The following is a 237,714-nucleotide window of genomic DNA, read 5'->3' as shown; positions in this document are numbered from 1 at the left end:
GCGAGATTTTACGCCCCCTGCAAGTTGTTCTTTTTCAATAACATCTTTACAAAAAGTACTTAAAACATACTTAGGATCACCTCAATTTTATCTGATATACCAATGGTGCTGCAAACTTTCAGTGCACCCCCCTTTTCTGTTTGTAATTCACACTGGTATTCATTAGTCACTTACAGTGATACAGTTTTAGTTTTAATCATTAAAAGCATTTCTTAAACTCATTAACAGAATTTCTTGAATTCTTTAACAGTGTTTTTTACACAGACGAACCTGGACACATGGGGCGGGGGTGGGACATAGGGTGTAGGAATCTCAAGTTTCCAAGTTTGAGAAGCAGCAGTTTTGGGCTATGCTGCCTCATAAATGTACAGAGTAGACTGTGGGCAGCTACTTTTCCTGCCGCCCTCTCCATCAAGACCATTTAAATGGGGTTAACAGATGCCCACTCAGAAAGCTGGTCTCTCGGATGTGAGGCCTTACTTTCTTTGCCTCCTATGAATCGAATTTGCTAAACATCCTGTTGTAGGCTTGGCCCTTCCAAAAATGAGTAAAGACCCTGATTTCCAGAACCGTAGCAGTTGCTTGTTCAAGATGCTCTCCAGTGCTTTAGCATCTTAATTTGTTGGGAGAGGCCTAGTTCTTTTCCCTCTAGTGCAGAAGGCTCTCATTTATAGTTTGAGGTAACTTTTTGTGAGGATGAGTATAACCTCAGGGAAGGTTCAGAGCTTGAATCACTAGATTCCTGTCTTTCCACTCATCCTCTCAAATAAGAGGTTAAGAGCCACAGCTTTATAGGGACTTCAAAAAAGATCATTTTATTGACCATTGAAAAACCCCATTTCCTTGCCTGCCATTTAGGTAGTCAGGTTGACATGGGTAAACATTCTACATTCAGGCATAGAAGTACTGAATGCATACATTCTACTTCTTGATCATTCCAGAATTCCGAAGTGCTTTAAAAAAAAAAAGAAAGAAAGAAAGAAAGAAAGAAAGAAAGAAAGAAAGAAAAGAAAGAAAGAATGAATGAAAAAGAAAAAGTTTTATTGAGATGTAATTTACAAAATCTAAAATTTAAATACTATACATTTTGAATGTACACGTCAATGATTTTCAGTTTATTGACAGAGTTGTACCACCATCACTATCATCCATTTTTAGAACTTTTTCATCACTCCAAAAGAAATCTCTTAACCCATTAGCAGTCACTCCCCTTAACCCTCTATAGACTTACCTATTTTGGAGATTTCATATAAATGGAATTGCACAAGGTCTTCTGTGACTAACTTCTTTCACTCTTTTCATAATGTTTTTTGAGGCTCATATATGTAGTAACATGTATCAGTATTTCATTCCTTTTTATGGCCAAATAATATTCTGCTGTATGAATATATCACATTTCGTTTATTCATCCATCAGTTGATGAATATTTGGGTTGTTTTTACTATTATGAATAATACTACTATGAACAGTCACATACAAGGTTTTGTGTGGTCATACTTTTCATTTCTTTCAGGTATATACATTAGAACAGATTTCTGAGCCATATGATAACTCTATGCTTAATTTTTAAAAAACTGGCAGCATGTTTTTCAAAGCTCCTGCACAATTTTACATTTCCATCAGCAATTTATGAAGATTCTAATTTCTCCACCTCCTTGTCAACACTTAATGTTGCCCGACTTTTTATTTTATCTAACCTAATTGGTGTGAAGTGGTGTATCATTGTGGTTTTGATTTGCATTTTTCTAATGACTAATTATACAAGCATCTTTTCATGTAATTATCGGCCATTTGTGTATCCTCTGAAGAAACATCTATTCAAATTTTTTGCCCATTTTTAATTTGGGTTATCTTTTTATTGGTAATCTGTAAGAGTTATTTACGTATTTTACAAACAAGTCCCATATCAGGTGTATAACTTGCAAATATTTTCTCCCACCTTGCAATTTGTGTTTTGACTTTCTTCATAGAGTCATTCAAAGTAAAAGAGTTTTTAATTTTTGTGAAATCCAATTTATCTAATTTTTCTCTTGGCGTCATATTAATACCTAATCTAAAGCCATGGAAATTTACTAAATTTCCTTCTAAGAGTTTTATAGGTTTAGCTCTTAAATATTTAGGTCTGTGATCCATGTTGAGTTAAATTTTGTGTATGGTATGAGGTAGGGCCAATCTACTTTGGTGGGAAAATTCCAATTCAATGGCATTGGCTAAAGGGAATCCCACTGTAGTGAACTCATAACTGGTACCATATTTTAAAATTGATTTAAACATTTTCTAAATTCCCTTGCAGATATAAAAATTTGGTGTTTTTTAAAACAGTGATCTATAGTTAATGAAGTCTATAAATGAAAGAAGTTAAGCAATGTAAATAAAAATAGTATAAATCTGTGTTTTTTAAACTACTGCTTTTGATCCATTGGTGGCTTATTAAATCAATTTAGTGGGTCATAACCAGTATTTTTTTTATGTCAAATAAGATTACAGAACAGAACAGAAACTATCAGAACATGCACATCTTGAATTAAAGAATGTGTGTGTTTGTGTGCACCAGGAATTGGTGTAAAATGTGTTTCTTACTGTGAGCTACATTTTAAAAAGTTGAAGAAACACTGTATAAACTACACTTGCAGAATTCTTTCATTCTACAAACATTGAGTGCTTTATTTTTGGTGCCGGGCATTCTGCTAACTGCTGAGGATAAAATGATAAACAGCATATGGTCTTTGCCCTGCAACAGTACACATATGCAGTCTGATCCATATTAGTTTCTAGAGACAAAAGATTGTGCCTTGGTTCAGTTTTCCCCAACCACAAGGACTCCTTCTATATATTGATGTTTGGTCCCATGGCACTTATTTTTTGGAATTAATGCTCAGTTGGTTATCTCATTTGAGATTTGCCAACATATTTGCTTTTCTTGGCAACTGGGAGAACTTTGTTCCCAGGTTCATAATTGTATACTATGTTTATTATATTGGGAAGGAAGAACAGGCCTAGTATTGGAGTAGGTCATAACTGAATTGATACCCATTATACTCTAACTATGTTTAAACTAGTTCCACGGACAGACCTCAGGTATTTTTAAATTCTGCTACATTACTTTTTAAGGGAAAAATTGTAAATCATGACAAAACTTTATTTTCCAAGGGTTAAGCAAAACAATGTCAGCATTAATAGTGACATTTAACCATTTTGGAGATGAATTCAGCAAAGTCACTGTGCTATATTTCCAGTCATCCAATCGGGTCACATATTTACAGCAGCTGTGTACAATCATGGCTCTGACATTTGCTCCTCCTCTTTATCTGAGATACCATTTATCAGTCTGTAGACACCATAAATTCTCAGGAGGTTTATAAGCCTGAATTTAAAAATTTTAAAAGTATAACCAGTTCAACATGCTGGGCAGGTTAAACACATACACTAACATCCACAAATATGTCTACTTTTTGAATGACTCTATTGTGTTCCCACACATGATTTTTAAATCTGGTTATGAAATTTTACCTGCAACTTTAAATATTATTAAAGTTCTTTTTCTCTCCTCTGTCTATTTTGTTCCCTCTTAATTTGCCCCTCACCAAATGACTTACATAAGGTCATAAGTACTAAAGACAGGCTTGTAACCATTTCTTATGACTTCAAATTTCTTGATCTTTTCACTCTACCTTTCTGCTTAGTTCAGCATTCTATTTTAGTTTTGGGTGGTTGCCTATAAATAAAAAATTTTTTTCTGGAATATTTTAACAAAAGTTAATAATCGATTACACACAAATCATTAGGTTACCAAATAATACAGCCATATATTGGTTCAAAACAAAAAACATGGAGAATATATCCAAATTAGTTTTTTCTTAATACCTTAACTTAGGGCTTTCTTTTCGATGATTTGGAAAAACTGAAAGAGACATAATTTTAAGGTCATTTCTTCAATAACACACTTTTCTGAATGAAATATTCCCTATTTTTGAAAACTTTTTGTTTTTATAATTTGTGAACACCTATTGTATTAATAATGATATTTAACTCTGAGGAAATTTCATTTGGTAGTTTTAAGTTTTGAGTTAGACTAGTTAAGTTTTAAAGTTTCAATGGTTTAAAAACATCGAAGTTCAAAAATACTTCTGATTTTCAGGGAATAAAAAAGTAATTTTAGCTTTGCTTTATCAAATTTTCTCCACTTTTCCCCTAAAAATTGACCAATTTTGCATATCTGATTGATCTCTAAGTCTCAAGAGGTAGAAAGTAGATAACTCCTGGTCACCTTTGGGTGACAGAGTTTTCAGAATAGGAAAGTTGTCCTACTTTTGATTTGTTTTTTCTTTTCAAGAGTTTTGTTTTTAATTAAGTACTGGTAGAGTGGAAAGAGCCCTGACCTTTACATCTGCTCATTACAACCCTGAGCAGGAGACTCACCCTCTCTGAGGCTTAGTTTTCCTCATCTATAAAATGCACATATAATATATTTTCAGAGTTTCATCAACAAGATAACATGAAAAAATGCCAACTCGGGCTCCTAGTATGAAATCTATAAATGCTGTTTATCAAATGGGTGAAAGCATTGAGAATATTTTTTCTGACAGTCATTCATTAATACATTAAAGCCCAGTTTGGGTGCTAAATTGAAGGGGTTTTTTTTCTTTCCATAAATGCATCATAGTTAGTCATCAACTAGATGGACACTCTACTATCTTTCTTGCATGTAAAAAAAATCACTGCTCTAATAAATAGATTTTGAAATAGTCATGAACCCTACATTTCTGTATGAGAATGGTTTTCTCAGGATGCCCATGTGAATTTATAGGTCTTAGGCTTTGCCATATAAAACTAAAAAACAAAAACTTTTTATGATGGAAAAAGTTAGATAAATATAGAAGTAGACAGAATAGTATAATAAACCCATACCCACAGACCCACCCACCCCATACCTATAACCTAGTTTCAGTTTATGGCCAATCTTGTTTTATTTATACCCTCACCCACCTCCCTCTCTTCTATATAATTCTAAAGCAAATTCCCAAAACACATTTCATTATAAAACTTTCAAACTGTTTAAAAATGTTGTTCTTAAGTGTTCTATTTAAAAGTTGGTTTGAATGATTTGCCCTGAAAGATTTGGGATTTATCCGAAAAGTGTTTGTACTGTTATTTCGTCAAGCCAGTGTTTCTCACGGGCAAGTTATAAAATGTGCTCAATCCTGAGAGGATCATTGTCTGCAGCTACGGAGTTCCAGAGGACCTAAGGATGGAAATATGTTCAGGCTGAAAAATGGGCGAGGAACTTGGACCTGGGAAAGGTAGTTGTGGTAGTTTCAGTTGCAAACAACAACAACTCTCTGCAAAACAAAATGGCCATTGTGTACACATGCCAAGAACAGATTTCAGCAGATAAGCTTTGAGATAGCTGATGAGGCCTGGGTTGTCAGAGCCCTGGGGAGTGGTCACCTTCAGCCACTGACAGCACTCTTCTTTTACTGTCATTTATCCCCTATTTGTGTTGTACAAATGAGTCTTTGAGTTGTACAGATGGGAGCACTGCAAGACCTTAATCTTCCCTTCTGGAAGACCTCACAGGGAATAACCACTGTGCTTAGTGCGGTCTTCTAGCTTAATAATTGTCATCATTTGGTATAGGTTGTTGATTAATTATCTCTTTTCCCTTACTAAGACTAAGTGCCTTGACAGCAGAAGCCATGGTTTACTGATATTTTTTACCCCAGGACCTACTGCACTACAATACCTGAAACTAAATAAGTGAGCAATCAATGTTTGGTAAATGATTGATTTTTGAGTACTTAACATGCAAACCTAAGCCTTCTATTAAGTAAATAATTCAAGTGTCACCTCATCAAGAGGTCTTCCACACAATCATTCTTCATTCTCTTAACACTTTTATTTTTCTTCATACAACAAATAACTACCTGAAATTACATTTTTAAACTTTTACTTGTTTATTGTTTGTATCCCTACACTAGAATGTAAACTCCGTGATGGCAGCGATTTTTAAAAAGATTTTATTATCATTTTAGAGCAGCTTTAAATTCGCAGCAAAATTACAAGGAAGAAACAAATATTTCCCATATTTTTGTAATTCACTTTGTTGCTCTAGCTTATGTTATGCTTAAGATACGGCAAGTGGCAGGCTCTCAACAAATTTTTATTATTGAAACAATAGGAATGTCATAAATTCAATCAATTTTAGAAGTTGCATTTTTAACATTTATGTCTACGAAATTGATTAATGTAAACTCCAAGCACAGCTACTGAATTGAGCCTTACTTAGGTAACCACAAACCTTTCTGTTTTTATGAACATAATTTTATTTTGAACATTTGGGACCCATGTGCCAACTTTGCTCTTGATACATGGAACAACTACTATTGATACACAATTTCTGTTTTGAGCAGAGTTTGAGGACTGGGAAGTTTGAGCCTACGGCTCAAGAGCTGGGCTTCCTAATAGAGAGATTTCAGATGTTTTGTTCCCACTATGATTTTTCAATAATATAATTTCAATAATATAATTATATTATTGTTTTCAGACATCTAAGTGCCTATTTCTCAAATGCCTAAAAAATATAAACTAAGCTACCAACAGACTTCTTGCTGCTGTGGACATCGCCACAGCTTTCTTCAGCTTGCTAGCCTTGGCATTGACACCTAAAGGAGCATTCTTCATACATCTAGAACATGGAATTTGGAGCCTCTTGCTGGAGGTAACACTTTGGAACAGGGGGACTTTTTCCTTCTGTTTTGTATCTCTACTGCATTTTAAATGTTTGAGTAACTGGTAGGTTGGTTATGAATTGCATTTATATATTTAAACTTTTGTACTACAGTGGCGGGAAGTGTGGTGGGGGCGTTGGGGAGATGTATGTACCTTACTGAAGAGTAGTATTACTTTGTTTATTGACATTATATCTTGGCAGCATCTCTTCTTACCACCATAGCATGAATATTTTTTCTTCCCAAAGTATTTTTATGATTTTAATCTTTTATAATTATCTGTTTTTTCTCAGTAAAATTTCAGTTGGTCAATTTCTACATACTTTCACCTAGTATGCAGACTTTTAAAAATTATTTTATTCCTAAAATTACTCAGTATGACACACTGCATCAACAAAACGAAGGGTAAAAATCATATGATCATTTCAATAGATGCAGAAAAAAACATTTGACAAAATTTAACATCCTTTTATGATAAAAACTCTCAACAAAGTGGATATAGAGGGAACATATCTCAACATAATGAAGACTATATATGACAGACCCACCGCTAATATCATATTTAGTGGTGAAAACCCAAAAATTTTCCTGTAAGATCAGGAACAAGACAAGGATCCCCATTCTCACCACTTTTATTTAATATAGTATTGGAAGTCCTAGTCACAGCAATCCGATAAGAACAAGAAACAAAAGGCATCCAAATTGGCAAGGAAAAAATAAAACTATCTCTACTTGCAGATAACATGATGCTACATATAGAAAAGCCTAAAGACTCCATCAAAAACCTATTAGAACTAATAAATGATTTCAGTAAAGTTTCAGGACACCAAATGAATATACAGAAATCTATTGTATTTCTATACACTAATAAAAAATGATCAGAAGGAGAAATTAAGAAAATATTCCCATTTACAACTGCATTAAAAAAAAGAATAAAATATCTAGGACTAAATTTAATCAAAGACCTGTACTCTGAAAACTATAAGATATTGAAGAAAGAAATTGAAGAAGACAGAAATAAGGAGAGGGGAGTGACGTAGCATGCTCATGGATTGAAAGGATTAATATTGTTAAAATGTCCATACTACCCAATGCATTATACAGACTTAATGCAATTCTATCAAAATACCAATGGCATTCTTTTCAGAACTAGATAATTCTAAAATTTATATGGAACCACAAAAGACTTCGAATAGTCAAAGCAATCTTGAGTGAAAAAAAACAAAATGGGAGTTATTACACTCCTTGATTTCAAACTATACTGCAAGCTATAATAATAAAAACAGTATATACTGGAACAAAAATAGACACAAAGATCAATGGAACAGAAGCTAGAGCCAAGAAATAAATCTTCATTTATACTGTCAACTAATAAACAACAAAGGAGGCAAGATTATAAAATGGGGGAAGTGACAGTCCTTTCAATAATTGGTGCTGGGAAAACTATATACACACACACAAAAAAATAAAACTGAACCATTTTCTTATATCTTATACAAAAATAAACTTGAAATAGATTAAAAACTTAAATATAAGACTTGACATTATAAAATTCCTGGAAGAAAACATAGGCAGTAAACTTTTTGACATTGGTTTTAGCAATATCTTCTTTGAAAGGTCTCTTCGGGCAAAGGCAACAAAAGTAAGCAAGCAAACAAGCATGTAAATGAAACTATATCAAATTAAAAAGTTTCTTCACAACTCCACAGAAATACAAGTAGTCATAAGAAAATACTACTAGCAATTGTATACTAACAAATTGGGCAATCTGGAAGAAATAGTTACATTTCTAGAAACACACAACCTCCTAAGACTAAGTCAAGAAGAAACAGAAAATCTGAACCAAGCAATAACCACCAATGAAATAGAATCAGCAATTGAAAACCTCACAAAAAACAAAAGTCCTGGACCAGATGGCTTCATAGGCAAATTTTACTAAACATTCAAAGAAGAATTAACACCTATTCTTCTCAAACTATTCTTAAAAATTCAAGAAGAGGGAAGTCTCCCTAATTCTTTTTATGAGGCCACCATTACCTTGATTCCAAAACCAGACAAAGACATTACAAAAAAAGAAATCTATAGGCCAATATCTCTTATGAATATTGATGCAAAAATCCTCAACAAAATATTAGCAAATGAAATTCAGTAATATATTAAAAATATCATGCACTATAATCAAGTTGAATTTATTCCTGGGATATAAAGTTGGTACAATATCCGCAAATCAATTAATGTGACACTCCACTTTAACAAATCAAAAAATAAAAAACATATGATTATATCAATAGATGCAGAAAATTGTTTGACAAAATCCAGCATCCATTTTTAATAATAATGCTCAGCAAAGTGGGAATAGAAGGAACATACCTCAACATAATAAAGGCCTCATGTAACAAACCTATAGCTAACATCAAACTCAATGGGGAAAGGCCAAAAGTGTTTTCCTTAAGATCAGGAACAAGAAAAGGATGCCCATTTTCACCTCTTCTCTTCTATATTTTATTAGAAGTCTTAGCTACAGCAATAATACAAGAAAGAGAAATAAAAGTATCTGAATTAGAAAGGAAGAAGTTAAATAAAACTCTCATTATTTGCCAATGACATACTAGAGAAACTCTAAAGATTCCACCAAAAAACTGTTAGAACTAATCAATGAATTCAATAAAGTAGCAGAAAACAAAATTAATATTCAGAAGTCAGTGGTATTTTTATACACCAATGATGAACTTTTGGAAAGAGAAATTAAGAAAACAATCCTATTTACAATTTCATCGAAATAATTAAATACGTGGGAATCAAATTAACCAAGGAGGTAAAAGACCTGTTCTCAGAAAATTATAAGTCATTGAAAAAAGAAATTCAATACAGATAAATGGAAGCATATACTGAGCTCATGGGTAGGAAGAATCAACATCATTAAAATGGTTATACTACCCAAAGCAATCTACAGATTCAGCGTAATCAATTCAAAATACCAATGGCATTTTTCAGAGAGCTTGAACAAATAATCCTAAAATTTACAGGGAATCAAAAATGACCCCGAATAGCTATGGCAATCCTGAGAAAGAAGAACAAAGTTGGAGGTATCCCACTACCTGATATCAAACTATACTACCAGGCTACAGTAATCAAAACAGCATGTTACTGGTATAAAAACAGATACATTGATCAACGGAAAAGAATAGAGAGCCCAGAAATAAATCCATGCCTATACATTCACATAATATATGACAAAGGAGGTAAGAATATACAATGGGGTAAAGACAGATTCTTCAATAAATGGTGTTGGGAAAATTGGACAGATACGGGCAAAAAAAAGAAAAAGAAAAAGAAAAGAAACTAGACCACCTTCTTACATTGTATACAAGAATAGACTGAAAATAGATTAAAGACTTAAATATAAGCCCCAAAACCATAAAACTTCTAGAAGAAAACATAGGCAATAAACTCTCTGACATTGCTAACAGTAATTTATTTTCAGATATATCAACTTGAGCAAGAGAAACCAAAGAAAAAATAAACAAGTGGGACTACAAGAAACTAAAAAGTTTTTGTACAGCAAAGGAAACCATCAACAAAATGAAAAGACAACTGACTGAATGGGAGAAAATATTCACTTAGGATACATTTGATAAGAAGTTAATATCCAAAACTATATAAAGAACTCATACAAATCAACAACGAAAAACAAACAATCCAATTAAAAAATGGGTAGAAGACCTGAACAGATATTTCTCCAAAGAGGAAATACAGATGGCCAATAGACATATGAAAAGATGCTCAAGGTCACTAATCATCAAAGAAATGCAAATTGAAACTACAATGACATATCACCTCACACCTGTCAAAATGGCTTATATCAATAAATCAAAGAACAATGAGTGTTGGTGAGGATGTGGAGAAAAGGGAACTCTCATACACTGTTGGTGGGACTGCAAATTGGAACAGCTGCTATGGAAAACAGTCTGAAGGTTTCTCAGAAAATTAACAATGGATATACCTTTGATCCAGTAATTGCACTTCTGGGGATTCATCCAAAAAAACCCAAAATAATAATTTGTAAAGATCTTTGCACCTCTACGTTCCTGGCAGCACCATTTATAATAGCCAATATATGAAAGCAACCTAAATGCCCATCAACAGATGATTGGATAAAGAATTTATGGTTCATATATACGATGGAATATTACTCAGCCATTTAAAAAAAATCCTAACATTTGCAACGAAATGGATGGACCTAGAGGTTATTATGCTGAGTGAAATATGTCAGACAAAGATAAATACCATATGATTTCACTTATATGAGGAATCTAAGGAACAAAAAGAACAAACTAATCAAAAACAGACTTGCAAATACAGAGCACAATCTGGTGATGGCCAGAGGGGACGGGGTTGAGGGGCTGGGAGAAAGGGGTGAAGGCTTAAAGAAGTACAGATTAGTAGTTGATAGATGGTCATGGGGATGGGGAATATGGCATAGGGAATGCAGTTAGCATTAATGTAATGGCTAGGTGGAGAGCCAGATGAGAGGAAGAGCAATGAGAGATTGTTTTATAAACTATATAAATGTCTAACCAATGTACCATATACTTGAAAATAATAATAAAATAAAATTTAAAAAAATGAAAAAGAAAAGTTTCTTCACAGTGAAGGAAACCATAGACAAAACAAAGAGACAACCTACTAAATGAGAGAAAATATTTGTAGATGATACATCCAATAAGGGGTTAATATTCAAAATATATAAAGAACTCATACAACTCAATAACAAAAACCCAAATAACATGTTTAAAAATGGACTAAAGATCTGAATAGACATTTTTCTAAAGATGACATCTAAATGGCCAACAGATAGATGAAAAATTGCTTGACATCACCAATCATCAGGGAAATGCAAATCAAAACCACCTGAGATAGCACCTCACACCTGTCAGAATGGCTATCATAAAAAAGTCAATACAAAGTGTTGGAGAATGAGGAGAAAAGGAAACCTTTGTGCACTGTTGGTGGGAATGCAGACTGGTGCAGCCACTATGGAAAACAATATGGTGTTACCTCAAAAAATTAAAAATTGAACTGCCATTTGACCCAGTGATCCCACTTCTGGGTATTTAGCTGAAGAAAACAAAAAGATTCATTCAAAAAAATATATGTACCCCTATGTTCATTGTAGCATTATTTACAACAGTCAAGATATGGAAGAAACTTAGGTGTCCATCAATAGATGACTGGATAAAGACATAATGTATATGTATATATATCAAAGAAAGATGTGCATGTATGAAAATACATATATATACAATGGAATATTACTCAGCAATAGAAAAGAATGAAATCTTGCCATTTGCGACAACATGGATGGACCCTTAGGGTATAATGCTAAGTGAAATAAGTCAGAGGGAAAAAAAATACCATGTGATATCACTTATTTGTGGAATCTAAAAAACAAACAAACAAACAAAACAAAACAGAAACAGACTCATAGACATAGAGAACAAACTGAAGGTTGCCAGAAGGGAGGGGGTGTTAGTGGGGTGAAAAATAAATAAATTAATGTTTAAAATTTGTTTTAAAAAGGAAGAGAGAAGCTGCTAAAAGATAGGTAAAGCAAAACCAATTAAGAGCTTGGCAATCCAGAACCATTTATCGTAATCCTTATAAGCCCCTGAATCTACTGGGTAACGGATCCTTGACATTTATTTTCTAAAGTTTAGAGTCACCAACAAGACATTACTCGTTCATTCATTCAGTAAACACATAATGAACACCCATCCTGTGAAAAAGAAATTGTTTTATTCAGTAGTAGGAAGTTGATTCTTCCAAGTATAGGACTTTAAAAAGATAAATTCATTTGACCTCTTTAACTGTTTTACCAAATGGAATTGCAGTGGCCTAGACAATTTGTATAATTTATTAATAATAGAAAGCAAATTAGGGCATTAGCATTAGGGCATTGTTTAGTCTGGTTCTATGTAACATAATTGTCACTGTGATATTTGAAGTAATATCACCAGACATCCCCCCCCCAATTTATTTTAAATCTACCTATTATAGAGCATGCTTAAAGAAGGTAATATTGTATAAAACAAATAAGATAAACACTTAAAAACCAAATTTTAAGAACAATTATAATATATAGGCAACTTAAGTCAATACAATCAAACAATAATAGGATACTTAAATCTAAAAGTAAAAACAAAAACAAAATAGAAGAGAAAAAGGAATTGCAGCCTTGACCTTTAATATAAACAATGACTTTTTTCCTTTTCTTTTTAAAGATTTAAAAAAATCACAGAATATAAGCTTCTTGTAAAAAGTCCAGCCACTTGTATACCAGTGTTCATAGCAACATTATTAATAGCAGCCAAAAAGTGAAAACTATTAAAATGTCCATCAATGGATGAATTGATAAACAAAATGCAGTGTAACTATACAATGGAGTATTATTTGGCAATAAAAAGGAATGAAGTGCTGATACATGAGACAACATGTAGAAGCCTCAAAAATATTGTGCCAAGTGAAAGAAGTTAGTCACAAAAGACTTCATATAGCATGGTTCTATTTAGATGAACTGTAATAGAATAGGCGAATCCATAGTGACAGAAATAGATTAGATTAGTGGTTACAAGGGCATGGGGGGAGGAGAAAATAGAGAAGTTCCTTTCTGAGGTGATGAAATTTCTGAAACTAGAGAGTTGTGATGGTTACACAACTTTGTTAAATATACTAAAACCCACTGAACTGTACATTTGAACAGGTGAATTTTATGGAATATGAATTATATCTCTATTTTTAAAATGACGTTGAGAAAAAAAGGATCATTTATATCCTCTCCTTACTGAATAAGAACTATCATGGTTTTACATTTCCTTTCTCTACCCCTTACCTTGCTTCACCATTCTGTTATTCCAGGGCTCCAGCAGACTGTTGTGCAGGTTATAACTCTGCCCCTAGGGGCCAGTCAAAGAGAATCTGAAATCCTAGCCACACATTTCTCTACTTGAACTAAGGGGTGCTTTCTTCTAGTTCACATGAAAACACCTTATAGATTATCAGTGGTCTTAATCATTTCAATGGGGTAGGGAGGATTGATAAATAAATGTACTCAGTCCACTGTCTTGGATTAAATGTCGAGCACTTCATTCTACTATAGTAATGTAATGGATTTACTATAAAGTTAATTTTCTAGATCCTTTGGTCTTCTCTTTACAAACGGAATTGGAAATCATTTAATTAATCTTAAAAAGGACATTTCTCATTTAAATGAGTATTTTACAACTCCTTTAAACTTGCCTCTTTTGTTTAAAAAGGATTCAGTGTATTGTCCAACTTTACATTATCATCCTCCAATGCAGTTTTTATATTTGATATCAGTAAAGTGCCACACTACCAAGGGGATTTCCAGATACTTACTTGTTCTTCCAATGCAAGTTTTCAGACCACATTCTTGTATAGATTTCAAAAGAGCTCAAATAATAGTATTTTCTCCACTAAATGTAATCAGTGAGTCAACGCATATTTATTGAATTACTATTATGTTTAAAATAACACTCTATTCCAAACAGGAAGAACCCCTAAATCCTGATATTTTACATTCAAAGTTCATGTGTGCCTGGTACATAGTAAGTGAACTGATGAATTAAGAGTAATTTAGGTTTATTTGTGGTACCTGAAGATTAGACACTGGGGAATAACCATAGAATTTAGTAGGTCCTAAATTCACCTGCAGGTAAAGAAGGGAAACTACCTGGTATAAAAAATATGATATGATTAGTGACTATTTTTAAGATAAATACCAAAATTCTGACAAACTAACAGTTGTATGTTTTAGTGTGAAGTATTTGTGGTGTTTTAATAATAATGACGAATTTTCATTATTATTCCCAGTTTTGGTTTCTTCTTTCCTTCCCTGACTCAAGTACACTCCTTATGCACATTAAAATTTGAGAATAATTCCTATAACAAAAAAACCAGAAGTAGTAAACTGAAAATTTTGTTAGAACTTAAAATATAAGGCCAGATTTTTAATGTCTCTATCATGTGATTACAGAGTCCAAATCCCAATCAAGACAGAGAACTGCCTTTTTAAGTATTTCAGGGCCATCATTTAAAATGCTATCTTACTAAAAGAATCTCTTCCTTTTCACGAAAAAAAAAAATTAATTCTATTTATCTCAGTAAAAAATGTGAGCAATGGAAATAGTAAACATATTCAATATTGGGGGAAAACAGTTGGTATTCAGTAAACACTAAGTAATTTATTGACTTGGCAAAGCTCCCTTGAACTCTAGTATATAGTTAACTCTTACTTATCGAGAAGCAGATTTGCTATTTTGCAAACTGCCTGTAATGTCATTGGGCTTCTTTTTCATCATCGTGCTAAATTCTAGGATACTAGAATTTAGAAGTGGAATCAATCAAGCTGAACAGTGGACTAGTATAAATTCACTTTCAAATCCTTATCAAGCACATTCTCTTTGCCATACAACGTGTTAGGCTGAAAAGCAAAAACCCTGCTTTTAGGGAGCTCACAGTCCTATAGAGGAGACAGACAAGTTTGTTTGTTTGTTTGTTTGTTTGTTTGTTTGTAGAATACATTGCGATAAAGCAATAAATGCTATGATAGTGGCATCACATGGTGCTGTGGGGTACATAGAACAAGAAGAAATCTAACACAAGTTGAGAAAGAAGGTGATTAATGAGAAGGATTTCTAAACCTTAAAGGATGAGTAGAATACAGCCATGCAAAAATGCTTAGGAAGTAGGATCCAAGGCCTTTAAAACCAACCAACCAACCAACCAACCAACCAACCAACCAACTAACAAACAAACCCATCACACTATAGAGCACAAGTCTAAGCTGATGCTCAGGTTTCTGACTCAAGTAGTTGATAGGCTCAGTTTGAGACATGTTGCATTTTAGGCATTGGTGGGGGGTAACCAAGTGAAGATGTCCATAGACAGCTGGCTATCTAATCCTGTAGACAGAGGTCTTGAAAAGGGATCTGTGATGGAAATACATGGAGTTGTCATTGTTTATCTAGCAACTGTCCTCATAAATGAGATTGCCAGGGAAGGCAACAAGGTGAGGAGGCTAAGGAGAAATCTCTGGGGAAGGTGAAATTTTAAGGGGTAAGTGGAATCTGACAAAGAGCAGCTAGAGAAGTAGGAAAAATAAAAATGAGAACAGCCTGGTATAATGAAAGTCAAAGGACGAGAGCAGACGATCCTCTCAGATGACACAAAGTGGTCGACTAAGACTGGCCTGATAACCCTGGTGAAAGACCAGATGGAGGCAGAAGCCATGTCAGTCAGAAATATTTATTGAACACCTACTATGAGCCCAACATTGTGTTATTTAATTTTCACTACAGCCCTCTGAGGTAGGACAGTATTATTATTAATATTGTCGTCCTCATATTACAGATGAGTAAATTGAGACACAGAAAGGGCTTGACCATAGTTATACAACTAGTTTGCAACAGATCTAAGATAACTCAGCTCTACCTAACTCCTGAGTCCAGTCTCTTAGCCATTTATGGATACCTATTGTGGTGAAAAAGTGGAAATAATGAATGCAGATGGCTCTTAAGGCATTTGTCAGTAAGGAAAGATGGTAGATTTTTATATTGTCTGTAAATAAGCAAGGTTTTTTTGGTTTGTTTTATTTTTGTTTTTAAAATGAGAGAAGTTTGAATATGGTTTTAAAGACATCTCAGGAATGAGGGGGTTGATGCATTTCTAGCCATACTTCTATTACTGTGGCTGGATCAGAATAGATCTGGAAAGAAGCTGTCAGTTTGAACAACTGAAGCTATTTGGTATTGTATAAACCTGTTTTATGAATGAAATCACCTGCAACAAAAATCCATTCAGTCTTTTCTTACTTTGGAATCCATTAATATAATAAATATAATTCATAATGAAGTAGACTGAATTTCTTGTTTACTCACAATTCACAACCATACTTGCCATGTCAAAGTAGGCCATATCTTTCTAGATTGAAGGTGAATATTAACAGTCAGGGACAGGCTCCCTTGACACTTTTTCTTCCTCTATTCACTTTATAAAATCAAATACCTTCTTTCCTTCCATCAGTAGCTGTACTCCAATGGAGTGCCCAGAGTTCCCTCTTTTGCAACAGAAGACATGATGCCCCTTGCAGAGCTCTTAGGTGGTCCTGCAGTGGTACTAGAAATGACTACTTTCATTTCTCCCAGATCTTATTTTCAAAAAATATATGCCAAGTATGGTTCAAGTTTATTAAGCTGAGCTTCTAGTAATTCTACTAGAAGGGGCAATAAAAATTATACTAGAAAGGGCAATAAAATCCAATGTTTTTTGTTTTAAAGAACTTGTAATGATATCCATAACCAGGGCTCTTTGTAGATTTCTCTTCAAAAGATAATAATTTTGCTGCTCTGGTGGAATAGTGGCTTCTAAATCATATTCTACATAATTATTCTTTATTTTTAAGACAGTCATATTAAGGACCTACTGTGTCAAGGCACTAATGCCAGGGCTGTGGGGGAAATGCAAAGTATAATGCATGTTTCTTATCTATGAGCTTTCAACTTTCTTAGAAGAGATTATGTGGTTACAGAAATGACTAGATTCTGAGTAGTACAAATGGGGATATGATGTTAGGTCACCTTAATTTCTTCCATTTAAAAACAATTATACCAGTGATGTATGGATTTACTTTTGTTGAAAGGAATACAGACATAGCTATAATAAATTACAAAAGTTCTCTTTTATGTCTCCCCACTTCTACTTCCCATCCTAGAGTAAAGTGTTTCTTGTTAGTCTCTCTTCTATGTATTTTCATACATGTAGAAGTACATATGCACTTTAGCATACACGCTTTTATAGTTGTTCAGTATAAATTATTTAAAATACATTGTTCTATGAATTTTTCACTTAATAATTTCTTTTCATGTCTGAACATATAGATCTATCCTTTTAAAGTCAATATTTTATAAATTTTTAAATAAAAATTTAAATGGATTCTACAAAAGAAAGTGAAACAAAATGACTGAGTTCTAAAACTTTTGAATGGCAAAATGCTCATGACTATATTAAATTACTTCCATTCTTAATTATTTGAGAAGACTAAGCCTCATAGAAATTTTTTCTTACCTTTTAATCTTTATCTACAAACATAGATTTAATGCATTACTTTGATTTAAGAAAGGCCTTAATAAATCTTTTTTTTGCTTAAAACCAAGTATTCTTAAAAGGAATACTTAGGTAGAAAATACTGGAATACCACCTAACACGCACATATAATTGAATGCTGTGGATCTCACAAGAAAGAAGTAGAACTAAATAAAAGAAAAAAAATCTTAAAGATCTAAGGAATAGGAATTGTTAATGAGAGTTCTTTTTAAAATTTTCAGTTCTTTTCTCAACATAGTTTAACTGATAACTAAAATTTTTTAAAAACACAAAATGCTATCTACATCTTGTTTAAAAATATATTTGTATGTGTACAGAAAAAAATAAGTTTATGTTTTAACAGTGGTTATCTCTGGGTGGTGAAATGTATTCAAGGTGATTCTTATTCTTTACCTTTTTCTGAACTTTCCAATTTTAAAAATAATGAATACATATTAGTTTTCTTTATTAGAAAAAAATTAAAGCAATAAAATGAATTAATAAATGAACTGACTGACTGTGTTGCTAGATTTAAGAACAGGAACTTTACCCTCTCAATCTTTATATTTCTTCACATTACTTTTACTCAAGTAGCTGTCAATACAAATTTTTAAAATTCACAAGAACAAAAAGTAACATTGGACCATTATGCATAATATATAAAATGATAGCCTTGGATCAAAAAAAAAATGTAAAAATAGACTTGAAATGTATAAATAAATACAAATCCAGAGTAGCTTATTCTAGTACTATTTGACTAGAATACAAAATACATTTTTATTAACTAATAAGTTAAATCTCTTTTGTTAAATAATTATGTTTTTTATTTATAATTTAGCAAAATGTAGTTTTTAAAAAAGCTTATTCTTGTTATTTCCATAAAAAGAGAGGGGAAAAGAGAGAGGAAGCTGTGCTTACTGGGAAAGTTGCAACATTCAGCTCGTAAGTATTTTTTGCTTTAGACATTTTTTTCAACTACTTCTCTTACATAAGAGTCCTGTAATATCTCCATAGGGAGAAATAACACTGGGCTACATTATGTCTTTTAATTTTTCCTCCAGATAGTGTTTACAAATCAACATGTAAGAGTGACTCTACATTCGAAGTTATTAGCCAATTTTGGTGTCCATTTACCACTAAGGACAATTGGTAATTTTAACAATCAATGAGAGTTTATTTTAGGAGAAAACTTACTGAAATTTGCAGGAAATAACCTTTTTGTTCCAAAACAGCTGTCATTGAACACTATTATATCTACAACAATTAAAATTATCTTTGGTGACTTTTAGCATTTGGCATTGCTCCATTATTGTTCAGTTAAATATTTTTCAAGTTTGCTAGGACTTTTGCCCACTGTGTGCTTACGGCCCTTTATTGTCAATATGTCTCTTAGAATTCACCTTTGTGACATTACTTTTTTTGTATTGTGGGAGAGAGTATAATTTCTGAAGCAAATTGTCTGAGAAATCAATTAATACTTATTAGGAAATTGCAGTATATATCTATAAATTACTTACAAAAGCAGGATTAAAATTTACTCCATTATATTTGGCAATAGAAAGAAAGCCTTTACAAACTTTTTCTAGATCCTTGCAAAAAAATTCCAAGTTTAAAGAGTTAGCTAAGGGTCGATGGGCAAAAGGAACGAAGGCTAACATGTGCTGTCATTTTGATAAAAATAATTGAAAACTGAGTAGAAGTAGCCGAAGCTATTAGTGAAAGGGATTGATTGTCATAAACAAACCCAAACAACAATAAAAACTACTGTTTTGCATGCCAGTGGAAGTCATAAATGTTTGTTCACCACCTATCCAAAATGACTGGTCTTAGAAAAACATTAAAAACCTGAGATCCTGCAATAAATCACCCAATTTAAATCTTAAGTAAGACTTCATATATGTTTGTTTAATTTTAAAGGGAAGTTAACGTTTGTCTTCAGAAATAATTAATTAATATTGAAATATAGCAGTTTAGGGACCCTAAATATACATATGGTAACATTTAAAAAATATCTCAGGCCTTGATCACTATTATTTCATTATTATATTTTGAGGGAAATAATTTATTTATGTTTTCTTTGAACCAAAAAGGCATTTGGAAAATATTTAAGAATTATTACCGTTATTGAATCCTAGAATACTGATACCAATGAACATTTCTTATACCCTAATACTTTTCTGAATACTTGCAAGCCCACAGATAACTTTTCAGTCAAAAAAAAATACTGGAAAGGATTTAAAAGAGCTAGTAGGGTGAAATTTATTTAAGTAACTTCAAAAAATCTGAAGAAATTTAAAGCAATTTAAGCATAGTGCTATGTGTTTAGAGCATTGTCAATTTGCACAAATTGTCTTTAGGCTGACTCCCTTTGAGGCATTTCTCTCTGTTATCATAACAGATATTTTTATTTCTGAATCTCACACCCCTTCAATCCAACATAATCAAATGCTGGACTGTTTCCGAGGAGAAATAGTAGCTAACAATATTGTTTTCCCATCTCAAGAAGTTGAAAACGAAGGGTGTGCAATATATTATTTTAAAAGCATATTCAAAACTTTCATAAAATTTAAAATTGACTACAACTTGAAGACAATACTCTAAATTGTTAAAATGTCTTCTCTGTGGGGTATGGAATACTGGTGATGTTTCTTTCTTGATATTTTCCAAATTTTACTTTTATAGTTACCAAAATAGTAAAACATAGGGAGGAGTATCCAGGGATCATGAAAATGTGAATAAAATATGTGAAACATTGAATTTTTTCAAAGAATTGAAAAAAATTACTTTTGTAAAATAACCCGGGCCTCTAAGCTCTTTCTCTCATTTGTGGAACATAAAGTATATTTTGGATCAAAACATGGAACATTCCAGACAATGTGAAATCTAGAAAGGAACTGCACCTGTATCCCGATGCAACGCCAAAAAAATAGAGTTACTGAATAAATAGTCTTCCTAAATTGGGAAAAAGAATTAAGGTCCACTTTTCCACTTACTACTACTACGCATAAAAATGAAAGTTTTACTCTTGGCATGAATATGATGGAATTCATGGGATAGTAATTATTAACAATAAAGTATTTTTCAGAGTTTTATTACACTGAGCAGTTTTAAGTAAAAAAGTAGGTATTGTAGAATATAACTCATTGCTTTAACTGAAAACGTGATTTTGAATTTAACTATAGCTACTTACTTTCTAAGTTTTGAGCTACTTGATTATTTCCCTCAAAACTATTACTTGTACCAAACACAGAACATTGTATATTTGAGGATTTGTTTACCTAAACAAACTCTGTATAGAGATGAATTTAGCTTTAGCAGTACTTTCTGTAAGAAGAATAACATTTACATAATGGCAATTCTAAAAAAGTAATCTTTTTCATAGGAAAATGTGAAGCAATGTATGTGGAAAGCTGCAAAATCTAGAGTTACAGGCAGATTAGGCAAGGGACATTTGGTATTAAAAAAAAGAATTAAATCATGGCTAAGGATTTTTCTGGCAAAAGCAGTAATTAATACATGGAACAAAATATTAATATGACTTTTTGGAACAAACTTTTAGTACAATTTCTTAAAAGCAATCAGAAGTTGTAAAAGAATTCCTACAGAGGAGAAGCATGAAATAAAGAGGGAAGTTCAGAAAGAAGAATAGACTTTGTGACTGGACATGTGACTTTGCCATTGTTTTTATTATCTTTGCAGAAAACCCAGACTAATGAGGAGAGAGGATTGAGGAGAAGACAAGCTAAAATTTAGCTCTCTAGACTATATCTTTTGCTCGCATCTTATTCTTTTTTATAAAATTTTTTATATTTGTTTTTTAGGTGTACTTCATGGCAGGAAAAAATCTCTCAAATATTCTGTTGTTGACAACAAAGATTAAAAAGCAAAGAAAACATGTGAGACTATTCTCAGCCATAGAAAAGAGACCAAAAATAAATCTTCACCTTTGCATTTTAAATTTCAACAGAAGAGTTGTAGGTTTATTTAAAATCTGATGCTTCAGCTACACTCATTTTTCCAGTCCTTTTTGTAATAATCTTAGCAAATGCTCAAGGAATCTAAATTGCTAAAATCAGTTCCAACCTAGTAAAATGACCTATATTTCTTTCTTTATTGAACTTTTTTATTAATCTTCCAGTTTCTCAATTTATCACAACTTAGAGCTGCTCTTGAATTTTCTGTCTTCCATTTATTTGATAACACAGTCTATTATTTTGTTATAGTCAGTAGAAATACAACACTGAACAATTTGGAAAAGTTTCTCGAACTCACTGTACACAAAGTTTATTCCCCAAAATGTTTGTAAAGGTTCTAACAATCTCTACAGTGGTATCAAAAATAATTTCTCCTTTCTAATTAGGAAAACAAGAACATTAGTCATTATTTGTTTCTTAGTAATTTTCCACATGCCAGTCATCCTATCTTGGAACTCCTCTGTCTTAGACCAATCCCCTCTACTGGTATATGATTTTTCCCATGTGATCCTTTAAATAAATTCTAAGATTTTTCCCATAATTAATTAATCTCAGAAATCAAAATGAAACATGTCACCAGGGTCTTATTTAAAGCCAAGAAAGTTACTGGCTACTATCCAGCCTTCTTTCTAAATTAAACAACCTCAAATACTACTCTCACCATCCTTGCTTCTTGATATTAGGCATTTTCTCTCCAGAGAGATAACTGGGGCACATATAAGAAAGAGTTTTGATATGTCCAGATTGTAACCAGGACCACATGTATATTTTATTTCAATGATATATAAGAATATTCTTCTCTAAAATTTCCATATCCATGTGCTTTTAAAAAGATACATGCAATAGAAATCAATTTCCCATTTTTAGCAGTAAAATGTTATTATATTATTTCTTATTTTTTGAATGATTCAAAATATAGCAACTCAAATTTTTTTTTCTCAAAGTCCAACTCTTTAGGCCTGGTAACAATTTAATGTACAACTAAATCTTTATGTTTTACAGATGATTTACTTGAATTATACTTTATCTTTGGTGACTCAGCTCTTCTTTACCTTTGCAACTTTGCCAGGTTCAAGGATGCTAAAAAGGAAGTTGAACTGAGTCAAGGTCAAACATGTAGAGTGTAATCATGGTGTGTGTGTGTGTGTGAGAGAGAGAGAGAGAGAGAGAGAGACAGACAGACAGACAGACAGACAGACAGACAGACTAATTTAATTCCCAAGCCAAACTCTAGATTGTCCATTTTGGGGGTGGGGGGGTGGGAGGGGAAAGTCTCTTTTGTTGAGGTAGATAAAAAAAATTACATATAACTAAAAAGAAAGCTGATAACCTTCCTCCCTCTTTCCCGTCCAGGAAGATGTTTTCCTTTTTGCTGCCCTTTCTTCCTCCCTCCTTTAATCTCTTACTCTTTCTCTTCCTTCCTTTCTTTCTTCATTTTCAATCATTTCATCTTAAACAGAAAGCAAAGGATTCTTTTGCAGCAGAGTAAGTAGAATACCTTCACATTCAACTCTCAGTTTAATTGCACCTGGTCTTTTGGGAGACATTGATAAGGCTGTTCTGACTCCGGCTGAGCTGCTGGGCTAGCCCAGGAAGATGGTAGCCTCTGGGTAGTACTGTGCCGTGTCTGAGACACGCCTCAGAGCCTACAATGCTGAGTGCTTATATTTCCTTTTCCCTTCCTTTTACTCCCTCTTACAGAATTATTGCTTAGAAAACGTATGAGATATCACAAAGGGTTTAATTTTTTCCTTTTTCTTATGAGAAAAAAAAGATTATCTTATAATAATCTTAGAAAGAAAATATAAACCTTAAAAAGCATAATTATCCTTGGCTATCCTACAGTCGTCGTATTTAGCAAATAAAAATACAGGATACTCAGTTATATTTAAATTTCAGATAAATAATGAATAGTTATTTAGTATAAGGAAGCCCCATGCAAAATTTGAAACAAATAAATAGTAAAAATGTATGTTGTTTATCTGAAATTCAAATTTATCTGGGCATTCAGTATTTTGAGCAAAAGTATGATTGACATTTTATATGTATATAATATTTGTAAGTTGAGATTTTTTTCATTTGTAGAGTAATTGTATTTAGAGTTTCCTGTGCAATTTCCCACTGCACCTGAGGATGGCTGTCAGATAAGGGTGAGTGACAGTGAAAAAACTATAATTAAAATTAGTTATGTTTGCTATTTATTTGTTCTTGCATGAAGGTCTACAGAGGGAACAGCACATTTCTTATTTATTTGTCCCTCACTAATTCTGAATTTGAAATAATATATGGATTTTATATTTTCCCCCTTAGGTAAATATATTATTTCACTTCCAATTCCATTGAAAATGTAGATAATTTATGGAGAAAAAATGTACCTGCATATTTAATTCTTATAACCTCCTTCTGAAACAGGCACTTATTTACTTAATAGATTTTGTAAATGGCAGCATTTCTGAACCTCTTATAAAGCATCAACCTTATAGTTGCACTAGGTAGATTGTTTTCTTAATCTCTCTCTCTCTCATTTTAAAATAAACTATCTAAAAGAAAGTATAACTATTGTAGTAATAATAGCTAACATTTATTAAGCACATATCATTTGTCAGATACTATTCAAGTATTATATATAAAATAGCTTAAATTATTTAAATCCCAAAACCAATGAGGTAGATACTATTATTATCCCCACTTTAGAGATCAGAAAACTGAGGTTTAGAGAAATTTGGTAACACTCATTTTCCTCTGTTATTCACAGTTTACATAAAAGTAACTTTGTCATAATTACTGGACCAATATTATTATTATTATTATTGTTATTATTATTATTATTAAAGTCTATATTTTATTTATGTTTCCTTAGATTTTACCTAATGTCCTTCTTCTGTTCCAGGATCCCATCCAATATACATTACATTTTATTGTCATGTCTCCCTGGGCTCCTCTTGGCTGTAAGTTTCTCATACTCCCTTTGTTTTTGATGACCTTGATTATTTTTGAAGAGTACTAGTCAGGTTTTTGTAGCATGTCTCTCAGCTGGAATTTTTCTGATATGTTTCTTATATTTAGACTAGGGTTATCAGTTGGGGGAGGAAGACCATAGAAGTAAAGTACCATTCTCATCATATCATGTCATCCTTAATCACCTGGCTGAGGTAGTGTTTGTAAGTTTTCACCACTGTGAAGTGACTCTTTTCCCCACTCTGTTTATACTGTACTCTTTGGAAGAAAGTCACTATTCCCAGACCACAATTATGGGGTGGAGAATTATAATTGAGCTATTATTTTAATAACAGCTTTATTGAGATATAATTCATTACCATACAATTCATCAGTATATTCAGAATTTTACAAACATCACCACAATCAATTTAAAAACATTTTCATCTCCCTAAAAAGAAACCCCATACCCATTAAGAGTCATTTTGTTTTCCTAATTCACCTCCCCACCAACCCAGCCATGGCAATCTAATACACTTTTTGTCCTTACAGATTTGCCTATTCTGAATATAAATGAAATCATAGTATTTTGTAATTGGCTTCTTTCAGTTAGCAATAAAGTTTTTGAGGCACATTCATGTTGTAGTACGTACAAGTACTTCATTGCTCTTATTGCTGAATAATATTCTATTGTATGGATATATCACATTTTGTTTACTCATCCATCAGTTGATGAACATTTGGATTGCTTTTCTATTTTGGCTACTATGAAGAATCTGGAATGACCCTTTCTACACAAGTTTTTAGGTGGACATATGTTTTCATTTCTTCTGGCTAAACACCTAGGAGTAGAGTTGCTGAGTATAATTGAACTATTTTTAAAATAAGAAAACTAGGCCAACTAGGCTGCGTGCTGTCCTGCTTTTAGTTATCTATATGGGCTAGGAAAACCTAGCCAAATGCCCTATAAAGCCACAACAAAACATAAGGCCCCACTTCAAATATGCTGGCAGGTACCCAAATTGCAAGCTTGTTGACTAAGATGAAAGACAACAGCTTCATAAAACCATGCCTACATATTCCATTCTATAAATCTATAGCAAATAACACAGATTACATGCACTGAAAAAAATAGAGATCCCACATATCACTAGCTTCTGTTAAAAAGTTAGCATAAGAAAGCTCTGACTGTTCTATGTCTAGATGTTCTTCAAGGTGCATAGAGTAAATTGTTTGCCTAAATCTTTTTGAAACTCTTCAAAGTCTACAACTATCACTAATAAGACTAAGCATTATTTATCAAAAAACAGGAACTAAGGAGAGAGCAGTAACTACTACTTTCTGGAGCAAGTGATGTATGTATCATTTTAAAGAAGCATTTGATAGAAGAAAAAAAGTATGAGTATACAGCTTTAAGCACAGACACTTCTACACGGAAGAAGGGAGGAAGGGGGGAGGGACAGCAACAACAATGAATCTAAAGTCTAGGCTACCACACCTTCCCAGTCACCACTCATAGTAGGAACTAGTTGAGGTAATCAGCAAATTTAAAAAGTCAAAAGATAGTTGATCATTTTCCTATTCTTGGTGGAAAGGAATTAACCCTGTGGTTTGTAATAGATATCATTTAAGTTATTCCTCTTAAAATAAGCATTCAGTCAGTGCTTCCATATAAAAGCCTTTGACCATACCCATCATTCCTTTCAAAGATGAACACCAAAATTAAGCAGGGCACTTTTACACGTAGTCCTTTAGCTGAGAATAAGAAACGTGGAAATAAGTCCGGTTTCAATGAGTAATAAAACACCAGAAGTTAGTGGTCCACATGAACTCATCATGCTTTCTCTTTCTTTTGTTCCTGTTTCCTCTCCACAGACCTAATACAGTGTCACACACACAACTGGAGTAAAATAACTTTTGAATGGTTTTAACTTAACTCAATCATATTCACAACAGAGAATATATACCCTAAGAACATGGAAAGACCTTTAGTTGCAGTTAAAATGTAAGATCGCAAAAGAATTCCCCTGCCCTCCAATTAAGCCATATATACAAAATAAAGTAAAAAGTGCAAAGAATATACGACTTATACTAAAACCATGCTAGGGTCTCCATCTCATTCTACGTACTTCAAGAAATATCATCAAATATAACAAAAATTTTAGCAAGTTAAAAAGGGATGCAGGGAACAGGCTCTTGACTTTCTCAAGAGAGAAATGAAGTGGGAGCAATCAGTAGTCAGAAAAACTTCTGGAAAACCTCACTGAGCTTTGGGGGTAAGAAGATTGGGGATGTAGATGACAAAAGGTAGAGCCCTTAAAACTTGAAATCCCTTTCTCCAATCTCAGGTAAATAGTTTGTGAGCCTAGTTTAGGAAAACTTGCAGAATTTGTCTCTATTTCACTTTGGCCAGATGAGGGGTTGTGTTTTGGTTTGGTTTTCTTTAAGCAGCTAATAAAGTGTTTGGATTCTGGGTTAAAGGGAGGAACAATAGGACACAGTAAACTAAAAGTTAAAACGCACAGTGTTTTCACGCTGAATACACCAACCTGATGACCCTAAAACAAGGAAACATTGAAACTCAAGAGAATCTCATTGCTCCAACTACAGTTGACCCTGAACTGATACCCACATAGTAGAAAACCTGTGCATAATTTTTGACTTCCTCCAAACTTAACTACTAATAATCTACTGTCGACCAGAAGCCTTATTGATAACATAAACAGTCAATTAACATATATTTATATGTTATATGTATTATATACTGTATTATTTAATAAAATAAGTTAGAGAAAAGAAAATATTATTGAGAAAATTATAAGGAAGAGAAAATTCTTATATGTATTTGATGTATTCATGACATAACTTTTTCTTTTTCTTTATTTTTCAGTATTTCTAGGCTACATGGTTTGTCTGAGAGTTTTTTCAAATCATTGCAAATCTCCAAAAAATTTGCAATATAGTTATTGAAAAAAGTCCATGTATAAGTGGACCGGCACAGTTTTAACCTGTGCTGTTCAAGGGTCAGCTGTATTTGTCTACTAGGACAGACTCTCTTCCCCCAACTCAACAGAATGACCTCTTTAAACAGGGCTTCTTAGAGAGAGTGGCAATAAAGCTCCATGATCTAATCTGCTCCAAGTCCCAACCCTCTCAAGCTCTTTCCTGTCCCCACAGGCATGTGACAGGTAGAACAAAATCACAACCCATTAATATGAACCCTTAGACTCATGTTCTGAGGGGAGAATACAAATATTACCCAGATAAACAAGGCTGGAATCAAGGAGTATTTGCCCACATTCTTTTCAGGCAAAAAGGACTGCTGTAACAAAGATGAGTAGGCAAAACAATCTGAAATGAAACTGTGCAAAAACTTGTTAGTCTCTTTTCCAAAGGCCTTCCAAAATAAATGCAGTGAAGAATCCAAACCAGAATATAACTTATCCTAGAAAGAGAAGAAATATTTAGGTACTATATTCTTTACACTCTTGAGATTAAGGAGAGTATGAAATAACAAAATCACTGAATAATGTTGAAAGGGAGCTGGAAATGTCAAGGAAAGGAACAGAGGGAAAAACAATATAGTCCCAGAATAAAGAAATGTGTTAGAAATAAAAAGGCATAGAATGAACATGTGGAAAGCCAAATCAAAGACACAGAAAAATGTCTCTGAAATGATTAGTTCATTTCAGCGGCAAAAACAATAGAAGAGAATTAATACCAAGAATACTGGTGAAAAAAATAATAAGAAAAATTCATACAGGCCTCTTGGAGAAGTGGTCAAACCACCTACACAGAGAAAAAGAATTAGGTTGACTTCAGACTTCCTAGCTGGAACTTTTATCCGAAAACAGTGAAGCAACCTCTAAATGTTTTAAATGATAAGAGATTTGACTGAAAAACTCTACACTAAGCGTCATTCGGGCAACAGATATTTACAGGCAACACACAAGCAATATATAGCCTCAGGAAGGCATGAATTCTTGAGATAGACCATTTCTGAAAAGTCTACTTGATAATATAATTCAATCAACCAAGAGTTGAAATGAAATAAAAACATGCAATGTCTGAGTCACAAAGTATACCTATTTTCAACTTCACAAAAGATTTCCAAAATGTTTTGCAAAGTGGCCCTCTGGATTTACACTGTACCAAGCATATACAACATATGCAGTATCAACTTTCCCATCTGCTTGCCAACACTTACTATTATAAGATTTAAAAATTATTTCCAATCTGATGTGCACAAAATGTACCTCATTACTGTATTATTTTGCATTTTTCTGAGGTGACACTCCAGGTTGATCTCCAGAGAAAGTTGTACCAACTTTCACTCACATTAGCAGTATGATAGCATTTATTTGCCTCACATCATTGCCCACACTTGACATGTGGGAAACAAAGATGTTTGGTCATCAGTTGGTCTAACATAGCCTGAAAATTTGATATATACTCTTTTAACAATTTGTGTAAATACTTTAAATGCTCTTTATAAATATATGAACATTTCCTCCATTTTAAACAAAGATTGGATATTATGATACATATCATGATCTCCTTTTTTCATTCACCAATATATTGTGGAAGGATTCACAATCCCCTTTCCCTCAACCCCTCACCAACAACAAATTCTGTGAAAGAATTGTGGTAAAAGAAGATAAATATTCCTTTTTTCTTTTATCACACAATTTAACTAAAACTTAGTAAAATTTTAATGAAGTATCAAGTTGAAAATCCTGGATAATAAATGGATTTTTCCTCTTTATCTAGAGAACCATTTAACAGATCTTCCTTTTGCTACACTATGTCACTGAGAAGATAAACTTTACCTGAAGACTGTCTGTGGTTTCACACACAAAAAGTGAATATTTAAAAATAAATAATTGATTCAGCCAAATTGCTTAATTTCCAGTTAGTTAGGAATCGTTAAACATTGTTTTTTTGATACCTGAGTGATATTTTATTAGACAAATCACTCTGAGATAAACCACACCCTAGGAAGATTATATTTTACTCTTCAGTGACTATATAGACTATATGACTATAATCTATTTCAACTCTTATAGTCATTTCAACTTTTATGACTCTATAGAGTCAACCAGTTTCCTTATTTCATCATTGTAACTTGGGTCAGTATGCATGTGTCAAAAACACATTTCTCCTGATGAAGTTATTAATGATAACCTAGCAAAAAAATCTAGGAAATAAGCACCTAGCATGGTAGCTGACACATGAAGGTATTGAACATTATCTGTTGAACATGTGAAAATTAAATTCTATTTTCTAGTTGAATTTCCTATGAAATCCATTCCTGTATCCTATGTTGTATTTGAAATGCCATTTTAAATGGTGAAATGTAGATCATTTGTATCATATCCATATGATGATCTCCATGACTGGGTCTTCTTAATGTTGTTCCATTTTTCCAGATCCATCTTGCAAAGGTATGTGGATGAGATACAATTTTACATATTATATAAAAATATGATGTACATAGTTTCTCTTGATACCCTTCCAAGCAGCTTGCTTATATTACATTTCCTCCTTACACTGATACTTTAGGATCCTTTTTTTCCCCTGGATCACAAAACACCTATGTGCACAAAACTCACACCCAGGAGCCATTCCACTTGAATTGAAAAGGATTAAATGCAAGTGGCCAGAATGCTAATTCTAATCTTGGGTTTTGCTTCTCTCATCCTGATTCAAATTTTTGTTTACATTCTAGTTAACAAGGTGGACTAAATCCATAACTTCACCTCTGTTCCCCTTTGAAACATCATCAATATGACAGCATAGGAATTTAAAATGGCATAAATTCTCTAGTACAAAGGGAATGGGAGAGGAGATAACAATGGATGGAAGACTTTACAAATTTTTAAAAATGGAAAGTAGAAGGACCAGTGGTAATTGATTTACTAGAGAGAAGAAAGCTAAAATCTAAATCTACAGATGACAGAAGGCAACGAAAAAAGATTTATTCTACAGAACGCTAGAAAGTGCAGGTATTGAGGCATCAGGTGAAACTCGGGATGGGGAGGATGGGTGACTGGTTGGAAGTCTGTGTCAAGAACATTTAGCTGCCCACATCTACCCAATTACTACACCCGGCTAAGTGACTCCTCCTCACTTAAGCATATACAAAAATGGAGATTTATTCTTCGAGAAAACTGAAGGAGAGAAACTCTAGGCACAGGGACTATAGGCATTATGGAGGGTGTGCGTGAGCACTGTACGAAAGCACCTCCTTTGCCCTCCAGCATCCAAGCTTATATCTTCCTCTTCTTCCCCAACCAGACTTGCCCCTCCCTCCTTCCCCTACACTCCTGAAAATTTCCCCAAGCAGAAGATTGGATGATCTCTCCTGGAGAAACTACCTCAAGAGAAAAAATATCTACAGACACTGACATTTAGGGGCATCTCAATGAAACCAATTAGCCCTACTGAATCATCTCACAATGAAGGCCTCCAGTCAACAAACCCTACCCATGCCTCGCTTTTAAATATAATGTGTCAAATATCACTAAACATTTGAGGAGCACATCTAACATAAAAGGCACACAAATAATAAAGAACAGACAAAGAAACGAAAATAGTCTGGAAAAAAATAATTCAGAGAAAAAAAACCTGAAACAACATAGAGAGTAGGAAAGAGGTTTAAATGATAGTCTGAGAGACAAGAGTATACGCCAGATCTGTGAAGTAAGAACTATCGGAAAGAAGAAAGAGCTCTTGAAAATTAAAAATATAATAGCTAAAATTAAAAACATCCAACACAAAGATTAGAAGATAGTTGAGAAATGGTTCCAGAAAGTAGAATTAAAAGACCAAGAGGTGAAAAAAAAAAAAAAAAGGGTGAGAAAAGAAAATTAGAGGATCATGCTAGGATTTGAAAAACAAGGATTCTGGAGAGAATAGGGACAGTAATAAATTATAAACCATTGGGGAAAAAAACCCATGAGTAGTATATACCAAGGATAGAGAGATGACAAATGGTAGATTATTGACAGATAGATAGATAGATAGATAGATAGATAGATAGATAGATAGATAGATAGACAGACAGACAGACAGACAGATAGATAGATAGATAGATAGATAGATAGATAGATAGAAAAATGGATGGACAGATGGACGGATGGACAGATGGACAGATGGATGGATAGATGGATGGATGGATGGATAGATAAAAAGAGAAGGGAGGGCTTCTGCTTCCAGTAGAATGCTGAATTCTTACTGGTAAATGTAAAGACAGTACATCATTTACAACCATCAAAGTCATCATTTACAACCATCAAAGTGAAGATTGGTTCAGGCATGAATCATCAATGGATGCAAAATCTAGGGGGGAATTTTAATGATGAAGAGGATATTAGTATGGTCTTAAAGTATCTTCCCACAGATTGCTTATTGCAAGAAAAAAAAAACTATCCAATGGAGAAAAAGTTGAATAGCACTTTGATGGGGTGACCAAAATTAACATCACATGAGGGGTAGATGGACTGGGTGTCTCCAGATGTGATGTCCTAAAAAGCACACAAAAACACATGTTATATTCTGACTAGGAATGCATAACGTGAATCTAACCATGAAGCAACATCAGGAAACCAAAATGAAGAGCATTCTATTTAACATAAAAGGAAGAGGGGCTTCATTCTTTTTTAAAAGGTATCATATAAGACAAACTGTGGAAATGTTCCAGAATAAAGGAGGCTAAAGAGACATGACAACAAATGCAATGCCTGATCCTAGCCTAGATTCTGTACTGAAGGGAAGAAATAATATAAAAAACATTCTTGAATCAACTGACAAAACTGACTCCTTGGAAAATGGATGGTAGATTAAAGTATTATATCAATGTTAAATTTATCAAAGTTGATAATGGAACTGTAAATATATAAGATACTATCTTTATTCTTATGAAATATATATTGAAGTATTTAGGGATAAAGGGCCATTATGTCTAGATCTTAGTTTCAAATGGTTCAGGAAAAATGTTTTCAGTGTACATATGCATACACATTCTAGTGTGTGTGTGTGTGTGTGTGTGTGTGTGAGTGTGTGTGTGTGTGTTTGTGTGAGTACAAATAGGGAAAAATGTTAATAGGAGAATCTGGGGGAAATTCTATGATTACATTCATGTAATCTTGAAGTTATTTACAAATAAAAAGTTGTTAAAAATCGCTTCCTACTTACTTTTACATAAGTAAACTAGAAAAAATACTCTAACAAAGCAGTGGAGTAAACCCATTACAAAGAAGACAAAAATACAGGAAACTGGGGAAATAACATTGGAGAAAGGGAGGGTGATTCTCAAGATAATGGTAAAGGCAAGGTTGGCAACTTGCAGGAGGCCAAAAACAATAACTAGTTCTACTTGGAGCAGAAGGATGGAAGGATTCTAGAAAGATATCTGTCTCCCTGATCTCCCAAAATGATAACAATAGATGACCTGATGTGTTTGACTGTATTGAAGGGAGTTTCACAGTTCTTTTAGAGGGTTTGGGAAGAATTAGTGGTAGGGAAAAAAAGAAAAGCAATTATTAACTCTAGGGAAAAATAAGCTTGTACAAGAAGAGAAATGTAATATACTCCTTGGCTCACTTATGAATAATATTTACATGGTAATAACAATGTAAACACAGACTATTCGTTTATCCAAAAATTGTGACAAAACAATATGGAGAGAATGAAAGAAAGGAGGGAAGCGGAGACATGCAAGGGGATGGGAGTGGGCTAAGAAGGCTAAGGTCATAGCTTTCAGAATCGCAAGTTAGATAATGCCTAAGTTAACTCATAAGGGAAAAGCCACATCAGCAAATCAGTCAGAAACATGGAGGAAAATATCAGACGAAACAGAAAGAGCAGAAGGGGCGAAAGATTGAGAAGTGACTGAGAATTCCTAGATGGAGTTGTGGGTAAGTGAACCGTAGTTTGTGGGGGGATTCGTTTGTTTGTAATAGTGTTTGACTTACATACATGTATGGTTTGCATTAGGAAAAAAATTTAAAACTCCAAATTTCTGCTTATTATAATGATTAACAATGTATTTATTTGTATTTCCTTTTTTGATCATACTAGATCTATGTAAAGCAAAGGGGAACTGTTAATTAGATATGTTTGATCATTATATTAATGATAAAATTTAGTTTCTTATGTTAATTTTTTAAAGTTGTGAGTGGTGTGTGTGTGTGTGTGTGTGTGTGTGTGTGTGTTGGTTTTGAAAGGAAAAGGAAGAGTGTGTTTTGAATAATTCAGGTATTTGCAAAACTAAAGAAGAAAACTGTGTTCATTATATCCTTTATAATATGCTCATGATCAAGAAAGTAATTATGACCCAAGTGGAGTTTGAAGTTTAAAAATAAGAAAAGGAAGCTCGAAAAAAGGCATCCTCGATAGAACGCTGTTGTCTATCATTTTGGATAAAGAACAGGATGGATAGGGGAAACATAGAAAAGATGTTTATTTGATTTTTACTAATTTAAGTGCAAAGCCTTATAATATGGTACAGCTAGGGAATGATTTCACCTGCAGGACAGGTGTAAAAGAACAAGGCATAAGAGGAGTTTAGACATGTTATGTGGGTTTCACACTGATTTCCCTGGGGAGGTGGGGAGAAGAGTGTGGGTGGTACACACTCACTCAGTCTGGTTGGTGGAGATTTCAAGGCTAAGCAGAAATATGCTGACTTTTCTTTGGCAAAAAAACATGTGTAAGAATACCAGTGATTTCTTAATCCAATTTTGCAAGTACAAACAATGGCTGTGTATTATAAAAGGGGTTATTCAGTTTTAGATTTCTTCATAGTTCCAATAAGGCAAAGATCAAATCTGTAATGTAAGAAAGAAAAGACAGACCTGTAGACAATAGAGAATGTTCTAAGAACTTTAGAGACATTTTAATTGCTTTATAGTTTATGGCATTCCAAACTACAATTATTGTAAATGAAAATCGATATGCAAAATGGAGTTAAAATGTTATGGTTATGGAGTTTTTCACTCTCTCATGTCAATCTAAGATAACACAAAGTAAATGCTTGTTCGAAGGCTGATGGTATCAATGTTGTTGAGTGAAAATGCATCTTGTTTATAATGCCAAATATCCCATCAAAATAAAAAATTTTAAGTCTGTCATCTGGATATTTCCAAACATCTAGATGTTTAGTGCCATGTAGACAAAACATACAAATCACATAACCCAAAACACACAGAAATTTCACAGAATTCTGCAGGTCGTGTCCAAATTTTTGGGATGGTATTGCTAGATGCACACTGCTCTTATCTCAGGCCTCAGGAAACGGGCTGTGCAAAGTGACTTTGTTTAAATCTTCCTTAAGAGAGCTTGACTTTTTTGCTGAAATGAGTTGTGACTGCAACTTTACTTTAAGAATCATAGCCATAAATTTGGCAATTTTGTTGAGCACATCAAGAAAAAAACAGTTTGCACCCCGTTCCAAACCTGGATCAGGAGTATGTTAATTTATTTTAGTGATCAGATTGGTCTCGAGAGGACAACCTGGTAGCAGTATTTTCACACATAACAGAAAGCAGTGAAGTAAGTTTGTCTTTTTTCTTGAACTGAGAACAACACAAGAGTATGAGTATCTTCTCTAACCACAGCATTCTCTCGGAGAGTCAAGAGTGAGGAGCAGCCATTCTGCCACAGGAACATTATCCTAAACTTACCTAATACCCCAAATTTGGAGCTAGGAGAAGGGGGAGAGTTTACTCAAATGATTTAAAGAAAAGAAATGCCTCCCTTATCAATAACTTAGTTATTAGAGCCAACAAAAATTCGGGCTCCTGTTGGTGTAACACATAAGTGAATAAAGACCAAATCTTCATGTATGATAAAGAAACTCAGAAAGTCAGGGAGTATTTTTGTTTGTTTCCATCTCAGTTGAGTTTCTGAGGTCTTTAGAAAGAGATCATTCTTGGCTCAGGACTACTATCTATTCATATGTGACCATGTGGGAAGCTTACACATTCTTTTACAACAATATAGGATTCTCTTTCCAGAACTACCTATGTTTTGGTACCCAGCACGTAATAAAATTGCAACATGTGAGAGCAGGAAAGGACATCTCAGAGGGAATTCAATTTAGTTCTTTTGTTTTATCCATAAAGGAAGATGCAGAGAGATCTTAAGTAACTGATGCACGGTCCCGGAGCTAATGAGAGGCAGAGCCCAGGAATCCTGCCACTCAGTACTGTCTTCTCTGCTATATTCCACATATCACGCCGCTTCTCATTTGTGAACAGGACTAAGTGTTAACCTGCAGTTCCTCCCTTATTTCCACTTGCCTCTTAAACTTTTCCTTCTTCCAGACATGCTCTTGTCTTGCCTCTAATTGTTTCCTTATTCTTTTCTTAAAACTAATCCTGTAACTTCTAACCTTAAAATTTTTGAGTCTTTGCTAAGATAGCATCTATGATAACTTTGAAAATGTTGTGGCTTTCAGTGCAATGAAAAAAAATTAAGTTTGGGTGTCAGATACCTATATTGCAATCTCGAGTACGTCTTTAATTTCTGTAACTTCGGGCAAGTCACTGCCTCTCTCATACGCAGTTTTCTTATCTATAAGATAAAAAGGTGGTCTGGATGATCCTTAAGGTTTCTTCTATTTTTATAGTTGTATGATTATTATGCTTTTTAACAAATTTAACTTTGAAAACAAAACAAAACCCCTATTTTTCTTACTCTTCATAAATCCTCACCCACTGGAAATCTATATTCTTCACGTTGTGCCTCTGCCTTAGCTTCCCTTTTCTACCCAGAAAAATGGAAATTGTCTCCACTTAGTTCCCCTTATATACTGCTTACCACATCACCACAAAGTCAGTCGCTTAATAAGTATTTTTCAATGTGATGATGACAACAATTACGAAATACAGTGCGAATGTAGACATTCTAATGCCTGACATTTAAAGTCTTCATAGAAATCTCTGTAATTTGTTTTACTCATCCTTTCAAAGATCAAAAATAAACTATTGATTTTGGTAGAAGAAAATTAATTAAATCCCTTCAGGGGTCATCCCTAGCCAAATGTTGTGGCAAAATAGTGTAATAAAAGAATATTAAATTTGAATTTAGCATATTTAGGTTGTAATCCCGAGTATGTCCTTAATTTTCTATAACTTAGGGCAAGTTAATTAAGTTTAGAGGGATCCTAAGAAAGGCATCTTTCATTCCTGGTTCCTAATAGCTAAGCTTTACATAGTCTAGTCCAAAAATATTGGAATTCAAGTACATTAAAAAATAATTGAAATACAGGCTAAATAAAATTTACCCCTCCTTAGAAAGACTATGGCATTTCTTTTAAATGTGTATTTAAATGCAACACACACACACACACACACACACACAACAAACAAACAAAAAACTTTTTAAGAAATGAAAGGAAGTAATATTCATAAATAAGACTTACTTATGTTTATGGTCTCTATGATTTACCATAACATGTTTCCTAGAAAGGGAATTCCATACTCTTGAAAAGGGTGCACTGTACCTTGAGTCTAAAATGAAAGTTGAATAGCCACAGGTAACTGCCCATAGCAAATATGAGTCATCATTCCAAATGACAAGCAAAAGACAAAAATAAAATGACCAAGAGTAGAAAAAAGCAGAATTACTGAGAGCTTTATTGGATTACTCAGTGTATTAGCTCGATTTTTCTTGTAGAATTGAATTTGCCTTTTGAAGACTTTCTAGCTATCAAGCACTGTGAGAGCTAGCATGGCTGTGTAGCTTCACTAAGTTATTGGTGATTACATCTTTTTTGCTTGTTTGATTGCCATCTGTGTTAGAAAGATAATTTATTTGTACTATTCTGCCTGAGAAAACAAATGCTCATTTTGAACTTTCTCCCACTTTATACTAGGAATGTGGGGGAGGCTTTAAATATGTTATAGAAGAGATTTGTGCTTTATTTGGCATGGCACTTCAAGGAAAGAGCGGTAAAGGGAAAAATGAAGAGAAAGATCTCTTAAGCCAAGCGCAGTTAAAAACAGTGAACATTATCTGATCTTTTATTCTCACAACTCAAGGTGAGTAAGAACAGAAAGTCTATTCATTAGGATGAAGACTGACACTCAGATATTTAGGTGACTTACTAGAGAATAATAAATAAGCTGTCATTTAAAAGGCATATAGGGAGTTGCGCATCTTTATATTACTGCATTCAGAATGACCAGCAAATCTCCTTATCAATCACAAGGTCAGCTACACTTGACCCCAGTGCTTGAACTTCTGGTAAATTAAAAGGATATATGTAGTATTTGTTGAAATGTTTTTCATTGAAGAATTCATTTTAGGGGTTCACCTATACAATCCATGTATACCTCGTATTAGAAGCAAACCATTTAAAAAATCACATGAGTCAAGATGATGCCCAGGAAAATAAGGAGCGAATCATTCCTAATTACTCAATACCCTCAATTCCTTTTCCACCTTCTCTAGCAATTTTTGACCATATATCAGTGCTCATTAGCTTCTCCAACAAAACATAGAGGAAGTTTTTGGTTATGGAGCTCAAACAAGAATTTGCATCCTATACAAAAGCAGGAGGTTGGGAAAATTTTCTGTGAGGAAGAAGCTGAAACCTTATTTACTAGGAATTTAAGAATTATGTTTCATCTGGCCCTTCTTTTGAGGTCTCCTAATGATGATTTTTCAGAATTGACTCCCTGAATAAATAGCAATTTTGACCCGGGCAAGTCTACTCTAAAGTAGGGACTTTGTCATTTTTAACTCTCTGACTATGGAGCTAAGCACCAAAACATTACAAGTGTTTCCCTCTAAGGTGATACTATCAAGGGACAGGGGCGGCTTTCTCAGGAGTGGGAAAGTAGGAAAGAAGGAAGAAGAGGCAGAGCTCAGTGTCCTTTGGATGTATACCTCAAAGGCCTCACTGTATGCAACGGACTGTCTTTGATAAATGAAAGCGGTGGCCATTTGAATTGTCACCTACTACAATGTAAACATTTCCTGAGAGATTAACACATATTAGTAAACTGTTATCTTTCCATACTGCCACAGTGTGATTTCTGTAGTCTGATTCCATTTTTAGCATGATAGTTGCCTGAGAGCAAATCTGGACAGTGTGTAGGAGTGATGGTGACACTAGTGGGGAGTGGGAAGGAGACGGTGCATTAACCAAGTAGAGAAAGTTGTTTAAAGCAAGGGCACTGACCCAGGAATCTCTGGGTTGAGCACAGTGAGCGCCTTGTCTGCTTGGGAGCTGCAGGAGAGTTCTGGGCAGCCAAAGCGAGGGGAAGAAGGAGAGTTAAGAGACTCCTAAATAAATTTTATCTTCACTATTTAGCTTAGTTCTGGCACTTGGCCACCTATAGAATAGAAGGGATGACAAGAGTTTTGGCTTTGGTGACTGGTCAGCCCTGGGGAGGAGAGGATTGCAGAATGGAAAGAGAGTTTTGGCCTACCATGGCGTGTGTGTGTGTGTGTGTGTGTGTGTGTGTGTGTGTTTGTGTGTGTTTAGAAACTGGGATCAGGAATTTGATACTAGAGCGTGGACTTCTGGTATAAACAGCAAAATGATTTTGGTAAGTACAGTAAGTGGAACTAAGAATCAGAACAGAAGGCTGGATTTGGGGGTGGGGTGTGTATTGGTGAAGAGCTCTGTGACTGGGAAAAAACTACTCATGGCATGTGCCCTCTTTGTCTTTTTTCTCTTTTCATTTTCTGTTTGTCTATTTTGTTTGTTCTTTTCTTTTAATTGTGGTAAAAAGAAATACATAACATAAAATTTACTCTCTTAAGCATTTCTAAGTGTAGCATTAAGTATATTCACATTGATGTGCAACCAATCTCCAGAAAGTTTTTATCTTACAAAACTGAAACTGTACCCATTAAATAACAACTCCCTATTTCCTCTTCTTCTCAGTCCCCAGAAGCCACCATTCTACTCTCTGTCTCCATGAATTTGACTACTATAAGGGCCTCATATAGGTCAAATCTTATCGTACTTGTCCTTTTGTGACTAGATTATTTCACTTATTGCCCATGTTGTAGCTTGTGTCAGATCTCAATTCTCTTTAAGACAGAGTAATATTCCATTGTACATAAAGACTACACTTGGTTTGCCCATCTTTTCATTGATGGGTACTAGGGGTGCTTCCACGTCTTGGCTATTGTGCATGCTTCCCATTTCTAGTAGTTCCTTTCCATTTTCCTTAATTGTACACATCAAGAAACTGAAGTATATTTTAAATTATTTATTTATTAATTAAATCATCAGGAGAAAGGGAAGAAGCATAGCATATGGAAATCAATTTAACGGCTTGGTATCTAGTTAGTTGTATGATCTTGGACAAGTTAGTTAATATCACTGAGATGCTGTATATCTATAAAATGAGGGATTTGGTCTAGATGAAAATCTTTCTAAGGCCTATGATTTCCAGTTTTCTTTTCTTATATTTAAAGCAGTAAAGTTAAAGTATTATTTCAAATCAAGTAGATTGTTCCTCACTTGTATGAGAGTATTTTGCATTTTTTTCTCCTTTGAATAAATGATACATTAACAATAAAAGCTCTCTACTTTTAAAATCCTTTTATGAGTCTGTCCAAATTTTCAGTGAGTTTTATTGACATGTAATGAGTTTCTTAAGTTTCCTATAGATAAATTCTAAGATTATCTCTTTTAACTTTAGCCTCAATCAAATGTTTTCAATGCACAAATATTCACTGGGCACTTATATATGTCCAGAATTATGTTTTGAGAAGAGCAGTTTTATAAGACAATGGTACTACTCTTAAAAAGGTCCATACCTAATCAACTGTCTCCCAGATTTGGGAAGATTATTGATTTTTTAAATTTCCATTCAAGTTATCCTGTTATACTTGTATTTTATCTTCACTACTATTTCTATAATTGATTAATCCCATGATATATCTCTGGTTTTTCCTCGCCATTCAGAACATCAGATTTTTTCTTTTTGTCTGGTAGACACTAACACATATTCAGTTATTTATAAGCTAAGGCCTTTGCATGTATGGCATGGTACAGAGAATTCTCCATTTCACCCATGAAGACATGTCATGAAGAAGAATTAGAAATAAAAATTTTTAATTATTCAAAAAAATGTGTTAAGTGCATTAAGCAGTCTTAAAGGATTAAAACTCCTATTCTGGAAAGATAAAGGATTATGAGGACACCCTCAAAGTCTAATAAATATTGATAGATTTTATTAAAGGAACACTGGAACTAGGAAGAATCCAATAGATCTCAAAAATGGACACTGGACTAATTAAATACGTGAAACTTGACACTTAAGAAATATGTTCCTCTGAAGAAATAGTGTGGGCTTTTTGAACTTAAGTTCTGGGGAGAAACAGAGGCCCTAAGCAGAGCTTTAAATAAGAGATTAATAGATGAAAATAATAGGCTTAAAGGAAAAACATGCAGATAAAAGAGTCCCTTTCCATGTGGTTCGGTTGCGGTTATTGCACGTGGCTACTTCAGAGGAACTCCTGTTAAAATTGTTGTTGCTGTGGGCTGAAATGTGCACCCAGCATAATTCATATATTGAAATCCTTACTCCAAGAACTTTAGAATGTGACCATATTTGAGGACAGCATCTTTACAGAAAGTGATTAAGTTAAAATGAGGTCATTAGGATGGGCCTTAATCCAAGGTACTGGTATCCTTATAAGAAGGAAAAATTTGGATACAGACATGTATAGACAGAAAATGGTGTGAACGTATAGGGAGAAGATGGCCATTTACAAGCCAAGGAGAGAGGACTGGAATAGATCCTTTCTTCACAGCCCTCATAAGAAATCAACGCCGAGGTCACTTTGATCTCAGGTTTCCAGCCCCCAGAAATGTGAGCAATAAATTTCTGTTGTTTAAGCCACCCAGTCTGTGGTATATTTTGTTATGGCAGTCTGAGCTGACAAACACAGTTGTAACATATACCTTTATTTTATTTATTTAACAAAAACCTATGTAAAGGTCACTATGTACCACTATGTACCAGGCAGTCTTCCAAACACTTTACCAATATTAATTCAATTCTCCTAACAACCTTAGGTAGGGACTAATATTTTTCTCATTTTATAGGTGGGGTAACTGAAGCACAGATATTAAGTAACTTGTCCAAAGTTTCATACTCGCTAAGTTAAAGGAGTTAGAATCTGAACTTGGGCAGTCTGACTCAAGTCCAAGCCCACTCTACATGGTCTCTCTTCCTTTGTCTTCTGGGATTTAACCGGGGGTTCCTAGATACTTGTCTCTATAGAAGTGTGTGTGTGTGTGTGTGTGTGCACGCGCGCGTGCGCATGCATGTGCGTGAATGTGTGTTTTATATTAGTTTCTGGTATACAGTACAATGGTTAGACATTTTTATAATTTATGAAGTGATTCCCCCAATTACTCTAGTACCTATCTGTTATTATACATAGCCATTATAATAATAGCGACTATATTCCCTTTGCCGGACTCTATGTACCTGTGTGTACGTGTGTTTTAATCTAATACCACACAATCCCTCACTGCCAAGTAGATAGATAACATGTTTCATAATATTTTTCTAGATTTTTAAGCCTCACCTTAAGGTAAATAATCCAGGATTCCTACAAAAAAATTGCTGGTCTTTCATGAGAGGCAGACTACTGGCTTTAGATGAATAATTCTTATTTCTCACGTAGCAGCATTCCACAGAGATATGCGAGGAGTGATGTTGTCTTCTCTGTTAGCTTGCAGATAACTTTTCGTCATGCAGAACTAGAAGAATTGCACTAAAGGAGGGTTCTGCAGTCACATTACAAAGCATGAGGGCAAAGGGCTTTTCTCTCTGTGTCTTTGGCTGTCAATGGATTGTGAACCAACGTGTGTGCAGGTGTTTGACTTCAACATGTGAAAAAAAATCTTTCTATAAAATCAACCAGAAAAGCCAAATTTAACATACAGACATTCCAGGACATGAGCAACTAGGAAAAATATCTCTTCCTGGCCAGAAAACATAACCGTTTTGAAGTTTAGTGTTAGTGGCATTTTCCACAAAGAGCATCAGAAGCTGGACCACAGTTCAGTGGGGAAAGTTAATTCCTTTATAATTATTAAATGAAAAGAAAGTACATATGTTCAACCTGCTGAACATGCACTGTGTCGCACACCTTCCCACACCCTGCCCTTGAGAGTTTCAGATTGAAAGACTTTGTTTGCCATCATTCAGTGCTCAGAATCTTGAGTGGAGCCAGAAACACACCTTTTTACCCTTTCTCATTTCAGCTGACTCACTCATAGCTTTTATGGAAGTGACCGTGAGAGGCCAAGGTAGGGCATGAGAGGCCAAGATAGTGTCAGCTAAACTTTGGACTTTGATGAATCAACATGCTTTGTGATTGAAAAGATAGAGTGAGGGAAGGACTTCTTCTACACACATTCGGTAGTCTTTTCATTTCCCTCAAAAACTAATACTGGACCCAGGTTATACAGTGAGCATCTTGACAGGTTAGCAACAGAGCCTTTTCAATGATGACTGAGGAAACAAAGTCAAAGCATGATCAGCAAGAATGGAGCAGTGACCTGTGACCTTTTCTAAACTCTTTCCTCTCACATCCAGTCGAAAGCTTGGCTTCTTTAAAATGATCCATGTGGTTTTCTGTCTTGTTCAAATAGGAAGTGTTGACACTTTTTCACCCCAAGTTATCTCTGGTATTTCCAAATAGTCCCCATTCCCAAAATTTCCACGGCAGAGAAATTCTAAGCAAGCTTCTTGGCAAGTCTCTCCTGTTGATCTGGGAGCCAGCTCTGCCCCAGGTGTTCTAATGTTGACATGCTCCACAGGGAGCCAACTTAGAACATCTGAGAACAAAAGGAGAAAAACATTATGAAACGTGATTTCTACCTGGTATATGCCAGATAGGAAGGAAACAAGCCCTTTGTGAGGAAGCAGGTCTCGACCTGAATCTCAGTGCCACAGTAAAGAATGCCAGGAGGTTGTCGTTGTTGGGGTGGTGCAGAAAGAGGGTAAAAAATATCTGAAAGAGATGCCTGACACTAGAAAAGCAGCATAATGCTCAAATGCTCCCAGCGCTGTAGGTGAGCATTTGGTAGGTCAGCACCTACGAACCCCATGGTAGGGTCATGATTCATTCTAGTCTGGGCCATTCACTTCAGGCAAATACAAGAAGAAAAGTCAGATTCACCCATACCAGGCACGTGAAAAAAACTTCACAAGAAGCTAGGGAAAAGGGAAACATTTCTATAACTGAAGCCTTTGTAGATCTGTGATATCTTTGAAGAAGTTGCTAGAGAATGAATTTATAGGTAAGGGTTTGGCTTCTTCTCTGGGTAGTTTAACCAAAATGGAAAGTTTTGGACAATTCTAGTTCTTTGCACTATGCTAAAGGCCCAAGGAAACATTGCAAACTACCTGCCCCCCAAACTGAAGTTCTTTATCACTTAAGGAGATACCATGACAACATAGCAGGTAGCTTTATGATCCTTCAGGTCCTCCTAACTTGAATAACAACATTGCTAGTTTATCATTTCCAGCTAAGTCAGGCAATACCTGCTATACAGGATTTCTAAGCAAAATAATTTACTGTAAGAAACTGTCAATTGCCTGTCTGTCTTAGCGACTCTAAAGAGATTGACAAAGACCAGAGATATGAAAGGAAATATTTGTGAAATAGAATCAGTCTCTGCTCCGTCCACTTGGCACCACTCTTATCTTTCTAGAGTAATTCTAAGACTGTTATTCAAGTTGAAAGCTCACCCTGATGCTTTTCCATGATGAATATTTATATAATTGGATTTTTGTTTTTACTAATTTAACTAGTTTTCTTTTTTAGATGAATCCTAAGTATATAGAAGTGAACTGATTTGCATGTACTTTTTGACCAGAATAAGAGTTTCATCCTACCACATATGAGGCTAAAATTCAGACAAAGAAGCATATTATGTGAGGTACTTTATAAAGGAAACAAGCACATTATCCGATAATTATTTTAGTTTATTGGGTTCAAGTAGAGCTTATAAAAAGGTCTTGTTAGGTTATTCTTTTAAAAACAACAACAACAACAACAAAAAACCTGATATCAATGAAAGCGCTTAAATATTTTCTCACCCAAGCTAACTTGTGTCGATTAAATTACGCTGATGGATTGCATAACCTAATTAGAAAGCAGGAATGCCAGAAACCCACTTAAGTGAGGTTAAAAGAGCAATGAAGTTAAAATAACTGTGGTCTATAAAATATTGAGTCAAGAAAATGCTCTGGGTTCATGGAGTGATTCGAAGAGAAAATAAAAGGAATTCAGTGGTTATGTGGTAGGGCAGTAAGATTTCTGAATCAATAGTCAGGAGATCTAGCTTCAGATTCCAGCTTTTGTTGCCACACACTGTGGAATTCACTTCTCTCTGGGCTTCATGTGTAGAATGAGGCGCTCAGATTATATGATCACTAAGGCTTCTTCCATGTCTATTACTCTGTGAAATAGATGACTTTAATTTAGGGTATGCTGGTTTTGATTAGTGATACTTTTTTGTTTGTTTGTTTATACATGATTTAATTAAATCATAGTTTGTACTACATTAGCATGTTTGGGATTTTTTTCGATGGTTTTTCTAATCCCCTGAATTCAACTTTGTTAACTAGGCTATTTAAATAGATTAAGATTAGCAACTTCCAGTTAAAATTAACGGTTAGGATTGTCACCTATACTTAAATTTTAAAAAAAGAATTAATGGAGTAGGAAAATTATTAGAGCAGCCTGTCAAAATAGGATGAAGACCTTAAATCAAAGTAAAGGATGAGGTATATGATACTTGTCTAAATTTTAGCAGCAAGAGTATGAAAGCTAGGGAGTTTGAAGGTCCCAGTTCAAAACTATGTGTTCATAAATATTCTTTTCTTTTGGACCATAAACTTTGGTTTAAAAGAATCAATAAAACATAGAGGATATTAGAAATGAATGTTTCTAACACTGAAGAAATAAAATAACAAAAAAATCTTTGAACTTCATAGGCTATAAGCAAAGACATACAACTTAATTAATAAAGGAGGTTATCTGAATAAATTTTAGCCTATAATCTACCTTCAGAAGCCTAATTTTTAAGACTCCAAATAGCAAACCTCAAAATCTCCACTCAAGAGCAGAAGAGGGGCAAGACAGAGGTATTTTAACTCAAAGGTTTCATGTCATGGAACCATGAAGGATGGCACTAGCTAGGCTGCAGTTGGTAGAGGAACTCATTACTGCCTCTCTTAGTGTGTGTACCCTGGGAAACAGACTCAGATGGAGATTTGCCTGCAGGAGGTTTGATGAGAATTCTCTGAGGAGCAACATCTGGAAGGAGAGAGAAAAGCAGAATTGGGTAGAAGGAGAAGCAGGCTATGATACAGTTACAACAAAGGCTTCAGCCAATCTGACAGAAAGTTCTGGAGCTGGGATGGTCTTTCAAAATTGTCTCAAGAAAAGAAGCCTGGGCCTTTGCACACTCACATAAACTGGTAGTTGTATGTCCTTGGGCAAAGCAGCTCCCTTTAGCTGAAGGCAATGTCCAGAGAGAAACTCAGCTGTGGCTTTAAGCAGCCAATACTGTCAGCTGCTATTGGAAAGAGTACCCCGGTTCTGAAAAGGCAGGGTGATGCTTTGGGGGTCTTGCACCACAGCATCCACTACACTGTTCAAAAGCATGGGAATTAACTTTTCACCTTATAAAAAACTGTATAAAATAGTAGCAAAACTTCAACAAACAAGAGCTCAGCTCCCAAGCAACCTAGCCTATTAGGAACACATCTTCCAAAACAAACAAACAAAAAAAACAACTGAGTAAAAAATGCCTTTCAGCAGACAAAATAGATGTCACCAAGTCTATACACTAAAGCTAATTAACTTATTCATAGGAGAGTCTCTGCACAAGAAACCTGGTAATATATTGTCTATGCCCATATCCTACGATAAATAAGTGTTAAAAAATTCCTCTCAATACAGAAAGTTGTGACAACTAACAACATACTTTTGAGAGCATAGTCAAAGAAAATGACATGAGAAAGAGAAAAAAATTAAAGGTAACAGGAGTCTGGAAACTTTTAATGTCATAGAGAAAATGTGTGCTGACATCTCACTATGCTTAAGGGCATCATCACATTACAGCTTATCACTGTGATTGATATTTATAATAATTAGGTCTTCAAGAAAATGGTACTCTATACATTTAGTTTATAAAGGAAAAACAAATCTCAGAATGATTTCATTCCATAATAGTTTATTGTTCGAATAATCTTGACTGCTTATTTTAGCTATTCAGACTCTATCTCATTCTCTGATGCATCTTCATAGCCAAGACTTTACTCTATGCATGGACATGGAAATTAAAGGTTAATAGGCATAGCTTCAACCAAGGCTTTAGTAGGTAGATGTTCACACCACAGATCTCTGGCAGTGGCTCCATATCTTATTTCTTTCCTTCCTTAATCAGGTCCCCTAGGGAGTACACTTGATAAGCAAATGGCTAGGTACAGATTCTTTCAGGTGAATTAGACAATTTAATTGCAAGGAGTTCAGAGCATGCTCTTTGCTTCACCAGTCATCTTATACTTGCTAACTTAGCTTAGAAAAACTTTCTACCAGCAGGTAGAATTCTGCCCTGGCTTAATCATCCGTTCAGTCTCTTTCCCACTGCTCTCAAAGGGAAAAGTGGTTATAAAGAAGACATAGTAAAAGCAGATCTCTCACCAGCTTTCAGAAGCTATGACGGCTATGAGAGTGAGGATTTGTTGCCTTTTGACTGACTCAGCTAAGTATGAGGAGAAAGTGTTCCTGAAAATTTATCTACCTGAAAAGTCAATATATATATATCTATATATATTTTATAAAACTCTTAATCATTCTGATGCATGTAGCCAGACCTTTACGCAATTTCTCTTTTTATCACCAGAAGATCTTTAGTAATTATAGGCACTCCTCTTACTTCAATAGCTTCAGAGAGGGATTGTTGACACCTTAGATTAAGCCAGTGGATACATGCCACTTTTTCTATTCACAAAGTGAAAGAACTAGACATGTGCTTAAAACCTGAAAGTCATTTAAAGAACTGGACTTCATTTTTTTTTTTACCTTGAAATCTTTTTCATGTTTTTATAAGAACTTTATACCATGAAAATAATTAGGAATCCTCTACTCTTTTTTTTTAATGTAGTAAAAACACAATATGAGATTTACCCTCCTGACAAATTTTAAAGTGTATAATACAGTATTACAGACCATAGGTACCACGTTGATAGCGGATCTCTAGAATTTATTCATCTGAAATTTTATACTCATTGACTAGTAACTCCCCTCTTCCTCTTCCCCTAGATCCTGGCAACCACCATTACTTTGATTCTATGAATTTGACTATTTTAGATACGTCATATAAGTGGAATCACACAGTATTTGTCTTTCTGTGACTGGCTTATTTCGCTTAGCATAATGTCCTCAAGTTTCATTCATGTTGTCACATACTGCAGAATTTCCTTCATATTTAAGGCTAAACCCAATATTCCATTGTATGCATATGCCATATTTTCTTTATCCATTCATCTGTTGAAGGATGTTTAAGTAGTTTCAATATCTTGGCTATTGTGAAGAGTCTTCCAGTGAACATACAAGTGCTAACATCTCTTTAAGATCCTGGGAATTTTCTAATCTTACATGCATAAAAATCATATATATTCTTTGCTTCTCTCCTTCCCTCATCATACTTTGTTCTCAGTCAAGTCCCCTGGCTTACATGGCATTTCTGATATACACATAACTTACTTTGTTTTCAGAGTGTAAAAAGCATGACAAATTACTCTGTACCATGCAACCTCTCTGCTAAAACCCTACCACCACCACCCTCCACAAGTAACAGTTTTGCTCGTATTCTATCTTCAGTGTAGCACCAGTAGTGCTGTGAGCACTTGAATAAACATTAATTGGGGAAAATAATGATCTTCTTTACTTACCTTTTTACATTAAATTGCTTAACATCTCATGTAGTGCTCACCAGGTATAACATAAGCTATTCAAATCATAAGTTTCTATACCTGAGAGATTGTTTCACATTTATCCTAATTATTAATATTACACCCAGATAAAATATCTAGCTTGTTACAAGCCTTGAAGCATAGGTCATTTATCAGAAAGTATACATGAAAATATGTAAGGCTCAAGCTATTAATCATATCCCCACAGCTAACAAAGTCCAAACATTCAACACAAATTGAGTAAGGAAATTGGCTTTAATAGCAAAAGCAGAATCTTTTACATCTTACAAAGAAAGACTTTATTTTCTCAATGAATTCATAAAAAATACCTGACCTTGAAATCATGGTTGAATGACTTAATTCCAACATCACTGGAGCAAGCTGGAGCTTATTATTTGCCCCTTATAAAGCACATTTGGAATATACTTAGTGTCCCCAACTTTATGCTGAAGGGAATCACGGAAGACAGCTAATTGAAGTAGCATTCTGTTGGTGTTAATGACCAATTAAAGGCCCACTGTGAAGGGACAATTTCTAGGATATGCATGGCCTAGAAGGAAGAATGGACCTTAAATTAAATTAGCAATATGTCTTAAGGTATTCCTGTTTAAAGTGAGAAGTTAAATCTTCTCCAAGCTGTAGGAAATCTAATTACACCACTGGCAATTTACTTTACTATATTTCGTGCATTCATTCATTCAATCCTACTTTAACTTGAGTGGAGACACAGCTAGAAACTATCATTGTTCCATGAGACTAAATAAAAAGCAGATTATAGTTCTGTTTCCAGCCATGACGGAACAACCAGTGCCAGACTTTCCTTCCCACTGAAAACTACTAGAAAATTGAACAAAATTTATCAAACAACTGTTTTAAAACATTAGACAATAGAGAGCACAGGATCCCTAAGAGAAGAGAAACAAAAGAGGTAAGTCCTCAGATCACCCCAGCTTACTGCCAAGGCACTTTCTGGACTATGGTATAGGAATGGAGAACTCAAGCAGTACACATGGGTCTTGCTAAATGAGGAGACAGAGATTAGAGTTTTGGTGGTGTGAGAAGACTGGAGTTTATGGGGTAAAATAATAGTGAGGAGGGGACTGCATAGAGAAAAAGTTTCAGAAGTTTGTATGAGACTACAGAAGGCATCACTAATAACAACTATAACAATTACTGGGGAAAACGTAACTATGAGGGAACTATAAGCTACACAATTCATAGAGCTCACATAATGCTAGGAGACATTCAAGTATAAATCTCTTTAAACACCTGGGAAATTCAGTAGAGATCCCAGAAACACCATGCCTTAGAAGTAGGGCTAATCTAACCATAGATTAAGGTGATTCTACAACTACATAACAGAACTTAAAAACTAAGCCTTAAAAGGACCAAACTGATCTCTTAAGTATTTTAACGTCTAAAAGATCACAATTCTCTTTGAGAGAACAAAATTTGATCAACATAAAACATCATAATGTCTGGTGTCTAATTAAAAATTGTTAGATTTGTGAAGAGCATGAAATGTGATTGATAGTCATAATAAAAATTAGTCAATAAAGACAGTCCTAAATGACAGAGATGGTGAAATTATCAGACAAGAACTTTAAAAACTATTGTAAATGTATTTAAGTGTTTGAATAAAAATACAAACACAATGTGAAATAAAATTAAAGATATGTAAAAGAACCAAATGGACATTCTAGAGCTGAAAAATACAATATCTGGAATAAAAAATTCACTGGATGAGATTAACGGTGCTTTAGGAAATGAAAAAGAAAATCAGGGAACTTGAAGCAGTAGCTACAGAAACTATGTAGACTAAGAAAAAGATTGAGAGAAAATAGAAATTTTGTGAATCGTGTGATAATATTATGTGGTCTAATATCAATGTAATTAAAGTCCAAAAAGGAGGAGAGATAGAGAAAATGAATAAATAAAAAAATGAAAAAATAAGGCAAATTTCTCTCCCCAATTAAAAAAAAAAGAAAAAGAAACCTATAGACCCACAAATCCAAGAAGCTCAATGAATACTAAGCAGAATCAGTACAAAGAAAATTATATCAAGGCACATCATAATCAAATTGTTGAAAACAAGTTTCAAAGAGAATATCTTAAAATCAGCCAGAAAAAAAGAACATGTTATGATATAGAGGAAACAAGGTAAGAACAACTTCTGATTTCTTTTCAGAAAACATGCAAACCAGACGGTATTTAAATGATGAAAGGAAAAAAAAAAAAAAACTCAGAAAATATTTCTAAAAAATAAAGGTGAAATAAAGACATTATCAGACAAATACTGGGAGAATTTTTCAGCAGCAGATCAGTACTTCAAGAAATGCTAAAGAAAGTAATTCAGGATGAAGGACAATGATTTCAGAGGGAAATTTAGATCTGCACGAAGGAATGATGAGTCTCAGATATAATCATAAGGGTAAATATAAAATATTTTTTCTTTTTTTGTTTCTTTAAAAGGTAATCTACTATTTGGAGCAAAAACAAGAATATTGTATTGAGTATTTATAACATGTATAGAACTTTTAAAGTATACAATAATACAAAAGTGGAGGAAGAAACGAAATGCCTGTTTTGCATTTTTTTGTGGTAAAATATATATAACAAAAAGTACCTTTTTCACCATTTTTAAGTGTAAAATTCAGTAGAATTAATTACATTCACAATGTTGTGCAACCGTCACCACTATTTCCAAAATTTTTTCAGCATTTCAAATAGAAATGCCGTGACAATTAAACAATAACTCATCACCTGCCCTGGACATTTAGAATATTATAATGTGGTAACTCTGAAAATCAGTTTCTCCCCTTCTCAGGGATTTCTATTGAGGGATGCAATTGTTCATTTGTATACTGGCTATTCCAGTACACCATTTTTGCAAAGTCTTCATTCACTGTTGTGTGTGATCACTGAAGTTTCTGTTGTGTTATTTCTGAGGTCAATAGAACTCTGCCGTTTTCTATGACCAGATGTATCTTGTTTTAAGATTCTTACACTGTATATGATAAGGTAAAATATTACTGAGCTGTATATAAAGCTAAAAAAAAAGATATAAAGATACATATTGTAAACTCGGAGCAAGTGCAAAAAGTAATGCAACCACTTTGGAAAACTATTTTTCAGTCATCTATGAAGGTAATCAAATATAGAAATGATATTCTAAAAAATATTGAATTAATCCAAAGAAGGCAGGAAATAAGCAAAAAAGGAACAAAGAACAGAGGTGACAAATAAAAGGTAGTGAGACAACATATCTAAACTCAACTGTATCTATACATTAAAAGTAAATGAGCTAAACACTTCGATTAACATACAGAGATTTTCAGCCTGGATTTTTAAAAAATTCTCAGCTGTATGCTGTTCACAAAAAGTGAATTTTACATATAAAGGCATAGAACTGCTAAAAATAAAAGGATAGAATCTAAAATAAAGGACTCTTAAAATTCAACAAAAAGACAAATAACCGAATTAAAAAATAGGCAAAATATTTAAATAAATATTTCTTAAAAGAAGATATACAAATGATCAATAAGGACATGAAAATGCTTAGGATCATTAACCATAATGGAAATACAAATAAAAACCAAAATGAGATACCACTTCACACCTGCTAGGGTGGCTATAATCAAAAAGACAGTTAATAATAAGTGCTAGCAAGGGTGTGGAGAAAGTAAAACTTCACTATTAAGTGAAATCAGCAGAGTCACAGGTTAGAAGATCAATATACAAAAATCTTTGTATATTACTAGAAAGGAATGAATACTAAATATGCTAGTATATACTAGAAAGGAATAACTGGAAAGTAACACTTTAAAGTACATTTATAATAATATCCCAAAACATAAATTACTTAGGGAAAAATTCGACAAAATATGTGCAAGACCTATACACTGAAAACTACTAACATGACTTAGATAAATAAGAGAAACCATATTCATGAATTAAAAGAATCAATTCTTCTCAAATTGATCTATAAATTCAACATAATCTAAATGAAATTCCCAATAGTCTTTTTAAAGAAAAGAAATTGAGAAGTTGAATCTGAAAATTTCATGGAAACATAAAATACTCTGATTAGCCAAAACAAATTTTGAAAATTATATTACCTGACTTTAAGACTTAGTATAAAGCTATAATAATCAAGACAATGTGGTATTGGCATATGGACTGACCTATATATCAATGAAACAAAAGACTTCATACACACAGACACACGCAGACACACAATGAGAGAGAGAGAGAAAGATAGACAGCCAGACAGACTGAGAATTTATTTTCAACAAAAAATCCCAAGGTAATTCAATGCGGATATTCTTTTCAACAAATGATGCTAGAACAACTAGATATCTCCATGGAAAAAATGAGCCTCAACTTTCATCTCACAAAGCTAGTTCAAAATGAATCATAGATCTATATGTAAAATCGAAAATTGTAAAGTCTAGAAAAAAAACTTAGGAGAAAAATCTTTACAACATAAAGATAAAAAAAGATTTCTCATATAAGATACAAAAAGAACCATAAGAGAAAAATAAAGACAAATTTGATTTCATTGAAATTATAATCTGCTCTTAGAAGAATACCACTAAGAAAATGAGAAGACAAGACAAAGACTGGAAGAAAATACTCATAATACATATATCTGACAAGAAACTTATATTCAGAAAATATAACAAACTTTTACATATTAAGAAGACAAATAAACAAATTATTTTTAAATGGATAAAAAGTTTGGATACTTCACAAAAGAGGATATACAAATGACCAAGAAGCACATGAAAAGATGCTTACCATCATTAGTCTTTAGGGAAATGCAACTTAAAACCACAGTGAGATACCACTATACATCCTCTAGAATGGCTAAAATTAAAATGACACACTATCAAGTTTTGACAAGAATAAGAACACCCAGAACTGCTATCCATTGCTAGTGGGAATGTCAATATAGTTCAATGACTATGGAAAACTATTTGGCAGTCTTCTATGAAGGTAATTTATTCTTACCATCTGACACAGAAATTTCATTCCTAGACACTCCTCAAGAAAAATAAAAATATATGTCCACATAAAGACTTGTCGACAGATGTTTATGGCACTTTCACTTATAGCCAAAAACTATAAACTCAAATGTCCATCAACAAATGAATGGACAAACCAATTGTGGCATATAATGGACTACCATTCAACAATAGAAAGAATGAACTACTGGTATATACGTACATAGATGATTCTCAAAAATATTATGCTGAGCAAAAGAAGTCAGACACAAAAAGAGTACCTGCTGTGTGATTCCATTTAAATGAAATTCTAGAATAGGTGAAACTAATCTTTAGTGACAGAAATCAGATTAGTGGTTGCCCAGGGGTGGGTGGGTGGTGAAGTATAGAAATTGAGTGCAAAAGGCACAAGGGAAATTTTTGGGGTGATAGAAATGTGCTATATCCTGATGGGGAGGGTGGTTACATGGGTACATACATTTGTCAAAACTTTTTCGAATTATATACCCTCTAAAAATGAGTTGATTTTATTGTGTGTAATTTATACCTCTATAAAGTTTATTTTTAAAGGTTTTTGAAGCATGTTGTGTTATATTCAGTTAACAGTTATATTTATTTAATGCAATATGACTTTTTACTAAATGCTTTGGGAATACAAAGTTAAATTAGACATGGCCTTGCCTCCATATACCTTTAAGATAGACAGGCATATAAATAATTATTTTATAAAAAATGTGATCTTATCCTTTTACAATTTCATAGTATGATAAAGAAACAAGACTTAGTTCTAGCCTTCCAGAGGCTTACAAGAATAATGTGGATTCAGCTGGTAGGGGCATGGATGGGGGAAGGACGTTCACTCTAAAGCCTACATACAACCATGTACAACAGAGCATTATGTTAGCTCAGATTCTATTAATTGTAAAGTTGTAACAATATGCAAAGTATAATTATGAGCTTCTTGTTGAATAGAAAGTTTTATAATTTAGGCCTTCAGAGGTATAATTAATAAATAATGAAGAACCAATGAGCAATGTATACATCTTTATCAAATTCTTTTATGGAGATACATGATGGAATAAGTGTGGATTTTGGAGTCAAACCTAATAACAATAATAATACCTAACATCTATGAAGGTTTACGGGTGCCTGGCAGTGTGCAAAGTTCTTTGTATGCCTTATCTTACTGAATGTGCATAGTCAATCAATCTGTAGGTACTATTATTATTATTACCCATTTACAGATGAAGAAACTGAGGATTGGAAAGGATAGCAACTTTGCCCAAATATACACAGCTTATGATTGACAAACTCAGAAACTGAACCCAAATCTATTGATGCTGGAGCCTAAACTCTCAACCACTATACTTTTTACTGCGTCAAATTCCAGTTTTAATTCACGTATTAGCTAGATGTCCTTTGGCAAGTAAAAAGATCTTTGAACCTCAATTTATTATCTATAGGGTAGGAATAATTTCTGGAGGGCTGCTGTAAAGAGTAAATAAGATGATTTAAATTAAGTCACTTAGCACAGTATTTTGAAGGAATGCAATATATATCAGCTTTTGTTTACTTTAGGTTTAATTTATAATGTGTATAACGGAACTTTGTGAGGATCAAATGAGAAAATTAAAAGGACTGAAAACTATAGAAACTCTTAGGAAAAAAAAATATGTAGGGATATAACGCTCTGCTGCTTCTGCTTCTGTGACTGGGACTGCACACCAGCAACCCCCAGCCAACAACTCTGCCACCAAAGAGGACTTGAGGGAGTACAGAAATGGAGGAATTCGCAGAGGTATCCAGGATCAATGCGAACAAGAATCAACAGGATAATGGTAAATGTTGATTGGAGGCTTGAGCTGGGATACAAGCAGAGGAGATTTGGCTGAATATCTGTCGTGATTTGCCAAAGCTATAGACTGTACAATTAAAACAGACCCATTCATCAGAAGATCAAGAGCATATGGATTTGTGCTTTTCAAAGATGCTGCTGGTGTTGATAAGGTTTTGAAACTGAAGGAATACAAACTGGATGGCAAATTTATAGACCCCAAAATGGACAAATCTTTAAAAAGAAAGGAATCTCCCAGAAAGGTTTTAGTGGATGGATTGAGCCCAGACACTTCGAAGAACAAATTAAAGAATATTTTGGAGTCTTTGGAGAGATTGAAAATATTGAACTTCTCATGGATACAAAAACAAATGAAAGAAGAGGATTAATATAATGACCTCCTTATTTGACTTACTAGTTATGAGTTATAATTCCTAATATTGAAGCATTCTTGCATTCTGCAATGAGTCCCACTTGATCATAATATTTTCTTAATTTGCTGTTGGGTTCTATTTCCAAATATTCTATTTAAGATTTTTCCATCAATATTTAAAAGTGAAATGCTTTGGTCTGTAGTTGTTTTGTTGGCAAATTACACCTGTTTTGGTAAACTATATTTTCCTAGAACATTGTCTCAATTTTCACTCTCATTCTCTCACAAATATACAGCGGAGTTATCCAAAGGCTACAATGTATGTGAGATAGCACAACAAATTGAATGCAGAATCCACTTGTCTTCTGTACAGCCAGTTATTAAAGAGATCTGCAAAATGTAAACAAACCACTCTTTCCAGCAAATTTTTAAAGAAAATATAATTATTTTCATAAAATTGTTATTTACATGAACATGTAGTGGTTTATTATTTAAAAATTAACACATATTTTTTAATTCTCAAATTTAATAACCAATGTGGTAAATATAATAAATATAATCCACATAAATGAAAGTTCCTTTGGGTCTTTGGTAAGTTTTGGGAGCACCAAAAGTTTGAGCCCCAAAAGTTCTACCAAGTTATCTCTTTTATGTAGGTTTTAAAATGTATTTGCATAGAGTTGTGGTTTTTAAAATTACCTTTCTTTTGATGGTTACTTTACTCTTATCATTTCTTACTTTGAGTCTTTGGGCTTTCTCTCCCTTTTTAAAAATCAGATTGGCTGTTAGATTATTTATTTTTGTTAATTTTTTCAATGAATCAGCTTTTTAATATACTAGTGTCAGTTTTTAAAACTCATTAAGTTCTGCTTTTACCTTTATCAATTTCTTCTGTTTTTTTCTATTTGTTATTGTATTACTTTTAATTTGTATATTTAATTCATTTATTTTAATATTTATTAACATAGGTATTTAATATTATCAATTTTCTTTGAGCAAATTTCTTTGTGCTATATCACTAAGATTCTGATATGTCTGTTTTCAATATAAGAATTTTCTAGAAATTCTGCCATATATTTTTACATTTCACTTTTGATCCTGGTGCTCCTTGATTATATATTTTAAATATCATAAGTAACATGGGCCTTTTTCTATTTACCCCCTGCACTGCTTCTGAAATATGGTAAAACTTGAAATAATAGGATTCAAAAGCATGAAGTTTTGCTGTTTACCTGTTTGTACTATACAAGCCCCAGGCATAGCTCTATGTCAGGTTTGTGACAGGTGAATTTGGCTAGATGCCCTCTGAAATTCCTTCCAATTCTAAGATTCAATTATTTTAAATGTACATATAAATTAGATTTTTTTTTTTTGGTAAATTAGACTTTATTCTTTTTCACATGTACGTTTCTCTCCTCAGAAAGGTTTTATAGCTCTCAAAGAGAAAGCAAATGTCTTCATTTCAAGTCTCATATCCAGGCTGACTGCAGCCAAGTAGAAAACTTCTTCAAGAAGGTAAGTTTAGAATAAAGTGGGGAAGACTGAATACACTTCTGGCCATTACCAACCAGAGCCCCCTGCTTTCAGGGCCACCGCCCAGTGTCACTGCATCCCACTAAAGGAACTTCACACTGTGTTCTGTCGGGGGTAGAAATGACACACACTGTTCATCTCCAGCAAGGAGAATTGTGCAGCGAGGAGCCCGAATGACTCTTATTCAAACACTGACAACATGCAACCACCTATGCCAGCACCTTGTTGTTACCCATTAAATAATAAACACGCTGCATTTGGAAGAATGTTACCACTGTCAGTATAATTCAGAAGAAGCAAAGTGGTGGTTTGGTAGGTTTTATGTTGATGCGTTTGTTTCATGGTTCTTTATTTGATTGCCTGAATTCTATGTTCTGAGGGTTTGCCAGGTGTTTTCTCAAAAACACTGTTCATTTTTGTGCTCTCTGATGTACATGCTCCCACTTGCACTGGTACACATCTACCAAAATATAACTTTGGTTGCTTTGTTTTTTCCCAAGTTGGCTTCCAGCAGCCATACCCTTACTCACAGAGGAGTGTAGACTCCTATATTCACTCAGATATTGTAATTAAATACAGTATATTTTCAAATGAATCATTTCCTTTCCTACTGAGTTGTGTCTTCCTTCCTACCCTCCTATCTCATAACACTGGGCCCTTTGACGTTTTCTTGGAAGGCAAGAACACTTAACTCAGGGGTGGGATGGGAACTCTGGCTTAGCCCTGCCTGTGGTTACACCAACAAACTCTGGACAGCCACCAGTAGAAAGTTAGGCTTCCCATTCTTGTTTATACATGATTATCTGTCACATAGTACTTTCCCTCAGTTCCTCAGTTTGGATCTGGCATGAGGAATCCCTCCTCCCACAATGTCATCTAAAGGCTCATTCATTTGTAAGAAGCTCCCTTTTCTATGCAAGAAAAAATAAATGCATTTTGTGATCCTGGAAGATCTCATCTATTGAAGTCTTGGATTTCATTATAGAAGAGAGAGGCCTGGGATGGTCATTAGTGACAAATGGTAATCTGAAACACATTTTTAATATTCTCTACCCTTACTTAGTCTTTGTAACCTTTCATTAGACTGATCCTGTCACTTAGAGTGTTTTAATTAAAATGATATTTCAAACAGCCAGCAGCAGCCCTGAGGCTTAAAGCAATTGTAAGAAATAAAAAGGTATTGCCAAATAGTCCAATCCTAAATTCTAAGGGACACTCCGTTGAACTCCTCCTATCTGCCTTCACTGAGCTGGAGGCAGTCAGCTCTGACCCAGAGGTTGACACTGAGTCCTTCCCTTGGTCCATCTCTGAGTACTCTGGCACACATGGCCTATGTTACTATCTGTTGAAACTTACTGACTTGTGAATTCCAGGTGGATTTTGATTTGAGCATCTTCAACATCTTCATTTTGATAATGGTTATAATATCACCTTAGCTCAAATCGAGCTAAACAGGAAGTCTAAAATATTATATTTAAAGACAGTCTGTGAACAATCATCAGAGGTGTTGTAGACTGGACAGCAGAGTTGGACTAGACCAACGATAAATAGTTTTTTTAGACTTGGGCATTCCAAGGAAGGGATGCAGAGATCACCTTGGGGTAAAGTGACAATAGAGGTGTCAACTCAGTGGTGTGCCTGGCATGCTGTCCTCCTTTAATTAGAATAAATTTACTTTAATCTGTTTTATACATTAATGTTCCATGTAAAACATTTTTTGGGGAACAAAAGAGTGTTCTATTATAAAAAATATAAAGTTTAAAAGCTACTGGACTAAAAATATTTGTGGTTTATAGATTTTCTAGAGAATGTACAGAACTTCCTGACTTTTAAGACTTATGCTCTAGATATCCTAAGAACCAATAATCTTTAATAAGTCTTCAGGTTCTGAAAAGATTACTTGAGCGGGAGCCATTTCTTTAAAAAGGTGATTTTGGTGTTTGTATTTGTCTCTAAATTCTAACTAAATTGCCTACTGCAGAATCTAGCCTAAGAGATTAAGTCTAATGTGATGCTTATCTTTTTACTTTCTGCTCAAGCTATTTAGCGCCTAAGAAGTTAGAATAATAAATGATCATCCTTTGACTTCATTAAGTCAGGCAACATTGGGTTCCAAAAAACCTGTGTCATCCCATATAATTAATAGAACCCCAATCCCTTGTAACTGCATTCAGAGAGAGCTTCTTGGGTGAAATGTGAGTCGGGGCTTAAAGGGTGAGGAGTATTTGGACAAGCAGAAGAGAAAGAGAGAGCACATCTTTAATTTCATGAACAGAAGTAATAAGCACAAGTTATAATTGGGGAACAGTGAATAGATCATTAGCCCAGAGTAGAAGATTTGTGTAGTAGGAAGCTAAAACCATATATTGTGTTTTGTTTGCTGAGGGCCTTGATGATCAACTATAGTATGGCTTTTATGAGCTATTCTGGGTATATGAGTCAGGGGTGTGCTTTGATGCAAGTGACACTTTAGGCTTTATCTGGCCTACTTTTTCAGAATGGATGGGGGAAGCAAGTCTGGCTGGGAGCAGCCAGAACGTTACAAAGATACAAAATTAGAGGAGTTAAACAAAGGTAATATCTGTTTTTGAACAGGGTCCAAAGTGGTGACCTAGTTAATAAGAAGCTAGAGATCCAGAACTTTTTAGAATTCTCTCATTTCTCTTCCTGTTACATTGAAGGTGGTACACGAGGTCCTGCCGATATTGTAAAAAAGCACTGTTCTCCTTCTGTTCCATAGGAAGAGCTTCTTCAGAGGTTGTACTTCATAAAATTTTATTGTAAGAGGATCTATAATCATATTTTCAGATAAAAATAAAAAATATCTGCTTATTTCTATGTCACTAGACAGTTGCTTGAAAAGTTTATTTTTAAGTAAGGTGTCTGAAAGAATTTTATCAAATATTGGAAGCAACTTCATTTTTCAATAATATTATCAGTCATTTCATAGGCCATGGCTTTTCTGAGAGAAATCAAACTCCAACATTTCAAAAGGATCATTTAGGAAGCCCAAGAAGAATGTAACAAACTAATGTAAAGATTTTAAAGTCAAAGAAACACCGTTTCTTCTTTCCATACTACCCTCATTCACCTGAATTAATCTCCTTTAATTTCTGAACCATCTTCCTGCAACATTGCAATAGCTAGTTCAAAACTATCTTTCTGAGGAATATCACCCATTCTAGGCAAAAATCCAGAGAAAGCCTTTTCTACAGCTTCGCTGCAGAAACAACTCCAAAGCACCAATTACTGATAACATGAACATTCATTTATCACTCATATAGCTTTAACTACATCCCCATGTTCCTTAGAATCTTTCTTCCCACAGAGGTTTCCCCTTTAACGCTGCCTTGCAGCATTTGACCTCTTCTGGAAGAATCTCTTATTTTTATAACAATAATAATTTCATAATATAGTCATTTATTCATGTAGAAAAAAGAGAGTATTATTATATATGAAAGCCTTTGGAGATCAGCAACAATAAGTAAAGCCTCCTCTCAGAATCCTTTTACTAAACTACCTCTTAATTGGATCCCCAAGTACTTTACTGTTTAACTATTTGCAATGATCTGTTCAATATCTATCTTCCCCTTTAAACTGTAAGCTTTATGATGGCAGACCCTTGATCTGTTCTGTTCATTACTATATTCTCAGGAATTAGCAGAATACCAGGCATATAGTATGTGATCAGTATATGTTTGTTAATTGATTGACTGATGTTAGACTAATTGCTTGATATCTTAGGGATTTAATTTTTTGCATCTATAAAATCAGGGGATAAACTAGATCATCCTCAAAGTCCTTACCAGATGGAACTAATTTGTTTCATAATTAGTGGAGTGTACTGATGCCTGCAACTTACTGCGAAGTGCATTAAAAACATGATGGATGGTTGGACGCATAGTGGGATGGATAGATATGGGATAAAGCAAGAATAATACAATGTTATTTGTAGAATATAGGTAGTGAGTATAAGGATGTTCACCATTCAGTTACTTCGACTTTGTTTATTTTTAAATTTTCATAATAAAAGGTTGGGAAAATGTGGGGTTCAGAATAGCCTACAACATGGACTTCGGTAAAAAAAAAAAAGCTGAAGAAAATAATTCGTTATAAAAATAATTAAAAAGAGTTCAAGATGCTGAATAGAACAAAGAGACAAAAGGGATACATACATGTTAATGAGATTGTGTGAATCTGCAAAACAAACTATGTAAGTAGTAGGGGCAATAAGGGTATTGTAAGAGTTTGTAGGGGCAACAACCATGATGGACTACTAAAGTGGGCAGAAAGCACTTCATAGGTAGGCATTATATCAGCTGGGCCTTGAAAGATATGCATAATCTGGATAGATATGAGAATAAGAACAGAAATTTTTAAGGGGCTGAGGATAGCTGAAGATGGTAAAGTGGTAAAGTGAGAAGCAAGAATGCAAAAGCAAGGACAGTAAATTTTACCTCAGCTTGGCTGCAACTAATTAGGGGAAAATAAGTTTGAAAATAAGTTTGAAAACTAATGATAATATTAGAATTTTTCTTAAATGTGTGAGGTACCTGAATACAGCACTTTCTATGCATTATCTAATTTAAATCTAACAGTTGTACGAGGTATTACTATTACAGTTGTAACTAGTAAGGAAACTGAGGTTTAGAGAAGTTTAATCATTTGCCCAAGGTCACACAGCTAACAAGTGGTAGAACTTTTACTGAAACCACATTTGCTTGGCCCCAAAGCCCAAATACCTAACCACTAGACATATTCCTTCCCTGGTAAATTGAGGCTAAACTCTAAGGGGCCTTGAATACCAAGATAAGGAGTTTGGGCTCCACTCTCTATGCCTGGAGACCACTGAAAGATTTTAATAATCGGAGGTTTTAAAAGAAGTGTACCTTACAGACATAGGCAAGAGATTGAAGCCAGGAAGCCCAATTGTCACAATAAGAGGTGTGAATAAAGGCCCTGATCCAGAATAATAGCTATGGGGGCAAAATAAAGGTAAAACCTTTAAGAAGAAATAATTTACTAACCTCTTGCTACTAATATTTTATTGAAATATATTGAGAAATTTACTGTTTAGGTGTTAAATATTCAAAAGTGTCTTTAGAGCTCGAGAGTTATATTGTATTAGCCTAGTGAAACTCCAAAGGCAAATGAGCAACCCAAATGTCATTTCAGTCCACTTGCCAAGCCGCTCAGGTCTCAAGGTTAGTTTGAGGTTCTTCTGAGTGTTCAGTGGCTAAGTTACCTAAGGGGCTCCTTTGGGGCTAGTCTTAGCAATTCTCTATCATTACCTCTGAACTCCAGAGTGGTTCCAAGGAGTCCAAACTTGTTTCATGCTATTAGTATTCTGAAAGAACTATTCTCCCTTCTCCAAGAACTGGATCTCAAACAACCACAGCTTGTTAGGAAGTCACTGAACTTAACCTGATCCACTGGGATGGCTGTGGCTGTCTGCTGTGAACTGCCTGGAGGAGTAGGCTGAGGAGTAGAAATTCATATCAAAAGACATGTATGTGGATATGAAGGCACATGAAAATGACCATAGCAGCAGTTCCCTGGGGATCATTCATTTATACATGGGGCGGGATCCTGAAACAGATTTCTGGTGTTTCTTCTCTTTAATAAAGGTGGAAGGCTGGGAAATATCGACCATGAAACAGAAAAAGAGACTTTTGAAAATATAGACCAGTAGATAGGCACATGTGTGTGTGTGTGTGTGTGTGTGTGTGTGTGAGAGAGAGTGTGTGTGTGTGTGTGTGTGTGTGTGTGTGTCTATAGCAATATCCAAGAGAGATAGAAAGCAGGTTCTCAGAGTGATAGGGTGTTGAACAGGAGGAGGGAACATCAGAAGGATGAATAATTTCATTATTTTATCCATATGTTTACAATCAACAGGCTTTGAAGTCCAAGGAGATTTGTAGAAGGAAGAGTATCATTCAAGTGTGAGCCAAAAGCTCAGACATTGGGAAGTCCCCTATAATGAGGACTGCCACATGGGTTATTGTGAGAATCTTAACAAAATGATAGAATAATCAGTGCTTTTTAAATTGCAAACACTACGTAAACTGTGAAATAGTATATATATGTAAGGAATAATGGTTATAATTATTTGAGGAAAATATTATTCTGAATGTCGTTTGTGACTTGAGAATTAGACAATAATGTTATTTTTAACAAACAACAGAATTTGCCCGTTGAAGTATATCTTCTCTCTTTCAAAATCAATAATCTTGATGGCACTTGACATTTATTTCAAAGAGAAACTATTCAAAACATATGAGACTCTTTTTCTGGGATCAATTTCCTTCAGAACCAGTTTACAAGCTACGCAAAATGATCTCATTAATTTATAGTCACATTGTATTTTGAACCTGACATATTTTCTAGCTCAATCATCAAAGTTGACTCCAAAAGAATTCTAAGCATTTTTTAAAAAAATCAATATTCATTCCCTAAAGCAATGATTCTTAATGTGTGTGTGTGTGTGTGTGTGTGTGTGTGTAGAACCTGCTAAAATGTACAATACAGAGAACAGTTTGCATGGGAATCTCTAGATTACCCGGTAAAGAACTCCTGATCTTCCAAGAGTTACAGAATTCAAATTTGAGAGCTACAGATCTGAGAGCAATTATTTTCTGAACATAAGCAGCAGGCTTGTTGGAATGAATGTTTAGTCTCCCAAAGGATTATTTGAAGGAAACCATATTACTGTAGGAATGATCATATGGTATGAGTGTTTAAAACTTATCCCATTAGAGTCATATGTGGTCTGTGTTGTCATTTCTATAGCTGCAGTGGTTTTGGGGTGTATGTGTGTTCTTTGCTAGTAGGATGCTTACATAGTAGCATTTGCCTCTCCAGGTATCTACCCTCAACTCAATTTAACCAATTCAAACTAAGAAAGTCATAGTCCTAGGAAAAGGCATCAGTTGGGCTGAAATTGCCCTAAAGGGCCAACTGGTTCAAGGAGAGGAAGATAGGCATACTTGCCAGTCCTTTAGCTCATCAGTCCTCAACCTTTTGGCACCAGGGACCAGTGCTCCTATGAAAATCTAACACCTGAAGATCTGAGGTAGTGAGGCTAGTGCTGTAGAGCCGCCACAAATACAAATGAAGCTTTGCTTGCTCACCTGCTGCTTTCCTTCTGCTGTGCAGCCTGGTTCCTAACAAGCCACCAACTGCAACCAGTCGTCAAGGCTTGGGGATTAGGAACCCCTCCTTTAGCTGCTCCTGGAGGAGTTCTGGCTACAGGGAGTTTGGAGCTTAACACTAGTGTTCCTTTTTATGAGACAGAGAAGATTTCTTACCATCATCCCTCACATGCCGACTATGGTTATATACAGACATAAGATAAATTAACTCATGTAATTCTTTTTTAAAAAAATCTCAGAAAGGGAATATTGTTCTCATCTTATAGATGAAAAAATGGAGACACAGTAAAGCTAAATGACTTATAATAAAAGCCAATTAGCTAATAATTATCAAGGCCAGAGTTTAAACTCTTATTTGATTTCAGAGCCCAGGCTCTTTCCACTGCCAGCACTGTCTCTTCCCACTTCTTCCCTGGCCTCTGTGAAATGCTCCAGTTAGCTTCTCCCTCCCTGAAGGGCCCCTGGAAATGAAACCCATTCATTTACCTCGCAAAGAACAGTGTCCCCGAATGGCCCATCAGACACCTAGGACTCAGACTCATTTGCTTCTATTGCTAAATTCCTTCATGGCTGTGACAAGCTCCTTAAGTTGCCTGGGCCTCGGTTTTCTCATCTGTAAAATGAGAGGATAAAAGTAAATGAAACCTCCAGCTGAAAAATTCAGTGACTGAATTCTTTTTGCTCATCCCATTCCTCCAGGTGGCATGCCTCCCTATCTTGTGGGTTGCTCATCTCTAGGGGACCGCCTTCTCTGGCCACCCCGGCTACAAGATGCTCGACACCAACACCACAGACTGCTTGCTGTCCATTTTACACTTACATGTCTCGTCTTTTTCATTCTCTTTCTATAAGTTATCTGAATTCCTCAAATATTTTTGTTTCTTTAACTCCTATACAGCATTCTAATTTATAGATAAATCAATTTATGTTTGAATTCCCCCATGAGAGATGGTGGGTTTCCATTTTTCACAAATGGTGCTGAGACTAATATTCTTTTACATGCCTCCTTGGTTACATGTGCAAGAGATTCTCTAGAATCAATATCTAGAAATGGAATTGCTGAGTCATAGGGTTTGTGAATTTGATACTGCCAAATTTTTCCCTGAAGTGATAGTACCAACGTCCGTTCCCACTTGCAGTGTGTAAAATTTCTATTTCCCATATCCTCACCAATACCTATCAAGTTTATTTTTTTCCCCCAAACTAACATTTTGACTGCATTTGCCTTATGGCACTTACCATTTTCTTCTTTATATTTGTTTATATGCTACTGGGCTGTAAACTTTGTGAAGGCAGAATCAATTATAGTCTTCCCACAGAATTTATTGATCTTAGCGAATACATAATAAAGAGTTGTGAACAAATAAAAGATGAGCAGAATTAATTCATCTTGATCCAAGGAGATGGGGAGTTCCATAAGAACAGGAATGAGGCATTCTATCTCTATTAATATGGGATAAAATATAGGTAGGGAATCCCTATTAGTGGCAGAATGATTGCACAGTGGTCACAACTGACCTATAGACCAAAAGTTTCAAGATCTATTATGGACTATCACCAACCTTTGGAAATCCCAGCATTAGATCAATCGTTATTATGGTAGTCATCAAATATTTATTGTTGTATGTGAAAAATTTAGAGTCTCTGAGGCCATCTTTATAATGTACCAAGAGAGCTGTTTCTGAATGGAACTCCCCAGCCTCTGGCCCCACCCCATTATCACATTTTGGATAGAATCCATGTGTCCTTTGGACTAGGGTGCTGCATGACCTATGGTAAATTCCTCCCCTTTTTGTCACTCTAGCAGTTCCAGGCTGACTCATTTTCTAAATAAGCCACTTGTGGTTTTTGGTCTGACATCAAATGTGGAAGAATGAGTAATTTTTTAAGAACCAGAACTATATTTGATCAGAAAAAGATATCTGTGTATGTTACACCAGTAACAAGTACTCCAACTTTCCCCCACCCCTCCTTTCCCTGGGGCCAAGGGATACATAGAAGGTGAAGGAAGGAAGTGGGTATGGTGAGAAGAATTTTTGTGCACATCTCTTATTTCACTAACACTTATTTTGTTAATGTAACTCTTATTTTGTTATGTACAATTGAACAAAATTATATCTTGTCTCTGTTAGATTAATAAAAGTTATACAGCGAAGTAGTCAGGGCCATGAGTTCTGCTGCTTTGTTGTTTGGGTTCCAATCCCAGTTCTACCACAAACCAGTTGGGTGACCTTAAGCAAGTTATCGAATCTTGATGTGCCACCATTTCCTCATTTGTAAAATAATAGCACCTATAATTCAGGGTTGTTGTAAGAAATAAATTATTTGATGTGTTAAGTGCTTAGAATTCTTCCTGGAACTTAGTAGGCACCATGGAAATGTTAGTAAATATTTCCTTGAGTCCATCACAATGTTTATACTCATTAAATGCTTAATAAATGCTTTTAAATAAAAGAATGCATTCTATTAAATCATATTTGGAATCAGGGGAATAGATGTGACTACAAGTGGTATACTCTTGGTTGGAAATAGAAGGAACCACGAAGATCAATTCCCTTGAGCAGAGGTGTTTCTTACCCCCACCCTTTTGTTCGGTTTTTGAGTAGTTTGTTCTTTAGTTATATGTGTTGTAGTGGGAGGAGGGTTGCCATCCCTACCCCAGGTATCATTCAATTGAAGTTCTACTTCTTGCTGTTTAAGTGTAAGAAGAATGTACAGCTCTAGATCCTTGAACCCTGAAAGCATGGGCTGAGTTAGAAAGAGACCCTGGCACCAGAGAAATTCATTCTCTGACTCTCAGCATCTACTGCTTGTGAGGAGAGTTAACAAGATAGTGGCATTTGGATGAGTGTTATTTTAGAGTTAGCAGAATGGGTAACATGTAGAAAATTATTTAAATAAAATGTTAGTATGCCGATTTCTTTTTATCAGTGAAGATGTGGTGTTTATCCTACATTTGTGGTTTGGGGGAACATACTCTTGAGTACCAGAGAATCATGAAGAAGACAGAGTGAAATCCCCCGAGCCCACCCTCCACCATAGGTCTCTTCAGAATGCCTGGGGCTTGCGGTACTCCATTCACTGGAGCAGGCTGGTCCAGTCTCATTGGCACCATCATGTGGGCTTTAGTTGAGGAGCTTGATGGATTAGACAAGTAGGTCTAACATGGCTGCCATGGGAGCAAGAGTGGTATGCGTGTTAGAAAGTCTCCAAATTCAGTAAAATTTGTAGAAATGCTGAGTTACTGAAGGAAGTCCAGCTGTTCTGGAGGAAACTGATTCACTGAGGAGGTGTCAGGAAGCCCAGCATAAGTGTCATCCCCTTGGAAACAGTTGTACATCTACAATCACACTCACGCATAAACACATTCACACACATACTGATGCAAACAACTTCACCCTTCTAGACTTTTCCTTTCTCTACACTCACAATCACACACACATGACTCACATACACTCTCTCAGTCAAAAGGGTGGCTTAGGGGAGACCTTATGGCTGAATCAAATGCTGGTTAATGCTGCTGCTTTTATTACACCAACGGTCTTAACATTTATTTGGAGATGAACACAAAACTTGGTATACTGCTGTTACAGTGGCATGCATTCTCTACAGTGCAGCTTTGGAGCTCAAGATCACTGCAGCACGCACACAAGAACCGCGCTCCAGAGGAGGGAAAAGGGGAAAACTGCAGATCCTTGTTCTCTCCAGTATCAGTAGATTAAAGGTGCTTCACCACGACAGCAGTTGAGGAATCTCGTGTGCTGGGCAGGTGTGTTTTAAACAGCTAAACAGATGTGCCAAGGAATCCAGGTGTGGGTAAGTTCCTAGCATTTAGAGCCAAGAGTATTTTTGGACAAGTATATACTTCCAACATAGGCAGCACTGACTAAAGGAGTGGCATGCTTAGCACTGCATCTGAACTAGGTTAAGCTACCAGGAGCCTCAATGAAGGGAATCTTGGTTTCACAAGGAAGAATAAGACACAATGGCACTGTCACAATAAGGCCACTAAACTCACAGCAAACAATAACCTCAGAGGAAGCTCTCATGACTACAGGAAAGCAGCTCTATCCTCTCTGATGTCAGGTGCCCTTGCCAGTTAGGCACCTGCCCTGAGACCTTCATGTGGTCCTTTCTGAGCTGCACAACATCACTTAGCATGACGGAGCAGAGGAAGGGGCCACACAAGTCAAGGTCATGGGACATCACCACCAAATGTGGTTGATTGTTATTGGCAAATGTCTCAGATGCCTTTCCCGGTTGGGCCGGGTGCCCTCATGTGTCTGGAGAGCTAATCTGAAAAGAGGCTGGCAAAGGACTTCCTCAAGCTCCGGATGGTCTCTGCTTTGGCTTCATCCTCATTGGTTGAAGACCGGAAGAAGGAGGACTCAGAGAAGCTGAAGGCATTTGTCAGGGACTGCGACTTGCTTGAAGATAAAAACCAGAGAGAACGTGAGAGGGTGGTGTTCCCAGCCAGGTAGGGAAGGACGATGACATGAGGATACACAACCAGAAACCCATGCCCACCCCAGGGAGAACAGGGTAATAGTGGAGAAAGCCAACATAGGTCCTGCTACCAGGACCCTGGGAGGCCCCTGTGCTATTTTCTTCACCTTCGGTGCTGCTCAAAAAGGAAAGGGGGCAGTGAGGGAAAGAGGAAGAAGGGGGGAAAGAAAGAAGAGAAAGAAGAAGGGTAAGAGGAAGAGGGGGTGACTCAAAGGATGTTTCTTTTATTTAATACTAAAGGGCCCATAGGCTAAATTTCAAAGGCCCTCGGTAAGTACTAATCTGGGAATCTCACACCCTTCCCCTCGTATGAAATGTAGCAACTAGGAGCCCATGGACTCTCGCACAGTCTTTTCCATCAACTGTGAAGTAGTGGAGCCAGCATCAGAAGACCTAGGTCAAAGTCTTGGTTTCTTATTTGCATTATGCAGATGTTTGGTGAGATGATCTCTAGCCCTTTTCAGCAGTGTCATTATGCTTTTTTCTTTGATCCCAAAAGAACCTTTTGGCTTGGCACAAACTCTAATGGTCAATTTACCTGTCCTTAAAATGAACATAATCACCCTTTGCAGCCTTCCTCAGAGAAGCCTTAATAGGAGGTCTGTGGGGTTCAGGGTATTCAGGGGCAAGATATAGTCGGCCCTCCAAATCCATGAATTAAACCAACCGTGAATCAAACATATTTGAAAAAAATCCCAGAAAGTTCTAAAAAGCATACTTGAATCTGCCATAAGCCGAGCACTACACTGAATCCATGTGAACAAAGCTGTACAGGCATACCCTGCAGTAGCCTATATGCAAATATTGCACCATTTTAGATAAGGGACTTGAGTATAAGTGGATTTTGGTATCCCCAGGGTGCCCTAGAACAAATTTCCTGGGGATGCTGAGGGACAACTGTGCATATCAGGCCTATACAAGGTTACTGGATAGGTTTCTAATGAAAAAACCCAAATTGCAGATATTTTAGGGACTTTGGAGGCAAGAAGGTTGAGCGGAGGCCAAGCCCAGCACTCTAGACGAGGACCAGAGGTCTGATGTCTCCAGTGGCCCATCTTCTCTTCTTCTTGACTTCTACTGTGTCTCTTTCCTGCTGGTTCCTGGCTCCAGAGCTCTTCTTCAGGTGTCTTAAAATTCCCAGCCCTCCCCTAAATTCAGTGTGCAGCCCCATAAACTTCCTTCTACAGAAGTGTGTGAGAGCAGTTTCTGTCCTCCTGCAGTGACTGTGAACAGATGTCCCACTTCTCATTAGGGCTGGGGACAAGCCCCATCATGCTGGTTTCTGAGAGAGGGGACTCTGCTGCATGCACAGGCTGAGGACTTGTCATTAGATGCTTTCTCTATTCAACAACTTCAGGCCAGAGGCAGTGATAACCCAAAGATCTGCCCTTAGACTTGGGCCAGAGTTGGCTAATGAGAAGGTACGAAAGATTAAAAAGTCAGCACACACATTAAAAAAAAAAAATGGGTTGAGAGAAAGTTATGGGGCAGGTGAGAAATGAAATGTGCTATTGGCCAGAGCTGGGGAGCAGGAGTGAGTAATGTTCCTCCTGTCAGGAAGGACTGGAAGACCAAGAGAAAGTGGTCATCTGGACCACCGGAGCCTCAATCCTGGCTCTGCCACTAATTAGCAGAGTGACTTTAAAAAGAAAATTAATCAAATCTCTCTAAGCCATATTTCTCATCTATGCAATGACTAGATAATCTCTAAGTGGCTCATTTGAGCCCTAAAATTCTACAGCTCCTTTTTTCCCTCCTTAAAGATTCTCATCATTTTACTCTGGGAAACAGTGATGCATCTCTAGCATTTTCCCAAGGCTACAGCTGTGTGTGCTGACAGTGATGACAAAGAGCTGTTTGAGGAAGCTGAAGAGAGGCATCTCTGGTTCTGTGGGAGAGGGTGGAACTGACCACCATTCACACCCAGGTGCTGTCCCTCCTAAGTACAGCTATACTGTTTCCTAGGGGTCCTCGGTTCTTCCTCTAAAGCAGAATAGTTTAATGGGAGCTTTTAGGGTTACTCATGGGAATGAGGGAACCCCTCAGGATGGAGTTCCTCAGGGCCTCTGTCTGGGCCCTACTTCCCCTCTTCCTTCTGGGCAGCCTTGCTGATTTCACACCCTAATCCGTGAGTCAGAGTCAAGAAAAAGGATTTTTTTTTTTTTTTTTGAGAGAGAGACACACACATACACAGAGAAAGGAATGGAAAAAAGAGTAGGAGACGGGATTAAAACAACAACGACCCTAAGCTAGCATAAGAATAGGAGAGGGAGTAGTAACTCTGCTTTATTGCTACTCCCCAGGAAGAAAGGGGAGGATCTGAGCTTCTAGCTAGACCTTAGACTTTCACTTCCCTCTTTTCTCTCCTCCCCAATCAAACTCTATCAGGCACCCAACCCCCAAAAAACCAAACGAAACAAAACAAAATGAAAAAACAAACAAACAAAAACCAAAACCCCCAAAACCCCCCAAAAATATCTATAGGAGGAAGCCTGACTGAAAGTGCTTTCTAGCAGCTCTGGAGCCCAAAGTCTGTGAGGAGGGGCAGGAAGAGGGGTGAGGAAAGAGCTGCTGAGTTGTCTCTTACTTGAGCTGTGGGTGAGGCTGGGGCTTCTGTGGTGGAGCAGCCGGGGGTGGCTGGGCCTCTGCCAGGGAGCTGCTGCTGGAGGGTGCATCTCCGTGGGTGGTGGGGCCTCCCGGTTGGTGAGGAGCCGAGAAGGAGGAAGAAGAGGAGGAGGAGGAAGAGGAGGAAGGTGGCACTGATGGTCCAAGGGGAGGCCGGCGTGGAGGCAGCACCTTGCCTGGGGGTTGCATTCCTTGGGGTTGCCCAGGGCCCCCTAGGTTCAGTACAAGAAAAACTTCATAATTCAACCATATCAATGGGTTTCTGTGTTAGAATATATGTCTCAAAGGGTGTGGTTAGTTAATTACCAAAAGGATAAGCTCTTTTACAAGAAGCCACCAGAGGCTCTGAAGGACGCCAGAGTGAGTTGCTGGTTACCCTCATACATCACCACTACTTGCTCCTCCTCAGAGACACAGCACCGCAGTCACAGCAGAAGTTGGGAAGACAGAGAAAAAACTATAGGATGAGCGGCCCTGATCAGAGGTGAGCTCCCTTACAGAAGACCCCCCAGATCAGAGGGACCCCACTTCTCTTTCCCAGAGGTTCCTCGGGCACTGGCCAAGTTGCCCCATGGTTGACTAGGAGGTCTCAAGTTCCACACAGCAGACAGCACAGGGCGGGGGAAAGAATGGTCTGGGTATCAGAAAACCCACGACATAGTCTATTGGTGATTCCTTGAGAAAGTCAGCAAATTTCTTTGGACCTCAGTGTTTCCAATCGTAACACTGTTAAAATGCAGGTCCTAATTTTAGTTATCTTTCAAGATGGTAGTGTTTCGAAGATTATAATGGATAAGAAAGCTTTTCAAAAAGTATTCTGTGCCTAATGATCATTAATGATCTCTGACTTACATTATTTTTATGGAGCTAGCCTTTGTCCCGCTCTGAGCCTACATGTGTCTGACTGCCACACCTCACCCTACCAGAGCTTCATTTTAGCATTAACTTACACCCATACCTATAACAAATATTTTGTTTCCAGGCACTCCTTTGCCTCTTAGTACCATCTTCAGGGGCCCTAGTCCCTTTCGGGTGAGTATGGTGAAATTCTCCAGAAATCCAAGCCCCATTTCCATCTGGGGATGTTGTGGGGAAAGAAGACACCCCCTCAACAAAAAAAAAAAAAAAAAGGAAAAAGAGGAGGACCAGGATACCCTTTTTCCCAGCACAAGACAGAAAACCATCTGACAACCTGGAGAGAAAAAAGGCCATCCTTCCTCTGGGGGCTGACAGGCAGAAGTGTGGCACCAGATTGCTCAGATTTTGCTGAGGGTCTTCCTATGCTAAGAAATTGAAAGATGTTTCCATCAGCACATACAAACTAGAAATGATGCATAACTGGCCTGGAAGATCCAATCCCAGAGTCCATATCTATGGGCCTATTGGAAGGAGTAGGCTTATAGAAACTTGACAGCAGCTAAAAGTTGCAACTTTGTTTTCCAGAAACACCAGAATACTTGTGCTCTCTGGAGAGGCAGAATTCTGTCTATATCACTATGTCTATACCCATGATTGTCAGCCCATTTCCCCACTCCATGGCATGGGCTCCAGTTTATCATCAAGTACCAATTAATACCAGAGTTAGTTACACATAAATAAGTACATAAATGAATAAATGGAATTTTGCATTTGAATGTTTAAGAATTTCCAGTTCAAATTAGAATAACTAGTGAAGATGATAGATTAGCAGATTAGTTCATATTAATTAGTTTTTGCCTTTCCCAAAGTTTGGCATCACTTATATCAGCATTTTCTTATAAAGTGCTGCAGGTCGATAGCTTAGCATCTTGTACCAGAAATCTGAGTACTTCCCCACTTCTAAAGAGATGCTTGAATAGCCAGAAACTTTACAACTTAACACTGAAGACAGATATAACTTTTCCTTTATTGCACATTAAGCTGTACAAGAGAGTCACAAAAGAGAGGTACTTCAATCACACTTCCAGCATTGGCTGAGGTTCTCCCAGCTGGATCGGTACAAAAAAAGGGGACAACATCAGAAAAGAAATGGGTACAAAACACCTGAATGGCAATCCTATACTGTGACATGGATGTCCCCCAGGACATAGAATTGTCCTTTAGCATGCTGCCTGAGGGCACATGACAGTCAGGGTACACTGTCTGTTTGTTTTTGGCAGTTTCTTCCCCACCTGAGAGACCTTGGCTGATACCACCCTGGAGCCTGACTGAATTCAAATGGCAAGTTTGTATTTGTGGTTCACAAATGTCACATGAAAAGCACCTAGATGTTCACACTGATAACATGCAGAGAAGCAACACTACTATCAGCTCACCACTAGGACAAAAAATAAAAATAAAGATAAATAAAATGTATTTCTTCATTCTAGAAAATGTTGCTTTATTCCCTTCTATCATTTAATCGAATTGGGAGGTATTTAAGGACCTGATTCTTATGTAACCCACCTGGAAATATGTAAATCTATCTATCTACGCATATATCTATATATATGCGTAGATAGATAGATTTACATATTGACTACCATCATCATCTAAAGGAGGCTCACAGACAACATTCACTTTCTGTGCATTTCCCTACAGCTTCAGAATTTGCCAGCAACCAAAGGAGAAACCAGGGCAGTGCCTCTTGACACACAAATCATGTTACATACTACCAACACTAGTTATTCCTCAAACCTGATAATCCAGAACAGTGACATGTCAGTATAGAAATGAGAGGGAATGTAAAAGTAGAGCCAGAAGCATTTCTTCTAAAAGGCAAACTGCTGGCATGAACTTCCATGGACCGTGGTGCTAGAGGAGGGAGTTGGTGCCCATTCCCAGTGTGGCCAGGAGGTGGCAAGATGAGGCACTGAACCAAAGGCCTGGTTTAATTAACTACCTCATACACTACCAGAAGCTGTGTGTCAGAGGAAAGAGAACAAACTGGTTAGGGTTCTTCAAGAACCACGGCTGTGCTGCCTCTGCCCCAAATACGCACAAGCTGAAATCTGAGACAGATTTTCCCAGAAAAGATAAAGCTCCTCATTATCTGGACTCCAGAGGGCTCTTAGAACAGCTGAAAACTAAAGCCAGAGTCCACTTAAGGGTTCTGCAGGCCATGTCCACACTCAAGTGAAATGGGACATTTTTGATTTGGTCTTGTGTTACGATGCCTCAGGAGAGGCCAAGAGCAAAATGGCCGAATCCTTCCCAGACTTTCAGTAGCTCCCTGCATTCTATGTCCACAACTGCTAAAGATCATCTCTGTACACAGGTCAAGCTTTGGGGACTGTGAAGCAGCCTCGGTTCTACAGAAGCGCACACATGGCCAATTCAGAAACAGCAACAAAGAAGAAACAACTTAAGGGGACTGAGATCAACATAGAAAATACTCACAAGTTCACTTTGATTGATATTGCACATCAGCGGCCCCATTTTTTTTTTTTTTGTCTAATCTCATAGCTAATTAGTTCATAATAAAAATGAAGGGTTCACTGGGATGTAAAATACAGAACACATTCCTGCAAATAGCTTATTCTTTGTATTTCACGTCATCACTAAAAACACAAGAACTTTACAGGCACAGCCAGCCGATTCACATGAACTCAAACTGCACCAAATTTTAGCAAATGGAGAAAAAGGTGGATGACTTCAGATTCAATGGATGAAGCTATGGAAATTAGACCTTGAAAATCTCTTAAACTTCTATCTATTTACCCTAGTCATGCAGAAAGGAAGCAAAAAGCACAGTTCATTGAAGATCCCAAGCACATTCATGGAGGTAAGCAGGAGGTGGGGGGTGGTTTAATCTGAGCCTGGGATGGGGGGAGCAGGAGAGGACTTGGGTTTTGTTTTCGTGGTCTTTGTTTCTCCCCTGTCCAGCCCCTACTCCTATTTCACCCCACGTTGCGTAATCTTTAAAAAATGACTATCAAACCACCCAGAAGATATAGTCACACTGGACTTGGGAGAGGCACAATTCTTTTGTACACTGTTGACAAACAGCCCTGGAATCACAAGTTATACAGAGAAACATAAGTGAGCATTACAAGCACGAACAGGAACAGGTAAATAACCAGACAGAGGAGCTGACACTGCATAGGAAAAACACAGTCCAGTCAGCACTGAAAAAGCACAGAAACGGCACCAATGGGAGGCTCTGTTGCTCCCCTCCCCGCTTTCCTTTCTTTCCTTAAAGGTTTTTGGCTTAAAATTTCTGCTTTGAAAAATTAACTACCAATCACTTTAAGAAGCTTGGACTTGTTTTGGCCCTACTGCAATGCCATTACAGTCGAGAATATACTGTAAACAACCTTGGGGGGCTGGACGCTGAGGTGGGGTCTTGCTCGAGTCCGGATCCTTAAGCGTTCCACTCTGGAAGACAAAAATGCAAAAAAGATAAAAACAAAACTCCAAGCAGATTCCAAAGAGAAACCTGTGGCTCTGTGGCATGGTTGCAGTGGGATCTATGGGATCCAGTGAGATCTGGCTCAGGGACTTCTGCTGTTCCAGAAATGCCTCAAAGGGGGTTCTCTCTCACCTCTGGGGTGTTGCTGGGGCATGGCATAGGCAGTCTAGGGCTTGGAACTGTTCTCATACACAGTATCTGAGACCTCCTCAGCCCCGTTTTCATTTTGCCCACTTATAGACTTATTCTTTCTGGAAGCTCTGAATTTTCTAACAGCATCTGGTTTATTCTACGGGAGCTGCCTGATGTCCAGCTCCCCATCATACTCACAGGCCTAGCTTCACGAAGAAAAGGAGGGATCAACACCAAACTCCACAGAGCAAGTTGGGTTTTAGGAGACTCCAGGTCCTGGAGAGCTGGGGAAGTAGTGGGGGTGTGTGTGTTGGGGAGGCGGGGGTGGGGAGTTAGACCAGGTGACTTATCTAGACTTGGCTCACTTCTTGTGGGAGTTAACTCCCGGGTGAGATCAGCTGTGGGTCTAACTCAGGGAGGTCAGAGTCACTCTGGGCTGGCTGGAACTTTCACAGGGAGGGATTTGAGGGAGGGGGCAGTTGTTTATTTCCCAGAACCCTTATTACCCAGAGGGAAGGAGTAAGATGTTAATGTTTGTAAAAGTGCTCAAGGCCAAGCTGTTTTCCCTCTCAAACAGTATCACTGCATTTTACCTAACAACAGGACTTCACTCCCAAGCTTCCTCTCCTCCCAGCTGTGATTCTGATTATGCCCTGACAGGATCAAAGATGCACGTGACTTCGGTTTGTCTAATATTTGTATTAAAGGCGGTGAGCTTTTGGAGCTTGAATTCAGCACAGGGGAAATGCTCTCTAAAGCCTAAGGACTGCCAAGTGTGCCAATGGTGATGTCGAAGAGGGAGCAAATGAGGCAAGGCTGCAAAATGGGCTGAGTTATGTCTTTAGCACTCTCCCACTTCCTCTCTTAGTGCTCCTCTCCCCTTGTGACACTTCCTCCCACCCCTCAAGCCGTACTCCCACGTTAAAACTGTTTCTCCTGTTCCCCATTTCCCATGGAGCTCTGATTCTGGCCACCAATCTCCCCTCCTGCCTATTGAGACCCATTTTTAGCTCCACTACCAGGAAAACAGAAGTGTTACCCTTTCTAGTATCATGGTCTTAATGACAGAATTTCCTAAAACTGTTCTACTTAAATTATTTCAGATAGAAGGAAGCAGGGGGTCTTTAAAATGCATTTAGTGTCCCACATTAGAGGGGATTATATCTATGATCCCCAACCTCACAGATCACAGCAAGGACATCACACTTCTTTCCCTTTCTTCCAAGCACTCTCATTGAATCCATGAGGTTTGGTTTGAGCTGTGGCACTGAAATATCCAGACCCAATAAGCCAGCTAGAGACCACTTCATTCCATTAGCCATCAAATCTCATCATTCTTTTTTTCCCTCTTGGCATCTAAAATTCACCATTTTCTCTTCACCAACCCTGATCAGGCCTATATCATTTCTTGCTTAGACTACTAAAATAGTCTCCTAATTCTTTAGTCTCATCTCTCTTCAATTTATCTTCTCCATGACTACTTATTATCCTTCTAAACTCTTTCCTTAATTGTATCACTTTACTGCTCTAAAAGATTTATAGCTAATACTTTGTATATGCTAGGTAACATGATGGACACTTTTATACACTATGTCTCTTAAACCTTACAACAGACCTATGAGGTAGAAACTATTATAACATCCCTAATTTTAGATAAAGAAACTGAGGCACAACTAAGTCAGATTATTTGTCCAGGTTCATACAGTAGTGGCTAATGCAACTGGAATATGAGTCCGAGAAGTCTGATGCTCACTTTCTCATTACCTAGAGAATAACATCCACATTCTTCAGCCTGACATCAGGAACTGTCTTTAGTATGGTTGGAATTAATCCTTCGAGCCTCTCTCCCTCATGTCCTAATCACACCTGCTCCTATCAGGCCTGACCTCTAATCTAGGACACTCCACTGTTTATGGTGAGTACCCTCCAGGAGTACTTTTTTTCTCCTTTTCTACCAACCCAATTCAACACATCCTAGAGGTCTAAGTTAAGTTCTACCCCATCCATGAAATCCCCCCTCCTGACTACCAATTTCAATTGTCATCTCCTCTCTAAACTCCTGTAGTAGCACTTAGGAGACTCATACTACTGAAGGTGGCATCTGCAGTGTTATCTTGTTATCCTAAAACCTGGGATGATGCTTCTAAAAAGATAGCCGGATCCTCGAGGGCATGGACTGTCTTCATCATCCCATAAATTCCTAACAAATACAGTGCCCCCCTTTTTTTTTCAAAGAAAATGTGGATATGTGGCCTAATATAGGAATTAATTATTAAAAGTTAAAATAGAATCAGGGATAATTCTGGAATATTCAAAACTATTGTCATTTTATGAACATCATCAAGCACAGGGCTAAGCATTAGAGGTCCTTAAATGCTTGTTAAATAAATGAATGTGTAACAACTATAATGAAAATCCAAAATGGAGCAGACTATATATAAGTCTTCTAAAAAAAAATATTGTTAAACTCTCCCTTTTTTGTTAAAGGGTTTAAGATGTTAAATTAACTCTGGTGAGCAGCTCTGAAAACGCTCAGGTTAGGGAATGAAACTTGAGTCCTATTATAGATGCCTGTATATTAGTCACAGAGGTAAAGTCAAAGCAAGCCTCAAAGAAGCAATAATTGCTCCCAACAAGATGGTCTAACCCAGGCAAATTGGGGGTATTTTGGGCTCAAAACTTCTTTCCTGTTGTGATCTCTTCTTTCTTTTAACCTGGCTGCCAGCTGGATGAGAAGGCTGGGGCCAGGATATAGTATTTGATATTGGCAGCGCAGGATATAAGGGTTGCCTTTTTACCTGGGTTCCTGACATGCTCAGATGGAGCTAGGCATTAACTTCACCCTCCATAACACACACACACACACACACACACACACACACACCACACCAAGTCTACAATAGAAGCTTTAAGATGGGGTTGCAGAACGATTAAGAAATTGGCTTTTGGGTTAGGCAGACCTTGAGTTAAATCTAAACCTGCCACTTGACTAGCTTGTAACCTTGGGCAAGTTATTTTGCCCCTCTGCACCTGCCTGTCAAAACGTTTTTGTGATATAAAGATTAATTATCTGTCTGTCTATCATCTCTCTGTCTCTCTGTCTCTCTGTCTGTCTGTCTCTGTCTCTGTCTCTGTCTCTCTCTCTCTCCCTCTCTCTCTCAGCACCTGGCCCTGGTAAGTGCTAAATAAAATATAACAGATGCCGGTGATGGTGATACTGATGAGGCCTTTTCCTCAGAAGCTCCGTTGTTTCCTAGGTCTCACTCCCATGATGGAATATACCATGCAGTGTGCTCCCATTCCTGGGCTTCAGAGAACTTTATTCTGTTGTAATGGTACAGCCTCCTCTGGGCTCCCTCACAAGCCATCAGTATTATGGCCTCATTGCCTGATAGGGATGTTCAGATGGAAGACAGCAAAATTCATAGTTTGTGGAGCCACTAGACTGGCTCTTGCCAGTTCCTTTCCCCAGTGTGTCACCCTGTACCACTGATGGCTGCCAATGAATCACCTCAGGCATTGGTCAAGAACATCTTAGGATTTCTTCTCCCAGAGACCTGTCATTTTCAGAGAAAGTTATGGAAGACCATAGAGCACAAGGGCAGAACCAGAGCCAATGGGCAGAAGCCCCAGCAGAATAGACTTTCACTTTTTGGAAGAACTTTGTATAGTTAAAACAGTACAAGAAGCTGTCTTGGGAGGTGGGTGTGTCCATGCAAAGGCTAGAGAATTACCTGGCAAAGATACTGCCTTTATTAATTATGAGACAGAGTTGATGAACACTATAGTTCCTTCCAACCCTGAGAATCTATGATTCCAGGAAAAAAAAAACTTTAAAATCCCATATATAAAGCTTTAATAGGACAATTCATCCTATGAGTGTATACTCATAGGATGAGATGACAGGGATAATAATGTCCTGAAGACTGGCCTTAGCTCTCCAAGCCATAGAAGTATACAAATAAGACACCCAAGGATGAACTGTGCCCAAAAGTTCTCTTCCAAAAGCTTCAGGAGAATAGCTCCAGTCCTGTGGGTTGGAGCCTGGGAATGTGTCTTGGTCACCCTTATCTGGTGCCTAGAGAGCTTCTCCTGCCCTAAGCTCCACAAGATTGTTGACCGAAGACTTCCCAAGAGCTACAGGAGGCAGAAGGAGCGTCCCCTAGACTGTCCCTTGCCAGGCTGAGACTTTCTGCTCCACCCACAAGGCTTCTGTCTGCTGGGGCTGAGGCCCTGTGGGGTTTGGCTACCATGGGATCTGTCTCCAGTCACCAAGAACTGCCTGGGATGCCAAATTCCACAGAAGTCTGGCCACTCTGGCGTCACTGCCAAAGACTGGCCTCCAGCCAGCCCACAGCAGGAATGCATGGCTGGACTGAGCTGAAGTTTCTCTCAGGACATTGGATTGACTTAAAACAGGTAAGAATGTGAAGTCTAACGCTTGTGCCCAGCTGCACACACAAAAAAGAAGGGGAAATAAATGGCCTTACAATAGCATAAGGAAAAAAACTACAACTACAACTACCCTGCAAGGGCTTAGAGATTGAAAACAAGCTCAGAGGGTGTCAGTTTGTAATGCTGCTGCCAAAAATCTAATGCAGCTGGAGGTGCATCAGAGTCTCAAAAAGGTGAGATCACAGGTCCAATGATCTTTTGGCTGATAAACCTTACGAGAGAGCACTGCAACCATTTCTGGGTAATTCTTTTAAGAGGGACTTGGGTGGAATAAAGTGGGTATGCAGAGAAGATAGGATGGTGAGAAGTATGGAAATGACATCTTTCCTGATGTGACTTTGGGAAAGTTCCTTAATCTCTGAGTCTCAGTTTCCCAAATGGGCCAATTATAAAGATTAAATGAGGTAATACGGAAGCATTTAGGACAAAGTAGAAGATCAAAGTTAGTCTAATGTAAGTGTGACCAAGGTCAAGGACTGACATGGAAGTAGTGAGTCTTCTGGCATTTAGAGGTCTTTAACCATGGCCTGGACAATCTCTGGTCAGAGATACTATAGAAAGGGCTCACATAGTTGCAGGCAGATGACTTCTATAGGCTCTTCTGGCTCTGGGCTTTCATTAATTCTCTCATAAATTTTTCAGTTCTTTAGGTGTCTAAGATTTGAGACAAGCCCTTCATAGCTGTGGAGCCTTAAGTTCAACAAGACCCCAGGGCTATTGAGCCTGAGCAGAGGTATCCTGCAGGCACAAGCTTTGAGGGGTTTAGCAAGAAGAGTATGCTGCTGCACTCCATAAAATCTGACTGAGCTTGTATCCTGCTATGCTCATTCCACTAGGCTTTAGTGCTGGGAGAAGCCAAGGAGATAGGAGAGAGGTGGAGAAGCTCAGACTCCTTCAGGTTGGCAGGTTTAGCACTCAGCTGTCAGGAGGAAGAGAGCAAGAATTTCCCTTCTACAGGCTCACAAAGGCCCCGCTCTATCCATTTTTACCATCCTCTGTACTCTGGTAGGGGATCCAGAAGATCTAGCTCTCCTGCTTATAAGCTGTGTGACCTTAGACAAATCATTTGCATTTTCTTTGTAGATATGTGAAACAGAGATAGAAATACCAGTCCAAATCATCTCACATAGGTTTACGAGGCTCAGCATAATGGCTGTGCTTTGTAAACTGTAATGTGGTAAGCAAAATGTTCATATAAGTGAGTATCATTAATATTATTCTATAATATCAGTTCAAAGGATGGTAGGATTTCATGTATCAGTAGAGAAGATATTGTTGGGTGGCTTCCTGTCACCTGGTGCATAGTAGTTCAGTGTGTGTGGGACTCTGGGTTAAGCTATACCACGTCCTCTGTATATCACTGATTAGTTCCAGCAAGGTCTCTGAAGATACGGAAAAGTCACTTCAGAAACAGTATTAGCTCTTGAGCTGTTCGGAAAACAAATCACTGGTCTGATAGAGAAACCAAGCCCATGATGAAGGTTTTGGTCAAAGGCACCTTTAATTTGCCATCCTGTGGCTTTCAGCAGACAAACTGGGAGACAGGAGCTCCTGAGGTCCCAGCAGGATGGAAAGCTGAGGAAGGAAAGACATTAGTGACTCAACTCTTAAGAGTTGTTGGCCTCAATCCAACTGCCCCCACCAAGGAGGAAGGCCTGTGCTTGCTCAGCATATCTGAGACCGGAAATTGGGAAAGGGTCTCAGGGTCTGGCCCCAGGAAAGAGGCCAGGCCAAGCTCCTTGTTCCACATGCCACAGAACTATTCTGATCAGTTCCCCCAGGCCCTGCTCCCCGAGTCTGGGACCCCAGGGGGAATGAGACAGCAGGAAGGAATGTGGTCAGGAGGTTGTAGGTTCAGTCAGAGCAAGGGGAACAGCATGTTTTCAGGCACCTTGGGATCTTTCTGGGATTACCCCTGTAGTCACCAATGCCCACATTCCTGCCTCTGGAAGGTTATATAAAAGGTGCCCAAAGTTGAGCTCTTCCTCCTTCTTTTGTGAGGGAAATTGCTATTCTGAAGGCAGAGATAATTGCCTGGATTGGGGCCCTCCCACAACCAGTGATTTCCTAAGGATATACGACATGTCCCATGGGGGCAGTCCATGAGACCTGTGGGGGCACTGAGGGCCAGGTCACCCGAAGTCAGAATGTCAGCTTCCAGTGATTAAAGATGTCCCTAAAAAGTCAAGACAGCCCCAAAATAGTCATTTTCCCTTAATAGTCTGTTAAGGGATCTAGTCACTAGTAACTTTATCTGAACCTGCCTCAAAACTCAAATTTTCAGTTTATCCTCACTGGGGAACAAATTCCCTAAAGCCAGTCCTGCTGTGGGAAGCAGGAAAGTCTTTCATTTGTCCTAAATTTACTTCTTCTAAGCTAAGTGAAGTTCTCTTAGTTCCATGTTTGGGATCTGAATTGTGCCCCTTTCTAACTGTGTGGCCCTTTAGAAGCCAATGAAACCCCTTCTCAGCCTTGGTCTCCTTGCACTCAAGAGACCTTATCTTTTCAAGCCTTTGTGGCTGAAAAGACCTAGCTGGAAATGTTTTGAATATCTCTTTAGACCAGAGAGCCAGTAAAGAAGGACTGGTAGAATATCCTACCAGAGACCAAAGGTTATTTGGCCCAGGCCTTCTTCAAGTCTGCACTCTCATCACTGCCTTTTCCAGGTCTGTGGCTAACACACAGCCTGGATCATAGCATCTCAGATCTAGAAAAAGATTTTAAAAGTTGCCTGGTCTAACAGCCCTAGCCCCCAGCCTATCTTTTTACAATGTCCCTGACAAGTGGCTCATCGTGTTCCTGCTTGAACACTGGTAATGACGTCGCAGTCACGCACCACCTCCCAGAGTAGCCATTTTCTCTCTCAGTGTTAACAGAGTTTACTCCTGTCTTTTAGGAGATTTGCTTTTTGGCACCAATTCAATCCCATGACAGCTCCATGGGGCTTCTTAAGACTATTGCTCTACAACTGCAGCTCTTTTAACTCTTAAACATAAAACACATTTGCCAAATACCTCAACCTCCCGGTTTTCTCTCCTCTAACGACATTCCAGTGAGGGTTTGTCCTTATTATACTGTGACCCTCAGAGTGGAAACAACATTGCAGGTGTTGGTCTGATCAGCTCAGAGTAGAAGATGTTTGTCTTCTTCCTGGACACTATATATATATTAATGCTTTCAAAGGCTAAGTCTTAGAATTACTCCTCATGCATCTAACCCACAAGCCAAATAGAAAGCCCATTGGTGTCTGAAATTCCTGCATTAGCAATGTAGCCCTTTGGTCCCGGAAGATTTTATAGGGAAATAAAAAAAGTGGAAGCATTGCAATGAGAAATGGAAAGACTAGCCAGATAAAGGAGAGCACCAGGATGCCTCCTCTACTGACCTGAAGGCTCTGTCCAACTGAAGTTCTCTCTCTGATTCCCATGAGTATCAGGAGCAGCCTACAGCTCTCCAGGGACTCGGGATGTTAAGGCCCAGCTCTGATTCCCAACGACAAACCCCAAAAGTCGGTGAATGTGAGGGTGGATAGGAGAGCAGGGTGTATAGGGAGGAGGTTCTGGAGGTATATAGCCTGGAGGCTTTGGTCATCACTGGCCACCAGGTGTCACTGCCACCTTGAGAACCATCTCCCTAAAACACTTTACAGTCAATGGGCAGCCCCAAAACTGGCAGGCCAGCCAAAGCTAAGCTGTCATCAACCAGATAAGGCTTTGCCACTGACGTCCACGCTTTTAGAGACACAGTCAGTGCCTCTTACACTCTTGCCCTTATTTCTTTAAACTGGGCACAGCACCTAGCCTGGGTCCACTTCTATGGCTCTGTTTTCTATGATTAATCCATCTTAGGCTAGGGGGCTGGCTGACAACAAGGCTGGGTGTGCCCTCTACTCACCTCCCCCCAGCATCCTTTAGTACTCTTCTAGAATCAAAGGAAAAAACACTCAGGAGCTACAGGCAAGGATGAAAGAAAGGTAGACGAATGGCTAGTCATAAGTCTGCCCCAGTCTTGATCTAGAATACTGAGTAAGAAGCAGCTCCTAGGGCTTGTGACTCAGGCCCAAACTGACAGAGCCACAGAAGAAAGGGGCTTGACTGTGTGGAATGGCACAGGAGTTAGTGACCGCACCTAAGGGCTCAGTTCATCATGTAAAGTCCTGGCTGGGACCCAGGTAATGGCTTTTGGTTTACATCCCTTTCATTTGCATACTACCGAAATCGTTCTTAGGATCCTAAAACCAACTCCAATATGCCACTACGGCTGTTAAAGACTCATTCAACAAATATGCATTATAATGGCATATTAAGGGGAAGGGGAGATGGGAGTGGTTTACCAGGGTAGGGGGAGAATTTCATTGCAGCCATTGTGTAGAGTTGCTATCGCATTATGATAATAAAAAGCAGACTGATCTAGTTTTTTATTGTTTAACTTTATTATAAACAACTGACTGAACCTGAGCTGACCACTTCTAACCACCCATCCTTAGTATAACCATGATATATTCAATGGCTACTAGGTGCTAGCTACTCTGCCAGGCCCTAGAGATACAGCAGTGAACAAGTCCCTACTCTTAAAGAGCTTACATTCTAGTGGAAGAGACAAAGAAACAAATGAGGATGATCTTAGCTGTCAGCAAGTGTTACAAAGAAAATTACATAAGGGAGGGTGGTAGTCAGTTGCTAGGTGGCAACTCTGGATTGGATAGTTCAGAAAATTTCAGTTTTATTGTCATAAAGGACCTAACTATGCAAAAATAAGGAAAAGAACATTTCGGAGTGAGGACACAGTTAATACGAAGGCCCTTGCCAGTATGGCTAAGGTACAGTGAGCAAGAGCTGGCGAGGTACAAGGGCAGAGAAGCAGGTAGAGGCCTATGTGAATTGCTTGGAGGAAATCAGGAGTAAAAACATTTAAGAGGGGAAAAAAAAAGAGTTCTGCTTTGGCCATGTTATATTAAAGATGTGTTTTAGTCATGCAAATAAATACATCAAGCAGGAGTCAGAAGTATGAATCTGGAGTTCAAGGAGTAATAAGGGCAGTCAAATGTACATAGACCAAGTTCTCAGGCACTGACATTTAGAGGTTTAGAAGTGGAGGAGCCAGCAAAGCAGGTGAAGAGAAGCCAATGAAATAGAATGAAAACCAAGCAAGGGTGGAGTCATAGAGGCATAGAAAGGAAAATTTCAAGAAGGAGGAGGTGGTCAACTGTGTCAAGGCTACTGAGAAGTCATTCAGAATAAGAAGTGACTGCTGGTCTTGGTGACATGGAAGTAACTTCAACAAGAGCAATTTCAGTGGGGTGGTAGAGGTGGAATGCTGACAGGAGTGAGTTGAAAAGAAAATCTGATGTGATGAAGGGTTGATGGTGACTAAGATTGCTCAAGATTTACTGCAAAGGGGAGCAGAGAAATGGGGCAGTAGCTGGAAGAGAATATTGGATTGGGGAAGGTCTTTGTTTTTCATTTAATTTTTCTTAATGGGAAATATTTGTGTGTTTACATGATAATATTCTGGAAGAGGAAAAACTGAAGATGGAGAAGACAGGGGATACTTGAAAGCAAAAAATAGGTGAGATCCGGATCACCACTGGAGGGTGGGCCTTAGAAAGAGATTCATGTGGGTAAAGATGCAGGTAAGATGGTAGATATGATAACGGGACTATGAAGACAATCTGCTTTGACAGCTTCATGGTCCTGGAGCCACGATGACTGAAATGTAACCAATGGAAATATTATCAGGGAGAAATGGGAGGTGGAAATATGACCAGGACAGTCATGACTTCAAGCCCTGGCTATGGTGTTTTGTCAAGTGTGGCAGACTGTTGGTTGTCTTTTTTCTTTTGGGTGGCCTGGGGTCAAGGCACAAGTTTCAGGAGAAAGATAATATCACCATCTGATAAATGGTGATGACCTCTGTGATTTCAGTCATGATTTCATTTTAGAATATAAAGAACTTTTGGACAGAAACTGTATCTCATTCATCACTAAATCTGTTAACTAATTTTAAGCACACACTTTGGACTAGGCCTGTGCTGGTCAGCAGAAACAAATGAATAAGGCAAGGGCCCAGCCTACAAGGGGCTTGAAGTATTTGAGAAACTTTTGCTAAATTTATTTAATTATGTATGAAGTAAAGAATTTGGCCTTGCCCGAAGAGATTTGGTCTTTGTCCCCTATTTCTGGGCGATAACCCATAAATTCTTGGCATTTTCTGAGTGATAGGAGTGTCTTTGTTATTCATGATGGGAACCTCTCAGACCACACTTGATAGTGTATGATAATGAGGTGACTCACTGTGGCCCCCTCCAGCCACAATGGTTTTAGCTTCACCTCCAGGGAGGTGGGAGTTGGAGATTGAGTTAAAACAGGTGATCAATCAATCAGTGCCTATGAAATGAAACCCCAATAAAAACTCTGAACGTCGAAGCTCAGATGAGCTTCCCTGGTTGGCAATCCATCCCGTGTATTGTCATATGTAGATACCAGAAGGGCAGGCAACACATCCTAAGGACAAAAGAAGCTTTGTTTTGGAACCCTCCACACTCTGCCCTATGAATCTTCCTTTCGCTTATTTTTGACTTAGAGCCTTTTCTGTAATACACCTGTGAGTATAATAGTTTTCAGTAAGTTCTGTGAGTCCTTCCAGAGAATTATCAAATGTGGTTTTGAGAACTCTGACCTTTCCATTAGTGGCAAGAGTGAGGGCAGTGTTGTGGAGGGCTGCGTTTTCAGACTTTATGGCTAGGGTGACCTTATAGTTCAAAGGGATCATATAAATTTGGCTACATTCTATAGATGAATAAAGAGAGACCTAGAGATGGGAAGTGACTTACCCAAGGTCACAAAATATTATGGTCCCTAAGTGTCCTGACTCCCAGCACAATGTGCTTTCCACAATATTCTTTTTCAGCTTCAAATGTGAGGCTGAGCAGAAAAAAAAAAAAAATGGATCCTTGAGCCAGACTGGCTTTGCTACATGGGATTTTTGAAGGAGCCCCTATATTTAGGGAGGCTCATTCCTTACTATATTTCCTAACTTGACTTTGATAGATTTCTCTTTAAAATATTTAAGCTGCATTATTGAATGTTTATAAAATAAGGAGCTTGTACCAAAGATGAGCTAATGCTTTCTGTGGAGTGGAAACAATATTGTTGTGAATTCTCTTTTAGTTACTGCACTTTTATGTTTCAGAGATCATTTTCACATAATCTGTTTTACTCCTAGAAGAGACCTAAGCAATGTTTTTGTTCAAAACCCATTTTACATTCAAAGATGCTGAGGTACAGAAATTGTAGGACATCTACCCAAGGTTACCTGGTGATTCAGTGGCAAGAACAAGGCTAAACTCAGGTCTCTTCACTCTCAGGGTAGCCTTCATTATAGTTCAGAATGACTTCTCTGTAGGAGGCCAAGAGAGTGTTGCACGCATTTATAGAAGTACTTAAGGGACCCTCACAGGATCCCAGAGCAATTCATTTTATTTATCTTATCTGGGCAGTGTCAGGCTCTCTTACTCTGTCATAAATTCTTTAAGCAGCTACCAGGTGTTCTCTGTATTTCTCATGGTTGAAGGGAAGAAGAGGACTACTTGTCACTCTTCTTCTATTGCAGGAATGAGCAATAATCTGCCAATTCCATCACTAAGAGAGAGTGTGTACCAAAAGTAAGGCCAGGACCCAAATATTTTGATTCTATCACATTTTAAAAATCATAAAGTCAACCACAGGCCTGATTTTTTTAACCAGAAAAATCTTTTTATTGCCTCTAGTTAAGTACAAAATTTTAAATAATGGGCCTGTATCTCTAACAAGCAATTAAATTTTGTTCTCCTAAGTACCTAGTGTAATTCTCTAATGATCATCACTCCTGAAGTACAGGAAGAGATTCTTGCACTTGGTCAGAGATCCGATAAAGCATGAACCAGCTATAGAAGGTGTGAAACACCTGCCAGAGCTAATGTATGATAATCTCCTGCCACATGAAGCTATTTTCAAATTGGATAGCCAAAATGAGTCAGAGTCAACATCTATTAGCCCAGAAGCTCCCATTTATCCAACACCAGTAAAGATGAAAGTATTCAACCCAAAGACGTTTTAAGAGCTCAAAAGGTATTTAGATATCATCTCATAGGTGGGAAAACTGAGATCCAGAGAAGAAACTGACTTACCAATGTCATACTGTTTTATTTTAGTCATTTTCTACAGAAATATTTTTATACATTATGTTTCTAGGTTTCCTAAACAGAATATGGAATACTGACTAAAATGTAGATGGCTCGAGTCTATTATTATAATATCAACTATGCTTCTGTGTTATGATTCTGTGTTATTTAAATGATGAAAAGACAAATATGGGGTAAATTGTTTCTATATTAAATAATCCAGACTACTTTAAACTGTTTTTTACTCTCTCTCCTTTTTACTTACTGAAAGATTTTGAGATCTAATTACTTGGCTTCTAACTGCAGTATAATCCCAGTGAGACACTGCTCTTTAGAAAAGTGAGTTACAATTGCAAAGCCTAAGGTTTTAGGGAACCCAAGCCCAGAGGCTGCTTGCTTACATAATAACAATAGGTAACCTTTATTGAGTACTTATGATATACTATGCCATATTTTTTTTTTTTTTACTTCATTTGATTCTTATAACAACCCTGGAAGATAGCTGCTGTTGTTCAGATCTCTCCTGAGCTAAAGATAAAAACCCTGAACAAGGTCACAAAGCCAATAAATGGAGGGTCCAGGATTCAAACTCGAGTAGTTCTTGCTTCAAAGCCCACATTCTGAGTCACTATTCTATTTTACCTCTCTAAATGTTTGAAATAGGATTTTGAAAGAAAGATTTCTGAGATATTTTCATTTACAAGTGATAAAACTTTGACCCCAGAAAGGGTAGTAACATCCTCTGAAAGTCACACAGCTAAGGGAAGAGCTAGACTAGGACTCAGTTCTTGAATTGAGAGTTCTTACTGCTTCATTATATAAAAGCTCAGTGGAGTTTGGGGATATTTTTGAAAAATGAGATATCTTCTAGATTGGACTAAAGATCCTCAGGCCTAGGGTCCTTGCCTTTCTTTGGCCCATTCTAGAGCCATGGGCCTGAGGTTCCACAAAAATTTCAATGTGAATTTCCCACTAGAATTGTAGCTGGGATACTGTCACTATGAACATGACTGGCTATGAATCACATACTGTAGTCAACTGAAGAAACCTGCCTCCTCTTCCTTAAGAAGGAAAGCAGATTTCTTATTAAAGTTTTACCTCATCACTTTCTCCTAGATTGAGGGAGACTCTCTTCCTTCCTCTAGACCAGATTTCTCAGAAACATTCTTCTTTCTCTGCAAATGCGGCAGACCCCTCCCAGACAGTGAGAGGTCTGACCCAGTTCTTCCTCTGAGAGCTTCCGGATTAAAAGTGGGAACATCCCAAGGGAAAATGGGTCTGGTTCCCTGGATACTTCGTTTAGAGGGAAGATATTCTGTAGTCCATCTCTGGATAGTGCAGATTGCTAATGACAAGACTCCTATAAGGAGTGGTGATCAGGCCTCCAGAGGACAGGGAAGGAAAGGAAGAGGGAGAAGACTCCATATATCTCATCCAGGCCTGTAGGTTTCTGAGCTCTGTTCCCTCCTAGAGTCACTACAGTCTAGAGCAGTGGGCTTGGTAACAGTTCTTGGCTTTCCTGTGTCTCTTCCTAGCTGCTTACCTGTGGCTGCTGGGTGGTTAAGGGTCTCTGAGGAGACAGGACAGGGGTCCTGGACAGCAGCTGGTTCATCTTGCTGATGACTAGTTCAGTGATGAGTTGTCTGTCCTCCACCTGGTGTTCCCCTATCAGTGGCATACTGCAGTCCATGACCTGGTGGAAGATGTGGCCCAGGTTAGGGAAGGGTCTGGAGACATTAAAGGCCTGGTACAGTCTTTCAGAATGAGTACGACTTAGCCCAGCAGAGATAAGTTGGGGATGAAGTTGGTGTTCTTCTCTTCAGCTGGAAGCATTTTCCTTTGCAGAAATAGAACCTTTGTCCCCTCCTCCTCCAAACCTTTGCCTTGAGCTTCCTTCCAATCTTTACCTAGAGCAATGCTCAGTGAGACTGAAAGATCGGTTGCTGAAGGCAATGGAGCGAGGTAGACAGCAGGGGAGAGTACAGACCCAGGGCCCAGAAGTTTGCAGGCAGCAGGAGCCGGAACACATGAATGCTAGTTCCTTAATTCTCAGTTTAGGAGCTGGGAGTTCATCTCTGTGACTTTTCACCCACAAATCTTATCTCTACACACATTCTACCCATTAAATGACTAGATTTTTGCCTTTGCTCATGAACTGGGATGACTTCCCTTTTTGCCCCAATCCTGATTCTTCCTATACCTCAAAGTCCAGATCAATGTTTTCCTGTTTTGGAAAGTATCTGTCTACCCAGGATCACAGATTCCGTAGTCCAACTCTCTCATTTATAGATGAGAAAACTGAAGTCCACCCAGACAGGGGAGGAATGACCATTAGATTGCCAAGAAGACCATTGAGTAGATTATGCACCCATTTTGGGCTCCTGACACTAATCTTCTACAAATATCAACTCCTGGTCTTTCCTGATCCTAGAAAGGTTTGGCAGAAATCTGGATTAAAGATTCATACTGCCACTGACTTTCCCTTTAATATGAGAAAAGGAAGTCAGCAAAGTTGTATTAAGAGGGCCAGACTGAATAAAGTGTCTTCAAGGCTTAGAGAGATACTAAGAAGAACCTCCTGTGTTTAGGAGATCTGAGTGCTAGCCCAAGTTGAGACACTGATTCACTCTGTGGCCCTGGGTACATTTTCATGGCATTAGGCCTCAGTTTTTTCACCTGCAAAGTGAGCAGATTGAATGATTCTTTTTGAGACCAAGAACAGAAAAACACTACGGTCTTGCCATAGGAATGGCAATAGGGCTAGGACCCCAGAAACCCAGATCTGGTATCTCTTACCTATGGTGTGGGTCAGCATAGCTGATCGGAAACAAGAGCTCCAACCGGTTGATGTGTTTTGCTATGCAAAGCCACTGGTCATGTCATATGGAAACCTTCCCATGGCCCAGGAGAGTCTAATCTAAATGTAGTCCAGGCTGCACACATAGTTCTCAAGCTAAGAGCTTGGCCTCTAGCTTTGGGGTTTGTCTCTTACTGAGATACTCCTTGAGCCAGACTTACCTCAAAAATGTAGTCTTTCCCATCTTTGCCATGTACAGCCTTGACAGCACAGATGTCCAGGCCACCAAACATTTCAGAGCAGGTATCTACCCATAGCTTGTACCTGGAGGAGATGGGAAGGTATCCTGAAGCTGGGGCATAAGCTGATATCAAGCTTGCTTGCTGGTCACATTTTCCTTGCTACCTCTGTCTCAACCTTCCCTCCCTCCGCCCCCATCAAACACATTGCATTATCTTTAGTGCCCTTCTGCTTTGCTCTCCAGATCTTTCCAGCTCAAAGCAGGTCTCACCTACTCTAGGTGAACTTCCTTGGCTATTCCAGCCCACAGTAACTACTCTTTTCTTCTATGTTCAGTCTTTATCTCCATAATTTAGCATATAACCCAGTCCTGCCTGATCTTGTTAATGGCTGCTTGGGCCTTTGTGTTCTATCTGTCCTGTCTGATTAGAGGCTCCCCTTGGGCAGGGCTCATTTCTTACACCTCTTTTTCTATGGAAGCCCCTCCTCTTGGTGGGCTGGGGATTGAACTCCTTCTCTCACTCACCTGTCTGACATGGCGATTTGCTCCAGCATTGCAGAGCCAGTGTTTGTCTTCCAGTTCCCTGAGATCGACGTCCTCCTACAACAAGGTCCCACCAAGATAGGACAGGCAGTGAGCCACACCAGTAACAGGAAGGCATGAAACTTTCCAGAATTTCAGCTCACCACTGCTTTCTTCACTGCTTCTCCCACAAATAGCCTATGTGTCTGTCTGCTGAGCCAAGAGCCTGCCTGTCTCTGCCAACCCCACACCTTCAATGCTTTCCTCTTTTCTACAACAGTCCACTGCTCTGGCTCAATCTTCCAACCATCAGAATGCTTGCTCTCCTTAGAATCCCTATAGGACTTTGCCTATACATCACTTACAATCTTACATCTATTTTTAACTTTAGTTATTTGAGCTAAGTCCTCTGTCCACAAGTCTGTAAACCACCTGAAGTATATATTGTGTTTTGTATTCCCAGCAGCCTACCCACTTAGTATCTGGACTGACTTGGTATGGTAGTCCTCTATTTTCTGCAGTTCACTATCCATGGTTTGAGTTACCTGTGGTCAACTGTGTCCTGAAAATACTGAATGGAAAATTCCATAAATAAACAATTCATACATTTCTTTGTATGCTCTTCTGAGTGGCATGATAAAACCTAGCACTGTCCTGCTCATCCTGCTCAGGATGTGAATTATCTCTTTGTCCAGTATATCTATGTTGCTTATGCTCCTCTCCCATCAGTCACTTAGTATTGATTATTAGATCAATTGTCATGGTATCACAGTGCTTTTGTTCAAGTAACCCTTATTTTACTTTATAATATCTCATTTACTTCACTTCATCTTATCATATAAGCATTTTATCATCTCACAAGAAGGATGAGTACAAAAAATAAGATATTTTGAGAGAGAAGACCACATTCAAAGAACTTTTATTAGAATATATTACTATAATTGTTCTACTTTATTATAGTGATTGTCATTAATCTTTTACTGTACCTAACTTGTAAATTAAACTTGATCATAGATATCTTTGGATAGGAAAAAACAGTATATATAGGATTTGGTACTGGTCACAGTTTCAGGCATCCATAGATAAGGGGGGACTACTGAATATATGAACTGAATTCTATTGATCCTGAGAACACCTCAGGGTTCTTGCAACTATCTCCCACACTAGCTCACTTCTTCATTCATTCAACAATTGGTTTCAGAGGGCCTACAGTATTAGTAATGTGATTCTGGACAAGTCAGTTAACCTCTTCAGGCTTAAGTTGCCTTATCCATCAAACAGAGCTGATGAAATCAAGTCACCATCCTATTCTCTGCTGTTCCCTCTATACCCTCCATCCATAAGAATTCGTTAGAGTCAACCAGTATTGGACTAAATAGGAGGCAGATAAGCTGGTTTCTTGTTCTGAATTTGCTCTTGACTGGCTGGGTGATCTTGAGCAAATCACTTCACCTGTCTGAGCCTCTCCTATCCTTGTGTAAACACAAGGTTATCACGAGGACCAATAGTTTTAAATAAACTTTAAAACACCAAAAATATGTCTTTTTAATTATTAGTCCTCACTCAGACACAGTCAAGAGGATGGGGATGGCCAAGGGGACAGAAAAGCCATGCTCATGCCACTTACAAAGACCTTCATGTGCTGCCCTTGTCACTCACTATTGATTGAAGATTGGACATGCTAGTCTTCACTCAGCAGTTCCCAGGAGTACCCTCCCTAGAGAGCTGACTTCAGACAATGAGAAGCCTAGTATAGCTAGTATTCCAGAGCCCTCAGGCAGAGCAGTGAGTAGACAGATGTGGTAATAACAGCTCCTCACACTTGTATGATACTGCCCACTTTCCAACGTTTTTCTTCCCCAAGCTCCTCACCAGATCCTCATTGCAACCCCCCTATTGTGAGTAGACTGGGGTTCTTGCCCCCACTTTGCAGACACGGAGATTAAGACACAGAAAGATCAAATGTCTTGTCCAAGTTTGTATATCTAGTCAAAGTAGATATAAGATAAAAATCCAGGCCTCTTGGTTTCCTCATTGTGCTCTACTTTCCTCTACACTCCACTACCCAGCTCAGAAAACAAAACAAAACAAGTAACAGCAGAGTGGCTTGCCAAATCTCAGTGGCAGCACAGAGGCGGATTATCATGAAAATAACACTGACTTCCCAACAGTGGCGTTTTACAGATGTCTCCCTGTGACAAGGCTGGGCTCCTCAAGGACAAAGGCAGAGAGTCACTCACTTCCATGTCCCTAGCACAGTGCCATGGTACATAACAGGGTTCTCAGAAACTTTGACTGAGCAATAATAATGTCTTTTATATTTCACATCTTTCTCTAACAACAGGATACAGAACACAGATCCATACAGACTACCTGGAGCATGTGGGAGCACAGGGGACATGGAGAAGCCACTCAGTGACAGCTCAACTGCCTCTCAGGACTCGTAGGACTTCTAATCTCCACGGATGGACCCACATTATTGCCTAAAAAGAGTGCAGCAGGAACAGCACACTCTTTCCACCAAATGTGGCTGCCTCTGGGTGTCTAGAGTGAGAGCTAGGGGAGAAGGAAAGGATCTCAAACTTTATCTTGGCTATTGCCAAGCCAATTCCTTATTCTGAGAGCAAGGGGAGAGCCAAAAGTTTGGGGAAGAGAAGCTAAGTGTACCTAAACATTCTCCCTAATAACTGGCTGTCCCTTGCAAATAAAAAAATAAGTAAATGTTTTTCTAAAGCTGATCACCCACCCTTAATCAATTTTGGGGGATTGTCTTATGTTTCGTTTAAATTGCTTTCAGAAACCCTAACTCTTAAAAATGTGATGTCTCCTTTTTAAGAATTGAAACACTCTCTCCCCATCATCAAAAAATGTGATATCTCCTTTTTAAGAATTGAGACACTCTTTCCCCATCATTTTGTGTTTATTTAGGGATTTTAAAATTAAAGGAGAGGAAATCTGCTTTTCTAGGTGCCTGAACATATTGATTTTTCTGCTTCTTTTAGGTAGTTTTTATAATGGTCTTTTCAATTATCCTGTCTTACATTGTGCATAATTTTAAAGCAAGCCTATATTTTTTTCTGAAGCAGAAAGACTATAAATAAAAAATTACAAACTTTTAAAATGTAGGAGTCTAGTTGATAAAGGCAAAAAAGATCCTATGCCTCAGTTTTCCACAAGAGCTGTTCCATGAATACTTATTGGGTGCCTACTGCGTGCCTGCTGCTGCACAAGGTAGTGGACTGCAGAGCTGACCCTATCATTTGTGCCCAAAGAGCTTAGAGGAGATACGAACTCATCTGTATGAAAAGAGCTAAGCTAGAGGTGTATGAAGGGTTCTGAGAAGGGAGTGCAGGGAGGGGCTCCTAACTCACTCCAGGGGTGAGGAGTGGAAACACTAAAAAGGGGATGAAGGAAGCAAAATGAAAACAGATGGGTAGGGAAAGAGAGGCTGCTCAACCTTCAAGTCTGCTGTGTCCTGAGTGGCAAAGATCAAATTCATATATTATAATGTTCTCTCTTTGTAAAAAATAAATAAATGGAGGTTAATATTTCCAAAACTGGAATCGTAATCCATTAGCCTTCTTAAATATATTATGGAAGATCAAGTAGTCTTGAAATCTTTTCTTTTTCTAAATTATAATGGAAGAAATCTTTAGCTTTCCATTCTGGCAAATGAACACAGTTCATAACTATTGGGCTTTTAATGCTCTGTAGTGTTTTTAGGGCTATATATTTACATCGGGAGTTTCTTAACTTTTTCTGTGATCTGGTAGCCTGGTTAAGCATACAGACTCCTTTCACAATATAAAATATATAAGATGTGTACATGTATAAAGTATATAGGATAACAAAGGAACTCAATTATTTAAAGTAATTATCAAAATAGTAAGTAAATCAGTAATTAGTAAAAAAGTGTTTCTTTTTAAAAAGTCCGATTACTTTTAGTGACAAAATAACACATGTTGTGGCTACTGCTACAGTCTGTTGCCTTTGTTCATAACTGAGGAGAATGCCAAATTTCACTTAAAGGCTAGTGAAAATAAATATTAATTTTATTTCTCATTTTAGTTCATGGACCCCCCACTCTTGCTTGAAAAGAACCCAGGCTAAGATACTCTGATTTGAATGGCACCATCTCTGTTCTCTGCCTTGTGGGTCGAGATGAGGTTAAACCAAGAGTTGGCTGCTATCTGAAGGCTCAAATTCTCTACTGGGCTGAGAAGAAAGTTAAGAGTGTCTACTGGGACACCACCCCCACTCACATGTAAGCCTTGTAGTTGTTGCCTATCTTCTGGACCCGGATGTCATACTTGGCATCAATGAAAGGCTCTGCCGTGGCATAGGTCTGGGTGAGGGCCACCACGCTAGCAATGTCCTGGAAGTCATAGTGATTTTCCACCTTGACCTAATAATGTTGGAGCAGGGTAGAGAGGGAGAAAATGAGACATACATATAAATATGCTGAGAGTTACAAGAGCCCTGAGCCTCCAAACCCATCAAGATGTTTCCTATCCAGATGCCAACCTCGGTACCACATCTACCTAGGAGAAACCTTCTCTCTAGTTTCTCCTCCCAGGGCTCAGGAGCCACACTTGCTACAAAGAGCCCAAGGGACCAAGCAGGTGGCCTGTTTGGGTAACATTAATGGCTTCAGAGAAGCCAAATCATCTTCTCCTTGGAAAGAATTCATCAGTAACAGAGGTGGGAAAATAGTCCATAACTGGGCTCTGTGAAAAGTGCATTTCTTGGCTTCAATCCCTAAGCACAGCTGGCTGAGCCTTACCTTGCCCATGCCCGAGTGAGCATGGCCAATCTTCACCACCACAGGGAATGTGGGCAGTGTTAGCTGAAAGCAGAGGAGAAAGGAATGAATTGGTTAGACCATGCTTATCTCTCTGCAGAATCTTACAAATATTTTTCTTGGGAACACCCTTGGAAGGCCCCTTTAAAGAACTAGTCCAACCTACTTGCTCTACAAATTAAAAAACTGTGGCCCATAGAATGACAGTGACTTGCCTAAGATCACAGCATGTTAGTTGCAGGGCTATAATACCTGGCTCTCCTACTTGGTACTCTCTACATCTTTAAAATGTATTGTTTCAATCTTCTCTGCATTAAACGAACCCCCATGCAGGACTGGTCCCTAGCCAAAGAGAATGTGAAGAATATATCTTTGAAAATGTGAATTTTACTGTATGAAAATTGTACCATTGTAAACCACATTTACAAAAGGAATATATCTTGGAATCTTAATGTCCCTTTTGTATGTACCTCTTAGTACCTTGCCCTCCCTTTTCAAAGGTCCAGCTTTCCTATTCTGAACCTGTCTTTTCTCCATCTTTCCCAGTTTCTTCATTGCTCACCAACACTCCAAACTCACCACCAAACACAGCTCAGTATGCTGAGACCTATTTCTTCCTTGCTTAAGGTTTGGAAGAGAGCTGACATAAAAATTCAACACATTTCTCATTTGAAAGAGATCCTTAAGAGAATAAACTCTATCTTGAGGTGGTATTATATAAAAACTTAAAAGAAGACTACTACCCTCCAAAAGCAGGAATTCAAGCTGTTAAAAAATGATGGTGAACGAAGTAATATGGTGGAGTGGAAGGAGCACTAAACTGGACATCAGAAGACTTGCATTCTAGTCCTCTCTGCCACAAACTTTCTGCAAGTCACATCACTTCACCGAGCCTTGGTCTTCACACATGCCAAATGAAGAGACTGGACTAGACACTGTTGAAGATCCTGTCTAATAATACATTAGACTCTATATTGGTCTGAGTATTGTGTGCTGAACCAACCCAGACACCAAACCTCATCTTTGTCAGGCTCAGCTCTCTTTCAATTTCTTTCTTTTCAAATATCATTACCACATCGAAATGAAAAGATGCCTTTTAAAGAAAATAACGTTGACTGATGAAAAGTCAGATTCTCATGTGACTAGATACTGGGAGTACCTGACCTGAGGATTTCAGTATTCCTGGCTGAGGCCACCTGATGCTGGGGCAAAGAGCTTCGAAGGGACTTGGAAATCATGTAGTTCAACCCTTTTTTATGGAGAATAAAGTGAGGCCCAGTGAGGCAAAGGTTGCAAAGCTACCTAGTGATAGAATCAGAACCTAGCCTCCTACCTTCTAGTCCAGCACTATGTAGCATGATCCTACTACAATAATCCTGTGAATCTCTTTGTATTTGGAGCCTTGGAGCACTATAGTTTGGCAAACGGAGTGGACAAGGCTCTGGTCGCACTACTCCAAGTGCCTTGGTTCTTTGTTTTCTAAGCTGCCCCACCTTATATAACAAGACATAGTCTCTCTGGTGAATAGTGACATGAGATAGCAATCAATGTAACCTAGGGTTCGAAGAGAGCTTTGAGGTCCCAGGTCTGCCCTAGCTGATGAGATAATATGTGCTTTGAGCTCCCACCAAGAGCATTGTCCTCAGCCATCTGCAGTCTTCGGCTCTGGGTATGCGAAAGGGTTTCTAAAGCAAGGGCTGCTTTCTCTGACATCTCCCCACCCCACCCCCTAAGCCCCCACCACCCCGCCTCACTCCCCAGCCAACAGAGCCAAGACACACACGCACCCCCCTACTTTCTGTGTCCTATTCCATTACTGTTTACTGTTGCTTTGGAGCCTCCTTAAATAGGGCATTGAAAACACTTCCTGCAGCTGAAAGAAGCCCTGGGTAGCTTGTCTTATTCCCAGTGTGCAGCTCAGCAAGGGGTCCGTCCTTTTCTGTCACTGTATCTTTTGCCTGTTGTAATTCTGTCTGCCTCTGCCTGTCTCACTCTGCTTGTGCCTCTCCTCACTCCTGTTCCTGAGGCTTGAATCACAGTCCCTCTGTCTTTTTGCCTCAAGCATTTGTCTTTGTGGCTCTTCTTTTTGACATGACCACCATCCCCTCTCCCAGCGCCATCCCTCCACTTTTGGGAGGCTTAATTGCCCTAACAGGGAAATAGAGGCTAGAGGCCTCTCTCATGGCTTTCTTCTTCATCTTAATGAGCCTGCCGTTCAGGAGGGCCGTGGTCCCGCAGCCGCAGCCGCAGATGGCCTACAGCCAAAGGAGGGCGGAGCCCATCCGGGTGGGATTGGCCCTAGGTCTACCTCATAAAGCCAAGGGCGAGGGGCGGCATGTTCTGAAGGAGCGCTGGAGGGGCTGTTTGTTCCTACAGACCCCACTGTCTTAGTCGGGGCTCTGCAGTGTCATGCTCCACAGCCCCCGGACCATGCCGAGCTGGGCACTGTTGCTGCGGCTGCTGGCACTGCTGCGGCCGCCGGGACTGAGCGAGGCATGCACCTGCGCTCCCGCGCACCCCCAGCAGCACTTCTGCTACTCAGCGCTTGGTGAGTCTACAGGCCTGGGAAGTCCACAGCGGGGGGTGGTTCTGTGGAATTGGTATGGGCCCAGCTGTAGACCCGGAGGGAAAAGGAGGTGCTCATATCCCGCACCAGTTGCTTCCTGTTGGGGCTGGTGGGTCAGGCAGGACAGGCACCATAGCAACCTTGCAAGCACAGAGCCTGGCTGATTTGCAAGGGGCCTCCACAGTGACCCCCCCCCACCCCGAAACACACACACACACACACACACACACACACCTGCCTACTGTAATTAAAGAGTGTCAGTGAACAAGTCACTGGAACTATGCAGTGATTATTGTAACTACTGGATTGGGGAGGAGGAAGCCAGGGGCCAGGGAGTCGGGCTTTCATTATAAACAGCTCTCTGTGTCCAAGCCTATAATTGAGGTTTCCACCTTGTGCCCACCCCAACACACATCTTTTGCCCCTTCTCTTCTGTCTGCCTGGACTGCCCCTTCACCTACCTTTAAATCCCTGGCAAACTCCTATCCATCCTTCCGGGTCTTATTCAGGTACCTCCTCTCCGAAGGCTTCCTGACTCCTTGATGCTGCCACAGCATCTCTAACACCTTAGTGCTCCTGCTGTGCTGTTGTTCTTCGTGAGTGTGTTCTCCATTAGACCAACAGTTATGCAGGATGGGGACCTTTGCTTAATCATGTTTATGGGCTCAGTACCTAGTATTAGGCCAGGCACAGAGGAAAAACTTCACAAACAGTTTTTGATTAATGCCCAAATGGCAAGAGATGAACTATCTCTGTGCAGGGTCAGATCATTTATTAATTCAATAAACATTTACTAATATAAATGCTGGGCAGGCTCTGTTTTAGGCCTTGGGCTATATCAGTAGATGACAGCACAATGACTGCCCTCCAGGGGCTCCTCCCCCCTCCTTTATCAAGCCGCCTATCTCTACTCTCCGGCACCCTGGTCTAAGGAGAACTGGACTCTAAAAACTAGCACGTAGAATGTAGAGACTGTAGGACCTAATAGGCCTGACTGCATAGGAGGGGTTTCTAGGTCCTCACTCTCTCACATCATTCTCACAACCCAACAAGACCTAAACTCAGAATTCTCCAAGGGTCCCAGGTCATCCAGATCCCAGATGGACTGCTCCCATAGGTTACTGAAGGTTCCCTTTTTTTGCTTCCTATGCAGCCATCCGGGCCAAAGTCTCCAGTGAGAAGGTAGTTCCTGCCAGTGCAGACCCAGCTGACACTCAAAAACTGATCCGGTATGAAATCAAACAGATAAAGGTACATGGGGACAGGACAGGGCTTTTACCCTCTGCGCTGTTGGGAAGAATGCGGGTCTGTGTTCTGGGAGGAGTAGGGCTGGTATATCAGGCACTCCATTTCAGTGATCCAGGGGTATAGATGCCGAAATGGAAGTGGATGACATGTTGGGAGCCAGGCTCAAATCATCCGAGTGACAGTGCAGGACAGAACTTCAGTGTCCCTCTCGTCTTATAGCTGCCTATGCAGGGGGCTACTAGAGGTAACTCCCCTCACTGGAGTAAACCAAGGTTCAGATTTTTTAAAAGAGAGAAATGATCCAGTTGGGCTATCTGTACACCAAATCCTAGACTTTTGTTTAATTTTTTTAGATTGAGAAATGAGTTTTTCCTGTTAAGAATAACATTTACTCACTGACCCAATATTATTTTTTTGTAATTGCCTTTCAGATGTTTAAAGGATTTGAGAAGGTCAAGGATGTTCAGTATATCTATACCCCTTTTGATTCTTCCCTCTGTGGTGTGAAACTAGAAGCAAATAGCCAGAAGCAGTATCTCTTGACTGGTAAGTTAAAGAGCAGCAAGTGGCCCAAGAGTTTCTGTCCTAAGAAGGCAGCCAAGGAGGAGCCAGGGCTGTCACTGGGCAGCAAACTGACCCAGGTGATATTTTCTTGGGTATAAAATAGAGCTGTGTTACTAAGAGGCAGCCTCTAAATGGGGAGGAGCCTTGCATTGGTAATCTCTCTTTCAATGCAAGAGTCCTCATTATAGCAATGTTGGCCATTGCTTCACTACTTTAAGGACAGGTTGCTCTCCCAGTATAGGGTGGCTGGGTTCCATTTTCAAACAGCTTTAATTGGCATAAGATTATTAGTATCTTGAGCCAAAATCTGCCCCTCTGAAACTGCCCCTTGTGGATTCGGCTCTGTCCCCTGCTCTATGATGAACCCTCAGAGGCCTGAGAACAACAGTTAACTCCATTTCTGCTGGCCATGGTTCCTAGTCCACTTTCTATTCTGGCAACCTTCTCCAATGGGATAGAGCCTGTCCCCATCTCTTCCCTAGCACGAGATCCTGAACGCTACAGGAGAGGTGTTAGTTTCACAGAGTAAAGAATTGTGTGTGCGTAATCCCCACCCCCAACACGTACATTATAGTTACTGTAGTATATGATGGCATTAGCTTTAGACAACCACATCAGGTCACACTCTTGACTCATAGTGAGCCTTTGTGGCTAACTCACACCCCAGGCCTATTCTGGGGATACAATAAAGCATAAGCCCTAAAAGAGACTTGAGTGTAACATGGTTCTGTCTCCACGAACTTGGGCTTAGGCAGGTCTCCTCCATACTGAGCTGATTGAGATAGAACAGTTAAAGAACAACACAAGAATATGACTCCATAAGTGAATGAATACAATACTATATTATTTCGTAGTTCAGAGAAGAAGGTATTTGTGTAGTCATAAACAATTAGGGAAGCTTCACTTTGTAAGCAGATCTATATTAGCCCTGAAGGATGAAAAATACTTAGAAAGGTGATGGAAAAAGAAAAACATAGCAGATGGAGAGACGAGGAGGAGAAATTCCAGTATCTGCTCATCCATTCAACAATGAATGGACACCTACTTGCTGCCAGGCCTTGGCTAAGAGAGTGGAGGCTCAGTAATAAGTCATAGTGCTCAAAAAGCTCAGAGTCCAGACTTGGCTCTTGAAAAGTCATAGGCATTGGAAGCCACATTGGTAGGGGCTTCCTGGCTCTAAGGATGTGGAATTGTGCTGCTCTGGAAGCCTCCGGATGGGAGAAGCAGAGGCAGAGCATACCACTGAGCCCTCCACGTCCCAGGACTAACAGATGAGGCCACTTCCTTCCTAAGCACCTACCCTCTGTGTGCCTAGCCCTCTACTAGCACTGGGAGGCATCAGGGAAACTCTGACATATCTCTTTGAGGCCCAACATGAGCATCATCTCTCCTAAGACACCTTCCTTGCTCCTACCCCTTCCACAGACAGAGATAATTGTGCTTTCCTTTGTTCTTATACTACACATTGTATATAATCACACAACAGTGTGATTTTTGCCTACTTATCTGTCTGACCTACTAGTTTAAGCTCCATGAGGGCAAAAATCCTGCCATATTTGTTTCTGTATTCCTGGTACTAGGTCTAGTAGTTGCCCAGTAAATAAATGATTGAGCAACCAAAGTTCAAAGAAATGTGGGCTACATGGTCGGGGATGGCTTTGAAGATTAGGTGGTACTGAAAAGTGTCTTTGGAAGATAGGAAAGAGTTTGGAAAGTAAAGGAGGGCAACTTTCTTATGGGGAAGGGGAAAGACTTATTAAGATAGGTACGCGTAGATATTTGGGAAGGGTAGGAAAGGGGAAGGGACCTATTATTTATTGAGCATCCTCAATGAGCTGGGAACTTTTAAAATATTCATTTAATTCTGACAATAACCATATTATTCTTATCTTCCACTTGAGAAGTTACATGACTTTCTTAAGGTCACACAACTAGTAAATAATAGAAAAGAAGGGAGTTCCACCAATACTCTGACTTTAAAGCCCATGTTCTTCTCTCTGCACCATGCTAAAGGAAACGACTTGCATCCCACAACTCTTCTCTGTACAAATGTAATCTTTAATATGAAGATTATAGAGGGTTTTCTGGTTCCTTCATTGAGCCTTATGTTACCAGTGCCACCTAAAAGTCATTGAAAAGGCTTCAACTCTGAGCTCTTCAAGGAATTGAGCTCCTGGAGCTTCACAAGCAGATTCCTCATGCTAGGTTCTCCTCCATCTCCCCTTGAAGGTCAGGTCCTCAGTGATGGCAAAGTCTTCATCCATTTGTGTAACTACATTGAGCCCTGGGAGAACCTATCCTTTTTGCAGAGAGAAAGTCTGAATCACCACTACCACCTGAACTGTGGCTGCCAAGTAAGAGATGTCCATTTACAAGGTCTTTTGCGGGTGGGGAAGGGTCTTGAAGCTTGTAGCCTCACCCTTCATGTATTCTTTCCTTCATGCGTGCATTTATTCACTTACTAGAGTATACTTGAGATCTACTGTGGATCAGGCACTGTATGAAGTTGCGAATGGGAAAGCAAGATGGTCCATAGTCCCTGATTGCAAAGCACTTACATTTTGGCAGGGAAGGTAGCCATCATATAAGGCAAACTGAGGCAATATAGCTACCGTTTAAAGAGAGGCTACTCTTTGCCAAGCCCTGTAATGGTCAATTTATTTAAAATATTTTAATCTAGTCTTTATAACAAACGTATGAAGAATTAGGATTTCGATTTTAAGGTGAAGAAATTAATGCACTAGGAAGTAAAGTAACTTGCTCAAGGTCAGTGGCAGAATAAGGACCCTCAGGTTTGTCTGACTCCAGAGATGCCATTAGAGAGGCAATACTGTATGTGGGGAACACGGGGAAGGAGAAAGTGGGAATTTTGGAAACTAGAAAGGCTTCATATGACAGGGGCATTTGAGTGAGACTGTAAGAATATGTAAGAGTCTGAAAGGCAATAAAAGAAAAAGGACACCTTACTCACTTTGATGTTGTGTGGCTATGACTCTAGATCACCACCTGCTATACAGTGCCCTGTACCATCTCGGCCCCCAATGAGTGCCTCTGGACAGACTGGCTATTGGAACGGAAGCTTTATGGGGACCAGGCCCAGCATTCTGTCTGCATGAAGAATGTTGATGGCACCTGCAGCTGGTACCAGGGACACCTGACCATCAGGAAGGAATATGTCGACATCATTCAGCCCTAGTGCCGACCAGTGACCACCACATTCTTTTGGGAGTCCTGAAGACCAACCCAGTTCTCCTTCTTTGCAGAGTTCAGGCTGTCACCACCGGCCTCATCGTTGCCAGCCAATGGGAAATACCAAATGGAGGGCATTAGAGCAGGGATGGGGCATGTTACAGCTTGTGTCTTCGACCCCTGCCCAGAACCTGTCAAATGCTAGGGAAAGCAGCATGACATTTCTATCCTCCCCTCAGCCCTTCTCCCCTGCCTCCTAAACCCTTTTAGTCTGGCCAGTACTTGTTACTGAAAGTTTTGATTCTGGCTTAGTTTGTTTTCCAGAGCTGAACTCTTCCCTTTTCTCCCTAGGAAAATATGTTTTCTCTTACCTTAATTGATCTGATGGGAGAAGTAGTGAATGTTATAAATGTGAGAAGGGGTAGCCTTCTGATGTGCAATACAAGAAGGCAGGCTGACAGTTATCATAACAGGCTGACTTGCAAAAAGTGAAAAGAACACCATATGTGGCTGTATATCCTCTACTGAGCAGTCCCCAACCTTTTCGGTACCAGAAACCAGTGCTCCTATGAAAATCTAATACCTCATGATCTAATACCTGACCTGATCCTTTGAATACCTAATGCCTGAGGTGGAGCTAAGGCAGTGATGTTAGTGCTGGGGAACAGCTGCAAACACAGATGAAGCTTTGCTAGCTCGCCTGCTGCTTACCTCCTACTGGGCCCGATACTGGTCTGGGCCCAGGGTTTGAGGTTCCCTGCTCTACTGAAATCTCAACTCATCCTAATTTTCTCATATACTTTCATCTGTTTGGGGACGTGACTTACATGGCCATGGAGTCACTCAGTATGAGACCTACAATAACCTAAACTCCCTCCACACCTTGTAATCCCCATGATACCATTTCTGGCAGATGGTCTTGCAAAGTTAGCACACTTCTTTGGACAAGAATAGACTTAGGTATTATCTCTCCAAGTGAACTAACTTTAATGCTCTTAACTGATGTCCATAGGCTTCTCTGCTGTTTCTTTTAGAAATTCTCTACTGATTAGTAATGTCTTCATTCCAACTTTAGAACATTTTTAAAGCCAAAAAGCCTTTCTCTTATAGAGCTGAAATTTCCCTTTAATTTTTGACACCTCAGAGATATCTTAGGAGGTCTTCACTTGAGGGCAAATTTCAAGATAGAGGCCAGAAGAAAAATAACACAAGGCCCCTGTGGGAAAAGGATGGTAGATGGGGAGTATACTTTGCAATTTTTAAAAAATTTTTTGGTGGTTATCCCTGTTAGATATTACAATAGGAAAAATCCAACTTTGCTCTTCATCCTCTGTTAAACTCAGTCCCCTCGCCACTGTGTGTTGGACTCCTGGAGAATGCCAAACACAGACCCCTTAGGGTTCCTCATCCTCTGCAAGGCTTCCTGGCTTGCCCTGAAAGGGAAAGCCCTGATGTTGGTCTCAAGGATTTATTTAGGACAAGGACTTAAAGTTCCAGAGCCTCTCCCTGAGGAAGCTCTGACAAAGATGAAGGAGGTAGTTCTTTTCAAAGCCCAAGGTCATTGTTATTCATCTTCTACATGTTGTTTACTGATAAGCAGGGCCATGCACAATATACCAGAAGTTTCTTGATTCACAGAAATGGTGCAAGTGGAGATCCTTTCTGGGGAAGGGAGTGGAAGGGAAACAGACATAATTTCCACTCCGAAGTACACCTGGAATGCTAGGGCAGAAGGTCTCAATCAGTGAGTTAAACAGGAGCACCAACTGACCATGAAGCCCTGGGGCAGAGAATGCGGGGACAGAGAGGGAGAGAGCTCGAGGTCTCCTTGAAGGAAACATTAGCAACAGCCTCTGCACCAACCAACCATGCTATCTCTCTGCTCCTTCTGATATCCTCGGATTGTTTCAGAGAAGGCATAGTGTTAACCCAATCTTATTGAAATCTTGACAAAACCAAAGCAATAGAAGGACCTGGTGATAACAAAAACAACACCTTATATCTGAGGAGCACTTCACACTTTTCCAGAAGGCTATTACTTATAGAATCTCACTTAAAATTTTGTAAGTACCAAATTAGATATCTTGGTCAGTAATAATTATGCTCATTTACCTTTCCAATTGGGAAAGTACTCATAGTGAGGGAATGTAACTAGTCAAATGACATGTGGCAGGGCCAGGGCTAGAACCCTAAATAGTGGGATCTTCTGGTTGCCTATCTATAGGTTTACTCCTTTCTCAGCTTGATAAACTGGCTTGTTTCTGCTCTTCTGTATTTTGTCTCCAGATTTTGAAGACAAAGGGCTATCAGCTAAAATCCAGCCACTCTGGCCCCACGAAGCAGGTCCACAGTTCAACCCCAACAAAATCTCTGGGGCGAAATGCCGAGGCCCTCTTCAGAGCCCCCATAGTCACATGTGACTAAGCTCAGAGTAGAAATAGCAGAGAGACTAAAGTCTCTGCTCAATCACCTACCATCTCTTTGTGGTTGGGGTAGTATGTCTGCTCAATGAGTGGGAACTTTTCTCCTCCCAGTGTCTTGTAGATGGTGACCAGCTGGGCAAACTGCAAAAGAGAAGCAAATGTTTCAGCTTATCTAGATAACTTATGGAACCGACAAACAAAACAACAATCAAATATTTATTGATCATTTGCTCTGTTGAGAGCTTTGTGCAAAGCTTTGTGCAAAGCGCTTTGAGGATATAAAAGAGGTGAATGACTCCTATCCTCAAGAAACATATTCTTTAGTTGGGGAAAGGTGAGAGTGAGCTAACATTCATTCAGTACCTACTCAATTTTAATATTTCACTCAATCATATTAAACTGAGGAACTAGGTACTTTATCATCTTCATTTTATATATGAGAATCAGAGAGGGTAGGGAAGTTACCTAAAGTAACAGAACTGCAAAGAGGTGAAGCTGGGATTGCAATTTGGGTCTCTAATTCTAAACATCTACATCTCTCAAGCTGGCAAGTGATGAAACTGGATAGGTAACATGGGGCCTAGTCTTGGAATTTCAAATACCAGGCAAAGGAATGGTATTTCCTATAGGTAGTATGAAGTCATCAGAGTTTGAGCAGTGGGCGGGGGGGGCGGGGCGGGGGGGTGGGGAGTCATGAAGGAAGCAGGAAGGTTTTGATGGTCATGGTATATAGAATAGACAGACTCAATCTTTCTGGGTCTTACTACTCATCTAAGAACTGAACTCAGCTAGACTCTTCACCTATGAGAAAGCAGAACAGCTCCATGAGGGAGAGGTGAAATACACACAATTATAGTGTCAGGGTTGAAAGGCCTTTGGCAAACATCTAGCACCCCTACTTCACTCCCTTACATTTTATAAGTGAAGAAACTGAAGCCCAGAGAGGTCATTTGCCCCAAATCATACAGTAGTTGAGTCAGGTTCATAGCCTGGCCCCTTTATTCCCATTCCTTAACTCTTCCTATTTAAGCAGCTGCCTTTCAGTTTCTACAGAGACCATGCTCTTCACACAGAAAACACAGAGGACTTTCCTGCTCAATCCATTCACACACATTCCCACACACTCATCCCCAGTGCGCTGACAGAAGCAGTAATCCAGCATCTTCACCTTAGTGTTGTTTTTACAGTGTAACCCAGTATCTGGAACTGCTAGAAGGAAAAGTTGCCCGATCAAACCTGCCTTCCATTTATCAGAGAAAGGAAAGCTAGAACATTTTTCAACATCCCAGGTCCTATTCTATAATGGATGTTGGCACATGAGCCAGTGAGGAAGATAGGGGTGGAGCTATAAAAACTCAGGACTTGATTGCTAGAAAACTGGAGTCTTCTGATTCTTATTCTCCCTTTAACTTGCTAGGTATCCTTTGGCAAATGATTTCTTTTCTCTAGCCCTCATTTTCTTCATATGTAAAATGAGAGGATTGAATAAGATTGGCCCTTAAACTTTTTACCATTTTTTATTATATCTCCTCCCAAACTCCATTATCAAATGGCAGTTCAAGTCATCATCTGTTGTGGTCCTTCTGTGGGCAAAGATAGAATTTTGTTATTGTTTTTAAAATATGGGAAAATATTGGAATTTCTGGGTCACTTTGCTTAGTGACACATAGTTGATGACTTCAATTCTCTAATGCCTCCACTAGGACTGAAAATATGATTCACAGACTCTCAAGCCCCTAATATTTCATTATTGAAAGAGACTTTAGAGACCTCTGGACAAAACACCTTATTTTACAAATGAGGAGAATGAGGCTAGAGAGAAGCAAAGGAAGGTAGGCTCCCAGATCATGCCTGGAGTTGGGGACAGCTACCAGGTCTCTTTTTGCCAGTGCATTCTACATTGTCCTTGCCATTCTATGGTTCTTGAACTTGCTTTGACTATCAAGACCAGACACTCATACTTTTCCTGCCTTGCCTGATTCTCTCCGCCCCTTCATCTGACCTTTAAATCCTGCCTGGCCACTTCAGCTTGGCCAACTCCTACTCTGCCTCTGGATGCCTGCCTGAGCTCCCAAGACTCTTCAGCATGCCCAGCCAGCTCTGCCTACAACCTCTGTCCTGCTGCAGCCCACGCCCTGGCATGGCACCAAGGCATGTGGGTCCCTATCTTCCCAGCACATAGGATTGTTACACAGACACGACACTGATGCCAGGAAGGCCCACGGCAGACTCTCAGAGTCCTGGGACAGCCAAGATTAAAATGGTAGCCAGTTCCCAGGCATTAGTTGGGCCCCTAGGAGCTTACCCTACCCTCTTCCACCTTATCTCTAGCAGTCCTTGTCTGTTCTAGGTATTGGGTTTGGCATCTAACCCTTGCTTCCTTGGACACTTAGATTAAGTCACAGGCACACAGTCACCAATTAAGCAAATGTAATATCTGATAAGGGTTATTTACTTAGATAAAAGGATGGATTTGGGATCTGGGGGTGATATTGGCAACAAATAGGAAGATAATGTTCATTATAACCATTTATCCAATGAATCAGGAAAGATTTTGGAAGAAATGGGATTTCAAGATCAGTCTGAATTTAATAAATTATCCTCATCCCTCCTAGAAATAAAATGCTTAATTCAACCCTAGTGTATCTGTCTCTAACAAACCCAGAAAGAGTGACAGGGTTTATTTGCAACAATATGGGATGATAACATTCTTGCTTTTCCTGGAATGCTATTTTCATTGATAGGTCCACTTCTACTTCCAAAATCACACTTTGCCTGCCATGATCAATTTATGAGATGGCAGATGTGCTCAAAGATACTGATGCAAAGTAGAGCCTTTTCCAACTGAGGCCTTTCCTCACATCCAAAGCACCCATGACAAGGAAATTTAGAAAACGGGAACCAAAGTTATCATTTCAGAGGTACCGCCTCCCCAAATAGTCACCAAATCTGTCCATTCCCATAAATTGTAGAGAATAATATATAAAATGCCATAGATGTGGCAGCTGCTTAGTGAAAATGAAGGGAGAACTTAAAGTCTGTCCAGGGAGCCCTGCTATTTTCTTGTGTTGTCAAAGGCAATGTGCTGCGACTGCGAATGGGTGAGAATGTGAACCCTCACCAGATCCCAGATCCCAGGAGGGACAAACCCCTAGGTGTAGGCTTTCTCATTTTCCCCTCCCTGGCACAGTTTTAAAACATAAAGCAGGGAACTAGTTTCTATAAGAGATCTGAAATACTAGGGTACTGTAATAACCAGCCTGGGAAACTGGTGGCAGTTTACAAAGAAACTGCAGCACAGAGAGGTTGTAGTTAGAGGATGATGAGTGATATTACCCAGAAAAAGCTGATAATAGAAAAACTTTGTGTGGCTATGAGAGACCTGGATCCAAAACTTTTACCCGGGGGAAGGGGACCTCACTCACCACCCATGGCTTGTCACAAAAGTTGTAAATGGATTCCAGTGAGTTGATGCTGGGAAGGCCTGCATACTGCATGCCAATGATCAGGTGACGGAAGTCCTCATTCTCCGCCATGCCGAACGCATGCTGCCGGATGAGCACAAAGTCTGGCCGGAAGGATCTGGTAAGAAGGTAGAGGCAAGTGTGCCATTAACTAGCACCTCAGGTCATACATACATCAGTTTGTCTCCCATTTCCAAAGCCCAAGACAGAGAAAGGAGTTTAGGAGCCACCTGGTTCAAGTCCTTCATTTTGTTATTATTTCTCTATGAATTAGAAATGAGGTATAATGGCACATCTCAAAGAAGATTTGAGAAACAGATTTCTGAAATGCCCTTATTCCTCTAGGTTAAGCACCTGTTTCTAAGGTACAAATGCCCTCAGGAGGGAAGAAAGCATTTTAGACACTCACACCTTAAGTGAACAAGAATTTCCCCTGTCACTATGGGACAGTATGAGAGCTGAAGCCCCTTGTGGCTCCAGAGTTGGTACACCAAGGGGGTCTCAGAGGACTCTGAAGACAACATGCTTGGCTGACTTGACCATTCTACCATGGATCTCTTATTTCAGTGTCCTGTTTTGACTCCTTAATGCTGCTACTTAAAATAGGCAATGCCTTCATCGGGCCCCCAAGAGAGCAAGTGTCCAGGCTGGCTGAGACCAGATGCCAGTCTTCCCAATGTTATTCTTCCAAAGCGGACACTAGGGAGAGGTGCAAATATTTTTTGCAGAACTGAGGTTGAGCAACAGCTACAGGAAGCACTGAGAGTACAGAATGTTCCCATGCATGGGAAGGCTCCCTGCGTTTCACCTCTAGCCAGCAAAGCTCCTAGCCACAGCTGCTCTACAGGACCAGGGCTCCTGTCTTCATGCCCTTACTCCTGAGGAAACCCATCTTCCCAAAGATTCTATTCTGTGGCAGCATCTACCCTTAAGGACTTGGCAGCTTCACCCCATATGCAATGACCTACCTGGTTCTTAGCCCAGGCACCTACCCAACCCCCACCTACAGCTCCAGTCCTGCCCAGACTCAAAGATCATTCTTTTAAAGTGAGAGTGGAAGGAGCTCTCCTCAGTCACTTAGGGAACTTAGCGTTAAGTCAGTATGGCATGTATTAGAGCTGCTCTGACCTCTCAGTTCTAGAAAACTGGCTCCGTCTGTATGCCTAAGATCAAACCTTATATACCAGTTATAGGAATAGAGCTCTAGAATCATGGACAGCTCTTGACTTCCTACACTGGTACCTGGAAGGGCCAGCTTTATTCTGGCCAGATGCATCCCAGGACCCTGTCACCACCTGCTGTGTGCATACATCCCTATGATTCACACTACCTGCTATTGGAGAAACTTATCATCTCTCTTGTATGATCTCCCTGAGCTTACTCCCTACCTGAATAGGGGCTTCTTTTTCTGTCCTCCTTAGTCACCAGAATGGATAAGCTCACACTTCCTGTTGTTAGGTTCCAGACACCTGAGTCTTGCCTTTCCTGTCATTGACCAAGTTCCTGTTGGATACTGGAGGCCTCAGTGTCAGGGTACTACAGATTTAGGTAGGGAAGAGAGTGAAGTGAAATACTTCCTAGAGCAAGACTCTGACATCTGAAAACCTGAAGTCAAACTGAACCCCTGAGAAGAATAATACTGTGGAAACCACTGTACTCCATCTGGAATTCTCATAAACTCCTTCACAGAATTGTTGCATCACGTTTGATCACGTCTATAAGTCACCCAGCACACTACCTGGCATGTAAGTGCTCTGTAATTGCAAATTTTCTTCCACCCACAATATCTCTTCTGACTGTAGGCTTTCTATCAGACTTATGAGTTCCCAGGGATAAAAAATATAAAAAGAACACAGGACTGGGATTTAATAGAATTCATACAGAACACAGGGCTCTGCTACCAATTCAGTGAATGAATCTAAGCAAATCAATGTAAAATAAAGGTTTAAATAGATCAGAAGTTTTCCATTAATTTCAAAGCAATGGAATCCTGTTTTCCAGGGGAGATATATGCAGAGATAAAAACATAGAGCTGCAGTGGTTGAGGTGGGGCGTAAGTCCTAGAACCCTTCTGACATGAATCCAGTTACCTCTAAGTAAGCTCTAAGTCCATGAAGCTTTTTCTACCATTGGACTAAGAGCTTCCTGAGGTAGGAGCTGATTTTCTCTGCGTTCCTCTACTACTTGTGCACAGTACACAGTACACATTAAGGTCTGTACACTACACAAGATCACTTTATCCCACTCCAACGCTTGGTTTTGAAACCACTCTGCAACTATGGAGACAATGACAGTAACCCTGAGGACAGAAAGGAACTTACCGGACAACTTTTGTGCCATTCCGGAGCACCTGCATATCCACAGCATAGGTCCCATCTGCATGGGCCACCAGGTTGAGCTCTGAAAATTCTGCCTGGAAAGTAATGGTAAGGATTAAGAGGGTAAATTTCATGTTATGTGTTTTTTTACTATGAAAAAAAAATAAAAATAACAGTAGGAGAATAAACTCACAGTCCTAACTTTGCTAAATTCTCCACATAGTAGCAGCAACAGCAGCAGTGGCAACATTCCTACCACAAAACATTTTATTTACAGTTTTCAAAGCATTCTCACAAACTGATCTGAACCAACTCTCATAGAAACTCTATGAGGCAGGAGGGACAGAGATAATTATCCCCATTTACCCAAAGAGCTGGTAAGTGACTTTTCCACACCCCCTTCCTCCCTTTACCCTCTTCCCCCACCAAAAAAAGCCTTGTTGGCAGTGACAGGAACAAAACTCAGGTCTTCGGACTCCCAGACCAGCATTCTTTGTGCTGCCTCTCTGAGAGCAGAAATATGAACCATGGCAAACATGCCCTTTATCGGTTTCCACATAAAAGCACTAGGTTTTAGTTTAGACTATTGAGTTTTGTTTCTACTCTGCCTCCAACTAGCTGTGTAAGATGTTAGGCAAGTTACTTGTCCTCTCTAGGGGGACAATTTCTCCCATATGTAAATGGGAAAAAATTTTAGCAACCCTGCCTATCAATTTAAGAACCAAATGCAATAATAGATAGGAAAGTCCTCTATAAATCACAGCACGCTGGGTAAGGAATGATGAGTAACTTCCATTATTACACAGAAAACATATGTATTATTTAAACTGGGCATCCCCGCTCTACCCAAATAGACCTAATTTCTATTTATCATGAAGCAAAGAATAAAGGAAGATAAATAATGAGACTTTCAGGACTTTGCTGCATTAAAACAAGGAGGTGTTCTTTTCTAAGTTCTCTCTGAAGTGTAGCCTCAGGCCCAGGGAAGGTACCTCTGAAGACCAGACGTGTGCCTACTCAGGAATACCATGCCACCAATAACTCAGAGGTGTGGCCAGGGTCCTGGGAAGACATTCCTTTAAGGTTCTCCTTAGCCTGAGAACCCTGCACAGCAAGAGTACCCTAAGTGCCACACTGTTTGCCTCTCTACAGACACCAGAACCATGAAAAGAAGTCATATATTGGAAGATGCAACCTTCAGGACCATGTCTCATAGAGAGGAAAGCCCTAGGGAAAGTGTGGGGTTGAGGAGATGGAGGGCCTGAAACCCAGTGACGAACACTGTACTCCACTTGGCAGAACTAGATGGTTTACTCTGGAATGTCAAGAGGGACTGGTGATGACACAGATGCAGCTCAGAGCGTTAGGCTGATTACCTGTTCCACTTTGATATCATAATCTCCAAGGACCTTTTTTCCCCGAAAGCACTTGGCCCTGGAAAAATAGAAACACACACACACACACACACACACACACACACACACACACACAAATTAGTTTGGTACAAGTGTTTAAGGTAAAAAATTCCCTATCGCAAAAGTGAACTTACAGTAGACAGAACCTCAGAATAAGTCAAGGGACCTGGGTTAGGGTTAATAACTCTACTGGTGGATCACCTCAACTGAGAGACTCAAGCAAACCACTTCCTTTCCTTTATGCCTAACTTACCGACCTATAAAATAAATCAAAGAGCACTCATAGTTTTTGTAATTTATGATAATATTCCTGGTCTTTTGGCTATCAAAGAAGTTTAGAAGTCAGACTCTCTTTAATGTTAATGCTGGTAAAGATTAAGTCAGTCATCTCTAGTTTATTTGCCCTCATCTGACATTTCACTCTGATTTTCTAGTTGGTTTTCACCTTCGGAATTTTACTTTTAAAGAAATTGATATTATTTTGCCTCTTATACCCATACTTCCAAAAGGGATTTTTAACAATTTGATTAAGTTAAATACATACCCCAAAAAACAAGGATAAAATGACAACCAATGAACGAGAGAGTTAATTTTACTAGAAAAGTAAAAGGAGGATGCCGAGGAAAGCTACTATAATTGAACACAAAACCTATCCTGTATTTCTGAGCAGTCAAAAAAAATGAGTCAAGCTATTTTCCAATATTTATTTTCTTTCCATTTTGTTATGAGTCTTGAAGAACCTCACATCAATGCATTAATGACTTTATAGTCTCTTATGAAGTAGACTGTGTTTATGTTTATATCTATATTCATTCCTACTTTGCCCTTAACCTATGTTCCCCGCCATAAGATTTTCTTATCTGCCCACTTAGGCCGTTTCTACATTTGTAAAAAGAGCTTTTCTTTCTACACTATACTGTTAGCTAGGTCAAGCTTACTTTCCTAAGTGCTTGAAACTTCAAATTAGCATGTTTCATTGGAAATTTTCTAGAAATCGCTCTCCAAAATAAAGGGATAAAACTAACATATTGGGCGTGGTGTTCCTGGAATTGTTGCTAGTTGCTTTCAAGAACAATTCCTTTAACCCTCTTAACTTATGAGATAGGGAGAAAGGTCTTCATTACTGAGATGAGGAAAGAAAGATTCAGAGGAGGAAAATGGTGTGTTCAATGTCATACAGCAAGTTAGTGACAAAGCTAGTATTCACATCCAAGTCTGAGTCCAGTCAGTGCCTTTGGCACTGCACAGCACTATCTCCCTCTGTTGATTCATCCTCTCCATCTTCGCTCCCACCATTACAAAACCTGACTTGTCATGTGTGCTGCGTTGCATGTCTCCCCATCCCCACCCCGTTTTCCTTCTTCCGCTCAAAAGGGACTTGTTGTGAGCACTAGTTCTACTACAAATACTTCCTACCCTGGTTCCTGTGAACTACCCAGGATAAGGCCAGGCTATTTCCTTTCCTCTCTGGGCTATGGAACAGTCCGTTCTAGGAAGTTGTCATTTGTCCTATCCAAGTCCCTGGCCACCCTCAAATTGCTCCTCAGAGGCACTGAGCCATCCTGGAGTTAAAGCACTGAAGTCCATCCCCCAACCTCTGCCCTAATTCCTTACTAAGCTACATCAGATTGCTTCCAGGACCCTGTTCAACATTCATAGCTCAGCAAGCCCCTTGGGCAAGAGGCCTGTAGCATATCCCGTCCCTCTGGCTACTATTCCATCTTATTTATGGGTTTAAATAATAGTCTACATATGACACTATCACTGCTTTGCAGATCTTGGACTCTGTAGGCCTTTGTCCATGACTATAAAAAAGGAGGAACTAGATTAAATGACACATGAGGTTCCTTTCTTGTATTAGTGAGGTGTGTCAACCTTGTTACCAGCTTTTCGGATGCTTCTTCCTACCTTCCTGTCTCAATATAGCTCTCCTTCTGTGAGGTAAGTCTCAGCGACATTAACAATAACTTATCATTCTGTACGCCTTGCATTTTCAAGGCACATTGCTTGCCTTACAACTCTGTGAAGTAGCCAGGACAGATACGGCTGTCCATTTGACCAATAGGGAAACTAAAACCCAGAACAGTTAAATAATATGCTCAAATCACAGAAAAGTTCATAAGAGTTAAACTTAGAACTAGGAGTTTATATCCAGGTATTGACATGCTGCCAAATTTTTTAATTCACTCATTTATTTTGTGGGTTTTAAGCATTAATATTTAAGTATATTTATAGATTCTGGCTAGGTTTATCTGCCACTTCCTGCACCTGCCCATTAACCAAGTTGGCTAATGATACTGTTTTCATGCCTTCTCCCCACCCCCATCTCTCCAATTATCTTAATGCATTTTCCTTAAGGTAATTTGTCCTGTTAGAAATCTTAGTCTATGTGTCCTGGCTCTGGGTCACTGACCTTTCTTGGCTGAGCCACAATCTTGGAGAAAGGGAGCCAAAATGGCAGGCACACGGCGCATAGAGCCTTACTCTGGAAAATGAGCGCATTCTCCCAGCTCCCAGTCTTTGAATGTTTTGGTTCCAGGTATTTTCATGAAACATTTTTTAGCTTACAAGCAAGATACAGAAGTACTTCCTGATACTAACAGAGCACTGTTAGGAAGCAGTATGCTAGTACCCAGAAAGATTATGGATCACAGAGATCTGGAATCATACAGCCTGGGTGGAACTCCGAGGTGTACCTTTTCCTGGCTGTGTGACCTTAGGCAAATGGCTTATATTTTTTTAAAAAAATAGTATGTCATATAGTAAACCAATTGATAGTAAACCAATCAATATATTTTCAAAAGTACATAAAAGGATAAAATGAAGAATAAGTTTCTCTTTTCCCATTCTTCTCTCATCACACATATTCCCCATTATCAGTTGCAAGCGTAGCCTTCCAATGTGGGGAAAATGTGTACATATATCTATATACATATTTGCTTGAAATATGTATATGGCATCACCCTGTGTAAACTCTTCTTTTTTTTTTGAACTTTGATCTTTACTGTACTTAAATATATATCTTAGTGATAATATGCTTTCAGCAAATAGTGATGGACCTCTTTCTTAATAGTTACATGAAATTCTACTTGAAGGTCATATAGTAATTTTAACAATATTTATTGGTGAGCATTTAGATTTCTAGTTTTTGGGTTGTTTAGCTATTACAAACAGTGCTACATATAAGAAGATATCCATATAATAAATAACTTATTTTCTCCAGTTTTACCAAGTTAAAATTGACAAATAAAATTGTATCTGTATAAGTGTACACCATGATTATTTGATATTCATATACTTTGTGAAGCGGGATTGCCACAATCAAGTAAATTAACACATCCATCACCTCACACAGTTACCAACTATTTGTGTGCGTGGTAAGAACGCTTATGATCTCAGCAAATTTCAAGTATACAATACATTATTAACGATAGTCACCATGATGTACATTACAAGGACAAATAATTTATTGCAGAATTGCTGTTGCAAGGAATAGACACAATTATAGCTTTCACTGATACTGCCACACTGCTCCCCACGTAAGAAAATGATCATACCACCCTCCTCAGTATTTGAAAGTTTGAGAAAGTAATTTTATCTCCCTTAGATCCCCTCCCCCCACAAACACACAGTCCCTTGCATAAGCTGGGCACAAAAAAAGATGCTCAGTAAGGACTTTCTGACTGGCAGTCTCATCAAATCAATCCAAATCCACCCCCTTGTGCTCAATCCTAAACAGAACCCAAGATGTACATCCTTGAAGCACTGACTAAAAATATCCATGGGGCTGGCCTGTGTTGTCAATTTCCCTCTATTGTAACATTTTCTTAACAAGCCCAGCAGCTGAGGATCTATGTGAGTTTAATGGCTTGCAGCTTCCTTGATGGACCATCTCCCCCTATTGCTAAAATGAGTAAAGGCTTCTAGATTTAACTCTTGTTACTCAAAGAACTGAATACCCTCATAGATTCCCATCCAGCTGCCAACTAGATTGTGAGGCTGAAGAGCCCAATTTCAGAGGCTTCTCTGCTAAAGCCGCCTCCAAACTTGGCCCAACCTAGGCAAGCCCAGCTTAAATACCCCTCTTTTATGTATGAGATAATGGAGAAAGGTCTAGAAACAGGAGCCAGGGGAGCTGAGTCTGGGCTTAGTTCCACCACTTCTCAGCTCTATGATTTTGGGCAAATAGCTGCCTTTCTGAGCCTCAATTTCCTCAGATATAAAATAGGATTAATAATAAAACCAAATATTCACTATTCTAAGTATTTTATGTATTTAACCTCATTTAATAATACCTGCCTCACAGGTTGTGATGAAGACTTAATGAGACCAGATGAGAATAACTCAGATTAAAGTGTTGGAAACTCTCAACTGCAAATATGAAGTACTACTAGCAAAACACAATAAATATGTATATACCAGATATTATTGCTATTTTACTATTACCACAGCCAACATGGCTTCTTCCTCTTCTGAACTTTCAACCCATTTACTATCTGCTCATATTTGGCTCATAGCATCATCATTATTTGCTACACCTTTTAAAATCAGTTGTCTAATAATCTGTGTCACCTTCTCTCACCCCCACCCTCAGACACTAGATTATGTAATAATCCTTTAGAACAAAAACCATCCATATGTTAACCCTGAATTTTCCAAAACATTTTTGGATTTTAAATATTGATCACGTCATGTCAGATTATATGCTCTGAGCTAAGGCTTATAAAAATATAATCATTGTATCTATAAATTTCCAACTCCTTTCACCGAGCTGTGTATTTAGTAAGTTCACAATCAGGGCTTATTTATTGACTAGAGATATTAGGAGGGATGGTTTTGGCTGGACAATGTAGAAAACCAGAAGAGACAACTCTCAAGACTGAGTGGGTTGAGTCTGTCTCTGCAGGCCCTGCCATCTTCTCTCCTCATATATGCACATCCCAGGGTGTCATACTCTTTCTTCCCAATCCTTCCCTATATGAAACTTTGTTCTTAATCTCATCCAGCTGGAACTAAAGGACCTAAAACATCCTAGAGTGTAAATCCTCCCTAGGTGACTGAGGTTTACACGAGGATTAAAACCTCAAGGTAGAACATGAAAACACTAACAATACATTTGCAGGCTCCAGATGGCATTTAGGAAGAAGGCTTTCTTAGAGTTCTCAAGCCTAGCACATAGTAAATACTTAGCACTGGTCTAGATATTTATCTTTAACAAGGTGCTTAGTTTCTGGCTCTCATGGTGTCTAACTCAGGCCTTGTTCTTTCAGCCAAACAACTCTACGCATCAAAGAGTTAGCAAATAAACTAGAAATAGTAGAAGATACCTATTACCAGCTCTACAAAGGGGAAAAAAAATTAGGCCTGCTGGTCTTGGAGAGAAATTGTAGGTGCCTGCTGCCACCCACTGGCAAGATGTATACTGCAGACATGCTGTACTCAACTTACCCACCCATTTAGCCTGCTGAATAGCCGCGGACTCCACTGGCCCAGGAGATCCCTCCAGGTACTTATTTGCTGCTCTAACAAACCGTGCCTGAAAAATAATGGTTTCTTCTAAAAAAGTGTGTGTCCACATAACCCAAATTATATAGTTGGCTTTTTGCAATCTGTAAAAAAAAAGGTGATTTGTCAGTAAATTTAGCAACAAACTGAGCACTCCGTGGTAGTAATGTAAAAATGCATTAGCAGTTGTGAAGTAAAGAAAGCATATTCTAGAAAAGGAGACCAATATCCATATGGGTAATTGCTAAGATCCTGTTCAAGTCTCATGGTTTATAACCAGTATTCACATTCCTATCTTTCTACTTTTTCCTCTAAAAAACATTTAAAGGACACAACTAAAAAAACAACAGAAGTTTCATGTAGCTCAGAAAGATGTACAGTGAAAAGTAAATTTCCTCTATCTTCAAGAAGCTCATAATAGTGGAGAGGAGAAGCATAAGTTAAAGATTGTAACATGTGGTATAAGCTGTTTCAGGAGTACGAACAATGGACTGTGGGAACCCAAAGGAGGGAGTTCTCTCTGTCTGGAGAAGTCTGGGAAAGCTGAGTCTTAAAGAATAAGTAGGAGTTTGCCACATAAGCAGAACCAAAAGGTGAGTGCAAAGGCTGTTTGAGCACAGAGCACTGCAGCAGACCAGCTGGCTGCAGGGAAGGGCGCTGTGAGCTGAGCAGTGAGAGCTGTTTTCTAAGAAAGAGAACAGATTGGCAAAGGACTTCAAATGTCAGGCTGAGTAGCTGAGACTTAATGGCTAGCCTACAAAAATATTTTTTATAAACATTTTATTGTTAAAAAATTCTATCCTCAATAGTTATCAACATTTTGCCAATCTTTCTCATCACCCTCAACCATTATTTGGACTGTTATTTGAGTGTTTTAAAGCAAATCCAAAATATCATGTCATTTCTCCTATAAAATTTTAAAAATTATCTTTAACTGATAATGACTTAATTTTTTTTTACTGTGGCAAAACATATGCAACAAAATTTGTCTTTAAGTACATTCACAGTGTTGTGCAACCATCATCACTAGTTCCAAAACTTTCATTTATCCCAAACTCTGTAGCCATTAAGCCATTAAGAAATAACTGCCCACTCACCTCTCTCCTCAATCCCTGGTAACTTCTAATCTACTCTCTACAAAGTTGCCTATCCTATGACTTTTTAATAATTATTTAATAATTTTAATATCTTAATAAATCTATACACTCATACTTTGTTTTACTGAGCTTTGTAGATATTACGTTTTCATCAACATCAAGGCACCTCTCCCAGCAAAAAGATTATAACTCACTGAGGGTTCAGATGATGGCTGGCATTTTTTTAAATTAGGGTATATATATTGTGTTTTGGACATGATTCTGTTACATATTTAACAGACTACAGTATAAACATAACTTTTATATTTTTAGTGAATATAACTTTTATATTCACTAAAAATATTTGTGACTTGCTTTATTGTGATATTCATTTTATTCCAGTGGTCTGGAATTGAAACCACAATATTTCCAAGGTATACCTGTATTTAATTTTTCCCAACTGTCTCCAAAAATACTGTCAAAGATTTTAAGTAGAGAAGTGACATGACAAAACGTGCCTAAGATCTGAGACTACTTTGTCTGGAATGTTGGAAGAAACTGGATGGAACACACCAGGGCTCAAGGTCATTTGGGAAGCTGGTGTAGCTACTAGACTTCAGAACTTCCTGTTGTACTGGTACATGGTAAACCAACAGCTATTGGACAGCACTTATCTGGAAACTCAATTGATCATTTGATTGATCAGACCTAGGAACTTAGAATCTAGCTGATACTTGACAGTGATATTAAAAAAAAATAGGATTTAGTGAAGTGACAGAAAGTATTATAGGACTCCTATAGATGTTCTGTAACAGAGAAATAATTGAGAGATTAAAATAGTCAAGTAGGATCTTACATTGGTAAAAAGGGTTCTTATCTCAAATTTAGACTTGTTATCTAATTCATAAACCATAAACCTTTCTTTCAGTACATGGGGAAATGTCTGTTATGGATAATTGGTTTAAGAATAAGAAACAAAGGATAGGAAGAACTAAACACTTTTCTGGATAAAGTTCTGTGGCTGGTCCTTGATATTATTAATTCAGTGATTAAGTTGTTAAATCAAATATTCTGTAACTAAGGCACTTCTTCGATAGAAAGTAAGCTGCTGGCGTCTTAGTTAACATTCATATAAATGATCTGGAAGAGTGTGCATGGGGAAATTGCCAAGTTTGCAGATAGCATTCAGCTCTTCCAGGGATTACAATGCCAAGGTGATTAGGGATAAACTGAAAGAAGATGTGGATGTGGGTAGAAATGTGGCAGAGGAGTTTTAATGTGACTAAGTGTAAGAAAACATTCAGGGGGAATAATCTTATCAGAGGATCATGAGCATTTGACTACAATCCAGTAAGGAAACTAAAATGACAGAAAATTGTTTTCTTAAGACATCAATCCTGTGAGATGTCACAGACAAAACACAAAAATACTGAGAAACTGAAAGGTGAAAACTGTTGGTTATCATCAGCTAGTTTATTGGAAACCTAATATAAAGGTTTCTTACACTCTGACCTCATCTTGTACAAACCTTAGTACTTTCATACTGTATTTGTGATACAGAATATCATGTCCACCAATCTACATACAAATGACATGATGAAGGTGGAAATGGCCCAAAGGAAAAAAAGAACAAAATGAAAAGGCTTTGATTTTAGGAAAGGCTGAAATAATGTGTCTTTTTCAGTCTGTAAAGGTAAAAAAGGTAAAAGGTTTGTCTCCAAAGGAGACAAAAGGATATGAAGAAGGGAAAGAGCACACTGAGTGACTATATACATCATTCATCCCAGACGACCAAATCAATTTCACAATATTTCATGCCTTATAGGAACATCACCTCAATGTTACTAGTTTTATAGGAAAATGAGGCTCAGATATATTAAGTGATTTGCTTAACAATAACAGTTAGTAGCTGGCAGAGCTAGCTAGTAAAATTAAATTTCAGCACTTCTGATGATCAAGTTTAGAGATTATACTTCTTTAGATGGGTACTGTGCTATATTTATTTTTGTATTGCCAATGCCTGTCCTACTGTTTGGCACATAGTAGATTCTCAGGAAGTGTCTACTAAGTTATCAAATTGAATAAAGCTAGACATTTGGAGTTTAATAGCAGAGAGGGCAACCATACTCAATCTGCTAGAGTCCTGTGCTTCCAGATCTCTAAGGATACCAACTTAGTGCTTCTGTGGAGTTTAAAATTCCCTCAAGTGTTCTGCAGGAGAGCTTCAACACCCTTAGGTGGCACATGAGACCCCTTAAAAAAAAAAGAGCAATCTCAAAGCTCTGAAAATGACTCATTTATGAATAAACACCCCAGCTACAACTTTAGTTGGGAACAGCAAATCACTTTTCCTGAGCAGATTTTTCTGAAGATCTCTATTTTGGGAAATAATTAAATGATGCAGTATCACAAGATAACAAGATTATCAAATACAGAAAAAAAAGAATCCTATAACTCAAGAGAACACATGATGGATAGATTGGATGCATTTGTCTGTAATTATAGGGGAGCTACAGAACAGAATGCTTTAGAGTCATGGGACAGATTCTCTTTCCATGACTGGCTTATAAAATTAAATCAGGCTGATTTGATATTGGAGCAAAGTGGGCCAGTTATAAAGTTTGCTTTGGAGAAACACTGAGCAAATATAATTTTCAAAAGGTAAGAATTTATTTTATGCCAGATAAATAGGGTTCCTAGCAGTGACAAGTCTTCAAATTTAACTCCAGTGCAGGGTCACAAACCATACTTACAATCACCATTACCATCAAAGCTGCACATTTTCATCCAGCAGTCTAGATACAAAGAAATATCCTTTGTGATCTGGTCCCACCATGTATTTCAAACTTATCTCCTGCTATTTCCCTCTTGCAAGATTGCTGCAGAGTGATTGTGTGAATAAGGCACCCCTTCCAGGTGGACACTGGACCTGGGTACTTAGCAAGCAGAATGTGGGACTGTAATTCATCCCCACTGTCTCCTCAGTCAATGCCCTTAATGCAGTGAACAACCTGCAGAAGCATATACAGGAACCCCATCCTACTATCATCCAGACACTAAAATGGTACTATCACATTCATCTACCATTCAGACACTGTTCCCCAACTCCCCAACTACCCCTTGCCAAATGCCCCTGTGCATTGGTCCACTTAGAAATCACTTTCTCACAATAGCCAAGATATGGAAACAATCTAAATGCCTGTCAGTGGACAAATGGGTTAAATAAATGATATATACATACACTAGAATATTACTCAGCCTTAAGAAAGAAGGGAATCCTGCCATTTGCAACAACATGGATGAACCTGGAGGACATTATGCTAAGTGAAATAAGCCAGACACAGAAAGATAAATATTGCATGATCTCACTTATATGTGGAATCTATAACAGCCAAACTCAGAAGCAGAGAGTAGAATGGTGGTTGTCAGGGGCTGGTAGAGGGGAAAATGAGGAGTGTTGGTCCAAGAGTCCAAAGTTTCAGTTATGCAAGATGAACGAGTTTTGGAGATATATGGCATGGTGACAATAGTTAACAATACTGTATTATATACTTGAAATTTGCCAAGAGTTTTCAGCACAAAAATTTGCTAAGTGTTTGCACCACCAACCAACAAACAAAGGTAATCTCAAAAGCCTTTTTTCCCAATACACAATTTTTATTGCATATTTAAAATATCACAAATAAGTCTGAGGAATCATCTGACATCTTTGTGTTTCTGCAGCTGGACGATTTAGACCTTATTCTTCAGCCTGCTGAACTGTTTCTTTCTCAGAAACATAGATACGAAAAATGTTCTGATATCCTTGTTTTCAACTGTTGTGGTTTGTTGAATCAGAACAGCTGAATTTGATACAAATTCAATGTTCTTTTCTTCAAGAATTAACTAATCTTTCTGGGCTTGAGATACTGAACAGGCAACACCTGACCTCATCCTTTTTTACCCAAGAAATTTCAGATTTCAACAAGAGAACCATTCTCCTGAATAATGTTGATGGGAAAGTGAGCATACACAGACGTCACCTTGTAATGGAAGTCCAGTGTAACCCTTTGATCATGTTCAGTACATGACTCCAGACACTGTGAACAGTAGACAGTTCCTTTCTATTTCCCCACCATTTGTCAACCCAGAGTCTCTTCTTTTTATTTCCAGGGAGACTGAGTTCTACATTGATGTGATTAAAGCCCTCAGCAGGGTGCTTCTAGGGCCCTTCACAACAACTGTGCATCCCTTCAGAGTGATATACATATTTTCTGGAATGTCAACAGTCTAATTGCTGAGAATCATCTTCTTCCTCTCAGTAGATGCAGCAAAGAGAACTCAAAGGCTTTTTATGCATCTACTGACATCATATTCTTTTTATTACAGTTACTGGTGTGGGGAATTACATTAATTGATATTCAAATGTTATATGAATCTTGAGTTCCCAGGATGAATCCCGTTGGGTCATGGTGCATGATCCTTTTTATATATCATGGGATCCAACTTGTTAAATTGTTTAAAATTATTGCATCGAGCTTCCAGTCAAGATGGTAGAGTAGCTAAATGCTATGCTTGACTCCTCTCATGACCATATCAAAATTACAATGAAATTATAAAACAACCATCACTGAAAACTGCCTGAAGTCTAGCTGATCAGAAGTCTTGAAACTAAGGATATACAGAAGAGGCCAACTCAAGACTGGTAGAAATGGTGGTAACTCAGAACAGGCTGGTCCAACACTCACATGTAGTGGTTAAAAATCAGGTGGGAGATCTAAGCTGCAGAGGTCCCCCTGAGAAGTAAGGGGCCCTAGCCCCACAGCAGGATCCCCAGCCCTGGTTCCCAGTGCCCAGAAGAGAAGTCTCTACAAATTCTAGCTGTGAAAACCAGCAGAGAGCATGGCTAAGTGAGACAAAGGGCAGCTGGAGTCCCAGGCATCCTTCTTAAAGGGCCTGTACACAGACTTTTTTGCTAATGGACTCACTTACTCAGCTCCAACATTGGGGCAGCAGCTCAAAGGACACCAGGGACATATGGGGAGGAACTAAGTTGTCTGGCTTCAGGATAAGGGCTAGAGGGGCAGCTTCCTCCCAGACAGAAGTATTGGCAGAAGCCACTGTTCCTTTGTTGAGCCCTCCCCAATGCAGATGGCTCCCACATCTGAGTCTCCATCAACTTAGCTAACGCCATTCTCCCTGCCCTGGTGATTCTCTAAGACCTCACCCCACACAACTTGTGGGCCTACCCAAACCACTTCCAGTGGTTTTCCATACAAATGGCTATCATGGCTTATGCGGTGGATTCTCCTAAAATTTCTCAAAGGCTCACAAACCCCAAACAAACAGCATCTGACTTCAGTGTGTCCTATAACTCTTGCTAAGAAGCCCCAAGGCTGGCACTAGTGGCAGTCTGTCTCAGTTCATAGCTTAGCCTCTCTCAGGTACCTCCAAGATCAGTACAAATGACAACTATCTGCAGATTACTTTATAGCTCATACTAAGTGTCTCTGGGCTTGGCACAGTCAATGACTGACCTTGGCCTATAAATGAGCCCTCTCGAGAGGCCCCAGAACTAACATACCCAGTGGCCAGCTTCAGACCACACCAGGGCACCACCCAACCACCTCTACCAATGACACACCCAAAGGGTAGACTGGACAAGCACCAGAGCCTTGCTAAAGTGAATCTTGCTCTATAGGATCAGCTCTTGCACAACATCTCTTCCACTGTAGTCACAGCCAGTCCTCACAACCAATCAACCTAAGGGTCAATCCCTTCTACTGGCATGCAAACAGCAACCAAGGCTCAACTACAACAGGGGGCAAACACAACCTACACAAGGAACACACCTGGAGTACCCAACTCATGTGACCAGAAAGACTGAGCCACTAGGCCCCACAGGACACCTGCTACATAAAGCCACTCTACTAAGACTGAGAGACATAGCAGCTCTACCTAATACATAGAAACAAACACAGGAAGGCACCCAAAATGGAGAGACAGAGAAACATGTCCCAAATGAAAGAACAGAACAAAGCTCCAGAAAGAGAACTAAAAATGGAGACAAGCAATTTATAGATGCAGAGTTCAAAACATGGGTTATAAGGATGCTCAAAGATTTCACTGAGAATTTCAACAAAAAGATAGGAAACACAAAAACAGAGATAGAAAATATAAAAAAGAACCAGTTAGAAATAAAGAATACATTAGAGAAAATTAATAGTAGATTAGAAGAAGCAGAGGATCGAATTAGCAATTTAAAAGATATGGTAACAGAAAACATCCAATCAGAACAAGGAATAAGAAAAAAGAATCCAAACAAATGGTTTTAGGGGCCTCTGGGGTAACATCAAGCATACCAACAATTGCATCATAGGGGTATCATAAGGAGACGAGAAAGAGAAAGGAATTGAAAATCTATTTAAAATAATAACAGAAAACTTCCCTAACTTGGATATAGATGTACAAGCCCAAGAAGGATATAGACATACAAGCCTAAGAAGCTCAGAGAGTCCCAAACAAGATGAACTCAAAGAGGCCCACACCAAGACACAGCTCAATTAAAATTCCAAAGTTTAAAGACAAGAGAGTCTTAAAAGCAGCAAGAGAAAAGCAGTTACTTACCGACAAAGGAGATCCCAGTAGACTATCAGCTGATTTCTCAACAGAAACTTTGCAAACCAGAAGGGATTGGTCCAAAATATTCAAAACGATAAAAAGCAAGGACCTACAATCAAGATTACTCTACCCAGCAAAGCTATCATTTAGAATAGAAGGACAAAGAGCTTCCCAAAGAAGAAAAAGCTGTTAACCATCACTAAACCAGTATTACAAGAAATGTTAAAAGGACAAGGAAGAAGGATAGAAGAAGGAGTTAGAGGAGAATATAAAAAACATGAATAATAAAATGTTAATAACTACATATCTATCAACAATTACTTTAAATGTAAATGAATTAAATGCCCCAATCAAAAGATATAGGGTGGCTGAATGAATAAGAAAACAAGACCCTTAGATGTGCTGTATACAAGAGACTCAATTCATATTAAAAGACACACATTTTCATTTTATGAAAATGGAAACAAACAAAAAAGCTAGGGTAGCAATACTAATATCAGACAAAATGAACTTTAAAACAAAGGCTATCACAAGAGACAAAGAAAGACCCAGTAATCCCAAATTTGGGTATTTATTCGAAGAAACCAAAAACACGACTTCAAAGTGACATGTGCATCCATGTGTTCACTGTAGTGTTATTTACAATAGCCAAGATATAGAGGCAACTTGGGTGTCTGTCAATAGATGACTGGATAAAGAAGAAGTGGTATATTTATACAATGGAATATTATTCAGCCATAAAAAAGAATGAACTCTGGCCATTTGCAACAACATGGATAGACCTAGAGAAAATTGTGCTGAGTAGAGTATGTCAGACAGAGAAAGACAAATGCCATATGATTTCACTTATATGTGGAATCTAAAGAACAAAATAAATGAACAAACAAAACAGAAATAAACTCAGAGATAGAGAAAAGATTTTGATGTTGCCAGATGAAAGAAGGGTAGGGGAGATGGGTGAAAATGGGGAAAGGGTTAAGAGATACAAATTGGTAGTTACAAAATCATCATGGGTATGTAAAGTATAGCACAAGGAATGCAGTCGACAATATTGTAATAACTATGTATGGTGTCAGATGGGTACTAGATTTATTTGGGGATCACTTCCTAAGTTATATAAATGTCTAATCACTATGCTGTACATCTGAAACTAATATAGTATTGTATATCAACTATAATTGGAAAATGAAAATATATTTAAAAGAAATTGTTACATCTATGTTTATTTGGATTTGGTTTGTGGTTTTCTTTTCTTGTGGTATCCCTATCTGGTTTGGTGTCACAGTAATAATGCTGGCTTCCTGGAATACGTTGGGAAGTAAGAGTTTTTTGTGAAACTTGTATTACCTCTACCACAAATGTTTGGGAGAATTCACCTGTGAAGCAATTATAGATTTTACCTTTTCTTCCAGCCTTTGGATCCAGGAATAAATCTTAATTTATCCTATATTTTTTAATACCTAATTGGATCCATTAGTTAATATGTTACAAAGAGTGACTGCATCTAGATTTGTAAGTGGAATGGGACAAAAGTCATTTTCTCATTGCTCTTATCCAAATTATTGTCATTGTTATTTTAGCCTCAAGAAAATTGGGTTGAGAGTCTTCTATTTCCTTTTCCCATACAAATTTTATGAATTATTTTAGCATGTATCCTAAAACTTATTAAAGACCCTTCGAAAAGTATGTTTTTAAAAAAGAAAAATAAATCACCTCATTCCTTATGAACGTCCAAAACAAGTTCTACCTCCATTATAAAATCTCCCCTCCTACAATGGTTTCTCCTTTCTCTGAAAGCTTAGTCTGAAACTCATTCAATTGTCACTATAAACAAATGCAGCTTAGTATCATCCACTGACTTCTCATTTATGTGTCCCTCTTCCTCACTACTGTATTAGAAGCCCGCCGAGGGTGTACACTGTCTTACACTTCCTTCCTAGTCTCCAACCCCTTGCCCTCACACTCACCCCTACCTTACACAAAGGATAACTGGGATAGTTGACAGGGTCACGGGTGTTGAAATTTGGCTAAACATTATTCTGGGTGTGTCTGTGAAGGTGTTTTCTGGATGGGATTAACATTTGAATAAAGCAGATTGCCTTCCCTAGTGTGAGTGAGCCTTATCCAATTCATTGAAAGCCTGAATAGAACAAAATGTTGGAGTAAGGGAGAATTTATTCTATCTGCCTTTGAGCTGGGACATCTGTCTTCTCCTGCCTTTGGACTCAGATTGAAACTTACACCATCAGCTCTCTTGGTCCTTAGGCCTCTGCCTTGGATGGAAACTATAACATTGGCTCTCCTGGGTCTCCAGTTTGCTAAAGGATCCTGGGACTTCTCAGCCTCCATAACTGTAAGAACCAATTTCTTATAATAAATCTCTTTCTCTCTCTCTCTTTCCATAAATATCTATATTCTTTCTATCTCTCTCTATAGCTATAGACAGATATAGATAGATATAGATGTAGGTAGATATAGACACAGATACAAATATAGATACAGTTGACCCTTGAACAACACAGGCTTGAACTGTGCAGGTCAACTTATATGCAGATTAATAAAAATATATATATTTATATAGATATATATTACCTATTTATTATCTATATATCATCTCTATATAAGATAGGTAGGTAGATAGGTAGGAAAGTAGGTAGATAGATGGATGTACGGATAGATAGATAATCCTCAGCTCTCTTCTTGGCTTACAGAGAGCCACCTTCTTGCTATTTTCTCACATCATGGAGAGACAGACTGCTCTAGTCTCTCTTTTTATAAGGACACCAATTCCATTGTGGGGACCCCATCTCATGACCTCATCTAAACCTAATTATCTCCCAAAGGCTTCGCCTCCAACACCACATTGGGAGTTAGAGCTTCAACATATGCATTTGGGGGAGGAGACACAAACATTCAGGCCAACACAATACCCTTAATAAAAACTTATTGTTTGATTCCTAGTAGAGGACGCCAATCACCTGGGACTCAGGGAACAAGGAGCCACAATACATAAAACAGTATCATACAAGAATATCCAATATTGTATGGTCATCAAATGCCAAAAACAAATAGTCATTTATACATTTCAGCTGGAGTATACACTCTCTGAGTCCAAAGAAAGAAAGAGTACATTCCTCCCATGTTACAGAGAAACAATATATTCAAGCCAACTCAGAAACTGCATTTCAATCAATTGCTGAGTGGCATGGCACAGTGGAAAAAGCATGGATTTGAGAGCCAGACTAATCTGGGTTTACATCGCAGGTCCTTAAACTTAGTGCCTAAACCTGGGCTCTTTACTTTTCTGTTTCTTCATCTGTAAGATAATAATGCCTATTACTAAAGTTTGTTAGGTTTAAATTACCCAGGCTTTTACATATTCCTCAAACATGCTAAACTTACCATCTCATTTAGAAGCTTTTGCATTTGCTGCCAGATACATCCTTTCCCCAGATCCTCCCACTACTACCTCCTCAGTTTTTTTTTTTCTGACTAAGCTAAGGTAGTCTCCTCTCCTCCCAGTCATTTTCTCTATGTTATCATTATAGATATTACCTTTATTTTAAATTTTCCTTGGCTGTTTGTTTATTATCTCTCTCTCCAACCAAAATGGAAAATCCATGACGGCAAGGTCCTTGCTGTCATGGTAACTGCTGTATCAATCCTATGACCAGCTCTGTTATAATGCTTGGTACATGTTAAGTACCCCCAAAATATTTTTTAAACAAATAAATGAGTATGTAAAGTATTTAGTACAGCACTCATTCATATATTTTAGGTCTTTTTCTCCCTCCTTTTTATGTAAAAATCACTGGGTTAAACAATGTGCTTGTGTGAGTCCTTTAAAATGGAGAGCATTTCAACAAAATAGATTCATTGTTGGAATGCTGATCAGGCATTTATAATTTATTCCAATGTTGTGAAAAGACCATCATCTTCTGTCTTAATATTCTATTTCAGGTGCAAATCAACATATCAGTTATTGAAGTGTTAATAAATTTTACTCTCACATGTAAACATTAATAACATATTCCCTTAGCCATCTGAGAGGGAAATTTTTCCTTAGAGGCCTTTTATTTATAGGGAAACAAAGAACCAGAGAAAGGAAATACTTTACTAGTTCAAAGCCAAACACCTAGTTGGAGACAGACCCCATTCCCTTTCCATTCTACCATGCTGCCTCCTTAGATCAAGAAAGGCAAATCTCCCCAAAATGAAAGAACATTGGAATTCGACAGAGATCCTCAAACGAAATTATAAGATATAGAAACTGAGGACCTGATTTCCATTCAGAATGCTTGTGAGATCAAGTGTGATAAAGAACATAAATGGTTAAGCATTATGGAAGCATAAGAAATTTTTATTTATTTATATTGCTTTACTGATGCATTGATTCTGTTTGCAATACTGTATCACTAAGGCATGATTCACACAGCAAATTGCTGAAAGAAAACTTAAAGGAGCTCTCCCTCATTCTGCTCTTATTAGCAAAGGGGACTTGATCCTCTTTTCCTGGTCCAAGTACCAACTGCCATAGCTGGTATTATCAGCCTACTCACCACCATGGCTCTTCAAACATCCTTGTACCTCAAGGCAACAATGCTTTGGATTTCCAAATCCAAACCCAGGTGGCACATTCCATTCTACAATTTTCCAACTGGCACCGATCCAGGGGGAGATATTATTCACCAGAACAGACAGTAATGACTGAATTTTGGCAGGCTGGGAGAACTGGCATTGTCCTTGGAGGAGACATGCCATAGGCTTCCAGATGTACCTGAGTTTAGCAACATGGAACCACACGTTTTAAATGAAGAAATGAACCTTAGATGCTATCCTCTCATTTTTATAGGCAAAGAAACTGAGGCTTAAAGAGGAAAAATAGTCCAAGGTCATGTGGTGGGAATGCTCTTTTTGTTAACACCAAGTTTAGTCCAGAATGGGTCTGGATGGAAAGAAGTTCATGCCTTAGTTTGGAAGTGAAAATATATATTGTGCTGTTCTGACTCTCTCCTCCTTAGTGAATTTGTCCATCCTTTCAGTCACCTCTATTAATCCATTGAAATGCTTCTCACGTTCAGCAAGCCCAAAAGAGTCGCTTTAAAAACCAATCCAAACTGATTTGCCTGAAAATCCAGTACATTCTATCCTTAGTGTCTGGATACATTCCTTTGAAAAGGAGTCCATTATTCAATGCTGTTACAATGAAATGTATTCTATAAACCTTTTAAAATATTCTCATCATTTACTCATTCAACATAGATTCTTTAGATTAGGTACCTACTATTTGTCCAGCAGTATACAAAGCACTAAGGGAGGGGGAAAGGAAAGACTATAGACTTTGTCCCAGTTCTGGCACAAAGAAGAATAAAGATAAATTAGTGTTCACATATAAAATAATATTGAATGTCAACTCTAACTGAAAAACAAAAATTTTAAAAAACAAAAATTAGTGTTAACAGTAGATTATTAAACTCAGAGTCCAAGCACCAGAATTATAATAACTACAGTAAAACTAATAATAGCTAATATTTATTTAGTACTCAGTAAGCACTAGTTACTATGCTGACTTTACACACCTTCTTAAATTAATCCTCACATCAATCACACAAAAGAGGTCGCATTACTTCCTAATCTTACAGATAAAATAAGATAGATAGTATGGGTAAAATAATCTTACAGCTTAGGTGCAGAGAAATTGTTCAAGGTCATACTAACTACTGAGTGGTGGGTTCAGGATTTGAGACCATTCGAATTGATTCCAGAGCAGATTTTATTAACCACTTCTAAAATATAGAATTATTCAAAAAGAATTTTAGAAGATGATTCATTTTTTAATCTCACAATTTACTAATAATTTTCTAAAATATTCACTTTTATACATGCTTTTGTTTTTAGATTAAATAAAATTTTATAATAAAAAATGATTGAGCATAACAATTTCTATTACTATTTTAAAATGGCTTCCTAGGAAGTATAACTTTGTCAACATAAGAAACATCCAAACCTGTAGGGAATTTTTATGAGTTCATTTTAGCCAAACTGACAACATTGTAGGGAAGCAAAATCTCAAATGCTCTGGAGAATGACAGTTTTGTGGTTTCTTTTATACATTTGGAATTAAAGAGGGAACATAAGGAAGATTACAAGAAGGTAGGAGAAAGCAAAGTACAGGAAAGTTAACAAAATTATATTCTCCCTTAAGGGCGGTTATGCCTTCGAGAGGTCTAGAAAAAAAGATTACTTCTGGCATTTCAAAGGTGTGTTAACCTAGGTGCACAAGAACAATGGACATTGCTGGTTTAAAAACCCTTTACAACGAAATAATAGGCCTGGGGTATGACTACCCTCATTGACCTGCCCAGTTGGAATTTATGATCAGATCACTCTGTAAGGTTACCTTAAATTACTGAACTTGTACATATCCCCTTTTTCATCTGCAACTTTTGTAATAAAAATAGAGCTTTAAAAATGGATGCTTCTACAAAACAGTAAAGACGACCAATACTTTTCGATACAATCTGGTAACTTCCTCACTAATAATCAACCATTCTAAATCTTAATCCTCTTCTTTTTTTTCCACAGTGGCTGTCAAGAAAAAAATCTTTTCTTTACTAGGCTTCTAAATAACTCCCTAACTCTTAAAATTAAAGTTTTCAGTTTCATTTTAATTAAGATACATATACTTAAAAAATTCCTTTGTTTCTATCACATCTTACATGATAAAACACCTCTTTAAAACAACTTTGTATTCAATGAGGATTTGTTGTTAGATGGATATAGAGATTCAGTTTTGCAAGTTAACAGTTCTGGAGATTGGCTGCACAACAATGTGAATTTAGTACCACGAAATTGTATGTATAAAAATGGTTAATATGGCAATTTTATATGTACTTACAATTAAAAATAAAAATTCCTTGGGCTCTTTTAGAGTTAGGATACTTAAACTTCAAAGATATTGTTAGTTTAGAACAGATAAGTTCCTAGACATTCTATATACCTGATTTTCTGTTTGCACTATAGTACAGAGAAAGGAGTGATAAATTCTGAGTATAGGGTAAAGGGGCAAAATTTAGTGTAGCTTAGTAAGTCATCTGAATTGCATTTTCTTCATATGTAAATGAAATTTAACCATATGGTTTCTAAAGGCATTTTCAGGCTCTGACAGTATCAGAGTTAATAGGATTTCAATATGTGATATGGAAAGGGTATTTCAAGTAGAGAAGAGGCTTAAACAAAAGTACTAGGGCTTGAAAGTGTAATTCACAAAACCCTGCTAAGTGGTGGTGCAGTTATGGTATAATATAGGATATGCATATGGCAGAGAAGGAAGTGACAGGGAAGTGGGGATAAGGTAAAGTGAGCTGGTTCCTTGTTTCCTGGTTTGCCAGTGACCAGGAGGGGGGCCTCTGAAGACTTGTGAAGCCAATAACTCAGAATTTGGGGAATAATGAAACAGAAACCTTGACAGCACTCTTGAAAAGAGATGTATGTGTAAATGTTATCCCCCAGGTTCTAGATTCTGTACTTTGGGATTTTCCTAAGATAAACTGAAATCCTGAGAACAGGACTAGCTTCCCTTTGTGTCAACAATTCTGGTACATGGCTATGTTTCTTGAATGGCTTAAAGACTTAATAGTCTGTCTTTCTGTCCTTTATAGGAATCTTGAAACTAGATCATCAAATCCCACCTCCCACTCCAATGCAAGAATCTACTCTCCAATATTCATAATAAGGAGTCATCAGAAAAATTACAATTTTCCAGGGTGTATGTGTGTATGTTTTCCAGTTTCAGACAGCTGGCTTTTAAACTGGGCTGAAATTTGCTATCTTGAAGTTTGCTGTTTGGTTTTGGCTCTGCCCACATAAAACCAGTCTGCTCCTTTTTCCTACATGTCTGCCTATGAAAGACAGTGAACAGGCCCCCGTGAGACTTCACTTCTTCAGGCTACACTGCCCCTATTCTGTTGAACAGTTTGAAGGCTCTTTGAGAATGCTCTGTTTATGTTATTAGGGCATGACAACTAGAACTTAATGAAATTCTTCTGGTTTGGTCAGATCAAACCTGAGTAAAGCAGCAAGTACTGCAAGTTGCACAAATCTGAGATTTTGTCATTTTCTCTTCTAAATGGCAAACTACCACTTAGAGAAAACATGACCTTGGAGAAATGCAAGTCTTTATTTCTTCAAAGTTATGAATTTGAATCAGATGCAGCAGAATCTGTCTAAATTGCTGCCATCACATTATATAATGCCCTACCGTGGAAAAAATAAACGTAATTAGAATCCTCAAGTAGCTGTACACACTTCTCCAAATTTAAGTTTATTATTTGTCTGAAGACTTGAAAAAATCTTTTTAAGCATACAGAAATATTTAAAGAATAATATAATACCTGTTTGTCCACCACCTCACTTTGTCAAATCTTAATATTTTTCTCTTCTTCGGATTTTTAAAATATATATATTAATATACACTGTTGAAATTTCCTGCACATTCCTCCCCACGCCCCTGCCTCTTTTCCCCAGAGGTAACAATTCTGAATTAATGCTTATTATTTCCATATACATATTTATATAGTTTTACTACATGTATATGTATCCATAAACTATATATAGTACTCTTTTGCTTGTTGGGGGGTTATTAATGTTTACATGTGAGGGTAAAATTTATTAACACTTCAATAACTGATATGTTGATTTGTATCTGAAATAGAATATTAAGACAGAAGATGATGGTCTTTTCACAACATTGGAATAAATTATAAATGCCTGATCAGCATTCCAACAATGAATCTATTTTGTTGAAATGCTCTCCATTTTAAAGGACTCACACAAGCACATTGTTTAACCCAGTGATTTTTACATAAAAAGGAGGGAGAAAAAGACCTAAAATATATGAATGAGTGCTGTACTAGATACTTTACATACTCATTTATTTGTTTAAAAAATATTTTGGGGGTACTTAACATGTACCAAGCATTATAACAGAGCTGGTCATAGGATTGATACAGCAGTTACCATGATGGCAAGGTCCTTGCTGTCATGGATCTTCCATTTTGGTTGGAGAGAGAGATAATAAACAAACAGCCAAGGAAAATTTAAAATAAAGGTAATATCTATAATGATAACATAGAGAAAATGACTGGGAGGAGAGGAGACTACCTTAGCTTAGTCAGAAAAAAAAAAAACTGAGGAGGTAGTAGTGGAAGGATCTGGGGAAAGGATGTATCTGGCAGCAAATGCAAAAGCTTATGGTTTTAGATCTTTTATCATTTTAAGAGGGTTTATGTTTTCTTCTGCTAGGCATCCCAGGGTCTCACTGGCTGGGCATACATTTTACATTAACTAATCAACTTGCAGGATCATACAGGTAGCATAAATCTAAACTCCAAACCCAACTGAAGACGGACCTGTGGCTTTGAATTCTCAAAGAGAGACCTTTTTTTCTATCTAGAGCATAGGCTGATTTACACAACTTTCTTGTGTCTATGTATTATTGAGATTTTTTTTCTAGTCATCATTTCACTGAATGTCTCACTTGTGGGTCTCAGCTTTAATACCTGTCTTGTGAAGGCTCAAGTCTTAATCTCCTATTACTATGTGGATGTTAAAATCCAAGTCCCAAGTTTACCAAAACAGATATTACAAGAGGCTTGATACAAAATCTTCTCACAAATTTACTACTCAGTCTCTCTTCATTTTCAGCCTCTAGAGAGTCACTTCCTTTCTCAAAAGCTCAGTTATATATTTTAACCCATTTATTGTTTGCCCCAAGAATACTAGCTGGCAGGGCTGACAGCTCCATTTACCCAGAGATTACCTACCCCCAAAGTTTGCCACAAAATATCTCATTTTTATTATTATTTTCACATCGCTCTAGTATATCGACAGTCTTTGGAAACAAATGCCATCATTCTATTCATAGCATTATATTTTTAGTAGTGGTATTTCCATTTACAAAATATAGTAATTCTCAATCGCTGAAAATGTCAAATCCTAGAAAATGTAGCATTTCTATGTGTGATGTTAACATTGTTCTTGAACATTGTCGAAGATTCATTTGAAGAATCAATTTATGTATATATTTCTGTTACATTAGGATTAAAAACAGGTTCTGTTTAGAAATAACTCCAAGAAAATTTTTTATATTTTCACATTGAAAACCAGTCAGATTTGCTTCAGCTTCATGTTTATGTAAAATTAAATTAATGCTGGTAGCAAGCTGCACTTTGTTTTTCTAAATGAGAAATGTGTTAAAGAATGTTTTTCTTTTCTGCTCAGAGCTGTTAGGAGTTTAGTGATAGAGGATTTTCATGTTATTGAGTTCAAATTACTGCTGGAAAAAGAAATGAGATTGTTCTCTTTTTCTGAGCTTCAGATAAGAAGCTCAAAGGTAAATTTCAATTCAACAAAGGTTTATTGGTCATTTACTGTGATGATTAAATTTTATGTGTCTAATTGGCTAGACTATGGTGTCCTTGTTAAGGTATTCTGTAGATGTGATTAATATCCATATCAGTTGACTTTAAGTAAAGGAGATTGTCACATCCCATCAGTTGAAGGCCTTAAAAGCAAAAACTAAGATTTCCCAAGGGAAAAAGAATTCTCCCTCAAGACTAACATAGATATCCTGCCTCAGTGGATTTCTAGCCTACTAGCCTACTAGATTTTGGACATGTCAGCCCCTATAACCACGTGAGCCAATTCCTTAAAACATATCTATTTCTCTCCTATTGGTTCTGTTTTTCTGGAGAACCTTAACTGATATGCTTAATATGAATGAGGCCATGTTAGAGATAAATAAGATTCAATCCTTTTCCCTGACTTCACAGAATTAATTTGTAAACTAGTCATAGATAAATAGTTACCAAAAAATGTAGGCTATAACTCAAACCATTATAATAGTATAAAAAGTTATTTATTCATCTATTCCACAATTATTTATTAAGCATCTATTATTAGTGAGGTCCTCAAGATACTAGAAATAAAAAATATGAAACATAAATATCTCCCTTAAAACATTGTCTAGTGTGGGAGTCAGGTACAAATAGACATAGGGTGTAAGTACAAAGATAGCAATAGGTATGTTCTATTATGAAAGTAGCCTAATAGCGTGAAGGGGTCAAGGAAGTCATCTTGGAAGAAGTGAGGCCTGAGCCCATCTTAAATTGAAATAGAAGTTAGTCAGGCAAAGTGAAGTAAAAATTTGGGCAAGCAATTCTGGGCAAATGGATAGTATAAGCAAAAGCATGGAAGTGAGAAACATGGTATATGTGAAGTTGCTGTACATAAAATATGAGGCATGGAACGATAGGATATGAAGCTAAAAAGAATAATACTACAACAGAGGAAGATTGCATAAGGTTAGAAATTGAGAAAGGCTTCTTGAAGAAGGTAGCATTTAACCTTGATCTGGAAAGATGAATAATAGTTTAACAGGTGACGATGAAGAGGAAGGGGACAAAACACAGTACTCTGGGAGAAAACATATGATGTATGAAGAGGACACTGAGAAATAAGAATACAGGAGTAGATTATGGCCAGACCACAGAGAGCTTTGGATGATTGATGACTCCCAGAGCAGAGACTTAGATGTATTCCCTCAGGTAGCAGCTAGAGGCCTGTGAAAAATAGAAGATAATGAGGAAGTTGCGGTTATAAACACCTATCACCTCCAAGGGCTTGGAAGGCCCTGAAAGACACACCTGGCTATGGCATTCGGCTGCCTCTGAAAGATACAGCCAGACTAGCCAAGGGACAGGAAACATCTGTGCCACCATGACCTGCCTGAATCTGCTCTCTCCCTATCCGTCTTGGCACTACAAAAACTGGGAACAGAACAAAGGCTAAGGCAAGCCCCAGCCTGGGTTCTAGAGAAAAACAATAACAAGAGGGGCCAACCTGATTTACTAGTGGGGAAGAAGAGGTGGACCCTGTCAGATCTCATCAAGGAAAATAAAATAAAAGACTCATTGTTACTGTTTTCTCCTCTTGGGAAATGAAGCTCTAAACAGTAAATTGTACTTAACAGCACTTACCTGGAAAGGAAACCTAGCTTCTAGTACAGGTCCTGTCACTAGCTGGCTGTGTGGATTAGGCAAGTTGTTTCACTTCTGTAGGTCTCGGATTCCCCATTTGTATTGACAGGGAGTTGAACTAGACTAGTGGTTCTCAAACCATGTTCTGTGGAGCCTCAGACTATCTCTGGGAACCCCTAACCCCATTTTAACCAAAGCAGCTACATTTTCACCAGTTATATATATATGGTTTTGCCTAAAGCTTCGTTTGAAAAAAATTCAGCTACTTTAAAAAAAATGTGAAGACCCCTGGACCTGATTCTCTAAGATCCTTTCTAACTTCAGTGGTCTATGACTGTGTGGTTTCATGATAAGTTCCTATTAGAGAGCTCCTACCTTAAGGTCAAATTGGGGCTGGGGTTGCATAAAAAACTCATGGTAGAGGGAAGGCACAGACAGAGAAAGCAAAGGCAGGTGTAAAGGAGGGAAGAGGAAATGAACCTGGGAGAAACATCAGGAATCAAGAAGCAGGCAGTTACAAAGTTAAGATTAATAGAATCCAAAGTCTTTTCTGACATGGGTAAAATCAGATCACCTGAAAAATGACTGAAGAAAGGGTTTCTGGAAAGAATGTGTAATATGTCTAAAATTCTGGCTATTTGTTTTTATGCAAATAATTAGAATCACAAATAACAAGGGTTGCCTTTATGTGCCACAGCATAGCTCGGTAACAAAAACCACTGCTGGAGAGAAAAGTCACTGTTGAGGAAAAAAGAGCTGGTGAAGTCTCTAGGAAAAGCTTATTTATTTGTTCAATTATAAAAAATTTATCAAATTTCTGCTAGGGGCCAGAAACTGCTAGGTTGCTGAGATTATAGAAATGAATAAACCACTATCTTTGTCTTCAAGGAGTACGAAATTTAGCAGGAGACAGACTTGTAAGTAAAATGAGACAGGACGCTCAGTTCAAATGAACTGAATGTTCAGGGAGAAGGAAAGGCACAGTTCAAGGAACACTAGCCGATTTCAAATAATAGCTAGAGGAAGAGATATTTTTTTTTACCTGACCAAAGGAGGATACCTGGCACTTCCAAAGAAAAGAAATTTGCTTCTCTAAGGGCCAAAGAAGGCAAAAATACACAGATCAATTAAAAGAAAACAGTGACGACAGGAATGAAGATTAGAAAGCCGGAACTGAAAGGTGGGGAAATGGAAGACTGTGGAAAGCTGCACTGTTTGATAGAGTAGCACCAGCAACACGTAGCTACTGGGCACCTGAAATGTGCCTATCACAAGCTGAAATGTGCTGGGAGGCGAAACACACATGGAGTTTCAAAGATTTAGTATGAAAAAAAGAATATAAATATCTCTTTAATAATTTGGTTTATATTGATTACATGTTGAAATGAAAATGTTTTGGACATATCGTGTTAAATAAAACATATTATCAATTTCATGTTTCCTTTTACTTTTTTTATCCAGTGGGCTACTAGAAAACTAAAAATTTCACATAAGACTCACATTTGCAATTTGCATTATATCTCTATCAGACTGCTGTGTTAACAATGAATAAGATGATAGGGTATCCCTTTAACCAAAATCCATTGGATAAAATATGGATTCTTAAACTTCACCACACTGTACCAAAACAGTTTATACGGGGTCAACAGCATACTGGCTACTTAAAAGTCTTGCGGCAGTCGAAGTCTATAAGGAGGGAGAAAATGGAATATGTCATCTGATTCTGCACCTAAACTACAAATGGCTGTTTCATCACAAATACATGGGACTTTCAGCAAGGTTTTTCATCTTTCTCTGCCTGTTTCCTCATCTAAAAATGAGATAAGATTTCTTTCTACCTGTCATTGTATCTTAATTTGTTTTCCAAAGTTTCTCATATAATATTTCACTTGACCCTTACTACATACAATCTGAGAGTTAGGCAAGGTAAAGATTATTATCCTCATTTTATGAGTAAACTATGGCAAAAAAAAAAAAAGTTCATTTGCTCATGAACATAAAACTGAGCCTCTAAAGCTAGATCTCTTCGCTGTAAAGCCATTGCTCTTTTCATTACTCCATGCTATCTCTCACCGCACAAACACCATTCATCTGAGACTTCCTGCTCTTGCTTTTTATTAGCTCTTCCTCTATATGTACCATCTCCCTAACCAGACTAAGCTCTTGAATGCAACATCCATGTCATTGTCCTCTCTGTATCGCTATACCATCTAACAACCTCCATGAAGTAGAAGCTCTGAATTAAGACTAAGTAAATTGTGGTAAAGAGGGCCAAGGTAGGAAGACCTAGGAATCCCTGTTTTCCGGCTCACTCCAGAAAGGCTGACTCCTGCCTCTGTGGAAGATGCCACTAACTTCTGAGCAGAAAATTCTACACTTTTCCATAAAGGCATAAGGCAGAAAACATATAGACACAGGGGAAAGGATTTAAAACTTGACAACTCTAACTACAACCCAAGGCAGAACATTTAGCAGGTTATATAACAAGATTCTGACACTACCCACTCATACTATCTAGAGTGCTGTTAGTTCTAATTCCAGATGTTATCTGGAATAGTGGGCTAAGATATAGTTAGTTCTCTGTCATCCAGGGCCTTTATAAACAAGGAATGATAAGATCTTATGTGAGCCAGCACCACATGGTACAAAATCCAGATTAGTATATCTGAAATAATTTCCAGCATTTCTTTGCAGATTTTAAGACCAGGTTTAAACGAAATAAGATATTCCTTTTCTTTAAGATTGTACCTTGATAGCTCTTTCAGGATGTTCTTTGTGATCTAAGAGTAACTACAGAAACTATAGAACAGCTTTTTTGCCCACTTGAGAAGACTATGACCTGCAGGCTGTTGTAATCTTTCTATAACAGAAAAGGATTTCATCTTAGAAAAGCTAAGGTGAAAAGTTCTTAGGTCTGTGTTTGTTTACCTATTCACCTCCAGAAATGCCATAGCATATGTGAGACATTAAATCTTTTTGTCATGGCATGTGAGATGACTCATATCTAATATTTCATAAGACAAAAACAGTGAATGGTTTTGCTTTAATAGGGACCATAAATGGAAACTGTCAATGTGGGTCATAATACTTAGTCTATTAAACAAGTAAACAAGTATTTCCACAGAATGCCTACTCCTCCCTCCATTCAGGCTATGTCCTTAATTATTTTAGGGGTTACAAATACAGTGAAATTTATCTTGCATTAGGCATGAAACTTGAATGTGAATATGGCACGGAAAGAAATATATATACATTAATTAAATAACTAATATTTAATGGTATTCAAAGTCAGCAGAGCCTCCCCTCTTTTATGGCCAGTTTTATTCCTGTTTCTTTAAGAATATTTGATTACCTGGGTTGTTACCTGTGTTCATATTTGGCTCCTATTTTTGTATTTCTCGGTTCTTTTGAGTTTTATATCCTGGCTTACATCAAGCAGTCCCTGACAACTATTTCTTAGCCAGTTATTCTTTCATTCATTCAATATATTGCGTGTGTGTCTTTTGCTGTAAGTACTAGTAATATGCCAGTGAAGAAAACAGAAATTTTTACCCTCATGAAGCTCATCATGTTGATTTTTGTGTTGATTGGCAACTTCATGATATTTTATTTCCTTTATTTCCTATCCTGTCCAGAATGAGGCTTTCCCAACATTATTCCTGCATTTTCCTCTGATTCCTAGAGAGAGAGAGAGAGAATGGAAAGAAAGAAAGAAAGAAAGAAAGAAAGAAAGAAAGAAAGAAAGAAAGAAAGAAAGAAAGAAAGAAAGGAAGGAAGGAAGGAAGGAAGGAAGGAAGGAAGGAAGGAAGGAAGGAAGGAAGGAAGGAAGGAAGGAAAAGAAAGAAAGAGGGAGGGAGGGAAAAAAAGAGTTGGAAAAAGCTAGCTCATGACAGTGTTTAAATAAAAAGCCAGTTTTATATATATGCTTTAAGTTGAAGTCCTCTTCCTATTCCTGTTCTCAAACTGAAGTCTGGTCAATGATAAAATTATGGCCATCTTCAGCAAAAAAAAGGGGGGTAGGGGCTTATGGCTCATAGTAGCTAGGTGATTTTATCAGTTTGTTAACTGTATTATAGTGAGAAAAGCACAGAAGTGAGAATTAAGACATCTGGATTATTTTCATCCATACTTTGTCACCAACTCGCTATCTTGGGCAAGTTTCTTCAATCCAGCAGGGCCTCAGTTTCTCTGACTGCAATATGGTAGTTCAACCATGTGATGTCTAACACTTCTAAAAAAAAGGTATTCTACACTGCTCCTAAGAGTTGGTCTTAGTTTCCTGGATTAGAAAAAAATTCAGCTTTTCCCAAACTGTTTTATGAGATTTATTAGGTGTTCTGTGGTAGGGCTTCCATAGTCAAATGATTTTATGACATGCTGGAGTAAAACCCATCCTGCATTGAAAGCCCAGAGATGATGAATAAGTCACATTTCTCCTCTTTATATGGTATTCTTTAAAATACAATACCATATTCCAGAAGCCTCTACATGAGTCATCTTAGATAGAAATGATCTCACTGGATGACCATAAGCAACTAAGCTAAGCAGAGTAATTGCATTATCCAGTCTCATTACAATGACATCATTACACAGACAAGCTTTCTGATAAGTATCTGCTAATCTATTTTTCGAGCCGATAGTCAATAAGGGCTGAGCAAATATCATTAAATTGCAACAACACCCATCACTCAAAACTACAGGTTAAAAGCTACTCAAGCAGGAAGGAAAACATTAACATTACACAGTCCCATGGTAATAGACTTTCAATTCCAAATATAAATTTGTCTTAGAAGCTATTGTTGGCATCTATTTGGATACCAGGAGGACATGATTATTCTCTTTCATGGCTAACTTCAAATATTTTTTCCCTTAGTTCGTATACTTCTACTAGGTATCTGAAATCAAAATAAGGCCATGTTTATGTGAAATAATATGTTCGAATTGTTGAATAGTATATGAAATAGTAGCATTGGACATTGGAATGTAAAAGACCATTTAATCCAACTTCTCCTCACCACTAAAACACACACACACCTCTAACTAGATTGTGAATCTCATACATAACACATTAATTTTTAGTTACTGATGATACGAATATCAATATTTACTAAATATTATGATATGCCAGGTATTAACCTGTCCTCAAGACTCTTAAAATCTAGTATATGTAATAAAACATATACATAAATTTGGTAGGCAGAATTCTGAGATTTCCCAACCTAATCCTAGGATTGTTGAGTATGATAACTTTCACTCCCATAAAAAGGTTATATATGGCAAAGATGGCTTTAATATAAGAAGACTGTCCAGGTAGGCCTAACCTAATCACACAAGCCACTTAAAAGCAAAGAGGTTCTCCAGCTGCTGGCAGAAGAAGTCAGAGATCTGAAGCGCAAGAAAGATTCAACCTGCCATTGCTTTGTTGGAGATTGAAAAAGACACATATAAGGAACACAGGGAGCCTCTAGGAGCTGAGAGTGGCTAACGGCTAGCAAGGAAACAGAAATCTCAGTTACAACCATAAGAAATTGAATTCTTCCAACAAGAATGAAATTGGAAGCAGACTTTCCCTTTCCATCTCCAAATGGGAACTCAGCCCAGCTGACATCTTAATTTTGACCTTATGATACCCTGAGAACCCAACCGCACTATCTCAGATTAACTATGAGCTACTAATGCAGCAGTAAAAAAATTAATAACACAAACCACTTCCATAGGAATTGTATGAGTTCATAGTTCTGAGGTAATGAAGTGGGTCTGGGATAAACACATCACCCCACTTCAAGCCAGGCTAGAAAAGTATTTCATATAGTATAACAGAGTTCATGTATTCTCCAGAAATCCTGAAAGTTTTCAAGTGAATTCTCCAGCAAAAGTATTTTGAGATTATGGATTGTTTCAATGGAAGCTTCTGATGCTTTCCTTTATAAAGTACCAAAAAATCTGCCCTAGAATAAAGATGCTTTCTTATGAAGTCAGAGTTTCTTTCCTTTCTTGGGATGTTAGCCAGGACAAAAACCCCTACAAGGCATGGATCTTCTTCCCTCTTTCCCTTCAATTCTATAATTCAAATATTTGTTAAATATCCACTTTGTACCAAACATTGTGCATAGATAAAAGACTACAGTGACTCAGAGGAGGTAGAGGTTACTTCTGGCTATGTAGGGGTAAGGTAAACTTGGACAGGCCAAAAATTACTTTACCAGGCTTTTGGATATGCAAAGAGTTCTAAGCTTAGGGGTCAAGAATGCCCCCTCCAAAAAGGGTTTTACTCCAGAATTCCAAAATCTCTATTCCTTTCATTCCAGTGACTAGATTCAAAACCCTTATCTAACACTGCAGCTGCTACATGAGTAGGCTTCTCCTAATTTAAACTTTATGAACAGATGAAATCAGATTGCTCATACAATTCAATTATGTTATCAAAGACACAAGCAGTTCCTTCTGGATTCACAGCAGGGTCTGCAAATTTTTTAAATGGATGAGTTTCACAGGAATGATCAAGGCTTCAGAAACAGTGATTACATGCATTGTGCTCACTTAGTGTGAATAATGTTCAAAATCAAGAAAAGATTTAAAAGAAGAATTTCTTAAAGCCCATCTTATCTATAGCACACTTACCTATACCATCACCATCTCCACCTTCTTTGTGGTTTTAGTAGTTTTGTTGTTTTGTTTTGGAAAATGTTTCACATGTGCTTAAGAAGGATATATATTCTCTAGTTGTTTGGTGCAAAATCTGTATATATACCTATCAGATCACGCATATTAATTATGTTGTTCAAATGTTTTGTATCTTTACTGCTTTCTTAATGCTTGACCTTCAAATAATTAAGATGTATTGAAATCTCTTAATGAATATATTGCATTTGGAAATATCGCCCGTGGCTCTCCAGTTTTGATCTCTATATTTTGAGGCTATTTTAGAATTAGTAAATCTTTCGAGTTGAACCTTTTTGCCTTAAAATTTATTTGTTTTATATTAATATGGCTACCCTAGCATTCTTTTTTTCTTTCTAAACAGCTTTGTTGAGGTATTATTGCTACCTTACTGTTCAGCTATTGCCTGGCATATCTTTTGGATATTTTCACTTTCATAAACTTATTTTTAGGGTGTGTAAAAAACAGATAGTTGAATTCTTTTAAACTCCTATTTGATGATCCCTCTCTTTTAACTGGTAAATTTTGGCATTATATACTTTTCATAGTATTCTTATATGATGCTTTGTATTTTTGCAATGTCAGTTGTAATTTCCCCTCATTCCTGATTTTGTTTATTTGTATCCTTTCTCTTTTTTCTTTAGTTAGGTTAGCCAAGGGGTTGTCAATTTTATTAATCTTCTCAAAGAACCAGCTCTTGTTGCATTTATATTTTCTATTGTTTTTTTTGTTTTGTTTTGTTTTCAATTTATTTCTGCTCTAATTTTGATTATTTCTTTCCTTCTGCTGACTTTAAGCTTCATTTGTTCTTCTTTTTCTAATTTTTTAAGATGAAGCATTAGGTTATTTGGGCTCATTCTTGTTTTTGAAGATAGCCCTGTAATGACAAGAACTTTCCTCTTATGACCACTTTTGCCATGTCCCAAAAGTTCTGATATGTTGTACTACCATTATCATTTGTTTCTATGTATCTCTTGATCTCTCTTTTTATTTCTTCTGTGACCCAGTTATTCTTCAGTAGCATGTTGTTTGATCTCCATGTATTTGTGGTTCTTCCTGATTTCTTTTTGCAGTTGATCTCCAGTTTCAACACATTACGTTCAAAGAATATGGTTGGTATGATTTCAATCCTCATATATTTGTTGAGGCTATCACTGTGTCTCAGTATGTGATCAATTCTTGAGAATGTTCCATGTTCACTAGAGTAGAATGTATAAGCAGCAGTTCTGGGATGGAAGGCTCTGTAAATGTCAATTATGTCCAGTTGGTCTAATATGTCATTTAAGGACATTAATTCTTATTGATCTTCTGTTTGAATGATCTGTCCATATCCAACAGTGGGGTAATTAGGTTCCCTACTACGACAGTGTTTTGGACTGTTTCTCCCTTTAGGTCTGTTAGTAATTGCTTATGTATTTCAGGACTCCCTCATAGGAAGCATAGATATTAATAAGTATTATATCTTCTTGGTGCATGATTCCCTTTATCATTATGAAGTGTCCCTCAGTATCTTTCTTTATCTTTTTTATTTGAAGTCTATTTCATCTAATTTAGTACTGCTACTTCCGCTTTTCTCTGAATGCCATTTGCTTGAAATATCATTTTCCACCCTTTCACTTTGAGTCTGTATTTGACTTTGGAGCTGAGATGTGTCTCCTGGAGACAGTTTTTGATCCAATCTGCAACTTGTGCCATTTACTGGTGAGTTCAGTCCATTTACATTTAAGGTGATTATTGAAATATGAGGTCTTCTTATAACCATTTTATCTTTTGCTTTCTGGTAGCTTGGTGTTTCCATTGCTTCCTTGTCTTTGTGCTTCTGTTTTCTTTATTTTGGTTGGCTTTTGTGGGTTTTACCTCTGGTTCTTCTTGTTTTATGTTACAAACTTCAGTTCTGAATCTTTGGTGTGAAGTTACCATTACAAATATGAAAAGGATAGTTATATATATATATATATATATATATATATATATATATATATATATATATATAGTCGTCCATTTTCTTCTGTGTGTGTGCCTTATCTCCATTCCCCTTTGCGAATTTGGATCTTTGAATCCTCCCCTTTTCAGTCCTTGTTGTCTCATTTTGTCTCTATGTATGTTGAACGTTCATTACTATCTTGCTATAGCAATTCTCTTCTTATTATTTAAGCTTATAATGCCATTCTCAGTAAGGATTGCACTGCTCTGCTTCTATTTGCCTGATAGTCACATTACTCCTAATTATGTTTTGTTTTGGGGTTTTTTTGGTCATTTTGTTTTAGGTGAGCTGACCCCTTTCAGTATTTCCTGTCATGCAGGCCTCGTAGTAAAGAATTCCCTCAATTTTTGTATATCTGGAAAGGTCTTAATTTCTCCTTCATATCTAAAGGAGAGCTTAGCTGGATACATTATTCTAAGCCGGTAGTTCCTTTCACTTAATAGTTTAAATATTTGATTCCATTCTTTTCCAGCTTGTAAAGTTTGCGCTGAGAAGTCCGAGGATAATCTAATGGGTTTTCCTTTATATGTTACTGTTTTCTTCTCCCTGGCTGCCCTGAGGATTCTGTCTTTGTCATTGATTTTTGATTATTTTAATACAATGTGTCCTGGTGAAGGCCTTTTTGAGTTGAGATAATTGGGTGTTCTATTGACTTCTTGAATTCCATGCTCCAGCTCATTCCTTAGATTTGGGAAATTCTCATCCACTATTTGTCTGAAAATGTTTTCTAGTCCCTGCTCCTTTTCCTCGCCTTCGATAATGCCCATTATTCTTATGTGTCCTCTCCTGATGGTATCAGCTAGTTCTTGTATTTCTCTTTCATTATTTTTCATTCTTTGGTTTCTCTTCTTCCTTCTGATTTATTTCTGTTTTTCTGTGTTCGATATCATTGATCCTTTCCTCCATTTGGTTGATTCTATTTCCCAAGCTTGCTATTTCATTTTTCAACTCCTGCAGTGGTTTGTTTTGTTTTTTATCTCTAGAAGGTCTACTCTGTTCTTTTTGAGGGTTTCAATCTCCTTGCTCTGCTCATCTAGTTGCTTTTTCAATTCCTGAAATTATTTATATGACTCGTTTTGGAACTGAGTTTTTTCAGAAGTATTACCCTGAATTCTCTGTCATTTAAGTTGCATATTTCTATGTCTGTAACTTATTTTCTGAAGATTTTTCTCTTTCCTTCTGTGACCCTTGGTTGTTCATGGTGTTTAATGGACTATTTCTCCTCCTGGGCATTAATGGAAGTGTATTCTGCTGTTTTTCCAGAAAAAAAAAAAAAGATTATATAAAAGTTTCTCTTTAGCCTGCTGCAAAGAAGACACTTTTCTTTTGGTTTCCAGTAGGTGGCATCTAAATCTCTTGTATTCCTGTTTTATATAAAGCCTTAAAAATGCCTTTTTATTTTCTTATAGATATTTAATCATGCTCACTACCCTCAGTTTCAGTCTGTCAGTGTCAGCAACAGTCTCGGCAGTGTTTGCTCAGATTCCCCTGAGGCTCTGTGTTGGGTCTCAGAAGGTATGGGAAGAGGGGCCCTCTGGGTTGAGAGTTGGGGGCTGTGGCTTGGCCTCAGTTTTGCAACCGCGGCCAATAAAAATCAACTGTTGTTTCTCTGTGGTCCCATCCTACTTCTCTGCTTTCTGCCCTGATGACTGGGCCCTACCACCGGCTGCATAGACGTCACAGCACTCCCAGGCAGGGCTGTTCAGGAAAGTCGCCACAGCTTCTCCTGTCCCCCTCCTCCAGCAAAGAGCTCTAGCGGCTGAAAGAGGCAGCTTCAGTCTCAGCAGTGTTTGCTCAGATTCCACTGGGGCTCCGTGATGCGGTCTCGAGGGTATGAGGGGAGGGGCCCTGTGGATTGGGAGTTGGGGGCTGTGGCTCAGCCTTGGTTTTGCAGCCAGGGCCAATAAAAATCAACTGTTGTTTCTTTGCGGTCCTGTGCCACTTCTCTACCTTCTGCCCTGATGACTGGGCCCTGTTGCCAGCCAGCCGTGGGGAGCTCACTGCTTTCCCAGACAGGGCTGTTCATATATACAATAGAATACTACTCAGCCACTAAAAAAAAAAAATGAAATCCTACCATTTGCAATAACTTGGATGGACCTAAACATTATTATGCTGAGTGAAAAAAATCAGACAGAGAAAGATAAATACCATGTGATTTCACTTATAAGTGGAATCTAAGGAATAAAAAGAACAAACTGATCAAAACCAGAATCAAAAATATACTGGATAATTTGGTGACGGACAGAGGGGTGAGGATTGAGGGGCTGGGAGAATGGGGTGAAGGGTTAAAGAGTACAAATTAGGAGTTGATAGATGGTCATGGGGATGAGGAACATGGCATAGGGAATGCAGTTAGCATTAATATGTTGGTTAGGTAAGAGGCCAGGAAAGGGAGGGAGCAATTGGGGGGATCGTTTTATGAACTATATAGATATATAGATGTTTAATCAATGTACTGTATACTTGAAACTAATTAAAATAAATAAATAATTTTAATGGGATTGTTCTCTAAATTTCATTTTTATATTTTTTATTGCTGGTGAAAAAAAATACAACTGAATTTTCCCTTTCCAACCTGGATGTCTTTCTTTTTCTTGCCTAGTTGTCCTGGTTAGAATCTCCAGCAAAAAAGTTGAATGAAATGGTCAAAGTAGCCATCTCCCTGATCTTTGAGGGAAAATTTTCAGTCTTTCACCTTTAGTATGATGTTAGCTGTATTTTTTTAATAGATGTCCTTTGTCAGGCTGAGGAAGTTCCCTTTGATTCCTAGGTTATTGAATGTCTTTTATCATGAGGTGTTGAAATTTGTCAAATACTTTTTCTGTGTCTATTGAGATAATCATGTGGGTTCTTTCCATTACTCTATTAATATGATGTACCACAATGACTGACTTTTCTATGTTGAACCAACCTTAAATTCCTGGGCTATATCCCACTTGGACCATGATGTATAATTCTTTTTTATATGATGCTGAATTCAATTTGCTATTATTTTGTTAAGGGTGTTCATAAGGGATATTGGTCTGCAGTTTTCTTCTTTGATAAATGTGTTATCTTGATTTGGTATTAGCACAATACTGACCACACCGAACAAAATTTAAAATGTTCCCTTCTCTTCCATTTTTTGGAAGAATTTGTGAAGAATCAGCATTAACTCTTCTTTAAATGCCTGCTAAAAATCACCAGTGAAGCTATCTGGTCCTGACATATTTTTGGTGGGATTTAAAAAAGATTATTGATTCAATCTCTTTAATTTTATGGGTCTCTTTAGCTTTTCTATTTCTTCTTATCTTCAGTACTCTGTCTTTCTAGGAATTTGTTCATTTTAACTAGATTATCTAATTTATTGGCATATAAGAGTTCATGGTGACCCCTACGACACTTTTTATTTCTCTAAGATAGTAATATTCCCTTTTTCATTCTTGATTTTAGTAATTTGAATCTTATTTTTTCCTCAATTCACCTAAAGGTTTGTAAATTTTGTTAATCTTGAAGAACCAACTTTGGTTCTATTGATTTTTCTCTACTATTTTTCTATTCTCTATTTCATTTCTTTCTACTCTCATCTTTATGTTTTTCCTTCTGCTTGCTTTGCATTTATTTATTTATTTATTTATTTATTTATTTATTTATTTATTTATTTATGGTCAAGAGTTAGGTTGACTTGCAATAGTTCTTTTTAAATACAGGCATGTATAGCTATAAATTTCCCTCTAAGCATTGCTTTAATCACATCCCGTAAATTTTGTTATGCTGTGTTTTGTTTTAATTAATTTCAAAGTATTTTCTAGTTTGTCTTGTGATTTCTGCTTTAACTCATTGGTTGTTGAAAACGTATTGTTTTAGAGATCCAGGTAGAAGAGCCAAAGGGTGTCCCAGCTTGAATAGACCATGAACCCTGTCTGCTCTTCTCCTGACCCGTGCCCCCGTGTTAGTATCACATGGACTACAGAGTTGTTGGGTCACTGTTCCCTGATTCCGGCAGAAAAAGACTCAGTCTCCCATTTCAGCCCTTCCACCATTCCTTGAGCCTCCTAAGGACTCACTCACAGCACTCCTAGTTGCCAGGCATGTTGCTTTTTAAAAATCTTCGGAATGGACTCCATTTGGTTATTTCTTCCTTGCAGGGCCCCAAAGGCTAATTAAACGAATGTTTATGGTGTATGTGTGTGACACGGGGAGAATGTATCATTGCATTCCACATTTTGAATTTCTTAAATTTCCTTTTGTTATACATTTCTAATTTCATTTCATTGCAGTTGGAGAACATACTTTGTATGACCTAAATCCTTTAAAATTTACTGAGACTTGCTTACAGACTAATCTGTGGTCTACCTTGAAGAATGTCCAATGTGAACTTAAGAAGATGGGCATTCTATTATTGTTGGGTGAAGTGTTCTATAGATATGTTAGGTCTAGTAGTTGCTAATGTTGTTTGAGTCCTCTATCTCCTTATTGATCTTCTATTTAGATGATATATCCATTATTGAAGCTGAAGTACTTAAGTCTTCAATTATTATTATCAAATTGTCGATTTCTCCCTTCAACTCTGTTCTTTCATTTTGAGGCTCTGTATATGTAGGTGTATACATATTTATAATTGTTATATCTTCTTGAAAGATTGACCTTTTATCAATATATAATGTTCTTCTTTGTCTCTAGTAACAATTTTTTTCTAAAGTCTACTTTGTTTGATATTAGTATGGCCACTCAAGCTCTCTTTTGGTTATTATATGTATGGTATATATTTTTCATATATTTTTACTTTTAAATTATTTGTGACTTTAAATCTAAAGTGTTATATTCTATAGACAGTATATATTTGCATCATGTTGTTTTTTTTAATCCATTCTGCCATTATCTTCTTTTTGCCTAGAGTGTTTAATCTATTGACACTAATGCAATTACTATTAAGGCAGGATTTACATCTGTCATTTTATTACTTGTTTTCTTCATATCTTATGTATTTTTTGTTCCTCCATTACTAACTTCTTTTATGATAACTGGGTATTTTCTACTGTACTATTTTATTACCCTTGTCATTTCTTTTACTTTTAAAAAAATATCTATTTTCTTAGTGGTTGCCCAGGAGGTTACAATTAACATCTTAACTTGTAACAATCTTGTCCGGGTTACTATAAACTTAATTACAATAGTATGTAGAAACTTTGCTCCTATATAGCTCCATTCCCTCCCCTCAATCTTTTGTGCTGTTACCATGCAAATATTTATATACATTGTATGCCCATCAACAAAGATTTATAACTATTGCTAGCAATGAATTTTCTCATCCTTTATTTATCCGAGAATGTCTTAATTTTATCTTCATTTTAAAAGGACAATGTTGTTAGATACAGAAATCTTTGTTGACAGTTGTTGTCTTTCAGCATTTTGAATGTGTAATCCCACTACCTTTTGGCCTCCATCAATTCTGATGAAAAATAAGCTATTGTGCATGTATATGTGTGTGTACTTTCTTTCTATTGGTATCTCTATTTGGGGATACATCATCCTCACATTTTCCTTTAATTCTTTATACATGGTTTCCTTTAGTTATTTGAACATGTTTAAAATACCTGACTGAAGTGTTTGTCTATTAAATGTCCCACAAATGGGGTTCCTTAGGGACAGTTTCTATTGAGGTTGTCCTTCCTCTGTGTATGGGCCATATGTTTCTTTTTATTTACATCTTGGAACTTTTATTTTAAAAGCAGACATTTAAAATAATATAATGTAGCAAATCTAGAAATCAGAATCTCTTAATGTCTCCAGGATTTCTTATGGGTATTTTTGTTTTGTTTTATTTTTGCTACTGCTATTTGTTTAGTGGCTTTGATGAACAAAGTCTATATTCCTTGTTGTGTAGGGTCAGTGAAGTCTGCTCAGTTAGCTTAGTGGTCTTCTAATGATTGGACAGAGATATCCTTAAATGCCTGGAACCAATAAATCTTCTACTGTTTGCTGAGGGATCTGTGTATGTTGGGGCAGGACTTCAATACTCAGTCAGGCAGTTTATAACTCTGCTTAGCCTATACATCCTGCTTATACTGAGCCTCATGTCACTAGAGGTGAAGGATTAAGGTCTTCTCAGGTCTTTCCTATATATGCACATAGCCCTGGCCATATATATGGCCATCTAGAGTCCCAGAAATATGTCAGATCTTTCTGAAGCCTTCTATGAATATCTCATTCCCCAACTTTTCCTTTTAAGTTTCTACCATCTTAGGCTGCAATGAAGTTAAACAATTGCCATCGATTGTTTTTAACAAATCCCTCCAGATAAAAAGCTTTTCTTGTTGGGCAAGGTTCCAGTTAGGTCAATAAAGAAAGACAAGCCTCACAAGTGGAGTCTTCCAGAGAACCATCAGACAAGTCAAATAATGGCAATCCTTTTGGAACAGAACTTTGAGGGAGCTCCATCTTTATTCTACTCTCCCATGGCTACAAGTCTGCTCATTTCAATATTGTTTGTGTGTCCTCAGTTTTCCAGGCTACAGTGGAGCTGGAGAGTAAAAAAGGGAATAGATAAATTAAAACATGACCAAGCTTTCTGTTCTTACTGAGATTCAGCCATTTTTCTTAAATAAATGCTCTCTGGATTGGTATAGGCCTTCAGTTAATTTCCATAGTTCTGACAAAGCTGATTCTGACAGTTTTTGCCAATACTCTTGTTGCTTTTATGGAGAGGATTGTCCATCATTCTCACTGACATAACTCTTCATTTCCTTATTGATTTAGTCAATTCTTCTTAACTTGATTGGCTTTTCACCTTTCTTTATTCATAACTGTTTCCTCAGAATCTTTATATATCTTCTGGTGCACAACTTCTTTCTTCTTGGACCTAGAGTCACAGTGAACTTTTAGGAGATATTTCCATATCATTCTCTAATGTATTTTTTTTTATTTCTGTGATCATTTTCACTTCCAAAATACCCTCCCTTGTTATGGCAAACTCCAATTCATCCTTCATAACACAGTTCAACTGTCAACTCCTTTGTTAGCTCTTCATCATTCCATCTACCTGTTAGCCAAAGCACTCCCATATCTTCCCCAGAGCCCTCTTCACATGCATCTATTATAGCTAATATTTAATGTACTCTGTCCTAACTAAACTGTGAATCTTTGAGGAAAGGTACTGTACCTTATTCATCTTTGTATACCTAAAATCTAACACAGAAAAGGCAGTGAGGAGATGTTTTTTGAATGGATTCTCAGTAAAAAAAAAAAAAAAAGCACACCACTGATAGTAAGAACCAATCTCATTAAAGGCATTGAGCCCTCAGACATAAGCAAAAGCTGATGATCAAAAATAAATTTTATAATACAACGCTAATAGCAGAAGTATAATTAACAGAATAAATGGAAAACCATGTTCTTTTCATTTAACTAAGAAAATGTCACTTGGAATGAGATTTGTGAGAATGTCCTTCTGGAGCGCCCCACTGGTTCTCCACATCCCTGAGTTCCGTTTTAAATATATATATAAGACATATAGGTGTCTCATGCAGATAATTGAAACTCAAAGGAGAGGTCTTACTGGAAATAAAAATTTGAAAGTTATAACATCAAGATGGTATGAAATCTATGGCAACAGTTGAGATCACCTAAGAAAAAAATTCACAAAGAGAGAAGAGACAAGGGTTCACCTGAGTCCTAAGGAATTTCAACATTTAGGGATTAGGTAGAAGTGGAATAAACTAGGAAAGGATACTAAAAAAGAGCAGCCACTAAGGTGGGGGTGGGAAATAAGGAAGTTAGATGTTCTGAATGCTGCTGATAGAGCAAGTTCAATGAGCATAGAGAAATGCCCACTTAGTTTGTCCAACTGTGGGTAATGATTTTTGAAAAGAGCCATTTCAGTACAATTGAGAGGATGGTTCAGAAGCTAGACTATACTGTCTAAATGGAAAGTGAAAAAGACATTATGGGTAGACAATTATTTCCTGAAATGTTTTCTTCCCTTGGCTTTAAGGATACTACACTTCCCTGGTTCTCCAACCTACTTGGCTGCCTTTGTTTCAGTCACCTTTGTTGGGTTATCTTCTACTCACCTATAAATGTTGAAGTTCTTCAGAATTTAGGTCATCTAACTCTGCTCTTTCTCTCTTCCACATAATGGCTCCAGTTATCGCACGTAGGCCAACAACTTACAAATTTTACACTTTATCTCTGGCTCAGATTTCTTCTCTGAGCTCTAGACTTGTGTACTGCATTGCCTATTCAACATATCAAACATCATTAAACTCAACATTCTCCTTCCACAACTGTCTTTATTCCAGTGTTCCAGATTTTCTGCAAATTAGATCATTACCTTCTCAGTTGTTCAAGGTAGATACCTGGGAGTCATGCTTCACTTTTTTCTCCCCTTATGTACCACAACCAATCCAGTAGCCAATCCTATCCATTCTACCTACAAATATGTCTCACTTATTAGACTGCCTAGGGGCCAAGAATGTGAAGTTTCCTTATCTACATTATCTTTCTCATTAAGGTTCGCAAGTACCCAATAGGGTAGTTATTATTTCCACTTTAAAACTGAAGCTCAGAGAGTAAATGACAGAGAAAGAGAAGGATTTAACACTAAATATGCCTGATTCAAAACTGTGTCTGAGACCCCGACTTAATCCCTGTGAGGCCACATCTCTTCAGGGGTAAAATGACCTAGAATTTCTCATCTTTAGGCTGTTATGAAAATATAAAAATAAACTATAAAGTACATCTCCCTAGTACAGGATATGAATTCAATAAATGTTAAGTCCTTACACTCTTTTACTCCTCCCTTTATATTGTTTCTGCAGCCAGCCCAGGGTTGAGAGGATCACAGAGATGAACAAAGATTGCTTCATGCCTTCAAGAAGCAAATAATTTGTGGAGACAAAATAAACACGCACAAACAATGATATAAGATAGTAAAGAACTAAGCAATAAATTGCATGGCATAGGTTTCTTTAATAGAATTTCAGATAAAGAAAGGGCAGTTGGGGCATGGGGATGGGAGTGGGCTTTTAAAAACATATAGTAAGTATATTAGCAAAGAGGGTCATGATACTCAAAAAAAGATACTAATGTGGAAAGGAGAATAATATGCTTAGGCTCAGTAATAAGACCAACCTGATTTCAGCAAGAGGGGGGCATATTTTTTCCCACATCAAAATATTTTTACTACTAAGTTTCCTTGTTATAGTTTTAAGTTCCTAATGGAACAAAGAAAAATTTGAGTCCATTATTAAGACCAAATGTCCTGGAAGGCAGAGTCATCATTAAACTGCTACTTGCCTTCCCGGAAAAGAGAAACAAGCCCCAAACTCTGACCCACACGAGATAAAAATAACTCAGATGTCAGAGTGTGCTTTGAGAAAATATCACACTGTCAAATGGGTCTAATGACATCAATCACCTTTTCCTAGCTTGTATATCTCACTTGCAGCTTCTAAAACTGACAAACACCACCATGCCTATATCCAAAGTTTCCTTTGATAAAAACCCAAAGAGATGATCAACACAAATATGCCCACTATGTCTGGAGCTTGAATGAGGTTTTTATCTTCCAGAACCTGTTCAATGGACCGATTTGGCTTCCATGACAAAGAAACATGATACACAATTTGCTCCATCATCCCGTAGTGCTTCTGGACAATGACATCATAGAATATTAGAACTAGAAAGAAATTTAAAGATTACTTTGGTCTTATTTTACTAATAGAGATATACAGCCCAAATGGGGAAAAATGAGAAGTATAAAGGTCAAAGGAATCATGCAGGAGAGAAAGGGTTATCAGAATGGCCACAGACCCTAGAGGAGAGTCACATAGGGCCCCTGGTGAGAATAGTAATAATAAAAAAAGAAAGAAAGAAAGAAAGAAAACAGAAGAAAAGTATTATAAACTACTCTCAGAGTTCCAATGGCTCTTTGGAACTAATCGAGAAATCTAAAAAATTATCCAAAGTCACCTCAAACTCTGGCCCCCACAGTCCCTTCCCTCATTGCCTAAATTTTCCATGTGACCAATAAATAAACATTTATTCTACACCAACTGTGTAAAACACTTTGAAATATTGCAGGGTGTAGAACACCATAATATATGGAATACAGTCCCTTACCCCAAAAAGCCTACACACTGGCTAAGGACATAGGAAATAATATATGAGAAATAAAATAATATGAGTGGTCAAGGGATTCCAAATAAGTAGTATAGCTAATAAATGTTCTGAATTCAGAGGAGCTTGGAAAGAGTTCAATAGGTAGATAACTAGTGAGAAGATTTCATGGAAGTACTAGGACATGATTAGGATAAGAATTTGGCTAGAAAAGAAGATGGTGGAGACCCTTCAGGCCTGCCGGAAGCTGAGGACCTAAGTTTATAGATCTCATCATTGATGAAGAGGAGATATATTCAGAAGAATCACAATAAAAGATGAGATTGGAAGCAGCAGCAAATAAAAGGGTGGGGGGCAGTTAACCTCAGTTTCAAGATTCAGTTCTGTCAGCCACTAGTTGAGCAAGTTATGCAAGTTATATGACTTTGAGTAAGGTATGTAACTTCTATAGAAATGAGAATAACAATGCCTTTCACATAGAATTATTGTTAAGAATTATAAAGTAAACATGGATAAGCACCTAGAATAGCACCAGGGATATAACAGGTGGACAATAAGTAGCTGAGTATTTTTGTTGTTGTTAATTTTGTTTTAGTCTTTGCTTAAAAGTAGGTGTGGGAAGGGAAGTGCTGGATCAGGAAAACAGAGAAATGAGGATAAAGTGACTTAAGTTCTGGACATAAATAGATAAAGAAACAAGAGAGCTGGGAACAAATTTTCTATTCATGAAGTGGTAGAAATTTGATGAGAAAAAGGATTGGTCTAGACCTGTGGTTTTCAAACACAGCTCTGACTGGTTATATGGGAATCATCTGGAAAGCTTATTAAAACAAAAATCTAGGGTCCCAACACTGAGAGTCTGATTAAAGAGGAATTTCAGCAAAAGGGGTGCATATCTTTTTTTTTTTTTTTGAAGTTCTGCTTGGATTTCTGACACGCAGGAATAACTAATAACTTAACTTCTAGACTAGATAACACTTAAAGTACATTAAGTACATTCCAAACCTAAGAAACTCTGATTCAGGGTGAGCAATGAATTCTGAAGGTGTAAAGTACTATCCTTAAAATCCAAGTATTCAAAGATTCATGAAATTGAGGCCTAGGCCTATTACATACATGATTTTTTAGAAATTTTATATGATCATGTCATTCTGGACTAAAAAAAAAAAATCAAGTCAAGCTCTGCCTCGTTTCAAGGATCTTTACAACTTAGGTCCAGCCTACCCTTTTGAAGTCATCTTTTGCCATTTTTATTCTATGAAGCAAATCATAAACCATAACTTCTACCACTTAAAAATATGTACTTTCATGCTTCTGTACTTTTATGTATGCTATTCTCTCTGCCTGGAATAATCAGTCTCCTACTCATGCCAACTAAAGTCCCTTGTCTATCTGGAGAAATTTTACTCGACCTTTAAAGCCACACAGGTGTTATTCCTTCAGGTGTAACTATTTACTTCTTCCACTTTGTTCCCCACACCTCTCTACAAGCCTTCTCTCACTTATTATGGTTAACTGCTCTCATATCTGTAGTCCTTATGAAAATGAGCTCTTGGAAAGCAGTGATTGTGTCTTAGCTACCTCTTAAAAAAAGAAGAGCACATAGTATTTCCTACATTTGGATCTAAACCATAATTATCTTTAGAAATTGTATTTTAAAATATAGTGAGGAAAGTTTGAAATTGGTGCTCTGTTTAACAGTGAAGTTCATTTTTTTTTTCACTATTTCCTCATAGGTGACCCTCAAATTCTAAGAAGCCTCTGACATGATATCAGACATCCGAGAAGACTTAAAGATAGTATATTGGGTAAAGGGAAGACCCACCTTTTTAAAAAAGAAATTTCTTTAGCAAAAAATAATGACCGATCTATAGTAATTTGTCTTAATTACCAATTAGGGTGACATCGCCCTCTATTGATAGTTATACCTATTCTGTGTAATTATTTAATGACTTAGCCAAAGTTGTTCTGAAACTCACATACAGAAGTTTTTATTAGAAGGCTCAATGTTCCTTTTGCTATACCACATTTACCTCACAGCCTCCAAGTAAGGCTTTAAAGTAAATACTTCTGTAGGCTGCTGCCTTACATTTATTTGATAAACAAACCCTGTATTCCAGTAAACAGCCAAGAGAGATGTTAAGGGGCAAGATATAAAAGCTAGACCACTGTTAGTTCCCAGTAAGTCCTGAGGTTTCATTATCTTTACATTAGTAAATACCTAGCATAAATTATACCCCAAACCCAATATAAATGCAAAAAAAAGTTTCCCTATATTAAGTACAGAGTAAGAGCTCTGTGACAAATCAAAAAACCTACCTTCAAGTCCTAGCTCTTCTGCTTGTATTGGAAGTGATCTCAAGTTGCCTTCTCTGTCTAGTCACTTTCTCTTATTTTAAAATAAGGATATAATGTGAGCTATGAGGATCAAAACAGGTCTGATTATGAAGCTTTTTGAAAGAAATAAAGTGCTTCCTCAAAAAGAAGAAAGAAGCAAAGAACATTTATTACGTATTTTTATGTGCCAAGTGCTATGCTCAAAATTTATACATATATTATCTTACTTAATTCTCAGAACACCCCTAACAGGGGATAGAGATCATTTATGATAAAGCCATGGAAGTTTGGAGAAGTTAGATATCTTGCCAGGGTCTTATAACTCATAAAGAGAAGACAAGTTACTTTGCTTTTGGTTTTTGCATAGCAATCGAGAGAGAAAGAGAGAGAGAGAACAGATTTTTTTACCCCAAAACCCAGTCCTTTTCCTATTACATTACATTTTGCCTCTCAAAAAAGACTATAATAATCATACCTCCTTTCTCTCCATACTCCAACAGTTGAAATAATCAAATTTGCCCATACAGATCATAGCAAACAGTTTGGGAAACATTAACATTAAAAGCTATCACTCAGTATAAACTGTCAAAATATTTCAAAGAGAACATTAGGCAGAGCTGTCATCTACTCCTGACTCCATGCTCCTTAAATTGATGTATAGTGTCAAAAAGTACGTATCTCCATTGAATGAACATAGAGATTCTTCCTGAGGTACCAATTTTATACAATAATTTTTGGGAGGAAAGGTATTTCTAAAAATGCTACTTTTTCTGAGTATCTACTTGTAATAAATTCAATATAAAACTATAGATTTAAATGAAAGTCCTCTTCGATGTCTTCTGAAAATAAACTACGATAAACAGTTTATTACTGCAGACTTACCCCTTCTCTCTACCAAGATTATGAGGAGAAGAGAGAGGAAATAGTTTTATAATTTTCTTTTCTCTAAAATTAAAAGACAATGTCAATATTAAAACAAAGATATATTATGGAATAGAATTGTTAAAATGCACGAATTTGTCTTAATATAACATTTTAAATATACCTATCACTCAACTTGAACTAAACTGTCTAGTGCTATGCCATTCTTCTCTTCCACAAAACCTTAGGGTTCATCCTCCTCTGTTATTTGGGTTATCTGTGGAGGAAAAATTTAAAAAGCCCTACCTAGCTAGTCTGTTGGTGGCACAGCCAGGTAAATGCTATGACTTCGATTTGGTCAAGGTACAATAGGAGGTAAAGCTTCATTATCAGGCTCTTGGAGAGGAACATCCTGCTAATCCTGCTGTTATTCCAGGGGCTTCTTGCTCCATTTCCTTACTTTTAAGTTGCCAAGTCTCTGTTACTAAAACTTGAAAGTTGGTCCATCTCTCTTATTTCATAGCTGAAGATTCTAGGGCACACAGAAGTAAACTCAATAGTTTAAGGTTTTATTGGCAAAATGTTAGCAGAGCCAGAATTTAAGCTTGAGTATTCAGATTCTCAATTTAGTATTCTTTCTACTCCATGGTGTTATCTCTTTTTGGGGGCTGCTCTAAATTATGCTAACTCAAGTGTTGGTACAGGCATAGCTCGTTTTATTGTGCTTCCCTTTATTGGGCTTCACAGATACTGGGTTTTTACAACTTGAACATCGGTGCTGTTTTTTCCAACAGCATTTGTTCACTTTTTCTCTCTGAATCACATTTTGGTAGACCTTGCAATATTTCAAGCTTTATCATTATTATTATATTTGTGGTGATCTATGTTCAGTGATCTTTTTTTATTAATAATATTTTTTATTTTTCAGTTATAGTTGGCATACAATATTATATTAATTTCAGGTGTACAACACAGTGATTAGGCATCTATATAACTCACAAAGTGATCACTCCAATAAATATAGTGCTCCTCTGACACTCTACATAGTTATTTCAATATTTTTAGCTATATTCCTTATGCTACATTTTACAGATCTTTGATGTTATTATTGTAATTGTTTTGGGGTGCCACAAACTGCACCCATGCAGGATGACAAACTTAACTGATAAAATGGTGTGGGTGTCCTGACGGCTCCACCAATAGGCTGTTCCCCTATCTCTCTCCCTCTCCTTGGGCCTATTTCCTGAAACACAACAATATTGAAATTAAGCCAATTAATAACCCTACGACAGTCTTTAAGTGTTCAAGCGAATGGAAGATTCACATATCTCTCACTTTAAATCAAAAGCTAGAAATTGTTAAGCTTAGTGAGGAAAGCATGTCTAAAACCAAGATAGGCCAAAAGCTAGACCTGTTGTGCCAAATGGTCAAGTTGTACATGCAAAGGAAAAGTTCTTGAAGGAAATTAAAAGTTCTACTCCAGAGAACACAGTATTAAAAAAGTGGAACAGGCTTACTGCTGATAATAAGGAAGTTTTAGTGGTCTGGATAGTAGATGAAATCAGCTACATTATCTTAAGCCAAAGCCAAATCCAGAACAAGGCCCTACCTCCCTCCAATTCTATGAAGGCTGAGAGAAGTGAGGAAGCTGTAGGAACAAAGTTGGAAACGAGTAGAGGTTGGTTCATAAGGTTTAAGGAAAGAAACTGTCTCCATAACATAAAAGTACAAGGTAAAGCAGCCAGTGCTGATGTAGAAGCTGCAATAAGTTATTTAGAAGATATAGCTAAGATAATTAATGAAGGTGCCTACAATAAATAAATTTTCAATGTATATTGGAAAATGCTATCTAGGACTTTCATAGCTATAGAGGAGAAGTCAATGTCTGGCTTCAAAGCTTCAAAGGGCAGGCTGACTATTTTGTTAGGGGCAAATGCAGCTGGTACTTTATACTGAAGCCAATACTCATTTATCACTCCAAAAATCCTAGGGCTTTTAAGAATTATGCCCTTGAGATATTTATGCTGCCTGTGTCCTATAAATCAAACAACAGAGCCTGGGTGGCAGCACATCTGTTTACAATAATTTCCTAAATGTTTTAAGCACACTGTGGAGACCTACTGCTCAGAAAAAAATATTCCTTTCAAAATATTATTGCTTATTGACAATGCATCTTGTTGCTTAAGAGCTCTGCTAGAGATGTACAGTAAGATTAGTATTTTCATGCCTGCTAACACAACATCTATTCTGAAATCCATGGATCAGGAGTGATTTCTATTTTCAAGTCTTATTATTCAAGAAATACATGTCATGGAAAGACAACCTCCTGAATGGGAGAAGATATTTTCCAAAGATACATCTTGTAAGGGGTTAATATCCAAAATTTATAAAGAATTCATACAACACCAAAAAAAAAAAATCCAATTAAAAAATGGGCAAAGGGCCTGAATAGGCATTTCTCCAAAGAGGACATACAGATGGCCAATAGACATATAAAAAGATGCTCAAGGTCACTAATCATCAGAAAAATGCAAATTAAAACCACAATGAGACATCACTTCATACGTATCAGAATGGCTATCATTAATAAATTAAAAAACAAATGTTGGCGAGGATGTGGAGAAAAAGGAACCCTCATACGCTGTTGGTAGAACTGCAAATTGGTACAGCCACTATGGAAAACAGTTTGGAGGTTCCTCAAAAAGTCAAAAATAAAAATTAAAAATAGAAATATTTTATAACCCAGTAATTCCATTTTGCATATTTAGCCAAAGAAAATCAAAACACTAATTCAGAAAGATATGTGCACCCCTATATTCACTGCAGCACTATTTAAAATAGCCAAGTATAGAAGCAACTTAATTGCCCATCAATAACAACTGGATAAAGAAGTTTTGGTACATATGTACGACGTAATATTACTCAGCCATAAAAAATGCTTACTATTTCCAATAACATAGATGGACCTAGAGAGTATTATGCTAAGTAAAATCAGTCAAACAGAAAAACACAAATACAATATGATTTCATTTATATGTGGAATCTAAGGAAGAAAAACAAAACAAAAACAGACTTATAGATACAGAGAACAAACTGGTGATTGCTGTTTGGGAGGGCTGCGTGAAAAAGGTAAAGGAATTAAGAAGTACAAATTGTTAATTAGAAAACAGTCACAGGGATATAAAGTACAGCATAGGGAATATAGTCAATAGTATTGTAATAACTATGTATAGTGCCAGGTAGGTACTAGATTAATCAAGAGAGGATTATGACATAAAGTATATAAACGTCTAACCACTATGTTTTACACCTGAAGCTAATATAAAATAATATTGAATGTTAACTCTAATTGAAAAATAATAACAAAAAAAGAAATATTTTTTACAAGGCTACAGCTGCCATAGATATGATTCCTCTGATGGATCTAAGCAAAGTAAATTAAACACCTTTTGGAAAGGAGTCACCATTCTAGATGTCACTAAGAATATTAGTGATTCATGGTAAGGAGTTAAAATAGCAACATTAGCAGGCATATAAAGGAAGTTGATTCTAACCTTCATGGATGACTGAGGGAGTTTAAGACTTCAGTGGAAAAAGTAACTGCAGATGCAGTGGAAATAGCAAGAGAACTAGAATTAGAAGTGGAGCCTGAAGATGTGACTGAATTGTTGCAATCTCATGATAAAACTTTAACAGACGAGAAATTGCTTCTTATGGATGAGCTTCGCTGGGTAGAGTAATATTGCTTTTAGGTCCTTTTTTTTCATCACTTTGAATACTTTGCGCCAATCCCTTCTGGACTGCAGCTTTCTTTTGAGAAATTGGCTGACAGTCTTATCGGAGTTCCCTTCTCTAGGTAACTAATTGCTTTTCTCTTGCTGCTTTTAAGATTCTCTCTTTCTATCTAACCTTTAGTATTTTATCATGTGCCTTGGTGTGGGCCTCTTTGGGTGCATCTTGTTTGGAACTCTCTGAATTTCCTGGTATTGTATGTCTATTTCCTTCACCAGGTTAGGGAAGTTTTCCATCATTATTTCTTCAAATAGGTTTTCAATTCCTTGCTATCTCTTCTTTCTGGTACCCCTCCGATGCAAATGTTGGTACTCTTGATGTTGTCCCAGAGGCTTCTTAAACTATTCTCATTTTTTTGGATTCTTTTTTCTTGTTGCTGTTCTGATTGAGTATCCTCTGCTACCCCATCCTCTATATTGGTGATTCGATCCTCCGCTTCATGTACTCTGATGATTTCCTCTAATGTACTCTTCACCTCAGATATTATATTCTTCATCTCTGACTGGTTCCCTTTTATGTTTTCAATCTCCATTCTTATGCTTTTTATCTCTTTGTTAAAGTTCTCATTGAGTTCATCTACTTGTCCCCAAAGTTCATTGAGCATCCTTATTATCAGTGTTTTGAACTCTGCATGTAGTAGATTGCTTGACTCCATTTTGTCCTTTTTCTGGATCTTTGTTCTCTTCTTCCATGTGGCACATGCTTCTTTATCTCCTCATTTTGGCTGCCTCCCTGTATTTGTTTCTATGTATTTGGTAGGGCTCCTAAGTCTCCTGGTCTTGGGAGAGTAGCTTCATGTAATAGGTGTCTTATGGGGCCCAGTGGCATTGTTGATTTTATAACTCATAAGGATCAAGGGGCCCATCGAAGGGAAAAAGGTTGAGAATTAAATTTTCTCATCTCAAAGATATATGTCCCCTGGAGGCTAAGTCAGACTTCTAGGCAGAAATTTACTTTAAATGCTTTTGGTCTATTTCCTGGTAATAATAGCCTATAGTGCTTTCAAAGATAACTAGTGCCTATTAAATTCTCTAATCTAACTATCTCACATTATAGATAAAAATAAAAAATAACAGTAAGAAAATAAATAAATAATACTAGGCATCAGAAGTGACTACAGAGCTTATTAGGAGCAAAGGCAAAACTAAAACCCAGGACTCTTGAATCCAGCCCAGGATTTCCTTCCTTGTAATCCACTCACCTTCAGGGAACAGGCAACTCCTAGGATACCTTGTCTACCTTTCTGCACCCTCTACCACACCCCAACTATTTTCCCCTTTATCCCCCTAAACACATAATACCCTTAGGCTTCCTAGAAGTTGCTACAACACTATTCACCCAGAATTGTTGTAAAATTTATTATTCCCTCTAGTTTCTCATCAGATTCCCTGTCCAGAAGAAAACAACATGATCAACTAATTTGCATATGGTTTTATGCATTACACTTTCCAGAGGCACCTACAAGGTACAAGAAGATACCAATAAACAAAAAAGAATAAAATTAATATTCTGAAGGGCTCTTCAAAGAAAAAATGGATCCATGAATGGCATCAAGATATATAATTAGAATAATTAGAAGTGGCTAGATATTACAAGGAAACTTTTATTTCAACCTTATAAATAATATTCAAAGTGATCCAATGGATTATCTCAAGGAGTGAAAATAACTCCTGATTAATGAATAGTTTTAATTAAAACTTGGATGACTACCTAACATGGATGCTGTAAATAGGATTTTTGAATTATATAAATGAGGAGAGACATATCTGGATGAAGAACTGTCCCAGCATTCTCCTCTCCCCCATTCTAAGCTGTGAAAAACATTACATGGCCTCTAAGGATTTCTTGCTTCCTAGTATTAGTCATTTTCTTTTTAGTAGAATATTTGGCAGCATATGGGGATAAATTTTAGATGTCGTGGTAATTCTGCTAGGTAGACGAAAAGATTAGGTTTTCCTCGACCCCAGTGGGCTCCTGTTTCCAGATGGATTAAAACTAGCAGATGGCTGAGCTCTGCACCATCCTCACCAGAGACCACTGGGTAGAATAGATGATGGAGGGCCATCTTCAGTAGGAGCAGCAGCCCACACATAGGCTTTTTATGTTCAGGGAGAATCACGACATTCGCAGAGACAGAAGTTATAGGGACACACAAGTTCTAGGAACATTCAAACACAGTATTTTCTGAGTATTTTCCTAAGTTTGAAGGCTTTCCAAGTCTAAGGCAGATTTGTGGGAGGAAAAAAATAAACATTTTTATTGTCTTTAGCTCTCTGCTTGAGTTTTCCCATTCCTCATTGCCCCAGTTTTACCAGCCCAGGGTAAGAAGCTAAACTCAAACTTCAGTCTGAAAGATTTGTTAGCACCAGCGCCAAGAGCAGTGAGACTCTTAGTCTCAGGCATTCTAACTGAAAAATAAAATAGATTTGTCCAAATGACATAATTCAGAACAAAAGGAATGGTTAGACATTATAGGTAAGTAGACTTTTTACCTCAATATTATGAATAACTTTTTAACAATCAAAATAATCCAATAGATTCCCTCAAGGAACATAGATATAAGGGCTAAGCAGAATTTGAGATGAAAAGGTTCAAGTCCTTTACAAATAGATAATAAAAACAAAAAAAAATAGGAGACAAGTCAAATGTAACAGCACTAAGTCAAAACTCAGGTCTTCTGACTTCTAATCAAATGCCATTATCCTGTATAAAGAAGGACTAACACATGGAAAAAAATAAACTACAAGGTAACATATATCAAAGTACAATAAAAGTCTTAGAGTTGGATAGTAGCAATGAATATGTCTCCTCTAAAATTTCTTGTACAGGTTTTTATCCAATTTATTTGTAAATATTTTTTAGTAACAGGGTAATATTTACCTCCTAAGTTAACCTATTTACCTTCTGACAGCACTTTAGAAATGTTTTCTTAATACCATACTTTGCAGAAAAGAGTTAACATAGGAGGCTGAGACTGCTATCCTTGGAAAGGCCTGTCTACAAAGTAGGCCCTTCACTGGCGCCTAAGAACTTGGATTTCAGGAGGGTACCACCATTCCCAGAACTCACTGTGCCTAAACTGTACAAAAATGTTGTTTATGCAAAACACCTGCTTCTCTTCTAGAGGTCTGGAATTACACTATGTGCTAAGCAAGCAGAGGATGCCTATGTGATCAGTCCCCAGTAAAAACTTTGGGCACTGAGCCTCTCTAATCACAACTGGCTGCTGGAGAAATTAAGTACATCCTGTGTGACTCCACCAGAGCATTCTTGAAAGCTTGCATATAGTTTCCTCTGGACTTCACCCCATGTGCCTTTTCCCTTGGCTGATTTTGTTTTGTACCCTTTCATTGTAACAAATCTTAGCTTTATAACTATATGCTGAGTCCTGAGAATCCTCCTAGCAAATCATCAAACCTGGGGGTGGTCTTGGGGACCCCTGACACACATACTGAGCCTACTTTTGTCTTCCTACTGAGCCTAATTCTGTCTTCTTCAGTTTCTTCCAGTGGTCCTTCAGTTCTACACCTTAGAACAAATGCTAAAGTTAATGAAAACCAGTAAGCATATAAAGAAAGAATAGTGTGAGCTATAAGAAATCTCACTAGAGGAAATAATATGAGAGTTGGGCCTTGAAGGAAAAGTGGCATATAGATAGGTTGGAAAAAAAGATTAAAAATCAATTCATTTATATAGTCAGGCAAGTAGTTTGGACACAGAAAAAATCTGGTGGTTGGTGGAGGAGGGGCACGTGCAGTAGTAGAAGGATGGGTTAGATGGCTGCTGAGAAAAATACTTCTGAGATTCTCATTCTCTAACTTCCGAGCACTGTTAGAACTCGACTCATTAGAGAATTCTAACCCAGAAATATACAGAACGCACTCTTTGGATCTATTACAAAGGACTTATCACTATCTCAACTACCTTCTCAAGTATTCTTTCAGAACATTTGTGATTTGCATTAGTAACAACAACAACAAAAAGTAAATAAAGGGAAAGAGCTAAAAGCTCAAATACCTAAAATGAACAACCTAATAATACGCACTAAAATAAAGAATGCCAAAAAAGCAAATCATTTTTCAGCTACCTTTTCAGAAATGCAAAATATCTGGAACAATAAACAGCAGAAACCAACAGAAGATAATATCACATATTCCATTTTCCTTTCAAGTAGTTCTTTTTGTGATTTGATATTATAGGCACACTTATAGCATTGTATTAGAAAAGACAATTGTGTGCACAAATAAAAGGCAGCTTTTCACTTGCTTATTCAAAGAGCATTTATCAGGTATTCATATGCCAAGCACTGCCAGGCTAACAGTGCAGATTAACCTTTGACTAAATGTTTCTGTTTGGTGTCTAAAAATTCATGAAGTCTAAAATCCAGATGTGATAAATCCTCTCATCAGTGAAAATATACTAATTGGTGATGCTATTTATTTTCTTCATACTTCTTAACAATTTAATTATCATTCCTCTAAACTATCAGTCTTCAAATTCTTAGAGTTCAACATTTTTCTTCCACCATAATTAGGACAGCGAATATCCTAAAATATTCTATTCAAAGTTTGATTAAAAGTGTGGTCAGGCTTAGAGTTATTTTTACATGAATTTTCCTGGGAGTGATTCCATCTCAACTGAGTTGCCGGCATCAAACTCAATGCTTAATGTTACTTCCTAAACTAACTAGTTCTGTAGACTAGATCATGAAAGAAAGACTGTAGTGAGATTGTACACTGTTTGCAATCCTGCAGTTAAGTAGCAAAATTAATCAGAAAAAAAGTCAGAGTGGAAACTGTAACTCTACTCCCAACATTTCTCCCTCTGTCAAATTTTATTCCATTGGTGAGCAGCTGGTTCTGCCTTCCCTCAACACCTCTTTCTCCTCTGTCTTAACCATCTGTTTAAAACCACACAACTTCCCAGGTCACAGTTAATTTTGATCAACCTTATTCCTCTAAACCATCTATCACTACACAGACATTTGACATTATAATCTTAATAACCCTGGGCTATAAAGAGTGATCCTGGTTTGTTTCCAGAACAGAGTAATGGGAGGCTCGAGGACTCTTTAATGAAACAGATGTGTCAAAATACACTTCTACTACTAAGAAACAGTTACTTAACATTTCTTAGGCTTGGTAGAAAATAATACCTATCTAATAGGATTGCTGTGAGGACTAATACAGGTAAAACACTTGGCATAGTGTCTGATACCTAAACTATTAGCATTATTCTTTTGAAATTATTTTTTTCTTCATCCTTGCTTTCCAGGATGATCATGTTACCATAATAAAAAATTAGTACACATGGTCTGATTTAAAAAAAACAACAACAACAACTATTATTTCTAGGTTCAAAATGCAACCCAGGAAACATGTTTTAATGCCAAACCGGGATTTTGCCTAACATGTTCATGGCTCATGGGAACAAGAAACTACTGGAAATCAGCCCTCATAATATTCAAGAAATATACACAATCGTACTTAGTCCAGGCACTTATCACCTCACACTGGCATTACTTCATTAGTCTCTTTACTAACCTGCTTTTTCCCACTTCTAAAGGCAGCATAGCATAATAAGAAAAGCATGAATTTCAGAGTAACTCAGACAAGTATTCTAGTCCTGGCTCCAAAACTAACTAGCTATGTGACCTGAGCTTGTTACTCTACCCTTCTATACCTCAACATCCTCATCTATAAATGGGAATAATAACAGTAGCTACCTCACAGAATTGTTGTAAGAATTAAATTAATTAATACATGTTCTAAAGTAACTACTCTAGAAACACTGGTTATTAATATTACCAGCTTTGTGCTCTTTAAAGACAATAACTGACTAACTCATTGTTTTAAAAATCTCACATGTGACCTTACGAATAAGTCATTATACACGCTTTTCTTAATAAATGAATAATTTTTAAAAGAATCTATCTACTCCTAATGAGATTTCAGAAATGGAGAGCATCTCTTTAAATCACTAGTCAAGTACAGAAGAAAATAATTCTTAGTATATAGAAATTTGTTGTCAGGGAAAATAAAAGAATATATTTTCAAATGACCCAGAAGATTAATTTTTTTAAAATAAAACTGCAATGCTAAGGAAAAAATCTCAGACGCATCCACAGATAAATGAGGACTACAGGTTATTTCACTCTTCTACTATAATGGTATAATGGCAGCACATCGTTCCTTCATAACCCTCCATCTGTGTTAGGTAGATAAAAACCCATAGAACAAATTAATTGATATCATGTTAAATTTACCCACAGTAATTTTCCTTTAAATAGAATAACAGATTTATCATTAGATTATCTAAGCATTTAATGTAAAAGCTTTTTCTTGTGACCTCAATTCTACTTCTTTGAAGAAGATGAAGATGTTATAACAATAACCTGTGTGACAACCTTAAGCTAATTCAGAGATCAAGTGATGCATAAAAAGCTTCTGGACTAAAAATAAGACCTGGGTTTTAATCTGATATTATCAACCATATCTATAGGAACATGAGCAAATCACTTTATCAAAGTCTCACTTTCCTCATGTATCGAATTGAGAAAGCATTATCTAATCTTTACATTGTTGTGAGGAGAATGGAATGACAGTATGTATTTACTAAGTTATGAAGTATTAAACAGACATGTAATAATATAATTAATTTAAAATTAGCAAAGCTGGGAAGTAAAGTGTCGTCTTAAAGTTCTTTTGATAACAAGAAATCCACTGTAAATTATATAACAGGAAAAGGAAAACTTCTTGTAAAGATATAGGAATATCTCAGAGAACTCAAGAGCTAAGCTTCTTAAGGAACTAGAATCAGAAACTACAATCCAAAGTTTCTCTCTCTCATCCTTGGCTTTTCTCTGCTTCAAACTAGTGTCTCTCAGGCCCAATTTCTGGTTTCCAGGGATTAACCCGATTCGGTTCCCTTACGCATCCTGGTCCAATCAACTGAGTAGAAGGGATAGGAGGAGTTCTCAAAATAAGGAGAGTATCATGAACCGGGCAAACACCTCAATTTTTCCTACCACAGGCAAATGAGAAATACTTTTAATATTAAACCCTGAGTGCAAGAACTTATATACATTTTCTTCCAGATCACAAAGTGTGACCAAAGTGGGTAAAAGCAGAGGAAATCTAAGCATGTTTAAAGGCAAATTAAAGGTCATGTAATATAATGTAATGCAAGCACTTTAAAGGTACAAACTTCTAGTTATAAAATCATGTGATATACAGCATAGTAACGATTGTTAATAATACTGTATTGCATATTTGTAAGTTGCTAAAAGATTTTAAAAGTTCTCATCACACAAAAATATTTGTAACTAGGTATGGTAAAGATGTTAACTAGCTTATTGTGGTGATTGTTTCACAATATATACAAATATCTAACCATTAAACTGTATACCTGAAACTAATATAATGTTATATGTCGATTATATTGCAATTTAAAAACACATTTAAAGGAAAATTATTTACATAATTAACTTAAGCCTAATGGAGACCTCTTACATCTTGAGAACTAGAAGAGATTAATCCAATTTAAAGTTTAGGCCTCTGAATATTAAGCAATCCTGAGCCTTGTCCTACCCGACTACTTGCCCACCTTCCAACACACAAACTATATTCCATACTATTGAACTACTTATGTTCCCCAAATAATGTGTTTTCATGCCTTTACACCTTTGTACATGTTGCTTCCCTCTACTTATTCATTTGACAAATATTACTTGAGCCCCTATCGTCCAAACATCATTTTAAACACTACGTAAGCCCTTAATGGAGTTTACATTCTGGTAGAGAAAGAATAAATAAGTAAACAAATAATTACTAATACTGATAAGCACTATAAAGGAAAGAGCTTTGCCAAGCATAGGTAGTGTAAGATTACTTATAGGGAGAATAGAAAGAGAGGATGAGAAAGCCAGGATCACATGACAATTTAACAAAGTCAAGAGAAATTCAGGAGAGTGCCTTTCTTCCTAACTGGTCCCTGTTGCCCCTCCCTTCCTTCATCTGGCCCCTAAATATTAATGGCCTGGTCCTAAATAAGAAAATATATTTAGAGAAGTCTTACTTCTAGTCTGTCTTGTCCTCCATGATCTCCAACAACCATATTCCCTGCAGTTAATAATTTTTATTAATTTTCATTGATCTTTCCAGTGTTTCTTTTTGAAAACATTAATAAATGAATAGATAGTCATACTTATCCTGTTTCTTAAATGAAAGTACACTGTACATATCATTTTGTATCTTGCTTTTTGCACTTATATCTGGGAAATAAGTCCCCATTCCTTTTTATGGTTGGTATAGCATACTGCCATGTGAATGTATCAATAATGGACATATGGACTTTGTTCTCAATTTGTAAGTATTAGAAATACTATGAACTTGGATGATGATGCCTAACTGAGAACCAAAAATGAAAGAAATGCACAGGCAGACACTGAAACTGACGCTCCTGTATAAAGCCAATATGCAAAGTAATAATAATAACAATGACTATTTTGAATATAAAAGCAAATAAAATATACAAACTAGACAATAATAACACATAAAATGAAAAACAGTATGAGATTAAGATTGTGGAATTGCTCTAGAGGAGGAGAAAGAAATTGATTGAAATTAGACTTTAAGCAACTATACTTTATAATTTTAAGAATTCACTAAATGAATACAAACAGAATATATAACTTCCAAACTAATAAACAGAGAAAAGCAGGGAGGAAAAAACTTGCAATCTGGTAGGAGGCAGGGAAAACTGATGAATAGTAAAAGTAGGGTAGTGAGCATAATACAAACAGTAGAAATTAATCCAACATATCAGTAATCTTAATAAATGTAAATTTTCAAGTTAAAACTATCATATTGTTTTTTTAATCCATGTATATGTTGTTCATAAAAGACACACCTAAAATATATAAACATGGAAAGACTGAATGTAAAGGAATATGAAAAGATATCAGACTAAATATTACACAAAACTATATATCCAATAAACAGAACTAAAGGAAATCAGCACTGATGAAGAAATAATGAAGATCATAATATATAACTAAGAGTAGCAATCTAGAAAGAAAATGTAACTACTTGGAAATATGTTTGGCCCTAATTCACAGCTTCCAAATATATGAAGCACATCGACAGATTGCAAGGAAAAACTGACAAATCTACAATTGAAGTGACAGAATTTAACAAATCTAAGTAATTAATAAATCAAGAAAGAAATTAGTAAGTTCATGAATATTTGTATAATAATTAGTAAGCTTGATCCGAGAAATGGTTCAAATGCCAACAATTAAAGAATATATATTCTTCTTAAGCATACATGAAACCAGTCATAAAAAATGATTTATCTAAATAAGGCTTTAAAGCCTCAACAAACTTCAAAGACTCAATCTCTGGTTCCAATGCACTAAATTAGAAATCAATAACAAAACTATTTTTTAATATTCTGTCTTTTAATTAAAGTTGACAGAATGAACACAAGTATTTATCTCTGTACCTCCAGAAATCCAACTACAGTAAATGTAAAGGGTTGCTTTATTTTTGGTTTTCTTTTTAAGGTATAAATATCCAAGAGGATAAAAGAAGGAATGACAGCTACAAAACTATGGACAACAGAAAACACAAGCAGGAATAGTAACTGATAGCAAACTTGAGAAAGCTGAATCTTAAGCTGGGAGTGGGAAAAGCAGAGAAGCAGTCTGGTTTATTCCATGGAAACTCCTAAAGACCAGGTCTTTGGGCGTGACATTACAGGTAAAGGCAAGTATATCAATCAAGTATTAAGAAGCAGTTGGGCCTCTATATCCTCCACTATTACACTTAGTTCAGTAATAAATTCTCCTGGCCCTCCTTAATCCAGGCAGAAAACTAGTTTGTTCTCTAGAGAGGTTAATAAAGTTTTTTTTTTGCCTGGGGCCACTAGGCACATTTGAAGCTAGGGATACACAACTGAAAACAGGGTGGATTAAAGGAAAGTTTATTTTTCAACTGTTGAGAAACTCCGGCCCATGCCATACAGAAATTCTGGAATTCTGGAAGCCATGATTACATTCTCCCAAGAAGAGGAGTGAAAGACTCTTCTGGGCTGTTCAAGAAAAAAATAAACAAACAAGATACTGACATCTTGATTAAGTCCAGCTAAATTACCCTACAGAGAGGCCCACAGTAGATAAGCTCTACCCAAACCCACAGAGCTTTGAATCAGCCTTTAGTGTCCCGTCTTTAGACTTGAGTAGAGAGTTGAGAATAACATACATGTTAGTAGACACTATAAAGTGAAATACAGAGATCAACCCATGAACAAATCAAAAAGCAACCTAGAGAAACAGAGACTACAAAGGGAAATGAAATATTTAAAGACTGTTACTAATACCATTAGGAAGATGATGAATCCAAGACAAACAGGATGAAAATGGAATAAGAGAAAAATAAAGAGTTCCTGGAAGCTGAATATATTTATAGAAGCCCAAAAATAAACCTTAATATTGCTGACCCACCAATTTTTGACAAGGGTGCTAAAACAAGTCAATAGAGGAAAAAGAGTATTTCTAACAAATGGTGCTGGAACAACCGTACATCCATGTACAAAAGAATGAATTTGAACTAGATAGAGTGTGTGGGTTGCAGCCCATCAGTTCTCCTGGAAAGCAGATTTCTATTATGGAGAAGGCTCTAGGTATACTCCATAATGATTAGTCTTCTTCTCTTCTTGCCAGAATCAAGATGGGATTTTTCTTGGATCTCAGCTTTGACTTTCTGGATTTGCCAGCCTCTCCATATTTGGGGGTAGCAATCTTAGTTCTCCAATAAGAAAACTTATTTGTTACTGATTTCTTACTGTTCAAGAGGTTACTGATTTTAATTCTGTTCAGCTATTTCTTGTGTAAGAATGGGAGTAATTCTAAACTCTTTACATGTCATAGTTGATACCTGCTGCTTGCATTTTTATCCTTATAGTTTAATCAATTGCTATCTTAAGGAATCACTTGGGATGCATGTAACCAAGGAGGTAGATTTAGATATGCCTCAGTGGTAGGATCCAGCTCTTGGTCAAATACTAAGGCTCCCTCATCCAACGTGGGGCTCAAGTATTGTCATTAGAGGATGGTTTTCCAAGATGAGAAAGTAGTTGGAACCAGCATGAAATTGGAATGAGAAGGGATTCTCAGGACCTTGGTCGGGGTGGGATCATAAAGATGAGTGCTCCATTTATGACACTCCAACAAAATATTTTGATTAGGTCAGGAAAAGCAAAATTATCAAATAAATCTCCAGCAGCCATGCTCCTTCCTGTTTCAGCATTACCTTCATATTTCCTTCCACAATGCTTTTATCTTGACTTATTCACTGGGTACACTTTGATAAGTAGAGCTTAATTGCTATCAGAAGGACTGATACTAGAATAAGTGGAAATAATAGAGGTAAATTGTGCATCATTACAAGGAACAGTCTGCTTCAGGAGAGTTTCCTGCCACTGGCATATCTAAACATAGAGGGAACAATTAGTTGTCAGAAAAAGAAGTAAATTACTATTATCTTCTACCACACAACATACAAAGGTTAATGACTGGAATAACTGACACATTCTGGAAAAAAATTCTGAGTCTTGATTCCTTTTTTAGTCTTAAACCACATACACAAAGCATAACAGCATATCTTAATTTAATGTCTTTGATTATGCAGCTGGGAATCATTCAGAAATCATTTACTATAATTAAAGGGATCATTAACTTGTTGGAAAGAAAAATGTACTTATGCTGTCAAGATCTCCAACTTCCATTTGAAATCTATTATTTCAAAAACACGCAAACGGTCTACCAAATCAACCTCCAGATGGCCTACTGATGTCTACATATCCTTATAGACGTTATAAATATGAAATTTAAACAAGTAAAGAAATAAATAGAGAAAAATTCTAGGCACATGCACTTGTTTAAAAATGCAGAGATTCTAATTCAGAAGGGTTGGGTGGGACCTATGGAGCATGTTTTTTTTTGGAGGGGGAGTGGAATATACTTCTAAAGTAAACATCTAGATGATTTTGATGTAAGTAGTCAGAGTACTACACTTTGAAAAACTATGCTCTACAATGATCTAAATAAAGAATATGTTTTAAGCATATTTATATACATATATTAGTTTTAATACTCTTAAAATTATAGAACCAACTCAATTTATATACTTCGTTTAAGTATTTTCATATTTTTATAAAATCTTTTTATAAAATTGATTGTCTCATAGTTATCATAAAAGTATGCCAAGAAAGTGGAAAAACAGAAAGACAGAGTAGAAAAGGTCAGTTCCCTAAAAATTAAGAGTACAAAAAAGTTATCAATAGATAAAATGCTAAGAGAAATAAATCTAAGTCAAAATTGAAACAATAAATATAAAAACAACTTTCAAACTGCAGGTAATAGAAGAAAATTAGATTTCAGGTGTTGAGCGTGCAATAGAATACAAGAATGGAAAATTATACTCTTGTACACCTGAAAATTATATGTTATTAACCAATGTTGCCCCAATACATTTAATTTTAAAAACAAAATAAAACTACAGCCAAAGAACCTACAGATATGTTTAACACAAGTTCATACAGCATTCAAGACTAAGCTCAACACCACATAAAATAGTAAAAATAAAATCCTTCCCTGTATCAGGTATTTTTTTCAATTAAAGTTGACTTTCAATAATATTTTGTATTAGTTTTGGGTGTACAGCATAGTGGTTAGACATTTATATAATTTATGAAGCGATCCTCCCAATTAGTCTAATATCCACCCAGCACTACAGTTATTACAATATTATTGACTATTATCCTGTTATTTCCATATGTTTAAGATTATTCTCGTACTGCTCAGCTGATGAACAATATTTGGAACTCATTTCAAATATCTTTGTTTATGTTTCACTAGAAAAACAATTCCCCTAAAAACAGGAGATTTGAATATATCACCTCATTTTCATATCTAATGTTATGTCTTAGAACTATCATTTTTTTCTGCTAGAATGAGTAATACCACTGGTCTTTTAAAGTAGATCAGTTGGGGGAAGAGAATTTAATACACATGTTTCCATAGAATTAATATACACAAAGCACATAGCTTTTCAGAAGGATGACTAACTGAAGGATAGATACTATAGACACTTAATTTACAAAGAAATTAGTATACTACCTACACTACTACTTTCCAATATCAGCCAATGAGAAAAGTAGGAGTCTGCTTTGGAACCCCAACAGATTTGGGCTTGAATAGCTACCTACACTGCTACTCATTACTATGAGTAAGTTATTTAACCTCTATGAGATTCAGTAAAAGTTAATTTTGAATATTAAGATAACATCTGTGAAATGCCCTAGCACAGAGCCTAGCATAGAGTAGTTTTCAAAAAAGGTTTTTCTAAATATATAAAACTCCCTTCTCTTATCTGCCCACTAATCCTCTTGTTCATTAGTTTGGACCACAGAAGGCATTCTTTTCTAGAACCTTTATGATGAAAATAAAAATACAAGAATACAGAAACAAAGATAGAGAAAACTGTATCGTTTAATGAGTTTAATGAGCTGTTATAAGCTCATGTATCTATTCACTATCTAGATTAAGAAACAAGTTTTTGCTTGCCACCCCAGCAGCTCCCCCCCAGGACCCTATGTCAACTTTAAACCTCCTCCTTTCCCTCAAAAGTAACCTCCATCTTGACTTTTACAGCGATCACTTCCTTCTATTTGCACTCAAGTGCACATTCTTAGACACTATAGTTTAGAGCTGCCCATTTAAAAAATAAAACAAAACAAAATGAAACACTGTATGCATCTTCTAAATCTCTTTTAATCCACAGGCTTCCTTCCCCCGTCATCTGTTTCTTTTCCTTATGGTTTAGCTCTTGAAGAACCTAAAGCATTTGACCCAAATGCAGAATTTTCCACAAGGAAGATCAGCATGTTCCTCAGCTCTTTGCATTTCCTACAAATTGGCAGCTGGATCCAGAAGCTTGATTAGACTCATGCTAGGTCTCTTTATGTTCTTGTATCAGGAAATCATAATGTCTGCTTATCTCTCTTTTTGTGATGTTAATAGCTGTTGATGTCCAATGCCTACATAAGTTAATTTGCTAGGAGTTGCAAAATGGTAATACTCTAATTTTGTCATTTTTATGAAAAATTTAATTGTTTCTATGTTCAGCAACCAATAAATAGATAACAAAGTTCAAAGAGGAATACCATTTATAATAGCATCAAAAGAACCACCAAACACCCAGAATAAAGGCAATGAAATATGTGAAGGACTTCTACAAAGAAAAACCACAAAATGATATTGAGAGAATTTACAAAAACATCAAATAAATGGTGGGATATATCATGTTTATGAACTAGAATATTCATAATTGCAATGATGTCATTACTCCCAAAGTCAATCCACATAGTCAATACAAAATCCCAGCAGGTCTTTACTGTGTGCATGGAAACCCATTCTTTTCTATGCAATTTTTTCTTTTAAGTTTATTCTCTTCATTTTCTAACCTCATAAAATGAAGGTTATTCTTTTTAAAGTTTATTTATCTAATGTATTTAAAATGTAGATTTCCTTAAAAACTCTACCCTTGCTTTATCTCTCAAATATTATCATGTAATGTTTTCATTATCATTCAGTTCTAGGTACTTTAAACTTGCATTATTGGAGGCAGGAAAAAATGGCATAGATGATAGAGGCTTTGTTCATCCCTCTTGCGACCAAATCAGAAACTTGGAGCAAACAACAAGCAAAGTAGCCTAGGATCTAGACAAACAGAAGCACTACAACTAGGGAGAGAAATAATTAATCAACCTGCAGTGTAGAAGATAAGAGGGGGTGAAGACACAAGGCTGCCCAGTCCCCAGTGGCTGAGAGGTACAGTGATTGTGGCAGTGGCAGCCAATAGCCAGCAACTTCAGACACCTCTTAGAGGGGCCATGTCTGTGAATGAACTTTCAAGGTGATGGATGCTTGCTCTGAGCACCAGGGCCAGGTCAACTGCACAGAGGGCACCAGGGACTTACAGGGGGACACTGAGTTGTCAGAGTGAGGACCTGAGGCAAAGCTCTCTCGGGCGGAAGTGCTAGCAATATACATTGTCCCTCTGTTGAGACCTCCCTTCTCCCAGTGTGCAGACACAGTGCAGCCAGAGCTGAGACATCATCAAACTGGATAACAGAGGTCCCTCAGCCCAGAGGATTCCCTGAAACTCCACCTCCCCCAATTCACAGCCATGCCCAAGCCACATCCTCAGTGAGTCCTGTGCTCCTTGCTGAGCAGTTCCAAGACTCGTGCTGGTCACAGCTGGCCTTGGTTTTTAGTCTGATTTCTTGAGGCAACTATAAGCACAGCATCTGTGGATTGCTTGCCAAATCTTAACAGGTGGCCTCAGAGGAACACAGGCTGGGGCTAATCTTGGCCTGCAGCTGAACCCCTCTCAGGACTGTGCCATTGGACACCTACTACACAAAGCCACACTCACAAGACCAAAAGACTTAGGACCTTTGCTTAGTACATAGAAACAGACCCAGAAAGGCAGTCAAAATGGGAAGACAAAGAAGCAGAAACTATATGAAAGAATAGAACAGGGATCCAGGAATAATGGAGTCAAGCAATCTAACAGATGCAGAGTTCAAAACACTGGTTATAAAGATGCTCAGTGAACTTAGGGGAAGAGTAGATGAACTCAGTAAGAACTTTAACAAAGAGATAAAAAACATAAATATGAAGTGCAAATTATAAAAGGGAACCAGTCAGAAATGAAGAACATTATCTGAGATGAAGAGCACAGTAGAGGGAATTAACAGAGTGGATGAAGAAGAGGATCGAACCACTGATAAAGAGGATGGGGAAGCCAAGGACACCCAATCAGAACAGCAAGAAAAAAGAAGCCAAGACTATAATAATAATTTAAGGAGCCTATGGGATTCAATTGAATGTCAAAACATCCGGGTCACAGGAGTACCCAAAAGGGAACAAGAAGTCGAAGAGCTGTTTGAAGAAATAATGATGGAAAACTTCCTTCACCAGGTGAAGGAAATAGACACACAACCCCAGGAAGCTCAGAGAGTCCCAAAAACCAGGAACCCAAAGAGGCCCACACCAAGACACATTATAATTAAAATGCCAAAGGTTAAATGCAAAGAGAATATTAAAAGCAGCAAGAGAAAAGCAGTTAGTTACCAACAAGGGAGCACCCATAAGACTAGCAGCTGATTTCTCAAAAGAAACTTTGCAGGACAGAAGGGATTGGCACAAAATAGTCAACGTGATGAAAATCCAGCATCTACAACCAAGAATACTTTATCCAGCAAAGCTATCATTTAGAGTCGAAGGACAGATAAAGAGCTTCCTAGACAAAACTAAACTAGAGGAATTCATCAATACCAAGCCAGTATTACAGGAAATGTTAGAGAGACTTCTTTTGGAAGAAAAAATGTGTATCAAAAACATGAATAAAGACTGGTAATAACTACATTCCTATCAATGAGTACCTCAAGTGGAAAAGAATTAAGTGCTCCAACCAAAAGATAAGTGGCTAAATGGATAAGAAAACAAAACCCCTACACGTGCTGCCTCCAAAAGACTCACTTCAGAGTTAAAGACACACACAGACTAAAAGAAAGAGTGTGGAAAAGATATTGCCTTGATGGACCTAGAGGGTATCATGCTGAATGAAGTAAATCATGTAAAGAAAGACAAATACCACATGATTTCACATAGATGTGGAATCTAAAGAACAAAGTAAACAATAACAACAAAAATGGAGGCAAACTCATAGATACAGAGACTATTTTGAGGGCTATCGGATAGGAAGGGTGTTGGGGTGATGGATTAAGAAGTACAAAGATGTAAGTCAGATAGAGAAAGACAAATACCACTATTTCATGTAGATGTGAAATCTAAAGAACAAAATAAACAACAACAACAAAAGTGGAGTATATTTTGAGGGCTATCAGATGGGAAGGGCATTAGGGTGATGGTGAAAAAGGGCAAAGGGATTAAGAAGTACAAATGGATAGTAACAAAACAGACATGGAGATATAAAGAGCAGCATAAGAAAAATAGTTAATAATGTTGTAATAAATATGTAAAGGGGAAGAGAGGTACTATGCTGTACAACTGAAACTAATATTGTATGCCAACTATAATTGAAAAAAAAACTCATTGAATTGTACAATGCAAAAAAAGTATTTTGAATTTAAAAAAACTTGCATTAATTATTTAGCAGTGTTTTTAAAATTTCAAACTTCATGGGAATTTTAAAAATTTATCTTCTAATTTCATTGTGTTATATCAAAGATCATTTTTATATCTGTTTTAAAATTTTTTGATGTGTTCTCTGACATGTTCATATCAATTTTTATAAATGTTTCATGTATATTTGAGGAAAATGTGTACTCTTAAATTGTAAGATATAAAAATCTACATATCTAAAAGATAAAGCTTTTAAATTTTTAATTCTGCCTTCTTGACTCATCCATATTAAACTTTCAATAGTACTGTAAGATGCTGGAAGACATAAGTAATAATTTTTTAAATTTGGATAAAAATCTTCAACCTAGAATTCTATATTCTGCTAAGCTGTAAACCAAATGTATGAGTAGAATAACATTTTTTAACATGCAATGTTCTCAGAAGATTCATCTCTTAGGCACCCTTTCTTGAAAAACTCCTGGAAGCTGTACTACTGTAGAATAAGAGAGTAAAGCAAAGCAAAAAAGAAAAATTGGAATCCAGGAAATAGTAGCTACTCCCCAGGAGAACAGGAAAATAAAGTCCCAAGATTCAATAGGCCTGCACAGGATACAGTACAGATTGAAACAGAATAGAGGTTTCTGAGATGGAGATTTCCAAACAGGAGATGGGAGAGGGAAAACTTGGTAGATCTTTTAGACATTGTTAGTAATTGATTGTATTAGACATATTCCTTGCTCCTTATCAGAGTCTCATGACTTTACTTGTTCTGTCTTCAGCTGCCATCATAATGATTCTTGCATAGGCTCAAATAGTTCGACCTCCTGCTACATACGCTGAGTCTCTGGCTACTATGACAACTTGCAGATTCAGATGAAGTATCACACTACAGAAGGTACTATCTTGCTCCCCCCAGAATTGCCAAACACATCTGATGATGCAACTAGGAAGATGGGGAGGGGGGGTTATTCTTCATGGGGCAAATTTTAACCAATGGGAGACAAATAGAACCCTGGAGGTCAACAGATAAAATCTCTTTCCCTCTTTCCGATGGACTATTCTGACAATTTTTAGTACAGCCTATACAAAAATGTCCTGAGTGTGTGAGTGGATGAATCTGCCAAATGACCAGCTATTATCACTTCAAGGCTTGTTATGAAGCAGTGGTCAGTGCAGCAATGCACCACCTTGCATTTGCTTCCCATTCTCCCCAACTCACTTCCCTCTACCCTCATTCTTGCTGTCCTGGGTTTGCTCCTCCCAATAAAGGATTAGCATTAGTGCCTGCTCAAGCTCTGCTAACTAAGGAACATGGATCAAGTCATAGGTGTATGATGGACTCTGAGGAAACACTATAAAAATGTTAAATTTAGGTTTGTAAAAATATTCAAAGAAAAATATCAGAATACTATTCACTCCAAGGGGAAAAAAAAACTTATATAAGATAAGCATTGTAATCATAGCACAATATATCACCTACCTCTGTAGAAAACAATATTTACATAATTATAATAATGTAAACAGTGATCATTTATATCAGTACGAATTATGGAATAATTAAATTTGATGGATGGAGAGTAAAGGAGAATTAGAACTAAATTTATCTCTACCAGGTAATGAGAAAAAAGTATCATTCAATCAAAATCCCAACTCTAAAGTAATTCAGTGTGTGATTTTGTGTAAGTTGTCTAATTTGCCTTTGTCTCAGTCTTTTCATTTGTCAAATGGAAATAACCCTGCCATGCCTTTTGCAGCAGAGTTGTTGTAAAGGCAAAATGAAATAATGTGTGGAAGTATACTGAAAAACATAAAGGTCACCTTTCAGAAAAGGTATGGGAACCATCAGCAAATTCAAAGGCAGAATTTTGGGGACAAAGGAAAAGAAGTAGGATATGAGTCCAAATCTCCTAACCTATCACTTCCTTGAACTTTTGAAAGCTAAACTACAGGACAAATGTATGGATTTCAAGAATGTTATGATCCTTTGGCATTTAAAAAGTCTCTTTTCCTTAGGAAGGAGGAAGACACGACCAGGTCTGGCTCCTATGGGTAATCTTGATTAAAACAACCTCCTAACTGTTTTCCTGCCTCTATTCTCTCTTCCTACCAATCTCTCTATCTTAATATGCCTAACCTAATTCTTTATCATGCTATCCATAGATCAGGGACCTAAAATGGCTCCAAATTTCTCAATTTAGGTTCTACTTTTTCCCTATAAGTTTGTATTAGTTTCTTTCTGATCCATCCAGATTTTTACTTTCCTTGCCTTCTTCCAACAGTTAACAATTACTTTTAACATGTGATTAAATTCTACTCTATCTTTACAAATATTGACTCTTTCAGGCACTGAATGAATTCTGAAGAACAGAAAACATGTCTTTTACTTCTCCTGAGTGCTAAGCACAGTTCTAATCAGGTGGCAGGTATTAAAGACAAAATAATAATAATAATTAAAAATAAATGGAAAAGATTACTTACTTAACCTCTTTAAGCTTCTAGTTTCTCTGTAATATATGGATAACATCTTACAGAGATACTGTGAGACTTTTAAAAATCATATACATATGAGAGAGTCTAGTACAAAGTCTAGAATGCAGTTAGCACTCAATAAATGTTTGCTAAGTCTAAATACTAAAACGAGGATAATATTCATTTCATATGATGGGCATGAGGTTTAAATAAAAATGTTTCAGCATACTTTGAAACCAAAACAAGTTGTCAAAAGCAAAGAATTATCATCACTAAAAAGTACAACATAAACAAACAGAATGGAAGAGGAAACTACCAGGGAGCCAACTCAAAAGCAGTACCCCAAACAGGAAACACATAGTGGATTTAATAAGATACCTGGCCTCTGAAGAGCTTATTTCTTGGGGAAGCTGAATGAATACCTGATAGTTTTTGCCTGAAGAGGTGAGAGCCTAATGCCTCACACACAAACCTTAAAGCAGATGCTGTTGCAAAGTGTGCTTCAAAGTACATTCTTTGCAACGGACTCATTTAAGGAATATTCCTTCTGGTCCAGAGAAGATCTTTGGTAAGCCATTTCCAAGTGGGATGATGCAGTAACAGTCTGAGTGCTCAGTTTCAGAGCCCCTAGATCCACTTAATGTTGGAGAGTACCTCAGAACTAAAAGTACTCCAAAGAACAAAAGAAGTAGACCTTAGGATCTCTAACACCTTTCAGTTCTGACATTTGAGGATTTATTTGTACTAAGAAAACTTACTGGGGCAGCAGAAATGTGAGGAACAGACAACCACCACCCAAAACTAGAAGGCCAGCAGTAGCTCTAGAGGAGAAATTCTCAGTCCCTATGCCCCTGTCAGAGGTGCAGACCAGTGTAGCAACCCATCTCTCAGCACAATATCCTCTGTCTGTGTTCCTATAATAAAGAATATTCTCCACTGAAAGTCACCAAGAGAACTGTAAGAAATTGACACTATAGATCCCGTTGCCACATTCCTGTTAATCCAGAAAGCTATATATATATTTTTTTTGCTAAAGTATTATGTAGGACTTATTCTTTTATACTCAGAATCTGAACTGCTTTTATTGAGAAGACACAATCAATCAAAGATAAGTAGGTCCGTCATCACACACAAAGTATTGGCCTGAGACTCAAAAGACTTGGATTCTTGTCCAGACTTTTCTAATGACTTGCTGTACTCCTTTTCACAAGGCGCTTATTCTTTTCCTATTCTCCTTCTGGATCTCTGTTTTCTCTATATTTAAAATTAAGAAGTTAGATGAAATGATCCCAAAGGTCTTTTTAAGTCTACAAACCTATGAAATCATTATAAACTGAAGCCATCACTATCAAGGAATCTACACTAAATAAAGGGAGTAATTTAAAGATCTGCTAACATTCAAAAATTCTTGCAGAGAATTATAATCAATCATTAACAGATTGATGTGCAGGTCTAGCACCTGCTTGGAGCTATCCACGGTACTGATTCCGTTTTTGCCTGGCATGTGCTCTTCTACTCCTCTGGAAGTAATCTTGTTTAGAAATTTATCAACCACCCAGGTATAGATGTGGCACAAATATATGCATTGTCCAATGGATATACAAATTAACAAAACAGAAGAATGTCATAACAGAAAAAACTACAGGACTGAAAAACAAAAATGATTCAAAACATGGTTTTCATTCATCACTTATTAACCACTTCAGAGGAAGTACTGTATTACTTCCTATGTAACCCCCAAGCCATCTATATCACTCTGGTACAAGACTAGAACCTAGATCTCTCAACCTTCAATCTAGTGTTCTTTCCACAATCTCTCTCTGCTTCTCTTTTGAGGCCCAGTGTTAAATTTCCCAAAGTTATACTAAACCAGTAAGAATTCATACAGCCTTACTTACCATACACCTAGCACAATGGCCTAGCATACCTTAAGTGTTCAATAAATATTTCTGAATGAATAAATATGGGATTATGAGGATTTCTAAACTTCAAGTGCCTCTAGTTTCACCATGTCTCATCTGCAAATTCATAAGAACCTGATAATACCATCTTATACAGAACTCAAAAGACTGACACACGAGCTTCCAGAGCTGCATCTGCATGCAACTGCAAAATTAATAAACCAACTAACATAATGACTAAAAGTAGACACTAGTGTGTTGCTGGCTGCAATTTCATTATAGTGATTATTGACAGGGGTATAAAATTGGACAAACTTGGATTCGAACCCCAGCTATCACTTGAGCTATATGACTTGGGCATTTTATTTACCTTTCCTAAGCCTTACTTGACTCATTTGTAAAATGCGGGAAAAATAGTATATATTTTCATAAGACTGCTGAGAGAATTAAATGAAATAATATATTAAAACACTAAGTAGGCACTCCTTATACTATCTTATTTACTGTGTAACTGGCACAATGTGTGGCACACAATTAGTGCTCAGTGTTACCGTCTTTATGAGTCACTGGATTCTATAACTAAAATGAAGACTATGTGAAAAACTGTCTCAAAAGAATTCAAAGAATTTTGTATTTAAAAAAAATGAAATCACATGTTATCCCTTTGGTTTCCTCATTTAAAAAAAAAGCATAGAGAGGCTAAATCTTTCACCAGGTAAGAGGGGTGGTCATGGAAAATGCTAAGTCCACTAGAGACAAATAATGGGCATTTTGCTGCAGGTCAGAAGCAAAGGTTGTAATATACAAAGTATATCACTGGTAGAGGGTCTCACCATAAAATACCAAGGAAACTAAAATACTCTCACACTAGAGTTATTTGCTAATTTATTGAATCACCTTAACGCTGAACATCTCAGAGCAAAAAAGCATATTAATAGCTCTCTTCAAAATAAAGAGAATATTCACATGCTGCCTCCTTAATACCTACAACAACCAACTGAGAAAAGCATCAGACTTTTTTCTTCTATTTTACAAATAAAAGCAATCTGTGTCTGAAATTCTCCAGATGATTCTGATGCACATTAAAGTTTGAGAACCACAGTCCCCCTTTCATTGGTCCCCTCCTATCCTCTTTTGCTTCTCTATTCAACTTGGATTCCATAATCCAGTTTCCACTCCTATTTCAATAACCTAAATTTCCTTTCCTTTTCATCATTCCCACCTCATAAGACCTCAAAAACCTTTCTCAAGCTCAAGTATCCACTTTCTTCAAATAGGTCCCCAGGTTGCTGACACATGCCAGTAAACACACACACACACACACACACACACACACACACACACACAATAGGGAGACTGGCACCTCAACAAAGCCATCAACTGTCAATAAATCATGTGCTTGGTCAAAAGACAATGGTGATTTTAAATCTTTTTATTCCATTCAAATAGTGCACCTTCTCCCCTGTCCTCCTTGTTCTCAGTAGATGACCTCACCTCCTACTTAACAAAGAAAATAGAATCCACCAAATGGATACATCCTCAACTTCCCACAATCCAATACACACAACTTTCTGTATCTTTATCCATATTTTCCATCCCTTCTGTTAAAATAATAAACAAGGCGGCTCTCCTCTTACTTAAGACTAAAACCACCTGTGCGCTGGACCTCATTTCCTCTTTCTCTTGAAGTAGACTCATTATCAATTATTTGGCTCTCTCCATATTCTTCACCATTTCTTTAGGTTAATTACAGCACATAATTGGTACCTTAGTATATACGATGAAATACCATGCAGTCATAAAAAAAGAATAAGATAGTTCTGTCTGTCTTCTTATGGAACAGTTATAGAATACAATATGCTTTCTGCAATTCAAACCTATATGCCCAATTCCCCATAGTCATCCTCTACTTGGATGTCTCATAGACACTTCAAATACAACATGTCTAAAATAACTCCCATCATCTAAAATCTGTTCCTTTAGACTCCTCCTTCAGGCTCCTCATCTCAGTAAACAGACCCCCCCCCATCCACCCAGGTGTCCAATCAGAAATTAGCTGACATACTTAGCTACCTCCCCCTCCTTCATTTCCCATCTAATCAATCATCAAGTCCTAACAATCTTATCTGTTAAATATTTCTTAATTATTCCACCTCTCTGCATCTCCACTGCCACTATATTTGTCCAAGCCACCATCATCTTACCTAGGTTTCCAAAATAGCCTTTTTAATGATTTTCCAGCATCTATATTTCCCTCCTCCAATCCAGTCTCCACTAGATTGCAGCCCAGCAGTCACTTCAAAACGAATATTTAATTATGGCTCTCTTGTACCAACACTGTTATAGTTTCCTATTTTTCTCAGAATAAAATGCAAAATCCTTAGCAAAGGCTATAAGCCTGTGCATGATCTAACTTCTGTTTAGTCTCATTTCACATGACTCTCCACCTCTCTACATTACAGTCACAAAGTTATGTATTTCTTCAAACTAACTATACTCTCTTCCTTTCAGGAACTTCAGAAATGTTCTTTCTTCTGGAATGTTGTTCTCCTCACTTGCCAACTCCAATTCATCCTTCAGGTCTCAATTTAAATGTAATATCCTCAATGAAATTTTTTCCAACCCCTCAGATTTGATGAAGCCAATTTTAATCCCCCCACACACAATTTACCAGATATTCATTCATTTATCCATGCAATAAATTTTTATTGAACACCTAAACTATACTGATTGCTGTGCTAGTTGCAGAGAATATAACTGAACAATACTGACAGTCTCTTCCTTAACTAAACATATCCTAATGGAAAATATAATCATTAACAAATAATTATTTAATTACAGTTGCAATAAATACTATTAAGGAGAAGTACAGGGTGCTTTGAGAATGAATGAATGTCTGGTAAATGGGGGAAGGAAGAAATTCAAATCCAGGTCTTCCGACTCCAATGTCTATGCTTTTCCCCCCACTATACTATGCTGTAAATTCAAGCTTCATTTTTATTTCTAAGCATAACTGATTTAACTTGTTTTCTTCTTAACTCCAGCAGATTCAAATTCTGCGTAGTTCTTTCCTGTGTCTCTGGGAGGCGGTCCTAAGCTCACCACCACTCAGCCTGGCAGTACTCCAACTACACAGGGTCCATAAATCGGCTCACTATGGACAGTGTTCTGGGAGTGAGACAGGGACTATGGAGAGTAAATGATATAAGAAATAGTTATAATACAGTGCAGGGCTATGTACAGAGGACTATGAGTACACAAAAAATGGAAAGATTAATTTTGTCTGGGGCAATAACATAAGTTAAAATATTCTGTAAAGTGTAAAATATAACTCAAATGATTGTTATTAGTAGTGACAGTAGTGTACTGGTCTCTCTAAGCAACAGAATCCTTCAAGGACAAATACACATATATATAATACATATATATACACACACACATATATATATATTCAAATAGAAAAATGTTATAGCCATCCACTTACATAACCCAGAAAAAAACTGAAATATATTTCTCCTCGTTCGTGCTCTGTATCTGATTTTAACTCATCTTACATTTTACAAACAAAATTCTTACTCGCAGTGAAGGAAAATTATGTATTTTACTTTTTATCTACTCTTATTGCATCAGAAAAATCTTAAAAGCCTGATGATTCTAATTTATTATAATCACATCTCAGTCATTAAGTTATCACTGAAGTTAAGAAAAACACTAAAATACTAAATGCAGTAAATTCCATTTAAATTCATTTTTAGCATAAAATTTGTATCACTACAGGTATATCCCCCTAGTGGTGATATAGTGGAATGACACCATTGAAAGGGAAAAAGGCTTTAGATTACAAAACATCTAGAGACCCCAGGCTGGGAACTTCTGAATCACAGAATATTTAAGGCATATAATCAGATTTTTAATTATTCTGGCTCTGCCACTTCTTGGCTGCATGACCTAGAGTACATTTACTAACTTTTTCAATCTTCAATCACCTCATTCATAAAATAAGAACAGTAATTATACCCATCTCATACGGTAATTATAAGAAGTAATATATGTAAAGAGATTAGCACAGTGTATAGTATACAACTAGTACTCAGTAAATGTTTGTTATATTATCTCATTCATCTCTAAGGTCTTATGAATTCTATAAACCAAATGCCACAGAGCATAATAAAATATAGAAAATCTATATTATAGATATTGTTCTTATTTCCCAATAGCAGGAATATGCTGTAACTCACAACAAGAAGCACAACCAGGTAGATTTATAGTTAAAAGGGATGCCAGCTGCTCATCTAGAAATTTCAGTGTCTCCACACACTTCTATAAATCTAGATGATCATGACCCAAGATTAAAGAGGACTCCTCCTATTTTGAGGAGTCCTAATGTTTAAACGAATGTCTTCATCACATTCCAAACATCTCAAACCCATTCACCTAGTCCTTTTCTCTAAATAGAAAATAGTTGCTTAGAATTATTTTGATTAGAGAGCAAAATAATTTTAGACAGTAATTTTTCAGTCTTATTTCTAGAACCCTTTATTTTTCCACAAGGATCTTATTTCAACCTTTTCAATATCCTAATTACTCAGGCAGTAGGAAAGACAAAATGATATACTATATTCTATCAGGAATTTGAACAAATTAGACTTATAGAAGAATTCCCATTCTTTTTTGCTTTTGCTCATGCTGGTCATGCTCATGCCTTTGCTCTCCTCTCCGCATCTAAACCCTATCTTAAAATAATAAGTAAGTAAGTAAGTAAGTAAATAAGTAAGTAAGTAAATATCCTACCTATCTTAATGTCCAAATTACACTTCTCATTCCACCATATGACTGTGTGAGTTGAGCGAGAGAGCTACCAGCATCAGCATACTAAGAAAGGAAACTATAAATCAAAGGCTAAAAAATTTGGCCAAGTTTACAGAGCTGGTGACAGTGCTATGATTTTATGAATCCACTGAAACGTCAGTGGTCAGATTTAACTATAGGAAAACATGATGACAATTTACCACCAAGAACATCTGGGTCACCAATCTGGATTATTCTGATTTTTAAAAATCCAATCTATTTCAAACACGTATGAAGATAGAAATAAATCTACCTCTTTAGCTTAGTGTATTTATTTTTAAAATAATAAAATAAAGGTTCAAAAGAACTTGTTTAGAGTCACTTTTTCAGTAAGGACTCTTACATTTGCAAGCATAAACTGGCAAAAATATAACTTACTAATTTACATATTTGAAAAGTCCAGGTTTTAAGTTCAATAGATTTTAGGAATTCAAAGAACCTGGTTGCTCTTCATCTCTGTTTTGGCTTCACTCGCAGGCAGAACTTCTCCTGAGGACTCCAGTCTTACATCTTCTCAGGTTCATATCCAATGTGAAAATACATATCTTCTCTAAAAAATTGGTCAAAATTCAGAGTCATAGATCCAAACTAAAATTAGTGCCCATTCCTAACTCCACCTCCATGATCAGAAGAATGTAATACTCTAATTAGCAAGACATGAATCACATCCCCATCCTTAGAGCCATAGGTGGGCTCTGTACAAAGCACAAGGCCTGATTTCTGAGCAGGACATGGCTCCCCAGAGGAAAATATGGGCACTGGCACTAAAAGAAAGTGAAATGAACTGGGGTGGGGGGCATAAAAACAACAAAAGTCCATTAAAAAAATATATAACTAGAGTCAGATCTGGGACCAGAACTTGCATTGCGACTGAATTCAGCATACTTTCTACAGTATGCTATCATACTATACTATACTATTCTTCCTGAAGGAAGAAACTATAAAAGAGGCTCTTAATCAGCTCTAAGCCTTGAATTAACTGAAGCTTAAAAACATGTTTTGCTTTGCTTCTTAAAAGCTCTTTTCATGAAAAGACATCTTCGCAAAACTTTCCAGGAAATAATTCTGCTCCATGTGGAGGGTTGCAGTATCACTTTTCAAGATAATCTTGGCCTTATGATCTACTTCCCATCTATACCTGGCAGGACCAGGCTTATAAAATAGAGGGTAACCTATAAGGTTGAATACTAGGGGAATCAAAGGTCCCCAACCCAGACCTCTACCTTACCACTTGTTAATATTTTTTAAAAGTCTACCACCAAATTCAATTGAATTTGGAAGGCTTATCAGGCTACCAGTTTTCTTAGGAAAATACAAACATCCTAGGAAGAAAAACATCTTTAATTTACTCAATCAAAATTAAATGAATGCGCAGCAAAAAGCTAATCATTTGGAGTATAAGAATGAGCAAGAAAAACCCTTCCGTTTGAGGAGTTTGCAGTTTGGGAGGCAGACATGTAATATGATTACAATGCCTGCACAAAAGAGCTATGCAAGACCTCTCATAAAGTGATTTGGAATAGAGCACAGCAATGACTTCAAAATATAATTGAGAGTCAGCAGACAACAAGGCCAGAAAGGGTGTTGGTATACCACAACGATAATGATGTCACTGAGAAGAAAGATGGGAAGAAACCAAAGTTGAATTTTGCCTTCCAAAGGTTGGCATTGGAACCTGGAAAGTGGGTAAGAGGAGAGGAAAATAAATTCAATTAATAATTACTTAGCAGATGTTATGAGTAAGGATTCCTAGTAGGCAATATGAAAAATGCAAAAATGAACAAGACAAGATTCTCATCCTCAAGAAGCCTACAGTATACCTGGGCAAATAAGAAATAGGCCGAAATCACATATAAAAGATAGAGTGTGATAAGTACAATAAAATTGAACTTGATAAAGCATTATGGAATTTCAGATGTGATAAAGAGATAGAGACAGAGAATATTAGGTAAAGAGGAATTTATAAAAGTTTCATGAAGAGATGTGAATATGTAAGAGGCAAGGAATAGGTAAGGATGTTGGGGGAGACAGATGCTGAAAGTTAATCCCAGAAGAAAAGTTGTGTGAGACTTCTGGCCTTCTCTTGACTAATCTACCTTTCACAGCTTTAACCAATCTAGTAGATACCAACCATCAAAATTCAGAGCCCAGTCACTTTGGGGGCCACGAAATAAATTCCTCATGTAATCAACAGAGGAAAGTATACAGCTAAAAACAGAATGATAGAATATTCTTAAAACATGAGCTTTCTATATTATCTTTCTGAGCCTTATCTTTCTGACCTGTAAAATAGGAATAAATAACCCCTACCCACATAAAGCTGTTGGGAGATAAAGTAAAATAACATATTAAAGTGCTTAGAATGTGCCTGGTATATAACTTTTATTAAATATTAATTTTTCTCCCCTCTGCATTAGTTTCCTAAGACTGTCATAATAAATTGCCACAACACAGTGGCTTAAAACATGTAAAATTTATTTTCTCAGAGTTTTGGAGGTTAGAATCTGAAAAAAAAGGTATTAGCAGTACTATATTCCCTCTGAAGTCTATAGTGGACCATTAGTTCCTTGCTTCCTCTACAAAAATTCTATTTCCCAAAAAGGTAATTCTGAGGTGCTGGGTGGACATGAATTTGGGGAGGGACACTATTCAACCCACTATACCTTCCTTCTTCGAATACATTTGAGTCTGAAACATCCACAACATCTTTAATAACTGTTTATTTCACAGGAAGACATTACCTTTTCATTGCATTCTCAGAATATTTCTATGGTATTGAATAACATATCTACAAATCCCTTAAGAAAAATTGAGATTTTAAGGCAACCTAAAGTAAGTTGGCATTTTCAAAAAACCCAAAAACTTGGGCTCCAGATCTGTCTCTGCCATTTTGCAACTGTGAGACTTTGGGAAAATTATACCAACTCTTTAAGATTCAATTTATTCATCTTTAAATGGGAATGTCATAAAATTTGAGGAAGAATTAAGTAAGATAATAAATGTGAAAATAAATGTGAAAGTATTTTGTGAACTCTAAAATAAAATACAATTAATAGGTATTATTTTCAAAAGTTTCAATGTTTAACTATTTAACAAATGTACTGATATATGTCAGGTGCCATCCTAACTATCGTGGGGAGATAGAAGGAAAAATGGTCCATAACTCCAAAAGGCTCACAGTCCAACACCAAAACAATTTACCACTAAATTATTTGGAAATTACTAGATATATTTGATAGGACAGAGAAGACAGTGGTCAATGCTAGCTTAAAGAAGGAAGAAATTGAGCTAAGTCTTAGGACAGATAGGTTTTAGCTTGAGAAGAAATGAATGAATACTGGAGAAGATAAGACATTAAGGCCAGATATAACAAATTTCAAAGCTATACAGTATCCCAAGACTTGATGAAGAGCAATGGAGGCACCTGAATGAAGACTGCCATGATGAAAGCAGAGTTTTAGAGAAAAAAAGCCTGGCAGCATTTACAGTCTAAATTGGCAGGAGAGAGACTAAAGGCAAAGTCACCAACTAAAAAGCTATGGCCCTAATCCAGAACATGTTCATATTCACTGGTTGCTAAAATCGTGACTAGCAGCAAGATCTGTAATTTCTGGAAAGCCACTTACTTCTTAGGCAATAATTCTCTTTCAGGTTTTTTTCTTTCCTGTGTTAAGCGCACTAAACCAATTACTAGACTATATAGAAGCTTCTATTTCATATTTCTCATAATCTCATGACAGAAAAGTATAGAGGACACATAAGCAATCCAATCTAATGTAAAAATCCTCAACATAGATTGGATGTCATCCATTGGAAATCACCTTTCTGTTTAAATACTTCAGCCTAAAAAATGCCCATTTCACCAAAGCCATCATCTCTGAAAACAACCAACGGCAAACATATCAGCTCCTTTCAGGTACACTTGATGGGCCCGAGTCCAGGGCAGCTTTTCATATGGGCAGCTAAGAGTTCACCACTGCTAGAGTAGAAGGAGGAATAACATAATCTTGCAGCTTTGACAGAGATTCATCCCATACCCAGGAGCGTCTGGCTGCAGGAAGGCAGGTCTGAGTCAATCTGTCAGGCGATGAAATCCTCACTCCATCTGCTCTGAGGGAGTTGTCTGCCAAGTTTGATGCCTGGACACATGTGCTCCCACTCCCACACCCACCACTTTCTCCTCTGAGAAGTAGAAACAAAATCTGTTTCAAAGCTTCATTTTTTTCTCCTATTTCCAAAGCCCAGCTCTAAGAAATTATCACCAATTATAGGTTATGAAAGAGAATAAAGAAGCACATATTTCCCTAACAACAAAAAAATGTGCAAGATGACCATAATATGACATATGTTAAGCAAAGTATGCTTGTTTTTTCCACTGGCAACACGTTAGTTGCTCACAAAGACTTGATTCCCTTCCTTTTTCCTCTACTTTTCTTTAGTCTTTTCCTTTTTTGAATGAAATATTGGATATATTTTTTAAATGTGATGTACATAGAAGTTATAAAGCTCATTAATAAAAAGAACACTCTCAGACCTACCATTGACTTTAAGAAACAGAACTCATAATGGTAAAAACTTACTATTAAAGCTGTCTACCAAACCCTCCTGCCTCACCCTGGCTTCCATGAGAAGTAGTCATGTATTGCATGTATAATGTCAACAATAGACCATATCTACAATGGTGGCCCTATAAGATTATAATGAAGCTAAAAAATTACTATTGCCTAGTGACACTGTAACTGTCATAACATCATAGCAAAATGTATTACTCATGTGTTCATGGTGATGCTGACACAAACAAGCCTACTATAACTACTATACTGCCAGTCATATAAAAATATAGTACATAATACAGTACAGTACATGATACCTGGTAATAATAATAAATGACTGTGGTACTGGTTTATGTATTTACTCTATTATACTTTGTATCATTATTTTAGAATATACTCTTTCCACTTATTAAAAAAAAAGTTTACTGTCTAAAAAAATATGCCATGTCATACCACCAGCAGCCTCACACATCTCATGCTTATCACATCTCTTGACTGCATCAATTTTTTCTTGTGCCTGATTTAATCTCATGTTGTTTTGTACAGTAACATGTTATATAGACTTGTTACCTAGGAACAATAGGCTATACCACATAGCCTAGGTGTGTAGTAGGCTATACCATCTAGGTTTGTGTAAGTGCATTCTATGATGTTCACACAACAAAGCTACCTAACAATGCATTTCTCAGAATGCATCCCCATTTTTAAGTGGTGCACAACTGTAATTGCTATGCAAAAATTTTTTTTTACTATTTTTAATCTCCTATTCAGCAGAACTATATTAATTTGTTAATCCAAAGATCTCCTACCTCATACTTTTCCACTCCAAACTCCATTTTCAACACCTTTTCTGTCTGCAACCACACACACGCCAGGCCATCTCTCATCAAATTCTAATTATTTTTAGGAAGCTGAATCCCAATGAAATCATTTCATTATAATCATCAAGTATTATGTACTATATGTGGTTGTATATATATACTTATATAAGACTAGCAGCTGAAAAAACAAAAAAAGAAAAACTACCTAGTACACAGTAGACAATTAAGTGACGGCAACCTAGCACAAAGTTTAGATAAGATAATGTATGTAAGGCCTTTAACATGGTGGTAGCAAAGAGTAGTTGGCGAAATAATATAAGGCACCTTCCCATTCTCTCCACATAATGTCAAAAGATCTACTAAACACTTTGTGAAAAGCCTTAGCTATAAAAAAAAATGCTATCAAACCAAATATAGTAATAATATATAAAAAAGATTATGTACCATGAATAAGATGTATCCCATGAATGCAAGGTTGGTTCAACATATGAATATCAGTCAATGTAATATACCATGTTACTAAAAAAAAGGACAAAAACCACATGAGCATGTACAAGGAAAACCAAAAAACTATTGAAAAAAATAAAATAAAAACAAATGGAAAGAAACTGAGATGTCATCAAACTGGATAACAGAGGTCCCTCTGCCCAGAGTTTCCTGAAACTCTGCCTCCCACAACTCATGGCCCCGTCCAAGCCACATCCGTTGTGTCCTGGGTGAATCCACGGCTCTTTACTGAGCCAACTCCAAGACCCACACTGGTGGCAGCTGGCCTCAGTTTCTGTGATGACCTCTTGAGGCAACTGTAAGCACAGCATCTGTGGATTGCTTGCCAAATCTTAACAGGTGGCCTCGGAGGGACACAGGCTAATCTTGGCCTGCAGCTGAACCCCTCTCAGGACTGTGCCATTAGACACCTACTACACAAAGCCACACTCACAAGACCAAAAGACTTAGGACCTTTGCTTAGTACATAGAAACAGACCCAGAAAGGCAGTCAAAATGGGAAGACAAAGAAGCAGAAACTATATGAAAGAACGGAACAGGGATCCAGGAATAATGGAGTCAAGCAATCTAACAGATACAGAGTTCAAAACACTGGTTATAAAGATGCTCAGTGAACTTAGGGGAAGAGTAGATGAACTCAGTAAGAACTTTAACAAAGAGATAAAAAACATAAATATGAAGTGCAAATTACAAAAGGGAACCAGTCAGAAATGAAGAACATTATCTGAGATGAAGAGCACAGTAGAGGGAATTAACAGAGTGGATGAAGAAGAGGATCGAACCACTGATAAAGAGGATGGGGAAGCCAAGGACACCCAATCAGAACAGCAAGAAAAAAGAAGCCAAGACTATAACAATAATTTAAGGAGCCTATGGGATTCAATTGAATGTCAAAACATCCGGGTCACAGGAGTACCCAAAAGGGAACAAGAAGTCGAAGAGCTGTTTGAAGAAATAATGATGGAAAACTTCCTTCACCAGGTGAAGGAAATAGACACACAACCCCAGGAAGCTCAGAGAGTCCCAAAAACCAGGAACCCAAAGAGGCCCACACCAAGACACATTATAATTAAAATGCCAAAGGTTAAATGCAAAGAGAATATTAAAAGCAGCAAGAGAAAAGCAGTTAGTTACCAACAAGGGAGCACTCATAAGACTAGCAGCTGATTTCTCAAAAGAAACTTTGCAGGACAGAAGGGATTGGCACAAAATAGTCAACGTGATGAAAATCCAGCATCTACAACCAAGAATACTTTATCCAGCAAAGCTATCATTTAGAGTCGAAGGACAGATAAAGAGCTTCCTAGACAAAACTAAACTAGAGGAATTCATCAATACCAAGCCAGTATTACAGGAAATGTTAGAGAGACTTCTTTTGGAAGAAAAAATGTGTATCAAAAACATGAATAAAGACTGGTAATAACTACATTCCTATCAATGAGTACCTCAAGTGGAAAAGAATTAAGTGCTCCAACCAAAAGATAAGTGGCTAAATGGATAAGAAAACAAAACCCCTACACGTGCTGCCTCCAAGAGACTCACTTCAGAGTTAAAGACACACACAGACTAAAAGAAAGAATGAGGAAAATATATTGCCTCGATGGACCTAGAGGGTATCACCCTGAATGAAGTAAATCATATAAAGAAAGACAAATACCACATGATTTCACATAGATGTGGAATCTAAAGAACAAATTAAACAATAACAACAAAAATGGAGGCAAACTCATAGATACAGAGATTATTTTGAGGGCTATCAGATAGGAATGGCGTTGGGGTGATGGATTGAGAAGTACAAACGGATAGTTACAAAATAGACATGGAGATATAAAATGTAGCATAAGAAAAATAGTTAATTATGTAATAAATATGTAAAGGGGAAGAGAGGTACTAGATTTGGTGGGGTGATCACTTTGTGAGTTACATACATGTCTAATCACTATGCTGTACAACTGAAACTAATATATTGTTGTATGCCAACTATAATTGAAAAAAAAATTCATTTAATTGTACAAGGTAAATATAAGCTACTAATTATCTATTATATTTCAATAAAACTGTGGGAAAAAAATAAAGTAATAAAATTCCATAAAAAACAGCTAAGTACTAATACATTTAACAATGTGGATAAACCTTGAAAGCATTATGTTAAGTGAAAGAAGCCAGGCATAGAAGAAAAGGCCACGTATTGTATAATTCCATTTATATGTAATGTCTAGCACAGGTAAATCCAAAAAGACAAAAAATAGATGAATGATTGCCTGGGGTTGTGGAAAAGGAATGTAGAAAATGACAGCTGATGGGTATAGGGTTTCTTTCTGGAGTGATGAAGATATTCTGGAAGTAGGTAGTGGTGATGGTTACCCGGTTTCGTGAATATACTATCACCAATGAACTGTACACTTTAAAAAAGATAAATTTTATGGTATGAAAATTATATCCCCATTTTTCAAAAAAAGCCCAGCTACATTTCTTTCCAATCTCTCCCACTACTCTGCCTCACACTTGGAATTTATCTTAACTCACCACTGGCCACAGCATAATATTTCATTTCCAAAGTGAGGAAAGTACTAGAATTACTTATAACTCTTTATACTTTATGAAAGTTACTCTTCTGATCAAGTGTCGATTCTATAAAACCTCTTTTCTGACCTTAATGCCTGAAGTCCTCTCCCTAAACTTTTGTCATTGAACAACAAAATTGCTAAGACTCTAATAGCACAATTATTCTAATTTCAGAGTCATGAACTGGAAAAAAAACACATGGATTTTGAATTCAGACAGACAAAGATTCTAATCCTCATTTAGCACTTTCTAGTTGTATGTAACTTCAGAGAAATTACCAACCCACATGCTCATATGTAAAATGGCAATAACGTCTCTTTGGAAATATAAGGATTCAGTGAGATAATGTATGTAAAGTGCTTGGTCATAGTAATTTTTCCATCGATGTCAGTTCACTCCTTCTCACTGTTTTGTAAAATGTATGAAGCTGATACTGTCTCCAACTGGGCAATTACTGAGCCCCAATTTGAAGTGTGTCCTCAACTAGAATAGGACTCACAAGATCTAGGAAAACCTCAATGGCAGAAATGATTAAAGGGGGGGGTAGAGAAAATGGGTGAGACATCATCATACATGTTTAATTGGGAACCTACTTCCTAACCTAATGCTCTGAGCCTCTCTAAGCAGGGAAATGGATATTTGACAGGAAAATTAAAAGGCACACTGCTCCAATTACCACGAATGGAATGCATTACAAATAAACATATGTTTCTGGGGAAAAGAACGAGATTTGTTATTGAGAAGAGCTGAGAAGCCTGAGCCACAAGGCTGACTCTAATTTTTTACATAGGAGGTAAAATTACCATCTTGCCTCTTCCATCACTGATGATAAATTTAAATGGTAAGGACACCACTGAGTTTATTACAGTGTAGAGACTTGCTTCCCATCAGCAGAACCTCCCCCACTCCCCTACCATTTTGTTTTACACAAGCATTTACACATATAGCCAAAATTCTGAGAGAATTAAGAAGAAAAAATTAGTGTAGATCCCAGGTCACCAAGGCTCTCTCTACTCAAAATCACTGCTGAGTGTTTAAGCACCACCACCACTGCCATACCTAGCATCTAAATACTGCTGTGTGGATAAGGGGTCCTCAGTCTAGAGGAACCCAAAATTTATTAAGCAGTGCTAATTAAAATATTTATAATTCTTCATTAGCCCCATCACTATAACATTCAATTCCCTTTACAAAATAGCCCAGTGATCCGCCCAACCTTATCTCCCAGTATTTTTCCTTCTCCTTTCTATCATACATAATATCTACATCAAGAACACAGTATTTCCAAAATAACAATGTCTCTTCATGCCTTCCTGCCTCATTCCTCTACCTGAAATGCCTTATTCCTCCCAATCTCCTAATCCACCTAGTAAACTTCTACTCTTCAAGTCCAGTTCAGATGCCTCCCCTTTGGTTGATCCTTCCCCAACCTCCTACCCTAGGCAAAATTAACTATACTCCCCTCCCACAATTCTCTGATGGTGGTCAGAAGACAGCATGAAGGCCTTATATGTATTTTAAAAAATGTTAAGGGTGAAAATTTTGCTTAAATTTTATTTTGCCACTCATATTTCAGTTTTCTATTTTCAGAGAGTGATAGTTTCAATTAGTAGAGATCATTTACTCTAGTGGATTTCAAGCAGATATTTGGTATATAATCCTTTAACTAAAATCTCAGAAGGAAGCTCAATACATACACAAACAATAAAACCAGAGTTTCTCTGATTGTCATAATATATAGAGAATCCAAAATATCTCCTAATTGGATCTTCCCACGCTTGGCCCTGATGATGGCCCATGGAATAACTAATCCAAATCCAAGGCCCTCTTTTTACAAATTAGAAATCCTGGGTAAAGAGAAGGGAAATATGGTTTTTAAGAACATACAGCAGTTTAGTATTCGGGCCAAGACCTAGGTCTCCTGCATTCTTTCTAACTCTTTAGATGTCATTCCTGCCTTCCTACTTTTGGAGAAAAGCTATAAGAAAACTGGTGAGAGAGAATTAAGAGGCTTGGCTAGCCTTAAAAATTCTATGGAAGCTTGCTCTGTCAGCCTGCCAGCTGGAGCAGAGGATGTGCCAGTATAACATCTACCTTGAGACAGTCTTAATGACCAGCTGCTAAGAGATTCAATGGGGAGGCATAGAGGGCACAGGTAGGGGAAGATGTCTGTTTGGAACACTGCTCTTTGCAAAGGCAGAAAAGTATTAGGTCTCAGAAGGGGACCACCTATATGATGGGCTTTCAGGGTCATCAAGAAGAGCACTCTCTATCCACACACACACACACACACACACACACACACACACACACACACAAAGGGAGGGAGGGACAGAGGGAGAGAGAAAAAGAAAAGAAAGAATGGAAGGAAGGAAAGAAGGAAGGAGAGAAGGAAGGAGAGAAAGATATCTCACTGATAAACTGCAATTTCCTTGTGATGGACTGGTTTGGATTCAAGCAGATACAGGTTAGATTCTTGATGGCAATTATAAGCTACCTAACTAAAACTGTGAGTCTCAGTTTTCTGGCCTATAAATATAGTACAGTAACACTGATCTCACACTTTATGTATTATTTAATTAAATGAGACAATGTAAGTAAAAGTACTTAGGCAGTACCTGGTATGTAGCAGGCATTCAATAACCAGTAGTCCCTTTCTCCTCTATATTAGGTATATCCCTCTCTGTTCAAGTTTCTTATAACATGAAAGCCTTTGATATTTAAAATACTGCAATACCGAGTTACTATATAACTCATGAAGATTTATATCCCTCCCAAAATTCATATGTTGAAGCCCTAATCCCCAATGTGATGATATTTAGAGGCTGGGCCTTTAAGAGGTAATCAGGTTTAGATAGTCTAAGGGAGGAGCCCCTTAATGGGACTGGTGACCTCATAAGGGGTTGAAGAAACCAGGGCTCTCTCTCCACCATATGAGGATACAGGAAGAAAGCAGCATCTACAAGCCAGGAAGAGGACTTTCACCAGAACTTGACCATGCTGGCACCCTGATCTTGGACTTACAGCCTTCAGAGCTATGAGAAATAAATTTCTGTTGTTTAAGCCACTCAGTATGTGTTACAGCAGCCTGAGCTATACACTGCTAGTGAGAGCATAAACAAATAAACTCTGTAAAACTCTATAACTGTTTGTTGGTTATCAACTAAAGCTCAATATACATATGCCATAACCCAGCAAATTCTACTCCTGGCTGGGAAACAAGAGTTTATATTCACCAAAAGACATGTACAAGAATTGTTCATAGTAGCATTATTCATAACAAATTCGAACTGGAAACAATTTAAGTATCTATTAACAGCAGAATGGATAAATTGTGATATATTCATACAATGGAATATAAATGAGCAATGAAAAAAGAATGAAATAATGCCCCATACAAGAAAACAGACGAATCTCATGAACATACTGTCAAACAAAAGAAGCCAGACTCAAAAGGGTTTACACTGAAGAGTCTATTGAATAGAGCTCAAAACCAAGGCAAAATAAATATATGATAAAGGAAGTAAAAACAGTGGTTATCTGTTTGGAGGGGTGAAGTAATGATTGAAAGAAGCATTATAGAAGCCTAGCAGGTGCTGGTTATGTTGTATATTTGTGCCCTTTTTTATGTTTATTATTTGTGCACTTTTATACTTCAATTTTTTTTTAAGTTTATAAACAAAACAAAAACAAACCTCTAGGAGAGAGAATGGATCGACCGTCATTAGGTCCCAGAGCTCCTATGGCCTAGGACGACACTCTCTGACATCCTTGTATCCATTCTTTCTTCTCCACTTCCATGGTCTTATTACAAGCCTCCAGTGTCTCATAGCTGGACAATCAGAACACGCTCCTAAACAGGTCTCCAGGCCTGCCAAGTTCTTCCTCCTCCCCATTTTCTACAGTGTTTTCAGATAAACCTTCCTAAGCAAAGCACTGATTGAGTCATCCTCTGCTCCAAAACCTTTACTACTCACCACTAACTACAGGTTAAGAAAAATTCTCTAAACTTTCCGTTCAAGGTTCTCTGTATTGGATCCCAGTCTAAATGCTATTCTAGGATCAATTTACGATTCCTTCGAATCTTAACTCACTGTTTCAATCAACTCACTTCCTACCTCTGCACATGACCCACGCTTTGTCACACTCATACTGTTTGGTCTCCCTCTTTTTGCTGTGCTTCATTCTCCTCTAGGAAAAGGACCTAGGCAGAAAGGAGCTAATAACTTACTAAAGTGATAAAAAGATTAACAAAACAAAGCTATACCCTCCATTCTTTCTCACTATTTCCTTGGGAGGGAAATAATACTTTAGAAATTTCAAGTTCGTTTTCAAATGATAAAGACTGGCTGCATACTAAAGAATAAATCTAGTTCCCGGAAAAAAAAATAAAAGTAATTTCATCTCTCTGTTCTTTGGTTTCTACATGATGTTGATGATAACAATGATTTTTTTTTTAATTTGCATAGCACTTGAAAATTTACAAAGCACTTTCATAACCTACTTAATTTCAACAAAGTCTCACAATAACCATGGAAAGTAGGCATTCTCATCCACATTTACATGCAAGTATACCAAGGCTCAGAGGATCAGTAAGATTACTTTCCAGTTCTCACATTCCTGAGATTCTCTGCAATAGATGAGGTTTATTTCTGACAAATTCCTAGTAACCTTCTGAGCATCCCCTTCACCCCATCTCTACTGCACCACCACTAGGTGTCTATTCTATATTCCACCCCTACAAAGTGTTGCTCTCATATTGTGGTTATAATCTCCAGTATGTTACCTGAGACCATCATACTCATCCTCATATAGGTATTAAAAAATTCCTAAAGTCCTCCAAGATTAGAAAGTCTTTAAGATCCAAAGAGCGAATCTTAAACAGTGAAATTGTAGGCAATATGAGAAGATATGAGACTATTTGGAAAAGAAGACCATTTATGGCCCCTATTCCTTCAACAATTTTTGAGGCCTACTATTAGCCAGGCTGCTAAATGCTGAGGCAAAGAATAAAACATGGCCCTTGCCCTAAAGGAATCCACAGTCTAGTGCAGACCCCATAGGTGTCAGTCCAACACGCAGTACTGACGTTAGCTCAAAGAACATGATTCTTGACTCCACAATCACAAGTTAGAGCAAATCCCCAAGAAGACATTCTAGCCACTGTCATTCAGTCCTCCTCACTGACAATAAATGTCTCATTCGAAATCAAACCACAAAGTAAGCAAACCAAGTAAACTGCCAAAAGCAAGATAATTATTTCATATATAACATATTGATAAGCAAACATCATGGAAATCATTCAGTCTTACCTGTGCTCATAGAAGTACATGTTAAAATACTCAAATTCTGTTTTTATACCTATTAAACTAACACTTTAAAAGATAATAATACTGTGTGCTGAAAAGTGAAATAAAAATGGTTGATAAATTTCAAACTGGAAAAACCTCTTATAGGAAGCAGTATATCTACCAAAAGTTACATATATCAAAATAAATTTTGGTCAACTAGTTCCTTTTCTGAAAATTAAGAATGCCTATGGTCTTAATATGTAATAATGATAAAAACTAGAAGTCAACAGTTCTCTAAATAAAATATAATTGAATAAATCATGGTACAATAGCTTAATATATAATTATTAAGACTGTGTAATAATATGTAAGTTATTTATAAGTAGAAAAAACAAAATATGAAATTATAGCTAGACAACCACAATTATGTAAAAATGTTTGCATATGAACAAATATTGGAAGAAAATATGGAAAAATGTGAAAGTAGATGCTCTATTGCTATGGTGAAATTATGGAAGACACATATTCTATTTAAAACTTATTTTAATCATGTTGATATAACAATAAATCACACTGTTATATTGGTTGCTTAATTGCCTATCTTCCCAACAAAACTATAAGCTTTGTGATGACAGGACAAAGTCTCCTGTTCTCATTATTATAGCACTAGTTCCTACTGAACAACTAATGAAAGAATGAATGGAACACATGGGAAACCTTAAATAAATAAATACCCCCAAGAAGGGGAGGGGAAGTGAACCAATAAAAACAAACAAAAGGCTGATCTCTATATGTCTGTTTCCAAGCTCGAACTACGGAAAAACCAAATCAACCTATTAAAATGTCTCTGGGAAGTCTTCTCAGAAGGCCACTGCCTAGAGCTCTGCTTCTAAAGAATCTAGAGAAAAGCAGAGGGTCCTGAAAAATTGGGCAGAGCAGAATGCTCCCAGGATTTGGAGGGAACGTACAAAGTCAGAAAGGACAGGAGCTTCATATCCTTTCCCACCCCCAACTTCACTGCCTTTCGACTCCCAGAACCTTCCATATAACTACAACTGGAACTAATAAAAGTATGAAGTATAGCAAGAGAGACTGGCTATATCGGGGGAAAAAAAGAGAGAGAGGAGAAAAAATAGGTCAGCAGCGAACAGTGTTCTTAGTAGGCACTTAAGTCTGACACTACCCTAAGCTCTGGTTAAGAAATAAATTTCCAGGTTCAAAGAAAATAAGAAGCTTTAAAGGAATTGAGCTCGAATGTGAAAATCCCCTTTCCTGACAACAAAAACAGATAGGGAAAGGAGACAACCTTTATGTTATTTTTCAACCAACCTACACAACACCTGTCACAGACGATATAGGCTCTTTCCAGCTTAAGCAATTTTTTTATCCATCCTTGGTGCTTTTAGGCAAAAGCACATAATTGACTAATGCAGAGCTTGGAAAGGAGTTTAGCTGCATGGAGAAAAGGGGCACTGAGTATGGATAAAAGGGTAGAGAGAGAATCTATATTTTAGATGAAGCTCTACATATTTCATGTTGTAACTTAAAGCAAATCATAATCTCTGTGAGCCTGTTTTCCCAATTTCTTGTTTCCTAGTCAAAACAGGAAATTATACCAATTTACCTACAAAGTAAAGGTGATAATCAAATGAGATGATACATGCAAATCAAAGTATATAATAAATTATAAAGTTTTATTTAAATATATGACCTTATAACAGAATCACAAATGCTACAATTTCCAGGGTCAAAGTTAAGTTGAGTGCATTTTTCAAGCAAATATGACTGCATAAGTTATCTGGAGGTTACAGGAAATCAGTCTCATTCTACTTTGCTAAATCATTAAGAGTAGACTTTTCATGTAGGCAGGTGGCAATAAAGAATGTTTCTCCTTTTTCCCTAGTCTTAGTGCTGAAATTCCACTATTCATTACTTGGGCTTGAAGCAGTTTTTCTATTTTCCACCTCCTATGAAAACACAAAAACCTGAAAAGGGATTACCAATAACCACTAACAATTCATAGTTGAGCTAAGATTAGAAAATAGGGATGCTAACAAAAATTTGGCCTATAATTCCCAAGAACCTCTTGATTTCAAGTTTTCAATCTCATTGTCTTCAACCATCAAAATTTCTTCCAAATTCCCACATTTCGGTATCTAAAAATCTCTCAGACTATTTATTGCACTGAAAAATAAGAGTTCACTTTCCAATTTTGTTTCAGAAAATATGTTCACCTCTGGAATGAATTCTGGGTCATGGGACATATGTCCATAGACACAGAATGAAGGGTGTAAGTGGGAAGAGCAAGCACAGAAAAGTAAAAACACAAAATTCACCACCTCCAAAGTTTTCACTAGAACTAAAAGCCCTGATTACCAGGCAAAAACTATTTTATCCATAGCTTCTTACTTCTAATAACTACAAAAACTGCCCATGGCAACATTTAAGAGGAAATTAAGTAGGGAATTCTTCCTCATATCTACTCAAGCCCATCTGTTGCTTCCGTTTCCATTCGTCTATATTTAAACCTGTTGTGTGTGTTATGGTTTGCAGTCGGACCTCCCAACAATCCTATGAAGAAAGTAGAGCAGGTATTATTACTCCAATTTAAGGATGAGGAAATCGAGATTCAAAGAAAAGCAACTTGCAATGACTTGCATTAAACCCAAATCTTCTGACTACAAAATCTCCTATGCTTTCCAGAACATCATAATGCCTCTTGAAGTCTTTTGGCTCCATTCTCTCCAGAGGAGATAAATACCAGTCCCAACCAACCCTCTTGTCACCATCTTTCATCGCACTGTTCCCTGACTTTTTGTGTTAGCAGTTTCTGACACAAGTTAGCACTAAAGGGAGCTCATTAAGCTAAATACCCTTGGTTTGTTAAATGGCTAGGAGAACTGATATTTTGCCCACATGATACAAGTTTCCAACTAAATTGACTAGCTCCACGACACACGCAACTCAGTCTAGGAAGACCACAATATCCAAAGTCAAAGACCTGAGTTCTAGTCCTGACTCTTATCACTGACCCGGCTATGTGAGCTTGAGTAAACATCCTAACTTCCCTGGATCTTAATTCCTTCATATGTAAAATGAGAATAACATTAATTACTGCCCCACAAATACTTCTGTGTGGAGGATTAAATGAGACAGTGGATGTGATAGTGCTCAAAGTATAAAGCTTCTACAAATAAGCCATTATAAAAACATCTTTCCCAGAGACTTCTTCAAACACTAGTTATTAGAGTTTTCTAAACTAAGTGCAACAATCTACTCCAACCAAAATGAAGAAATATTCATCTAGATTTGTCTTATTTTTGAAAATTATTTTTAGTATAATGAAAATCTGTCTACAATTTTACTTGACTTGAAGGCTCCTATAAATATTCACATGGTAAACTGTTGTCTTAAAGCTGCTATGAAAATCTGCTTGTCGTAGTAGAACATTTATTGAACATCTCTCTTGTGCCAGTTACCATGTTAGCCATTTTCAGAGTTTATTTCAATTGATTCTCATAAGAATACTTTGGGAGATATGTTATCTCTTTATTATAGGTAAAAAAAAACTGAAGTTATGAGAAAGCAAAAATTTGCCCAAGATCAAACATGAGTCTGTGTCATTGAGGAAAGGACATATCAAGATGTTTAGCGGCAAGAAAAAATTGGAAACTGTTATCAGGTGATTACAAAGCATGGAGGTTAAGACATGAAGTCAGAGTTGGATTACCTGGGTTCAAATCCTGGATTCACTTTAAACTATAGTTTCCTTATTAATAAAATCAGTTTAATAATAGTAATCTGTTTTATAACCTAGTAATTGGTTAATATATCTTCTTAGAATTGTGCCTGCCTATCGAATAGTACAACTAATACATTATCATCTTTTTTCCCACCTTGCTTATCCAAACTTCTCTTCCTGTCTTCCTTGCTCTAAAACTACACACTAATTAGACTAAATCTCCTCTACACACATCTTACTCATTGCTGTTGTTATGTGTTTGCTCTTTCTCTTCCTTTTAACTGAAATGCTCTCTTCTTCCTCACTCAGCCTTCAAAGCCTAGCTCTGATCTACTCCTTCTAGGACACATTTTGACTTTGCCAGTCCACAGTTATGTTTTCCTTCTCTGAACAATCCAGCTTGATTTCTAAGGGCCTCTGAAGATAAGACAACTTAGCCCAAACCCCTAATTTTGAAACAGAAATTGAGACTTAAAGAGTTAAATTGCCCATGGTGATACAAGTAATTATCAGAGACTTGAATAGGGATATTTTAAATGCTTGCATACTCTTTCTGCTATACTATCCTAATTTCACTCCCCTGAGACTCTGTACACGTTCTCAAAACTAAAAGTATATATTCTATAATTACTTATCTGATTCCTAGTACTCCACTGCTTTTATAGCCTTTGTGGCAATTAACACACGAGTTAGTAACTATTTGCTGATTGATTAGCAAATTAATCTTTCATTGGTGCCCTTCTGTCCAACAAATAAAATGTTAGTGAACATAGGACTCTATAGAACTTAAAATCTCACCATCAGCCATTCATCACAGGGTGATAGGGACTGAAGAGAGAAATATATCCATATGTATCCCTAGAGTAATACCACAGCATCCAAAAAGAAAAAGACTCACTCTATATCACCAGAACCTAGAAGAATAAAAGAACGTGGTCCTCAGCTGTATTATCATTGGTATTAAAATTATGACCCTCCAAGGATTCAAGTCCACAATAGAGAAAGGGGACCTCGATTTCCTCCCACAAAGCCCATGCTTCTTTGTGTAGGATTAAATAAGGCTAAAGTTATTACATATGTTTTCAAGTCCCCAGAACAGTAAAACTATTAAGATGTATATATCCTGGAAAGGGTTTGTAGCAGTGCTTAAAAGGACCGGAATTGAAGAATGGTCCTTAAAGAAAAGGAAGAAAAGAAAAAACACCCTAAAATTTGAGAAAGACTCAAGTAAACAAAGACATCTTAGTGCCTATGCTAAGAAAGGAGAAGTGGAGAGCATGACAGCTGTTCTCCAGAAAGAAAGAGCATGCATAGGGTATTTATGCACATCAGAAAAGGGTGAATTAGAGAGGCAGAGCAGGTACATCATAAGCCCCATATAAGGGAGAGTGTAGAATACTCTAACCTAGTACCAATAATACTTTTATAGCACTTTACAGTTTACAAAAAAGATTTTAATACATACTAGTTCTTATTGACTAGTCACTTTAGTTAAAGCAACAACTGTTTATATTTACAGGGACCTGAAGAGTTGCTTTGCTCATCGTTTTCATTTTTATAATTTTTCATAAGTCACTAATTTTTCATAAGTCACTAATTGGTCCAACAAATAATTACTGAAAACCTTCTTTATCATACCAAATGCTGGGGATACTGAAATTAAAGTTATAGTCATTGCCCTTAAGGTGATCTCATTATTTGAATGTGGGGAAATGAGAAAACAGATAAATAAAATCTGATTATAAGACAATAAGTTAATTTTTATGAGAGGTAAGCAAGTTTTTATGGTTTATAACACAAATCGAAAGAATTTAAGAAAGGATTAAGTCTAATCCTGACTCTAGAAGAGTCGACAACTAAACTTGGTCTTAAAGATTATCAGAATTGTCCAGGCAAAGACACAGGAGAAGAAAAGCCTTTCAGGTGACAGGAACAGTATAAATAAGGATGCAGGGGCATGGCACATTCAGTTCAATCTAAGTAGTTTATTAGGGTTCTATCAAAGTGTGTAGAGAATCAAAGAAAAGTAAGAATGAAGAGGTAAGCAGAGTCAGATCATGAAGAGATTACTGTGTACTTACTTTCAACATTTTTCAGTCATAATACTGTTTTAGTTCTCCACAACTATGCTTTAGATAAATTAAAGGAATGTTTTCACTACAGAGAAAGAAACAAGCAGCTTGACTGGCTCAAGATTGGAGTTACGCACTAAAGGAAAAGTACTCTGGATATCGTGTAAAAGAATTAACTTCAGAAAAAATGGCTCCCTGAGAGCCAAACATTAATATAGCTGAGGTAAGAGAAACTTGGTCCTCAGTTTTATTCCATTTCCTTTGTTCTGCTCAAAGGTGCCATGGACCTGATAATACTTTCCAATATTGTGGGTTGCTATGGCTCTCATTCAGAACTAAATCTCAAAAGATTTATGATTTGGACTGGTTGAAAATTAGTAATTAAGTTAATTTGTATTTCATAGAGTATAAGAGCCCAAGTATTTTAAAGTTCATTATATTTGTAGTGACTAAGCATGACTTCCAACATAATAACGTATACCTTAAACCCTACAATACGTCTCTCTGCCATTGTTCTCTTCTATCCATTTTCTCATTCTCTGGATTTCCCTCTCCTTAACTCAATTTGGCAAAGATTTACTAACCTCAGATTATGCATCAAACACTCTGCTGGATGCTAAGGATACAAAAAAAAAAATGAATAAAACACTAAGCCTGTGCTCAAGGAACTCACTATCACATAAATAGATCCTTGTTCTGAGTCTAGTAATAAAAATATCCACCTGGCTGAAAGAGGGCATGGAGGGGGCACAGATACCCAATAAATCTAAGGGGTAAGAGAAGGATTTCTGGAAAAGGAAATATTCAACTCAGTTTCAAAAGATGAATGACTTTAGTCAAGAAAAAGAAGGAAAGAGGAGGTGAGGCAATTGCAGTAGTAGTAAACAGCATAAACAAAGACAAGGAGGAGAAATGCCACAATGTGTGTACAAACTTCAAATAGTTCAGTATTGCTGAAAATTGACGTTTAGGGATGATGATAGAAGGTTGGAGAAGTAAGCAGGGGTCAAATCATGGCAGGGCCAAGAACTTTAACTACAGGACATGGAAAGACACTTAAAAGCTTTAAGCAAAGGAGTGCAAAGGTCAAGTTTGCATTTTACATAGTTCATTCAAGCTATTAAGTGGAAATCATGGTGAGATCTGCAGAAGTTCTAGGTGAAAGTGAAAGAGAATTTGAAATAGATGACCACCGCTATCATCAATCAAAAGAAGATGAGAAGAATTGGAATAGGAAAGATCAAGATAAGGAAGTCAATACTGAAACAAATGACCTTGAGTTACCTTTAACCAGCCAGATGGAGATGTTCAGGAGACAAATGAACATATGTTTAAAGATCAGGACAAAGTTCTAGACTAAAGGTTAAGAGATGTGAACTGATGGCATTTCAGAGGTAATTGACTTTTTGAGAGTATATGGACCAGGAAGAAAGTGTAGAGTGAAAAAAGTGGGCAGAAAATGGGGCCCTGAAGAACATCTACATTAAATGAGGCAGGCAAAGGAAAAGAACAAGAAGAGCAAGAAGAAACTTTAAAAGAACAGATATGAAGAGAACAAAGAATGCAGAACCCAAGGTATTTCCAGATGGAAGCTAAACAGTGTCTAATCCATCAGTGAAGGTATAGACTGACATCTTCTTTGGATTTAGCACTTTAGGTTACCTAGCAAGACGAATTTCAGTATTATGAAGAAGGCAGAAGCCCAATTTTAGTGCAGGAGAAAAATATGGGATAAGGAAGTAGCAACAAGATAAAGATTTTCTTTCATGTCTGAATGAATGACTATGAAGGTAAGGAGTTTTTACTTGTTTCTTCATTTACAGGAGGAGCAACTAGTAGAAGCAACAAGTATTAAATGAGAGTGAAAAGAAGGAACAAGAGATAAAATTTTGAGCAAGGTCATGGAGAAGGCAGAAAGAGACAGGTCTTTTTTAAACAATATTCAGTACCCACATCCTCTGAAAATGGAATAAAGAAAATGAGTGTTGAGGCAAGAGAGAGAAGCAGAATAAGATCATTTCAAAGGCAACTGTGTAATAATAGCAGAGAATCCTGAAAGTCAAGTATGTGTTCAGTCAAACATATAATCCAGACTAAGCAAAAGTTTGAAAGTATAGCAAAAAGATAAACTGGGGCCAGATTCTGAATAAGCCTAACGAGCAACAGTATGTTACAGAAGAAATTAACTTCATAAGGTCTGTAAATGCTTTTGTTTTGTTTAGGAATACTCTGAAAGCATATGAATGAACTGGATAGGGGAAAAGAATATAGGTACAACTTTTAAAAGCAAGTATAGCTCTCTTCCTTAATTTTCCTCTGTAACCACCCTTCTTGAATTAGTCACAAGTGAAACTGAGGTAGAGCTATTTTAGAATTTGTTTCATTTATTAACTAAAATATTTATGTGGTCCTGTCCATAATTGTTAAATATAGCTGAGTCAAATTGGTAATGCTTCTCTCTTTAAAAAAAAAAAAAAAACTACAATAACAAAAAAAAAAACTAAATTACATTGCCTTTTAAAAAATTCAAAAGAAAGCCTCCAATGATTTTGTCCTTGAGACTGTGGTCTTCCATTAAAATACACAAAAGTAGAAATATTCCCTTTCACTGAAGTGTGCAAAACAATCAATAAAATTTGGAGAATTCAAAAAAAGGGACCAAGTTAGGTTGGGTACCTACATTTGGAAACAGGGAAGGATGCAATGATCACCAGTATGGTGCTTTAACCTTTACAAAGTACTTTTTCAGAACCTTATTTTATTCAATTTTCACAAAAATGCTATGAGATATTATCCATATTTTACTGATAAGGAAACTAACTTTTGTGTGTGTAACTCCAATATCTAGCATATAGCAGGTCCCCAATGAAAATTTGTTGAATAGGGTGAGGTGGAGGTCTCAGAGAGGTTATGCATAGGATATGGTCCTCTGGAGCCAGATTTCAACCCTAGGTCTTTTGACTTTCAATTCCATATGTCTATATTGTTTCATGACTGCTGAAGGAGGAGAAAAGGTTAGGATGACTAAATATAATCATAATCTGCTTTACAATGTTATGTGAACTGATTAAAATATAAGAAATACCTGCTGTCAAGGAATACCGAGGCCAACATATTTCCTATCTTTAGTCATGCTGTATGAGCATCCTTAAAGTTCAAGTATCTCTAGTACTTGCTCACTTTATTCTCTCCATAAGTCACTTGCCCTGTTCTACACTAACTCCTCCTGCTGCACTGAAGTAGTGTCTACAGGACAGAAAAGCCTTCTATATCATCCTTTCTTCTCGCTAAAGTTATGTACAGTCTTCTTATACTCAATTTCATAGGTGAGAAGTTAAAACAAAGTATGACGATGCCACCCAATAAGCATGCAGAAGGTCTCACTCACAAGACTTAGAAGTGTACACATGGTGTGCATGCCATTAAACATACAAGAAAACAGGATGCAACTCTCCACCTTAAGGCCGTTGCATTTAACCATGTTCTCACTCTTTGGAATGGATACCATCCAGAAAAAACTATGTGTATATAAAATCATTGTAAATTGGATAATTTCAAAAGCAGTAGAGCACTTACTATTTAAATAAGTCATATGGTAAATCCTTTTACAAAAGAAAACTTTTTTATAAGAAAAAATTATCTCGTAACTTTCTACTGGCAATTTTTTTTTTTTTTTTTTAGGAATCTCTCAATCTAGGTTCAGAGCCTGACACTTCAGCTTCATAGCTATATAATCTTGGGTAAGTGACTACTTTTATGAGTCTATTTATCATCTATGAAATAGATATTCTATGTACTGCTCAGAATCATTGTGAAGATAAAATAAGACAATGGGTATGAATATGTTGTATAAATTGTAAAGCACAGTGCACATGGCAGGGATCAAAAAATAAATGCTGTTAGCATTTATTTTATTATAAATGCTGTTAGCATCTATACACAAAAGTTCTTAGATCTATCAGGCAGAGAGGAATTCAATGACAAATCTCAAATTTCCATCACTGAAGAGAAAACACACAGCAGGCATTACAGGATTGTCCTCTTTTTTCAGGATACCACATGGTAGTAACACTGTTAAGAAGGTGGTACCAAATGGAGAGTACTAAAGGATTCGCTTCTCATTCAAGGACAAGTTTACTCATTTAATAACTTATGCCTCTTTTTCCAAAGATTTACAAGCATTACCACATAGAAGAAACTAAAGTTTCTAAAAGAAAATGGTACAAAAACTGTAACATGGAAATAACACAGTTCTGTAAAGGAAGTTAGAAAATCTGTTTCAATCATTGCATTTGAGATTTTAAAGAATCAAAACCCAAAGAAACAAAGTAGTTTACCTAAGAATACACAGTGGCACATTTTTAATGATACAAACATTTCAACATCTTCATTCCTCAGGACAGATTACCTCTGTGTTCCCGTAGCACCCTATGTATACTAATTATCATACTATATCATAATCCTATTTAAATGTCTATCCTCTCCCCTACTGGATTCGAAGATCCCAGGAGACAAGGCCCATGTCCAACTTATCCTTGTATCACCAGCACCTGGTTTGTGTTAAATGCTCAACTGCACTGAATCATATCCCAGCAAAAGTGTTTTGTAAATTTGAGGGGAAGGTTTGCAATTCTGGGAAACTTTCTATTAGGCCTCCATTACTTTTTGCTTAGCAAGATATTGGAAAGGCTAATGTTACTACAGATCTGAACTTGGGTACAGAAAGATAATAAGCAATCTTAGGTAGACAGAGACGTGAAGGTAAAAAATAGGTCCCTGAAAGGAAGGTCATCATTGTAGCACAGTCCTATTAACTTTATCATATTGCTAGATTTTGATGACTAGCTCCTGAGTCCCCTTCAATCATTTTACAATGACCTTTGCTAAAACATTAATAACACAAATAAGACAGTGAAATTGCTGGTGTAAATACAGTGTGATATGCTCCCACAGTTCTTTTTTAAACACTAACAACTCCATGATGACTCTTTAAGAGAAGCAGATACAGTATTTTTAAGGAAAAAAAGGGAATAATTTAAGTAATCTACTCAAAGAGTGACTTAGAAGTTGAAAGAAGATTGAGTTGGAGTCAGAAGATGTGAGTTCTAGTCTCCATTCTCTGACTAACTCCTTATTTGACCTTAGACGAATCATTTCATTTTTCTGGGCTAGAAGATGACTCAGGGTCCTTCAAGTTAAAACGCTAAAAATATAAGATCAAAAGTCCCTATCAGTCCTTGAGAGAATCAGAAATGGAGAAAGATAAAAGTTAGGAAAGTAGAAAGATAGTAAAAATAAAGAGGTACTGCAATACTGTGGTATAGTGAGGGGGAAAAGCTTAGTAGAGAAACTGAAGTTCCACATTTCAGGCTGGTCCTGCCCTCAACTAGCTGAGTAACCTTGGACAAGTCACCATTCTTCTTTAAATCAAGATTTCCCCCATTTATAATGTAACCCAGATAATCTTCCAGATCCTACAACCTAGAATTCTAAGCTATAGGCTACTGCTGGTATGAACAATGACATTCTATGGAATTGTTGTATTAGAAACAGAACATATAAATAAAAGTTACTAGAGAGGAGCCTCGGGCCTCACTTGAGCTTTCCCTCCAAATTCCAACTAGAATATTTTTCTAGAGCCACTCACAAGCACTCATCCAGACGACTATACTTTGAATTCCTCTATTTTTATAATATGCCAAAAGACTGACCAGAAGAAAAACAGGTGCCGCCTAGATAATGCAACAATCCAGTCTCTTCTTTGTCTCCCTCTTTTCTGCTACTGTTGTTTCTGGATTGAACCAAACCTATCTCTTTTGATTCAAATTCTTCAAGGCTCAGTTCAAATCTCACTACTTCTGTGAAACATTCCCTTCTCACTCTAGCCCACATCCATCTCTCACTCCTTTAAATTTCTATAGTACTAGATTGCTGTAGTAGAGATTAAACAATATGTGTAAAGAGCTTAGTAAAACATCTGGCATATAGTAGTTGCTCAATAAATGATAGCAGTTGGTGGTGTTACCAAATCTTTAGCACTAATCAGATACCCTTTAGTTCAGTGCATCTTAAATTTAATGTGCATGTGACTCACTTGGAGATCTTATTCAAATGCAAATCATTATTCAGTAGGCATGAGGTGTGACCTGATAATCTTGTAGTTCAAAAAACTCCTGGTTGATGACGGTGCTGTTGATCCAAGAACCATACTTTGAATACAAGGGGTAGTTTTTAGTAACCTTTTAAAACATGTTATCGTCTTATCTACCCAGCTGGACAGAGAGATCTTAGAAAACAGATACAATGACTCATTTTTCTTAGCACGTATACCCTAATACAGAGAAGGTACCCAATAAACATCTGTGGATTTGTCATCTGCAGTGCCTAGAAAATCTAAATAATCTTTAGAATGTCTACGCTGTACTGATTTTAAATCAAACACTGAGAGGTGCTAGGATTAAAATGTATTTGGTCACTGAGATTGGAAATCACTGAAAAAATTCAAGGGGAGATCTGAGAGAAAACTTACCTCTTCACCAGTAAGAATGTAATACACAGGAAAAAACAATATACAGAAATAGATATTTGTTCCTTATTTAAGCACATATATCATTTACTAAAGTACAGTCTTAACTGAACTTCAAATTTAAGTGTGAACCTTAAAAGAAGATGCATTTTCAGGATATATATATGTATACACCTTTATATAATTAGTGGTTTGCATATATATTAACCACTAATAATAATTACTAATAAGATATATAATGAGCTTGATTTCATTTTTTTAGTGAAATAGATACATTTTTCAATGATCCTTTAGTATACAATTAATCTAAAGATTTCAGCAACCAATGAAAACACATTTCAAGCAAAAGAGAGAAACACCTTCAATTTCTACATCGACTTGGTCAATGGTAAATTCCCCAAATTTCATTGACCACAATTACACTGTTAGAAATTCAAAGGAATCTGCTGTGTATTAAGGCTACTCAAAGAAGCTGTCTTTTTTATCCCTTCTTTTAAATCTCCAATTATTTAAATGCTTGTTAAAATTCTCTTTATTTTAGCATTCTAGAATTTAGACAGGACGAATATTCTTAAATTGTACTCAGAGGCTACACTCTGGGTTCCTATTCAAGCACTAAGAAGATAATAGTCGACATATAACACCTGCTCACTAAATACTATCTAGGTAGTTTAAAATGTGAGTCAAACTTACTGAAATCAGCCTTTAGAGAAAAAAGCACCTTTTAAGTCACTGTGCTTGTCATAAACAGGCACCTGCTCCTTAACTCAGAGACCTTTCAATAAAACCATTCAATATTTAACCAAGATGTTTTTAACAAATTTAGATATATTAGAAAACAAACTACAATTTTGAGAATTACTATTAAGCACAGAAACACAGAATTGCTGTCAAAAATCAGAAAACAGTTGGGAGTAAGCCCATAGGTAAGTGGCTTCTATTACTTCCATCAGATCTGGTCTCCAGGGCAAGGCAAATTCCCTATTTCATGCCAGGCAGTCTTCCTAGAGAATAATAGTATCCAAGGGAAATTTAAAATCTCAAGCCACTGAAGCAGTTAGAACTAAACACAAATCTCATCATACCCATACAAATGAGTATCTTTATAACTGCAAGTACCTAACTAGTAATTAGACTCAAAACAAATTCCTTCAACTGGATAGATCAGGACGAGGTGCAAGAGGATGGGATTCTTGCATAGAAAAATGAAACACCAATGTCATTACCATTTCTCTTCTTCTTTTCCTAGCCTCTCTTCAAGACTCATATTTTGTGAAGCTTTCTCCAATAACTTCAGCCTTCACTGATTACTCCATTTATTGAATGCCTGAAACACTAGTCTAAACTAATAATTCTAAATTCCTTTTTGTTAATTGTTTCATGTTTCTATTTTGTCTCCCAAATTTGAGTGTGAATTCTCTGTAAGGCCCCTACACTGCCTAGCCCCTAGAGGGAGACTATTATTAATATTGCTAATAACATAATAATAATAATGCAATATAACAGTGCAGTGGCAATAGTGGTGTCAAGTGGGCCTAAGTTCAAATCTTGGTTCTTGCTGGCTGAATGACTGTGAACACATTGCTTACTTTTGCTAAGTCTTAGTTTGTGGTGAGAACTCAATGAGATAATTACTACACCATCTAGTACAGGGTTTGGCATATAACAGATGCTCAATAAAGCTTAGTTTACCTTCTCTTCCCACTAATAAGCACTTGTTGATTTAAACTGCATTAGCATAACTATCCGAGGGAGCTATTAATGACACCATCATTTATACTCTTATGCTTTCCCCATTACACTCTTGCTTGTGACTTTTTTTTCCTAACAAAGATTCCTTCAGATAGTCTATTCCACTGTCTTGAGAAAAAGCCAACTTACACAAGTCACCCAAATGACTATTCAGAATGGTCATATTAGGGACCAGCAAGAGGACATCTCCACACCTGCATTTCACTTCCATCACACCCACGCTAGCCAGCCCTCCCTCCCTCCGTGTTTCCCAGTGAGAAAATGATAGGGAAAGAAATGCAGTGAAGCAACCAAAAGAGAAAATGGAGACAGACAGCTCTGCAGTCCCTCTGTGCCTCACTCTTGGGAGGAAACATTCAGGTCCAGTCTCCAACCTCAACTCCTGTGAGAAAGAAAAACAAACAAACAAAAACAACCCTTCCTGTATTCCAGGAGAAAAAACAACCCACATTCCTGGCCTCTTCATTTCTTCGAACGTTTCAACAGTCAATTCCATCATCATCACCCACCCCAGCAATCCCCTAGGTCAACTTTCTGCTATATAAAATAGAACCTCCTTTAATTGACTTATTTTAAATGGATCTCATTCCTGCTTTTACCAGCTAGAGGTAACATTTTCCCCCAGCCTTCACCCTTCTAAGTTGGAATATCCCTTAATAATAATTATTAGTTTCAGAGTTCCCTGTCTACTGCATTAAGGCCGATCTCTTCTTATTTATGGCTCTCTAATGATCCAGAATATTTTACCCCGCTCATCATCTTTCCAGCCAGAAAAAAAAAAAAGCCACCATCACTTCCACTCCTCACAAACATAGCAAAAGAACAAAATTTTAAAAATCCACAAATCCCCATACTGCTGCACAGAAGACAAGAATTTTATTATTCTTAAACGTTCTTCAGCCGTGCTGCACGGGAACAAACCCATGTACACCTGGGCTCCCACATCTGTGATTTTCAGCTCCCTTTTTCGACATCTGTGATGTCAATATTGATATCAGCCTCCATCGGGTAAGGTGAAAAAAATACTCCTCTCATCCTCTCCCCGCAAAATTCCCATTTCGTTTCCAAATTCACTCGCGCCTCATAAAGTCGAACCTTAAATGTCCCCTTAGCGATCTGGGACCATTTTTTACATCAGCTTTTCTGTGCCTAGACTGAAAAGTCTGTCCCCTCTGTCCTCCCTCAAAAACAAACTCTATTTCTTAAGACTCTTCCCTGTTGCATAAAGTAGCTCCTCTTATGCGTCTCGAAGGATTTCAGACTGAGGAAATCCTTTACCTCAGAATTCACCTTTCCAGGTCCATCAACGCCCCGACTCGTCCCCGGCACACACACCCCATCCCCCATCGCCTCGCAGCCGGACCCCGCAGACGCTTCTTTTTAATGGGTCTCCTTGGCGCCCTGAAGCCATCCACTCCGCAGCCCTCAGCTGCCCCGGCAGACCACAGAAGCCCTGAGCGGCCGGGCACCTACCAGTCGGTGTGCGGCTCGTCGACGACGAGCAGAACCTTGGCCTTCCTGGCAGCGGCGGGCGCGGGCGCCGGTGCATCCACCAGGCCGGCCGAGGCGGCCGTCTGCTTCACGGCTTGGGACAGCGAGCTGAAGAAGCTGCTGCCCACCGACGGCGCCGGGGCCGCCTGCGGCGCGGGCTGCGGCGCGGGCGCCGGGGCTGGCGGCGGCCTCCGCTCGGGGCCCGGCGAGGCGGCCGGGGGCGCCGACGAGGCCGAGGCAGCGCCTGAGCCGGGGGGCGGCGGCGGCGGCTGCTGGGGCTCGGGCCGCTGCAGGTCGGTCATGTAACCATTGGGCAGGTTGGCGATGAAGCTGCTGTCCGACAGCCGGCGCCGCAGGAAGTTCATCATCTGGCTTGAGGGACTGGGGGCGCGCTGGGCGGCGGGGCCGGGCGGCGCGAGGGGCAAGACTGAGGCGGCGACTGAGGCGGCTGACAGTGGGTCCGCAGCGCGCGAGCCCAGCAGACAGCCGCGGCGGACTGGGCCGGGCGGGCCGGGCTGCGCGAAGCTCAGCGCCACCGAGCGGGAGGGTCAGGGGGCGGGGCCACCGATCGCTCCGCCCCGCGCCGCAGAGCCGGCACCGCCCCCGACTCGCCGCCTGCGCACCCCGCACCTAGCAGCGCGCCTCGCGAGTCTGCGGACTTGGAGCTGGAGAGAGGCAGGCCTCCTGCAACCTGTGCGTGACTCTGTGGGGAGGGCGTGGGAGCCAGTCCTGCTCACCAAGAATAGGCAAAAGGGAGCCGAAAGCCTCTACCGCCTTTCGATTGGGGAGGAAAGAGCCATGTCCTACTCGAGATGGAGATTCAGAAATTGTCCTCAGTCTCTTAGGGTGGAGAAAAGGTGTTAGCCTCCCTGCTCTGAGGTGGGAAAGGAGCCATTCTTCTATCCCGCGACACGCACGCTGTTGTGAGAAAGAAAAGTACCACCTCCTTTCCCAAAGCTGAGAATAAAGGTGTCGTCTTCCCAACCCCCATTTGATCCTGACTAACACATACACGCGCGCGCGCGCGCGCCCTAAAGTAAGATGGAAAAGAACTACCCGTCCCCACCCCTCCCACTCCCCCCACCCCCCACTTCCTTAACGCTGGGGAAAAGACATTCCCCCACACCCGTACCACAAGGTGATGGAGACAAGTCTTAGTGGGGAAGCAAAGGGTCATCTCCTCCACTTTGGGAAAGAGAGGGTAAACAGATCCTCTCCACGCGATCTTGGAAGGATGTGTGGGACATATTTTTCACACCTGCACTTGGGGATGGCTCACCTAAGAGCATTTACTTCTCTCACCCTCATCATTGACCAGAGAGAGGAAACTATAGTAAGCCTAGAGACACACACACACCCAGGACTCCCAAATGGGATATCTAAGGCTCCCCTACACTTTCTGTGTTCACCTCACTGACAAGTGTTGGTGCATCCTTTGTAGTACCAAGAAGGCCATCTCTTCAAGATCTTTCCTTCTGTTTTTTTTCCAGTTCATTCATTGACCAGATATGTCTGGACCTCCGTGAAGACTTCTCTGATTACCACCTTCTCATGTGTGACCTCTGGACCTTTATTTTCACTTCTCATGAGAAATAATTAATCCCTGTATTGTACTGGAACAGGACACAGAAGATATACTTTACATTCAGACCACTCTGGGTGATATTCGACCTTGGGCAAATTAGTCCTCTGGGCCTCTTTTCTCCAGCTGATAAAAGGAAATAATTTTTAAAGTTGTTACACAGAGTAAATAAGATCATGTATGCAAAGCACCTGGAACATAGTAAGTATTCTAATAGTGTGACTGGATTCTTATTTTAACTAGTTCTCAGTATTTACTTGGAAGAATAGAATCAATGAGCAACTTATCACTAATATCAACAGGCAGTTCTTCCTTCCTATATCTTAGCTGGTCTCAATTTAGAGGCCAGAAATGTACAATCCAGCTCTGGGCCAGAGACCCAGTGACATCTAAGAGACCTCCAGCCAACTATAACAATACAGTGGCCTTCCCATCTAACATGTGCCAAGCAGTGGTAAGAATTTGATAGTCTAGTGTGAATGAGAAATGGCCTCTGTCTTTGGGAAGTTTGCAATCTATGTGGTCTAGATTGGGGAAGATAGATACAAACAACTAACCACAATAAGATGTGAGAAATGGTATAATACAGTTGAGCAAGGTGGTTTAGGAGCACCGAGGAGTGCAAGATTCATTCTACCTGTGAGGCTTAGGGATGGCTTCTCAGAAGAGACAATGGCAAGGATTTACCAGCAGAGAAACGAAGCAGCACTGAGACAGAAAAAGCCTGGAGGAATGCTATTTAATGACTCCTCCAGGAAGCCTTCCACCAATCTCCCAGGACTAAGTATTTCATCACTTTTGCATGGTTTTGACATAGCCCCTTAATAAATTATAAGAAAACATTTTGGTTAGAATGTAAGCATTTCAAGGTAGGATTGTTTCTTAGTCGTTTTTGGACCCCAACACCAAACACAGTGCCTGACAAACAGTAAGATCTCTGCTGTTTGAGAATCAAACGATTCTTTACCCAGCTCAGTTCTTGGGTCTGTTGAAAAATAAAACTTATAAGTTACTAATAACTTAAGGAAACAAACTTAATGTATTCCTTTCCTAGAAATATTTTTTAAAGAATCAGAGGAATCTTTTCTAAAGGCATGAATCTCTAATGATGGGATTTCAAACACTGTATCACTTCAATTTTTTTTCAGATGGTTGAGTTATCTTTTTTTATATTTAAGTAATTCTCTTAAACCATTAAGCCTGTAATGTGTATATGATATTTAAAAATTAACCAGTTACCAAATATGTTTTGAAGTATCTAATACGTGAAAGGCATTATCTGGGCACTGGATGATAAAGGAGATTCAAGGATGAACAAAACCCAAGTCTGCCCTTTAGAAGACAACTCATACACATGTGAACACATAACTAGCAATAGTAGAACAGTTTATGAATAAACAGAAAGTGGAGCAGGCAGTGAGTGTCAAAGGAGCTAGAGGAAGAGGAGATCTCTGAGGTAGGAGATTTCACAGGGGAGATAGAGTCTAGGCCTTGTAAAATGAGTGGAATTTAGATAACCAGAACAAGATGGATAAGACAACCAAGATAGAGGAGATAACAAGATCAAAGTTGGGGAAGTTGCACTGGATAATATATAAGAATGTATAGATCTAGTCTTTGAAGGCAAAGACCTTCCCTGTTTATCACTATATTCCTTGAGCCTTAGAATAGCATGTGGCATGTAGTATGCACCCAAATATTTGTAAGAAAGGCTCTGAGAGGCTGTACTTTCGTGCATGTGTATGTATTAGTCTACCCAGCTTTTCTTGTATATGGCAAGTACCTCAAGGTGAGGAATTCTGTCTTCTCTCAGAATGATCTATAGAGCCTAACATAACATCCAACGCACAGTAAGTGTCCCAATCTTGGGTGCTAGATCAAAATGTTCCCAGAGAACTACTTAGTGATAGAGTCCTTTATTAGTACAATGGAAGGCCACAAGCTCTTTAAATAATATTTATCAAATATTCCCTGAATTTATTAAGTTATTATATAGTAGGTTTTAATAAGAATATTACTCATGGAAGAACAAAATATTTTCTTATAATTGGGCATGGTGGTCATTAGTCAATTGTATATGATCTAAAGATTGTCATTACCTGACACAACTGTGAATCACATTTGCTTAAACCAATATTCTCCATGTTCCACTGAGTTTTTGCCAAGAAGAGTCTTTGTGGCATGCAAAGACGCTTTATTATAAAAGGGTTTGGGTTTTTAATGAGCAGTAATGAAAAATCTTTTTCTTATCCTTACTCGTGGATCTAGGTTCTAGGTGCAGGGAGAATATAGCACCATTAGTCTATCTTATGTCTTGCCTTTTCTGTGGAATTGAAGGGGGAACAGGATTTGGAAATGCTACAACATATAAAATCTTGGTGCAATTAGGGCCTTTTCTACCTGTCTCCTTCAGAGACCAACCAGCCATTCTCCATCTCCAAATGGAAGGCATTTCTCCAAGAGCAATCAGTGGAGGGGTCTCCCCCACCTTTTTTAATGATTCAGGGACTGACTAAGCCAACTGTCAGGATCTCAAAGGTCTCTTTCAGTTCTGGAAGCCCAGGATTCTTTGAGGTCCTTCCTTGTATAATCTTTATCTTCTCACTGAATTGAAAACACAAGTAAACATCTGGCAAGTACAGATGAAAGAATCATGTTAAAGTCAAAACCAATTTAAATGCTTTATAGTTTCCCTCTTTTCTCTCCTCCCTTAAGCAGCAATGCAGCAAAGAAAGCTCACAGGGAAAAAGGCTGGATACAAGACTGAGGAGTAATTATCTTCTACAGGCAGAGCTCAAATACAAAGCTTAAAGGAAAACCTGGCACACGGAGCCACCTGAAGAAATACCTTTTGACTCGGTGTCTTCCCAAACAAGGACGTTTGCTGAAACAGGCCACTCTTGGCCCTCACTCACTTTTCAGGATCAGGGACCCTGCCCTAAAGAGAAGTAGAAAGAGTTTGTGATTCAGAAACTGGGTTCTAGTCCCACCTCCAACACTAATTTGCTATGCAATTTTCAACAAGTTGCTGAGCTCTCTGGACCTCTTATGTAAACAGGAAGGGATAGGTCTGCCTTGGGCCTCTCATGAGGTAATATGGGAACACTTTGTAAATGACAAAGCTTTATCATTATATCCTTTCATATATCTTGTTACCTGTCATTTGGAGAACGCAGTTAAATTGAGAGTTCATCATCTCCGTTCAAGTAGGCCTTCTTGATGATTAGCCCTGGGAATGACATTCTCCTCCACCTCTGTATAGAGGACAGCTATATCTCCAACTTTGAATTCTCCAGAGGTGGCCACGTCAGCTGGGTTAGTTTGCTATAATTAGAAATCACACAAATATAAGTTCAATTTCTAAATCTGCCTCATTGTAGCTGTTCAACTTTGAACAAATCACTTTCAGCCTCAGTTCCCTCATCTGTAAAAGAATCTGATAATTATCATAATGATCTTGAAGGACTATTTTGAGGACTTAATAAGATCAAGTATATGAGTGTATTGTATAATCTGTAAAGCACTATGCAAATGTTAGCTGTTAATATTTTTGACACCAAGGGAATCACAGAATGTACCAGTACCACAACTAAAATTCAAAAAGGATTCCTCCACACATTCTTATGCCAATGTTACACACCCAGAAGAATTCATGGAAGGCATGAGGTTGACCCTCTGCAACTACTCCTGGGCTTAGTCGTATCTGCTAAAATAAATGTGACAACCACTTCAACTAATGGCTTTTACCTTGCTAGGTGACCTTGAACAAGGCACTTAACTTCTCTCTCCAGGCTTCCATTTCCTAACCTGGAAAATGAGAGAGAGGGGAGCTGAGTTGGGTGATCCCCAAGGTCTTGTGTTGTGAGATTCTCTGAGTAAAGCCCCACAGGGGAAATAAACACCTGATGTCCCTAGGGTAAGCCAGGGAACACAGGAGCCAAGTCTGGGAAGCAAACATTCTGCACTGAAAGATGATTTTAGGAAAAGAGAAAGAAGCAAGAGCTTCCAGGAGAAACACAGGGGGCATGAATTCTGATTCCAAGTCTTCACCTGACTTAAGGAAGTCAGAGATGGTCCCTTGCCAAGTCTCCATTTCTCTGACTGTATTGGGGACACAATAATAACTGCAACTGATTAGATCTTGACTACATGCCAGAAACTGCCCATGCGTTATCTCATTTAATCTCCCATAAGGGAGGCGTTAAATATCTTTTTCCAATGAAGCAATTAGACTTCAGAGAGGTTACACCAACTAACAGGAGATTTTAGAACTAGAAAGTGCAAAGCTAAAAGGTGCTGGTTGCCTGCAAAGACCATGAGATTCACCATTAGGATATACTGACAGACCTCTCTAAAAGGTGCCATCCATCAGCAGCTTGCCTAAAAACACATTCATTAGAAACCACAGAAGAAATAATATACCCTCCTGGACTCTCCTCAGCATCCTTGCCATCTCCCTTTTCCCAAAATCCTGCAGACATAGGAGGCTTGGAATTCTGTATAAACAAACGTTCCTGCTCCCGGAATAAGCTAGACTCAAGCAAGAAGAGAATTGATGAGACACCCCTCCCTCCTCCATACACCCCACTCCATACTCCCACCCAGCTTGGACTACAGCTCCCCGCAGAGCAGCTTTGGCCTCTTCAGGATGCTGATGTATTAGCCGTTGCCATGGTGATAGAGGACAATTTTTGTCATGCACACATGAGCAGCACAGAGTGGATTTCCCTAGCCTGGAAAACTCAGATTTATCAGAGATTGTTTTCCAGCAGCATCCGCACACTACTTCACGGATAAGGGAAAGAGCACCACTTTACTTAGCATTCAACCCAACCAAGGGACAGAGCTGAACTTTCTGTATCCAGATGGTGCAAAAGGCAACACCCTTCCTCTACCTCTGATACAGTCTCTCCTCAAGGAGGTGCCTTCCAGATGGTAGGAAGAGATATTTACAAGACGCCAGTGTGTGTTTATAGAAACAGTGGGCAGCCCCTGAGTCTCCAGTCCTGCCCTGCCATGTCCAGATTGGAGACCAATTCGATTTTTAGCATCAGACCCATCTGGATTTATCCTGTGCCTTAGCTACTTTATTAACAAGGCAATCTCATGCAGTTTCTTTAATGAGACTCAGTTTATCAATCTGTAAAGTAGGGTTACAGATAGATCTTTCTTTGCAGGGTTGTTGAAGAAAATTAAACAAGAGCACATATAAATAGTGCCCAATACAGTGTTTGGCACAAGGTAGGTACATATTCATGATAACAATTACTTTAAAGAAAGACATGTAATTAAACATATGTTCTGATTTGGAGACAAATATTTGAATCCCTGGTTCACTACATAATAGCTTAGAACTATGTAATATTCTGGAGTCAGTTTTATTTTGGGTTTCATTTCCTCATATGTAAAATGAAGAGGTCAGAAGGACATTCATAGGCTCAGGGCCTACAAGATTCTAAGTGAAAATTTTATTTTGAAGGTACGGTTATAATATCTCTGCTGGGAATCTGAGGATTTGGGTTTTTTTTTAAAAAAAAAAGACATTGTCTTCTTTATTGGTAAAATGGCATAAAGCATTAATAATATTGTTCCTTAATGTTAATATCCATACATTGAGAAGTATTTTCCCCCACCCCCACTGCAACAGCACTTTATATAAGTTCCTGCACAACTACCCCCAGGGAAAGTTTCATTAGTGCCAGGGCCAGCTCTGAGCAGATGGCCCCATTTCTTCTTCTCTTGAAAATAGCTAGCTCCAGGGATCAGAGCAAAACAGAGTCATAGTCCAAGGTCAAATACTTGACTGTTATTTTAATGAGTATGATTCAGCCCAAAAGCCCATTGGCACTCTCGATCCTCACCCCTTTACCCCACACATCTGCAGAATTCTGCTGGAAAATTCAGCTCTTTGGAGGGCTGAAGATACCTGGCCGGCTTACATGTTTCATGTTCCTGATCAGGAGTGAGTCAGTATTCCTATTTCTTGTGTTTTATCTTCTCCCTACTTTGCCAGTGTCAAGAAAATGTCTTTTTTCATCTCCAAAACAGCATCTGGTCCATTCGAAGCAGGCTAGCAGTAGGCTCTGTGCCAGTGCCCTCATTTCTTGGAAGATAGAAGGCTTCCCCTATACAATTATCTAAAAGTTCCCTTGCCTGATGATTCATCCAACCACTCCATCATGAGCCAGTCCTGAGTATCCCAAAGTCACCTTGAAAAGATCAATAATAATGATCACTTCACACATTGCTTTGAATTCTTACAATAACTTTACGTGGTAGGAATCATACTCTCATTTAAGCCAATGAGGAAATAGTGGCTCAAAGATGGAAAGAGACTTCCCCAAAGTCACGCAGTCTGATACAAAAGACCTGAGATTCAAACTCTTAATTCCTAATTTTAGGAGGAAGAGTTGGAAGCACACTTGCCACAGTAAGTGCTTTGGAAAGTGCTGGGACTCAGAAAGCACGACAGCCATGTTTTTAAAAATCAGCCCCTGTGCCATCTCTAGTGTGCCTCCAAGCTGTTTCCTCTGCTTGGGATACCCTTCCTCGTGCTTTGTAGCATGGTGCAGTGGAACAACTGTGGGCTTTGTGGTAGACAACTGTTTGGGAATCCTGACTATACCATTTATGATCTCGGACAACTTATCAAATCTCCCTAAGGTTTTCTTCCTCTGTAAAATAGGTATCTACCTCATAGTGTTGTCATAAGGATTCAAGCTAAAAGGGCTTAGCATGGTACCTGGCAGTTAACAGGTGAAGTGATAATAACCATTCTCTCTAAATGTAGTTTAGGTGCCACCACCTCCCTGACTCTGCCTCCCTCCTTCACGCCCTAACATTCATTCATTAGTTTTTTTTCTTTCTTCATTCACCAAATATTTAAGATACATAAATAACTGAATCGTAGTACTCGACATACAATACTGTAATTAATAGGTATTATTCTGCTTTCCTCCTTAGGCTGGGATCTTTCTGAGGATGGAGATGGTTACTGAGTCATTTCTGAATCCTGAATATCTACTCTAGGGCCTGGCAGGAGGAAGGAAGAGAGAAGGAAAGAATAAAAGGAAAGGCAGAAGGAAAAGAAACAAAGCACAGGACTGCTTATGGAAACCTGCTCAAAAAAAAATAATAAAACAAAAAACAAACAAACAAAAAATACACATCTCTGTAGCCAGGCATATAGGAAAAGCACCTGGTCATTCCCTGGCCTTCTCTGCAAATGCCTTCCACTTCCTCCATTGACAGGAGCTAATAACAGCATGAGAATATCAATGACCTACTGAATAGGAAGCCACAGACGAGCTCTGCATTGAGAGTGCAGACAGACAAGTGGTGGGTGGTAAGGCACAGCTGCAGAAAGGAAAGTTCTGTCTGTTTAGCTGCTGGGCATAGACAGCTGTCCCAAACCTGGTAATAGTGTGTGCAGGCTGTTGAACTCTACCCATCCCCAGCAACTGCCACTGGAGAACCCTGGGCAACAGGCCTGTCAGGTGATGAAGGCAGCTACCAACTCAGCAAGAAGGCAGCTCCCCACAGAGCTCTGCAGAGCCAAAGCTTGGAGTCCCTAGCGGAGGGAAAAATTCCAGGGAGAAGGAAGGCAGCATCTTCCTTCTCTCTGCTCTCCAGACAGTGCCCTGCCCACCACTGAATCATCTAGATTCCATTCTAAACCCATCATCCTTACTCCAAAGAGGGTAGCCAGGCAGTCACAATTCTCCATTCTACCTTTCTAGCGCATCTCCTAGTCTTCCTTGACCTGCTCTGCAGCTAGTTATACTCAACTTCTTTCTAGTCTCCAAACAAGTCATGTTCTGTCATACCTCTGTGCCTTTACTAATGCTGTTCCCTTTTTTGAGAATGCACTCTGCCCACGCTTTGTTGTGTCGGGATCAGTTTCCCAGGAGAAGACCCCGGTACTAGGATTTGAGTGCAAATAGTTGGCTTAAGAGGTGATCCCAGGTAGCACCAGTGGGGGCAAGGACAAGTGAGACTGAGGAGGCAAGGAAGCCAGGAAAAGGTGCTGGGCAGCTGGGCAGCTGGGACCCAATCCCTCTGAGCAACACTAGTGGCTAGACATTGCACAACATATCTTGGAGCTGTCCCACTCATTGGGTACGAAAGCTAAATTCAAGATTGATTGAGTACTGCTCTTGAGAGTGTTAACAACCACCAATAGCTTTCCCTGTGCAAGAGTCAGGCCCATCCCTCCACCAGAGCTCGCTCTCAAGTAGAGAGTTATAGAGTACTAGTATCATCTGCTACCCTTGCCAAAGTAGCTAACGCTCCTTATCTTTTAAGGCCCAGCTCAAAAGCTAATACTTCTAATTCCAAATAAATTTCACACCTCCTTCCTCTGCATTCCCAGGCCATATTGAACACAATTCTATTGAATATTTTACCTTATTTATTATAGTGACTTTCTATCTACCTTCCCCACTGGACCATGGGCTTCTCTAGGACAGGAATTGTGTCATTAGCTTCTGTGTCCTCTACTCCCAGAACAATATGGCACGTAGAGAGCGGGTACTCAGTAAATATTAGGGATGTTTGAGAACACTAATGAACATTGATAAATTTCAATATCAGTTCAAGATTCCATTTTTCTGGGAGGACATCTGATACCCTATTACCTTTGTGATTTGAGGAGAAAATAGTGTCACATCTTTAGAAAGTGTAACTCTGAATGCTGCCCTAATTCACTCAAGTTGATCAATTGTCAGGACAACAAGGTAAGTCTATCCAAAGGTAAGTCCTATCCAAAGAGTCTCAGATCGAAGCAATATGAGCTCTATTTTGCCCTCCTCTGCCCTGCTGCGGATGGACACCTCATGGATGAAAAGACACTGGATTTATACAGATTTATAGTTGTTTATAATATCTATACCGTCATCAACCTGATTTAGTATCCTTGGCACCTATCCTAGAGGAACTTACTTGTATAGATAAGACATTCTCTCTGCCAGAACTCTCAGATGCCATCTCAGTCTCAAGGGGTCTAGATCTGGACTGCAAGATGGTGGCAGGAACTAGAACCCAAATCAAGTCAGATGTGATGTTTCCTAAGATAGCCTGAAGCAATATTGCCAGATTGGAGATTTAAAATAGTTCCAAAACAATTTCTAGTTAGGAAATATGAGGGAAGGGGAAAAATCTTTATAATAGCAATAAAACAGATAAATTATCCATCTGTAAACTTAATTAGAAGTGTGCAAATTCTACTTGAAAAAAAAATTAACATTACTAAGGGATACCAAAGAATAATTTTAAAAAAAGAAAGAAATATCTTGGGTAGGAAAACTCAACATCATAAAGATGTCATTACCCCTTAAATTAACCTATAAATATGATGTAATCCAATAGAAAAAGATACCAAACAGATTTAGGGAGCAGGGAACCAGACAAATGGACTCTGAAATTCATATGGAAAAATAAACAACTGGGAATAGTTGTTTATTTAGCAGAATTCTGAAAAGGAAAAGTAGAAAGGGAGAGATTAGCTCTACTAGATATTAAAACATGCTATTAAGCTGTAGTAATTTAAACAGTGTAGTATTTGTGCATCAGAAGACAAACAAATTAATAAATTAAAAGCTCAGAAAAAAACCCTAAACATAACCGGAAATCTAGTATAGAATAAATGTGGCACTTCCAATCAGTGAGAAACAAGATTATTTAACAAACATTGTTGGAATAATTGAATAGTTATCAGGGGAAAACTGAAATGGGATCCATGTCTTATACATTATAGCAAAAAATTTTCAGATGGATCAAAACCAAAACAGTAATGGAAGAAAATGTCAGGAGTTTTGTTTAATAATCTTGAAGTGAAGTATAGCTGTCTAAAAATGATGTATTCCAGCTATAAAATTTAAAAATGGATAAATTTGACAGCCATAATGTTTCTCCATGGAAAAAAACCCTTCACATATCCAAAAGGCAAAAGACAAACTGGGAAAAATACTGACAATGCATCCCACAGACATAGAACTAATTTCCTTAATATATTAAAGGCTTTTACATATCAATATGAAAAAAAAGAATTCTATAGCAAAGTAAGTAATAGACATGAAAGAAAGAATACAAATAACTTCTAAACCTCATGCATAATAAGAGAACTGGGCAATGGGAAAGTGCCTGTATGGTTTTTTTTTTTTTTTTTTTGTATCTCTAAATTTTATACCATCTGTCTGTATCATCTGCTTAAAAACAAAAACAAACAAACAAACAAACTCGAGTTCAAAAAAAGAAGAATAAACAAAAATAAGGACAATAAGACCCTGGGTACTGGCTGAAAGAACAAATGTGGACATCAAAGGCATATGTGGAAAAATAACAAAGCTGGTAACTGAGTTAAAAATAAGGTAGGGGAGTATAGTGGGATGATCAATCACACAGTCTTTGTTTTAGGTCTAATCTGTGCTAGTTGTGAAACTTTGACAATTGACGTCATTCCATGACCCTCAACTTCCTCATCTGTAAAATGGGAACAATCATCATTACTTTATAGGGTTTTCCTGAGGTAAAAAGAGGTGATGCAAGAAAAATGCTTAGGACACTGTCTGGCATATATTATAAATGCATGATGAACACCTTGCACGTGCTTGGAAGAGAGTGGGCAGGATAGCTTAGTGGCTGTGCAGGATAGATACAGAGTCCTGGAACTCTGACTTTCCCCAACTTGACACCTATTAGGCTGTGTCTACACTCCCCACTGGCAGTCATGAAGTCACCTCCTCTAATCAGAAGATCTGTAAGAAACAAATACCCTAAATCCCCTTTTGTAGTTATTCTCCTTATTTCCCAAAGCCTCTAACCCAAGAATTACAGATTTCTGTTGACTTGCACAAGGCTCTCTGGCCCTGAATTCTCCTGGAAAATATACTAATCTATAATTGTAGCTTAATTCTGCTTGTGGTAAAAGTTCAATATGTGCATTTTGCACTGTCGTGGCTGTTCCGCCCAGAGACCTTTGAATAAGGACATCCCACTCACTCATTATATTCCTGCCAGACCTTAAAAGCAAGCTAAAATGATAGCTGATACCCTAGGCAATCCCACAAAGCCAGTTGACCCTCACTGCTATCTGATCCCAAATGACTCCAACCAATCTGTCTCCCAGGTCTGAATTCCTGGCTCCTTCCCAGACTTTGATCCCTACCTCTGGCCTCTTTTAGATTTGTGTATCTGTCTCTCCTTTGGCCTTTGGACTTCATGGCTCCTGAATAATTTTTCATTTGCATAACCATTATAGCAGTTAAGACTATACCTTTATTCCTCCATTAAAGGGACCCAGATAAGTCTGGCTCCCAACAGAACTGGGTAGAAAATATGTTTGCCTCTACTGACTTTTCATTCCCATTTCAGGGACCCTAATCCCAGAATTGATACTGCTTTTCTCGTCTGGGCACTATACCTAATGCTTTACTCTCCAAAGACAATCATCAGTGCTATCAAGATACCAACTGATAAGGTTTAAGAATGATTGCTCCCACCCACTTTTGCCATGAATTTTCTAAGGAGTTCTGAAGATCTGCAATGCCTTCAAGACTCTGTGGAAATTTTTTATTGTATTATGTGTCTAAATCCTCTTCCACAACATTTTCTTGGGACCTTTCTCCCACACTCCATCCACATGGCTGCCACATTTTCACCTGCCTCACTCTGTTTACTACAGTTAATTGGTTCACCTGACTCAGGCCAAGCCAATTAGAATCTTTCTCCAGGAGTTTTTTTTTTTTTTTTTTCAAAAATAAGTATATAAACTAGAATATAGAATAATAACTAATCTTTACAGTGGTGTAAGCATAAGGCTAAATGAAAGACTTATTCAAACCCTTTTTACCAGCTCTGTCAGTTCAAGTCTTCTGAAAAGCACATACCAAGGTAAGATTAGACATGAAAGAGATTTCTTGGGAAATACCTGTTGTATAGAGCATAAAGAAATGAGGACTTTTGGGACTTTACAAAGTGGATTCCATGGGAGCCATGTTAGTAATGTCAACTCGCACATAAGGGGAATGCTCTTAGGATGATGTAACCTGAACACCCAAAACCAAAGACGTTAATCTCCATTTGCAGAAGCCGATAAGCATAAGGATCCCACCTTGTGGGGGCCATGCGTGCTGAACACCTTAGATGATGCTCAAGCTTAACGCAACAGTATCACAGATGAATGCACTAGAGCAGAAGACTCTGACCTTCTGATTCATCATAGACACTGGCTTGGGACCGACCTGCAGCTCTCTATGCAGGTCAACAGAACTCACTCTGGAGACACTAAGGACTTTCATCTATTTGCTCTGTCATATAAGACTCTGTACGTCCCCTCTCTGTGTGTTGTGTGTTAATCTGCATGGGTACCTGATTGGTTTATCTGAGAAGCTTCCACTAATAAACCGGGCATTGTGGAAAGACTCAAATGTGTGCGAGACTGTTACTTCCATAGCTGCTTTTCTTGCTCATAACACCTGTGAAAGATAAAGGGAAGGAGCAGGAGTAGGTCAGAGGGAACCTCAGGCTGCAGTGAAGATCTGATACCTATGAAAAGAAAGAGGGAAGGAAAGAGCATTGTTCAGGAAGAGTCTCAGACTACAGCACAACTCTAAGAAAGTTTGGGCCAGACTTATGGGGGGAAGTGGGGCAGGTCATCAAGCCAAAGTCACCCATTGGAGGAATGGACCAGCATTAGACCCAACCACTGTTCAGTATTGGCTGGAAACAGTCTGGGGGAGGTGCGCCTTCAGCAAGATGCTATTGTGGATCCAGAGGGTCCAGCTAGGGGTGCAACTAGGCCTTTCAGTAAACTCTGCTCCCTACAACAGGCTCTCTTGAAGGAGTCTGTTAGTTCAGTCCTCCAAGAAGTAGACACTAAAACAGGATTAAATGTGCAATGATTTTATTAAGCAAATCACCAGTGAGAGAAAATAGGTAGTCAAGGAAGACTAAGAGAATCATCAGACTGCAATGCAAGTCTGATTCCAGGTGAAAGAGAGAGGAAGGTAGCATCCTAGACTACTATACAATCCCAGGAAGGTTTGACAAGCTATTGAGGAGTCCCCAAACTCAATAATCCAGGGGTTCTGGTGTACCAGGAATGGGCCTGCCTTAGTATTCCTGACACATTCAGTCCCTAACTGAGAGAAGCCCATGGAAAATACAGCCTCAGAGCAAACACAGGCAATGAATTTCAGCAGCTGGGACACGTGGTCAATGAAGCTCTCTGTAGCTGCAGGTCTCTCAGGCACATTCTCATGGCCATCTCAAGGGAATCTGAGTGTTGCATTACACAGCCTCCAATGCTACCACACAGTTAGAAAGCTGGGTGGCAGTAAGACTGACATCAACATACTGAGAAAAAGGATACAAAGAGAATCTGGGCACTAAAGCCCCTGATGCCACTTCTTTCTGAAATCCAGATTTCCCTGCTTTTTCACATAATTTGGCATTCAAATTTTCCTTGGTGAGCCAATAAATTCCTATTTTTGCTTATACTAGTTTATGTTGGGTTTCTGTCACTTGCAACCAAAAGAATCCTAATTAATATAGACCTAAAGGAAACAAACTTGAATGGTAAAATTTTAGCACTGGGACCAATAATTAGGGAAAATATTTTTTGTCAGGGAATTCAAATCGAGCCAACTCACAGGGCTTAGCTACAAGAAATGCACAGACAGATAAGACTGATATGGGTGTTCCCTATAAAAATTGTCAATTTGAATTTAATTTGGTGGATAAATGGTTGCTCTTTACTAAACAATGAATTCTTTAAAAGCAGGAGCTATGTATTATATCTCTGATATCTCCAGCATATGTAGCATTGCCTAGTACATAAGGCTCAATAAAATAGTTGTTGAATAAATGAGACAGTTCCTGCCTTCAATAAGTTCCCTTATTGTATAAAAGAGCTCCTTCAACTCCAACCTTATTGTATAAAAAAGTCTCTCCTCCAAACTTATTGTATAAAAGAGTCTTATTTTCTTATTCATCTAGCCCCGCTGCTGATGGTTTAGACCGTGTGACCCAGGACCTAGTTCTTTTTCTGGCTAACATATGGTTCAGTAAACCCTGTCTTTCAGGACAACTTTCAGCCTCTAATGCTTTTTGTTTAACACAGGTATTTCTGACTCTTAATCTCGTGTTTCCCACAGCAGAACTGCTTTTCTCCGGGTTTTAGCTTAATCAGCTCATTCTTCTTTCCTATCCAGGCCACGTAACAACAGAGAACAGCTATCTTCAAGGTCTGAGGAATGGTCTCAAACCCTTGGTTTCACCAACACAAATGCCTGCTAGTGATCAGGGCCCTGCCTGTTTGGTCAGGCTTCTCTCTTTGATCAGCTATGTGGATAATTCCGTCACACAGATAGGTCTGTGACAAGCTTGGCCACAATCAAAGGTAAACTGCCTTAAGGGTTTTACCTGTAAGGCTAATTGGGAAATTCTCAAATGTTAACATCTTCTCCTAGGTTCCTTAAAGGAGAAACCACCCTCTTCCTAACCTGTGTCATTGGTAAAAAAAGCACTCATTATCTGTTTTTAAATCTGAAGTTCTGTTTAAATGTGTTCTTTAAAGTTATGCTCTGATAAACTTGGATCTATAACTGAAAGCTCTCTGGCTGAAAAAATAATTGGTAACAACTTCTAAACTAGCTGTCAGAAAATGTGGTAATTGAAGAAAAAATGAATGTGAGACATCAGTGCAATCACACCATTACATAAACTGTTTCCTTTTCCTTCTGTTTCACCCAGAGGTGAGAAAGGACCACTCTGGGAAAAGGAGCATGGCAGAGACTTCCCTGACTGAACAAGAATGCTAAAGACAACTGAGGCTGCTCCACTAATGATCACTAACAGGAGAGCGATGTGAAACAGAGAAGCCATTGGGAATTGAGCAGTCTCTTAAAGAACGTTTAGTGTCAACCTTGTTTAAAGCATGTCCAGCCTGGGTAA

The 237,714-nt window shown here is 37.5% G+C and overlaps 2 protein-coding genes across 2 annotated transcripts; one reads left to right on the top strand and one right to left on the bottom strand.

Annotated features, from left to right (window-relative positions):
* Nucleotides 1-65,304: 65,304 nt before the first annotated feature.
* Nucleotides 65,305-221,663, bottom strand: SYN2 (synapsin II). Its single transcript, XM_016125408.2, has 13 exons — nt 221,163-221,663; nt 114,435-114,492; nt 113,062-113,153; nt 110,702-110,858; nt 107,328-107,417; nt 97,269-97,331; nt 96,748-96,890; nt 92,489-92,563; nt 91,944-92,046; nt 90,469-90,618; nt 76,083-76,143; nt 71,771-72,020; nt 65,305-69,104 (listed from the first exon to the last, which is right to left on the bottom strand). The coding sequence occupies exons 1-13, from the start codon at nt 221,546-221,548 to the stop codon at nt 68,969-68,971; spliced, it is 1,764 nt and encodes a 587-aa protein (XP_015980894.1). The 5' UTR covers nt 221,549-221,663; the 3' UTR covers nt 65,305-68,968.
* TIMP4 (TIMP metallopeptidase inhibitor 4) lies at nt 99,172-107,926 on the top strand. The gene is made up of 5 exons (XM_016125409.2): nt 99,172-99,834; nt 101,006-101,103; nt 101,532-101,646; nt 103,894-104,018; nt 104,663-107,926. Exons 1-5 carry the CDS (start codon nt 99,696-99,698, stop codon nt 104,858-104,860), a joined length of 675 nt encoding a protein of 224 aa, XP_015980895.1. The 5' UTR covers nt 99,172-99,695; the 3' UTR covers nt 104,861-107,926.
* Nucleotides 221,664-237,714: the final 16,051 nt, after the last annotated feature.

This window comes from Rousettus aegyptiacus, unplaced genomic scaffold (assembly GCF_014176215.1).
Source record: "Rousettus aegyptiacus isolate mRouAeg1 unplaced genomic scaffold, mRouAeg1.p scaffold_m13_p_4, whole genome shotgun sequence".
Taxonomy (NCBI): Eukaryota; Metazoa; Chordata; class Mammalia; order Chiroptera; family Pteropodidae; genus Rousettus; species Rousettus aegyptiacus.
The sequence above is the reverse complement of the archived record's forward strand: the minus strand, read 5'-3'. Positions and strand labels throughout refer to the sequence as shown.

Coding starts and splice junctions, on each gene's coding strand:
- TIMP4 (XM_016125409.2), top strand. CDS start 99,696: ATGCTCCACAGCCCCCGGACCATGCCGAGCTGGGCACTGTTGCTGCGG. Junction 99,835..101,005: donor CTTCTGCTACTCAGCGCTTG/GTGAGTCTACAG, acceptor CTTCCTATGCAG/CCATCCGGGCCAAAGTCTCC. Junction 104,019..104,662: donor ACCTGAACTGTGGCTGCCAA/GTAAGAGATGTC, acceptor CTATGACTCTAG/ATCACCACCTGCTATACAGT.
- SYN2 (XM_016125408.2), bottom strand. CDS start 221,548: ATGATGAACTTCCTGCGGCGCCGGCTGTCGGACAGCAGCTTCATCGCC. Junction 113,154..114,434: donor ATGATATCAAAGTGGAACAG/GTAATCAGCCTA, acceptor ATTACTTTCCAG/GCAGAATTTTCAGAGCTCAA. Junction 90,619..91,943: donor GGAAAGACTACATTTTTGAG/GTAAGTCTGGCT, acceptor ATCTTCCACCAG/GTCATGGACTGCAGTATGCC.